The 244,100-nt window shown below is 38.0% G+C and overlaps 13 protein-coding genes and 1 long non-coding RNA gene across 21 annotated transcripts; 4 read left to right on the top strand and 10 right to left on the bottom strand.

Annotated features, from left to right (window-relative positions):
* Positions 1-1,915: 1,915 nt before the first annotated feature.
* Positions 1,916-17,316, top strand: ica1 (islet cell autoantigen 1). Of its 2 annotated transcripts, XM_059338315.1 has the most exons (13): positions 1,916-2,018; positions 4,125-4,154; positions 4,251-4,422; positions 5,046-5,118; positions 6,890-7,013; positions 8,551-8,749; positions 9,501-9,626; positions 9,858-9,956; positions 10,058-10,158; positions 10,349-10,395; positions 11,263-11,526; positions 13,979-14,068; positions 16,231-17,316. In XM_059338315.1, the coding sequence occupies exons 2-13, from the start codon at positions 4,138-4,140 to the stop codon at positions 16,350-16,352; spliced, it is 1,434 nt and encodes a 477-aa protein (XP_059194298.1). In that variant the 5' UTR covers positions 1,916-2,018; positions 4,125-4,137; the 3' UTR covers positions 16,353-17,316. The 2 variants fall into 2 exon arrangements, with proteins under 2 accessions (XP_059194298.1, XP_059194297.1); XM_059338314.1 differs by lacking the exons at positions 1,916-2,018; positions 4,125-4,154 and having other exon boundaries at positions 4,231-4,422.
* Positions 17,317-18,014: 698 nt separating this feature from the next.
* LOC131975627 (glucocorticoid-induced transcript 1 protein) lies at positions 18,015-43,640 on the bottom strand. Of its 2 annotated transcripts, none has more exons than XM_059338312.1 (9): positions 43,488-43,640; positions 42,969-43,341; positions 37,037-37,185; positions 29,895-29,984; positions 25,354-25,479; positions 24,290-24,427; positions 21,923-22,112; positions 20,896-21,016; positions 18,015-20,558 (listed from the first exon to the last, which is right to left on the bottom strand). In XM_059338312.1, exons 2-9 carry the CDS (start codon positions 43,273-43,275, stop codon positions 20,216-20,218), a joined length of 1,464 nt encoding a protein of 487 aa, XP_059194295.1. In that variant the 5' UTR covers positions 43,276-43,341; positions 43,488-43,640; the 3' UTR covers positions 18,015-20,215. The 2 variants fall into 2 exon arrangements, with proteins under 2 accessions (XP_059194295.1, XP_059194296.1); XM_059338313.1 differs by having other exon boundaries at positions 25,354-25,476.
* A 1,961-nt stretch (positions 43,641-45,601) lies between these two features.
* mios (missing oocyte, meiosis regulator, homolog (Drosophila)) lies at positions 45,602-61,287 on the bottom strand. Of its 2 annotated transcripts, none has more exons than XM_059338309.1 (12): positions 61,251-61,287; positions 57,698-58,564; positions 56,658-57,147; positions 55,717-55,815; positions 55,295-55,549; positions 52,347-52,516; positions 51,686-51,751; positions 51,379-51,537; positions 49,684-49,836; positions 48,097-48,301; positions 47,711-47,840; positions 45,602-46,337 (listed from the first exon to the last, which is right to left on the bottom strand). In XM_059338309.1, the coding sequence occupies exons 2-12, from the start codon at positions 58,514-58,516 to the stop codon at positions 46,247-46,249; spliced, it is 2,637 nt and encodes an 878-aa protein (XP_059194292.1). In that variant the 5' UTR covers positions 58,517-58,564; positions 61,251-61,287; the 3' UTR covers positions 45,602-46,246. The 2 variants fall into 2 exon arrangements, with proteins under 2 accessions (XP_059194292.1, XP_059194291.1); XM_059338308.1 differs by lacking the exon at positions 61,251-61,287 and adding an exon at positions 59,720-59,872.
* col28a1b (collagen, type XXVIII, alpha 1b) lies at positions 61,227-93,171 on the top strand. Its single transcript, XM_059338317.1, has 33 exons — positions 61,227-61,362; positions 66,590-67,155; positions 69,445-69,465; positions 69,555-69,614; positions 69,731-69,784; positions 69,859-69,903; positions 70,010-70,036; positions 71,052-71,096; positions 71,178-71,222; positions 72,283-72,336; positions 74,238-74,306; positions 75,489-75,557; positions 76,358-76,426; positions 77,473-77,541; positions 77,664-77,732; positions 78,757-78,825; positions 79,749-79,817; positions 80,195-80,266; positions 80,732-80,800; positions 80,944-81,015; positions 83,375-83,443; positions 83,535-83,603; positions 83,676-83,813; positions 84,190-84,258; positions 84,421-84,489; positions 84,637-84,705; positions 84,991-85,071; positions 85,152-85,187; positions 86,165-86,201; positions 87,600-88,154; positions 89,545-89,729; positions 90,476-90,776; positions 92,624-93,171. Exons 1-33 carry the CDS (start codon positions 61,227-61,229, stop codon positions 92,794-92,796), a joined length of 3,600 nt encoding a protein of 1,199 aa, XP_059194300.1. The 3' UTR covers positions 92,797-93,171.
* A 2,789-nt stretch (positions 93,172-95,960) lies between these two features.
* si:dkey-256h2.1 (uncharacterized protein LOC337520 homolog) lies at positions 95,961-108,702 on the bottom strand. Its single transcript, XM_059338310.1, has 12 exons — positions 108,107-108,702; positions 106,640-106,779; positions 105,609-105,784; positions 104,514-104,674; positions 103,525-103,665; positions 102,853-102,974; positions 101,467-101,635; positions 99,929-100,074; positions 98,714-98,838; positions 98,510-98,636; positions 97,509-97,642; positions 95,961-96,184 (listed from the first exon to the last, which is right to left on the bottom strand). The coding sequence occupies exons 1-12, from the start codon at positions 108,544-108,546 to the stop codon at positions 96,059-96,061; spliced, it is 2,007 nt and encodes a 668-aa protein (XP_059194293.1). The 5' UTR covers positions 108,547-108,702; the 3' UTR covers positions 95,961-96,058.
* Positions 108,703-109,799: 1,097 nt separating this feature from the next.
* LOC131976725 (protachykinin) lies at positions 109,800-111,161 on the top strand. Its single transcript, XM_059339880.1, has 6 exons — positions 109,800-109,866; positions 110,097-110,197; positions 110,407-110,509; positions 110,589-110,612; positions 110,713-110,775; positions 110,870-111,161. The coding sequence occupies exons 1-5, from the start codon at positions 109,800-109,802 to the stop codon at positions 110,772-110,774; spliced, it is 357 nt and encodes a 118-aa protein (XP_059195863.1). The 3' UTR covers position 110,775; positions 110,870-111,161.
* Positions 111,162-111,502: 341 nt separating this feature from the next.
* On the bottom strand, positions 111,503-132,343 carry septin7b (septin 7b). Of its 3 annotated transcripts, XR_009394755.1 has the most exons (14): positions 132,241-132,343; positions 130,398-130,504; positions 128,502-128,602; positions 128,238-128,372; positions 123,258-123,375; positions 122,529-122,621; positions 121,697-121,793; positions 120,643-120,694; positions 120,278-120,406; positions 118,840-118,860; positions 116,139-116,274; positions 114,994-115,136; positions 112,722-112,852; positions 111,503-112,691 (listed from the first exon to the last, which is right to left on the bottom strand). XR_009394755.1 is itself a non-coding variant. In XM_059338574.1 (13 exons), exons 1-13 carry the CDS (start codon positions 132,248-132,250, stop codon positions 112,813-112,815), a joined length of 1,182 nt encoding a protein of 393 aa, XP_059194557.1. In that variant the 5' UTR covers positions 132,251-132,343; the 3' UTR covers positions 111,503-112,812. The 3 variants fall into 3 exon arrangements, 2 of the variants coding, with proteins under 2 accessions (XP_059194557.1, XP_059194558.1); XM_059338574.1 differs by having other exon boundaries at positions 111,503-112,852; XM_059338575.1 differs by lacking the exon at positions 118,840-118,860 and having other exon boundaries at positions 111,503-112,852.
* Positions 132,344-135,737: 3,394 nt separating this feature from the next.
* Positions 135,738-151,273, top strand: nek10 (NIMA-related kinase 10). 2 transcript variants are annotated; one of them, XM_059338572.1, is made up of 36 exons: positions 135,738-135,911; positions 137,405-137,506; positions 137,601-137,676; positions 137,796-137,932; positions 138,393-138,488; positions 138,570-138,654; positions 138,747-138,788; positions 138,876-138,954; positions 139,038-139,105; positions 140,359-140,438; positions 140,515-140,601; positions 141,101-141,325; positions 142,256-142,395; positions 142,899-142,960; positions 143,083-143,154; positions 143,238-143,302; positions 143,458-143,560; positions 143,730-143,858; positions 144,040-144,177; positions 144,271-144,316; positions 144,400-144,521; positions 144,811-144,913; positions 145,004-145,079; positions 145,715-145,844; positions 145,939-146,009; positions 146,366-146,573; positions 146,731-146,818; positions 146,912-146,974; positions 147,226-147,271; positions 147,389-147,426; positions 147,609-147,709; positions 147,940-148,050; positions 148,638-148,743; positions 148,946-148,989; positions 149,816-149,871; positions 150,140-151,273. In XM_059338572.1, exons 2-36 carry the CDS (start codon positions 137,448-137,450, stop codon positions 150,174-150,176), a joined length of 3,189 nt encoding a protein of 1,062 aa, XP_059194555.1. In that variant the 5' UTR covers positions 135,738-135,911; positions 137,405-137,447; the 3' UTR covers positions 150,177-151,273. The 2 variants fall into 2 exon arrangements, with proteins under 2 accessions (XP_059194555.1, XP_059194556.1); XM_059338573.1 differs by having other exon boundaries at positions 137,616-137,676; positions 150,140-151,272.
* A 1,708-nt stretch (positions 151,274-152,981) lies between these two features.
* On the bottom strand, positions 152,982-175,355 carry LOC131976518 (retinoic acid receptor beta-like). The gene is made up of 8 exons (XM_059339586.1): positions 174,749-175,355; positions 167,781-167,935; positions 165,947-166,088; positions 161,813-161,979; positions 159,000-159,176; positions 156,911-157,115; positions 156,669-156,827; positions 152,982-155,687 (listed from the first exon to the last, which is right to left on the bottom strand). Exons 1-8 carry the CDS (start codon positions 174,912-174,914, stop codon positions 155,536-155,538), a joined length of 1,323 nt encoding a protein of 440 aa, XP_059195569.1. The 5' UTR covers positions 174,915-175,355; the 3' UTR covers positions 152,982-155,535.
* A 7,034-nt stretch (positions 175,356-182,389) lies between these two features.
* On the bottom strand, positions 182,390-189,455 carry LOC131976663 (macrophage mannose receptor 1-like). Its single transcript, XM_059339794.1, has 7 exons — positions 189,452-189,455; positions 189,058-189,102; positions 187,833-187,874; positions 187,461-187,697; positions 186,384-186,725; positions 186,195-186,283; positions 182,390-183,579 (listed from the first exon to the last, which is right to left on the bottom strand). The coding sequence occupies exons 2-7, from the start codon at positions 189,089-189,091 to the stop codon at positions 183,469-183,471; spliced, it is 855 nt and encodes a 284-aa protein (XP_059195777.1). The 5' UTR covers positions 189,092-189,102; positions 189,452-189,455; the 3' UTR covers positions 182,390-183,468.
* Positions 189,456-195,915: 6,460 nt separating this feature from the next.
* Positions 195,916-197,641, bottom strand: LOC131977015 (C-type lectin lectoxin-Phi1-like). Its single transcript, XM_059340263.1, has 3 exons — positions 197,130-197,641; positions 196,941-197,029; positions 195,916-196,213 (listed from the first exon to the last, which is right to left on the bottom strand). Exons 1-3 carry the CDS (start codon positions 197,428-197,430, stop codon positions 196,103-196,105), a joined length of 501 nt encoding a protein of 166 aa, XP_059196246.1. The 5' UTR covers positions 197,431-197,641; the 3' UTR covers positions 195,916-196,102.
* Positions 197,642-207,792: 10,151 nt separating this feature from the next.
* Positions 207,793-209,061, bottom strand: LOC131975775 (uncharacterized). The gene is made up of 3 exons (XR_009394751.1): positions 209,046-209,061; positions 208,858-208,946; positions 207,793-208,130 (listed from the first exon to the last, which is right to left on the bottom strand). It is a non-coding gene; the product is annotated as an uncharacterized LOC131975775 (long non-coding RNA).
* A 10,427-nt stretch (positions 209,062-219,488) lies between these two features.
* On the bottom strand, positions 219,489-220,579 carry LOC131976981 (C-type lectin-like). Its single transcript, XM_059340214.1, has 3 exons — positions 220,206-220,579; positions 220,031-220,122; positions 219,489-219,900 (listed from the first exon to the last, which is right to left on the bottom strand). Exons 1-3 carry the CDS (start codon positions 220,447-220,449, stop codon positions 219,784-219,786), a joined length of 453 nt encoding a protein of 150 aa, XP_059196197.1. The 5' UTR covers positions 220,450-220,579; the 3' UTR covers positions 219,489-219,783.
* Positions 220,580-234,251: 13,672 nt separating this feature from the next.
* Positions 234,252-240,730, bottom strand: nr1d2a (nuclear receptor subfamily 1, group D, member 2a). 2 transcript variants are annotated; one of them, XM_059340005.1, is made up of 8 exons: positions 240,423-240,730; positions 237,911-238,147; positions 237,737-237,825; positions 237,469-237,613; positions 236,624-237,345; positions 236,337-236,522; positions 235,767-235,977; positions 234,252-235,513 (listed from the first exon to the last, which is right to left on the bottom strand). In XM_059340005.1, exons 1-8 carry the CDS (start codon positions 240,451-240,453, stop codon positions 235,314-235,316), a joined length of 1,821 nt encoding a protein of 606 aa, XP_059195988.1. In that variant the 5' UTR covers positions 240,454-240,730; the 3' UTR covers positions 234,252-235,313. The 2 variants fall into 2 exon arrangements, with proteins under 2 accessions (XP_059195988.1, XP_059195989.1); XM_059340006.1 differs by lacking the exons at positions 237,737-237,825; positions 240,423-240,730 and having other exon boundaries at positions 237,911-238,125.
* Between the last annotated feature and the right edge of the window lie 3,370 nt (positions 240,731-244,100).

Raw genomic sequence — 244,100 nt, 5'->3', positions numbered from 1 at the left:
TAATCTCTATTAATAGATCTATAAATTATTACAGAATCTGAAGGCAATTTAAGATTTTGTTAACTTTCCAGTTTCCATTTGTATTCTGTTTGTAGTCTGAGTAGTATTGACACATCGTGTTTGAGCGAACTTTGGTTGCATGCAGGTCAACAAAAGGAGGAGCAAAAGAGCCAGAAGTCATCGGCCGAAATGCAATCTCGATGCATCTGTATTCAACTGAAGAGAAAACAATTTGGTGAGTGTCACTCTACACACTATACAACACTATAGTATATTTATTGCATTATATTGCTGTATGTTTCTATGTATTGTGTTAGTATATTATGTGACAATATATGTCATCTTACTATACTATTAAACATATTATCCGGTGCTATATTATGTTTACATGCTTATTTATTACTATATATATTATATTTTTTTATATTAACATGGACAAACACAGTATTGTTACTTAATCATTATTCTGTCCTTGTGCTGCTGCAACACAGAGATTTAACACTTTTGGGATCAATAAAGGCTTTTTTAAATTTCATCTTATTTGTAACGTTACTGTACAAAAGACAACCCCTTTATTGGATATTTAAATGTGTGTTTTAGATTATTTTATTTGTCTGATGCTATTAGCCTCATAGCAGTATTAACATATTTTTAATCCTGGTTGTACCATGTGCACTTTATAACTTTGTTTTGCAAAGTGAGGTATAATTTAAATTTATTTATTTATTCAATTTGCTATTATTATTCATATTGCAATTTTTATTTTTTATTATTATATTTATTATTTTAATTATAATTATAATTATTTGTCTATTTTTCATTAGCAATTATTGTTATATTGGTGTCAATGATTATTTTACTATTATTATTATAATATTAATATACACGGTCAGCCATAAAGTTGGAATAAAATATTTTTACCTCTTTCCATGAAATGATTGTGACAATGTGATTTATTATTGACAGATAAAGTTTATATCTTCTCAAAACCCAAACAACCACTTCCAAACATATCACAATGAATTGTGTCTGGGAAAAAAAATCATTCCAACTTTATGGCTGACCGTGTATATATTTTGTTACTTATTATTGTTATTGTCATTATTATTATTACAATTATTATTATTATTATTATTATTTTGGTGTCAGTATTATTATGCATATAAATATTTTGTTAATTATTATAGTTATGTTATCCATTTTCAATTACATATTATTATTATAGTGATGATTATTACTATTGGCATTATTATTAGTAGTAGTATTATTATACATATGAATATTTTGTTAATTATCATAGTCATGTTATTGTCATTATTATTATTACTACAATTATTATTATTATTATTTTGGTGTCAGTATTATTATTATTATTATGCATATAAATATTTTGTTAATTATTATAGTTATGGTATCCATTTTCCAATACATATCATTGTTATTGTCATGATTATAATTACTATTGGCATTATTATTATAATTATTTTGGTGTTATTATTATTATTATTATTATTATTATTATTATTTTGGTGTCAGTATTATTATTATTATTATACATATAAATATTTTGTTAATAATTATAGTTATGTTATCCATTTTCCATTACATTTTATTGTTATAGTCATGATTATTATTACCATTGGCATTATTATTATTATTATTATTATTGCTTTGTTACTCTAATTAATCTATGGATCTTTCCATCATTGTTTCCTGGTCTACAAACATGAAACCAGTTTGCACAATGGCCCACTCAAACAGCCCGCTGTGCACGAGGCAATTAGTGTTTATATATCATTTATATCTGTTTGCACGAGACAAACATCGCGAGGCAGCAGCGGGGAGCGCACCCTGGATGACGTCAGCGGCGCTGCGTGCTGAGGTGAATGAGCAGCTGTGTGTGTACACACACACACACACACACACATATAGTCCAGTAGGCCCTTCAGCCGGAGCTGCAGTCTGAGCAGCGATGGGAGGAATATAAGGAGCATTTATTTTTAAATACATCTTATCAGGTACGTGTGCGAACGTACTGTGCCTTTATTTTGACATTTGCTCATTTATAATGTGATGTTTGTGCGATATGAAATGGCAACGCTTGGTTTCCGCACAGTGCAGTGAGTCAGGCGTTGTGTTTATTCTAGTGCGGATGTATTGTAATCATAATTCATATACGTGTACATGCGCTGGTTAATTCACATAGAAGCGCATATCGATCACAATGCATGTCTCCTTTATTATGAAGGTTTCGCGTTTATCGCATCAGAAACCATCACATTAAAATGAGTCGTGATGCGCGAGATGTACGTAAAAATTATTAATTATTCATGCCATCACCTGATGGACAGCTGCTGCTGATGCACTTCTGGGAAACATCAGTGTTGTTTTACATTTTCCCCCAGAAGCTGAAATTCTTGTGTGGTGTTGAAATGTTTTCTGGTTAATGTTTGAAGGCAGCTGGGAGGGATGGAAATACAAATAACACACCTTAATATGACTGATAGGACCAGATCACACCTTAATGTGCTCCAGGCACTAACTAACATTAACTTTTACCATTTTTAAAGAATTTCTACGCCTTTTGCATTTGTTTTGCTAGTTTATATTTCTATTAAACTATAATTGAGAATCAAAAAGTGTATTTTTTATTTCACAACATTTATTTTTATAAATTAAGAAAACAACATATCAATACATACATTTTGATGAAATAAATGTATGTAATAAATTTAATAAGTCCCACCTTCACTAACTTCAACATAATGTAATGTAAATATTAATGCATCAATAATTATAAATCAACACTATATACATTATTCTGAAATAGGCCAATCTGCATATGATGGCTTGTAATTTTGGTTTTGAAGGTACATTTACTTAAGTCATTCTGAATTTAGTTGTTGGTTACTTTTACACTGAAGTATTGCTACTTTTACTAAAGTGCTAAAGGGGTTCAATTGTGAAAGGTATCCAAGTATATTTACCCAAGAACTGTACTTACACACAATTCTGAGATACTTTACACTTTACTTGCATTTGACCAGATTTTATCAGCAAATATTGGCCCACCAGGAATAAATATATTGGCATAAATACCGTCTAATATGCTGCAATATAAAACTTTTGTTTGTTTTTTTGAGATCAAATAATGCAGAAAAAGATATTTGGGTTTACCAAGAACTGGTTTCATCACATAGTATAGGTATATATAGAGCATGCTCTGCTGGATAAACTTCAATGCGATGGCAGGCAGCACAAAAAGAAACAAAGCTTTTCTCAGTGATACACTAGAATGAACACTATAATATAACAACAACAATACAATTCTTCCAACACACGGGACACAAACTAAACTCCCTGTAGCAAACTAGAAGCTGGTGTCAAGAAAAAAAGCAACATTTGCATTTTGGAACATAAATCTCAAGAAACTACTTGGCCCAGTAATGCTACATGAATATATACACACGATATCGTCCAATATACCAATATCAGCATTTATTACTCCCCAATATCGGGATAGACCCCAAAACTAAAGTATCAGATATGCTCTATTTAACCCTATTGAACCCCATCACCCAGCTCCTGCTTGAAAAGTATTCTCTCTTTTAATAAATTAATTAAAGCCTCCCTTGGTTACACAACGGTACAGAGAAACTTTAAGGTTTCTCCTATGGAACATGCTAGTGCTATTATAATGGGTAACAACAATGTTTTGATGATGAATGATCTGATTATCTATTGCAGAAAGGGCGCCTGCATCTTGTCTTCACAAATAAGTCAAAGATTGTTTAACATCTTCTGTTTGATATGATTCTAATGCAAACAATCACATGATGATCCTAAAGTGTGGTGATGTAACCCATGTGCATTATTATTCTGTGTATTTGGCATGATATGAGCGGTCTGTTCATGTAAATATTAATAAAATATGACTGGGGAAAAAAAATCACCAAAAATACACCGTTAATCGTAGAAAGAAACTATAAAAACAGGCATTATTGTAAGAGTTTGAACTGTCATTTACAATGTTTTCTTTAGAGAAAGTAACCAAATGAGGCTTAAACTTTTGATATTTTTTCACAAATCACTTTATTCTTCATGTTGCTGTACTTTCTCCACAGGTCATCTCCAAAAATGGAGGGAGGAAATTTGTGAGTATACACTTCTGTGTTTATCCTCAGTCAGTTTATAGAGTAAGAAAGCTCCAGTCACAACAACACCGGTCCAATGTCTTTGTGTCATTGCAGTGGCTACCCCCAGGACTATCTGGACCGCTTCATCCAAAGCCAAGACTCGTCTGTGGTGAACAAGTTCCAGCAGAAGTACTGGAAAACCAAGCAGACGCTCATCAAGGTCACAGGGAAGAAAGAGGACGAACATGTGGTGGCATCAGATGCAGATCTGGACGGCAAGCTAGAGGTGAGCATGAGACCGTTGGTAGTTTGACTGCATGTTAAGTGACTCAGGGAAAAGAAAGTCAGGCTGCAGTCGCATCACAGAAGCATTAAGAAGAGTTCGTTTCCCTCGGGCAGCCTCCGCACTGACTAAAATGGCTTTTTGATTCACACGATGGCAGAATTTGCTTGAGGCTTAAAACGTACATTAGGCTGCCTGTGCAGCCCCCATCATCTATGCCTCCATTTCAGGAGTGAAGTGAATTTAATGGCTGAAATCGATACCTCATAAAAGCCGGAACATCCAGCCTTTAATTTAGGCCAGGGCCTCGGTAAGCATCGTGATAAACTGGATATTTAAATATCAGAGCAGAACTTGGGTTTTTAAGCCGTGATAAGACATTTTAATAGTTTTTTTTTTTGACCTCATGAAAGCTTTAGTGTTGCATTACATCAGAAGTTGTTTATGAAGTTTTTTTAAAAATCAATAAAATATTATCACCTAAACTATATATACAATATGTGTCTTCTCGAAAATAACTTGCAGCAAGTTCAGGCAATGTACTAGACAACTTTTACCCAACTGAAAATAACTTTCACAGTAATCGGGCGTTTTGTGTTTACGCTACATTTTTTTCAACTCTGCAGGTCTTCCACTCTATCCAGAGAACATGCATGGAGCTGCTAAAGGTCATCGAGCAGTACCAGAGGAGGATCTGCTGTAAGTATCTGGCAGAAATAAAAACCATGATAATAAAGTATGAACTGTCCAAAGAGTGGGTTTACATGGAAGTTCAGATTCCAGAAACGTAATGCATTAAATGCTTAATTTAGGGGTTGTAGCATGTAAATATGATCTAATTTACAACAGACTTTATCATCAGACACAAAAACATGATCATCCAATATGTCACCAGCCACTCCCCCGGGAGGTGCCCTGCAAAATATTTGAACTCATTCACCAATATCTTCCTAATTTAATCTTAAATTGGTTCTTAAGAAATGTCCCAAGTGTCTGTCAGATTCACATTGTTCTTAAACCACCAAATTGTTTGTACATGTGTTGTTATGACGCTGAATCCCATTTCTTTGTAGGTTAAAAGTGTGTTAGCTGATCCTAATTAGCACAAGTAGATGCCGAGCCATTCCCCATAAAAAGGGCAAGAAACTGCAGTCACGTGCAGACACAGAAACTGAAAAGAAAAGTCAAGAAAGTCAAAATTAAAAATTAAAAAGTCTGAGAGAGTGGAGCACTGGACTCCAAGTGCAATACTTCTGAAGTGGAGGTACTTCTGCAGGAAGTGAAGAACGAGCTGTCATGTGGATATAAAATAACACACAAAAACAGTCCTACAGGGTGCCACGGTGTTCTCGCTCACCTTGTAAGGCCTGTGCCCCTTGAACGCAGGCTGAGTTCTTGCCGCAGTGGCCAGGATTCAATCTCGACCTGCAGCACTTTGATGCATATCACCCACTATCTCTCTCTCTCTTTTCTGTCTATCTTGGGCTGTACTATAGAATAAAGGCAAAAAAAATCCCCCCAAAAAATCTTAAAAGAACAACAACAACTGGGCTTTGTTCTCGATTAACAAAGTTGATGTGAATTGAAGTGTAAGTGTAGCATTTATTCAACTTAACTTCATATAAACTGAGGTAAGAGTAACCGAGTGCTGGAATGTAACTAAGTACTTTATTCAAGTACTGTACTTGAGTACAATTTTGAGGTACTTGTACTTTACTTGAGTATTTCCATTTTATATAACTTTATACTTCTATTATACAAGATGTTGAGGCAAATATTGTACTTTTTACTCCACTACATTTAGCTGACAGCTTTAGTTTACTTTACAGATCAAGATTAGCAGGAAAAACCTCACCAATAGACATTTTTTGTAATTAAACATCATAACAGCATATTAAGTAGTTAAAAGGGGCTCTATCTTTACAAAATGATAACGCTGTATACATAAATGCATCAACACAAAAAATCGAATAATATATTTAGAATATGTACTGGAATCTAAGTGGGTCCATTCTGCATAACGAGTACTTTTACTTGATACTTTAAGTACATTTTGATGCCGATACTTTTGTTCTTTTACTTAAGTTTTGAATGCAGGACTTTTACAGTAGTGGAGTAATTTCACAGTGTGGAATTAGTACTTTTACTAAAGTAAGAGATCTTGATACTTGAATGTAAGTGAATGTAAGTTGTTGTGGCTGAGTGGTTAAAATGCTATATTGCTTAGTAATATAATGAAAATAATTATTTAAATATATTATAAATTATGCAAAATTGTATTTCTAGAATTATACAATCGTATAATTAAAAAACAACAACAATTAATTACAAAACACAATAAGCTGTCAATCCTCTGCCCAATCTGGATGATAAAGTTTCATGTTATCTGATTTAACTTGCACACTGTTTTTGTTTGTTAGTTTGTGAGAGATTGAATCTTAAGTCTACATTCTTCATCTCTACTATTCAGTCCTTTCCCAAGAGGAGAACGAGCTGGGTCGTTTCCTGCGCTCACAGGGCTCACAGGACAAAACCAGGGCTGGAAAGATCATGCAGGCCACTGGGAAAGCACTCTGCTTCTCCTCCCAACAGAGGTAGGCAGCATGCAAAATAAATCATCAATGCATGCATGACAGATGTACACTACATCCTTAAGACGCATCCAGATAATTCATGCGAAAGTTATCGGTGAACTAGAACTTATGTAAAAAGCCTAGGAAATGTTCAGCAAGAGGTACTCTTAAAAATGAGGATTTAATTTATTTGATTCTGAATCTGTCACAATTAGTAAAAACAACCCCACATACTGACTGATAAGACTTAAGTGAAGCTTTACGTTATCATAACGTGACAAAAGAAATTGTGTTACTGTTATAATTGCTAAGCCAACCTTGGCTCATATCTCAAAACACACAGCAACTAAAGGCTAGCCTAGCAAATAATATACAAAAGCTGATCTCCTTTCCCTGCGTGATGCAGTAACTTGGATAGTGAGACCTATACTTGTCTGGGTGAGTGGGATTCTGCCCTATAGCTGAGAGGGTCTGTGCTGTGTTTTCACACTCACCCAGCCTCCTTGTCCACGCCTTGGGACGGACTGCTTACTCGTTTGTCTCGTCCTTGAGACTGCCAGCCCACTCCAGGTAGTTTGTTCAGGGTTTTTAAAAAGGTGTATATACAAAAGTGGTGGTGTGGGAAACACAAGGCCAGGCTCAAGTCTTCTCTCTTCCTCCAGTGTCTCGCTCCAGTGTCCCTTTTCCTAAACCAGCATGTGGCTGCTGCTTGCAGTGCTCAATTGGTTTTCCTTTCAAGGTGCAGTTTGTTGGGCAAGTCAAAATATTGATTTTTTCACTAAAAATGAGAGAACTGTCCGCCATGTTTTTTGTTCTGACCGCCGGAACCTTGAAAGTCACGTGACTTGGACACAAACCAATAGGAAAAAATATCCATGGAATAGCCACGGGATATGACTTTACAATGCATTAACTTGCATTGTAGCGAAATCCGTGTCAGTTTCACGGAAATTTGAAATTTGAATGATTCCGTGGCTATCCCACGGACTTTGAGTTAAGCGAATCCGTGGCTATTTCACGGATTCCTGTGAGACCAGGATCCGAGATATTACTACTTTACTGCATTATTTCCTCCAAGGAGGTTTTGTTTTTTTGTTTAGGTTTGTTGCATGATTACGGACAAACTACTGGCCCGAATTTCATGAAGCTTGGTGGAAGAGTGAAGCAGAGGAAAAGGCAAAACTCATTTAGTTCCAGAGCAGATCCATATCACAGGGCAGATACACAATTTTTATTTCACTTTCGTTAAAATTGCGAAGTAGGGCATGGCCTCGGTGGGTCTCTGCTCTCCGAGAAGCTTTCTACTTTTGAGTTTGCTTTGTTTCTTTACTGAGATGATCAAACAAAAAAGTAGGTTGATGGCATTTTCTTTTCCCCTGCTGGGGTTAGAAGAGCATTTTCTCTTTGTGACTTCAAATTATTTAGCAGACTGTCTTATACACTGTAAAGGTCAGGACGCCCAAAGATTGATTTAGACAATCTAGTAATGTCTAATCCTAATGTCAAACTTATCACATGCAGCATCTCAATACTTCATTTAACACTACATTCTGTACAGATTGGCTCTGAGGAATCCTCTGTGCCGTTTGTACCAGGAGGTCGAAACATTTCGCTACCGAGCGATCTCCGACACGTGGCTGACGGTGAACCGGATGGAGCAGTCCAGGACTGAGTACCGCGGCGCGCTGCTTTGGATGAAGGACGTGTCTCAGGAGCTCGACCCAGATACTCACAAACAGATGGAGAAATTTCGCAAGGTTTGTTTTGTCACACGGTGCAGCGTTCAGAATCAGAAGAATTGTCACAGCAGGTGTAACTAATGATAAGTAGTTAGTTACCACTAATAATTAAATAGCTGCATTTCATGTGGTCTTTTAATGCTCCAATATTGTTATTGGTTGCTTTTTCCTGCTATGTCTTGTGTGAAAAACTACAATAAACCAGTACAAATACAAGGAACTATATTTGTACACAACAATAACATAAATGTTAATTGTGCTTTTGATGAAAATTAATTGCAAACCTGCCCAGACTGTTCCAACAAGCTATCCACTTCATCTTTAACTAATCTGTCAATTATTTTTTCAATTAAATGTTTTGTCTAAAAAATGTCAGTAATCTGTGGAAAATGTCCTTCACAAAGCTCGAAGAGCCCGAAGGAGTCATCTTTATGTCTTGTTTCACACCAATAGATAGTCAGTGATCAAGACTGTTTAAAAATCATCAACTAACCGAGTAACTGACTAATCATTTCAGCCCTAATTTCCTGCCACAGCAAGCAGCACAGAGCAGGAAAATAAAAGTTACTAATAATGCCACTAGAGGGCAGAACACACCATCAAATGTTGGTCCAGTGGTTTAAACCATAATGCAAGTATCAAGAATTTCCTCTCCTGCTTACACTTGCACTAACTTGAACTCCAGTGTTTGTGTTTTTACTGTTCAAACCTGTGCGATACATAATACTGGGTGCTGATCTTTATTTTTCTTATCCACTTTACATCTCAGGTTCAGGCCCAGGTGCGCACAACCAAAACAAGCTTTGACAAACTGAAGAACGACGTCTGCCAGAAGGTGGACCTGCTGGGAGCCAGCCGCTGCAACCTCCTCTCTCATATTTTAACCACATACCAGGTACACCACAAACCCAGATTGTTTGCATGCACTTCATTGAGCTTAAATAGGGTGTTTTTCAGCTGCTCTGCCACAAGCCAGGAAGGAAGACAAACATGAAAAGAACAAAAACACTGCATGGAGATTTAACAGTCAGACCAAGAAATGAGACACAAGGGACAAACGAATTGCTGGAATCATTTCAACCACAACTGGCTGACTCTGTGGCCTGTGCTTGTTCCTTTGTTTCAGACAACACTTTTGCACTTCTGGGAGAAGACATCCCACACTATGGCAGCCATACATGAGAGCTTCAAGGGCTGTCAGCATTATGAGTTCTCCACTCTTAAGGTCAGAGAACCCTTTGACCAGTACAGACGAGATCTGAATTCAGACAAAGCAGTTCTACATGTCAAGAACTGGCCAGTAACTATAATCTGATATTCTCTCAGACCTTACAAGGCCCAATGGACAAGCTGGCTAAGAAGAAGGGAAAGAAGAAAATGAAAGCAGAGGCCGAAGACGGAAAGCAAGCCGAGACCACAGACGACCAGTGAGTTATCTCCTCCTTATCTATACTCATGCAGGTAGACCAAACATGTGTATGCCACCAGTGGAAACGGAGAATGTTTACTAAATACTGAACCAGTCTCTACTGAATGTAAACACCGTATCTCTACACACCTGCTGCTTTATATCTGCATAAAATGTTATAAACTGATCTTTTGTGATCTTATTTACAGACTCATCTCACTAGAGAATGAAAACACCAGTGATAGAACCAGAGAAGGTAAAATACTGGTTATTTAAAAATATTTTAACCCTCCTGTACTCTTGGGGTCCTTTTTGACCCCAAATCATTTTCAACATACGATTAATATAGGTTAACTTTCATAGAATTGCTTGAAATTTTCAGCACGTGTCCCTCTGCATCCTTCATAGATAATATAAATTTTGTGAGTTTTTTTTTATTTATGTGTTTTATACATTTTTATAGCACCTGTGCTCCTCAGGGGTCAAAAAGCACCCCATGACATTAGACTGGTTTTAAGACATGTAGAAAAAAAATTATTACCAACTTTTTTTTCACCAACTCATGACCAACAGATTAATATATAATTTTCATATTTTTGTCATTATTATTGGTCAATTTTAGTCAAGTACACAAAATTAGGCCTCATATCAAGAGAAAAAAGGAAATAAAACCTGAATATTTTTTTCAATAGTAATAGTAGGGAAATAATTCTTGATGGGAAAAAAATATGATAATTATTGATGAACTGATTATTTTTTTCTCCTACCTGGCCCAGATCCTGTTTTGTACTAATGTGACATCTTAAAGTTGTGTTTTTTTCATCTGACATACAGCCCAAAACCCAAAGATATTCAGTCTTACACTTAGACAATGATAATATTTGCCTAACAGACATCTACCAATGAGCCCAACATCGTCCACACCAATTGACTAATTGTTTCAGCTCTTGTTCATTTTTAAATATTAGGATAACTCACATTTACAAAAGCAATGTAAAACGAACCCAGAGATACAGCTCTAAGAGGCCAAATGACAGGGAAATAATCAGTAACATTACTATTTTGTAGTTGTATTTATGCATTGTTCTTTCAGTCCTCTGATCGCTCTGCCTGATCATTCTAGGAAATGAGAACTCTCTCTGTGCCTATCCAGAGTTAGAGGGGGAGGAGAAGGACAGCATGGCCTTACTGAACGAGATCCTGGGCACCATGTCTGTGGACGAGGGTGACTTCTCTCGAGAGTGGACAGAAGTGTTCGGAGACACCAAGGATGAAACGAGTGCAGCATCCGGTAGAGTAGCAGAGGCCCAGCAGAAGGAAGACTCCTTCTTTCTACCGTCTCAGCTGCTGGACCAGACTTTAAATAATCCGGAGTCTTGCCCCTCAGGTCAGAACATACAACTACTCTGTGCATTTGTGCTTGTGTGAACCAGAGAAGAATGAACCAGAGAAAGGGTGCATAGGTGCAAAAGAGACCACTTCACTTTCTAACATTCTCTTCAAGCTAAAACACCAAAATTAGCCACCATTATCTCAATTCAATTTAAGTACTTTGGTGAATTGAATATGCCTGCAAACTAAATAACATTGTTTTTCCATGAATGAGGGCATTGACGTGAAGAAAAATAGCTGCTCTTTCCTGTTGCACCTAAATATTTCCACACAGGGAGAAAAGTGGCTTTAAAAGCACTTATCAAACCCACGTCTGTCAATGTAATAGAAGGAGGCTATAATAACACAGCAATTAGATTTGCTTGCCCTGTAGGTAATTGCCAACTACTTTCCATTTCATCTGGGTCTGGGCACTGGCTGCTGCTAGGACCCCGTCTGGTTTTGTTGATTGGTTTTGTCTGTTTCCAGCTTGGAGGGTTATGAGTAGACCCACTATTAAGCTATTAAGACATGAAAAGTGTGTGAAGTGAGTATTTCCTGGGTGAAATTAGGAAGCTGATATTTCAATCTAGTATGAAAAGTCAAGACTCTCTGAATTTATTTAGAAATATTTAGTTAATTACAGGGATTTCCCTACCATTATAAGGCTTAGGCACAGAATCCTAAGACAAATTCATGTAAAATTAATGTGGAGAGCATTACAACTAAATGACTTAAAACTCTGCCGTACCTTTTCCATTTTTTTTTATGTATTTGTTATAATATTGGCCCAAAATTTTGTAAAATTGCACCTTTTTTAATTGAAAATCGTAACATTTTCTTCGCCAAACTTAGTAGTTGTTCCTGCGTGGTAAAGTAGTAAATAAGTACAGTGCAAGAAAAAGAAGAAACTCTGGAGTAAAGTAGTCTCACGTATGTAAGAACAGGTTGAGGAGGAGCATATGGTCTCTGGGATCCGAGGCAGGCAAGATGGTAGTGAGTTTTTCAAGGCAGGCTGAGAGTCCAGCTGGTCGACGAAGCCTCGGCCTGATCAATCTTTGCCTTTTTTTAAAAAAAGCTGTCAAAACATATTCAACCTGCCTTACTTTAATTGGTATTACAGCTTGGAGTCCAAATGTACAAAATGTAATCGCAGGAACAGTCAACAGAATTCAATCAGGAATGTGTCAATGCACAGAACTTGGTAAAAGTAGAGGACAATTTTAAAGTAGTCAACAAGAATAAAGCCAATTCAAGTCAGTCTGTACGTGCAGGTGGAAGCGAACACAGGCAGGGACTGACTTGTAAGTGGAAAATAACTGTTGGCAGCATGCAAGCAAAGCATCAGGTGTGAGCTCAAAAACTAATTTAACACCTACAAATCTACCCCTGTGTTCTGAAAACTTGAGACACCTGATCTATACTCAAAATCCATTTTTCTGTTGGTGAACAAATGTGTATTCAAATTGAAAGAGTGCTGCAGACTTCCAAGAGCTGTTCAAAAGGCAGATCTTGGGAAGTTAGGAACCAGAGGATTTTTCACTGCTATTAAAGATCTTGCAAGAACAGAGTAGGTGCAGCCCTTTGGCAGAGTGGTCAAAGAAGTCACTCCTGCAAGAAGCAAGAAGCATCACATGGACAGCAGAGACCAAAGCTCACCACCTCCATACGACTTAACCTAAATATTGGAAAGTAAATCAGGAAAATCCTGGCAAACACCTAGTCCATGAAGAGAAAAAACAAAAACAAAAAAACTGATTTTAACCACACAGCCCCAAAAGGCAGATTAAAAGTGAAATGGCTCGAGACCAAGAATGTAAAACAAAGCTATAACAAAACTTGAAGGAATAAAATCTCCAAATCTGCATGAGTCAAGCACATTCAGATGCATCCAATACTCTGCAGTCACACTCTTAACTGAGACAACTGAGAAAATTTCAAAGAGGGAATTGTTTTATTCATTCAATATTTCTGCTTCACCATCAGGGCTTGCAGGAAATGTCAATAAAAAGGAGGGGTACAATACAGTTCACACTATAAGAGGAAAAATATCCAAAGGATTCAAAAGGTTATTTGTTCCTTTGAGCCTGTTGGACTCATTTGTTTACATTTGGAGCTTGGAGATTGTTTGTTAATTACAACATCAACAGCACATTTCCGTGTCCTCCCTGGTGTTGCTACATACTGTATTTTCTAGATACACAAAAGGATAAAAGCAAAATAAATGTGCCTGAAACAAGACCTCAGAAGTTGTAATTGCAACTTTTAGCCCTCCAATAAACCACTAATAATGCCAGATGTGATTTTTTGCAGCAACAACTGTTTCGATTGTTTGTGTGTCTATTACACAACATTGTTCCACATCAGCAGTGTGAGAAGAGTGTGGTGATTTATTTGTTGGATCGTGTTTTTGGCATGTTAAACGTCCCTTGTTGATTAATCTAAAATCTGCGTCTTGGTTTTTTCAGACTGGGCCGGGATCGTTCCACAGCCCTCCGCCCAGGCAGCAGAGCCCTCATCTGGAGCCAATCAGAACCCTTCGAAGCCAGCAGTGAAAGGTAGGACTGGGCCAAATGAGTAAAACAGATGAAAAGGACTTGAAAGAAAATAGAAATATTCAAAGAGACGTGTCCAACTGAAACCTGTGTTTATGGGTACTTTGAAAAAGAATGTGTGGGTTTGTTTCCATTCATAAATTTGGATATCAGCCGCATTCAGACTTTTACGGGACAAAGAGAAAGTTAATATTTTTAGCATAGCGTCTGGTTCAAAGTATGTCATTTCTGCTGCTAGGGGTCTCTCAGTCAAAACAATAACAAAAGAATTTTGACATTGGGAAGTAGCGTGGGATCATGGGATATGTTACTTTCATTGTGAAAACAACCACTATTGCAGATGTAAATCTTCAAGCAGAAATAATGTGAACAGACAAGTTAATAAACTGAACGGATTGCATTTGTAAAGCACTTTTTCGAGTCATAACGACCATTCAAAGCACTTTTACACTACACATCAGCATTCACACACTCATTCATACACTGGTGGCCAAAGCTACCCAATAAGGTGTCCCCTGCTCTTCAGTAAATTAACATTCACACACCCAACCGCACAAGATACTTTGACACGTAGATGTCAACGGATCAAACCTTCCTACCGCCTGAGCCAAACTATGCATTAGGGCTGGGCGATATGGCTCTAAAACAATATCACAATATTTCAGGGTATTTTTGCAATAACTATATTCTTGACGATATTACAAAATACTGAAAAATATATAGAAAATAGGATTTTTTTTAAGTCTATGAATAAATAAAAAACGAAAAACAATCATACATCTAAATGTAGTGTAAATGGCAAGTCTCAACAGTTGCCAAATAAATTTTTTTTTTCTTTCGTCTCGAGTATTAGCAAATAATTAAAAATGACCATCTACGGGGTCCGGGATGAAAAGTGTAGATAAACTTTCAGTAGGTTGAAATGTGACGTTAGCGCAGCACATGAGACTCTGGAGCCGCCACAGTCTAGGTCATTATTGGAAAACCTTACGCCAATACCGTAACAAGTAGGGATGTTAACAATTTTTTTACTCATAAAAAAAATATACTGATATTATCATGAACGATACGATATGGCACACCCCTACTATGCATATACAGCCCCTTTCAGACTTCGGTTTCAAGCCACAATACTTACCCCTCTGTGACATTATGCTTTCAATCTGAACATCCCGGAGGCGTAATGGGGGGACTAAAGTGATCCCGGCTCTGTACCGCCTTCGGAATCAGTAATAGACGTTAAACTGGCGAGACGTTTTCCATCAAGATGGAAAATACATGACATCTGTTATTTGTGCGACCAACACCTGGGTAATAAGAAAGGAAGTGCACTGTATCATCGCATCGTAAACTCGCCTCTCACTTGAGTCTGACAGTAATCAAGTCATGTTCAACAAAATGCAGAACAACTTTGCTCGAGTATCTAGTATAGAATCTAGTGCGAGAAACAGCAGTATTTAAAATGGAAATGTGCAAAAGATGTACCTAGGGGTGCACAAGGGTTAAAGTCTTATTCAGGTTACATTTAGTACCGTTTATACATGTTTTGCCTAAATAAATAGTCGTAAGGAACATTAACTTGCTAGTTAGTTGAGTGGACTATCCATACAGTTACTGGAGCTTATGTTATGTGGCAGATCATGGGTTAGCACTGTCATTTTTACTCAAAACAATCATAATAATATTAACTTGAGCATGGTGAAGGTTATTACACTGTTATATCGTTACTGTACACATTCGATTGTTGGCTGGAATGAGACATTTAGTTGTCGTAGGTGCCAGTGTAGTAAGCTGAATCGATAGGAAATATATCATCAGATTAGGTCTCTACTTGATAAGTGTTGCAAAATGGCAGCAATTAATGACAAGACATTCTGCTGTGTGGCCATGAAATGCTGTTGTGTGAAAATAGAATTCTTTGACATTATTTAGTTTACATTAAATCAATAATTATCTGGGGTTTAAAGGTTAAATGACAAGATTAACAGGCGATCTAGTGAAAAGCACTGAATAAAAGTACAGATTTCTCTGGGTTTGAGCACTTTTGGAAAAAATGGGAATAATGCAACTACACATCTTTAACAAATTATATAACATAGGTCTGGCTGTTTCTAGAAATTTTGATGCAGAAATGTTACGTAATATACCTTTAACTCATTTCACAGAGAAAGCGGGGGCCTCCAAAGACCTCTCTGCGTGGTTCAACCTGTTTGCCGACCTGGACCCCCTCTCCAATCCAGACGCGATCGGCAGAACGGACACAGAACACGAACTTCACAACGCATAGCTCTTCCTCGGCGTCAGTGATCTGAAATGGCTTGTCTTTGTTTGGTGGCTTACAGCAGAATAAAGCTGCCACTGTGACCGGAGGAAAAATCTGATCAGCCACGCAAGCAATTCTCTTTAGACTTCAAGAAGAGAAAGAGCTGAAACATTTTGTCAATTACTGGATAAACAAATATTGGGATCAGCTCTTTCCGTAATTTTTCATGCACAAATGCCAAATATTTGCTAATTTCTTCATCATATATGGTAAACTGAATATCTCTGGGCTGTTCACTGTTGGTCAGAAAATATAAAATAAATTAGAAATGGAGTCGTTACTTCATCCTATAGACAAAAAAGTTATTATATTAAAAATAATTAAAAGCTGGATTTCCTTGATATGGCAATATATACAGTATAGGCCCCTTATTATAATGACATACTGTAGTTTGATAACTTATTATAAAAAGATGCTATTAAAAGAGAGCTGGTACGCTGTAGTAAAACTGTCGTCTTTAAATTTCTCATAAGAAGACAAAACTATTTTCTCTTGTTAAATGAAAAGAAACTGATCTGATTTTTTTCTCATGGTGGCAGTATTACGCTGCTGTAAAGAGTCCCACTAACAGCTTCAAGCTCTCGTCCTTTCCATTGTGAAAGAAAAGAAACATTTACAAAGACGACCTTATTAAGCTCGCTGGCTCTTTCACTTAGGTTAAACATTTTAAATGTTTAGCATGGATACCTCAGTGTGAGTTTGGAACAAGAAGCCTTTGACATTAGCTGCCTTTTGCAAAATCTGTAGTCTCTAGTAGCATTCACACTTTATTTCTGATTCTCATTACTGAAGATTGCAAACAGGCAAAACTACAGAGGAAAGTAATAATGACAAGATTACAGTGCAACAGTTCAAGTGTTTACAAAATACTGCAACATGTTGAGTGAAGTTACTGCAGTCAGAGAAATACTAAAAAAATATCTATTTTTCTGCCATAAATCTATTCAATGCTCCAGGCACTGACCACATTTAAACAGGCGAACAAAGAGCCAAGGGGTTTCCTTATTAAGATGTATGCTTTTAAATTTGCTACATGCTGTATTTGTGTACCACTTTTGAATATATTCCACAAAAAATACACATATCACTCATTTATTACTGCATGTTGCATGCCTAGTTTTTGTTATCCAGTAAAAGTGTGACTGAATGAACAATGCGTTTTTATTATTGTGAGATTTTTCATTCATAAGTTGTTTTTCATAATCATTTGGAAACCTATTTATTTAGCTCAGTTATTGGCTGTCATGGGAAATGTGTATATGTGGTTTTCAGAGGCAAACTAACTGGAAAGTTGGATAATCATGAAGAAAAAAAACAATCATGTTATACTGATTTTGACTACAATGCTGCATAAATTGAATATATATCAGAGTAAACGCCTTAATCTAATAAGAAATCAACATTATAGAACCTCATCAAATGATTTGATTGCTTTTTAAAGTGTATTGGTTGTGAATTTATGTTGTTGTAACGTAGCCTTGTGTCATTAATTTAAAATCATAACCAAATACATTGATTGCCTTACCTGGATTCCTATTTGTACATAAGTGTCATGCTTCTGAATACTGATGTTATTAGTGTCTGTCTACGGACTTTGAAAAGATTACATACCAATACCCCAAAAAATATGAGACTTTTTTTTGTTTTCTTTATTGAAAAACACACACACAAGATCTACATAAAAATGCGTAATACACAGGAGAACTGAATCATCATTGCCGAACATGGCAACCATTTCTTAACTGCACTGCACAATGAGCTTGTGAATAAAATCAGAGTTAGTATGATTGAAACTCTTGGAGCTGCAAGCAGACGGGAGTATTTTTGACTTAATTTGTGTGGAATGTGTTGCATATTGTTCATATTTGTGTTTCTGTGTGCAAGTAGCTTAACAAACCAAAGTTTTGGAATGAAACGTTTGTTAGTTTAATTCTCCCATTTAAAGTTTAGAGCCTGTACCACAGAGCGAGTTCACCAAATAAACCAGGGTTATTTTAGCTAGTCTGACTTTCTTTAAATCAATTGAAAGGGAGTCAAATCTAATCAAAATAAGCCAGACTTATTGAGTCAACTGGAACAGGCCCTCGGTCCAAATCAGTCATGTATTTTATTTATTTATTATTTTTCTAATATGTTCTGGTGATACAACTTGTGCGGGTAACGTTAGCGCACATATGGTTGGATCTGTATATTGAGCCAAACTGTGTTACACAAATATTGTTAGTGTAATTTTTCTTCAAACAAACAAATCAATTGCACACTCAAGTTCTGATTGTTTTAACTTACAAATTGGTCTAAAATTTAAAAAAAAAAAGTGATTATCAATTCACTTCCCAGTAAGTGCTTAGGCTTGGTCCAACGATTATCGCCTGTGTTTGAAACACTCTGAACCAGTGTTTAGATGTCGCCGAACTGTTTATAAACAAACTGAAATGCACAAACATTCTGTGTCTGGCACAAAAATGGTGCCTCCTGTGTCCCGAATACATGACAGGCCTGTCATTGTTTTGCAATTTGCTTTGGTACGTTTTTAACAAAAGGGGTGAAACGAACAACATATCTCTCAACTTCTCGATTTGGGAGGGTGTAGCTTATGTAGCTAGTTCCGCTTAACACGAGTACTCAAGGTTGACCTATGCAACAGCGATCTGTGGAATGTGTCGTAGCACCTGAAAGTCTAACCTGAAGAGGTTACCGCAAAAGTCATGTGTCACCAGACGTGACACCAATCAGCTGATTCAGTCCTTAATAAACTCCCTCTCCGGGGAAAGAAAAATAAAACATTTCTGCAAAAGACCGGAATGTCTTTATGTAAATAAAGTCATAAACACTGGGGAAAGGCAACATAGTCCAAGCAAGTACATTCCACATGACCTGAGTTATTGTTCTGTGTAGTGTGGGGGCAATAAAACAAGGCAAATGGGGGAGTTGTGTGCTTCACAATTGATTATTTGGTCACTGAAAAACAGCTGATATTTGCATTTTTTTTTGTGTTGAGCCTACCGAGTTTCAATAGTGATCAGACTAAAAGAAGCAGGTCCAGGTCCTGGCCTGTTAGCCTATTGGGTGGAGCACTCAAGCAACTGCTGGTTTCACAAAGACACTGCTACAAATACTTTAAAATAAACAAATAAAAAAATAGGCCACGGCCTGTGTCATTCTGAGCCATGTCTTAACAAGTGCAAACATTGTGGTTAATGTGGGGCAATGTATTGTGAGACATCCTGATATGCTAATACATGAATTTTCCATCCTGTCAAAAAGCTTATGCATATGTACTTTAGATGTTAGCTCACCAAACGGCTTTAAGCTGGTTAGATAACATGAGTAGAATGTTTTTCTCTGATACCTTATAGCTGTCTCTTGTGACATTTTCTTCCTGTTTTAAATTTTATCTTGATAAAACTGCTGGCGCCACATAACACAGTCATTTTTGCAGTAATTTGACTTTTTAGTTTGTTTGTTTTTTTTCATGTTTTTTTGTTTTGCAATAAAAAGCAAAGCTATTTTTGTTATGGGTGTTGTCACGGTTAAGAGGAGAAGGCTAGGTTAGTGATGGGTGACTGGAGGCTGTGCCCAAGGTCAGCACACTCTGAAGTCTGGACAACAATGATTAAAACCCTAAAGCTTGTGCAGCAGGTACCATTATCCTACTTTGTGTTTGTCATTTCTAGACCTCGGGCACTCCCTGCTGGCTAACGTTAGGATTAACGGAGTGCAAGGATTTTTTTTGTTTGTTTTTTTGTTGATTTTTTGTTTTAAAACCAAGCCACCTGACTAGCTGTAATGTTTCAGCTGTGGGTGGTTTGGTTAAGAATACCTGAGGACTAGCTGGTGAGGAGTAATTGTGCTGAGCCATCTTTCCCCACATCTGTGTCGGGGCTCTGGCGGTCTGTGCTGTTGTCTGTGTTTGTGCCTGTGCTTGTGTCGGTGCTCCAGTCACTGGAGGCCGGAAAGGTAGCTAGTGGTGCAGCGGGAAGAGTTGGGGTCACCTGAGGCGCTGGGCTGTCATTGGCGGAGGAGGAGGAGGAGTAGGACGATGGGGAGACGGGAGAAAAGAGGGAGGAGCAGAGGAGCTTTACGGGGCAAAAGGCTGAGCCCCTGGGGATGAAGTTCACCTTGTTTTTGTCGGGGCACGAGAAGAGAGGGAAGCCTTTTGATTGGCCAGACCTGAACGCAAAAAGAGTTGAGATCAGTATTTTGGCTTTGTATTTTCAATTTATGACCATTTTGATTAAATGCAAGTTGTTTATCCCACACAGCTGCTTTGCCCTCATCCCAGCCACCCACAATGCAAATAGGCCTGTTAGCATTGTTGTATTATCATATAACAGGATCTCAGAGTGCATGTAATAGTGCAGTAGTGCAGAAAACTGTATCTATTGTTTTATGATATTACTGTTCTTTTAATGATCAGTACTCTCACACAGCAGACAGGAGTTGCTGATATTTGAACGCATTTAGAAAAAAAAACTGTAAAATACAAAAAACAAGGAAAAATACTTACACCAACTCTTCAAACACTTTGACCCTCTCGCAGCCCTCTGGAGGTTCCCGTTTGAACATGTAGCTGTTGTTAGGTTTGGGAGATGTTGCAAACTTGGGAAGAGGAGAACTGCACACACTGTCTAGAAATACAGCAAATAATATAACAGAAAAAGGGAGGGGGGACGACTTTAGTTATTGATTCTTTGGAGTAGGGCTGGGTCACACTTTTTATAGGATTCTGTAGCTTCCCTAGTGTTCCCATTTTGGTCAAAGTACATGCGTTTTGGTGTCAAAATGACACTTTTCCAAGCCCTTCTAAACACCTTTTCCCCACACAATGACATACATAAGATTAAGACAGTAGACCAACAACTCTGTTCTGTGAGGTTAAAAGAGTCTGGTGGCTTTGACCAGTTGCTGTGGAGTCAACTAGGTATTTTTGCCACCTAAATAAATAAACAAACAAAAATAAATATAAAATATCAGTATGTGTACGCTATATTAAGAATATTTTCAACCCTTTACTTTGCCATTTGACAGCTCTTTCTAACAGGGAACTGAAGCCATTATTGATGATTTTTTCAAAGGTACCAGACTCCATCGATGAAAACAGCAATTTACCTTATAGAACAAAAGAGTGGCTGGTCTAACGTTACTCCTTATTATCTAACTTCAGGATCTGATCTAACATGGCATTCACTCATTCAGTTTTTTATTCTGTGCCTTCTTCTTCCTTGTTCAAACCCCAGAGATTCAGGTGTGTTATGCCACAGTAGTAGCAGCCAACGCAGCCTCAAGCAGAGATGAGGAGTGGGCTACAGAAATCTGGTCAGCTCACTTCTTCCACTATTTTTTCCCATTCAAAAAAACAAAACAAAAAACTTGCTCCCTGAGCTCTAAGCAACACTGAGTCAAGTGATATCATGAGAGACAATTTAAGGCTTTATGCATCTTTTTGCACATATCCCTACTACTTAAACAGATTTTAATGTCTAAACATGGCGGATTTTCCTTCTAAAGCTGCATCTGTCAAACAAAAGGCACACCTTTGTCGATATCCTCTGCAGAGCACGGGCTTCCATCGGGAGAGTGGACGTGGTCAGAGCTGCAGGGGCGGGGCGATGGGCTGGATTCACCACTTGAGGGGGCCTGTGTGTCTGTGTCACGTGTGTCCCCGCTGCTGCTGTAGTGATGAGGAGGGAAGGGGGCACGGCGGCCATCCACCACATCCATGGTCTGTGAGGGCAGAGTGCAGAGAAGGTGGTGAGAGATCATGCTACAAGGGGCGTAAAATGCCAGAGTGGTGGTGCAAAGCGTTTAGAGAGAGTCATAACTCAAATGGTCACATTCAATCACACAGGGGCAGCAATGTGTCCTTGAAAAGCCCATGTGAAGTGCTGATATATTCCTGTGCAACTCGCTGAACAAGTACCTCCTCCTCCACTTATAATGTCAATGTAGGCTTAAGAGCATCAGCTAAAAAGTCCTAAATCTGAGAATGACTCGAAGTGAAACGACTCTGGTGTGTCTGTCTGCTTAAAGGGCAATTGGAGAAGCAAACATCACACCAGATGGTCGTACTTGACAGTAGCTGAACAGTGTGATGTGCTGAGCGTTCTGCTTTGGCACAACTGATTCAAATGGGAAAGCAGGGAAAAAAAGCAGGCTTGGTGCACTGACAGCATGCTGTAAATCTGTATTGGTGTGTATGTTTATGTGTGTGTTTAAACTGCGTGTGTGTCTATGACTTTCTAAGAGGGGAGTTTTACAGACCTGCCAAGGTTCACTACCCCACATCAGACGAGATTTACAGGTGTCTTCTCCTCTATGCGATTTAATTCAGTGTGAGTGAGAATATATGCGTGTCTTGCTGTCAGACAGTATGGTGCACAATTCTGCAAGTGACTTTACAAGACTGTGTGTGCATTTTGTACATTTTAAGTGTAGCTTTAGAATCTATTTAATTTTGACGTAAGCATTTTTTTTTTATAAACAAAGTTTGTCCGGTGTTGAAGGAAAACAAAAACATTTTCTCAAGTAATCGAAAACACTGTTTTACTCTTTATGAGCAAATATTTTGCAGATTCAGACAGAAGCAATGGTTGTGGCTAGAGGTGGGCGATATGGCCACAATCTTCCTAAACAGGATGTATAATTTTTATCGCTGCAGCGGTATATACTACTAATAATAATAATAAATAATAATAAAACTAATAATTTGAAACAAAATTATTTGAAGAGGTTTTAAGGTGCAGGATAAAGGGTAAGGTCTCCTTCTGAGACAGCACAAGAAGTATGAGATTGTGTAAGAGAGAAAAGATCATGTGAGAATAGTTTCGGTAGAAACGGTATTACCAAATATTTACCAGTGGACACATTTTTTACAGTTGCACGGTAAGTACTGTTTCAACGCACAATTTGTGGTGCTTTTTCTTGAGAGGTGATGCACATTCCCCCCCAATGCAAGCCCTGTACTCACACCAGATGAATACAAGGGGAGTAACTGTTCTGAAACCGAGACCAGGACACAGTCTTGAGTTGTGGTTCCGTCTTGTGAATGCAGCGTTATGTGTTTGACAGAGACATGGCTCTACGGACATATTCTGTATGCAAACGTAACCATCACCAGCTTTCAGATGGTGTGGGTGGACAGAGACCCCAGGCATATTACTGTTAAAAGAACGGATCTGTAACCCGGATATTGTAGCTGTGACTCTCTGTCCATAAGATCTTCTGAGGGAGCTCACATGCACCATCTTTGATATACTTTATATCCAACCATCAGCTGCCAAAGTCGCAGCAACTGATACCATTAGTTTAGTCATTGTTAAAAGCATTGGGGTGTTGAGTTTGTAGTTTACGTGAAATTTACCAAATGGAATACATAAAAGTATCTGACTATCTGTATTTCTTTATCTCTATATCTATACATATCTCCAGAGAAAAGAATATGCAAGTTTTACTTTGTTTAAAAAAAATTAAATAAAATCAAGGTCTGAACCAAACCGTGGATTTGGAGAGTCATTAAACTCCTAATAAATAGAAATATGTCCTAAATTAGTCATTTTCTATTATTTTTATTACATTAAATAATTGAGTACAGATATACTGTATATGTAGCTCCTTTTTTAGCTGCATTGATTGCATTTCATTAATACACTTAGCAGCCATTTGGGCACCATTTTGTTGACAGAGACATTTTACAATTTGCCCCAATTTGGCTTCTTGTTTTTACATTCTGTATGATGTGACATGAATCTGGCATTTAACCCACTTGGGACAAATTTATAGATTAGGTCGTGTCAGGCGAGTTCATCAGATACAAACTAAAGTCACACATTTGCAGTTCAACAAGTACTTTGAATAATTTTTAAAAGCAGCTTAACCTGTTTCTGGTGTGTACACATCCTTACCTGGATCCCCTGCTCCCAGTCCTCTCTGATAAACACATTTTCTAGCTCGTGGCTGATTCCCTCAACACTGCTCGGCACCCTGCATATGAGGGTTTTTGGCACAGGAAGTGTTGACAGGGCTGATGAAGTTCCCTTGTACTGGAAAGACAAAACAAAAGAAATTAAAAAATTATGAACATAAAATCTCACAATTCAGGTCAACTGTGGAATTAAAAACACAACACTGCATATGTCTTAAACTCTTTGACAATTCAATGCTGCAAGCAGATATTGGTGTCACAGATCCAGTTTCATGAGATATTTAATGGGTGGAGGCGTTCAGTTTAAATACATGTTACTGAAGTGGGATTAAATGTCTTCGGGAACAGAAACACAATCATGATTGTTATCAACCACATGTGGGTATGAGGCATAGCATATCACTGTTTATGTTAATTCTCCCACAGTGGTTGATGTGTACTGTTGCTGGGCATCTGTTAATGAATGAACTGCAAACTCTGAGAGGACGGGGCATGCCCGGACACATTCCTCCTCTCTTCTTTGACACAACTGGTCAGAATGGACTCATTAACTAGACTTCCTCAGTCGAATGCAGAGCAACATACAACCAGAAAACTGATTATAATCAAATATGACCTACAAAAAGGCCTTAAAACCACATACAAATGTGCTACAAAATACAGGAATTTCACTCTACACCTACTACAACCTAATTATGCATGTTGATAACTTACAGCTTTGTAACTGTGAAACTGAAGCTAATGTGGCAAAGAAAAAACCTAATTTACAGTTTGATGTCAATAACAACATTGCAGGAAGCCACTTTGCTTAACCCTGGTATATTCATATTCAGTTCTCTTATCTTCAACAGCTGTGATATGGTTTGCTCACCGTCTGTTTCATTTGTATGTTTTTTGCTTGGCTGCTAAGCTACCTTATCATGTCCCCGCTGTCAGGGTGAAATCTTGCATCACCAAAGTCAGAGTTAGTTAATGTTTTCACCTTAAAAGAGCATGTTGGTGACTCAGTATGGCATGGCATGAATATTGACAAGAATAACTCACCTGCGGTTGGCATGCAGTGCCATGCTGCGCCTGTTGCTGCAGCTGCAGTGAGCTCTGTTCCCTGTCTTTGCTCTGCCGGCTGACCTGTTTGCTGCGCTGCAGCTGCAGTCTCAGTTTAGCAATCTGCTGGAAGAAAAGTAACATCACTTCAGCAAATGGCAGATCACACTCAAGTGGTGAGGGCAGTATTTTTGTCAACATGTGAATTATTACATTTTTCCATCAGAAGCCACATTTACTTTCATGGAGGGTTGCAACAATTATTTTCATAAACAATCTGCATAATTCTTTATTGATCCATCATTTGGTGTATAATATATATTTTTTTTAAACTGAAAAATGCCGGTTACAAAAATTTTCACTTTCATAAATCCCAAGGAGACGTCTTCAAATATCTTGTTTTGTTCGGCCAACAGACCTGAACCCAAAAATACTCAGTTAACTATAATGTCATAACAGGATAAAACTGCAAATTCTCACATTTTAAAATCTACAATTTTTTTAAATAAAGAGCAAGATCAATATTGGACTGGTACATATCTTCATTCCAACTCAAAAATCAGCTGCCATATCCTAATCTCATTTTTCCCCTCTGTAACTGGTATCGTATCAGCTTCAATAAGCCCATATCAGTCTGGCCCTACATTTAAATGTTGCATTTTTGCTTAAAAAGTGGATAAACATTTCTCAAAATGAATTTCCCTCCCATCAACTGATCAATTAGTTGACTTATCATTGAAAATGAAAATAGTTTAACAGATGTGACATGTTTAGTATTTGGTTGAATATTTTAACTGATGTTCCTCTTTTTTGCCAAAGCTTGGAGATCAATGCCATCCTCTGCCAAATACAAATATTGCATTTATTTGCCAAATTAATGAATTAATCATTATCATTTTAGTAATGGCTAAGTCGCTGTTGGCCCTTATCATATAGAAGTATCCACTTTTTTCACAAGAATATGTTCTGCTGTGTGCACCCGTAAAGACTGACCTGATTTAAATATTGTTGCAGGCTAGTGTAGTATATAAAATCAGCCACGCATGTCTGATGATGAAACAAGTTAAGTCAATGGGTGTTTCTGCTTCTGGCCCAGTATCAGCCTAAAAACAGGATACCCTTTGTGAGCCTAACAGACGCAGTTGTACTATGCAGACAAAGGTGTGGTCTTCAATGCTGATCTTGTAATCCTGGCAACACAGTCAACAAAGAAACTTGCTCTTTTCATAGATGTCCTCCCACACATGTAATCGCAGAGGTTAGAGACCTAGAATACAGTTCACTGCATTCATTGAGTGACCGCAGCAGTCGATAATGACAAGTCCAGGCAATCCCGATGTAATCTCAGAGGATGAGAAAGAGAGGTTTTCCTGGCTGTGCTATGCTATTGATTGCACAGGCCAAGGCCCTGGAACTGTCTGTAGAAAGTTGAACAGTGCATTTTTTTCTTGCTGGCCTAGTCGTAGTGTGTACATTTAGACTTGAATGTGATTTATGGAATTCGAGCCAAACAATCAGATTTTATGAGATCTCGCCACTTTGAGGCTATAGCTGGGAAATAGATTTTGTATTTCTCTTGTGGCAGTATCTCTTAAAATGTGTGTCTTCCTGTTTCCTTCTTTACAACTGTTGGCATTGCTGAAGTGCAAAGTGACTACTGGCAGTTGACATCCACAAAATATCCAATTTCATTCAGCCTGAACACTTACATTTCTGGTCTTTTACTAGTAATGGGCCTCATTCAACAATGTCTTTTTAAGTTTTTTCTTGAATTTGTGTTTAAGAAAGTTCCTAAAAAAAAGTCTTAGTCAGATTCATGAGGGTGTTTTTAAACTGCAGCACTGTTCATACCACGGTTCTCATAATGATGAATCCCATTTCCTTGAAAGATGGATGCAAGTCAGGAAGTGCCCAGTCAATAACCATAAAAAGGCATGAGACTGTAGTGTGTAGTTTTTAAAGAAACTGACAACCATATTTGAGAGACATTAAATCAACAATGGCCAAAGGTCTGAAGAAGGAGCAGCCCCAAAATTAAAAAAATAATAATAATAAAAAAAATCAATAGTTCTGTAGTGGAGATACACCTGCAGCTGTATCCAATATTGGCGAAAACATAAAATTAGAAAAAACAAACAGGCCTACTTTGGGCCTATAAATAGTGTGATCAAGTAGAGATTATTGGATGGCATGCTTCTCAATTAATATAACTGATGCAAATTGAATTTAAAAGTTCCTGTAGTATTTATGAATTCAAAGTAACATAATGCTTTATCAAGAATATCCCAAAATAAAAAAATACTTGGGTAAGAACAGAATCTACACACACTAAAAACCACATTTACTTAAGAACAAATCTCAAATAATAAAAATAGAGGTGAAAATCTGAACATGGGGTTTAAAGGAGAAATTTCTTCTTAATGGTTGGTGAATGAGGCTTAATGTTTGTCGTATCAAATTCTTGTGCATCCAGATTTGACTTAATAAGTATGATAAGACAAGAGTAACAGTAACGTGGTCAGGTGACACGAGGCAAAACACATTACAGTACTGACCAAAAATAAAAGTTGTTTTATGAAGCTGAACTTAGTACGACCTTGAATAACACCATCTTTGGCACTTGGTCATAAAATAATAGTCATTTAAGGAATGTAGTTCTGCATGCTGAAGTCGATTCTTGAAAGTGCAGTTTGTAAAAAGACTCTGAATGAATGACATCTGTGTGCCATTAAAATATTAGACCTAAATACTGGTGCCAGAAACAGGAAACCATGAATTTCTATTGTGCTGCAGGAGCATCTGTGAGACTTCTGAGTAACATGAGTTGCCCTGAATAAGTTCACTCGGTGCAAGCTAAAGAGGGAACAATATGGCTGGATCACCCATGAGAGAAGCTCCTGCACCGTCTTTCAAAAACAACAGGCCATAATGAGATGTGAGGGTGCAGTTGAGTGGGAAACAGAGGGGAGAAGGAGGTTAAATTTAGACTGTGGTCTGGAGAGTTGGAGACCTAATAGCTCCATGTGGTCGGCTGGTTGGCCACCAAGCTCAGCAGATAGACAGGAGTGGAAACCAACCTTAAGGAGCATAATATTTAGGCTGACCTCAGACCCTGACAAATAAAACACATTTTGAATAAATGGAATGAAGCTCAAAAATGACAAAAACATGTTCTTTGAACTGGCTTTGTGAATGTCTGGCCTAGTTTAAGCCCCTTTTCACACATGCACTGCCACTCTGAGTTTATCTAGACGTTACCTGGAGGAGGTGTATCTGAGACATAACTGTCTGAATCAGTTGGACTGACAGGAATAGACTTTACCTGCCAGCTCTCTAGTACAAAGTCTGTTTAATGTCTGATTGAGCCCATGTGTGTATAGATCGGGTCATTCCCAGTTTCAGTATTGCTGTAGGCCAATACATCAGTAAGCAGTAGAAGAAGTTGAGATTGTGAGAGAAAAAAAAGAGGATGCTAAATTGAACAACTTTGGCCACCCCCAAGAGAAATGGAAAAAAAAGTCTTCATGAACTGAATTCAATTGGGCAACTTATAATTGTTCTTTCATGTCAGAGGAAACAGCTGATCAGTCATCTGAGTTAAATGTTTGCTACGTCCCTAAACGTCCTGTTTAGAGCATTAGCTATTTTTCAAAAAAGACAAATATCACCTCAACGAGTGTAAAAACTTTTTTGCGCATTTTCGAAAATGTTTTATCGAATTTTGATGTTTCCATCAAGTTTTTCTCATGCAAATCTTCAACAATGAGCTTAAAAATTTGATGATGGAAACACGACTACTGGTGGGAAACCAGAAGAATACAAACACCCGAGGATGAAGAAGGATTGTTAACACTAAGAAAACATTTAAGTGGAGAGGGACGACGAGTTAACTTCTGTTGCAAAGTAATATGTTGAAATTGTGAAACGTTTTGGCAAAGACTTGGTTTTTCATGATCACTGGAAAACCAGACGAATCTGACGAGCTCATTTTTTTTTTTTTTTTTATAATTCTGGCAGATGAGCTTTGTCCAATTCAGACAGATTTAAACCCGGCCTGGACCTCAACGAAACTCAGATCAAGCTGTCAAACTAGGCAGTGCTGATCAAAAAAAAAAATCAAAACCTAGTTACTGTGTTGTGAACAGAGTTTCCAGAATGATTTGGCATTTTCAAATTACTCTGGCAATGAAAGGCTACAAACCTTCTATGTGACTGGTTTCAACAGGGTACTCTTTGCGTCATGTCCTGCCTCCTACACACTCTACCCAGGCGCGGGCCATTGCTTTAACCAAACAGAGTATTTCCAGTGGGTGAGAATGCATCTGACACAGACAATCTCCTGTTGTGTGCTACAGGGCAACTACCGGCAATGTCCTGATCTGATTCTCCAGACACTGTCCAGAGTTCATATGAGAAGCGACTTTAGTTTCAGACAGATTTCTGACACTACTCCACTGTGTTAATACACCATATGCGTTTTTGTTTTTCTGTCAGAAGCAGCTATGACGAAGGTGAAGCAAAGTGAAGACAGGTGAATCTACCTCTTTGAGGTGGTCTGCACTTCCCCAGGAGGCTGACCGCTGGTGAGGGCTTCCCTGTTCTGCTCCCTCATCAATCCAGAGACCTGGAGTCTGAAACACATAAATACATGTTGACACATAACCACATGTTACACAACTCTATATCATTTCCTGTAACACACAGACACAACTTGTGCTATTGATACATGCTGCAAATGTACTGTACAGCACTGTGGTTACCAAATAGCATATCTTGTGTTACAAAGGCACACAAAGATAAGTATCATTTACTTCTGCACAAGAGCATAAACACACGTTTTCTTTGTGTGGGGATGCAAAGCTATCTAAATAGAATTCATTACAATTCCCTTAAAGCCTGAGATTAACTAACCTGCAGTTTCTGAGATTTGTTTACATGGCAGAGTGGACTAATGTTTACAGAGATCAGATAACTGAAAGGTTACAGATGTAGTCCTTGTTGAGTCCTGTTGAATATATGCCCATCGAGAGTTGCATATCTTATGCAATGCCCTTAATTATTTTAGATTTTCATTTTATTAATTTATTAGTTTGCACATTAAAAATGGGTTATGTACACAGATTTCTACCAACATACACTCAGACGTAAATGAAACTAAAAGCTCATACAAAGACCTCTCCTAAAAAATGATAAAGGCAATAAATAGCCAGTGTGCCCCCTCATTATGAAGTCACTCAGGATGTGAGCATCAACTAAATACCTTAAAAGTAAAATGTTTGGATAAACAGTTGAGAAAGATGTGGATGAAAGCAGTAATGAGTACCGTGTGCTCAAAAGTAAAGCTGAAATCTGGAATCAATGAAAATGAAGAAAAACAGTCATGAGATGCCATGCCTGAGGGGGAAAAAGTACATTCAACAGGAAAAACAACACTCATGGCATGTTTGATTGCTTGCATTAGTTAGCCTGGTTAAGATAAGATTACATCTGTGACAGGGTATAAAGTATTTTATTTCTGTCTAAGGTCTAAACCAACTAGTACATTCTGAAATCCATCAGCCATTTAACAAGCCAAACATAGTTCAAGAAAATAATTACAGGGTTACAAAATGATATACGGTTACCTGCCTCGTAAGCCACAGGTGACATTTACAAGGACTTAACTTGCAGCTGGGGTTAGTTTCACACCTTGGAGTTTCCATCTTTTCACCTTCAGTTAGTCTACAAGTATAGCTATTTAGTTTACATGCACCACTGTGATTTGTTAGAATATATAGAGCCTGATGCTAGGCTTATACCAGGCCAATGAATCTACAGAGACATTTTTGTCTTTAGTACACCAATAAGAAAACATCTAATATACAAAACAGTTCCTAGCAGAGAGCATAGAGGCAGTTCTGTCTCACTGAACATGTCTTTTAGACGTCTACTGCATCAACAAGGAAACGGTTAAGTTATGTAAATATATGCAAAAACAGAAACAGGCTGAGGATGTTTCATAGGGTTGTCTGAACCACATACTTCCCCCTGATTATGCATATCAACAGTGCCTCTGGTCCTCAAACAAATCCTCGAGCATCTGACGTTTTATAGTCCGCACAGAAGTACGAAACATCTTAAATGTCAGTGTCTGCACAGTGCCTTAAGTCTGACCCCACACAAACAGAAAAACCTCTATGGCTTTCCAACTAACGCACAAGCCTTGCCCTATGATATGGAATATCACACTGTGAATAATGAGGAACACCCGTGAAGCCGTTTGCACTGGTTTGCTGGCATTGGTTTCCCCCAGAAAAGGACAGGGAATTAAATGGGTGCTTGTGCTCTCATAAAGGGACCACTGTGCTTGGCCCCGCTAGATGGCAGATGTGTAGCTAGCCTTTAGCATTAACATTTTGTGCATGGCCTATGAAATGGCTTGTGCCGTTTGATGACTCTGCCAAACATTGAGGGACTTGATGCTGCAGCTTAATCTGTTCATACAGAATGCAGATTGCTGTAAAAGGGCAGACAGGCTTTATGGAGTTGTGGACTTAGCCACTGAGGAAAAACTAAGTTCTCACAGATGTTATATGACGTCAAATAAGGAATGCTACTCACAACTTGTAACTCAATGAAATGTGAAACACTTTTAATATGTGTAGGTTTTCATAGGGCTGCAAAAATAATGGTTAAAATAAAAAGGACAGTCATTTTTAATAATCAAAAGGAAATGGAGGGGATCAGGGCGTTATTGAACATTCATTCATTCAATGCCATTCTATTCAGTTGTATACAAGTCATATTTTGTGTTGGTTCATTCTCATTTTAATAAGCCTCAAATCTGTAGTTCCTAAACTGGGGGGCAGTTCAGAGTTAAAGAAAGGTACGGCTGTCAGACTAAATATAAATAATCTGCATAGCTAGAAAAACATGGAGAAGCTTGTGAAAGGCCTGCAAAGTAAACCTAAATTAGATGATGAATCTACATCGTCAACTCCCAAAACAAAGACAAGAAAAAATGTTGAGGCCTTTCTTTCCCACTGGCTTCATTAAAGAGACACCCCAGTGTGTTGTTGGGTGGACGCCCGGGAGGAGAGGTGGGGTGCTCAAAATTATTTTTATTTACAGAAGGGGAGCCTTAAAGACAATGTTTGGGCACCACAACCTTATATCACATCAATCCTTTTAAATGTGGTGTTTGCCAATGAATGTGTGCCAACCGTTATAAGTGATGACAGAAACTTTCAGTACACACAAAATTAAGTTCAGTTAATGAGGACAACTGAGGTGAGAATTGAGCCTGCAGCTTGTACTGTAGTTCTCATCATTTTAGCTGACATTTAAACAAATATGAGCTTGTGGGTTCATTAATCCATTACCAAAGACTAAATGATTATGTTAGTGAGTATGCAAACAGTTGGCTAGTTGGTTTGTGTGCAAACCACAGAGCTGACCATAAACAGGCAAGGGGCCATGTGTTGTAACCTGCTGTAAAATCCCCAATTGAGACACATATGCTGAATGCCTTGTACACATGTCGAAAGAATGTTCCTTAAACCCACATAGTATTGGCATATCCCACAAGTTTTAATCAGAAAGTGCTACATTTTAAGTGTGTGCCATGCAGTGTACATGGCCTATATCAAATTTGGAATATTGTCATATGAAGTAAAACAGTGGAATATTTGTGTGCATGTTAAGGGTTTAAACACAAAAATAAACATTAATCCATGATTTTGTTTCAAATCTCAGAAAAAGCTAATTAGATGCATCAACAGGCCCCAGGTGTCAAAGCAGAAGTACAATTTTTCTTTATGGTGGATATTCCAAGTTTGCAATCAAACTCTTAATTTACCCACAGGTGTACATAGTTACAAGACAGGCAACAAAACATGGCAGTTAAACATTCTGCAGGCTATCTTTCTTGATTGACACCCACCAAACAAATTGTTAACAAGAAAACCTGCCTTTGTTTACCACAGAGGCCCTTTTATCATGCCAGCTCTTGAACTTCCGGACCGAGTTGTGTGCTTTGTAGACGTGTGTACCAGGTGTTGTGCCTGATAGTGTACTGCTGTACAGATAAAACTCTGTAACCGTAGCCTGCAGCTTGCTTCCCATTATGATTCCCACCCAAAGGGTTACATGCAGGCAACATCCTCAAGAATCCAGCTCTGTTCCAAAGCAGGAAATAATGACTGGGCTTCAATAGAACTGCAGTGGAATTTGTGCTGGTTTGTTTAGACTGCATGCCGGGACATGTGAGCAGAGTGCCACTGCTATCATTTGATGGGGTTTAGAGATGAGGAGAACATGCATTCTGCTTCGGCGAGATGGCTTTGTTTATCTGTTATCTTGTGCATGTCTGAAACTCACTGAGCATTACAAAAAATGAATTAATCAGAATAACAGCAAGTGTATTGCAAGCTCTGCAGCCTGCAGGACCTTAAACTGACAGCCTGTCGGGCTTAGGCCCCTGTGATTTTTTAAATGTATTTTTAGGATGTTTTTTAAACTAATGTGTGTAAAATGTGTAGCGAACTCCTACGATAATGAATGTTCATATGAAGCAAAGGGGGAACAGTGATAAAAGATACCATGTAATACAGCACTAAAGTAGGAATAATCTGTGCATCTATCTTAAGAGACTGACACAGGAAGCTAAAAGATGTATACTTGGCAACAGCAGACAGTCATTAAGCATTGTGGGTAACTTGTTTGGCAGCTGTCGTTTACAGCGTCCGTTCCAAATGTTTCAGACATATTTTCACATGTCGAGAAGATTTGAGCAGATTCACAGTGACGTGAAAAACAGCAGGCTAGTTTGTTGTTTCTTTCAGATATGTTTTTCAGACTACAAATGCAGAATGCTTTTTAGTCATTTCCTCTCACGCAGGCGCAGAATGTACCATGCATGTCAGTGGTCAGCTGGCCATCGCCTGTCGTCTTTGTGTTGTGCTCAAGTGCAACTTTTTTAACGGAAGATGCGAGGCGACGCAAACTGTTTGATCAGTCTGCCTTTGTCGGGTCTAGTTCTTTGAGGCCGGCTTGGTGTGTCAGGGCCCTAATCTTCATACAGGCATTCTCTGTTCTGCAACCACAGGGCCTAGGGCACACAGACCTATCCCGGAACAGTGATTAGCATATGTATGGGCCCTCTGCTCCTCAACTCCCACACAAAAGACAGGCGGGCCGTGCAGCCACGAGGGCCAGGTGGTAAGCAGTGGGATTTCTCCTCGACTCAGCCATAGCCTGGGGGACAGGTGCAAACAACTTCACCTCCATGCAAGGCTACATAACAGCTCAAAGGAGAGGCTGTCTTGAACTTGTGCAATGCACAACAAAAAGAGGCCAGGGACCTTTTGTCTGCTGCTCGCTGCTGTTGTTGTCTTATAGAAAGAGCTGGGCCCAGGCATAGCTTTTTAACAGGAAGTGGTCTCTCACTATCCTTGGGGGAGTTTGTGCATTTAATCGCTCAAGGATTTTCAAGTGTGTCACACTCTTCCTCATCATTGCAACACAGCCAAATGTTTTCCATCTCAAATTTCAACAGCTTTGACAGACAAATCTCTTAAACTGGATTTTCATTCTGGTCAGCCTTCAATCAGATCTTTGCTGATAATAGCTGGGAAATACAGTCAAGGCTGTGTCACTTTATATCACAGGCAAATATAATAATGTGGCAAAAACAGGTAGGTCTACAAGAAAACTGTGTATACGTGGCCAGAATTGTTTCTGCAATAACATTTTTCAAGACCTGATAATTATCAAATTGATTTTTTGATTCTTGTGCAGTCTTTTTGGGGCTGCACAGGAATCCTGTAATAAGATGCATTTACTCTGCACACAGCCACTTCAAAAAAATCTTGTAGGCCCTTGCACCACTTCCTCAGCCTACACACAAAGAAATGTGAGGCAAATCAGGGGTTAAAGGGATGGAGCCCATGTAAATTAGGCTTGGCGGTCTTCATTCAGACACATGAAAGGCTTCTGTAAGCAAAGAGGGAGCAGCCCCTTGTCATGATCATACATAGTCAATTTTCTTTCAAAACACAAACCCAGTCCAAACCAAACACCCCCCAAAAATTAAGCTTTCAGAGAAAAACTCCATCAGTCACATGGCGAGATTAGTGGCTGATCATGTGTGGGCTGCTATCCAGGAATACTGTGGTGAGGCTCAATATGAAATCCATGCATATAATGTATTAAAAAAAACTTTTACAGCAAAGTCTACTAGGCCTGTATTGGCAGCAGAGGTCCAGCACCAGCCAGAAGACAACCTAAACAAAATCCTCGGCTGGTAAATTCATCTTCTTTGACAACCACTTATGACACAAACGACTGAAAGTGAATGTGAAATTTTGGGATTTACCAGGTACCCTGACCAAAGTGTGGTTCACATTACGATACCTTAAGAGGTATGTGCCATGTCAAACTTCGAAAGAACTTAATGTAGACCATATTGAGTTAAAACGCTTTCGGCTTATGGTTATTAAACTAACTTCAACATAGTGATTCTCATGCAGTGAGCTTTTTCATACACATCCCCTCATGGATATGTTTAAGTAATTTGACTTTAATTGTACAAACTTTATTTCAATTTTCTTCCCTGAATAAACTGATTAACTACACCAAAACAAGTGTACAATGTAACGTTCAATCATTCACCATCTGTGCTGAGTTTAATCAGACAGATCATGCATCATGTCTCCAGATCAATTTAGTTACAAGACAACATATGTGGCCTTTGTAGTGTGATGCAGCGCCTCTTCTCTTTGTCTCTGAGTTTTTTCCCTGAAACCATGGACGCTCTGCAGCCACTTGGTATGTACCTTAACCCTTTGATTCCCAAGACCTACTGGTGGGATTTATAGGCATGTTTTCTTTGTTTTTTAATTGGCAAAATAACACTGTTTATCATAGCCATAAAAAGAAACAATCATTGGATTTTCAAATGTTCTAATCTAAAATGGTGTCTCTGCCAAAATGTTTCCAAAAATATACAGTTTTCACCAATCAGATCCTGTAAAAGCATTAGATTTTGTGCTCCTGAGGGCAACTATAAACATTTTTTTAATTAAAAAAACAAAAACAAAAAAAACTAAAAGACTATAAAATCGGATGAGCCCAACAGTCACATTAAAAAACTACAACAACTAAACTTCAACTGAACTGCTGGTTATTGATACAGAGCAGATAGAGTTCAACATGTGGAGCTCACATGTTGGTAACAACTCGGAAAAATGCTGTATATATGGATTAAATTTTCTTTTATTTCTTGCAAATTAAATTATACTTGTATTTTCTTTTAAGAAGTTAATGGCATTAAAAGTGCACAAAGACATTCTTGACTTATAGCCACGAATGTGCCGTTTCCATTGAGGTGCAGAACTTTACTACCACTCCGCTATGCCAAAATTACAGACTGAACATGATTAATGATGAATAATTTAACATGGAGGTTATGACATAAACCAGCAGGATAATTACATTAGCCGTGGGAGTCCAATATTTCCATGTTTAGCAACTTTAAGAAATCGTTCAAACAAGTTGGCAATAGGAATACACAATGGGGAAAGACACTTCCAGAATCAGCAGCTCTTCCTTCTTTTGCAGCTTTATTGTCATGAATAATATTATATGACCCATCCCTACTCAGACCAATAGCCAAGATCGTGTTTTGTTTCTGAACGGTATGTACCTGTGTGGCTTTGTCTTTCATACAGGAAGGGTAGGGTCCATGGGAGTCGCGAGGCCACTGGCCGGTAAGGTATGGCCCTGTGATGGCGTCCAGGGAAGATGTCCGCCGGATGGCACTGGAACTCCGAACCTGTAACTTGGACCTTTCTGCTGTGAATTGGGAAAAAATAAAGAAATGGCATGAGGCACACACACTCACACACCCATGCAGGCGTCAGCAACATGTGAGCAATAATCTCCAACACCCTGGGGCATCTTTGAATTTGATGTGCCAACTTTTCTGATTGTGTCAACAAGACTAAGTTCAACATACAGTACTAAAGTGTCACTGTGTAATAAATCTCTCAGTCCAAAGTACATATTTTGAGTATCAGTGGTTTACTACAATGGTTTAGATTTTTAGCAAATAACCATGTAAAACAATCTGAAATGAAGAGCAATTGCATAATCAAAGTCTTACTGTCAAAATAAGTTAGTTTCCTTGGCCTAGTTTCTGTAACTGTGGTAGTGGGAGCAAAAAATGGATTGTGGGTAGATCTTCACATTACAAGAATAGAAATATATTTCAGTCAGTCACAAAATGTCACAGTTACTCACTTCCCTAGCTGAAAAGAAAAAAAACACAATATTTCTGAGACAATACATTATGATCGACACTTTTGCATGTTAACTACTGAAATGAACAGTAGTTTACTGAGAAGAGACCTTGCCTCGCAATCTCTTCTTGTTCTCAAACTGTGGACAATTTTTCTAATCTTGTAAGTATTAGTGTCGGGCAAACAACAGGCTTGAGAGCTGAGGCCTGAAGCAAATGTAAATGGCTGAGCAGGAGTATCTGATGTTATGAGAGCAGTCTGCTGTGAGCCAGAACAGTTAAGCACACACCACCACCCACATAAGAACTCATAAACAACCACACCACAATGCACATCAATACTGCCTGCATCCACTCAACATTCCTGCAGTGACACGCAGTTAAAAAAATAAAAAATAAAAAAAAACGAAAAACAAAACATGCAAACACAAAGACAAAGACATTAGCTTGAGAATAGCATGAGACTGCAGTAAGAGCTTGGTCACATTTATTAGCCTCAATTACACTTGTGTGATTACTAAAAGCAAATGAAAGCTCCTCCATTTCCGTATCAAAGCCAGAATAAAATAGCATGATGATCAGGAAACCTCTATTCTATTCCTTGTCTGAGTAGATTTAGGCAGAGGCCTTCCCAACATGAACATACAAACCAATACACACAGACTAAACCATCTACATGAGGCACCCCTCTCCTAGCAGAACTACATAGCCATTCATTGTTGTTCTTTGTTCATAGAATACACAGACCAACCCACCCAAAGGTATTGCCTAAGTAAGCTTACTGGGCTACAGTAAAATTCCCTGAAGCATTGTAGACAAAGGAAGCAGGCTAAATTTCCATCAATATTGATATAGGCCAAGCCAGTGCTCTCAGAACCGGGATTGTGGTTATTTTCCATCATCTCCCCACTTGCCAGACTAGAATAATCTCCTGATGAGAAAAGAGAAACAGTGTGAAAGAAGCCAAGACACCAAAGCAGTCCATCTGCTGATTTTAGGGATAAGTGAGTGGTACACGTGATATTAAAAGAGAATATTTTCAGGTTGAATTCTAATAAGGACTTTCCTTCACAGGGCATTCAGCAAGCTGTGAAAAAGTCTCTGCATTTCCAGGGGATAAATGGGTTTATTAACTGTAGAGCAGGAGCAAATGTTAAAACAAACATGTGGTCCGGATCAGTAAACCATAGCAGAATGGTTTCCTGTAGGTTTTCACAAGGCGGCATGATACCGGTTAAGAGGAAACTTAAAATCTTTTAGCTTCATCTTGTGTTCACAGTTGGGACAAAATCAATTTTGGGGTTAAATTGCTCAATTTAATTACATTTTAAAGAATTATACATAATTTCAGTTAGGGATCCATAGATTAATGGGCCGATAAATGCCATGTTAATTGCAATTCTGCACTAGCCAAATGTTTTGTTGGTTATTTACTAGAACAACAGTAGCTAGCATGTGTTGCAACTTCGTTGGCTGATTCGGATAAGAAGCAACTGTCTGGACACGATTCTGGTGTGACGAGAGAGGGCAACGGGTGCATGTGTGGTTTGTTTACAAAGAAAAGTGAGAGGAAATGTCGGCTGTGTGGCAATATTACACTGCCAGTACATTTGTAAGATTGAATGTGTGCTCAATTAAAGACAGTGTAATACCTGAATGACTTAAAACGTTTTAGTATTAAAATAATTATTTATTTTTCTGGGTCAAAAAGGGAAATAAATAAACATGCATAACAGCATCAGCCAAATTGTTATTTTAAACACCATTGCCGGGCTACAATTCCACTATCAGTGCTTCTTTAGTTCTAGCTTATGCTTAAGCTAAATGTTGTAGCACTTATGTTACTTAAATAAACATTTGGAGATGGTCTTAAATATACATCATGAAAGACCTCGTTAACCACTAGGCCACCCTGCAGTTCATATTTAAATAATGTTCTACATGACTTCAAGCTAAAAAGTGTGTTAATTGCAGTGATTAGAGTCGTGACTGTCTTTCATACAACATGAATCATGAGCCATGACAAGTTATGAGCTTCAGGATCTGTCCCTCAGCTGGTCAGGAAATAGCTTGTTAGCAGCATTAGCATCAGTCAGTAAGTCAAGTGGGTACCTCCTAGGGGTGTGCCATATCGTATCGTTCACGATTATACCGGTATATTTTTTTACAAGTAAAAAAAGTATATCATGATATTGGCAACATTCCTACTTCTTGACATAGTGCTAAAGGATTTCCAATTAATTACCTCGACTGTGGCCGCCCGCTAACGTCACATTTCAAGCTACTGAAGGTAGATTTACACTATTCATAACAAAGTTATTTTGCGTTGTGTTGCCGTTGCTCAGCAGAGTGTCTGTCACCCGTCAGTCAGTCAAAACCCCGACCCACCTCTCCATCCGCGTCCGAGACATTCAAACACTTACAGACATGTACTGAATATACCGAGCTGCCCTCCCCACTGCCCTTCAAAACAATTCAAGCATGACAGAGAAATGTGCTTACCTGTCTGTATCAGTCCTGTCCCTACATCATTTCTCCGTGAGCATTTGCATGAGAGCGCTCCAAACTAAATACCATCAACTTGTTCGGGCCTTCAAAGGTCCAAACACACTGTTGTATTATGCCGTTCATTAACCACAAGCTAACATTAGCTAACAATTAAAATTGTGTTAATCACCAAAAGCTACTATTACTTCCTGTCGCTAAACTCATGCATGTTTTTAAAATAAGAGCACAGTGTGTTAACATGCCCCCGGTCCCCTTAGCCAGCCATTTTTCAACACTGCTATTCCATGTCCTAATGGAAAGCCCTGTTGACTGTGAAAAATGTTATGTGAGGCCTTTGCTGACATTTAGCTTTCAAAGTGGACAAGATTGATGCATTTTTCTTAAAAATGTATACAATTTTCTCACGGGGCATGCCCCCCTAGATGGTTGTTTATTATTTGCTAGTACAAGAGTCAAGAGTACATTTTTTGTATTTGGCAACTGTTAAGATTTGCAATTTATACTACATTTTAGATTTATGATTGATTCTTATTTTGTTGTACGTTTATTTATTTATAGACGGGGGGGAAAAATCATATTTTCTATATATTTTTCAGTATTTTGTAATATCGTCAAGAATATTGTTATTGCAAAAATACACTGAAATATCGTGATATTCTTTTAGGGCCATATCGCCCACCCCAGTACCTCCCACAACAAGCTAGCTTGGACCAGTTTGAATGCACCTCAATGGATGGGGAGGCTAAGCTAAGGGAGCTAAGGATTCCAACTTTTAAGACTAAACTTAACATCAAAGATAAGCTTCCACCAGCTGCTACACAGTCAGTAATGTGTTGGTTGATAAAACTGCAGAAAACACAGCACAGTTCCACCAGAGTCGACTGATTTGGACAACACGCTCATTTTCACATTTGGTCCTACTCTGCAGTTTGAATGGGTGACAATGAGACAGGGCTGTTTCAGCACAGCTGGCACTTTGACAGAGAGCGGGACTATCATTGTTGGGACAGTGTGGTAAGTGAATGATGTCATGCTGGTGAGCCTAAAAGGTCATGATGTGGAATATAATACTCCGTCCTTCATCATCGAGCTATGATATGAACCGTTTTAACACCAGTGCAGTCCATTACCAGTCTGGCATTGTCTGGCTCTAACTCTGATGGTACTACAAGGCACTTTGGACTGAAGTTTCCACCAAATGGCGAGCATTATGTCTGCGAGTGGGTTCAAAGTACTACAATGAATGATAAATTACAAAGTGAGAAACCTTCTATTTCAGTTGCAATCAAGCTGTGCTGCAAGATGACTACGGTGAATCATTTTTGCATTTTCTGACTGCTAGTAGCCACCAACTCCATAATGACACAATCACAGTCATCATCTGAGGCCTCTCCTGCATGGTTGGACCCTGAGATCACAGCAATGAAGGAGGGTCAAGTCTCCATCATCACCGCTAACATGGGACGCTGTCCTGGGTTAGAGGTCATCTCTTTCAGAGGGCTGAGGTATGCGTGGCATGCCACTGGGGTGGGAAATGACCACCAAACGATAGCCAAACACGGATGAAATGCGTTGTGCCTGGTATTCTGCCAACTCAGTTGTTATGGAAGAGACTTCGTTTCCTGCCTTGCATGGTACACTAGTCAAGGTTGGAGGTCATCTCATTGAAAGAACCAAGGAATGTGAAGCACGTCACAAACATAAGATTCCACACACTACTCTGCAATAACTACCACGCTGCACTGAGACAACAGGGCTGCCATTTTGGTTAAAAGGTAAGAGAGAGGAGCTATTAAACATGACGAATGAAGGTAGCATTGATCCAGCTGATGCAGTGTGGTTGCTTTGTGGCGTGTTACGATGCGTGACCTAATCTCATTCATCCTAATCTCAAGTACAGAACACTCTTGTGGTGAGAATACCTTGCTTTTCATGGGAACTGATGCAGAGTCAGAAATACCCACTCAGGTTAACAGAAGTAGAAGGTGTTTCTTTTTGCCTCCACACATTGGAAGAGCAAGCTGTTTTCAGACTATTCCAGTGCCTCAAGAGACAGTGTGTGGTTATGTGTGTGTTTTGTACAGAAAACAGGGTTTACAGAAATGTATTCTTCTTGCAAAAAAAACGCGGTTCTGGCCTACAAACAGATACTGCTACCGCTGTGGAAAACCAGCCACAGTGTCGATATTTGGCAGGAAAGGCTGTCACATAAAAGGAGATTTAAGGAAACACTGGGAAATGCAGATTTAGAGCTGCTTGGACTCTCAGGTCCTCCCTCTGTTTGTCTCCGTATCGCTTCCAAGGAGCAGCTGTACACGACACACACTGACATAGCACCAGCCTCCGTTATCCATGTGCAAGGCAACATGGTGAAGCTCAGCAAATGTTCTGAATGTGCCATGAATACTCCATGCTGTATGCATGGAGTGAGGTCAGAATAAGCAACACCTGACTTTTCACTCAGCACTGTCTACTGGGACTGACGTGGCCCCTTTTACAACTGAAAGCATGCCTTTCTGCCAATTTTCTCCTCCCCCTCTCTCCTGTCAAAGGTCCATAGGAAATAAGAGAGCCAATAGTGCACTCTATTCTCTTTATGAGTGCCTAATTGTGTAAGTGGATGATAGGCTAAATAGTTAATGCATCAACCTTCTGCAAATCAAGTGCCAGCCCTGCTCTAGCTTAAAGGTTACTACCTCAATTATAAAATAAAAAAACATCTAATTTTATTGTAGAACTAATTGCACAACAAAAAAGTTACCATGACACATTTTCATTGGACAACAGCACGTGGTGACATGGCGAAAAAGGTCAAGCAAAGCGTTTTTACCTCTGGAAACTGGAGAGTCTGGGGTACAGGAGGAGTCCTTATTTTCAGGGGACAGTCTTTGCTTAGCGTTTGCACTTCCTGAAGTGAGTGACGGGCTGGAGGGGGGACTTGAGCCTCGGCTGCTCGTTGCTCCGCCGTAGAGGGTCTGAGCCCGCGTCGGGCTGCTCTGACCCCCACGCAGGAGCTGGTAGGGCACAGTGGCACGGATGGGGTGCAGACGGCAGCTGCTGTTGTTGAACGAGCCGGGGGAGCCTGCATTGCTGCGTCTCACCCTCGGCTGCTGGAGTGAGTTGCTGGGGGCTGACATCCTCCGAAAACTGTCTGATAATCCCTATCGCAGTGAGAAAGACGTACTGCCGAAGTTGCTGCTTCTCTGGAAGAGGAGGAGGTGATAGTGAGGGGGTGAACAGTAAGATAAACATTAGCTTGTTAGCAACAAAAAGAACGTTAGCTTCCCTTTTTTAAAATTTCAACTCCTGCGCTCGAGGGGAAAACACGCATTATTTCGCGATAACTTACCTGAAAGATACTAACACATGCCGACGCAAGCTTTAACCACTACACAAGTAACTTTAAAAGTAGTTTTTCGTACTTCTTGAGACGTTTTAATTCGTGTTTTCCAGCTCTCGCTGCGTCTTCCCCATCATGTCCACTCACTCTAAATGACAGTTGTTTCGGCCAGACTACTGGCTGATGCCTGTGGGCGGGCTACGCTCTCCACTCCTGAGCTTCTGATTGGACAGACGGGTTGTACAGTAACGGCGCTGGTTGGTCCAAGTTTGTCTATGGATCGTACTTTCATCCAATTAGGATCGAAATGTCTTATTAGTGTGGGTAAAGTTCTTTTTTGTGAAAATTAAGAAAGTTAAAAATTGTTCTTAAATAAACCCTTAGTAAGTATTAACTATGAATTACCCCTCTAGATTTTAATTGAATATATATTATTTATTTATAATTATATGTATAACATGTAAAATCATCAGTCAATAGGTGTATAAAAACGCAGTATATATTGCAAAATCTAGACAGACAGACAGATAGAGATGGATAGATGGTCTGGAGCTTTCAAGCATTATGACACAATCTTCCTCAGCAGATGCCATTTGCTCAATTATTATGGAAATGTAAACGCGATGCAATTTCCTTGTTCCATTGAGGAATACCAATGGACTAACAGTGACTTACATTATCCATACCATATTTATTTGGGCATAGAGTACACAATTCAGAGTAAAAAATTCACTTTTAAAGACAAATTGCTTTGTTTAGCCTCGTTTGTATTGTATGTGTGCACCTCCCTTTACATTTGTCCCAGGCTCTGTGTGAACATGTCAACCTACTTGGGCACTAAAGTTGATTCTGATTGTTGTGAGATTGTTGATCAACTGCTGTTTTCCAAGGTCAAGAGTGAATTTCTTTTCAGCCAACATGGACACGAGGTCTTTTAAAAATTGGAAATTTGACAACTGGGCAAACCATCTGCCGAGGAAGATTGTGATTTGATTGAAAGCTCCAGAACATCTTTCAGAGATTGTTGTGTCAACAGCTGCTTCCAAGGTCATGAATGAATATTTAATCTAATAAGGAAAGATATTACTGAGGTCCAAAGCCTTTTGTTTTTCACTAGTGTCCATCTTTCTGCCTGCACTGATGGTCTGTGATTCTGTGGGAGTTCCCAAGGGAGAATAATGTGTGACTCAATGCTTTCAAGCAAAGATAAAGAATGCACATGATAGAAAACCCACGCCATCTGTGTCTATGAAACATGATAATGTAAAAATAAACCATGCAAACGTATGGAAAACACCCCATTCAGCTGTGCTCCAATTTGTCAGTCGGAATTTATTTAAAAGGGCAAACACAAGAAACACTGAAAGGATGAAATTCCAGCCACCCTGTTTTTCGGGACGCAACACGGCTCGCCAATTTGTCAGCTCCACTCCAAAATAGTTCACAAAAGGGCATGCAGGCCTATAAAACCTCCCACACCGGGAAGAGATCCTGGTGAAAGCGGCATACAGTAGCTCCTGTGCCCCCCCTCCTCCTCGCCTCCTCCTCCCTACTCCATGACTAAGTGATTTAGCCAGCTCTGGTGCAGGCCGCCTCTCACTTACAATGCCTCCCTAGGTTAGTGACAGAGCGGGGAGGGTGGCAGAGAAAGAGAGAAAACCCATTTACAATGCGGCTTACACACGGTCGTCCCCCCACAGACGGCGCCCATCCTTGGATTGATGTGTGGTATGCATAGTTTTTGGGTGCAATTTGGGCACCACAGAGAGAGAGAAAGAAAGAGAGGGCAAGTCTGTGTATGTCGGAGGGTGTATGGGGGGGGGTACAGGGTCCAGGCTGTCTGTTCTCTCGCCCTCTCTTTGAGTCAATAGTGTTCCGGCAGCTGAGGTTCTTTATGAGGGGAACAATCTGGAGGGTCTTGTCAGAGTGCCGAGCAGCTGCTGTTTTCTGGCGAGCTTCTTTCATGGACCACAGGCCTGGAGTGGGCTGGTGAATACAGACGCAGCCTCCCACCCTTTCCTCCTCATCACCCATCACCCCTAGCCATCTACCAATTCCTCATTCCCCCCCCTTCCCCAAAGCCACCCCTCGCACTGGAAGCCCTCCCGCACAATGCCAGATGAAGAGTGGCACAGGGGAACATGAAGAGAGCAAGAGAGTGTTTTTATTGTGCGCTACACTCCGCTCCGTCACCCGGGGTACCGTCCTTCGCCCCCGAACAATGCTTTCATGAGGTATGTGAACATCCTTTCGTAAGACAAACGCAGACGTTAAATAGCGTATTAAAACACAAGCCAAAAAATATAACTCGGACATATTGGCACCTTGGATCACATCTTTATAACCTGATGTGTGAGTGGATATTTGATTTTGTTTCTTTATTTATTAGATTAAAATAAAACCATAAGCCTGATTCAGGTTAGATTGGAAGAGGCTGATTACAGCAGAGCCTCTTGTATTTCTCCTGAGTGGGATTTACATCAGCAGAGCAGCGAGTTTGCATTTGCTCCCTTTCTGTCATCGATTCAGTTAGTTAGATCAGTAACACACTGCCTCCCTTCTTTATATAGGGCTCTGTTACAACATTACATTCACTAGACTATAATTTAACAGTAGGTCATTCTATTCAAGCAGCCGCTTCAGAGAAGGACACTGCCGGCACCCTTTGTCCCTTGCCCAGTTCTCGGTGTGGTGGGTGCAGCGGTGAACCTGCACTGGTCGACTTTGAGCTGGTGTTTGGCTTCACTTTTCCGACAAGTGTCTCCTGTTTAGCTGCTGTCTGAAGGCACCAGGTTCCCTGTGGTGTCCAGCTGCATGCATTTACACGTGCAAGCAGACACTGGGCACTCTGTGTGGTCTCTGTAACAGACAAATGAGGGTCAATTAAAAAGTTAGATGAAGACAAGAAAAAAAACATAGATAATACAGAAGTACATCCTGACCACAAGACCACAGAAAGGCACAGCAGGTTAGCGTACCTTCCAGTCATTAAATTAAAAAAAAATCCTGATCCAAAAATTGAAGTGCACATTGACAGAGCACATTTTCCCTCGCAGCATGTTTCATGTCTGCAGTGCTCACACTCAATACTCGACCAATTTTTTTAATTGTTGTCTCTATTAGTCACTGAGACACAAACACCTGGGACAACAGGTTCTAGGTTGAAAACAACCAAAGTTTCCCATTAAGTAACTTTAATTTGTCTTTTCTCCCAACAGGCATCACAGCAGGGCAAACGTCACAAATTGACCACTCTATGAAGAACTGTCTTTTCCAGCTGCTCATCATGAAAAGGGTAGCTGAGTGCAGGAGGAAAGCTCTGACGATGTAAAACACCCATTTGAAGGAATATGGCTCACAACTTTTTAATTTTTTATTTAGATACCTGGAACTAAATTGTTGTTAGAGTGTTTTGTCACAGGCTATTTTTTTCTACTCAACACTGTCTTTGTCAGTGATGGATAACTACTGACCAGACCGCTCCCTTTGGTGGTAAAGAAACATGTTGTGTCAAAGTAGGTCAAACACACAACTGTCCTGATGAGGTGCTAGCTGACAAAAGCAAGCATGATAAATACATACTTTTTTTTTTAAGTAGCCATGTATTGGGACTAGTTTTGAAGTGATTTATTATTAGCACATTTACAATAAACATTACCCAATTAACGCTGGGTAAGTGGTGAGTGTGCAGCTACTTTTTTATTTATGTCAAAAGAAATATGTTGTGCCATAAGAACAGAAACAGGAAATGGCAGAAAGTGAAGCTTTAACATACATTTGACATTTGAGGCTCATAAGAAACAGAAATATTCACTATCAGTGTGATAAATGACTTTGTGTCATGATGCTTTAAAGTTACTATCATAGCTAATAGCATGAGTGGTAGGCTGCTGCAGTAACTATAACTTTAACTATGGCCTTGCTTTGATCAAACAGTTTGCGATAACAGGTTGGTTATTTACAGGCAACACCTAGCGTAATGACACCTGCAGATTTAATCAAATATGGCCACTGTGTTGGCTTATTGATCCAATATCGAACACCCCTCCTGTATGCCTCTTTATAACTCTCATGTTACGTCTGTTTTTTTGCTATCAACTCGTGATATATTTGAAAACAATCCCTTTTTTTCTTTTGTACAGAGGGATTTTGGATATTTCTCTAATTATCTATTTTCAGATTTATGTACAGATCGTAGCAGGAGCCACGTTCACATCCAGTCAGAGTCTCACCTGAACCAGCTGAGCATGTGGCCAGCGTGGCCGCCGTGCCGGCAGTTGTGACACCAGGTGAACCAGTTGTTGAACTGAGCCAGTTTGTTCTCCCTCGTCAAGTCCACCTTCTCATCTGACTTCCCTGTTCCTGCCAGAAAAGATTAATCCACAAGTCAATATTAGCAATCGATAAAATCTATAACAACGTTGGCATGAGCGACATCCACAGCAATAAAAAAAGAAACTGAATTGGCTGCTGAACGTCCAGGTGCAGCTGCCTCTAAATGCTGATCAAAGTCCAGACAATCCCCCGTGCAGTTAAATATTATAGACAAGCTGCTCCAAGACAACTGCCTGTTGCTGGAAATATCAGCTGAGCATCTGTTTACATAATCCTAGTTTACCTGGGCAATTAGACACAGGTGTGCCCATGTTCATGAGGCAGAGGGCACAGCGTGGCAGGGGTTTCCTGCAGCCGGGGCAACTGGTGACTTTAGACTTGGTGGGCGAGCCGCTGACACCGTACTGGCTGAACCCGCGGCCCTGGTGAGGCATCGCCGAGCAGCTGTAGGAGATAGACTTGCCACAGAAGTTGCAGCTCACAAACACCTGTCGCACAAAGAGCAAACACAAAGGTCGGTTGATAAGAACCGGTGAACTTGAAGGTAAAAACCAACAGGCCCCGCTCACCAGCTGTCAGATTTTTACTTTGACGGGAGACGGAGATAAGCATTAGATAAAACATCCCAATATGCTGAACTGTGAATACTGGAATGTCAGAGGTGCAGTTAGGACGTGCCGAGGTTTGCTGGCAACTCCGACATACTCACAATCACACATAAAAACAGTTTTAGTATAAGGCTTAACTAAAGGGTTACTTAGAGTGCAGAAGAGTGTGCTATTTGGAACGAAGAGAACAACAAACATTACTTACTATAACACAGGTTTTATGACAAGAATTAGAGAACAGAGCTGTGGGTGTTCCAAGTTTGGCACAAACTACTTGCACTGTAATAAACCCTTCACAAGTGTACAAGCAATATGTAAGACAGGAAACAAACGAGACGGACTGCTTTGAGTTTTGTCAGTGCCCTAAGAGTCCAGACAGTAAGACAGCGAACGTGCATTTCAAATAATTTTATCAAACCTAACCAATAACTTATAATGGTTGGCATGATCAAATACAAATATGTATGGCTGTAACTTGAGATTGTTTTCATTAATAATTCATCTCTGTCATTTGTTAATTAACAATTTATTCTGTAAAATGAGAAAGAAAATGTGAATAATTTCAAAGAGCCAGAGAGTACTACTACTAAACCACAAAACATTCAAATTATAACCCAGAAAAAAGTTTTAACACTGTCAAAACAGAATGTAAACATTTGTCCTTTGTGGCATATGTTAAAACTGTACAAAGACAGTATGCTTCATGTTCAAACTGAACTTTTGTTTATGTAAATACGTGCATTAGATTCAGATTTTTTATGCATTTTATGCAAATTCTTGGGAACCTGCCTATTTTTTTTTAGAGGTGATGGTTTGACATTTTCCATTGATAAATGGGTCAAAAGTTTCATTTCAGCAATACAATTTTTTACGTAAAAATATTGGTTATCATCCCTGTTATACTTAGTGTAAATTGTATTTAAATTTTTCTCTCTTTTTTGACTTATTTTTAAATAATTTTTACTTTGATTTTTTTATGTAACTATTGAAATACCTTTTTTCATTTGTTTTCATCTCTTTATTTATTTATTGATTATTTTAATAATAATTTATTTAGACTTTTTTTAATCAAGAATTATTATTTATTACTATCCGTCTATCTCTACACGTATGAAGGTATTTACCTATGTATATTTACCTTTACCGAAATGCACAATGAAACGTAAAAAGTGAACTGCTAAACCATGAACTTCCCATAGATTTAAATAAACAAAACTGTGATAAAATGTAATAAATAAAACTGGTCCCCCAATGACCGTTACCTGGGCCAGTGGTTTGGAGCTGGGGTCCAGCTTGCCTCTATGGATGTCAAACTCGGCCCGTTTGTGCCAGAATCTCCAAGCATCCAACAAGTTGCGGTAGTTTTCTATCCAGCACTGGACTCGAGGGTCTTTCAACACTTCACCTGGGGAACCCTGTTGGAGTGAAAAACATTTCTTGGCCTTATTTTACTGTATCACGTTATTGTGCACATCGCCTGGGGAAGCATATTACACAACAAATAGTCAATGTGTCCTTATAGCTTCGAGAAGTCTCACCCTTCTTGCACCCATCCCTCTGGAGGAATGTGTACATGTTTGTGTACATGTATGTGACAGGTATATTGCATAGGTGGTGAATGAGTTGTACACTGCAGTATTCTATTCAGGAGCAGGTTAGGACAGGACAGACACAACACAAACCAATAGAGCTGTTCTCCAGCAAGTTAAATAAGTTACAGACCAGTTCAGCCACTTTAATTTACTTAGTTTTCTTTATGGAAACAAGTGCATGACAGCAAACAATTCTTACTTGCATCATAATGTTACTGGCAATGGTGGTAATTGTGTTCAGTATAACAGCTGTGACCTTTTAGAAATGAGGAGGCAAGTTTTAGCATGTGCCTTGATTTCTCCAAGGGTGCGATCAGACCGACAGCTCCTTATTTCTTTGTTGTAGCTTTGTGTATAGTTCATTGGGGTTACTGATTAAACCCTTTATTTCTGGATCACCTACTCTAGCTTGTTGGAGCTGTTCCCTGCACTCTCAACCATAAGAACTCAGTCTGCAGTTTGCATGGTACAACACTTGTTGTTATCACCTCTCACAATGCACTGAATTCAAATAAAATGTCTACAGTTAGTGATTAGGTTCAACTATGGGCTTTTTATTTTTTAAAAAAGGTTGTTTGTTATTAATATCAGAATCAAATTGATTTGTACTACAGTTCTAGCAGTGCATGTGAGGCCAGACAACAAATTAAGCAACAAAAAAATCCCCTGTAAAAAACCTGTTGAGTTGCACAAAGAAACAGGTTTACTTGATTCAAAAATAATAAACAGTGTCCTGCGTCATTTATAGTGAAAGGAAAGTATTGTTGTTGTTGTTCCTGCCTTAGAAAACATGATGTCATCAAACCGTCATTGTTGTTAGATTACCGCCTATTTGTATTTGTGTCTGTATTGTGATTATGATTTTTGCCATAATCGAGCAGCATTAGAGTTTTTCGATCCTCTGTGCAGTGTGGTGGAAGTCCAAGTTCAGTATTTACCTGAGGGGGAAACTTAGAGTCAAACAGGCAGATCTGGATCAGGAGATCTGGTTTTAGAGCAGTGATACACTAAGGCCACATTTGCAGGAGACATTTATAAATAAAAATTAGGGAATTAAATTCTGCTCATGTTGCTATGGGGTACTTGTTATATTTATACTCAGTGGATTACATTATTTACCTGTGTTTTATTTATCTGAAGGGTTTATCAAACAGAACAAACTACAGTAGCTTCAGTTTCCATGCTTTAGGCAAATTTCCATGAGCCTTGTAATGGATATAATCATTATCTGCAGTAGATTTATCAAAACAAAAAGATGTAAACGCTTTTAATGCAAACTACAAAAGTGAAAACATAACTTGGTGTGAATGCATCCTTAGTACAAGGATAGGACTCGCTTTGCATAATTTGTCTGTATTTGTGTACCTTCAGCATGCAGAAGCTGGCAGTTTGAACATCTCCAGTGCGGTCCACATAGCTCTCCATAAGGTCAACGCCATCCTTAGTCAGACCCGTCAGCAGGATGCCCTCCAGGTTGCCCGCCTCCTTCATCTCATTGGTTAGCTTGTCGATGTATCGAGGCAGCTGCAGCCATATAATACCCCCAGAGATATACGAGTATTAAAATAAGAGAACGCTAAGTAAATGTGTGCTTTAACTAAATGCATGAGGGAATGGTGTTACAGGATGTGACATATGCATAGTATGGTATTAATAGATTGACTTGTGTTACCTGTGCATCGCTGAGAAACATACAAGCAAAGGCTACTCGGTCCCGTACAGCAACACTGCTCTCATACTGAAATACAGATAAAGATTTTTATCTTCTTCCTGCATTGCAACGAGTGTCTTGCATTCATTACATAGCATATGTGTCGACTTATTGGCATGAAAACTTGTTAGCTGGCAATGTTAAGATCTCTGCTCTGTGTCACAGTTCTGTAGAAAATTCTTTTACACCTAATCAACTCTGAAAGCCAAGATCGTCGAAGTCACTGGCTAAATGTTCTTATCGTGGAGTCATCACTTCTGGTGAGGAAAAAGGTCTAAAGAGATAAATAAATGTGACAGCAGCTGGTGGCCAGAATCTGATGCAACTGAGAGAGGAAAAACCACAAACATACACTCTGTCCTGGGCACAGGTTCATTTTCTGGGAGGTTTTATAACTTGAAACACATCTTTTTCCTGTGCACCTGAGGATTTTCCCAATAAAGACCACTGGTGTATTAACAAGCTATTCATCACCATGTTAAGAACATAAAGGTTTTCATGAAATGGGAACAAAACAGCTACTGTTCGGTGAGAAAAGAGAGCCAATTTAAACACTTTTCAATAACGTTCCTTGTGTTTGTAACAGAGCTATGAAATTCCATGATAATAAGAGATTCAATACCAGCACGCCATCGTAGGCTCCAGGCTCACTGGTGAGAAAGGCAAACATGACGCAAAGGTAGGGGTTCTTCAGCTGCAGCCTCAGAGAGCTGCACATCTCCCTCCACAGGGAGGACTTCTCGTCGGTGTAGCCTGACAGAGCCATGGCAACCACATTCAGGTTCAGGTCACCTGTGAAAAAGAAGGAGTAAGACACGCAGGGTTATTCACTTCGTTCAAAATATCTACTGCAAGTGCTGCACTGTGAGTGGACAAAATAAAAAAGGGATGCACCGATTAGACTTTTTTTTAGTCCCTATAGTGATACCTGGGATTTGGGTATTGACTGTTAATAAATTAATGTTGTTGCAGCAATTTCTTTTAGTTTTGGTGATACATTTGACCTTTTTTACTTGAGAATTTATTAAAATTGTCAAAACGACACCACAACCTGGAAGAACACTATAGCTTAATGGAGATTTTTTTATTTCTGCAAGAATTTCATTTTTCGGCAATTAGATGGCGAGCACTTTTGTTCTGAGAACCCCAATAATGTCAATATACCTAGGAAAGCTATACATCCTCTGAATGCTCTGGGTCTCTAGTTTGTGGTTGTGAAGTTTGAAGCTGTGATTATTATCCAGGTCACAACAGGAAATTTTATAGTGAGGTCAAGTTTCATAAAATGCTCTTACTGCAATGAAATGGCCAATATGTGGTCTAACATCATCACACATTAATAAAAAAATGGACTCATTGAATGAAAACGAGCCTTCCAGTCATACCCAATTTTATGCAATTCACAGGCTATTAAATATTCACATACAATATGTGGAAATAATGCATTTGTACTGCATGCAAAAAACGCCATGGTTCTTGCTCAAAACAGCATGGTATTAGCATAGAGTGGGCATGTCTGTAAAGGGGAGAGATGTGTGGGTACTTTGGTGCGTTTTTTAAGTTTCATATGATGTCAGTATCTTAGCTGTAGCTTTAAACAAGCCCACTACAGCTCTGAAAGAAGTCAGATGGGCCAGCAGAACAATAAGGCGATAAAGGACTTCAAAGGCCAGAGTGATGTATGATTCAGTAGTTTGACAATTTGAGTAATACCCTTTCTTGCCGAGAGTTAGATGAAAAGATCAATAAACTCTCATGTCTTACATTAAGAGCTAACCGACTAACTGAATTTCTGAATTTTCCCCTCGGGTATAAATAAAGTAATTTTGAATTCTGAATTTTAAATTAAATATGAAGCTACAGGCAGAAGGTGGTTAGCTTAGTTTAGCAGAACGTCTGAAAACAAGTACTTGTATGTACTTGTATGCTGCTGAAAATCCCCCTACCAGCAAATCTAAAGCTTTCTCATTAACATGTTTGAAAAACATACACATATAAGCTTTTGTGAAGATTAAACAAACAAGATATAACATATTAATAAATGAGATTTAGAGGTGCTGGTAGGTGGATTTCTTTTACTTTTGGACTGAGCCAGGCTTAGCTTTATCATAAGGGTCTTGTGGCTGTAGAATATGAATAAGCGTCTCTCCCCAAAATGTCATAATACAAACTACTGCAACAAATGGTAAATTTCAATTGAAACTTGTAGAAAAAGTGTAATAAAATACTGGCTTACAATACATATAAAATACAGGCTTTTTTTTGCAAAAGTAAGACAGGCTGTTAACAGTCAGATTATCACCTCAGTACATGTTTTGAAAAGCAGTCTGGGAACATGCCAGACTAAATGATGACTATATACTTGTGTGTGCAGATGGGAATCAGTGCATTAAGTCTGAGCTGCTGTTTGAGAAAAAAACACTGTTATTGGTGAGGTGTTCCTGCTGACACGCCTTATCTAATGAATCAGCCCATCAGTCATGTTCAGGAAACACTCATTAGAACACACAGCAGAAAAACGTTTGACCTACATTGGTGGAATTTTTCTAAGTCAAGACGTGCATAAACAACAGCCTTTTCTCTCCATTTTTTCGTTAAACCTCAGTGTGAAAAGCACTGCAGGATGAGTGTTGTGTGAAAAACAAGGTTCTCCTGCTGTTACATTTTTGAAATTCCTTCAGACCTTAAGTTCATTTGTTAAAAGGCTCTGAGGGAAAAAAGCAATTTAACACACTGAGGCATAAACTATGTTTATCAGGAGAGTGTAACAGTTTTATACACACTCTTGACCTGAGCTGACACAGCTTTATAAATATTGCTTACATAATTTCCTGTTGAAGCTGCAGGACATTACAATGCACAATAATGCAGATGCAGATGACTCTGGAGTGCAAATCAATGGGATCTCAGTGAAGGGTGGTTTCAAAGTGTAATTGTTTTTTACTGCTTCTGCTTCATTTTGAACCACTACATGATTTAATCAAGCCAAAAAAGTAAAAAGCCCAAGCCAAAAGCTTGCCTCCACCTCCTTGTAGTCCATTACTGGGCATTGACCTGCTTATACTATAGTCCACAGGTCTTACCTGCTAACATCTGAGGGTTTGACTCATGCCTGGAACAACCATTACCATCCAACATGATTCTATAGCTGTTCACTGCTATGGTTGCTTTAGACATAAGATAAGATAATTCTTAGAATATGTACCATTTTGAGTTATAATATTTAAAGTTAGATCATCAAGTGAACTAATTATAGTGAATAAGTACATATTTTGTTGCATCTAACTTTAAGAATGTTAATAATACGTTATTTCTGGAACAGGTAATTTTTTTTTTTTATTTTTTTTTTTATTGCGTATTGTCGCTTTAAGAGAGTGCATTTTGCTTTGTTAAAACTTTGGAACTGAGAAGGCAAGTGTCCATTGTCAGAAATAAATGGACACACTGCAGCCCTTCAGAAATGAGCATACCTCATACCACATCTATGTCCATTTAAAATGACTGAAAAGCTTCACATTTGCGTGTATCAAACATTCCTCCCACCCTCCACACTGCTGCAGCAGCGCTCACCCTTCTCAGCGGTCGCTCCCTTGTTGAGGATCTGGATGGCCCGGCGGATGTCCAGGTTGAACAGAGCCACGGCGGCCGCCCGCTCCCATTCACGCTCCTGCTCCAGCGATCGCAGAAATATCTCCACGTCGATGTCGGGGCCGCGGCTGATCCAGCCGCAGAGCCGCAGGGCGAGGCAGCGCTCCTCGCTGTGGTACCGTGGTACGTCTGTCTGCCGGTCCGAACCACTCCAGCATCTGCGGCTCTCTGTTGTGCCTAGAGGAATCAAGAAAACACACACACACAACAGTTAATGAGTACATTTTCCCATTTTGAAATGTACTATTAATGCAGGACAAGACAAATACGAACAATGTTTAAAAACAAGCAAACATTTAACCAAGATCTAACTTCATACAGTGGGTTGATAAGACACAACTCACCTGAGCTGGTCTTTACAATGTTCTTGATGCCAGAGTAGACTACAGACTGTTTGTTCCCCTGAAGTTTCAGCTCCATATCCTCTGCACACTGCTTCATATGTGATGCTTATATAGGAATTGTAACTGATTTTGGAGTTTAAAGCACATAATCATAGCACAATATTTAAAGTGATCATATATAGCATATTTTCCTCATATCATGCAGCCCTATGTACATTATCAAAATAGTTTTTAAAAAAAGATGCTTGTTGTCATGTGTGAAACACAGTGCACGTCCACTAGCTCCAGGACCTGGAGAGAGTTTAACTGGAAAAATTTGATCCAGTATTTCATTACTCCTAAAATCAGGAGGGGAGTTGTATCAACCCAGCAGCCATGCTGGAGATCATCTGGACTCATGGATGTAGATCATTCACATATATTTTGGTCTTGGGACGAAATATGGCAAACCTTAAAAAAAAAAACAGGATACAAGATATCCAAATCTTGGAAGGTACTATACTTTTTTTACATTTGACAGGTGATGTTGTACAAAAAGAGGATCAGTATCTAATTAAAATATTGTCGTCGAGCAGTGGGTGTGCACTGAGGAAGAAATTTATGTAATGGAGAGATTTACACACAAAGTGAGACTTCAAGAGTCACAATTTGATGACAAATAATGTCATAATAATGATAATAATAAATGGACAAATTAGAGAAGACAGGAAGAGGACGCCACCACTTCTACTATTGGACAACAAGGACATGTTGATTAATTGCAAGGTTGACTTATGTATATGTGTTACACCCACCCACTGTAATTGTTCAAGAAAACTTCAATAAAAAAATATGTTTCTACAGTGTGTACCAAATCACAGTAGTTTCCCAATGACTGTTATACCAACATAAACATGAACACTCAGCAGGTATTTCCACCACCTCATCGTCAGAAAGGATATAATACAGGTCATACCAAAGAGACTTGAGCTGAGGATCGTTCCCTCCGGCCAGCAGGTGGTTCCTCCACACCTGGACGGTGTCGTGGCCGTACCTGGACTGGGCCCTCTGCCTCATCTTGGTGGCGATGTCTTTCTCAATCACGCTCTCCACTCCTTCGGCTCCGTCCTCCACGCAGTCGTACAGGTGTCTGCCGCACGCCCACATGAGCGAGGTGGTGGAGCTCCAGGCCAGGGAGATGCGTTCGAACACGGTGAAGTCGGTCATGACCCGGTTGGCCGCCGACACTACCACCATGCGGTTCTGAGAGGACGGGTGCCAGGCGAAGCTGCCGATCTGGCTCTCACACGGCTGCACGCTTCGCTCAATGATGGTGGGCTCCGTCTCGTCGCCGATGGGTGTAGGGGTATGCTGCATGTCGTACAGGCGGATGATGTTGCTGTCACGTGTCAGCGTGGCCAGTAGGCCGTTACGGGTTGGACACCAAGCCACCTGAAAGGAGAAAGGAAAGCATTGTGTTAGAAACTGCCAATTTTCTGCTAATAACATATACTGTACTGATTTTTTTATTACCAAACTACATCTTCAGAATCAATCAAAAAACAGACAGCCCTTAAGCATTTTGAAGGTTTCTAACCAAAAGCCCCACTTTAATCACTTTATTCTACAGATCATTTCATCAACTCATTTAAAATGTTGCCAAAAATAAACCTTTTAGAATAACCTGATAATCCTGATAAAAAATTACATTCTGTGTTCTTCAGCAACACTGGGAAGTCATGAATGATTCTGCTGAGTGACGTAAAAAATATTCATTGAACATCCTACATAACAGGCTGTTTACACAGAGCAGAGAGGAGAGGACAGCAGAGGTTGTAAAAATGCAAATCGTGTTATAAACAGTTTTTTGCTTATAAAATCTACCGTACTGAATATTTTATTACCAAACTACATCTTCAGAATGGACAAACCTTAAAACACAATTCTAATACTAATTTAAGTTAACTTTTTGTCAATACCTCAAAAACAAACTGCATCTTACCTTGGTAAGCGGCTTAGGCTGCTCAGTGAGCGTGAGGACAGGCTTCTCAAACTTCCTCAGGTCCCAGATGGCCACCTGGCCCTCAAAGAAAGAGGCCACGCGGTCATGGACGTGCGGGTCGACTGTCACCCCCTGGATGGCCTTAGTGTTAACAAACGTCTTCTGGCTTGTGTTTCTCAGGTCAAATATTGCGAGGTTCCGGTGCATTCCAGCCAGCAGCAGCTTTGGGTCACGGAGCAGCCAGCAGAGGGACAGGCAGGCATCGTTCTGACCTAACTCATACAGCGGTTTGGTCACTACTGAGCTCGAGTCCAAATCCACAGATGAGAGACGAATCTTATCAGAGGCTACACTGGTCTCTGGGGAGAACTTACTGCTAATGTCCCATATGAGGACAGAGAAGTCTGCCCGGTGCTTGTCCAACCCAGCAGCCAGCAAGTTGCTGTCCACTGGGTTCCAGGCTAAAGTGTTGCATTGACGAGCATGCTTGGGCACAAACTCTTTCCCCACCAGCTCTTTACATGTCGAGTTGTGGCTCTGACCCAGGCTGGTGAGCACCACTCTGCCGTTAGCTTGACCCACAGCGAGCAGACACTCAGGCTCGTGCTTTGGGTACCAGGCCACACATTTCATGTACGGGGTGTCCGAGTTAATGGCTAGTAAAGTAGCAGCAGTTTCTTCAGAGAGAGGCAGAGTGCCCGCCTTGGTTTCTGAGCTGCCCACAGGTCCAATACGGTACAGCCCCAGCTCAGAGTCACAGATGACATAGCGGTCCGGGTGGTGGGGAGACCACAGGATGTCTGGCTTGGAGCCACTCATGATTCAGAAGCAGCTAGAAGGATCCAAGGGAATTCGCTTTTTCTACAACTTGGAAATTAGACAGACACAGAAATTAGCCTATGTGGAATGTAACTAAGTACATTTAAGTACAAGTTCTCTTAGTAAAAGAACTGATCTTAAGTACAAACTCAAGTACTTGTACTTTATCTATTTCAATTTTATGTATTTCTGTGGTAAATTATTTACTTTTTATGAGGGCTGCCCCTGGGTTGGGGCTGGTCGATATATCGATATAAAAGATAGATCGATATATTTAGATTTCAGATGCGATATGGAATTAGACCATATCGCATATATCGATATAGTTAAAATTGTGTTCTTTATAAATGCTGCCCTTACTAGGGTTTGTCATATTTAGTTATTTTGTAATGTTCGTTATTCTTTTCTCAAATAAATATATTTATTTTGGAAAGAGATTGGCCTATTTTATTTCATAGGCTATTTTTATTAAAGATATTTTTTTATTCAAATGTGCACTTTATGGAGCTTTAATTTAATTTATTTTTAAAAGGTACTCCTGTTGATATACAGTATTTATGTTCAATTAAATAAATGGTTTCAATAAAACTACTTGTGACATGTCATATTTTACTTTGACTGAACATTTGCTCTCACTTTGTGATAAAAAATATCAGGATATATACAATATATTGATATTCAGCTTAAGTATATCAGGATATGACTTTTGGTCCATATCGCCCAGCCCTAGTAAGTTTGTAAGTAAGGTTTGAATGCATACTAGGATATTTTCAGTAGAAACACGTATACAACACCTCACCTTACTGAAATGTTGCCCAACGCCAGCGAGGGAGGAAAAAAACATAAAATCCCATAAATATGTGAAAGTCTCGTTAACTTGTAAATTAGCTAAACTGATCATGTAAACCTGAGAGTTACTGCTGTTGACTTCAAAAGCTAAAAGTTAGCAACCCGATGCTAAACAGCTAATAAACAATGCACTGTTTTGAAGTAAAGGATCCATGTGAGGTAAAATGGTGCATTTAATCTTATATTTGACAAGGTGTTTGAGTAGCTCAAACTAAAGTTTGCTGACATGCTAACTTAGTAAGCTAATGCTAACGAGTGAAGGACGAGCTAAATCATGACGGTTTAGCAAGCGCCGGTTTAGCTAACCGTCGAAAACATTTGCTAACACTTAAAAATATTAAATATGTTACTTACAAACACGCAGGGTGTTTAAATTAGCAGGTGAGTCGCGATTTGGCATGCACATGTCGAGAAGGGGCACTTCTAGCCGAGTAGCCCCACTGAATGTTGTGTGTTACACAAAAACATGTCCGTGTTGTTGGAAGTGTCAAGTTACTCAAAGTTCCGGTAAGGCGCGGTTATGCACGCATTTCACCAGCAGAGGGAGCCGTTACCAAAGCTGGTTTAAGCGCATAGAAAGGAAAACGACTGGCTGAATTCAAAACCCTTTTTATTATCAGAATAATTTAGATAATCGGGTAAAATTAAGCAGGTTGTTTTGACCACAAAGTAATTAGTCTATCGGCGGATTGTCCGTACTTCCACTTTGAAAGACTACTACTACTATTAGAAATAAGTTTAATATGAATGAATGAATCTGTACTGTACATGGGAAACATACTACATCTGTTTTTCGCATTATTTGGCAACAGTTGGAACGCAAAATAATCTCATTTGGGAATATTACGCACAGTATCCAAACAATCTCCATGCGCAACAGCCACAACACAAACAAAAGCTGCATTAACCTTTCCAACTTGTGCAAAAAGTGATGAGAATAAGTCGCAATGGACCTCTGACCAAGAAAAACACCACAATGCTTCTTAAATATTCTTACAGAGAAGTGTTTCGGTGCGCTTTATTTTGATTTTACCAACTTTGTCATACTGGTAAATTGAACTGTAGCAAGTCTATTCTATTCCTTTTCCCCAATAATATTTCTGCAGGATGTTACTGTGTCAGTGGACAGACACAGAGTCAGGAAAAATAAAGTCCCTTCGGTCAGTCAGTCGTTCAAGCTCTGAACTGGACCGTCGCTGAAATGTTGGAGCGGCCCCAGAGCCCCCGGGTACACACACAGCACACCAGCTCATCTGATGTCTGTCTCAGCCCGCTTTAGAGGACTTTATTTCGCGGCGAAATGCCTCCCAAAGAGCCACAGCTGAATGGACTACAAGCACTGCCTGAAGATAAATGAGATTCTAGGTAAAACAACTTTTTTTGCATGCTAAATACAGTGTGCACCCTTAATTTAGTTTACTTTTCCTGTTAAGTTAGAATTTGAATGGCAACTTCAATGTATCTACTATAGATAAGTAATTTAGAGAAGGTTATTTAACATGATTATTGATTACTAACATGCTTATTTTAATGATATTATGTGCAATTAATATTTTATAGATTATTTAAAGGTTACAACATTCAACAAATTAGTATTTGCAGACATTTTTCTATTTCATACTTTGTTTCTATAATTGCTCACATTTTGTAAAGCACTATCAGAAACAGTTTAATTTAAAGTAATTAAGGTATAATCATTACTGTGAGAGACTTCTCAGCTCTCTATTTCGGGTGTGGCTAGTAGGATGCATGATAGTATAAAACAAACAAAACAGGTGAATCTTATGAAAGTGGCTGGATATTTTGTGTTTTTGCATCCACTGTAAGCTTCTGCGCTTACTTGTCTAATTTCTCTACTAGGATGGAAATGTTGCTGAGGGGAAACCTGAGGAGAGGAGTGGGGCTCTGCCTCCTGCTGCTGGCTCTGGTGCATGAGGCCACGGCCCAGAGAAGGAAGACGGGACGCAGGAACAGGCTGCACGCCGATGGAGGAAATGGTAATTCTCTATATGAGGTATCCACATGCTGGTGGTGGGAGTCTGTCACTGGGGGTCCCTGTGGGTGGAACAGACTCCAGGTAGGAGGATCAGACAGACACCAAACTACAGCTACTGCTCAATCTACAGGGAGTGTGTCTATGTTCCACGGGTCCCAAATAAAGTCATTTTGATTTGATTTGATTTGATGTTCCCCTCTTTGTATGAGACTGGGGAACATAGGACACTTTTTCCCCGCTTTTCCCAAAAAGGGTCCTATGTTCCCCGGTTTGTTACTTTTTCCACCATTTCTGCCAAATTCATGGCAAATAGTCCTATGTAGGCCAATAGGCTGTTTGACGCGCATATGCAAATAGACCTAAATGAGGAAAGATTAGGTCAGGGGTGGCAAACCTGCAGGTCTCCAGCTAACTCTAACCCCACAACAGTGGGGAACATAGGACCCTTTTTGGGAAAAGCGGGGAAAAAGTGTCCTATGTTCCCCAGTCTCATACAAAGAGGGGAACATCAAATCAAATCATCATTGGACCGTTTTCCCAGAGCGGGGAACATAGGGATGACCCCAAACTGGACAGCTTTCAACACTATGTGCAACATTTATAGTTTGTTTGGGTGGCATGTGTGTAGAGACTCACATCACACAGGTGCATCTCAATAAATTAGAATATGATGGAAAAGTCCATTTCCAGTAGTTCAAGTCAAATATCCCAAACCAAGTATTGAGTCATATAGACTTTTCAGAGGCCAACATTTCCATATTAAACATACTTTTTAAAAATGGTCTTTTGTAATATTAAATTTTTTGAGACACTGGATTTTAGGTCTTTATTAAATGTAAGCCATAATTATTATAATTAGAAGAAATTGAATAAATTGAGACATGAAATGTTTCATAATGTGTTATTTCCACTTTTTTAAATTTAATAACTGACATCAATAAACTTCTCTATAATATTCTAATTTATTGAGATGCACCTGTAAACAAACCAGCAGGGGTGGAAGAAGTATTAATCCTTTACTTCAGTAAAATGTCACACTGAATAATTACTCCACTAAAAGTAAAAGTCCTGCATTCAAAACTAACTTAAGTAAAAGTACAAAAGTAGCAGCATCAACAGTAAAAGCACTTGTTATGCAGAATGGCCCGACTCAGATTATTATATTAATTCTAAATATATTATTGGATTGTTATTTTTGATGCATTCATGTAAGCAGTGTTTCACAGTCATCAAGGTAGGGCTAATATTAACTACTTAATATACTTGCTTGGGTTTGAATTGAGATTATTTTCAGGATACATATTGACATTTTTAATTTAAGTAAAATAAACGGTGATGTAGTTGATAGCACTTTCTTCTCACAGCAACTGTCAGTGTGTGTTCTCTCCGGGTTCTCGGGCTTCCGACTCTTAATTACCCGTAGGAGTGAATGAGAGTGTGAATGGCTGTCTGTCTCAGTGTGTCAGCTCTGTGATAGTCTGGAGAACTATGCAGGGTGTACCCAGAGTTTGAATAAGTGGTTAAGGATAATGAATGAATTTAGAAAAATAAAAAACAGTTTCTGAGAGACAAAGGTAACTTATTAAAATCTTATCATCTTTTTGGCTGGAACAACAGTCCAAAACCCAAATATATTCAAGAAAAAACATAGTTGCTAAACTTTCTGATAATCAGCAAATCAACGAATCAAGTGACAGTTCTACTGCATGAAATGTTCAGGTATATGGACTTCACTCTCTCACAGTTCTAGTTCGTCTTATCTACTAAAAGGACTCTGCAGATATAACTTCCTCCAGATTCTCTAATCTTCCTCTATGGTAGAGCATGACAGATATATTTGGTTAACAGATATTATCGGTCGATAAAACTTTTTTACAGGATATATAATGCAGAAAATGTTGCTTTTTTGTGATTTATATCATATATTGCCTGACACTGAGTAGTAATGATGTTCATTTAGCTTTTTATTTTACTCCTATCTATTCTTCATTTTCTCAGTTTGTGATGGTCTGCTTTTATTTTTGGAATGGTTTGCTTCTTGTGTGTGCACTTTCTGTTTTATTTTGTAGTCTTGGTTCTTGTATGTTGTGTCGAGTTTCACTTCCTATTTTGTCCCCACACACCTGTGTCTCATTTGTGATTAGGCCTCCCCTCGTTAAACCCTCTGTTTCCTCCTACCCTTTGTCAGATTGTCTTTGTCTCCCCTGTGAGTACATGTCTGTATATTGCCTGCCTGTTTCTGTGGATTATGAATTGTTTTTGCTCATTTGGATTCTCATTAAAGATTGGATTTTTGTAAACCAGTCCTGTTTTTTAGTCACTTTTCTTCTGCACTTGAACTCAACTTTAAACTCAACAGCAACAAATCAGAAATCATTGTCACTGGCCCCAAATCCCGCCTCCCCTCTTCCCAGGACTTCTCACTGAACAATGGACACACAGTCACCCCCTCCCCCTCTGTCCCAAACCTCGGCATCACCCTGGATCCAACTCTCTCCTTCTAATCACACATCAAGAACATCACCAAAACATCCTTCTTCAACCTTCGCAACATCTCACGTCTTCGTCCGATCCTGTCCTCCTCCGCTGCCGAAACACTAATTCATGCTTTCATAACCTCCAGACTGGACTATTGCAACAGCATTCTCTACGGCCTCCCCTCCACCAACCTTCAAAAACTACAATATGTCCAAAACTCAGCTGCCCGATTGCTCTCCCACTCCTTCATTGGCTCTCTATCCAGCACAGAATCCACTTCAAGATACTGCTCATCACCTACAAAGCCCTCAATAACCTTCTCCCCCATACCTCACAGATCTCCTCCAACGTCACTCCCCCACCCGCAACCTCAGATCTGCAGACGCCATCCTACTGACCCCCATCACCAGGACCAAGCACAGCACCGTTGGCAACAGAGCCTTCTCCACTGCTGCCCCAACCCTCTGGACCTCCCTCCATACTCACATCTGCAATTCAGACTCACTCCACACCTTCAAAAATCAACTCAAAACCTTTTCAAAATAGCTTACAAGACCTGAACTCATAATGGCCGCGTTTCCCAGATTCGCTCTTAGCGCTTAAGAAGCTCTTAAGCGCTAAGAGCGTCTTAGGGACGCTCTTAAGAGCGCTGTGAAAGAAGGAAGTGTTTCCCAGAGTCGTTCTTAGCTTAAGAAGATCTTTCACTAAGAAGGAAGTGTAAGATCGCCCTGACCCACTCTTAACAGCCTTCTTAGCGACCAAACGCTCAGTGCCGCCGCATCAGGGAAAGTTATATCGGACACAAAAGAATACTAAAACCCTGCGTAATGATGAATGTGCGCTCATAGCTGCAGAACATTGACGCAAGAAAAATAATAGCATAAGAAGAAAAATAACGATATAAAAATAAAGAATTGCCCATGTGTTCCTGTAGCTACATAAATAAAATAAATCATCATTACTATCACTCTTTACGTTTTCACACACATTCGGCATCTGCATATGAGTTTACAGTAGCTATAAAAACATCAACAACCCTGTGGTATTTCACAGATATGAGGGAAACTGACAGGTGTAATTGAACTCAGCTCATCAAGAGGGTCTCCTCCTGCAAGTCTATATAAAGGCGTTGCCGAAGTCCACGCGTGTGAGACACCATGGCTGCAATACAGCATATTCTCGCTGCGAACCAACAGCGTCGCCGTGCGCGAAGCCAGACGGTTTATATAAACGCTTATGTGCGTCAGCACTTCTCCCCACTCGACGTGCTGTCGGACCGGGCTGTCCAGTCGTTGGAGGAGATCCACCGCCTCGTCACGCTCGTGTCACCACACATCCAGAGGGCATCCCGCTGCAATTTTGCCCTCAGCCCGGAGGTGCAACTCTTGGCCGCGCTGCGTTTTTACGCAGTGGGGAGCTTCCTGGAGGTGGTGGGGGACGGCACCGGCCTCAGCAAGGCACCGGTTTCACGGAGTGTGGCAGCCGTGACACCGATCCTCCTGCGCCATGCCCGGAGACACATCAGGATGCCCACCACGCGGGACGAGGTCCGCCAGTGGGGTATATATGCGTTAATGGCTTGATTACTACTCGGATACACCTGTTAGCTGTGATCACACACACACACACACACACACACACACACACACACACACACACACACACACACACACACACACACACACACACACACACACACGTAGCCTTATTGCACAGGTGTGTGGGGTGACTTAAGCGCTGATAAAGTGGTGGGTGATCGATTTGCCTGGCATCGATTGATTTATATTTCAGCACCACGGCGGTGGACAGCTCCCACTAAGAGCTTCTTAAGAAGCTTCTTTGGCGGGATCTTAAGAAGGCAGTTAAGAACGCATCTGGGAAACACCCCTATCTTAGCGCTCCTTCTTAGCCGAACCCTTCTTAAGAGCCTTCTTAAGTCCTTAAGAACGAGCGAATCTGGGAAACGCGGCCAATGTCTCATCTCTGTTTAGTTTTTGTTTTCTCTGCATTTTGTGTTTGTGTGTGTCTAATTTCTGTTATGTTAGCGACTTTGAGTACCTTTTTAAAAGCGCTATAAAAATCTAATGTATTATTATTATTATTATTATTATTATTATTACTATTAATAACCCCTGTCTTGGAATGCTACACAGTTATCATTCATAGAATTGGTTGAGGATGTTAATACATTGTTTGCATACTGTATAATAATGTTAAATATTATTTAATAAAGTTTTATATTTGAGAATGAAGCTCCCGGGGTACATTTGCAGAGTGAAAAATCGGTGCACAATCTAGGCTACATTAAAAAAAGGTCTATTCTCACTCAAGTTAACCCTTTATCAGGCGAAGAACCGTATTTGGTAACTTTAGTTGATATCCAAAATGGTAATATTTCGAGAAAGATTCACCACTTTAAATCTCATAAATCTGCACATTTTTTTCTCGTAGACTTGCCACCATCTCGTAAACTTTTTTCTCAAAATATTACCCCCCTCTACACATTCCAGAGTCCACATTCTGGCAGTATGTAATATCCTCCAATATTCTCTAGGGTTGAAATTTGGAATTTGCAAGTATTTCAATGAGTGCCCTATTAAGGGTTAAAAACAACAACTATACCAGCCACCATGACAGTTATCAATTGAATCTTCCCTCTAAAATCGGTATCAGCATTAGTCGGCCTCTACTCTATAGGTTTGTGAATCTCGACATGCGTCTGAGGTTTTGTTGATTTTCTTCTCCTGCAGGTCTGCCATGTTCACTGGAGGTGGCGTTCATCCTGGACAGTTCAGAGAGTGCAAAGATATTCCTGTTCGAGAAGCAGAAAGCCTTCGTGTTGAGCTTCAGCACCCGCCTCTCCATGCTGCACGTCGCCGGCTGGTCGCTGAAGATGCGAATGGCTGCACTCCAGTACAGCAGCTCCGTGTCCATGGAGCACCGCTTCTCAGCCTGGAAGGACCTGGATTCCTTTCACGGTCGAGTCAGCACCATGAACTACATCGGCCACGGCACCTACACCACCTACGCCATCACCAACGCCTCAACCCTGCTGGTGCAGGAGACGCCGGCGGACAGCGTCAGGGTCGCGGTGCTGATGACCGACGGGGTCGACCATCCTCGCAACCCCGATGTGATCGCGGCCGCGGCAGAGGCCAAAGGTCACGGCATTAAGTTCTTCGCTGTCGGTTTGTCCGACATCGGTCAGCAGAGTCAGAACAACGCCAAGCTCCGGGCCATCGCCAGCACGCCCGCTCAGCAGTTTGTCCAAAGTCTTCTTGACCCTCAGCTGGAGGAGAAGCTGCTCAAAGAGATGGTGAGTGACATGAGAAACAACAGGGACACAAGGTCTTCACATGCTTTATTCTGCCCCAAAAGCAACAAATGTTAGTATCAAGTCATGGTAAATGGACCTTTTCTAGTCGCTTTGCGACCACTCAAAGCGCTTTACACTACAGATTGCGCTCATTCACCCTTTCACACACACATTCATACTGGTGGCAGAGGCTACCCTAAACAGCAGAGGCTACCCTAAACATTATACAGTCCCACCTGCCACCATTGGGAATTCATTCACACACCGATGAACGCAGCATCGGGAGCAATTTGGGGTTCAGTATCTTGCTCAGTATCTTGCTCAAGGATACTTCGACATGTAGGCTGCGACGGTCAGGGATTGAACCACCAACCCTTCGGTTAGGGGCCAACCAACTCTACCAACTGAGCCACAGCCGTCCCCAATCTTTGAATCCGTCCAGTCCAACAATTAGACAATCAGCTCATGGCCTCTTCAAGCTAGACATCAAGTCTTCTCAATTCTGCCTGACATCCTAGTTAGGTGATCATTCACTCTGCTCTGCTCTTCAAAACTAGACCTGATCTTTGCTTGTGTTGTATGAACACTCAGATATGAGTCGCATAAGTCGGATAAAACAATCTGCTTCATTAAATTGTAATTGTGACATTGTCAAACCACTATATTGGCCTAGCTAAATGTCAAATTAGTGTTGCACTGCTGGTTGGTGACATTATTCTGGTTTTCTTGGGGGATACCTTGGTCCAGTCCAGTAGAACAACAGGGAGTCCATGTCACCACATACAGTAGCAATAATCCTGATCCTGGTCCTGTCTGAATTTTATTTGTTGTCTTTTTTTACTTAGTCTACTTTAAAAAAAAATTAAAACATTTAAAGGATTATTATTATTATTATTATTATTTTATTATTATTATATTAATTTTAAAGGTATTATTATATTATACTATTATTTATTTATTTATCAATTATTTTTATTTTTAATTTTTATTTTTTTTATATTTTTTATTTTGTGTGTTCTCTGTGGTGTTGTTTGTCCTTGACCAAACTATTGACATCAGAGCTGGCATTGCTCTTCAACCATTGTGGCTTTAGGCCTCTAAATAGTAAAAATAGATGAAACACAGATTTGTAATTATCAGTACTTACTTGTTTTTAAAAAAATAACAAGCTGTAGCTTCCAAATATCTTCCTTTTTTCAGGTTTAATGAGAAAAGGATTGTTTTGTTTCATCTGTCTCTGATTGCATTCGTTGGCATTTCAAATGGTTTAAAGAGACCTGAGAGTTTTATCTAAACCTTCAGTAGAACACACAGTCTTCAAACTGAATTTAAGATATTAAAAATGATTAATCAAAAACGGAGTCAAAGGGTTTTCACAAGAAAGTAGCCAAGGTTACAAATAGTGTTTGACCTCCATCCAGTAGACCAAATCAGGTAAATCTGAGAGGTATATTTTACTTAAATTTATGTTTTCTGTATAATTTGTTAAAATGTATTTTTTTCCTTGTAAAATACTGAATGTACTCAATGCTTATGGCCTGTTAAAACTAAAAAAAAGTTAAAATTAAACAATAGGAAAAGGGGAAAAAAATGTTTTTGATTGCATTTTTTAGGACTTTCAGGTCATAATTAAGGAATCACCAGCCAAAAACCATTTGAAAGCCCCGTGGTAGACTGTCACCTGAGATGCCTTAACCTTTTTGGCTTTGATACTGAAGAGTATGAAGCCTTTAATCACAACCAAACGCCCCTTTTACACCATCTGATTTCATGTATTCTCCAAATTGTTTGGTTGAAGGTGCAGACATCGCTGACATCAGCTGCTGTTGTGGTCACTTGGATTAGAACCGTGATGCTTTATTTTTATTTTTAAGAAGCTCTAAATATCTACTTCACACCCAGTAGCCTGTCACAGTGACATCAGCATGCAAAGGGTTTATTCTTCCATCTTTTTCTGCACTTTCTGTCCTCCCAGTCGGGTTCACTCCTCTGTGACACAGTTGTGTCTGCGTGAGAGGTTTTTCCCGCCTACTTTGCATTTTCCACACACACAGAAATGTCAGATGCATTTGCAAAAGGTCAGGACCCGTCTGGGACGGCTTCTTCATGCTTTCCAGAAATGTGTGATATTGTTCATTCACAGTTATATAACTCGCAGGAAAGAGACAAAATATTGTCGAGGGAAAACAATGTCTAAAACAAAGCTGCCAAGGTTTCACCCAAACTAATAAAACATTTTTAAGAGTGAATGAACTGACTGACATTTTTTGCCTTATGTTTTGTGTCCAGGGTGCAGTCGCATTTGAAGGGGTAAGTCTTCCAGTACAATCCAGCATTTCACTTCTATAATAACTAGTGTGAATTATTGCACTGACTTTGTGTTTTTCTCTCTCTGTTAGTGTCCACAGGCTCAAATGTGTTTGTGTGAAAGAGGCGAGAGGGGCCCTCCAGGAGGTCCAGTGAGTTCTACACAAAAATTATAATATTCATCAAAATGATCGGATACTTGTTATATCAGAAATGCATCAATCTGGTTTTAAGCATCTAACCAAGACTTAACTTTGACCTATTCCAGGGTAGAAAAGGGGACCCAGGCTTCAGAGGGCCACCTGGTCTAAAAGGAGCAAGGGTAAGTCTTCACACAAGGACACAAACTATTTTAAAGTCTGATTTTATGCAGCTCACTGTCTGTTTTTTAATAAGGGGGAGCCTGGCTTGAACGGTCGACCTGGAAACGATGGTCCAGAGGTAAAAAACAACAACAAACCTTAATATATATTTCTGACTATAGAGTAACATGCTTCTTTTTTTTTTAGTAAAATACAGATTTTTAAAACTGTTTCATGTTTTACAGGGTCGTCCAGGTTATAAGGGCAACAAGGTGGGTGCTTTTCATGGGTTTTCATGACCTACAATGCAGACAACAGGACCCCAAAAATAGTTGCAAAAACAAAGTCTTTAATGATAGTGGTTATGGTTTAGTAGGAGCTTGAGCGGAGCAGAGGTGGTTGTTTGAGTCAGGGGGGAGCAGGCAAAGCAGGAACTAAAAACACAGAACGCAGTCAGGGTTAGCAAGGAAAAAAATATGTAGCAAGTAAGGGTGCACTGATAGCAATTTTCTGGCCGATCACAGATTTGTAAAAAGCTTGACCTGCCGATTCCGATTTTGGCCAATACCGATTTTACCGAACTCACAGCATACACCTTCAATGTTTGAATCTTATTTTATTGAAAAACAATAACACAGCAGTATTTTCTTTAACAAATAAAGGAAATCACAATGTCTGAGGTAGTTATTAAAATATTGAACTTAAAATAAATAGCAACAATTTACAAGACAAACTAAGAAAAGAACTGCAACCACAAACTTTTGTTATAGTACAACATACATACAGTCATGCAGAAGTACGCGTACATGCAGACGCACTTTCGGACCTTTGCGGAGGTAGATAAGATCGCTAGATAAGATCGGTTTGACGTAAAAGAATCGGCCGATCCCGCAAAATTAAGGAAATTTTTGCACCCCTAGTAGCAAGTCAAAAATTAGTAAAGTACATCACACTACCACAGAGGTAAGCTGACAATGTGGCGATGAACTAAACCAGGCTTTTATCCAGGGAAGAGTGGAAGTGGATCATTGTTGGCAGGTGCTTGGTTAAAGATGGCTGATGGTGTGCAGGTAAGGGGTAAACTCCAGCTCCAGACAAACACACAAGACAAGGGAAAACAAGACAAGACACACGCCCATAAAAGGGAAGGGAAAACAAGGAGAAACACTAGGATCCTGACAGTGCTATTTAGCTGCAGCGACATGCTTATAAGTTGTTTTATTCTCATCAAGTATAATGACGTTCTAAGAAAATGAGCAAAATCTAATGTTGTGTTTGGTGTTTCAGGGGGAGAGAGGAGACTGTGGCACTCCTGGGGAGAAGGGTGACGCTGTATGAACATTATTTCCTGCATTATTTTTTAAGCAAACCAAAGATTTTTTCTCTTGTAATTAATAAAGTGTCTTTTTTTAGGGACCCGAGGGGCCTCCAGGCCAGCAAGGACCAAAAGGAGAACAGGTGAACTAATGAATTAAGAGAAATAACAGTTGTGAATCTTGAATTAGTCATTTTAAACCGTACGAAAAGACAGTTTGCAGGAAAAAACATTTTCTTGGTTCTTTTGTCACATATATATGGCGTATTTTATGGGCTACCTGCTAAATAAAAGTATGTTTTCTGAAGCTTACTTCATGAATGAGTAGTAGAAGTAATACTTCTTTTCAACGTGTACGAAGAGGCAGAGATGAGGACTCGGGTCACAAACTTGGTGCCTTTAAAATCGACCTGAATACTTCCCACAGGCCCAAAGATTGAAAACTATATTTTATGAAAAGTAAATGCACCAATGAGCTGCAAGGATGCATGTAGATTTTTAGTTAAATAATTTTGCTGCCATAAACATTTTTAGCAATTTATCTTTAAACTTATTTAATCACTTCACTATTTGTATGAACAAAGTCCACACCAGTTTTCCCAATTCAGAAGCAACATCGTGATTTTTAATCATAATTTAGGATTTTTAAAATATAATTTTGTCTTTTCCAGCCCTCGCCCTGATTACACAGTTTACTGCCTGCTGTTAATATTGATACACGGACATCAGACAGTCCGTTCACTCTCTAATATGAAAAATGGAAGTGGAATTTGTCTCTTATTCATCTCTGCACTAATGGAATGTGAATATTGGATTATGGGTAATCCTGATACTAATGTGGCTATCCAAAGCAGTGAATCCAGGCTTGCAGGATATTATTCTTTTGCAGGAACAGACTTTGTGTGGTGGGATTAGTGCAGGGACCTGGCCGCCCAGCACCACTCTTCCTCCTCTGTGCTACTGGCACAGTGTCAGTATAACCTTGTTATTTTGTGAACTTGGCCTGAGAATCGAAGGACATGAAAGCCTTGAGTGTTGATTTTAGTGATTTCAGTGAGTTTGTTTTGACCTGCGTCTCGGTCATATAACGACGCTTCTTTTTAAATTCATACATGAAAAGAGCAGACACACAGTTTGTTATAGATCTAGAACTTAAATGCTGCATTTAGGGACTATATAAGATTAAACCTTTTATTTTTGCAGGGTGTGATGGGACTCTCTGGAGATATGGGACCCGAGGGCCCACCAGGACCCAAAGTAAGTTTCTCCAAGACCTCAAGATGCATTTAAAATGTGGCTTCTGTCATTTCTGCTCTTAAAGTTTCCAGTCATGACAGTTTGATGGCTGGATTAAAGTGGTCAACACATTATCATGAAGGTGTTTGTATTATGTTTAGCATTATTCATATGAAAACATGTGAGATGGGACTGTTTTTCGACACATTATTGACATGTAATGACTTTTCAAACTTTTCAGTGGTGAAATGGAACTAAGTACATTTACTCTAGTACTGTACTTTGAGGTACTATCCTTGAGTATTTATACTTCTACTCCACTACATTTTGAGGCAAATATTGGAATTCTTACTTCACTACATTTAACTGACAGCTTTAATTACTTTTCAGGTTGAGATTTAACATAAAAAACATGATCAATTTAAAGTGATTAGATTTTTTTTTTTTTAATGAAACCTCATAACAGTATATTAAGTAATTCAAGGAAAATAATAATAATATATTTGGAATACATAAAACAATCTGAGTGGGGCCATTCTGCATAACGAGTACTTTTACTTTTGATACTTTAGTACATTTTGACGGTGATACTTTTGTACTTTTACTTCAGTAAGTTTTTCATGCAGGACTTTTACTTGTAGTGGAGTACTTCAGTAAAAGTACAAGTATCAGCATCAAAATGTACTTAAAGTATCAAAAGTACTTGTTATGCAGAATGCACCCACTCAGATTGTTTTTATCTTCCAAATATATTATTGGAGTATTTATTATTATTGATACATTTATGTAAACAGTGTTTTATTTTCTCAAGGTAGGGCTAATTTTAACTACTTAATATACTGTTACAAGGTTTAATTTGTAAATAATCATTTTAAATTGATCACGTTTTTCATGTTAAATCTCGACCTGATAAGTAACTAAAACTGTCGGCTAAATGTAGTGGAGTAGAAGTATAAAGCTACATAAAATGGAAATACTCAAGTGAAGTACAAGTAACTCAAGACTGTACTTAAGTACAGTACTTAGTTAGAGTGTGATGACAGTAAGTTGCTGTTGGTCACTGCAAAATAGTTTAAACATGCAGCGGCCAAAGTGTTGAACTTTTCCTTGAAGAACTTAAGAAAAGAAAACAGAAATGCAGTGTTTTGTTATCTAAAAAAACCCCAAAGATACGAGGCATTCGGTCAGTAAAAACACGATTATGATCATTGATTGACCATTTCCAAAATGTTTGAGTTATTATTATCTCAGAATAGTGGAGTAGTTCATCGCTCCATGGACACGTTCCCTCATAACATTTGGGGCAACATAAAAATGACCTTTAAAATTTGTGCCCAGGGCTATTAAGATGCTGATGTCTCCATCACCATAGAGCTTTTTAACAAAGATGTCTTTATACGGATGAAATGTAATGTGATTTATAGCACATCTAGGAAAAAGAAGAAAAGTCAGGACATTAATCAAGAGTTTTTTCAGAACGAACAAAGGCCTGCTCTTTATTTCCTAAATGCCATAAAACAAAACTATAGGCTATTTGATTCACTGTATTTTTTATAGTTTTCTTTCCAGCAGATATCACTAAGACACTGCAGGAAATTACACAAACCACACTAATTAGTTTCACAGCATTTAGTTAAATTGATTTTGAATGCATTTTAAAAAAGTGGGAAGAGCACCAATTATTAATTTCCCCATGGAAATGATGATCTGCAGTTAGAATCCCAAAAACAAGAACAAAAAACAAAACATGAGTGTCTTGCAGAAGATATTGTATGTAAAACATCTCAGTCAATTGTCAGACTTTCCTTCCTTTTTGAGGGGATTGCTTTGCAAGAGACGATTTTTTTTTGTTCCAGTTCAGCCCTGATTTGCAGTGTTGAACTGCCCTCACATGACATGCAAACCTTGTTTACTCGCCACAGGGAGACCGAGGACCCAGCGGCGTTTCTGGACCACCAGGGGACCTTGGTATTGGATTCCCGGGTGCCAAGGTAACTCACCAATAATACCATAAAAACAACCTCTACAGTCATATAATCTTCCTGAACATCAAATGCATGTCTATGTGTTCTCATGCTACATCTCTTAACTGATACTAAATCATATCCTACACTATTGTGGTGCACATATAGACTGTATAAAAGAAGTGGACATCGCAACTGTGACTTCACCAGATGGCTGTCGTATTGAAGCCTCAAGTTTAGGATTCTTGGAACCAGAAGGGACCACGTTTGGTCGAGAGAGTGAAGCTGAGGAGGGGTAGATCAGACTGAAAACCCAAATACTAAGTTATGAGCTAATGCTAGTGCCAGCTTGGTTAGCACGGTGCATCTGTAATTGACATTATGGAATCAACATTAATTTTGCCCAAACAATAAGCAGACAAACAAAAGGTTACCAGAAAAAAATGAATATTTGACAGTTTAGAGCATCTTTAAGTACAACCATACTCTGAAAAAATACATTTTTGGCGACCAAAATGTTTAACATTTATCTTTAATGAACTGAAAACACACTGTGAAAGGGTCTAAGACAGAAACACAGCCACCCAAAAACAAGTTCACGCCTATTTAAATGCATACAGTGCACCATGATAGCAACTTGTCAATCACAAACTGATATATCCTGCTTTATTGTCTATTTTACACTAAATGGGAACATAATTTACAAAATAAAAATCATGATCTTTTCAACGAGACTTGAAATTAGCTATTGAGACCATAAACTCATTATGAGAATGTTTACAAAGGTAATAAATCAAGGGAGACATTGGGTAATTTTCTGCAGCCAGTGGAGTCGCCCCCTGCTGGCCATTAGAAAGAATGCAGGATTAAGGGATTTTCTTGGCCTGGATGTCTGCTTCTGTTTATACAGTCTGCTGGTGCACACTGATAAAGTAGATGGCATCATATTATGCTTACATATACTAAACTTTGTTGACTAATCACTCCACTATATTGATTTTATAGGGACTGTACTGCACTATTAGTCTCAGGACAACGCGTACTGTTTGTGAGTTACAGAATATTTTAGGGTTTTCTTTGAGAATGAAATAATTTTTCCTCTGTTTGTGACTGAAACAAACAAACCAGTTCAGCGGTAGAATAGAAAGTATCACCTTTAATAAGTTACTGGAAGAATAAGTGTTGGCTGGTGCTGTTTGATGTTTTCAGGGTGAAAAGGGCATTCAGGGCAGAGCAGGTCCCACAGGTCCTGTTGGGATTGGAGAACCAGGACTACCAGTGAGTATAAAAAAGTTCTTATCATGTTTAAAATCTTCAGTAAAATAACACAAGTAGTGTCGGAAAAATTTACCTAAAGTGCCAGATGTAAAAAGGGGGGCAGAATAGCCCCTTTAAGAGTGTAATATTGATATTATTATGGATGCAGTAAGCAGTACTTTAACCGTATATTAACTAAATTGCAACTGGTTGAGGTGGAGATATTTTTAATACATTGTTGGGTTGTTTAATCTAATAAAAATGTATCACACTTTATCAATTTAATCATATATATTGTGTGTAAAATCATAATTAACTATAGTTTTTCAGACATGCAGTGAGTAAAATGTGCAATATTTCCCTCTGAAATGTAGTGTAGACATATATAATAAAATGCATAAAAATGCATAAAATGGAAAAGTACCTCGCAATAATATTTAAATAGAGTATATGAGATAATGTACTTTATATACCACTGAAAGCTCTTTTTAGATGTCTGAGTGGGAAATCAAAGATCTGAATAGAAATCCTGTAGAGAGTGAGCATCCAGAGGAAACTAAATCACATGTGTAAGATAGTTCTTCCATCTGGTTTTCTTTGTTATTATGCATCATATAAAACTGGCCAAGTTGTCAAACATGAGCAGGTTCAGTTCACTTCTCTCACATCACATTCCAGGATTCATGGGAGTTTGAGATTTCAAACCCTTGCTGCCACCTGCAGCACACAGCATGTACTTTCACTTTGACTCCGTCTCATGCAGAACCACATGCACTTTGTCTTTTATTGGCTTTTAATCAACTTTTTTTTCTTTGTTTCAGGGTCCCCCGGGACCATCTGGAGCTCGAGGAAACCCCGGACAAACTGGAGAGGGACTCCCAGGCCCTAAGGTGGGTCAAGTTTTGTGGGGGATAGTAAATATATTTTCTAGCGTATCATTCACAGAGAGAGATAGAGAGAGGGAGAGAGAGACACACACACAGACAGACAGACAGAGAGAGAGAAAGAGAGAGAGAGAGAGACACACACACACACACACACACACAGAAAGAGAGAGACACACACACACAGACAAAGAGAGAGAGAGACAGTGAGAGAGAGAGAGACTGATATAGAATGATAGATTGATTGTAATTCAATGATTGAAATATTGCTTTCTTTTATTATTAGTTTTTCTTTTCTTAATTCCTTTAAAATGAATGATAGAATTATAATAATTTATTGTAAATATTGCTTTCCTTACTGTTATCTTTTTTTTCTGACGCTTGCTTTGGCAATATGTTCAGTGTTACATCATGCCAATAAAGCCAATTGAATTGAGAATTGAGAAATTGAGAGAGACAGAGAGAGAGACAGAGACAGAGCTCTGGCGGCCTGGATGTGCCGCCAGTTGATGATCGTTGTCGAAGACCTACTTGGCAGTAAATCTGATTCTGATGCTAAACAGTTGTAAAAGGTTATAGTCTTATTTTTATACTTAACACTTTGTATGTGTCCTGCAGTTAGTTTTTATGGTATTTTTTATTGACTGCTTGTGTTTTTTTATTGTCCTGTTCCTATTAAGGTGTATATATTTGTATAAAGGCCCTTATTAAGACGAGAGCTCTGGTTATAAATGCTGCACTATGTGGCATCGATCCATGTGATGCACGTGACACTGTTAAAACTAATATATAATAAATATTTACATAAAGAAGAAGCACTGAAACAGACAGAAGCAGTCTGCACAGTGACAGTGGAGATAAAACGTCTCTTAATGTTGACTGCAGATGCAAAGCAGAGCAGAGAAATTACAACCAGAAGACCTTATTGCCTCAAAACATTATGCATTTACTCAGGAATTCACATTTCAGGCCTTTTTCATATATGAAAAATGCTGCACATGTGTTGAAGCTCATGCATGATGATGTCACACTTTCCACCTTTTGGGTTTCAGGGGGATCGAGGACACGAAGGTCCCAGGGGCAACCGGGGACTTCCTGGGGTTGGGGTCAAAGGTGACAAGGTAAAAAAAGACTTTAAATTTATACCAGTCTTATCTATCTATCTCTGAAATGATAATGATAAATGAAATGATAACATTTAGCGCTGGTTCTTTGGTTTCTTTATTTCTTCGTGTTTTCTCAGGGGAGTAACGGGCCGCCCGGGTTTCCAGGTCCAGTTGGGGCTCCTGGTTTAGGACTTCAAGGAGAAAAGGTAAAAAAAAAAACTGTATTAATGTTTCTGTTTCAGGTACAACACATATTCCAAAAACAGTAAGTATATATATTTACAAAACCTCAAAGTTTACCAGTTTTAACATTGGAGCTCTTGTCTTTGTGCAGTAATTAATTGAGGTGAGGTGCATTTACTACAGTACTGTATACTTAAGTACAAATTTGAGATACTTGTACTTTATTTGAGTGTTTCAATTTAACGCAACTTTATACTTCTACTTCACTACATCTGACAGAGAAATATTGAACTTTTTACTCATCTACATTTATCTGAAAACTATAATTACATTACAGATTATAAACTGATCATAAATCCTGTGTGTGAATCTTAAAGTGTGATACATTGTTGTAGATAAACAGGTATATTTAGTAACAATTTGGCAGTTTTAGTGACTTTTCAGATTAAAAATCATGTATCGTAAAATGTGTTTATTTTTAATTGATAAACTGTAGCATGTTTTTTTATGAGCTAAGAAAATGATACTACTTCTGAAGCAAGCTAGATAAATTCCTTAAAAACACTCTTGGATCAGCTGGAAAATGCATCTTCACAAAGCTGAAAACATCTGTTTTACTGACTTTTTAAAGATGTATCTTTTGTCATAGGACAGCGATAATACAAACATATAATGATCTCCTAAAATATAATGCATTTCTACAGATCTAACTACCCAAAAGGATATGAAGAAGTGAAAATTAACACAACCATAAACATCTAAAGCAGTAAAATGTAACAAACACATTCATGCAACAGTAATATTAATACAAAAACATCATATATATAAAAGTGGAACGCTGAAAGGGAATATTTTACTGCAAAAAAGTACATTTTGCTTATAATACTTACTAACTTATACTTCAGTAAGGCTTGAATGCAGAGGTTGTGTGTTAATTTTCACAGTGTTGTATTATTTAAGTAAAGAATCTGAATACTTCTTCCACAACTTTCTGTCCTTGTCTCACCTGCTCACATCTCTTTGTTTGATTTAATTTCTTTGTCACAGGGCGATCAAGGCCCAGCCGGCCCTGCAGGCCCCAGAGGAGCTCAAGGTGTCGGAATAACAGGACCAAAGGTAAGACGGGAGGCAAGGGTGGGAGGGTTTGTGTCAGAAATAGAAACTCAGATGCTGATTGTGATTGACAATCAGCTGATTCTCCGTCTGATTGCATCTAAATTGTTTTGCATATTTCATTACACCGGCTTGTCAATCAAACACCTGGAAGAATTAGTCTCATGGAGGCAGCAGAGAGGTTTCTATAGGTGGATTGATAATCTGAGATCATTTTAACTTCAGCTGTGGTTCATTTAACATTCATTTTTTTATTTTCCCAAATGTCCCAAATTTCACCCAAAATGACAAAAAACATAATTAAAGTCTAAAACAAAAAGGAACTTTTGTTCAAATTTCCCATAACTGTTGTGAACTTTTGAACTTTTCCATGCAAGCTTTACATTTCTGGTAAATTTCCAAAAACGTTCCATGGGAAGAAGTTAAGCTGGGGAATTTAAGAAATATAAAAAAATTATAAAAAAATCCCACAAAAATGTAAAATGAAAAAAATTAAAGAGCTCATCTCCCTCCAAAAAAGGTCCCATTCAACATGTAAATGAGTTGAACATGTGATGGAGCAATGCACAGTGCATGTAGGGGGCGTGGTCTCAGCAGCCCTGCAGTAAGCAGTGTGCTGTGTGTATGTGATTGAAGAATAGCAAATAAGTGTACTTGTATGAAATCTGGTAGTTTTTGTCAAGATTATACTAAAAAAATATTTTCAACAACTATACTTAAGGGCCAACCTTCTATTTTGCAAATTCACTGTTTATTCACATAAATTCCAGTTAATTCCCATGGAAAGTTTCCAACTTTGAAAATTCCCAGGATTTTGCAACCCTATTTGTATTGAACTTGTTGGAAGTTCGCTGTTGTTAATTTTTTTTTCCAATTCAAGCTGCACACAGTGAATGCCCCTTTAAGTGTGTGAATGTTGTCTTCAGGGGAACCAGGGCCTCCCAGGTGAGCCTGGACTGACAGGTGAGAGAGGAGTTGGAGAGCCAGGACCCAAAGTAAGTCCTCTGCACACTACTGCACTACTCTCTCATCACTCCGCAAAGTTGAGGGTGTAGGTTTTACAGAGTTGAACATCAGTAGGCTGTAAGCTGTAGGTGGACCCAGGGAAACATACATTTAACATTTTATCTTGGGTAAAGACATCACTGAGTACATAAAACCCTTTGAAAAGTCTGCTTAATGACTCATATTATGAAGATATTGAGCACGGGAACAGAGAACACAAAGAGCTCTAATAAAATATAGCCACCTGAAGAAGAATCTGAATTTGTAGGTGAGACACTTTAGATGTCCTGCAGTTTTTAACGTTAACAATCAACAACAGCTCAGTCTGCACCTCACTGATGTTCCTGCACCTTGTTTTCTCTCTCAGGGCGACCCGGGGACAGAGGGGTTACCAGGATTTCCAGGTGAGCCGGGAGAGGATGGAGCCCCGGGACAAAAGGTAACACTACGACCTAAACCTTTTCTCTCTTTTGCTCCTCACCTGTGAAACAAACTACCTGTAGATTTGAGGTCTGCCCAAACGGTCAGCTCCTTTAAATCAGGACTAAAAACACTATTGTTTACTGCAGCGCACTCTTAACTTTAACACTTATCTGCTCTACTCTACTGCCCTTACTTTTTAACTACGCAATGTTTGACTTGTGCTTTTTATTATTTTATCTATTTTATTATCCTGCTGTATCTTATTTGATCTTTTTTGTATTTTTATTTCCATTTCCCTGTTTTAATTGACTGTTTTTACTGTTTTCAATTGTGTCTTGCTGTTTTTAATGTTGATGTAAAGCACTTTGAATTACCTTGTGTTGAATTGTGCTATACAAATAAACTTGCCTTGTCTTGCCTTTTTCATACATGTAATATATCAATATTTCTTAACTGTCTGCTGCCTCTGTGACTCTGGTAGGGTGACGTCGGGTTACCGGGGCCCAGAGGACTTGACGGGGTTCCTGGTAAAGGCACACCTGGAGCAAAGGTAACAGACAGTTAGACAGTTTTATACTGTTGTATGTGAGTCATATAATATATAAAGTAATCAACTAATATCATATCTCACAGCTGATGATTCAGTGGATTGTTTAGAGGAATATGAGCGACAGTTTTGTGTTGTTGTGGCAGGGGGACCGAGGGGACAGGGGGACCAGAGGACAGCCGGGTGCAGTTGGGCCTGTGGGGCCGATGGGGTCGAAGGTCAGTAAACACAAAACCAAACATGTTGAAAATATCTAATAACAGGAGTGTTACCTACTTCAAATTATGCTGCTACATCTGGACATCTTCTCTCTACATCTACAGCTTTTAGTATTGTAGAAACGACAGCCCACAGAAAAATACAAATTACGTTTTAAAATTCAGGACTTTCTCCTAACCCTTTATAGGGCACTCCTGGAAATTGAAAATGTCAGCCCTGAAGTGTTATTGGAGGATATTACAAGACTTTTTGCAAAATGTTTCATTTTTAGTGTCTTTCCCTAAATAGACAATGACACATCATTTGTACCATCACCACTTTATCTTTTACCTTTAAACTATTTATTATCTTTTTAGACTACTTATTACATATGCATAATGTCTGAATGTCTTTTTTAAAGCACCTTATATATGAGAAGCACACATAAATTAATTTATTTTTTAATACAATGACAATAAAGGAAAGCTTGAATGTTGTATTTAGAGCGAGGAGACCTGTTATAGATGTCGCTCAAGTTACCAAATATGGTTCTTTGCCTGATGAAGGGTTAAAGCACCAGCTTATCTTGTATTTTTTTTTAGTTAAAATAAAATTTTAGTTATTTTAGTTAAAATTTAGTTAAAATATATCAGGATTGCAACTAAAGATTATTTACATTATTATTTCGGTTTTTTTTAATTAGTCAAAGTTTATTATCTCCCATAGGAGAAATTTAGCAGTAGCCAGGTTACAGGAAAGAACAATAAACAATAAAAATTATTATAAAAACAAACAGTACAAATGGTACAGATATGTAAGATCACTTCACATGGAGACAAAGTTATGCAAAATGTGCAAAAAAAATTATAGGAATAAAGTGCATAGATCACATGAAGTTTCTGATTGCCATGCAGACAAAAGAACTTTGAATCTTTTTTTCCCTCTGAACAACAGTATGATGATTTCAGACAAATCAACAAAGATAAAATCCATCTTATTGTTAGAAAATAAATGTCAGTATTAAAGGCCAGTGATTTAAATGTAACAGTGAATAGAAAACTTCTGGAAGCTGGAAATGAAAATTATTAACAAATAATTAACTATAAAAATGCGGCAAATTATACTGAACTATACGGGCGCTCAGAGAGGGCATGACCTTGTCAGAGCTCTTTACTATCTCACAATTTTTTAACAAAACTGAAAAATATTTTCTATATCTGCCTCGTGATTTGGATTCAAAATATAATGTGTTCTTCTTTGGTCTACACTACATCCTTCTACTAAGTTTCATAAAAACAAGGCCAGTAGTTTTTCTCTAATCCTGATGAAAAACAGACAAACTATGCTGAAAAAACATGATCTCTTTGATGGGGGTCTTTAAGGGTTTATTCTGCATTAAAATGTATCATTAAAATATATAAAATGGATTTTCTTGATGCATATTACAGATACATGCATATTATAATTCTACTGGTTAAACTTTTTATCAGTTAAGCCCTAAAAACACATAATGTAGACTAAACTTGTCACTAAATTATAATTGTGTATCTCAAATGATCTTGAAAAAAACATTGGGCCTCATTCACGAACCGTTCTTAAGAACAAATTTGTTCTTAAGTCCTCACGAAGATTTTACGAAGATTGTGGCATTCATGAATTTCAAATTCAAATCCTACGAACACTCAGGAGTACTCTTAAGCACATTTCAGTGCTGACATGCTGGCATGGTTGTGTTGTCTTTTGTTAAGTTCAATAACATACATTACAGTGAAATTTGCGTCATATTTATGTGTTTGTTTATTTATTCATTTCATTTTTTTTTCATTTTTCATTTTAATTAAATTAAATGTGCCAACGCTTTAACATGAATCAAGTAAATTGGAAATCATGCCGTCCATTAGTGATACGACCCTTCCTGCACTAAGGCTGCTCAATTTAATTTTCTTCCTCCAAGTGATCTCCTGCAGCAGAACTTCTAGTTCTGAACTGCTAAAGGTTTTTTTTTTCTTTTTACCTGTGCTCTAACGGATTTAGGCATTCTGTTGCTGTTTCCTCTGTGTGGCCCTGCAGTCCTTTTTATGGGCCCTTTTATGGGCTTTAATGGACGGTTACCTATGCTAATCCTATGTTAATTAGACTCACCTGGCACACCCGCTCAATTTACGAGGAGATGGCATTCATCAATTTAAGAACAAGGCTGCGAACAATTCAGCGGCTTAAGAACACGTTGATGAATCTGACGTAGGGTCTTCTTAGAAATCTTCTTAAGAAGGACTTAAGAAAGAATCTAAGAAGATTCTTAAGAAGATATTGGTGAATGAGGCCCATTGTATATGTCTGAGTCCCACTTTGTTGCCTCGTCTGGTTTTTCTGTCTCAGGGGGAACCAGGACTCATGGGGCCACCAGGTGCAACCGGACCACCAGGCAGAGGTGTAGCTGGTGCCAAGGTAGGGTAAGCCCAACATGTGGTGCAAACAAACAGCTGATGTAACTGCCAACAACAACAACAACAACTGATCTACTGCTGGTTTCTGTCAGGGAGATCCGGGCCAACCAGGTCCATCTGGAGCTGTAGGAGAGCCGGGGAGGGGTTTACCTGGACCCAAGGTGAGTTCAGGTTCAGGCTCTGGTCCACTGATCCTCCCCTCAAACCTTCTGATATGATGTTGTGTTCTGTAGGGGGACAGAGGGACTGCAGGGCCTATGGGACCATCTGGACTCAAAGGTGACGGTTACCCGGGTCCTCCAGGACTTCCGGGGCCTCCTGGTGTGACAGGAGAGACCGGATCAGATGGCGTCGGATTACCTGGAGCCAAGGTAAAAGTTCACCAACAGAAAACAAGAAAAGAAGAAACCCACCAACAGGAAGCGATCAGAACACAAGAAGGCTTTGTATTAAAATGTGACCAAATATATTTATCAAACAGAGGGAATCAGAAATAACAACAAGTAAATAAAAGCTCTGCCCAATTTTTGGAGGATTTACGGTAAATTAACAGGAACATATAACAACATGTAATTATGATTTATTAATTCATTTTTCTTTCTGTTTTTGATGCGTTCTATATTTATGTTTTTGTGTTCAGTTAATCTTGTCTGAAAATACATTACTATTATTAATGACATATATTATGACATAAATATATGTATTTACATAATTTTTTTTATAACTTACAACCTTTTTCGTGTTTAGGGAGACAGAGGCTCACCTGGACCTCCTGGACCTGCTGGACCGCCAGGAGTTGGCCTAATTGGTCCCAAGGTGATCTGTCCTGTTCAAAACAATGGCTTTTAAATTATAAATTAATTAATTAATGAATATTAAAAATTAAAATAATAAATGGATACATATATATACACACATTTATTTTTTTTATTATTTATTAATTTTATTTATTATATTGCCTGTTTCCTCATCCTGCAGGGTTCAGTCGGTCAGCTGGGACCACCTGGTGTACAGGGGTTACCTGGAGAGGGGATCCAAGGACAAAAGGTAAAAGAAAATTATAATCAGCTGTATCACCTGACTGGACTTCATTAGTTTGTTTTGAACTAATGAGTTAGCCCTAGATGCACATTTTATTTTTTATTTATTATTTTCATTGTTTAAAGTAAGTTGGACTGTGCTCTGTGTTTCCAGGGGGAGACTGGTTTTCAGGGGATCCCCGGCCCCAGAGGGCCTCCTGGACAAGGTCTGCAGGGGGACAAGGTAACCATATAATGTCAGCAGTATTATGAAGCAGCATCACCTGTATTATTAACATCAAATATGGAGTGATGGCAAACCGAGCAAAAATTAAAAACTGCATTGAATTAAAACAAAACGTACTTAGACAAGATAACCTCAGCACTGACTACATGCAACATGCTTGTATTCATCTATTATGCATTTAAAGTTTTCAATAGTAGTTAAACAGATATGTGCATGTCTACAAAGGCTGTTAGTGAAGGATTATGGTGTCCCTGCAAGACAAGTGTTTCTTTCCTCCTGCAGGGGGATCGAGGGTTCAAAGGTGAAAAAGGCAAAACGGGAGACAGAGGAGAACCTGGAGTGACCGGAGCCACTGGACCTTTGGTACAGGATCTTATTTATAAGTAAATACTCTTAAGGAATATGTAAACAACTAATAAATGATGATCTCTTTCACATCACAGGGCAGAGTGGGACAAAAGGGAGACCCGGGACTTACAGTAAGTACAGGGAATCACACATATCACTGTAAATCATACAGTGTAGTCGACAATAGTGGGACATTTGTGTGTTTTTCATGATTCAGGACTTTTAATTCAGCATATTGTGTTCAGCCTTAATTTGAAGGTTTTTACTTCCAAACCAGAGGGACAGTGGAGGAGTTGTAGCTCTTTTAATATATTAGTAGTTTGTTTTAGGAAAAGGATGTACTTTCAGGAGTTAACAACTAATGTGTTTTTCTGAGATTTTCTTGACAACCATTCATCCGATCTCCTTTACACTTGTGCAGGTGTATTGCTGAGGACTAAAGGAATTGCAGTGTGTAGTTTGAAGTTGTTTCAATGAGCGGTTCTTGCAAGCTGCAATACCAGAGTGGAAGCAGTCGGCCTATTCTGGCAGCGTCAATCATTTTTCCAACATACTTTAGATGCAACCACATTCACTTTTGTACGACGAGAGCTTCAACGGCTGCATTCCTGTGGAAAACAACAAATAGGACAGCTACAATAGCTTGGCAAATGGCATTATGGGGCATTGAATTTGATGAATTCCATGGCAACACAGCCATCAAGGCTTTTGTCATATTGTAGAGGGCGTGATTTCATCTAAAGTAGGTTATAAAAACAATAGATGTGAACACAGGCACTGCAACAATACACTTAATTATGATCTTCTATGGTCATTATTCTAGCTATTCAGGATTAAGGGGATGTGAGTGTATTTGAGGGGAGGGTTGGCCTGGAAAAGACTTGAGATCCCCCCAGGACTACCTGGAAAATGTTGCCAGGTAGGGACATCTCTACCACCGTTTAGCCTGATATCATTGGGACCTGAAAAAGTGGAAGAATCTGCATAAAATGGCTTCAAGTCCTTGACTTTTTAAACTGATCTTCAAATAAAAGCTGAAAGCAAGAACTTTACCCTCATAATCACTGATTCATTTCTTGGATTAACTCTAACATTTTATCTTTCACAGAGGGAAGAAATCATCAAAATAGTGAGATCCATATGCAGTAAGTAATTAGAAACTCCTTCATGTGCATCACAATCAGAATCTGGTTTATAGCCAAATAGTCATCTTTCACATGTAAGGAATTTGCTTTAATGAGAGAAAATAAACAACTAAAAAGCTGGGATGAAAAAAAAGTGATTACAAATATTTAAAAAATACTATAAAACTTATGTAAAATATATTTGTTAAAAATTCAGAGCTGTATATTTAACCCTATAAAGCCTGAACCACTAAATAATTGCCAGAAAATTCTCCTTTTTTTTTAAACTGGAGTGTTTATTGAACCTGCTGACAGGTAATTAACAAAAAAATCTAAAAACAATAGGCATATATGATTTTAATTTGTATCATATTTGATACATCAGTTCTTTTTGTGCAATTTGTTGCTCACAGTTTGTTCTTGAACTAACAAAAACATATAAAACCCAACATTTTTAACCTTTTAAGACTTTACTTCCTTTTAACATTTTCCTCAAACATGCAAAATATTTTTTTCCATATAACACAACATCGTACATCTGCTGATATGAAGTTTTCACTATATCTTTTTAAGTTAAGTTTTTGCTATATCTTGTATTTTTGTGCAATTTGTTGCTCAGTTTTTGTATACTTCAGGTTTTTCAGGAAAAAAATTATCACATTGATGATGTATAGGTCTCAAAAACTTGTGTATCAAATATGATACACTTGGCTTTATAGGGTTAAGAAGTAGTAGTTTTGTGCAGAAAAGTGCAAAATATTGTCGACGGGATGTGTAAAAGAAAGCAGTGTTTTGTGTAAAAATAATACAATGCAGTACTGTGCAAAAGTCTGCAGCAGGTGTAAAAAAATCTGTAAAATAAGAATACTTTCAAAAATAGAAATTTTAATAGTTATTTTTATCAATTAAATTAAAATGCAAAGTGAGTGAACAGAAGAAAAATCTAAATCAAATCAATATTTGGTGTGACCACCCTTTTCCTTCAAACCAGCATCAATTCTTATAGGTATTTTTTCACACCTGCATTAGACTTTGCACAGTACTTTGTGTGTGTGTGTGTGTGTGTGTGTGTGTATATATGCATATATACATATATATATACACACATACATATACACGCACGCACGCACACACACACACACTAGCTGGGACTTTGTTGAATTAGGTCAGTTACTTTAAAGGGGATGAATACTTGCAATCAATTACTTTATATATTTTTAATTATTTTACATTATTTTGTAAAAATATGTTTTCACTTTGATATTAAAAAGGTTTTTTTGGCAATTTTTTTTTTTTTTTTTAAAAAGGCCAAATTATATTGACCATGATGTCATATGTAAAAGCAACAAAAGGGTGAAACATCCAAGGGGGATGAATACTTTTAAAGATATTTGTCTGTGGCCTGTGTCCGGTCTTTAGGTTGTGGGGTGGCCTGCCGTCAGACCCCCTTGGAGCTTGTTTTCGTGATCGACAGCTCCGAGAGCGTCGGCCCCGACAACTTCAACGTGATCAAAGACTTCGTGAACACCCTGATCGACCGCGCCTCGGTCAGCCGGGACACCACGCGGGTGGGCGTGGTCCTCTACAGCCACATCAACGTGGTGGTGGTCAGCCTCAGACAGGAAGCCACTCGGGACGAGATCAAGTCCGCGGTGCGCTCCATGACCTACCTGGGCGAGGGGACGTTCACGGGCAGCGCCATCCAGCAGGCCAACCAGGTGTTCAAGGCGGCGCGGCCAGGCGTGAGGAAGGTGGCCATCATCATCACGGACGGCCAGGCGGATAAAAGAGACATGGTGAGTCTGGAGAGCGCCGTGTCGGAGGCTCAGGGGAGCAACATCGAGACGTTTGTGGTCGGGGTGGTGAACGACAGCGACCCTCTGTACGAGGAGTTCAAGAAGGAGCTCCACCTCATGGCCTCCGACCCCGACAGCGAGCACGTCTACCTGATCGATGAATTCAGATCACTTCTAGGTGAGATAGTACATTCAATTCTGCTCTTAAGTGTGGTTTTGAGGTGGTTGTACTTTATTATTTTCATTTTGGGCAGGCTTTTAACTGGAGAGTCACTGGTTCGAATCCCGGTACTGACAGGTCAAGTGCCCTTGAGCAAGGCCCCTAACCCCCCTGCACAGCTCCTTGCATGGTGTGTTCACTTGTGTGTAAAAAGGATGGGTTAAATGCAGAGGTTGAATTTCCCCATTGTGGGATTAATAAAGTAATCTTCTCTCTCTTCTTCTTTCTTATGTAACTTTATACTTCTACTCCTCTACATTAAGCTGACAGCTTTACTTTCAGGTTTAATATTTAAAAAAAAAAACATGGTCAATTACACATATTTTCATAAATGTATCAATACAAATAATCAAATTGTATATTTAGAATATATAAAACAATCCAAGTGGGTCCATTCGGCATAACGAGTACTTTTACTTTTACATTTTGATGCTGATACTTTAGTACTTTTACTTCAGTAAGTTTTGAATGCAGAACTTTTACTTGTAGTGGAGTCATTTCACAGTGTGGTATTAGTACTTTTACCACCACTTCCACCGTTATCAAGTTTAAGCCATAAAAGGAATTAACCGGAGTTTCGGTGCACAACAATAAACACAGTTGGAGAAAATACAAATAAAAGCGAGTACTGTAAAGGTCAAGAAACAGAAATAAAATATACATTTAGAACATGAAAGATATGTAAATTTTGTACTTTTTTTGTAGATCATCAGTTAAATTGAAAATAATGTTTCTATGAATTTTCATCAATGTATTTTTTAAATGCTTGAGCTACAAAAGCACAACTACATTCATCTTCTTTACATGTAAGACCTTCCTGCAAGTTAGTTTCTTACAGGTAATTTTCATTATGTAAAAATGTAATAATTTCAGATTTGAAATTGAAACAAACCTCCTAAAAAAGCACTTATGGAGAAATATGGGCTCAGAAATGATGTGTAAACCATCAGATGACTCCATTTTCAGCTTCTCTACTTTTTATGCTTAAAGTGTTTGTGTGCAAAAATGAATTTACACATCAAGCAAAAAGTGACTTTAAACATTTTCTTCTGCTGACACTTGGTGGCAACAAAGAGCTGTAACTTGGATCAGATACAGCTTTAACCTCTGCACACCGAACATAAATGAGGTGGAAAAGCACAAAGCTTTGATGTGTGTCTGGGAAAACCAATCATCTAGAACATCTATGAATCTATGACACCCCAAGCTGCTCATATTCAAACTGTGGCTGTTCTGGGAAGTGGACAAACATGAAGTGGACGTGCTGTGAACACGCACTGGTGCTCAAATAAACCAAGATTAAGCTATACAAGTGTATATTTACTGTTATAGTCTTCTGTTCTTGCAGCTCTGGAGAGAAAACTGCTGAGTCACATCTGCGAGGACGGAGAGAGACGTTTGTTCAGCTCCGTGCCGAGCTCCAGACTGCCTCCAGGAATCCCCGAGGTCTCCGGTAACGTTCGAGAGCCTCCGTACAGGACCGACACGGACACCCCGACCTTCACAGGAGACTTCAGGAGGGTTCAGATGGTGGTGAGGAGAAGCAATCTTACATCTCTCTACCTCCTTTTGTCACCTTAAGGCTGCGTTTAATGTATCACCAAGAACTAAACTGAGTTAAATTATGCTAAATCCTTTCCGTTACTTTGATCCAGGCAGAAAAATCTCAACAATTATTTGATGGATTTAAACAAAAATTGGTGCAGACGATCATTGTTCCCAGAGGATGAATCCTGTTGGCTCAGACTTTCCCTTTGTGCAACTGTTCCGAATCTAAAAAAACCTCTTCGATGGATTACAATTTGGTGCAGATATGAGTTTCCCCGCTCAGAATTAATCGTAATAAATTTGGTGATCCCATAACTTTCCACTTATATATTTCCATTTTATGCAACTTTATACATATAAAGTTATATATTTCCATTTTTTGCAACTTTTTACTTCTATCCTACAAACAAAACTTTATATTACTATTCTACAAATTTGTATTGAAAGTACAGTATTTGAGTAAATGTACAAACTTAGACTCTCTTACTTAGAGTTGAAATTTTGAAAAAGTAAAAAGTAACTAATATTTTCCTCTGAAATGTAGTGAAGAGAAAATACTCAAACATTCAGTATCTTTGGTTCAAATAAAGCATCACAAATTCATACTTATGCAAATATAAGTCTGAAGAAGCAAATATATTTCAGCATTCATTCTTCCCCTCGTGGATGTGTAATAATCTGGATGTGTCTGTCTCAAGTGTTATAACATAATAATATCTGTTCTACGGCAGCCCGGCCCTCCTTCCTCCCCGATCGACAGAGAGCCGATCGCTCCGCAGAGACCGAAGACGGACGACAGAAGCTCCTCAGAGACTCAGAGGTTTCCTTTCTTCGACCGGGAGCCCTTCAGACCGGTCACCGAGTTCTTCCCACAGTTTGACATGAAGGACCCCAACAACCACGTGATGATGACGGGCGCCATCGGGCCGGCGGGCCCCACTGTGAAGGCCCCGCCTGAGAAGAAGACGCAGCCACCGCCACCGCCGCCGCCTCCAACTCCTCCACTGACTCTTTTTGACACAGACACATCAGGTAACTGATGCAGAGACCATGAGAAATGTTTAATATCAAGTTTAAGTTAACCCTTTAGCGTTTTAGGGGGAGACAGCAGGTCAACAGTAGAGATCCCAATGTAAATATCTGGGAATTATACTTTATGATTCTCTCTTTCAAGGCTCATATTTAGCACTTGGTGAATGAAGTTAAAATGGTGAACTTTCATTTTAGAAACAGGTAAGATAAAAATAAGAGATACGATATGACTTTATTTATCCCGCAGTGAGGAAATTTAGTTGTCACAGCAGCTCAAGATAACACATAGATATAAAAAACAGAATAAAGAATATAAAAAACAAGACATATACATATATTCCATACATATTCTATACATAAATTACTTATATGGCATTCATTATTAATATATATATTTTGTGTTTGTTTGTTTTCCTGAGAGTACTTTGCATTTTTCAGATATTTCACATTAGAGAAAATATATTTTAGCATGTTAAATATGTTAAATAGGTTGTTGCATGTAATAGTATCAACATCAATGAACAAACACATTTAAATATATGCAGAGGATATACACTGTATAAGACTTTTAATAATAATAAGTACTTCTTAATTATCAAGAGGCAAGCAGTAGTCTGTAAATGTTGATTGAATAATTTATGCTGAATAGGATATTTTGTGATTCCTTTACTTATTTATTTATGTCATTATTATTATGTGGCTCTTGTAAAAGAGCCTGGTTAATTAAAAGTTATAAGAACAAAATAAGGCATTGCCATCTGAAAGCTGGAAAACTGAAAAACAACTTGAGATGTAACTCAGCACTGTGTCTAGATCTAGTCATAAATCTGTAATAAAAATGTAATAATGAAGTTTAGAACATTATGATAACTATGTAAAGTCCATACTCATGCTCAATTATGTCTCGTAAGATGCTGCAGTAATTTTTGGGTGGATACCATTTGTTTGTATGCTAATGTAACCTTTTTTCTTAACGTGAGAATAGATAGAAATGGTCAAAAATCCCTTAAAAATGCCACATTTAGACACCAAAACCTTGAGGAACACCACAGAAAAATATTTTAACTATATATATATATATATATATCTCACCATGAAACTTTCCCAGTTTATTATTAATATTAAGAAAAATATTTTTTTGCATTACAAATTGTATGTTTAGATATGCAAATGAGGTGTGAACTCATTAAATAAGCACTAATTAGCATTCATTTCCAGGACATAAATCTGAACATTGGATAAAGAAATTTTTTGTTTTGTTTTGCTGATTTATTAGATTCTAAAGTTTTTTACAGAAGGACATTGGGATAAGTCTTTTTATAATTTAACAAATAAGAAAAAACTATCAAAAGCCATTTAAAAAAAATCAGTTTTTGTCATGTTTTTAGGAGCAAAATGTTGTATAAATCAGGTTATAAATGATGTAAAAACCTGTAAACCTGTAAAAACCTTCAGATTATAGTTAGGAATAAAAAGAGTCTGTAAGTGGAGCTGAAGGTGATTTTTTATGAGAAAAAAACTCATTTTGAGAAAACAGCCTTTAAAGGTTTTTATACATTATCAATGGAAATTACTATTTGAAGACAAAACATTGAATCTCATTCATTGTGCAGGAAAGTGGGAGTTTTCTAACGCTGCCTGTGATGACGAGACAATCTTTTAGTGCATTTAGGAGAAATCCCCAAAATATAGTAAAAATAGACACATAAATCTTTGTTTTGGATGTTTTCTTTCCACTATTCAAAAGACCTTAAAACATTTTGGAGATTTCTGCAAGAATAACATTTTTTAGTGATTGGAAACTGCTGAGTAAGCCAAAGCTTCTTTTGTCCCGTTGTTGTCTCCAGCAGAGCGCTGCAGCCACGTGCTGGATCCAGGACCGTGCCGGGACTACGTGGTGAAGTGGTACTACGACGGCACGGCTAACTCCTGCGCCCAGTTCTGGTTCGGAGGCTGTCTAGGAAACAGCAACCAGTTTGAGACTGAGAAGAGCTGCAGAGAAACCTGCGTCAAGGTCTGACACGCACACGTACATACCTGCAGTAACTGTGCCGCAAGCTTCACGTCAACTTCAGCGCCTTAGTCTTTTACTTGTAGTGACTTCGACAAGCAAGATAAACAGCAAAAAGTTATCATTAAGCCACGTTAGCCTAAAATGGAGTTAAAGTGTTAAAAATGTTCAGTATATCTGTGATGTTACTTACACACTGTGGAGCAGTTATGTGAAAAAACAAAAACAACTTTGTAACCACTAACCTTTATATTCAGAAAGAGTAACCCTTTTGTATGATTCAATGGTGTATTTTTTTACTCAATGTCTTTTGATGTTCATGTTTTTTAATATACTGTGAAATGTCATTAAATAAAAAATCTTCAAAGGAAATAAAAGTATAATTCTTGCATTGGAAGTAGAATTATTTTCTTATAAGATGCTTTGGACGAATAATTGGCTTGTCACAGTTCATTCAGGACTTGATCCCAAGTAAAATGTATCGAGGATTACAAAATCCGGGTTTTCAAAATTGAAGTTTGGCCCTTAACATAACTTAAATAAAGTTGGGAAAGTATATTTTAGCATAATCTCGACTAAAACAACCAGATTTCATGCAAGTACACTTGAATATCTGCTACTCCTCAATCACATATATAGCTGTGTTTCCACTAAGGGGAAAAGTGTCCACCAGGAAAGTCTCAGGCCACACCCTCTCAAAAGTCCACTCACTCTGCGTGTCTCCATTACAAGTTAGCCCCCAGAGGGATTTAGAGACGTATGGTTTTCGCCGTGGCTGACTGCGCATAATTAGCCATGCTGCTTTCAGCTGCTGACGTTGTGCACAGAGTCTCCGCTTATCATAAGCATAGTAATTGTGAGCAGCAGCACATACACACTGTACTGCTACAGAGCTAACTGTAGCTAACTGCCGCAAACATCGGCTCTTCTTCACAAGCCGGCCTCCGGCTCATTAGCGGCTCCTTAAGAAGAGTAAGAAGGAGTGGATTTATCTTTGTCGCTTTCTTGGAAAATAGTCACTAAGGGGGTCTGAAAAGTCGCTAAATTTAGCAACAAAGTCGCTAATTTGGTAACACTGCTTCGCCGGCTTCTACAAATGGCGTGTGTTGTTGTTGTGTAGAGCAGCCATTCTCAACCTTGGGGTCCCAACCCCAATTGGATTGCGAAATTATTTCTGGGGGTTGCCAAATAAATTTGGAAAAAATATAAATGCACAAAATTAATATTAAGTTACATAATTTCAGACAGGGAGATGTTTTAGTTGTTGTCTGCTTCATTATTTGTCCAAAATTTGTCGTATCAGCTGAGTTTGTATGATCTGAACTGTGCTCATGAGATTCTGTTCAGTGAGCACAGCAGAAAAAGGGGGTGGGGGTTGCGGACAACATGCATGTTAAATTGGGGGTCGCGACTCAAAAAGGTTGAGAACCACTGGTGTAGAGTACTATGTCACATCCCGCTCAGCGATCTATCCAATCAGTAAACAGGCTGTTTTCAGGGGGGAAAAAGACTCTGCTCTTTCACAGGGACTAAAAAAGACAAAACCCTGCTCTGGACTGCTTGTGTTTAAATTAGGGGCGTTTCGGCAAGTGAGACCTGCCTCATTCCAGATATTGCCCGGTAGTGGAAACAGCCCTTATGCACATAGCACAGTGCTTACTGCAGGGCTGCTGAGGCCACGCCCCCTATTGAGGTCACGCCCATACATGCACTGTGCATTCCTCCATCACATGTTCAACTCATTTACATGTTCAATTCAACATTTACATGTTGAATGGGACTTTAAGAGGGAGAGGGGCTCTTTTTACTGGAAGTGTTCTACCCCTTTGCAACCCTAGTAGCTAATACCAGATATTTACTATACGTATTTAGAGAAAAATCTATTAACATTTTTAGGTGCATTGCAAATGTAACCAGCTCTGATTTTCTTCTGAGTTAAAACATTACAGAAGCATATTGCGGCCATGCCGGAAAAAGAAGAAAAAATGCTCAGACCAAAGCACACTTTTCCACTTTGAGCCCAGAGAAGTGGGCAGCGTTTTTTAGATGTCGTTAATATACAGCGGGCTGCAAAAGTAAGTATACAGTAAGAATTATTCCAATATTATAAAAGTGGTGCTAGGATAAGTGCCAGGAGCATTAGTTGGAACATTTGAGAGATTAATGTTATTAATATGTCTGTATCATCAATAAAATAAGTTTTGTGTGCATGTTTTGTTTTTCATTACTATATACCTTCTTTTGCAGCCCTTATATAACTTTAAGTTATATAAGGGCTGCATATAAGGCACATATAATATATGAGTCTTGACTTGCACCTTAACTTGCAAGGTAAAACTTTAAATATATTGTATTAAATACACAGCAAGAATGTCTATCAAAAAAATCATATGAACAATTATGATTTATCGCATTGTTTTACTTGTGTGTGTGACAGTGTGCCAACTTTTTTGTAATTTAGATAGTTATAACAGTTATAATAGTTTCTTGTCATAAAGTTTGTATGGCAAAAAAGGTGAAAATATCTTCATTATAATGTGAAAAAGAAAATGAAAAAAAACAAAATGCTTTTTATGTTATGCGATATGTTTTTCTTTTTCTGACATGGCTGCAATACGCTTTGTGATGTCCACATGTAGTTTTCAGAGAAAGGAAAATAAAGCTCAGTACCTAAAAATAAATTAATTTCTCTTTAAAACATAATAAATAGCTGGTATGGTAGCTATGTTTGCAGCAGCCATTTAAACTCCTTAGTTCTCCACATCTGCAGTGGTCAAACATCCTCACAATCAAATGTCTAATAAAAGAACAGAACGGCAGTAAGAAGCACATCTTCTGTTGCAGAAGTTAAGAGGCTCCTATAAGAAGCAGGATGACTCACTGAGAAACACTTTAACGTCAAAGTTTCAACTTGAACATGATAACGTGCAATTAGTGAGGAGAGGCTGCTGCTCGAAGAACAAAGCATCTTCAGCTCGAGGCGTGAAAAGCACACAGAGTGCCTATTTAGCTGCAGAGATTCTCCATGTTGACTTCAGGGTAATGTCTTGAGAAAAATGCAAACTGCTGCTCGTGCTGATGTTCTCTATCTGCAGCGAGCCTGAAGGTTACCTCCTGTCTGCACCAGTTAATGAAGCCGGAGCCGGAGCGATGGAAACAGTCAGTGACAGCAGTAGGAAAAATAGAAATTTAATCTTTGGACTTTGATTTCACACTCACAAACACATTAATTTATATCTTCATTCAAAATGCAGAGTTTCACAGAGTTGCATCACTTGTAAAAGACAAGAAAAGAAGACATGATGATGTATCCCGGATCCTTAGAGGGTTTAGGATCCTTCCCTTCAAACAAGCCGAAGTAGACCACAGTGTTGGGTTCAAACTTGCTCATGTTGAGCTAAAAAAAAAAAAAGACAAACACAAAGGATCTAAACATCACACAGGTGTCTTTATCAGGCAGACAGTGCAGGGCTCTCCCTGGGTTTTTACAGGGCTGAGGTGCAGAGACACCCTGCCCTCATTTGGGATTTTATCACACATTCATTTGCATAAAACTGAGTGATGGTGTAGGTTGCAGCAAAGGAGAAATAGTTAGATATATTTACCCCCCCCCCCCCAAAAAGTAAAACTTTGCTGAATTAGGCTAATACAACGTAAATAAGAGCAGAATGCATCAAATACATTTGTATAAAATAGCAAACAAAAAACAAGTTTCCCAGTTTGAGCACTAAATATATTGTCTTTGTACTGTGTTTGATTGAATGCAGGTCCAACAGGATTTGCAAATTATTGCATTCTGTATTTATTAAGTTTTTCACAGCATCCCTACTCTCTTTTGACTCTGGGTAGTAGAATGAACTCTCTGCCAGTGATTTACTTATACGACTTATACTTTACTTTAACTTTCTTGCTGTTCCATCCAGAGAGAGTTTAACATCGAGAGCGCCAACGTCACCACAGAAACTAACGACAACTGAATGCCCACTGCAGTGGTGAGTGGCGTCCTCATTTTATCAGGAGCCTTTTATGGTCAACTACTACTTGAAAATAATGAAGTACTTTTTGATTCTATTGGGCTTTCTTCGGTCAAATGTTTTACTTCAGCATGACCTCGATTTAAATGTGAGGCTTCTTGTAAATCTGCTGAAAGAAGAGAGGCTTTAAACGTGTCATCAACGACCTTGAATATGAAGCATGTTGCTGTACATACTTGGTATTGTTACCGGATCAGGGTTTCCCCTAGAAAACTTGCTAAGCCTGGTGGTAGAGAAGACCACCGGCGGTCCACCATGTTTTTGTTAAAACATTTTTTTTTTAAATGTTAAAAGTTGACAGGAATTTCGAAATTATGACTATTATAAGCAATTTATTAAAAATACTGTAATAATGTAGAGCCTTACAAAAAGGCACAATCTTGAAAAATCTTGAACAGTTTTAACAAACAGAACAGTTTTAACAAACAAACTCCTTTCATTACCCTGAACATTCTGCTGGGCAATTTCTTGTCTGTCAGGATTTTCTGAGACTATGATGGGGGGACCCAAACAAAGTCTGGGTGTCCAGGAGCATGCTGCCCCGGAGAACATTTTTGCCCTAAAAGCCTAAATTTGGTGATCTGGTTGCCAACTGTGTCTGTCTGCTGTTTGGTGCAGTGTAGGTATTGTGGAATCATTTGAGATGTTTAAGCTTCAAAGATTAAAGTCTGGGGTCTAGGGATGTACCTGTTTGGTGATATCGGTCCTCCAGGGGTCGACCTGCAGTCCGTCACACCAGCCTCCTCGTCCGTACAGCCACGTACCGGCTTCGTTCGGTACTGCGCCGTCTTTCACCCGCAGCGTGCAGCCCAGAGGCGTTCCTGGTGGTTCCACACCAAAAAGATATGAAAATATAACAATTAGTGCAAGAAATGACCCTTTAATCTGTGGCTCTGTGTGCAGTCTTTGGTCCAGTTTATCGATTAAACTGATCAAGAGAACAAGTTGTTGTTTTAGATTACTTAGATATAGTTTACAACATCAACAACTAAAAATACACTTCATACTTAGATTACCAACCCCTTCTTTATCTATTCAATCTTTTTTTCTAAAGATATTTACTTTGGTTCTCCTGCAGCTCTATGGAATCAGCACAATCACAGCTAGAAGTGGGATCAACTTAAAAAAGTATTTTTAATGAGTTTTAATGACATCATTTGTAACAAAAACAACCAAAAAAGTAGAATCAATCAAGTAGCAGAATTGAATGTTTTTAACATGATTAAGTTATTTTTGGGGACATTTTAAATGAGACGTAGAATAAAGTGAATTTCATAGAAATATCTCAATTTAAGCTTCTTTTTTTAACATTTTCTAACAGAAACTTTGTAACCTATTATCTGTTGAAGGACTGTTGGAAAGTTAAAATTCTGATGGTAATGCCCATATTTACATTTTGTTTCTACGATAAACGGTAAATTTTTGGTGACCTTTTGAAGAAAATATAGGTTGGGGTTCAGTGTGATCCCAAAGAATAAATAACAATAAATAAACAGCTAACATCATTTCTAAATCACCCAAAGCATTGTTTTCTGTATTTCATATTGTGTAAAAAAAGGTTTTATATCAGACATCAACATACAAACCAATACCGAAAAATATTGATAGGCTTTTGACAGGACAAAGTGGGCTGTAACATCATCCACCTGATGCATCTGTCTGACTCCTGAGTAATATACGTTTCTCACCTGCAGAATCGAATGTGAGCGTGTTGTTATAAACATTGTTAATCAGGAAGTGGTGGGAGGTGACGCAGAACTCTCCACAGTTGTTGTCGTCCTCGCCGTGGGCGGTGATGACGGCATACAGCTCCACCTGAGAACAGTAACGAAGCTGCTGACGGACAGGAAGCTCTCTAAATGTTTACAGATCCACGTCAGATCAGCAGTTACCTTCTTCGCTGATGCCGGCACCGACACTTTGACCGGCTTGAATCTCTTGTTGTAGTTTTTGTTGAAGGTCCCTCCGCTGAACAGTGACTTCACTCTGAAGGGGCGGAGCTTCTCTGCATCATTATCTGTGATATCAGAAGGCAAGAAACAACAAAGGAACTTTTTTACTAAAGTAAAAGTACTAATACCACAGTGGAAAATACTCTGTTACAAGTAAAAGCTTCAAAAGTATTAGCATCAAAATACACTTTAGTATGAAAAATAAAAGTGTGCATTATGCAGAAGTCCCATTGTAGAATAATGTTTATTTTATTATTGGAATATAATTATTAATGCACTCATAAATAGATCTCTTTGATGTTGCAGCTTCTTATTTTCACCAAGGCATAATTGAAGTATTTATCAATAATAATAATAATAATAATAATAATAATACTTGATATATTTATCATTCAAATCTTGTATTATTAATCTGAATCTGCAAAGAAACTAATGTCAAAATTGCATCTATAAATCTCATTTTATTTTAGATTGCCTGTTGAAAAAAAATTGAAGTAAAAATATTCAATAAAGATGCAATTTTTTATTTATTTATTTAAATATTTCTTATGTGAAGAGTGAAAACAAGTCAAGTGCTGCAATAATATTTTAAATGAATTAAAAAATAAATAAATAAATGTGCATAGAGCCAAATTACATTGCAAAAAATAGCATTAGAATCACTTATAAATCTAATAGATTAAATTAATTAATTAAAATAGTTATCAGAAGATTTAAAGCACATAGCTGCATGTCTCAATAATAATAATAATAATAATAATCATTTTTAAAAATCCCTAAATATGCCAGACAGGATTCGGGTTTATTCCCCCAAACCATGATTATACAAATATTTTTTACTTCAGAATCAGTATTTCCCAGAAGCTTCACCTTTGCTGTGAGTGTAATTTCTCTCCAGACATCTTCCGGTAAGTATTTACAGACAGACTGTTCCTTCCTGCTGAGAGACTCCAGCATTTAAAAATAACAAACCCTACAGTGAGAGAAAATGGACAGAAAATGTTCCGGGATGACTTTATTTCAGCCGCAGCTCTCTCCGTTCTCACAGTGGGAGAGTTCAGATCTTCCACCTGCAGCAGCTCTGCACCACCTGCTCACTACGCCCTCAGACTTCATGACAGGCTGCACACCTTTCAGAGTTAGGAGGGTTTGTACCTGTGTGATTGCTGACGCTGAACCTCAGGTTGAGGGAGACGACCCACGGCATCGCCCAGGGCGGCGTCTTCATGGTGAGCGTGCATCTGCTGCTGTCCAGCAGGGGGAGCAGCGGAGACACGTCCGTCAGCCAGCGGCCAGTGCCTCTGAAAGATCACACAGCACCATCACGTCACACACATCAGATAAAACTACAGGAGCTTCACAGAAAAACACATTCTGGACCATTTCAGTCCTTTTAAATTCTACCTGGAGTAACAGCAGGCTGATAAATCAATATAGCATAACAGCATAACACAGGAATACGAATATTTTGAAGCAGCATTCACTCTGTTACAGTTGTGTTGGTTTTGAATTATCATGATGAAATATGAAATATGCCAAAACACTTATTTCTGTGTATTTGTAAGAAGGGTTGCAAAATTCTGGGAATTTGGAAGTTGGAAACTTCCCATGGGAATTAACAGGAATTAACAGGAATTTATGGGAATTAACTTGAATTTATGGGAGTAAATATAGTTAGGGAAAATATATTTTTGCATAATCTTGAATAATATTGAGTAATATTAAACTTAACATTCATGTTTTTGTTTTTCGATGAAATAACTGATTTTTCAATAAAATAATAAAAACTTGATAAATCTGTTGAAATGTCATGTTTTTTGATTTTGAACATTCCAATATTCCCCAGCTTAACTTCCCATGGAAATGTACCGGAAACTTGCCACCACTTTGCAACCCTATTTGTAAGTCGTGATTACTAAAGACAAAACACATGCAAAACCAAATCTTTAATCTTCAGTCTACAGTTTTTTGTTTTGGGCTGCATATATATATATATATATATATATATATATATATATATACACATATATACATACACACACATTCAATTTCATTGAAAAAATGTTGTGTAAACATACATACATACATATATATGCACACATACACAACAATTTTTCAAGTGCCCACAAGTATCATAGATATCGGAGGAAAAAATTGGGTCTGTCCTGTTCTCTTCCCTCTGCTCTGTGTAAACAGATTTTTTGTATTTGTCATGTGACCGTTCGTCTTAGCAGAATCAACCATGGCTTCACATTGTCACTGAGGAGCAGAATTTAATGTTTTTAACAGGATCTAGTCATTACAAACGGTTTATTTTTGGCAACATTTTAAACGAGACATATAGGACAAAGTGAATTTGACAGAAATATCACAATTCCAAGCTTTGTTTTGGTTACTTTCTCTAAGGGAAACTTCCATCCATTCAATGAAAGTTGAAATTCCGACGATAATGCCCGTTTTTACAGTTTCTCTCTGTGATAAATGGTGCATTTTTGGCGTTCTATTAAGGAAAACATACTTTTTTGAAACCTGGTGGTGGAGTTCAGGGGGGGTTATTTAGATAGATTTCCATTTTCAGATTTTTAAAAAGACCCACACATAGCACATGTGGGTGTATTTATCACACAGGATATGTAAATTATGTATGAATTGTAATTGTTGTGTTCATCTTGTGCTTTACACCAACACCTCACCTGCGGAAGGCGGTGATCCAGCGGCCCAGCTCCGTGTTGCAGTGTGGGCCCAGAGGGTCGCAGCAGACGAAGAGTCGCACTGTGTGGTCCCAGTGAGCGCAGGACGAGTCTCTTCTGCCGGGACACGACAGGGACGCATCCAGCTCCAGCGTGTCAAAGGCCGACAGGGCTGCAGAGAACGCGGCGGGCAAATGTTAGTGTCATTAAAATGCTTTAACAACGTTGGCGTCCCCCTCATGAGTTCACACTGAGGCTCTAATGCTAAAAATCCCCTCGCCTCTTCACGCTAATGCTGTTTTACAGAACAGGTTCGATGTTTGAGCGGTCTCTAATGGATGCTTTGGACAGAAGTGTTTCATGAAATGGATTATATCATCGAGGTTAGACCTCAGTCTCATAGCTCGGCTGCACACAGAACGTTTGTAAAAGCTGCAATAAACTTTATCTGCATTTATGATTTCTGTACTGTTGAACAGACAATCAGACATGAAGAATAACATCACAAGTCAGAGGAGAGTTTTAGTGTCATGTGACGATCTAAATCCAGTTTCAACACTTTTCCTCTGACCACTAACAGAAAACACTTAACAGTTTCTATCACAACAAACTCTGATCCTTCTATAATCTTAAACAAATTGAATTTAAGATAAGATATGATAAGATTTATCTATCCCGCAGTGGGGAAATTTAGTCGTCACAGCGGTGAGAAAACAGAATAAAGAATATAAAAAAAAGACATATACATACATACTATACACCTAATATGCATAAATGACTTATATGGCTGCTATTTGGCATTAATTATTAATATATACATTTTTTGTGATTTTTTGTTATTTCCACATATTTTTACTGTCCTCCCACTCTACATCACTGTGTGAAAAAAATAATTATAATAAAGATGCACACTTCTATAATGTATATAGCACATTAGACTACATTTATATATTATATTTTAATACTATGTTTATAGTGTATTCTATATTATAGTATATAATTTATACTGTGTATCTTATAGATACCCTGTGAATATATAATACATCTTATATTTGTAGTATCTATAGTATGAGTATTAGGTTTCTTCCTGTGTTCTCTAAACTTTTTGTCATTTATCTTATTATTTTAATTATTTAATTTTTAAATGGTTTGCAAATCAAATACTGAATAATTTTACATTAAAAATAATAATATACATAAATCCCCATATTTCTCACATTCCCAGATATTCTAGAAACACATAATATAGAAAAGTAATAAATTAAACATCTATCTATCTATCTATCTATCTATCTATCTATCTATCTATCTATCTATCTATCTATCTATCTATAACACTGACATTTAAACCCATCTCTCTCACACATGCTGTATTGTTGCAGACGTTACCTGGCGGCAGGTCGACGGTGGCCACCGCTCCTTTCTCGCCCTGCATTTGGACTTTGTTAAAAACAGAAACAACCTTTGCAGGACTTTGGAGTTTGTTCTGCAGATCTGCAGAGAAATCAAACCTGGAGACAGAGAACAAAGTCAGAGAGAAAAGCAAAAACAACCTTTTCACACGTGCAAACTGTTGCCACTGTGCAGTAGGACTCTACACATCATATTCAGGGTTTGTACGGCTTTGTAAGAGTAAAGTTCAAGCACTTTTCGGGTAACAAAAGCAAAACGTTCAGACTCTCAAAGCCTTTATCATCAGCCTATATTGACAATTAGTTTTTTTTGCCAACTGTTTGTATCATCTTTGATGGTATGTTTGGATTATACACTAATTTCCAGAGCAGGGGCTTAACAGAGGACTTACTAACAATTATAATGAAGGATTTGTTTCATTTCAAACATTAAAAAATGTGGAAGAACATATATTTATTAATTTAGATATTCCTGCAATTAATGTTACAATTAAAAAAATATTTCTCTTCATGATGCATGTCTCTATATTAAGAGACATTGAAGCATCCGGGGACGCTCCAACCATCTGAAATGTAGATCTATTATTCTGATAAGTCCTGTAAATAAATAAACATTTACTGTACCGCAGTGTCTTCAGTTGTGTCTTACCACTGAGCCTGCCAGTTGACGAAGCTGAACGAAGGGTAAATAAACCAGCCGGTCTCAGCCAGCGCCCCCTGGTGGTCGATACCAAAGAAGAAGTTTGGGGACGGAGTATACTGGAAGGAGACGAACACCTGCTGTCCAGACCTGCAATACAGATTCAGAAGAATCAAACCATAATGAGATGAATAAGCGAAAAAAAAGAATTATATACTACATGGTACAAATTTGAAAGAAGTTACAGTGATTTTAATGAGCCTAAACCAGATGTGGGCTGTCCCTGTCTGGCTCGCATGAAGTTACCCAGAAATTAGAAATCAATACAACCACGGTGCTTTTATTTAGAAGGCGATTTACATATGTGAATGCATAGGCACTTGCACAGAAATATGTTCTACAAAAATATTAAGTTACCTTGTTACTTTGTGAAAAAAACATATTGCTTTTTGCATAAAGTTAATAAATTGCTGGTTTTCTGCAAAACATACATGCTTTATATTGTTTTTGTGGTCTGAATGTATATTGGAGTTTTTACTATTTTTTTATTTTATTTATTTTCTTATCTGAGTTACTCTACATTAGTCTTATCAAAACATGTGTTCTTACCAGTAGCAGCTCAAAATCTGATAATTTACTGTATTTTATAAAGCAATTCAATTAACATTAAATAGAATATAGCTCAGAGTTTTGGTCCGGCCCTCTGCAACCTTCGCAGTATCTCACGTGGCCCCTAGGGGAAACTAATTGCCCGCCCCTGGCCTAAATGAACAAATAATTACATATTTAAAATCAGATTCTCTGTTCTTTAGAGACACAGAATGATGAATTTCCATCCTGAAAAGCGTACGAAATGTTTTGGAAACATAATAGCAGACCAGATGAGCGGAAGCAAAGAGACTTTAGAGAATAATGCCTTTAAAATGTTCAGTTAATCTACACGGATGTTATTCATCAAAATGAGGAAGCTTTTAATCCTTCAGGTCAGTCTGTCTTACTGGAGCGCCTGAACAAACGAATCCTCCCGATGCACCATGGCTGCAGGGATGTTCAGCGTCGTGTTGCATTCATCCTCGACACAGTTCATGTCCTGGATCGGATTACCGGGCAGAGCGTAGACCAGGACACCGGAGGCGTTGGATTTGGCCATGTTCTCCACCTGCAGCGGGACAGGAGAGTCAATACTTCCTGTGTTTCAAAGCAGAGTTTGGAGGGAATCGTGCTCAGCTACAAAGCAGTAAAATAACAAACTAATTATCATTTTCATTATGCTTTTTGCAATAATCCAGCAGCCATAGAGTGAGAATATACATACTGATTGAGTATGTAGAACACATTTAGATAAAAACATTGTATATATATTCATATAAAAATGACTCAATAAATACATTAATATGACATTAAATTGATCAAAAATAATATTCAAAAATGAATATTAGGATTAATTAATTGATTAAAATCTGACATAAAATGAAATTTGTTTGAATTCGCTTTTTTAATGTATTTACCTTTGTATAAATTCTCTACTTTTTTACTTCCCCATTACATTAATTTTTAAAATGTATTTATGCATTTAGTTTTAATTTATTATTATCTATTTCTTTATATATATATATATATACATACATAAACAGTAAGTTTAACAGTAAATTTAATTTAATTTAGTAGGCAGTGTGCAGAACATACCCATTGTGTAGAACACATTATATAAAAATCAATATTAATTAATAAATGACTCAATAAATACATTAATATACCATTAAATTGATCAAAAATAATATTCAAAAATGAATGCAAGAATAATCAATTAAAATGTGACATAAATTGAAAATCGTTTTAAATTCGCTTTTCTAAATGTATTTATGCATTTAGATTTATATGTATATATATATATATATATATATATATATATATATATATATGCATATGTGCATATATGCATTAATGCCTACATTTATTTTATTTTTTTATTATTTGTGGTGTATTTAATGGCACATCCATATATGTTTTGCGTCATTTCTTTAATTTATTTCTGATTTTTGGCAGCTTTCAGCAAGAAGCAGCAAACGTCACTCTCATTAATATAAACAGACCTTAGTAAAGAAAGAGCAGTTGCCCTCAGACAGCCAGGCCACAGCGCCTCCCACCGAGGCCGAAGGTTCACAGCCGTCACCTGCATCCGTCAGCCGGTACGACTTCTTATCCCAGCGCTGCATGAGCCAGTCGGCCCGGGCGTCCAGCCTCTTGATGATTATTGGGATTTTCCACCCTGTGGGGACAGAAAAGTCCATAAACCATCAACCTATTTTCGCTGCTATATTCTTAAAATAATGTAGTAAGTGTTTTAATAAATAATTAATGACCTGTTGCACCAAAACTGGATTGTTGTTTTTGATTAAATACAAGAAAATTAAATGTAAATATCCCAAAATAACAAAATATACCAAAAGATTGAACTGTGAAATGTCTGAATTCTACTTAATTTTATTTTAATCTATCTGTTGATGTGTTTGTTTGTTTTTTAAATAGATTAAAAAATATATATATCTTATTTGTTTCCATGTTATGCTTTCTGCAATTTACATTACTATAATTTAATTACATAATAGTTAGTGTTTTCATTCATTAACACTACAATAGATTTATTATTAATAATATGTTACATTATCCCTATCCCCTACATCCCTACTGATTGCACAATAATACCCTGAAATTTTGAGAATGAAGTTAAATATAAATCAACTGGCAGCCAAAATCAGAATCAGAAGCACATACAAGGAATTACACTTGGTATTTTGGTGCATAATGGTAAAAATAAACAATACAATAAAAACACGTCAAATATACTGATGAATGAAAGGTGATAGTGAAAGGAGCTGCAAAGTGTTTAGGAACCTAAAGTCTTTATACTTATTGTGGGAGAACAAAGGCCATAGGTAATGATATGGGGAAAAGTTGGGATACTAAGATGATAGGAGAAAATGTGTCCAGTGCAGATTAAACAAATAATATTAAATATACCATTAAAGAGTATTTTAGTGGTAGTAGTATTACTTTATAAATCCTACTAATAAAGACGGTCCCAGTGCCTCAGTCACAGAATCGACCCATCAGGCGCTCTTACCCTCTGATTTGAAGACGGCCTGAGAGAAGACACAGCTGCGGGCCTTGCAGCGCCAGTAGTAAAGCACGTTTGGTATCCAGTTACCCAGAGCGAAGACCGGCACCGGACAGAAGTGCAGCCTGGACAGAACCTCCTTATTCCTGCAGAGACAAACAGGGGGTTAATGTGTTTTTTTTCCTGAATGCATCAATAATTTTTATCCAGTGAATTAATTTATATGATTCTGAAATGGGCTGTTCTGCAAAGTGTGTTTTGGGTGCAAAGTTTTTCAAAGTAACGAGTAATGTAGCTGTCAAATAAATTTACTGGATAAAAAGACTCATTGCACTCTGAGATGTAGTGGAGTAGAAGCATACAAAGTGGCAGCAAATGGAAATACTCAATAAGTGGTTTAATGTAACTCAGTACATTTACTCAAGTGCTTTTGCCATATTTGTAGTTAAAATATTGCCACTTGTACTTGTACTCAACTATTTTTGACAGCTTTAGTGACTTGCACTTTTTTTAATTAACTAATTATAATATATCATTATAGGTTAAGCAACCCAGCAATATATGAATAAATTGATTCCACCTTTACCAGCTACAACATTAAAGTGATGAACACTTTAATTGTAATCCAGTAAAATATATATCTGAATGGGACCACAAAAGCTGCCAGTACACTAATTCAGCAGTTGCATGTCATCATGATCATGGCATTGGTCTTGAATATATTTGCATTTATGCGAAAAAAACTACAGGGATTCTGGGACAGAGTGGTTCAAATTCTGGAAGAGATTCTTTCTTACAGGATACCCAGGGACCCCCGGATCATGTACCTGGGCTTGACTCTAGACAGTACTATTCAAAAGAAGGACTTGTACCTCTTCAAAATACTGATCCTGGCATGTAAAAAGGCCAGAACAAGAAACTGGCTGAAAATTGACCCTCCAAGCCCAACACAGTGGCTGGATATTGTTGAGGAGATCTACTCGATGGAAAGACTGACGGATTATCTCAGAATGAAAGCAGGGACCCTGGACCAACGGTGGCATAAATGGACTGTGTACATGAAATAAGTTGGGTCAATTACTTCAGTAGACCGAATGGACAATGATAAAAGCTGCAACTAGAGTGGTGTGCCCCACCCCTAACCTTTTTTATTTTTCTTTTCTTTTAACTTACGTTTACTTTATTTTACTCTATTTTTACTGTCCTTTCTTCTTTACCTTTCCTAGTTGTCTTTTGGGATATTTGTATGTTTTTGTCTATAAGTAAAATTCAAAATAAAAAAAAAGTTAAAAAAAAAAAAAAAAAAGTTCTTCTGAGTTCCTTATAATTGTAGAGACAGTTTAGTAAATGTATTTAGTTCATTTTAACCACAGGACAGGCCACATGTTGCTGAACATTTAGAGTTGGGTGCCACCACTGGACCGGGCTGCTTGTCAACACTTTGCCCGTCGGCAGTGGCTCCTCTGCGGTCACCTGAGCAGGGCGACCCGCTGCAGCTGCTCCCTCATCCACAGCACGTCGCTGGCCGCAGAATCGTCCAGGGACAGGAGGAGCACCTGGGTGCTGCTGGGCAGCTCCTCCACCAGGCTGCTCAGGGACGCCTCCGAGCTCCACATGCACTCCAGGAAGCCGGACTTGTTGGAGAAGGCGTGGATGATGAGGGGTCCCCGCAGAGCTCCGGGCCGGTAGGAGAACTCTCCGTCCAGAGTCGGGACCGTGAACGCCTCCGCGGGGTCTCCGGGCTCCGGGCCGTCCGGGGAGGAGGCTTTACTGGATCTCAAGCTGAGCGCGTTATCGCTGAGCTCACAGGCCGCCCCGTCTCCAATCAGTTTCGGTTTCCCTGCAGCTTCACTCACCGGAGCTGTCAAAACAACAGCGAGCAGCCACAACAACGTGGACTTTGAACGCAACATGTTGATGCTCCGGTGACCCTGAAGTCACCACAAACAGCCGAATATTAACATTTTCTTTTACTAACTTTAACAGGTCGGACTAACATTAAACTCTTTAAATATGGTTTGACGTTCTTTCTAAATTGACCTGCAGAGTTTTGAGTTGGAGGCGGGTCGCTGCTGTCTACGGCGGCTCCGGAGGGACAATTGGCCTTAAAAAGCGCAGATGAGAGGATGATAGCTTCAAAACAAATTACTATTGGCTGAAAAATTTGATCTGGATTATTCAAATTTGTCAACAACGGTTCCCACCTTTAATATGTAGGACGGAAGCTGTCAAATAAATAAATGACTCGATTAATAAATTAATAAACCATTAAAATACACAAAAATAATAATATAATTATATTAAAAAATATAGAGATAAATAGGCGATGCACTATATACATAAATAAAAAAATGTAATTAGTTTATAATACATAAAATGTAATTCTTTGTTTAACTTTAACCACCCAGCAATGTATAAAGCAGCATTTTCGATCAGCTACATTACAATGCTGTTTTAATTTATCAGTGATACTGGTCAAATAATTCAATACAAATATATATTTAATTTATATCTTTTTTTAAGGCAGATAGCAGAAAAGTTGCTGTGAATGCAATGTTCAATGGAAAGTCCCATAAATTCAAAAATATTCCAATTTAATTTAATTTCATTATATTCATTTAATATTATTATTTTCATATAGTGTTTATCAACATGTTTTGGGTTTTTAAAAACCCAATCTGATTCTTTTTGACTGGAAATATATTGAAATTGCCTAAATATGGAACATTAGTCAACTCTGGGTGCCATGTTATCATCACCTTCCCTGTGTCACACGTTCATGGAAAAAGGAAGTGCTAACTGGATTTTCTGTTCATGTTTATAAAGGTATAAAGACCCCTTTTCACAACTGAACCGTAAAACATGGATTGATATTACTGCCTTTTAGAGAAACCAATATAAAGTAATTTATTTGTCATGTGGCTATATGAATAATCTAGTGTACTGTGGTATTATTACTTTTACTTAAGTAAATGGATCAAAATGCTTCCTCCATCACTGGAGACTATAAAGACTAAAAAAGATGTCTGCTCTGGAAATCTCTTTCCGGCTTATCACTTGATTCTGACAATATTCTGACTCCAGTCTAATCAGGTATTCTGAGTCTAGTCTAATTGTTCCTTTGACAAAGCAGATGAAACACATACGAATTATAAGATGTGTCAAAATGAAGCCCTGTGATTCACACAGTAATTGCCGGAGGGTCGCGTCTACCAACATCATCCACTCCAGCTGTGCGTAAAAAAACCCCAAAAGGAGCGATAATGGACCCTCGTGGCGCAATGGCGCATCATCATTGGAGACGCGTTGTTTTTCTATCAGCATTTAGAATAATCCAGCAGCGAGGTGCAGACTACCTGCACACAAACACTTTTATAAACTGTAAAGAAAAAGAGAAGAAAATAATTCAATTTTTAATATTTTTACGCAGAGCCATTTGGGTGAAATTACGCACGGCTTGTAGTAATGGAGCTGATTAAACTTTTTCTTATAGTTTTGCTGCTTCTGACGAATGTTTTCTGTGAAGAAATGGATGCTGACAACTGGAGGGAAGACTTCGAAGGGGTAAGACTTAGACTAGACTAGAATTTGACATCTATATAGCGTTTCCTCCAAAGATTTGGGCATGGAGAAGTCATCTCGCATATAAAAAATAATAATATATAATAATTTTGTTTTTGGGTTAGAAGCTCCCGGTAAGATTATTTATTTGGCTAAATTCATGTTGCAGATAGATTAAACGTGTTTCTTTGCATTATTTTGTCTTATGACAGAACAAATTGCCAAACTCTGAAGAAATTCAAGATATATTGTTCAGAATGACTAGAAAACCAGGACACCGCCAATATCTTGGACTCATGGGGAAGAAAGACTCAGGTAGGGGATTAGTACCAAAATATCATGTATTTATGTTAAACTGCTGCGTTAAGGTGTAACTATATTTTTCTACAAACAGCAAAATCGCAGACAGCACGTAAACGTGAGTTTATTCTCTAGCTTGCATAAGCATCAAAATTTAATATCCAACGTATTTAAAAAATAAAATGTAAAAATTACTTTAATGATGGTTTTATTCCCAGGGCACAGATTTCAAACCTTTGTGGGTCTGATGGGTAAAAGGGGCTTTCAGAACTCGGATTAAGGTATGACACCTTTAAACAGTTAAATAAATTAAATGTACTGAAGAAGCAATTTCGGTGTAAATATGCCTGGTAACAGCGGATTTCATCCCTGCAGGAGCCCAGTGAGCTGCACAGAAGACTGGACATCTGCATGTGTTTAATTACTTTGTATAATTTTAAGGCTGACGACAAAAAAAAAAAAAAATTTGTGTCATTATTTCATGAGCAAAAATCCCATTTAACAGCTAAATTTCAGACTTTCCGATGCTAATCCTTTAAGGCAAACAGCGCCACTTGCTGTTGAAATAAAGTGATGAGAAATTGTAAAAAAAATAATGATCAAAAATTCAACATATGATGGAAGAAAAAGTTATTCATTATAATAGAACATTTTTCAAAGAAACGAGTTAATATCTCAAGAATAGGAGTTAGTATGAGTAAAGTTAGTATTAAAGAAGTAAAAATGAGAAATTTAACTAAATATGAGAAAATCTCTCAAAATAATTAGAAAGTCTTAAAAACATCTCAAAATAAAATTTTAACTTGTTTACTACTTACTTTTACTCATAGTTACTCTTATTTCTGAGACATCAACTCGTTTTGAGAAATTATCTTATTATAATGATGATGATTTCATGATCTTTTTTCCCCATTCACATGGTGGAAATGGGCTTTTAACTCAAGAGTTACATAAAAATAAATAAATAAATGTGTCCACATCTCATAATAAACCCATCTCACTCCTCAATATCATCACAGGTTTATTAAGTGACTTTGTACAATACAAATGAAAAATAAAATTAAAAATACAGAGATGGAGTACATAGCCAAAGCAAATTGCGGTGTTGACTCTTCATTTCCCACAGATCTTTACCGCAGAGTGATTGAAATATTGTTTTTTCTCAAAGCGTCCTCGGATCACTGTTAAAGACCAAAGTGTGTTTCTGTTCAAACAGTGGACGCTGCTCTCAAGTCTCTGAGGATTTTTTTTTCTAAACATACAAAAGAAGTTATTACTTCAGCTGGCTCGGTATATATAAAAATAAACTAAAGTGAAATATAACACTTATGACATTATAAATGGTGGTCCAAGGCTAGTGGAAAGAGCTAAACACAGAGGGAAAAAGAAAGCGTTACATTTCAGAAAAAAAGAAGCTTTAGCCATTTTTTTATCAATAAAAAGGCCCAAGGTGCATTTTATTGTTTTTCTTTGTCTCAGGTTTCTCTGTCGACACCGTTTCATCTCAGTAATGTAATAAAAGGAGGGTTAAAGGTTTACCGGATACACTCAAAAACAAAACAAAAAGGATTAGTTAATGCCTTGTCCTCTTTCTTACTTTAATATACGAAGGAAGATCAGGTTAATGTTCATATACTGTTACTTTCATTTTTCCTGTAAACAAATAAGATTCACCAGAACTTGATTGTACAACAGTCAGACATGATTCATGGGCATTTCTTTTTTTTTTTTTTTTTATGTCTATGCTCTCCAGAAAACTGTACACATCAGTCATTTAAAAGCAACCTTTGGGGGGAAAAAAAGAAAAAAAAAGATGAAAAGAGAGCAGCAGGTAGGGGCGGGACAGTATTCAGTTATAACACCAACAATAATAATAATAATAATAATAATAATAACATCAATAATAATAATTAAAATAAGAATATGGGTTTGGCCTTTCTGATATGGGGTTATTTTTTATACTTTAATGATGATGAGTTCCGAGGCAGCGGGGGGGCTCTGTGGTGGCGGCTCTGACCGTACATTCAGACCCCCTCCACCTCCTCACATACCCATAACACCCCCACTACCCCCTCTAGTGGCTGGGAGCAGGAGCACAGCTGTGCTGGCAGACACGGAAAGGGACAGGAGATAAGGAGGGAGGGAGAAGGGGGGAGAAAGAGGGAGAGAAGAAAGGAGGAGGAGGAAGAGGAGGAGGAGGAGGAGGAGGAGGAGGAGGAGGAGGAGGTGGGTGATGTCAGCGCCACACACTGGCGTCCTGACCGGCAACGTTGGCAAACAAAAATAACTCGAGTTGGGGTGGTCCTGCCGACTGTCTTTTAAAAGATCTTGCCTTTCTTTTTGTTTTTCTCCAGAGTCCTGCAACACAGGAAACACACACATGATAACATTAGTGACGTATGACACCTTTTAACAGTAAAATAAATTACATGTACAGGAAGGCAATTTCAGTGGAAATCTGCCTGGTAACAGCTGATTTCATCCCTGCAGGAGCCCAGTGAGCAGCACAGAAGACTGAACATCTGCGTTTGTTTTATTACTTTGTTGAATTTTAAGGCAGAAGACAAAAATTTGATGATGATTTTGTGTCATTATTTCATGAAGAAAAATCCCATTTAACAGCTAAATTTCATTTCAAGTTCAAGATTTATTGGCGAGAATGACCAGAAAACCAGGACACCGCCAATATCTCGGACTCATGGGGAAGAAAAACTCAGGTAGGGGATTAGTACCAAAAATATCATGTATTTATGTTAAACTGCTGCATTAAGGTGTAAGTTTATTTTTCTACAAACAGCAAAATCGCAGACAGCATGCAAACGTGAGTTTTATTTTGTTGCTTGCTTTCATCATCAAAATTTAATATCTAACGTATTTAAAAAATAAAATGTAAAAATGACTAAGTGATGGTTTTATTCCCAGGGCACAGATTTCAAACCTTTGTGGGTCTGATGGGTAAAAGGGGCTTTCAGAACTAAACTGACTTCATCCCTGCAGCAGCCCAGTGAGCTGCACAGAAGACTGAACATCTGCATTTGTTTTATTACTTTGTTTAATTTTAAGGCAGAAGACAAAAATTTGATGATGATTTTGTGTCATTATTTCATGAAGAAAAATCCCATTTAACAGCTAAATTTCAGAGTTGCCAATGCTAATCCTTTAAAGCAAACAGCGCCACCTGCTGTTGAAATAAAGTGATGAGAAACTAAAAAATAATGACTAAAACTTAAACATATGTTATTATAATAAGAACATTTCTCAAAGAAACGATATATTTAGTATGCGTAAAAGTTGGTATTAAAGTTAAAATGAGAAACTTATCTAAAGATAATGAGTAAATTGCTCCAAATCATTAGAAAAAGTCTTAAAATGGTCATCTCTCAGTAATGAAGAGAAAGAGTTTCTCATTTTAACTTCTTTACTTTTTTTTACTCATAGTAACTCCTATTGCTGAGATATTAACTCAAACTTAAAATAACATTTCAGTTATTTTACTGACAGATCTACCTGCAGCAAATACATGTATCACTTTGTAAAATATTCATTCAATATCCATAACCAGTTAGACCCCGGACAGGTCTTCAGACGATCACAAGGCTTACACACAGAGACAGACAACAGACAGACACGGTCTTTCACTCCATTGTGCCATTTTGACTCAGCAGTTAAACCTAATTAGTCTTTAGTCTGTTGGTAATAATTAATTTACATGCTGTATACTTAAATGTAACAACCTCGAAGATCTCAGTTTTGTTCCGTTAGTGGTGATTATAAAGAGTAAAGGGTTTTAGATCTAACTTTTACTTATTTTTGACGTTTTATCACCTGTAGTCAGTTTTTTTTTTTACATTGTTTGTTCGGGGTACAGTAGCTGTTGTCTCGCAACCCGAGTAGAGACCAACAAAAGGCAAATGAGGTGAACAGTGAATTGTTGCGTTAGCTCCTCTAGTGACTGCTCGAGGCTGGCTTCAAAAACTAGCCATGTTAAACTCATGTTAAAATGCACAACCTTACAGCAAAAATAAACATATTTACAGCTGGGTACAAAAATTGTTTTTGTCTTAACAGCTAATTCCCCTTCATGATCAAAATGTGAGGAGGGTGAATCTTTATAGAACTCATCCTCGCTTTAAACGCTGTGCAACTCTTCCATTTTTACCAGATATATTTTACATGTTTTTAATTGTATAATTCTAAATTATTATTTTTTTTCTCTTACTATGTTCATTGTGAATTGTATGCACCAAAATACAGAGGCAATTTCCGTTTATGTGAAAACCTACTTTGCAATCAACCCATTTCTTATTCTGCAAAAGTACCAGATGGCCACAAGGGGGCACTAATCCATCACTGCACACCATCTACCCTCAACTATGATGCATTTAAGGTCTATGTCATTGTCATAGCGCATGAATGTCGACAGGAACCAGGAGTTCATGTTTATGGAGTAAGGTCTGTTCAATTTCACAGCTGAAGTGTGACATTGAGTTTTTTTTCACCTGGAGGCCTCCAGTTTCTGCTGCTCCAGGCGCTGTTGCTGCTCCCAGTTGGCTCTCTCATCCTCGAACACGCGTCTCTTCTCCTCCAGCTCCTTGTGCTGAGCCTCCAGGTTCTTCTTCATCTGCTCGTGACGCCGCTGAAGCTGCAGAGAGAGAGAGAGAGAGAGAGAGAGAGAGAGAGAGAGAGAGAGAGAGAGAGAGAGAGAGAGAGAGAGAGAGAGAGAGAGAGAGAGAGAGAGAGAGAGAGAGAGAGAGAGAGAGAGAGAGAGAGAGAGAGAGAGAGAGAGAGAGAGAGAGAGAGAGGATGTCAGTACTTTGTACATAAAAGCATCATCACACATGCAGTTCATTTCTACTGCAGAGACGAGCTTCTAAACTATACTAATGTAAATGCATCAAAGAGAAAACAAATAGCCGTGTTGTGCTGTAATATTTGAGCTTTTTTAAACATTTTGGCTTCGACTGAACAAAAACCAAAAAGAGAAATGTTCAAACAACATAAATGAAAAAAAAAGCACTGACAAACTTGAGCTTCTTTCCCCTTCATGATATTCAGAAGAAGGAGCTGTTTAGTTTAATTCTGGCTTTGACTCCATTTAGTTAGCATGCGGTATTGTTTCTATACACAGATTAACTTGTTGCATCTATAATTGGACATAAAATTATTGAAATCTGCACTGCCTTTAAACTCTTCATGCAGCATTGTTGCAAGAGAAAGTGAGAGTCATGACTGGATAATATATCAAGCTGAGGAATCAACCCGCCTGGTGCAAACTAATGTACAGTAGCTGCAATGATCTACACACACATGTAAATAATCCAAAAATATTTAGTCAGTGGTTCCCTCATACACAGATTTAGTTTAATACAGACATGATTGCTCACAATCTTCATGTTATGCACATGTGCATTGCCTTTCTAGTCTAAACAGAAAAAAACAAAACATGCAGAAAAGAGGAAACTTGAAAACAGAACTTCAATTTACTTAACACTCGTAAAAAAGCTCACACGTCTAACCACTGAAACAAGACAGCACAAGAGGAAGGAAGCTCAGACAGACAGATGAGTAACTTCACAAGGGCATGAACTGCAGTATTTGTTAAGCCAGGTGTGTGTGTGTGTGTGTGTGTGTGTGTGTGTGTTACCTCTGCTTCAGAGTCTTTGAGCTTCTGCACTTTTTCCTTGACTTTCATCTCAAACACCTGCTCCATCTCCATCTCCATCTTCTTCATCTTGTTCACATGCTCTCGCCTCTCCTCCTCCATCTGGGCCAGGGGACTCCTGCATGAGGAGAGATGAGTGCACACACGCACACACACAAAAAAACACACACACACAGTTTTAGATCAGCGCTACAGAGCATCACAGGCACCGTACTCCTCAGTTTGCTGATATACTGTGAACAGTAATGCCTCCGATTATTTTATAGTTTTTAAGGCCGGGACTCGATTAAAAAAAATAATCTAATTAATTAGAGGCTTTGTAATTAATTAATGGAAATTAATCGCATTTTAATCGCATATAAATATTTGACCTGAGAACAGTGAGAAGTCATTTTTTTCACATGGATTTTTAGTATACCAGTGAATAATGACTGAATACATAAGCTTAAGCAACAAAAATATTGTTTATTTTTGTTCAAGTCCAACAGACCAGTGCAATTTTGCCATAAAGTGTAGCAATAGCATATTCATCCAGTGAGAAACGTTCCGCGGTGCAAAAATGTGCGATTAAAATGTGTACATTTTTTTAACGCGTTAATTTTTGTGTGATTAATTAATCTCAATTAACGTGTTACAGCCCTAATAGTTTTACAACAGTATGACAGAATGTTAAAAACTGACTTTCATTAACTTAATTCAGAGTATTTAAAAAAACTCTTTGATCCAATTTGTTTTGCAGAAATCTAATTTTAGCATTTCCTGTTTTTATGCAGATGAGAAAACAGATGACAAAGTCAAAGGAGTCTTAAATTAAAATATGAAATGTTTTTTCTCAGAGATCTGACAGACTACAAACTGTCTGAATATATACAGTAGATTGTCTATCTTATACAAATATCAAACTGTATTGTGACAACATTTAGCCCTCATTTCCCAAAGAATCACATCATGTTGGAGAGCAGGAGGGAAAACAGAGAGAGAGGTAAAGTTTGAGGAATGACGGGATCCAACAAGGCTGTGCCGGGAACAGGAAACCAACCAGGAGACTTTTCTGAGCGTCAGAAGAAAGACCCAGAAGCGAATAATGCAAGGCACCTGTGAACTCTGACTGTTAGTGCAGGTGGTGGGTTAACGTTAGTAAAGGTCGTCAGGAGGTTTTATTGCAGTGTTAGTGTAGACAGAGAGCTGTCGTGAAGTGTGTGGAGAGGTTACCCGTGATTAAAAGCCTGATTTAGACTCATCTCGTTGCATTGGCAGGTTATTCTAAACTATAACATTAAACACAGAAAAGCTAGAGGAGCTGTAAGATAGTAATTTAAAATAAACATCTATAAAGTGTGTGTCTGCCTTTTTTCCAAGACATATTGCATATTTCTACATCTTCTGGTACTGAAGTCTTCTGACTCTTATTTTATCAATATTAGATATGTACACAGATATGGATGAAGCTTTCGGTCTACACTCTTCATTCATTTTGTCCGTATTTCTGCATGTTTTTCCTGAAAGCTGATGGACCAAAGGGAGTAGAACCGCTGGAATTTTAGGGGCAGTGTAGTTCAAGTGAGACACCATAAGACACAATGAAGAAAGTCTAAGACCCTGCATTTTCCCTCAAGAGGTTCATAATTACAATCTCTTTTACTGTCGCCATGTTTATTGTTTTCATAAACTTTTGCCTCAGAGCTGAGCAGCAGTGACGGTTCTATTGTTAGAAATGGACATATCTCATTTTTTAACGTAAAGGGAGCATTAATGGAGCTTTAATGTTTGGCTTTGTAGTTTTTCTTGAACAGCTTTGGGGTAGCTAAATGACTTTATTTTAATTAAAGGAAAGGTTAGTAGCTAAGAAAGTACACAACAATCTTTGCATGTGTTATCACATGCTTTAATGAACATGGACATAATGAACCTGTTTACTTAACATTTTCTGCAAATGGTGGAGCAGCTTTGATTGGGAGAGTTTCTAGATTTCTCTTTGATTTTGTCACATACTTAAAGTGGGCAGGTTTAAGCTGTTAAAAATATGTCATATGACGAGTTTTTGAGTATTAAACTCGTAATAAATCAAATCAATTGTGCTATTGTGATGTTCAATTTGCTGTCATATTAAAATGATAGGTGCAATGATAGACTTTCGTTTTATAACATTGTTTGCTTCCTCAGCAGCTATTGTTGGTTTATAGATGCCAGTAACATCCACCTCATACAAAAATGTTTGCAGCTGCAGCTTTAAGTAATTTCATCATATTGAAATTATGTAAATGAGCATTTCATAACCCATAGTAACCACTCCATACAGCTCATGTACAGGTCTGTTATTACTCCAAGCAGGGCTTACAGCAGCAGCAGACGAAGGCAGCAATGAATGCACCAGTGGAAAGAATTTGTTGTCGGAAAAAAAAATTAAAGGCATCACAATCATAACTATAAAACTACATTTATATGTGTGGCAATTCACAGTTTTCCTCCCACTTCTCCTGGAAATATCTACTGACAGAGGGGGAAGTTTGAGGGGAGGGAGGGAGAGAGGGAGGGATGGAGGGGGGGAGGGGGGAACCTTAAGTCAACAGGGAGGGAGGAAAACACCCAAATGCAGCCAATGTGGGAGAGTAGAGGAAGAGTACAGAGAAATGAACGTCATACAAAAGGGTCTGAAAAATAAGTGAAAAAAATGACCACTTACATTCCTTCAACTGTGTCAAGTCTAAAAAAAACAAAACACATACAACCAAACATACACACACACACACGCAGAAACACACACACACAGACACACACAGCATGCAATAATGAGGTCATGCACTAAAATAAAACTTGTGTTATGTGATTTCAGCTACGTTTTTTCTTCTTTTTTTTTTTTCACTGCAAATGGAAAAAAGAAAGCTTGGAGAAAAAAACAACAATGTGGGCTTTGTGAGCTGGGTGTCAAATACATTAGCAGACTTGGCCAAATGTTGAGCTGTGTGTTAGCATCAGCAGTGTGAGGCCTCTGTTCAGCTGTAGAACTTTAGTGAGTTAGCCATTTGCTTGTGTCCACATAAATGAGAAAGCAGCGTGGTGCTTTGAATGGAGACTTATTAAAATCAGTGGCATGATTTGATGCAAAGTAGTGCAGAGAGTTACTGCGACAAAAGCAAAAATCATTGTGTGTTTGTCAAACAGAGAATGAATCGGCGATGAATGAAGTCCCCCGACTTTGACTTTTACAGTTAGTGGGAACCTAAATACATAAATACATCAGGACAGAAGTAAATCATGAGACAACATCTCAGCTATCACATCCTAAGGACCAAATGTCACTCATTTTGCTTAATCAGGGTTTCTGCAGGCTCACCAAGTCACATTTAAAATGTTTAAGACCTTTTTAATACCATATACAGTAGAATATAATTTAAGTATGTGAGAAAACCTGTAGTGCAAATATGGTCTAGAATTATTTAACAATATATAATTTTTGCAGTGTTTTCCGGGAATATATAACAATTAATAACAATTATTTAATATCAATTAAATTGATGTGATCTGGACCTGGATAAGAAGCATAAAATAGATGGATTAACCAATTAAAATTGACCAATAATTTAAGTTTTTGCTAAACTAGCTGATACAGCCTCCTGCTCAAAACAATACCGTTTTAAGTTTTTTTATGCATTAAATTTCAGGCATTTTGGAGCTTAATGAATTCAATGCTTTTCGATTCTTTGTAAGACCTGCAGATATCCTGTTTACCACATGCAACTGTGAAAAATTACACCACTTTCAAGCCCACAAAACCTACTATATCAAATATATATGCATGGAAGGCTGATCCCAACACATCCTCCAATATCTGCATCTGTATAAATAAGTACATTGTATTCAGCTTAATGAAAAGAAATCTTAAATAGTCTTCACTCTGAGAGATGTTTGATGGTCCCAATCACCAAACATCTGCAGCAAATGTGTAGCAGCATTTGCTTGATCTCACAAACTTTAATAGGCATGTAAACTAGCTTAATAAACCACAACACATTCTAAGTGACAAAATAAGGCTGATGTTGGATAACATTATTAAGAAGTGAACCTATCCTGCCTGTCTTGACTACAACTTGTGTCTTCAGTATACTTTGTGCAGGACTTACTTTGTGGACAGTTGACCTTTAGTCTTGTTGTTGTCCACTCCGTTGTAGGTGACAGCAGCCAGCTTCCTGCTGCGGTAGTTTTCATAGTGGACGTTGTTTGTCACGTCCTTCAGGTCCTGCATGTGAGTCCTGGAGAGAACACACAAAGAATTTAAAACATTTAAAATGCTCTGAGTCACTTTTCATCTGGTGTGTCTGTGACAAAACTATAAAAACAACAACAACTATTATCAATCCTTTACACAACAAATAAATGATTAGAAACCACTTGTACAGTCTTTGTAGAGCCTTAGCTTATTAACTCCCTGGTTGATTTAAGTGTTTGTAGTGAGTATGAATCATGCCTTCTGGGGTTTTTTTAATACCTGATGAGCATATCTCTGAGGATGGTGAAGTCACAGTGGTCGCTGTTTTCAACTAGAAGGAAAAACAAGAAGTCAGTCAGACAATTATCAAAATATGTTAATACACAGGACAAGATGTTACTATCCCTTGTGCCATGATCCTAGGTAGAAACACATTTAGTAGTCCAATTCAGACTAACAACCAGTAACCAACCAAGTGATATTACAATCATCAGATATAACCCTATAGGAGACATCAGGCTATGCCGTCATACATCTACAGAGTCACTCCTCAGACGGACCAATCAGCAGCTACCTATCCTAGCCACCAGCGGTATGCAGCATGTCATTGGGGTTATAGAGTGGGCACCTTCCCTCATCGATGTTTCGTTAAGTTAGGCCCACGACACCTCAGAAAGGCTGGAAACCAGAGTCCTGGAAACACCCCCCTCCACACCACCACCGCAAAAAAACACTTCAACCTCACCAATTAATGCCTGTCCTCAACCTACACACCATTCTATAAATTCTTCCCGAACGCATACACCAAAGAGCCTCGCAGCCAGCCGTGGACTCGTGTCTTTTCCTTCCGACTAATCAAAACCCAAGGACCTGCAGCTACACTACCTGGGGCTGTCCTGAAAGGTGCCTTAGTGAAATTAACAATACAAATAACAGACAGAATACTTTGACATTCTTCATCAGCACCATGCGGTCCTCCCCAATGACTTAGGCTGTGTTTAGCCTTACTGGCGCCATTAATGCGCGCTCAGTGCCGTTGGTTCTGCATGGCATTCTTAGCTAAAACATCAGCACCATGCGGCCCTCCCCGACGACTAAGGCTGTGTTTAGCCTCACTTTTAACCTTTGTGTCTTCCACAACAATTACTGAACAATGCAGGGCAACACGAGATCTTAACGCTCAGCTCCTGTCCTGTCATGATGCTGAGATATTTAGCCAAGAACTTTACTTACATGTTGGAGAAATAACATTCCTGTGCTAATTTTTACATTTCTTGAACTGTATTCAAGCATGTTTGACTGTGGTGATGTTTGAGTAGCGGAGCATGCATACCTTCTGCAACCCCCCAGGGGTATTGTCTCCCTCTGACCCTCTTGCTGTTCACCTCGATGATGGTGTTGCTTCCTACTACAGCCAGCGGCAACTTGTCCTGGAAGAACATCATTTGGCATTATTAATACAAGTATCTGACTATCTAGTACACTTATGTAATATCACATAATAGAATATTTTTTCAGGTGACATAAAATAAGGGCTGTTCTGAATCTCTCTTTTTTCTTTTACAAACAAAGCTTCTATCTAGATTTTCAAGTGAGGCTTTGAATACCATATTTTATGACATCGCCGAAAAACCCCCAACTGAAAATACCCAATATAAATAAATTGATTAATCAGATTAAAGCAGATTTTCTTTTTTGCGGCAGTGAAATGTTTTTGAAAGGCTAAATGTCAACAATTATGGACGGAAGCAGAATATTTTCTAAAATTGATAATCTACAATGTCATTTATCAGACGATTTTATCCAAAGCGACGTACATTTCAGAGATAACACAACACAAGCAAGGATGAAGTCAAGAAACAACATGAGAATAAGCAAGAATAAGTGGCATGGACTAAGTTGAGTCCTGTTAGGACGTAAGTGTGTTACATAAAATTATTAAGTCTACCTTTATTTCTATACGTTTTGACTTTTGGATTTAACAGACCTCTGGAGTTATTGGAAATGTTTAGATCACGAGTACTTGGACACAATACTATGCAGCCATCACTCGAATCTAAATTGACAATTAGCACAATACCAATAATCTGCAACTGTGCAGATATACCAGGTTTAAACACAATGTAAAACATGCAAACTATTCGGTTCAGCTCTAGAGTAATTACCTTTATCTTCTTCACCAGCCTGTTCTCCTCTTCGTCGTCTGTCTCGGGGAACTCGTAGATCTTGATTTTGTGCTCTTGGATTTCCCGCATGATCTAACAGAAAGAAAGATCTTTTAGCAACTATTGGCAGAGATAATTAAAAAAGGCTGAAACAAATCAGGCACCATCTCAGGCTAATGTTGAGCCGGGTGATTTTAATAACGAGTTATCAGATTATTAAGGCTGCAGCACATGATGATACTACATTAGAACATGAATTTGTACCATACTCTGCCTGACACACTCAAAAAGGAAACATATTCGTGGTCACCTGTCTTCATACACTTGCTACATATTCTATATTGCAGTTTCAGTTTCATATTAAAAGGTAAAATTGCATTTTTTTTTCCTAATCCTGTCTAAAGTAATTTAATACCGCATACGGACTTCTCAGCAGTCTGTTTCAGCATAGCTTGATCTTGAAGATGCATTTGTGTCGTGTTCCTTATTTATATTAATTCAAAGCTTAGTCTGACTGGTTAAAGATGCTGCTGTGTGCAATAAAGACAACTCACAGAGGCACACTGCAACTGTTTGCAATGCTGCTTCTTACATTGTTGTACAAACAGCTGTAACAAAGAGGATCTAGTTGCACATTTTCGGCATCGTACCAATGACCACAGTATTTAAAAAAACAACACTTTGGGATATATTTTTCTGCAGTAGTGTGCAGCTGTGGAAACCACTGACCTGTTTCTTGAACTGTTGGCATTCCTCAGGGGTGAGGGTGTCTGCTTTGGCGATCAGCGGGATGACATTGACTTTCTCATGCAACCGTTTCATGAACTCAATGTCCAAGGGCTTCAGTCTGCATGGAGATAAAGATACAACTTTACATGTCATTCAACTGGAGACAGCAAGCAGCTTAAAAACATTTTGAATCACACTGCACCTTGAACTTAGTATCTTTATCTTACATTTTCCAGCCTCTCCAGCACATTTAAGAACAAAATAATGAATCAAACTGTTGATACTTCTTGGTCTTCTTGTAGAGTAAACTGAACAATTTGGAGCTAACTGGCTTTTGGATTTACATTTAATCACAGTTTTTGTGGCTTCCTTAGACAACACACGGATAAGTGGAGCGATACCAAATATAGAAAAGAATCTGTGACGCATGACTGATATTTGTAATGTCTAAGAAAATGACCTTGTAGTCATGAGAAAGCCTCGCTATTCTGGGCTGTTTTTGAGCTAAATAAATAACATTTGACATTTGTGATTTACTGAGTTAAAGCTTTACATTTAGTTATTAAATATAGTTTAATCTTCATTTGTTTCTTCGAGGGCGCAGTGGGAATATCCCTCCGAGTTGAAATTTGCCCTGAAGCTGAATCTGAAGCTGGTAGTTTTAAGAGTGGGATGTTTGTCACGTCGCCAACAGCCATGCAGGTCAGTTTACAGCACAGTGTTGCACTGACAGGCTGAAGGAAACTTGAATGCAACAGCTGATATATACTTATCTCATCTTAAAGAAGAGCAACCACTAAAACTATTTCTCTCTTTCTCAATTTATGACTTTAAAAGATGTACTGAAGATCCTACTGGGATCTTTATCAGGTGATAAAGTTCATCATACTCACAGTAGGCATAATAAACTTTTAGAATAAACCGAAACAACATATAATGACAGAAGCCACATACACTTTGCAAACACTGTAGCACTAAAAGAAATCTGAGTCGACGGACAAACAGTTCGATACTAAATGTTGGCTGACATCAATATTTCAGAGTATTGTATCAGCACTATCTAAGTCAAAACAACACACTAAATTATGTATAAATTACAATAAAACCAGTCCAGAAATAGACCCCATGGGGGATTCAGCACCCATTAGACTTTGCAAAACATGCCCCAAGTCAAAACATATATATATATATATATATATACAGTACAGGCCAAAAGTTTGGACACACCTTCTCATTCAATGGGTTTCCTTTATTTTCATGGCTATTGACATTGTAAATTCATCAAAACTATTAATGAACACATGTGGAATTATGTACTTAACAAAAAAGTGTGAAATAACTGAAAACATGTCTTATATTCTAGTAAGCAAAGGGTGGCTACTTTGAGGAATCTAAAATACAAGACATGTTTTCAGTTATTTCACACTTTTTTTGTTAAGTACATAATTCCATATGTGTTCATTCATAGTTTTGATGCCTTCAGTGAGAATCTACAATGTAAATAGTCATGAAAATAAAGAAAAACGCATTGAATAAGAAGGTGTCCAAACTTTTGGTTTGGACATATATATATATATATATATATATATATTGCACTGTGCAAACTATATAAATAGACAATTAATTTCTCAATTTGCACATATAAAACACAATTTGCATTAAATAACTACACTGAAGAGTACTGCATATTAATATCTTGCAACAAATAAGAAAGAAACCTAGGCAGGAAATGACATTTTTACATCATTTAAGGTTTTTAAACAGAACACAACACACATGCCGAACTATATTGGTTGTTAGAATCTGATTCAAATCTTACTCCATCATGATTTTAGTGACTATTTCTTTAATTACCTAGTAGCCAATGCACCCACCACCTACACTCCAGAAACCTAATCTTTAAATGTTTTTATTGTCCAAAACCAAATTATATTCACTTTAAAATAGATAGAAAACAAAGAAAAGGCTAAAATCTTCACAAATCACAATATGGCAGAGAAAAATTAATAATCGTTGATGTTTAACATGTGAAAGGGATTAAAGTTGGTGTTTTTTTCTTACAGAGTCACTGTCTTCAAACCTCTAAGAAGAAAAAACTAGTCACCAGACTTCAGCTTGGAGTTCAATGTTCAGATTGTCTCTCAATGTTCGAGGTCACTGTGTGGCTGAGAGCAGTCAGCTGGTGTTATGAGGGGATGCTGTGTGTGTGTGTGTGTGTGTGTGTGTGTGTGTGTGTGTGTGTGTGTGTGTGTTGGGACATATGCCACCCATCCTGAAGGCTGAAGCACTGCTTGTGAGTACAGAGGACAGGCTTGTACAAACACAATGTCCCACAGAGGACGGACAGAGCGAGGACGGAGGATAAAGGAGGACAGAGGCTTCGTCATTGTTTACAGTAAGTCACGGTCAACAGCCTTAAGGACATGTGAGCACACGGTGAACATTTGCATATACACAAAGTGTGCAGCTCCACACAGCAGACAGCAGCACAACACTCTCCAGCCCTCCAGTCGCAAAGGGCAGAAGCTCCTTCTGTACTTTTTGAGAAGGTCAAGAGGCTTGACTAGGGCCAAGCTGTATTAGTATAATCTTAAACACATGCATGCATAACCCCATTTCTGCCAATATGATCAATAAAAAATAATCCTGTAAATCATTACAGCAGGGTTTGTACAGTTGTTTAGGAGAAAAGTCGAGCCCTTTTTTCAAGCACTTTCAAGGTACCTCAATCAAATATTCTTACTCTCAAAGCCTTTATCGTCACATCTAAATCTACAGCAATAAATGCATATTGACACTTTGTTTTGATCATGATTATTTAATGCTTGCATTTTTCCAGAGTACGGAATCAACAGAGAACTCATTATGAGCTATTAGCTAACATAGCTCACCTGGTGTGAGATTGTTTTTGTCAAATATTATAACTTTTTTTCATGAGTGATTGTGTAGACAAAACACCAGATTATGCTGAAAATTAAGCATTCTTCAAGGGAGTATATTAAAATTCAAGCATATTACTCCTAACACCGAAAAATTAATGTCTAAATTTAAGCATTTTCCAAACATCAAAGACTTTGTAAGAACCCCGTTATAGTTAGAAACGTTCCTCAATTAATGACTCAGTATCTCAAAATAATATAATGTAAAATAATGACATTATCTCAGAATAATGCAAAAGTTGAGTAAGTATCTTAAATTAAAGAGTTAGCCTCTTTTGAGAAAGTTTCCTATTCTTTGGAGATACTTGTTCATTACTTTTTTTAAATACTAAGTGATTATTTCAAGCAGGTTTCTCATTATGGAGACTTGCAGGATGTTTTTTGTACATCACAAGTTTTCATCTCATTTTTTTCTTGAACATTCAAAAATGGGCTTCCACAGTTATCGACCAAATAGCAGCAAACAGCTTTGTTTTCAGGGCAGGAAATAACCTCTGATGCTTTTCAATTTCACGACTCCCACACTTTCTGCTCTTCAACTGAATCGTACAACACTAAAGGCACGTAGACTTTTACAAAAAAACAGATAAGACGAGCACATGAGCTGGCGACTGACTACAAAAGATCTGATGAATAACAAACATTCAAATTCCACACAGTCATCCCTTTATGAAACATTTGGTGATCAGTATCATTAGCTGGGCATTTTTCCAGCTTCTTCTTGTGATTCCTCCCCCCCCCCATCCCTCCTTTCTTCCCTTTTAGAAGTTTTAACTCTTATTTTGCGAGACAAGCTGACTCGGTTTCACATTCTCATTTACAGCAATGGCCTGGGGGAGTATTGGTAGGAGACAGAGTACGACACATTTACTGCTCACACTCCGGCATGACCCGAGCTTCATGCTGCTGGCTACCGAGCTGCTCCCCTTTCTTTACAGCGGTACAACTTTCATTACTGAGGAGAATATGTTAAATATATACTGTTACTCAAAATGTTGACTATAGGTTGAGTTGTTCATGTTAAGTTGTGACAGTACAAACACATTTTATAAAAAAATGTGTTGGCCTCATTTGTTTTTTTATTCCGTATTCATATATATTTAGTATGTTTTTAGTAGGTTGTGGAGGTTCACAACAAAGCTGACCTTTTTTATTTGTATCCGATCTATTTTATTCATTAATTTTATGGATATTTATACATACATTTATATGTTTTATTAATTTATCGCTTTTGATTTATTGGTTTTTCAGTTGAATTATGTTATATATTTAAAGATGAATTAAATATACACATATAAAATATATACATTTTTAAATTTTAAATAAACGCACCATGTTTCAACACAAGTAATTGTGTTAAAAATTTGTGATCTCAGTATTGACCAAAGTAACTGTGATCAGGATTTTTGCCATAATTGGGCAACCCTTGTTCAGCGCTTCCCTGACAACGCTAAAAGAGGAAGAGGAAGAGCTTTATTGACTGCCCTTCCTTGGATTTTCCAGAATGCACCTGAACCACGAACCCTCACTTCCACTCACAAAAATGCTTCTCTGACCTGTGGGGCACTCTTGACCTCTCATTTCCCTCCTTACATTACTTTTTTACTCATTTCCTCTCACTGTTTTACTTCCAACCTTTTCCTTTCTCGAGTCCTGTTCATTACCTACTTCCATCCCATGGTGATAATTCAAGAGCTAGATTCTCATTGGACTACAAACATTCTTGGTAATCTACTGCCCTTACTTTTTAACTACGCAATGTTTGACTTGTGCTTTTTATTATTTTACCTATTTTATTATCCTGCTGTATCTTATTTTATCTTATTTGTATTTTTATTTCTATTTCCCTGTTTTAATTGACTGTTTTTACTGTTTTCAATTGTGTCTTGCTGTGTTTAATGTGTATGTAAAGCACTTTGAATTACCTTGTGTTGAATTGTGCTATACAAATAAACTTGCCTTGCCTTGCCTTGGTGTCAGGCATTCTAAATATAAGCGTCCACAATAAGAATTCACTAATAAATTTGTCTTGCAGACTCACCCGTGTCCCGAGGGGGCGATGAAGTACAGGCAACAGTGGATTCGGCTGTCAGGCATCTGTCGTCTGTTCACCCGGGATTCTGAGTTCAGGTAGTCTTCAAACTTGCTGTCTATGTGGTCGATGATCGGCTGCCAGCTGGACAATACAAATGAAAGCCTCCGTTAGAAACAAATCCCAAGTACCCTTGAATTAAGAATCAAAGAATAGCTTTTTAAGGATTAAATGAAGGAATATTATCCAAGATGACATTGTGGCGATCCTTACCAGTTGCTGTTGTCGACAGCATCTCCAAACCCTGGGGTGTCAACTATTGTGAGCAGCAGCTGGACGCCGCCTTCCTTTATTAAAACTTTGGACTGCTCCACCTGGCACAGGACAAAGAATGAAGGGCACATTGTGTTAACTTCTACCACAAACTGCGCCTTTCAAACCAAACTATTCAACTAATAATAATAAGGGACAACACAATATTGAAGGAGGGGTGTAAAATCATTATGACTGAGAGCTAAAACATTACCAGATCAAATATTTCACACAGAAAACACTTAAAGCTAGCAGCATGTAGCAGCATGCCGTGTCACACTATGCTATTAGTTAACTATGCTGAGAAGCCAGAAAAGCACACAGGCATCTGGAGATAGCAATGCTGTCAGTCAGGAGCCAGACAGATAAAGTGCAGCACTTGAGGCACTCAAGATTCGGGACAACACTGAGTAATTAGAGAAGTTGAAGATAAAGGCATTTATGGCAGGAGCTGACAGTGAGGCTGACTTCTTTCAACCATCATGAGAAACTATGGTTTTACTGCAAGAGTCAAATCTCATCACAGTGTGGTAAATATATTTTTTTAACAAATCAAGACAGCTTTTAACAATAAAGTCAGATAAAAAGACATCTAAAAGAGGCTTTCTCTTCTCCTTACAAAATTGAGATGATGTTTGCAAATGCTCAAGCTTAGGACTATTTTTGTTGATCAGTTCGCATGATGAGAAAAGCACAGATAATCCTCCGGGTTTTTAATAGAGCATGGTCTCTGGCGCTGTAATACTATAAATCACACTGCTTTAATAAACAGGGCATTCATGTATGTTTTCATTATATCTGCTTCATGATGTTTCTTAATGGTCCAGTTGTTGCTTTAACTGTTAAAGTAGCGAGCCAAGAACTTTAATGTTACTGTATTTGTCTGAAAAGGCTCCAGGGCTGTTCATCTAACCACATAGTTGAGAACATATTGAAAAGATTATTAACCCTGTGAACCCCGAGCAGTTTCAGTAGCGTCTGAGTCTGTTTCTATAGAATCAAAATGCAAGAATAGTGGTACCAATACTGGAATAATGGGGGCTCCACATGGTTAACATACTGAACTAGTTTCATTTTACACCATCTACTTACACTATCTCTTGTCCTTTCCTGTCTGCTCTGTGTAAACAGCTTTTAATTCAGTCCGAATTTTTTTTCATGTGACTGTTGTTTTCAGCCGAGTCATTCATGGCTTCACAGTTGCATTAAGGAGCGCACATTTTTTTTGGGGGGGGGGGTGCAAATGCCTTTTCTGTCTAAATTCAAAGTGAAAAATGTATACTTTGATGAAGTATTACTATTTCAAGTAAATATTTGATTATCTTTCCTGACAGAAGTGTTTGTTGTCACATGATTCTTTCAAGAACCACCGGAAATTTGAGAAATATTTCTGTTTTTACAGTTTCTGGCTTTGACAGTGTAATATTGGCAATTGGGCAAGAAAACAAAATTTTCACAACTGCCAGCACTTTGTTGGGTTAAGAGGGTTAAAGAAGTATGTGTTTATGTCTTTAGCAAAGATGTGCTATGAGATGGTTTACGATGAGTGTGTGGTGATTCTGTCAGTGTAGTCCCAGCCACATTTTGAAATTAAACTTCAAAATAATAGCTTAGATAGTTGCTGGTGAGTTGGGGAATTCTTCCAGCCACAGCCACAAAGTGTGACATCAATTCAATGGTATTTTTAACTGTGATATTTTTTACTTAGTGCTTAGTAATTTCACCTCAGTGTTATTTGCTCTGGCTTTTCTTTGTTTGTTATTTTTAGGTCCCATCACATGCAAACACAGGAGGTGTGTCTTTAACACTGTGTGCAACATCTCAGCTGAAAGATAATATTTGTTTGCCAAAATGTACCTGTACAGTCTTTTTGATTCTATGTGAAGGTCCAGGATACTCTGCTGAATACAGGTCTGTTAGGAACAGAGAGTTGATCAACGTGGATTTGCCCAATCCTGACTCACCTGGAAAAGGGAAAAAGGAAGGGAAATTAGTATTTCAGGAACACTGTGCGCTCTACTGTTCATGTTATAGTTAAAGAAGTTGGCCACACTGTAATTTATTGCACTCCATGGAAAAAATATAGAACATTTTAATTACAAAACCCTAACCACCAATAATAGATCCGCACAAAGATCACTGCTGACATGCTGAAGACAATGAAAGGCCATGTGTCTGTCTAGGGATGAGACTGACATTTGCCCAAGACATTAATTCATTTGTGTTAACAGTTAAAAGGCTAAGGAAACAACACAAACAATGGCTCTTGTTATGTACAGCTGACTGGCTGTGTGGTCTGGGATGCTTCTCAAGCTTGGTTGGCCATTGTGTGCCCAGTTTCCAAGCTCCGAGAGAAAAGAATCATTAGTGGAAACGACCACTGACACTGCCTGCCTTGGCTGATGGCCACAAGTCAATATTTAACGAGCCACCATTTACACCACAGCTTCAGTGTTCAGTCAGAGGGTAATGAGCGGGGCTTGTAGCGTGGCATTAGTTTTTTTGTGCAGATTATGTGTGGCATGAAACTATGTGCTATGGGTATGCGCTTGTTAAATTTACTGCAATATGAAGTGTTGACAGGGCTGCGAAATGAGCTGCTCGGCAATCTGTGAGCTGAACAGGTTGTTGGGTCATGTGTTTCATGAGCCATGGGCAGACGTGCCAGCCACTGCTGGTAATAGCAGTCCCATCTCGCTCCTTCCCTTCCTCTTTCTTTCATCCTCTTTCACACCACACTGGTGACGCACTGCGTTGCACGACGGGGACATGTGGGCACACAGCTAATCAGAGCCAAGAAAAGCTGGATATTGTGTGTATGTGTGTCCATGCGAGAGGGTGATACCATAAAAACAATAGCAAGCATTAACTGCCAACAAGCCTGGAGGACTGCCGTTACTTTTCTTGTTGCTAGATGTGATGCCATTTGTATCTTGTCTGAAATTATTCCCAAAATGAAGCCATTTGTTGCAAATACTTTGAAGCGTTCACAGGCCACAGAGGGCTATTTGGTCACCATCCAGCAGTTTTTACAGTGGACGCTGCAGAGAATTAGACCAAGCAAAATTCAAGTGCCTTGGTTTGAGGATGTGCTAATGTAGGTTACTAATAATAGCAGTAAATAGACTTCACACTATAATGTAACTGAAATGTACCAGCCATATTCAAAGCAAAAACCCTGTAGAAAAACGAAAGTGTTGCCGTACGCAACGGGAGATGCACTATTCTTAGAGGCATGCTGGGTACAAATTCTGTCGGTCCCACCACAGGAAATGGTTTTGACCCGAGGAAACATTTTCCCTCCAAACAGGGACTGATCAGCCGAGGAGGATCTTGGCTCAGTTTCAACCACCACATCCAGGCATTTTAAAAGAATGTCTACATTTTTGATTCGCTGAGTGCAGCACTAAATAAATACATCCCAAATGTTTCTGCTCTGGGAGACAGTGTCAAGGGCTTGACATCAAAATTAACTTGAACAACAGCAATGCAATGGTCCCCTTCTATCTTACTCAGCTATTAACACTACAAAGCTGGGGGCATGTCCTGGTGTATAAATAGGACTCCACAGACACACAATCTTGCTTTTTTTCAAAAGCAAACCACATTGAAGGACTTTGAAAATGCCAACCACAATGAATACAATGAAATGATTCATATAAAACAAGAGCAAACAGAGGGCTCAGCAGTGTGTTCTTACCCACGACCATCAGGGTGAACTCAAAGCCCCTCTTGACGGACTTCCTGTACACTTGGTTGGGGAGGCTTGCAAAGCCAACATATCCTTCCAGATTCTTTTGCTGCTGTAAAAAAGAAAAAAACCCACAATAAATCCATAAAGAAATCTAATCTCGCACCCCTGATTTAGCAGCCAGGCTTAAATTAAGTTTTAATTGCCCTGTTAACCACACTGCCAAAGCTGAAATATACTCCCAGTCTTCTAACCACCTGAACCCTAATGTTTCCCTTCAGATTCAAAATTTGATAAAACATTTTTCCACTGTTAGACAACTTCACTTACTTTTACAGTTTTATTAAAGTTGTATGACACATACGTTGTTTTAAATATTCAAATCCAAGATACCACCATTAACTCAAATGAAAAGAACATGTTTAAATTGTAATCAAGACAGACACAGCTGGTATACTGAAGAATTTGACATCTTGAGTAAAAATAATAAACGTTCTGCAGAGTTGAATGGCGCTGGCTGTCTGTATAGAATTATGAAAACAAAACTGTGCGGTTATCTAATGTATAGAGATAATTTCAATACTTACTGTTTGAACTGCTGTTTTGTGTAGATTAATGCAATTTGTGGTCCCAGTGCACAGGAGGAGCCAGCATTTCCAGGGTCAGAAAGCAAAGGGAGAGAGCACAAAAACAAACAAAAAAATGCAACACAGAATCAATCTCAGGCCATATGACAAACAAACCATTATTCTGTCTCCAGAATCAGTTTCCCGAGCTGAGGAGCCCGGGGCAAAATGATTCATGATCTGGGCTACTGCAACAACACAGACAGTTGGCCAGTGTAGCACATATTCCACTCCACTTGCTCCTTTAATGTCAGTAGCACCATAAAGCAAGGGCCATTCACTGTTGCAGCTTTTGCTTTTTCGCCCGCGGCTAGGAGAAGACTTCTGCCTTTTCCTCTGGAGCATCTCCTGCCAACCAACACCAAGCCCACATGTCTTCTGCGTGACGCTATGACTTAATATGCTCATTTGCCTCCAGGATGTGCAGCTTATTCTTAGCAGCATCGTACTGCTCAAGTTTGTGAATCATTTTATATACATTGCCTTTTGCATACTAGCAAACCAACAAGCAGTCTTCTTTTACCACAGCTGAGTTTTGCAGTCTAAAAACCTATGAGGAAATTGTAAGAACTATCATTATAAAATGACAGCTGTCTGTTTCCTTTCCGGCAATGTCTGACAGGTCTGCTAAAGGAAGTGGTGACACATGGAGCTACGGTTTGCTTGAGCAGATGAGCCTCTTGTGTAAGTTTTGAGGGAAACACCAAGTACAGTATTCTGAATCAAAGATGAACTCTGAAGTACTAGATCCACTGTAATCCAGATTAGATGGCAGCCTTGCCCTCCTTATGCCTAACCGTGACACATCTTCCAGCTTTGGCTCTGTTTGTCTAACCTAGATGTTCCAATCATGGCAGATTAATCAAATTATTGATCTCTCACACACATACTAGTCCAGCCTCCATCTAGGGCACACAAAACGGCAGAGTGTGGCCGTTCACCCGTATAAAGGAGCATCCTGTGAAGCACTTTTAACTGCAGTGAGCGTATTCTGCATAACGTGGAACTAGTTAACGTTATCTCACTTAAACAAAAATCCAGATCCAGCCACAGTTGGTTAAGGTTAGCATTAACTGAGCTGCTTAATCCAACATACGACACCAAGTCAGCTAGTTATCGTTAGTTAGTCTAATTGCTAGTGATGTTAGTGTTGTGTGATGATTTAAAACACAATTTAATGCCACACTAACATGTGTGTTAATATGGCTGCTTATTTTTTTAGCTCATAACAAACCCAGAAACGTTTTAGTGAAATACTTTGCTAAAGAGCTAAAGGCAGGAAATGACTCTCCCGTTAGGTTATGCTAACAGCTAGCTAGCGAGCTATCCCATCCAACTGGAGGCGGACGACTGGGCGTTGGTTGCTCAGACAACTGCACAAGATAAAAAATTCACAAACCGAACCAGAGCCGACACAAATCATCACAGTCTGACTTTACAACACGAGTCTGTGGATAAATCGTTATGGTATCATGCAGCAGCAGTCTCACCCATAGCGTTGACGCTCCCAGCCGCCTCAGAAACCGATCATTCACAAGCCGACATTCCCCTTCTAGCTGCTTTTGCTTGAGCTACGCACTATGAGGGACGCAGCGCCAACAGCGCTCAACGAACCCTACGGTGAAAGACGGACGTAAATTCTACGTGAATCACAAAGGGAGGAACGCTCCAGCATCGCGATAACTTGTAATTCCTTTCAGTAATCATGTGCTCTCGCGATAACAAGCAGAGCGAAGACTTTTTTTTATTATGTGTGACATTTTTCCCCTTTCTTTTCTTTTTTTTGAACACGTTAAACTAATTACTGCTCCCACCCTGTCACAATTTTCTTTCAGATTAATTAAATGATGATTAAATAATGATGTGGGGTGATTACTACACGGAGCTGAAAAAGTCAGTTTACTACATAACTTATTTGCTGGTGTGTTGCCCTTTTATATTTCATTTAGTTTATTTTTTATTCTTGTGACATGTCAAACATCTAGGGGATTACTAGACACCACCATTTCATAAAACATGTATCTTTTTGGGTATATATTTGTAATTATTTTCCCCAATTATTTTTATTGATTTTTTAAGAAACAGGCATACAAAGACAGATCACAAAGTAGTGTCTACAATAATATAATTAATGTGTGCCCCCCTGCCCACCACCTCCCTGTTTCCACTGGCAGTGCATAGCTGTAAAAAATAAACATGTATATACTGTACAATCACATTAATATGAGAAAAAAATCAAATGCATGAGATATGTAGTTACAATAATAAGAAAAATAATAACACTTAATAATAATATAAGAATAATAATGACAATAATAATAATAATAATAATAATAATAATAATAATAATAATAATAATAATGACCAAAAGAAATCAAAATGACAAAAAGAAATACATGAAATAAAATAGATAATTACATTTTAAAAATAAGGAAATACAAATAAATAAATAAATGATAATTCAGTTGAAATATAATTATTCTTTTGAAAAAATAAATATTAATTTTATTTTTTCTTTGATATATATATATATATATATATATATATATATATATATATATATATATATATATATATATATATATATATATATATATATATATATATATATATATATATATATATATATATATATATATATATATATATATATATATATATATATATATATATATATATTACATTATATATACATACATACATTTTTTCCTTTTTTCCTAAGTACAACTATATTATATTTTCTTTTAGATTTCAGAATACAGTAGTATAATACATAAATATATAATTACCAATATGAACAACACTCCGGTGCCATAATGCCCTGGCGACGGAATGCGGGTAGCGTCTGTTGTATCCATAGCAACAGAGACTCTCCAACATTGCTCACCTGGATTGGTTAAAAATGTCGTAAAACTAAACATTGTTGCTTCTTATTTGCTAATGTAAGGGCGTCTACTGTTTCAAGAACAAAACTATGTCGTCTATATTCGCCACAGAGGAAATTTAATGAAGCCAAATTCCTATAACGATGTAGTTTGCGATGCTGAAGGAAGGGTAAGAGACATTTAACGTGCATTTTTGTAACTGACAAATAAGGGATGGCTTAGTTCAACCATTAACTTTAGCCAAACTAAGCTAAATAGTCTAGCTAGCCCTGTTATCACATAAACTAGCACTGCCGTACAAAGTCTAACTGCAGTAACTACGCAAAGGGTAAAACTGAGAAAACTGCTTTAAAGTAACGTTTTTTTAACAGGCAAGCTAAATGGGTTATAGGTAGGTAAGTGATATGTCACTTATTTCTACATGTTTTGATGATGTCATTTTCATGCTCAAAAATAATGATGATTTATTTGACCTTTGACCCCAAAAATGTAGTTCCTACACTCACTGTGCAGTAATTAATTAAGTGTTTAACAATTCTATTCAAATATTTGTGTATTTTAGACTTGATATTATAAAGTAATGTTATATTTTAGTCTAAATATAATTGTATCTCACTTTTTTTTAACTTAATTACTATCTAGATAATAATTTCCCTATCAAATAAACTTATAATTTCTAATATTCTTGTCTTCACTATTCAACACAATGAATAAATACAAAGCTACACTGTATCACAGTATTATTTCTCTGAAATAAAGCAAAATTGAAATCTAAAACTTTGTCACAAGATAAAACAGACATAAAGAGTTCATTTTTAGTTAGGCTTGGTAGGGCAGAGCAGTGGTGTAAGAATATTTTACATAAGTAGGCGAAAAGGACCTTATCATACAGTGTAAAATATATATTATCACAAGTCTTGCATTCAAAATCGTACTTATTTAAGCAAAATTAGCCTATATTAGCATAAAAATAATACTATTTTTACACTACAACTCAAGCTGTGGTGAAAAGTAACCAAGTATATAAGTAGTTTACATTTTCTCAAGAACTATATTAAAATAGGCTACAAATTTGATATATTTGTTGACCGATTTTATTTGAGTATACTTCCTTTTTGTACGGCTTTATATTTCTTGTCACATTACATTTCAGTTGTTAGTTGACGTTAGCAGTCAGTACTTAAATAAAAGTTGCAGTACCACACTGTAGAAAAAGTAAATGTTACCAAAGTAAAAGTGCAAAAGTATTAGTACTCATTGTGCAGAATAGCCCATTTCAGAATTATAGTGCATTATTATTATAAATGATTGCATTGGATTATAATTATTGATGCATTCATGTGTGCATAATTTTAATGTTAAAACATGAAAAGCTGGAGCTACTTTTACCTTATGTATCTTAAACTACAAAAATATATCAGAATGTAAAGAATAATTTATATTTTTGTATGAACAATTTAATTCTGCAAAGTAACTAAAGTGGTCAAATAAGTATAGTGAAGTTAAAAAGGACAATATTTGCCCATCAAAATTTAGAAGAAAGTGGCATAAAATGGAAAGTACTAGTACCATAAAACTGTACTCAAGTAGTGTATTTTAGTAAGTTTTCTCAGTTTCATCCCACCCCATCTAAATGTCACTATGTGCCAAAAATGTCTGCAGTTGAACCTCAGGTCACTCATGGAAGCAAAGGGGAACGTTGAAAATGTCCAATCCAGTTAAAAAAGTCAGACAAGGAGAAAAATCCAGAGGATTCCAGAGCAGGTAAGCTCAGTGTTTCCTCCGCACTGTCATTTTATCATAATTTAAAATGAATTTCCCTGATAAGACAATACAAATCACTGATAAACTGATAAAGCCAGCTGTTTTCCAGGGCATCTCATGATCTCAGGAGGCTCCAGTCGCTGCTTGCCAGAGGCATTCCCAGACAAGAGGTGAAAAAGTGACGCCACGCTGAGGCAGTGTGTCTAGACGTTTTGATAACAATTACAAACCAACTCATATTTCTTCAGGTCTGTGTGTATGTTGTAGTCTGAGACTCCTTGTGTCGCAGGTGGCAGCTCTGAGTCACGGTAAAGCATGCAGCACTGGAGTCAGCAGATCTCATCGCCACCATCCTCCAAAAGACACCAACAGACAGAGGAATGAGAGCGACATCAGCAGTGAAGCCTCTGAACTGGAAAAATTCAGGTTTTTTCTCATAATCTTAAAGATTCATCACCTAATATTATAATATATTATATTACTAGCTTTAACCCACTGAACCTTAGGCCATTTAAGGGCCTCTTAAATTGTTTTTGTAATTTAACAAAAGAAGCCAAAAGTTAAAAAAGCAGTTAAACAAGCAGATGAACAAGAGCTAACCCTTAACCAAGTGAAATAGTCTGAAATTGACTAAATCTTTACTTCAATCAGGAACTGTGATCAGAGAAAGAGGAAACAGAAGTCTGAATCTGGGCAGACTTTGGATGCCAGCTTTCTGTTCTTGATTTAGAGACAGATTTGTACGCATTTTACGTCCAATATCAAGCCCTGCATGTGACCAGAATTTGGTTGTGTTGAAAACATGAAAATATTGATACATTTATAATGCAACCCTACTTATACTGTACAAGTACATTTCAGACCTAATTCTATTAATTTTTTTTAGCATCACATACAGAGACCAAAGATGCTTCAGCAGTCACCCACTGCATAAACTCTTCTCAGACATCCTTGAGTCTTTAGTCAAGAACAGACTCTGCAGGTAAAATATCTCTGAATTGCTGCTGCATTTCTTCTCTTGTCTCACACAAAGTTTTTCTGACAATGTTCACTCTTTTTATAGTGACTGGATTGACCATGCACTGCCTGAATCTGCCCTTAGAGTTCTGATCTGCCTACGATTATTGATCAGAGATCCCCACCATCAGGTACAAATTGGAAAAAAAGGGGGGGGGGTGTTTATTATATATTGAATGATTAAAATATCATAAAAATGCCTCTTTTAACCACTTTCTTTTAGAAAATCCTGCATCAGCTCCAAGGCATCAATTTACTTGCAAGGGTAAATGTTCTTTAAGATGTTTCTCACAATTCTCAACGGGCTGTGGTTTATCCTCTCATCCTCACTGCTGCTCCATGTCTCTTTCAGTATATGGAGCATGTCACTGCCATGTACATATCATGCGGGGAACAGGCGTTTGCTGTGCAGAAGCTGGTCACAATGACCTGTGAGTAATCTGAAGGCAATATCAACACTATATTAGCTATGTGTGCTTCCCCGTGAATAATGTCTGTGCTGATTGCTCTGCAGACATGTTTCAGAAGCTGTCTGCCGCTGACGATCAAAGGGCCTGGGTCATCAAGAGCGGCGCTCACAGGGTGAGTGATAAATTGAGATAATGTTATATGTGCTGCTTGTTTTCCCAATAATATTCATGTCTGAGATAAAGTTAATGCCATAACAGAACGTTGCTCCTGTGTTGGTGCAGCCTGAAACTGAATCTGGTTATGCACTACATGTTATAAATACACTCACTGGACACTGTACCAAGGTGTACCTAATAAAGTGGCAGTGTGGTCTTCTATGGTAGCCCATCAGCTTCAAGGTTGGAGGTGTTGTGTGCTCAGCGATGGTATTCTGCAGACCTTGGTGGCTATTTGAGTTATTGTTGCCTTTCTATCATCTCCAACCAGTAAATCCCAGTAGATCAGCAGTCTCTGAAATACTCAGACCTACAACCATGCCACATTCAAAGTCACTTAAATTCTGATGTTGGTCTGGACTTCAGCAGCTCGCCTTCACCACGTCTACATGTCTAAATGCATTGAGTTGCTGCCAAGTAATTGGCTGATTAAATATTTGTCTTAACAAGCAGTTGAACAGGTGTACCTAATAAAGTGGCCAGTGAGTGAATAATGTATTTGTGTAGGCTACGAAAGGTTTTTTTTATTTGGATTAATAATAAATCTAAATGAGAAAGCAATTTTATTATCGTCACCGCTAAAACTCCAATATGTATCTCCAATAAATTTACAGTGCATATTTAATCTTTACAGCTAATTCATTTTAATGTATTTTAGAAAGAAAGTTGGGTTTTATAAGGTTAATGCACAGATTGACATTAAATGTAACAAGGATATTTTTGCTCTCAAGATGATAAATATTTTTCATATACATACATTATGACCTCTCTTATTCATGATCATCAATGAGCTGAAATGTGAAAATTGTGTACAAGATATGTCATAATAACAATACGATTTGTCACAGATATTTATTTTCAAACTAGTGTCACCCACATGTCAGACATTACATTTAAAGCTATTAAACTGTGTATTGGTGCTTGCTCCATCATATACTTGATAATGTGGGTGATAGTGAACATTGCAGCTTCCAGGAGGGTGCAGATATTTGCAAATATTTACTCTCAGTTGTCCAGTGAAGCATTAAAAAGCCTTATGCAGAGTGAAAGCCAAGTGTTTACACTCTCTTTGTGAGATGTATGACCATATTAAGTCATGCTTTTCTTGTAGCATGATCTCTGCTCTCAGTTTATCAGCTCAAAAAGTTCTACATTTCATGCACTGTGTGGAGAAAGAGTTAAGTCTTTAATTAAGTAAACCATTTGTAGACTCTGGTGAAGCTCCTCTCCACAACAGACAGCAGCGTGCTGCTGGGAGCCCTGCTGGCACTCACCACAATGGCTGAGAGGTAAGAGAATATCTCATTTAATGCATTAAACACATTTAAGATTTCACCTGTTGTAAGACTCTTTTGTTTCCTGCAGCCCAGAATGCAAGGACGAGATTGGCGAGCTACCCATAGTGGAGAACCTACTAATAATACTCCAGGAGTACGACCTGCTGTCAAAGAGGTGATAAATCACTCTTTTGTTGAGGTCAATGTCAGATAAAATATTCTGTCCAAGTTGTGGGAACCTTCTTCCATATATTAGTGCTTATAAAATGCAAAAAAAACCCCTAAAAAACAAATCAAGTTGCTGCAACTCATCCCAGCTAATCTCTCCTCATGTTATATTATTAAAAAAAAGTATTTTAAAGTCTAAATATCTATATATTTTGCTATTACTATGTCTTATATACATATATACTTCTATTTCTACTATTCTTGTTGGAGTATCTGGAGCAAAACCAAATTAATCAATCAAGTATTTCTGATTCTGATTATCTAAAAGTAAACAGACACATTGCTTTTGTTGTTGCAGGGATTGAACATATAATCCTTTGTATAGTAAATATTAAACAGATAATTTAAATGTCCACAATTAAGGCACAGCTAGAAAGCAATTTAAAGAGTAAAAAACAACTTAAAAACGTGGGAACAAGCTGGACTGAACTTGACGTTTCCTCCAGGATGAGTGCGGAGCTGCTGAGGCTGCTGTCCCTGGTGTGGCAGGTGAGGGACCAGGTGAGGGAGCTGGAGGGTCTGCCGGTGCTGCTGAGCCTGCTGTATGGACATCACCTGAAGCTGCTGTGGAGCGTCGCCTGGATCCTGGTCCAGCTCTGCGAGAACCCAGATATCAGGACGGAAATCCGGAGATGGGGTGGGGTGCAGCAGCTTCTCCGGCTGCTCCACAGGTTTGTGAGAGTGAGAAATTAAAGCATATCTGAGGTGTATAGCTTCTCTGTTTACAGACTTAAAAAGTGATTTCAACCCAAATCTTTTACTTTTGTTAACATGACTCATCCCAGCTTTCCTTTCCCTGAAAATTCACTACAGCAGATACTTTTTGGTCCATGCTGAAGTGATTTGTGGTTTTATGGTTTTAAGGGTCACTCCAGGAATTTAGCATTGCACTTACATAAAGTTAAAGGGGACTCACAGAAACAGATTAACAAAAGAATGATAAAAGAGCAAACAGACAGAGCCTAAGATATGCAGTCTTTTTGTATAGGTCACACCTAAAAAACAATAGTTATGCAACTTTAAACTTTCATTAGTTATATCAGCAAGGGAAACTTCAAATATATAGTATAGTAGCCTTCATTACAGACTAGCACATGGAAAGACATCTGCATTTAACAGTCAGGGAAGGTCTAACGAAGATTTGCTGCAGGTTGCGTTATGGGAATTGTGGGATCCAGTAATTTTGGAGCTTGACCCATATAAAAGTCAGCATATCTCAGCCTCTGCAGCATCAATTTTCTGTCTTGTATGAATCCCCCAACTTTATGGAAGTACAACACTAAATATCTGCAGGATCTAAGTGAAAAGGTTTCTGGTTTATACTGCCCCTCGTGATACAATTTTACCATGATATATCTGCAGGATGCTCACGACTAAGTGGCATGATTTCTGGCCTTCAAAACTACCTTCCTGGCTTTTTTTCTCTTCTGAAACATAAGCTCCCCACCTGTCTGAAATGCATATCCCTTCCAGTGTTCTTACCACTAATGATGAAGGCTGCAACTACACCTGAGTACAATACATTTCAGTGATAAAATTTTATATGGCAGACACAGATGTGCAGCCATTCAGAATAATGATATACAACATAACTCTCACAGTGACAGGCAGTACATCTCTGACCGCTCGTCCATCGAGACGCTTTCCAGCGCTAACGCAGCGGGCCGCATCCACAGAGAGCACATCAGAGAGGAGCTCAGCCCGCAGGAGGAGGGGGACAACACCATGGCCCTGCAGTCAGGTCAGGGACTATACAGCTTATCACATACCAGTTAGAAAACATCCAGTAAGATTTTGTGCTGTTAAAAATGTAAGATAGTGAAAAAGGCCTGTGCTCTTACCCCTGCACTTTAAATTCATTCCTCAGAGGATTCTTATCAGCTTCTCAGTATGTAAACAGCTTTTTCCTGTAGTGAGAATTTGAGACTTGACTTACTGTATCTATGATTTGGCAGGAAATAGTTGTACATTTTCTGGTTCTGGATGTCTAAACAACACGATGAGATAAAATGAATTCATCTTAAAAACATAAATGTTTTGATACATTGGTCTCAATAAGAATCTGCAGGGGAACTTTGAATGTTATAGTCTAAATGCGTCAGTGTTTCCAGTCTTTGTTCATCCTGTGGTTCTTGGGAGTGAGTTATTAATGTTCACAAGCTTTCATTGGACTCTGAGTCTGAGACTGAGATTGCATGTATGAGTTCTTAAATTAAGTTATATCCCCTTTAATCTTTTTTCCAGCCTGCTGCACAGTTCTCACTGAGCTAAGTCTGGATGACACATCTGCTCACCACATTGTGCAGGTAAGAAAAAAGCCCTTACACAAAGACCAGGACAGCTGACAGGATGGGAATGAATAAATCCACCTTTGTATCAAATTACAATATGTAATTCAAGTCAACTCATTTTGAAAATCTTTTCTCAGGAAAATGGGGTTTATATTATCGCAAAGTTGATTTTACCACACAACTCTGGATCAAAAGTCACATCTTTACAGGTATGACTTTATATATGTATGAAGTTATGCTATAATGTAGATGTAACAATCTCAAAGTAACAGATTTGTACTTTTATTTGCAGTGCTATGCATTCCGGGCCCTTCGATTTCTCTTTAGCATGGAAAGAAACAGACATCTGTTTAAGAGGTGATACTTATTTTATTTAAAAAAAAAATTTATATAACCTTAAGTTCCTGTTATGCATAAATCTCTAAATTTGGCTCCTGTTGGAAATCTGTTTAGGAAAAAAAATCTCTACAAATGTTCTCCAGTGCTGTTATGTAATCTCTTATCCATTTCAGACTGTTTCCCACAGACCTCTTTGAGCTGTTTATTGATGTTGGACATTATGTGCGGGACCTCGCAGCCTACGAGGGACTGCAAACTAAAGTTTCAGTCTACGCTGTAAGGGAACTGCTTCTAAATGGATTCAGCTGTTTATTCAGCTGGTTTTTGGATGAGAAATAAAAAGAAATATCACTGTTATTTTTAGATTAATAAAGTATGTGGAGTGATGAGAAGAATTCTTACCTTGCACTTCCATTCCGAGTTCTGTGTGTGTTTTGTAATGCAGGAAGATGAACTGGAAAGTCTGCGAGAGAGTATTGAGACTGTGGACCAGAACCGACCTCCCCTTAAAGTCATCAATGGTTACTCCATACTGGACCATCTGGGCACCGGTGCCTTTGGAAGCGTGTTTAAGGTAAATGGCAGTTTGGGTGAATTTTCTAATTCTGCTTTATTGTCAATTTCACCATATGTAAAAAAAAAACATTTCCCATAGTCGAATCATGTGTAAGAGAAGACAAAGAAAGTGTGTGAATAAATATGTAACGATAAAATCTAGTGTCAATGGTTCCAATAATTATACTATATAATTTAAGGTCCGGAAGCAGATCGGTCAGAACCTCCTGGCTCTGAAGGAGGTGAACCTGCATAACCCGGCGTTTGGCAAAGACAAGAAGTCCAGAGACAGCAACGTGGAGAAAATCATCTCCGAGCTCACGATCGTCAAAGAACAGGCAAAAAGTTTCATCATTAAGAGTCAATTCAGGAACATATCAGAACAATAGAGACTTATTTTGTGTTGTTTATATTTGTCTTTTCTTCTCTAGATGACTCATCCAAACATTGTTAAATATTACAAGACGTTTCTGGAAGGTGAGGATTTTTTGGGCTATAACCCTGACCTAGCTATTATAATGAAAAGAGACAACTATAACAAAACTACAATTTTGTTTTAGGCGACAAGCTATACATCGTGATGGAGCTGATCGAGGGAGTGCCGCTGGCTGAACACTTTAACTCTCTGAAGGAGAAGCAGCAGAAGTTCACCGAAGACAGAATTTGGAATATATTCATTCAGGTAACAGCTCTTCAACTTAATCTACTCTGGGAAACAAATATCATCTTGGTAGAGAATTGGTCAATTGTTAAAACACAACTGTCATGTGAGATGTTTTACTGTAGTTAAAGTAGGCCTGTCACAATATCAGAGTTACACCACACGAGACATTTCAGCGTGGTTCATTCTTTGCCAATAGTTTATGGAAAAAAGCCTAAAATATGAGTTGAAGTTATTTCTATTGGCAAATGAAAGATATTTTTGGCTGAATGGATACAAATATGAATTAATACATCTCATATTCTCTCAGATGTGTCTGGCACTGAGGTACCTGCACAAGGAAAAGAGAATAGTTCATCGTGACCTCTCACCAAACAACATAATGCTGGGGGAAAAGGACAAAGTCACAATCAGTGAGTGTCAACAGTTTCTCTCTCTCTCTCTGTCTCTCTCTCTCGTCTTATTATAAAGAGGTTTAACCTGTGTTTTTCTTCTGCTTGAAGCTGATTTCGGCCTCGCGAAGCAGAAACAGGAGAACAGCAAGCTGACGTCAGTAGTCGGCACCATCCTTTACTCCTGGTGAGGAAATTCATTCTGAGCATCCTGCTGCTCATCAGCACATCTCTTTTTCTCAGTTTCCCAAATTCCCAAGTCACTTTGAATCAACTATGAGCGTCATAAATAACATTTTATTGTCCTCAGTTGTATTGAGGGGGCACAGATAACTTAAACTCTGTTTCTCTGATTAGAGGAAGGTGAGAAAATGTGTTTAGGGTGAATCAGCCCTTTAAGGAGGCATGGCAGAGCTGTCTTTATGTTTTTACAGCCTGTTAGCAGCTTAGGGAAACATCAGATACCACAGCTCAGGTGTGTTTATGGTCCTGATAACAGCTGTGTGTGTGTGTGTGTGTGTGTGTGTGTGTGTGTGTGTGTGTGTGTGTGTGTGTGTGTGTGTGTGTGTGTGTGTGTGTGTGCTTCAAGGTTTGAATTGAAGTTTTACTATTTTTGCAAATTACACAATTATAGAATTGGCTCCTTAGAAAAGTATCTAATTTTCATTGTTTTATGTAAAAGTAGGTCCCCATTAGTCACCAAATAATCTGTGAGAAATATGCTAATTCATGTAAATGATGTACCCTGATGGATTCATTCTGAGGGTTCTTCATAAGGCGACATGTTCAAACATTTGTGTGTGTGGGGTGTGTGTGTGTTAGTCCAGAGGTGGTGAAGAACGAGCCATATGGAGAGAAAGCTGACGTCTGGGCTTTGGGCTGCATCCTCTACCAGATGGCCACTTTACAGCCTCCGTTCTACAGCAGCAACATGCTGTCACTGGCCAGCAAGGTTACACAAACACACACACATACACACACACACTGGACTCTGAAAATGTTTTTGTAATTGTAATTGTTCTTTGCTTCTTATTCTGTGCTGGTAGATCGTTGAGGCTGTCTACGAGCCGATTGAAGAAGGAGCTTTTTCAGAAAGAGTCACAGACATGATCAGATGGTGAGGCTTTTATTTTGAAATTATGGATGTTGCTGTATTAAAGATAATAAGGTAAACTGAATCCTTAAAAAGGCAAACTTAAGTTGAAGTTGGACAGAAGCCTCACTACCATTTCACAACTTAAACAAAAGACTCTTAATGTAAAGTGATCCTGCTTCACCAGACTTACTTATTATTTATTTAGAGTTTAGAAAACTCGGACTATTAAACTTTTAACTAAGGCTATTAAAATATCTAAATTGCCTAATCATCGGGGGTCGCCAAAGTTTACAATGTTAAAATTGTGGGTCCCTCAAGAAAAAGGTTGGGAATCACTGTCTTACAATACTCTGTGCTGTTATGGGACGTCCTGTCAGGTGTTTGAGTCCAGATTCAGACCAGCGGCCAGACATCGTGGCCCTCAGCTCCAGGATCTCTGACCTCATGATGAGGCTGATGGATGGCCTCTACACGTCCCAGAATGCACTGGAAAGACGAGCAGACAGAGACAGAAAACGAGCGCAGAAGTACTTCCTGGAGAGGCACAAAAGCAGGACGGACTGCTGCCACTCAGACTTCTTTCAGGTAAACTGGATTTTTATAATCAACAAAATGTCGTTGAGGGTCTACAACAACTACAAATACATCTAAACTAAACCGCTTTGGTGGTGACTTGAGTTAACAAAATACTTCTGTAAGAGTTGCAGATTTGCCTGTCAAACACATGCTGCACTTTATGCAGGAAAAAAACTCAATGAAGACTGAAACTTCAACTCCACGCTCTCCTGCAGCCTGCAGCTCAAACCACAGCGAGCAGAACATCAGTCAAGGTGACACAGAAGTTAATAAACATAGACCGGCCAAAGTTTGGAATGAAAATATGATTAGATGTCATAAATATATATAATTATATGTGTGTTTAGATGATGCCTCAGATGGTGATGCTGAACCATGTGACATCGACACCACTGCCTTGAAAGGAAAGGGTCAGTGCTCTGTTAGTGAGAGAATAAATGAGAATATTTGGTAATATTCTTATAACCTGTACGCTGTTTTTCCATGACAAATAAGCAAATGTGTTCATTGTAAACAAGGGGAGGCAGTCTGATTTAAACTGGCAGTCTTGCAGTAACAAGGCCAACCTTTTAAAGCTCAGAGAAAGTGTTGCTTTCAGTTTTTCTGATTGGTTAAATCACTGTGATTAATTTGATTTTGTCTTGTTTTGTTTTGATCAAAGGATTTAAGTCCCCTGCTTGTGTTACACCCGAACAAATTCATTCTGGGTAAGTGAAAATTCTCACATTTTATTTATTTGATGCACAAACACCCACACAAATAGTTTCTTAATGTCCGACACAATTGATGTGTGACCTGCCTTTTCCATTTTCCTCTCCTCTCAGTGGGGATTATGCTGCTGCAAAGATTAAACCGAGACCAGGTACATTTTCCACCTGATGGTAATGCTTAACACAAACAACCCAAAGAGCAGATGCTCTAAAAGTCCCTTATAAAATGCTTGTGTTGTGTTTATTTAGCCTCAGTCAGCCTGTGTGTGTGTGTGTGTGTGTGTGTGTGTGTGTCTGTGTGTGTGTGTCTGTGTGTGTTTGGCTCTTACCTCAGCGTCAGCAGGGCTCTGTGTCTCTCAGAAGAAGGTTCGGCAGATCGATGATCCTATTCAGAGGCTCCTCATGCAGCTGCACAAAATAATCTACATCACTCAGGTACATTTGACTGTTAGATCTTGTTGAAGCCGTTTAAATCTGCAGACACATCTCATCTGTCCAAATCATGCTGGTCATTAATGACTCATTAATTCTGTTTCAAATCCATCAAAAACTTAAAAACACATGGCCAACAAAATGCCAAACCTGTTTTTTAATCCCCACATAGAGCTGACAAATACTTGAATGTGAATAACAAATGTTGATATCACCTTAAATTGACTTTACAGCTTCCACCAGCTCCGCACCACGACATCAAACGACGAGTTATCGAAAGATTCAAAAAGTCTCTGTTCCACTTTGGGAGCGATCCACACAACCTGAAAGTGGAGCTGAGCAAGGTGTGTACCAACATAAAAATCCCATATATATAACGTCACAGAATTTAAAAAAAGCTTGAAAAATTACATGTTGAACAGAGTTAAACAGCATTTTACTAGTGCAGTGCCCGTAGGAAGTATGTGTTTGTATAGTGGGAGATTAAGTCGATTTTTCAATTATAGCCAAATCGAACTATGTAGCGCACTTTAAAACTCCGAAAGATAGATAAGATAGACTTACAGATGAGATGAGTCAGGGTGGAAATCCGGAGCGAATTGTGTTACTGACCAGGTGTAGGCCTATCACACCATGGGGCAGAGCTCCCCTAAAAGGCGTCCGATCAGAAACAGTGCAACAAGTCCTACGTAAATAATGATATTTTGAAAAATGAATTAAAAAATCTTCAAAATCGAGGATGCACACCTTCGTGCCATGCACAAGCCACATACGAAATCTGAGGTCAGATATAAATTATCAGACATGCCCTAGACACACACACACACACACACACACACACACACACACACACACAGACACACAGATATTTGCGGAGAGTGTCAAGGCCCCTGTAAGCAAAACGCGGATCTCCTCCCTGTTGTTTCTGCAGCTCCTCCAGGCCTCTGCAGAACTGATGGAGTTCAGCTCCACCAGTTCAGACTGGTGGCCTCTGGTCCACCACTTCACAGGAGACCCTCACACTGCTGACAGCACAGGTAAGAGCCACAGCTACACCCTGCACCAAACACACACAAAACACTGCAGGCTCTTTGGCAGAGCTCCTCTCACATAAACACAAGAAGGAAATTATTGATGTAACCGGTGCATTTTTGGGGCCATCTGACCTCACATTCACAGCTGGATGTTTAAATTTTGATGCCAAGAATGTGTATTTGGTTTTCCCTCTGTTACTGACAGGTGAAGGGAATATCAAAGACGGAGTCACCTATCAGCAGATGCAGGTCAGTTTCACCAAAAATATATCTGGATTCTTATGTGTGTTAAGTAAAAAAATAAAAAAAAACCTAGTCTCCCAAACCATATGACCACATAGGCCGTTTATTCAATAGATAGATAGATAGATAGATAGATAGACAGACAGACAGACAGACAGACAGACAGATAGATAGATAGATAGATAGATAGATAGATAGATAGATCAGTTCAAAAGTGCAAGATCAAGTTCCTATAAAACATAAATTCAAGCACTTTTGGAGCTTTTTCGGCACCTTACCGCTACAGTTAATTACATATCTATATACAGTATATACATTAAAACCATTATACTAATGATTTCATGTCTTCATCAGAGTAGATCACAAGTCACTTGTTTGGAGGTGACATCCAGTTTAATCTAAAGCCCTGATTCCCAAAAAATTGGGATGCTGTGACATTTCTGCAACCGACGTGTATGCACAACAAGTTGTAAAATGTTGCGAGCTTTACATTCTGATTTTGTGAGCTTTGGCCATAGCTAGGCTTAGCTAGGCTAAGCTAATCAGCTGCTGGCTGTAACATCGTGTACAGAAATAAAATCAAACTCTCGCCAAGAACTTGAATAAGTGTACTAACTTAAATTCCTTTCATGTAATCAAGAATTCATTAATATTTACTGAATATACACTAGCTGTGTTACAGTATCCTGTAAGAGCAGGTGTCACCTCTGTTTTCTCCTGCTGGATCCAGTGTCTCATTTTGGAACAAAATTGTTTTCATTTTACGCTTCACAGTCATACCGAGCGTCTGTCTGCTGGTGAAGTGATTTCCTGTTCAAATGTTTCTTTTCAGGGGATCATAGAGGAGCTGCTGGAGGAGAACAGCTACTATAAAGCAACACACTGCAGGTGACAGTTTAACACTCTGACAAACAGACACCTAAACTTCACTCATTATTCATAATAAAAAAAAAAAGCTGTGATGTAATCAAGACTTACACAATGTATCAGGAATTATTTGAATCTAATCTCATTTGCTGTGTGTAATTTGTTGTTTCACTGTGGTGTGAGCTGTTAAAGATTTGAGAATTATTTGACTGAATTCACTAAATTGAAAATGTATATATATAATCTATGATACAATTATAATCTTTGATGTGTTTTGTGTTAATTTTAGGGCAGCAGAGAAAAGAAGTGACCTAGAAAACAAGTGACCATCGTCTTTATTCATCCTCAGTTGTCACAGAGGAGGCTAAGAAAAAAACATTTGCCTCAGCACAAATGTAATTAACCTTAATTAAAATCCTCTTTACACATAATTCATGACATATTTGTAACAACTAAACTAACATTTCCACTGTTGTCTTCCTGCAACAAGTTAAGTCTTGTAAGAATGAGATTCTTGGTTCATTGGGGGGGATTTTTCGTTGGTTAGTTTGTCGGTTGTCGGTCTATTTACAGGCTTTTTTTTTGTCTGCACCTGTTAATAATAACTCACCTTGGAAATCAGGAAAACTTGGACACAAAAAAATAGGTTGAAATTCCCCTTTAATTTTCTGTCAAGCGACTGATCGTTGCAGCTCTACAGCAGACACTTCATTGGTTCTGTTTAACTCTCCTAACACAACATATGCTAATTGCACGTACTTGTAATGAAGATTGCAGCTGATTTATGTGTATTTCTGCCAGTTCAGCTCATTAGAAGCTTCTCATATCAAAGTGAACTGGCCTGTCACTTGTAACATTCATTCACACACAGAAAAAACAACTGACTTCAGCTCCAACACTATCCAGAGCTTTTTATCTGCTTGTGTGAAGTTTCCTGTTATTGTTTTTTCAGGTTTATCTGAGTCTAGCACTTTAAATTTCTCAGGATCAGACTCAGCGGTTTAACCGTTTTAACTGCGGGACTGCAGAGCACAGCGTGTGTTTGAGATGGCTGCCAGCCAAATTTCCTCAAACAAACTGATTGTCAACCAAATCACAATGTCTCACTGCTGCTTTACTCACAGCTTTCTATATTAACATGCACTCAGAAATGCTGTGACTATTTATCTATAATTCAGATCCAAAATGTACTTTTTGTAAGTAATTCACTGAATGTTTTCGCTGTCAGTTTGAAGAGGTGACAGCAGCTGATGGGACGCTTTTTTATGCACTTTGATCCAAAAAAGGGATTTGTCAGTTTAATCTGTATCAGGAAAAAATATTTTAAAATGACACAAAATAAAACTATTTAATACAGACGGTGTCTAGTGCAGATCATTTATCACAATAACATAAAGTCTTGTTTTTTTTGCTATGCTTTAAAATAAAAATGAGTGAGCTGCAGATAAAATGTGCAGGTTTGAAGTCAGCAATGGGGAGTATTCAGATTACTTTCTTAAGTAAAAGCACTAATACAGCACTGTAAATATACTCTATTACAAGTAAAATATTATAAAGGTTATGTAACACTTGTGCACATGGCATTCATTTTGGCGAGCAGAGTGTTTCTTTATTGGAACTGCAAACAATTAACCAACTAGTGACCACAAGCCAAATGATTGTGAGCCACTGGTTTTAATCTTTAATAATGCATTAGGCTTTTTTAAAATTGTGTTTCTTATCTTAATCTGAAAAGTCCCTCCAGCTATCAGATACATGTAGAGGAGTAAAAACAATAATTTTATCAACTCAAATATACTTAACTTACTTTCCACCACTAGTAGTGAGGAATGTTTAACAACAAGGGGGGAAAATGCAGTTCCAGTTTGGTGATTTATTGAAAAAGTGAAAATAAAAAAAACTTACTGTTGTGTGTAGCAAGTCCAAACAAAGCTAAGTGAGAATCCTCAGCAGGAGGACAGGAGCAGGTCAGAGTTCACAGGTCAGGGTTCAGGTTTTTGGTTTACAGGTTCAGGTGGCTGAAGAGCTCTGAGCACCAAGCAACATGACATGTGCTGACAGGGGGACCAGGGAAATGAGACAGGTGGGGAATTGTAATGAAGCTTTACAGATGCAGAGGCATCGCCGAAGAAGGACAGAGAGGCAGAAGGGACAAAAATAAACATTTCAACAAACTTTTTTTATACAAATACATTTGAAGGGTTCATTTGCAAAAAATGATATTTGTCTTTTGTTTATCAGGTTATTTATGAAGATTTTTGCTGGGAAATATAAGCCGAATGGGAGCTGGGTTATTTTGATAAGATATATCTCCCTCTTTTCTGACATTTTCATAAAATATATATTTTTAATTGTTTATGCAGAGTAATGCAAATTAAACTAGATTTATTCAGTTTTGAAGTGGCTTTTATATTTTTCTTTTCAAACTAACTCTTCATTTACTGACTTAAGTACTGTAGTACCATTTTAACGTACTTGTACTTTACTTTAGTGTTCCCACTTTATGCTACTTATCATTTGTATCACATGACATTTAAGAGGGAAATATTGTACTTTTTAAGTCACTACATTGATCTGACAACTGAAGTTACCTTTAGACTAATAATACAAGACATAATGAAAACATTAATAATTATGTGACACTATAGGTTAAGGTTTATACAATGTGAACTACACTTCTATGCTTAATTTATGTGACATTTTTTTGATCACTACTACATGTTGACTGAAAGAAAGCACCTGTCCACACTGGTGACTTTTTAGATCTTGAAATATATGAAAAGCCTTTTTGATCCATTAAAGCATCAGTATTCAAATTAGGTTCTTATTTTATACGTTGCAATGAACATGATGAACACAGTGGAGGCAATTTTGACTGCAGTGCAGTTCCTTCACATGACCCTCAGGGGGCAGTATGATCATTGCTTTTGAGAGAAGACAAGCTGACCTCAGACAACCTGACAGCTCCTCAGTGTGAGAAATGATTAAAAAACCCAACAGCTTGGGTGGAAGCATGAAAGAGTAAAATCCAGTACACAACACTTTAATAGACTGACAAAACATATGAAATGTGATGAAATGTTCCAGGTTAAATTAGCAAAATATGAAAAATTGACAAAATATGGAAGATGTTGGCACATTTAGAGTAGGCACATGAGTTGTTACAGTACACAGGCTGCTGCTTTGTTACATTAGATATTTTATACAGTAAAACAACATCTGTCTGTTTAATGGAATGTACATTTCTTTAGGCACAAATGTAAGTTTGTAATTTCATATATAATTCCTATTTGATGGGACAATGCTGCTGTATGTGTAGCTTTTTCACATATTAGACAACTTTCCCCATAATTCTAGTCCTCCTGCTGCATGTTTTTCTTTTTTCTTTTTAATTAGTATTATTTCTAAAGTACACAGTATTTTATATAGGCAAAATTAATGTACAGCTATCTGTGATAAGACGATAGCAAAGACTGATGCATTATTTAAAGATAAAAACTGGCTTTTTTTTGTTAAAGAAAACAAAAGTTGAAAGTACAAAACCAGTTTATACAGAACTCATCAGAGCAAAAACAAAAACAAAAACTTTTCGTACAACATCCAGGCCCACAAATAACTGCAAATATTTAATCTGGGATTAAATATTTGCATTTAGAATATATGTGAAAGAATGAAGTTGTATGTTAGTTTACTTGTAGCATTGTATTTATATTTAAAACTGCAGAAAAAATAAGCAGATCTCCAGCAAAGTGTTGCAAAACTGCTCCTTAAAGAGTTTGACTCCAACACCCACTGAGCTCAGAGGATCAATACCACTCTCAAGTCTGCACGGTAAATATAAAGCTGGTGCCAGCAGCTGGTTAGCTTAGCTTAACATAAAGACTGAAAATAGATGGAAACAATTAGCCTGGTTCGATTGAAAGGTAGCAAAATCCACCTACCAGCACCATTAATGTCCCTTTCACACTACACAACATTGGCAGACAGTTTTTGAGCCCCAGATCAGAGACAGAAGTCACTTAAACCTGGATTATTTCTAATGGCCAGCAGGGGGCGACTATTAGCTGGAAAAGACAGGTCTGACTGTATGTAAGTCAACAGGAAAATTACCCCACTTCTGACTTGATGACATTTTTATTTTGAGTTTATGGTCTCTATTGTTAGTTTCGAGTATTCTTCAACATAACATGATGTTCATTTTGTAAATGATGGTCCCATTTAGAGTAAAATAGACGATAAAGCAGGGGATGTTTTATTGCTACCATAGTGCACTGTGTGTTTTCACTTGGACTGAAAGACACTTTAAGGAGTCGGTTGTTAATTTTGGACAAAGACTGCCCCGTGTTAGATGATTATGTAGCTTCACTCAACTGCTCTTGCTCTAGTCGCCACAGTGGCTGCGCTTCCATCAACCAATTTCTATGCACGTTTTAAAGATTAGCATGAGAATAGCTTGATGGAAACACCAAGATTCCAGATATCTAGGACGTTAGGGAGCAAGGGGGCGACTTGGGGAAGGGTCATTTGTAACAACAAGAACTTTACTTTAAGTGTTGCAATTGCAATGCAGGCCAAAGTTGAGAGGAAATTTGTGAATATGCGTCAAATGTCAACAAGACGACAAGCCAAGTTCTGCAGACTGCATGAACTGCATCTTGCATCTTGTTCCACCTTTTCGGTTTCATTTAGTGTGTGTTTTTTTATGAAAAATGTAGCCTGTCAATATATCATGTAGTGTGAAAACCAAGACTTCAAGGCTCCCAATTACAAGACAGAGAGTGTGTTCGTTTGATTTGTACAAAAACAAAGTGTAAAAGCAACTATTTGCGGTTTGACGGAGCGGTTACATGCAGGGACTCTCTCGACTTGGAGCCACTGTGAGGTTGTGTCACTCCATGTTTACGACACAGTGCTCTATATTTACCTCTACTTTTTCATTTCAGTGTGCGTTAAATATAGTGCTCTCAAAAAACATGCCACAGTGGAACGAAAAAAGATGCATCCATGGCAAGTACATTATTTTGTGTCACCTTTTACAGAAAACTACTACACTAAAGGTGCAAATCATGAATACATTTGTCGATTTGAATTGTTTCGTTAAAGCTAAGCAGTTTTCTTTACTCTGTTTAAACTCAGTTATAAAACTTTGTGAACTTTGTTATTAATGCCAGTTATGAACATTCACTTTTATGAGTAAAAACGTCATAAGATTTCCCTTTTGTGCAGATAAATCTGCTATTTTTCCTCAGAACGTGTTGAAACAGTAAGTCCAGAGTTTCTTTTCTTTTTTTTACATTAATAAATTGTGTGTACAACCGGTAGATGTTTTTATGTTTACTAACTTCGCTACACTAAAGATAAAAGCATTGTTATTTAATGAGGTAAAGATTAATCCAGGTGATATCTCATGCAAATATAAATACAGTAGAAACCTGTTTATGGTTATGAGGTGTCTGCAAGGAGGGGCTAAAAAATGAAATTGTCTTACACATTAAAACATTACTGCATCATTCTCTCGTTTCCCCTTTGAGGCAGAAATTAGCTCTTCGTTCGTCAGCGGCGTCTTTGAATCTGAGGTAAGACACTAGAAACCCTCCTGACTGCACCTGTAGTTTATGTTGTGAGTGTTTGTCTGTCGGAGGCCAGTGTTCTCTGAGCGACTTCAGGGTGAGAAGTCGGAGGAGTTCACACACACACCGTCGGAGGCGGTGTGTGTGTGTGTGTGTGCTGGCTGCTGTTTGTCTCCTCAGAGTCCTGCAGGTCCTCCAGCATCTCCTCGATCAGAGGCGGCATGGAGCCCGGGATCTCCAGCTTCAGAGTCACCACACGCTCAGCTCCTGTGGAGGTCACATGCTTTACATTACTGACAGTTTTTATCAATATTAGATAAAGGTTAAAACTTTCCATAACATAACTTTGGCTGATGTTTTTTATATAATTTGTGAGAAAAAAAGGTATTTTTTTGAGGATTGTCTGCTCCCAGGGTATTTATATGTTGAATTATTTATTGTTGACATTGTTAAAATCAAACTCAAGACCCACTGTTTTATTTTACTCTTCTTTAATTTAGTATTTAATTGGGTTTTATTTTTATTTATTTATTTTTTCCAGTTAATTCTTTAATTGGGTTTTATTATTATCTTTATTATTTCGTTTTTATTCTTCTTATCTGTTCAATTATTAACTGTATTTTACTCTTTAGTTTAGTCTTTATTGGGTTTTATTATTTTTATTATTTAGTTATTTTCATTCTTATCTGTTTAATTATTCACTGTATTCTACTTTTTTTGTTTAGTCTTTATTGGGTTTTATTATTTATTTTATTTTTTATTATTCTTATCTCTTTAATTATTTACTGTATTTACCATAATGTTTAGGTTTTAATTGTGTTTTATTATTTTTTTATTAATTATTTATTATTCTCATCTCTTTAATCATTTACTGTATTTTCCTATTTTTTGTAGTTTAGGTTTTAATTGGGTTTTATTATTTTTTATTGTGTATTTATTTTAATTCATATCTGTTTAATAATTTATTTGTTTAGTTGATTTATTTTATTTTATTTGTTTTACTTTTTGGTACAGGTTGCTGACTCTGGTGTTTCCTCACTGTAAATGAATTAGACTTAAGACGGCGTTTCCTCAGTTTTTGTTTTTAATTCTTATGTTGTATTGATGTTGTTATTATCACTATTAATCATGAAGTCATTTATTGCTTGGTCTGTGTGTGTGTGTGGGGTACTTTGTGTTTTATTTTTATGAAAAGCTCTCTACAAATAAAATCTGATTAATTGAGTGTTTGATGGATTTCGTTCTGACCTTTGGCGCTGATGCTGCGCAGGTCTGTGATCTTCATGAGGGCTTTGGGGAACATGAGCGGCATGCTGGGCCGCCGTTTGCGGGAGTAAATCTTCAGCGCCTCCAGCAGCGGCTCCTGCAGCACCTCCACCTTCGACGGCTCCTCCAGGTCCTGCCGGTCTGCTCACACAAAACGAGGTAAAAGATTAAGCATCTTAAAGGATTTCTTTTCCTCCCAAACTATAAAGAGTAGGTTGCAGTACCTCCAGAGACGAGGCAGATGGCGCTGAGCAGGCCGCTCTCAGTGTCATCCATCTGCAGCGGCAGCAGCTGGCCCGCAAATGTGAAAACCTGATCCGTCAGCGGGCCGAAGCCGGCGTTGTGGATCTGCGTGCGGGTCAGTGTCAGCCCGTCTGAGAAGGTCATGGTGTCCTGGTCGGGAGTGTAGCGAGTGCAAATCCTCAGGATCTGGGTGGAACAAGAACAGAGGAAAGAGGAAAAACAGATTTTAAACATGTGCGTGTGTTTAACAGTGGAACAAGTATCCATTCATGATGTATTATAAAACTCTGGCTCATAATATGAAACAGAGGCAGCTGCAGGAAAAACTCTGAAATATATTCAAATTACATCCTGTGGACACTCAAATCAATCTGAATGTTAAATTTGTATTTTTAGGATAGACAGACAGATATATTTGCTTGTTAAAAGGCGTAGAATCATGTTGGAAAGTTCAGGTAAAGGGTTTGCATTAATCTCCTAGTTACTCATAGGTTTGTTTTGGCTGTAACATGCAAATTGGAGCAGTGGGGAAACTTTTATTTTGTTGAGGGAACTCCCTTTCACTAAATATTAGTAAATAAACCCGTTTCTCTGCTGCATGTAAGGTGCAGGTGCTGCATGTGCACCAGGCTGCACCAGGCCAACAACGTGCCTGACCACACCTCATTTAAAGGCAAACACGCCCAGGTGTGCACAGACGCATGCATGCATATTTATAAATGTATTTAATAAAAATGACAAAATGTGTCAGCCTGAAACTAGTACTAGTACAATTTTGGCCACTTTGCAGCAGGTGTAGAACAGGAAAGCTGCTGTCTTTTAGGTAAAGTTTGTGATTCTATCTTCTGGACGTGTCTAATTGTAAATCATATTTCATACAGGGCCAATTAAACATCCATCTTTTACTCAACTGTGGCTCATTTCCACTTTGATTAATATTGATGACTTTGCATTGTCACTGATGACAACATTAAACACAAATCAGGAAAGCAGAAATGGACCCACTGGACCTTTTATTACTATTAGTGTTTACAGTTAACATTGTGCCAGGCAGGAAATGACAAATATGAAAATCTAACAAGGAGAAGTTAGATCACAGATAAATGTGAAGTGAAACTCAGCAGAGCTTTTGACGGGACACGTCGCTCCCCCGCTGCTCTCAAAGAGAGAAATGACAGTCAGAGGGAGGATGAATAAAACATGTGACACACTCTGTCTGTCAGTTTGTCTTTGGTATGTCTGACAGTGTGAGTCAGGGATTCCACAGAAGGTGTGAACCGAGTGTTTCAGGTCAGACACACACACAGAGAGGAGGACCTGTAGATCTAGGTGAAGGATGAAGTGACGTCACAGGCCTGACAAGTCTGTGTTTTTGCTTCTGTATATATATATATATATATATATATATATATAAATTGTAATAATTCTGCAATTCTAGAATGTCATTAGGCAGACGCTTTTATACATTTTTAATCATATTTTAATAACAATATTTTTTATTATTGCTTTTATTATGATATCCCTTGTATTGTTATTTTTTTATTACATTTTTTTGTAATTTCAGAAAATATAAGGGCACTAATGATTAATGTTCTTTGCAATGTTAAATTATTGTATTATTATCATATTCTTTGTAATGCTAATGTTTTTCCTGTTTTATTATAATTATACTAATTATTTTATCCCTTCTTTGTCCTAATATTTATTATATTTTATTTTTTGTTAATTGCTGAGAATGTAAGGGCACCTTGTTGATAAATGTCTTTGTAATGCTATTTTTTTAATGTATCATTATCATTATTATGATTATGATTATGATTACGATTATTATTATTATTATTATTATTATTATTATCATTATTATTATTATTTTATCTCTCTATTGTATTGTTATTACTTTTATTTTTTTTGTGGCACTCTGTTGATAAATGTTCTTTATAATGCTAAAAAAAAAAATCTATGTTAAAACATAAGAAGAAAACAAAAGAACAGTTCACTAACTTATTTAAGACGTTTTTTAAACATTTCCAACGAGTAGAAAGTTGTTTTGAGAAACAAACACAGACGTACCAGGATGTCCAGACAGGCGGTTTTGAGCAGAGTGATCTGGTCGGCGATAGTCAGGCCGGTGAAACCCGGCACCCGCTTGGCGAACTCCACCACCTTGATGATGCACTTGGTGGCGAGCTCGCTGAACTTGTCCCACAGCCCGAGGTCCAGCTGGATCCTGTGGTCCGAGCTGGAGTTCTGGAGGGACGGGACGAGACGAAGAAGATGGTTTCATATAGAATTTTCTTTGGTGCTTGGCATAATGAATTAAGGGGATTTTTTAGATTTTTTTCTTTGCTGAACCAAAACAGTTAAATGTGGGACATAAAACCAAAACACTGAGGGGAAAGATGCTGAAACAGTTCACATAAACATAGTGATTTGAGTAGTTTACATAGAAATATAAATTACATCAGTTTTAAAAACACAGAAATTCAGAAATTAATATAAAATCATGACACATGACCTACAGCAAAGACAAAGCCGGGGTGTGTGCAACTACTGTAACTGTCAAAATCTCCAAAATCTAATGGAAATGTTAATTTTTAGTTTTTCACGCTCGATTTTAAGCACAGCAGATCAAAATAAGCAAACGCTTCTACTTCCTTAAAGCCGTAAAGTCATTTAACTTAAAAATGTAATCTTTTTTTTAACCCTTAAAAAAATGCATTGATAAAACAGAAAAAAAGAGGGCACACCCAGACACACTGTGCCAGCTGGATTACTGGATTACGCAATCACATGCTGCGGTGTTCTTGGTTTCTGTGGTGACGAGAAGTTTTTTCCTTTTGGTGAAACGTGTCTCCACATTTGCACGAACATTTGTCTGTGTGTTTGTTGTTGCTGTTGAAAAGCAAATGTTGAACAAGTATGGCCAAAAATCTTTCCATCACCTCATATTAGTCTGATAAATCAGTTACAGCTGCTTTTTGTGTAGATTTCCATTCCCTCTCCTGTATTCTCTGAACAGAGATGTTTCCTTTTTTCTTTCTGTGTTTTAACCCCCAGAAATGTTTCAAAATGCCTCCAATGCCTTCTTCCTTAAACAGCTAAAACATGTTTGTTTTGCTAATGTTTAGTTAGATTTAAAGCATGTGGTTAGACTTTTATGTTACAATCATAATTATTAATATTATTGTCATTATTCACTTTTTTATCAATAACTTTTTTATTTTGTTTTCTTTTTATTGTAATACCTTTAAAAAAAAATGTTATGTTATATGTGTTTATCTTATAGGATCTATTTATTTTATTATTTTTATAACTTAAATTTGTATTAATTTTTTTTACATAAATAAACAATTAAACATACATACATTTTACTTACTTAATAAATACCTTTTTATTTGAAGCTCATTGAGTCTGCTCGCCACCAATTAATGGTAGGATTAGACCAAAAAAACGTTCGGCCTCGGACATGCATTTTGGCCTCACAGTTCTTATGTTATAAGCTTTGACTTAAATTTATTTGGGCCTAATCCCACAATTCCCCCTACCCCGAAACCTGACGTGACAGGTGCGTTTTTAAGAGGTTAATATTCAAACGGATATAGTTTTATTTTGTAAAAAATAAACTCTGAGCTGACAGAAGTTCTTTTTTCTTGTGTGTTAAACAAACTTTGAAACACCAAACACAAACAAACGAACCGGTCGAGGCAGCATCTTCTGTGTTCTGCAAACTAAAATAACTGGAATGGAGTCTGGTGGCTTTGAAGAGAGCATAGATATCTGCTTTAGTTCCCCTCTCAAAAAAGGGCTGTCTGATGGCAAAATAAATGGGTAATACTGTTCAAAATATATATATGCACACTGGAGGTGTGAATCAGCAGAGGCCCACGATACAATTTTATCCCGATACTTGAGTCACGATATTATTGAGATTTCAAGCATTTTGCGATATTGTGAGTTTTGCGATACAATATATTGTGATTTAACTGTTTAACTGCATTTTGAGTCCACAAAATTAAATTCAATGAAGAATTGTTTTGTCAAATAGGAGAAAATTCTCAGTCTATTCATCTCACTTCAGTCTTTTTATTTCTCCACAATGAGAGTCAAACCCACAGACTGACCAACAAAGGATTCAGTCAACTGAACTGATATCAAACATGTATGGACGACAACAACTGCAGCATTTTATCAGACTTTGACGCTTCACTGCTCTGAATTTTTTTGAATAAAAAATTAAAAAATGCCTGACTTTGCAGTGTCATTTCAACAACTTCCCAACAACTTCTTGCCTATAGATTCCTTAGATCTTCTAGTTTCATATCATACCAGTGTCTCCAGTATATTCATAAAAGAGCCAGCTATGGGCTCCAAAAAACGCTAAATATTGATACTTGGCAGCTATGTATCGATACAATACTGCCACACAAAATACGCTCCCTCTTATGCACACCTCTTTTTAGGAGTACCTAAAATCTGAACTGTCCCTTTAAATGCCACTGCCCCAGATATTTTAAATATTCTCTTGCTACATATCACAGAGAATAAGCTCAGATTTCCCAAAAGGCTGAAAGCTCATTATAAAAAGTTCTGCAATGCAATACTTTCTTTGCTTGTTCGGTGCCAGTTTGTGGTCAATTCCTCTTTTGTACATTAATAACTTGCTAAGAGAAAACGGCAAGTTTTCTGCCTCTTTCATGTATATTTCCTGTTGTGTTTAATCTTCTGTTGGCAGCCACAATGGAAATATCTGTTTAAATCTTCAGCTTTTATCCATAAGATACACATCAAATGAGCCACTGGACTGAGAGAGAACATCTTTGATCTCTGCAGATCATTTTCTCTCTGGAGGGGAATATTATTTGGGCTCTCATGTCGTGACTCACTGTGGTGTATTTTCCCAGCTGGCAGAGAGAGGGGAAGGTCTCTCTGTGAGCCCTGCAGATCTTCTCCACGATCAGGCCGAGCTCCGCCGTCAGCTCGTACGTCTCCATGATGGTCATCTTCACCGCCTCCTTCTTCCCCTTCCTCCTGTTCCTGTCGTTTCTCACTGCTGAAGAGCACAAGAGAAAATACAAGATACTTTTTTTTGTCCACACAATTCAGGAAAGACACTTTTAAAGTGATAAAAAACAACGATTTGCAGAACAATCCTATTCAGCAGTGTTCTGTAAGACTCCCTTTTTCAAACTCTTTAAAGTCTGACAACGTGTTTCTATGAGTTACACTAGAGCTCAAAAGTTTTGGGTCACTTAGAAAATGTCTGTTGTTTTCCATGAAAACAAACTGTTTTATTCATGAAATGAGTTACAAAAATGAATCAAAAAAACAAAACAAAATAATAAACGCTGAACAAGACATTTTTAATGAATGTTCAAATAAACCGTCATTCAGTGAAAATAACTAATCGTCAATATGAGTCAAAGTTATGAGGCCAAATCGGTAAACGTCGTTTTTTTTTTTTTAACTTAATTGACATGTTGCCATGGATAGGCATTGCTTTTCTTCATTACTTTTTTCGTCCCTGTAGAAGAGCAGGGTTTTTTTTCTCCCCTGAAAACAGCCTGGTTACTGATTGGATAGATCGCTAAGCAGGATGTGACGTAGTACTCTACATGACAACAACACACGCCGTTTCGACACACTCCTTCTTACTCTTCTTAACGAGCCGCTAACAAGCTGGAGGCCGACGTGTTAAGAAGAGCCGCCGTTAGCTACAGCTCAGTAGCAGTACAGTGTGTATGTGCTGCTGCTGCTGGAGGTGTTCACTTAGCGATCTCTGTTTGTTTACAACAAGCACCAGACACTCTGTGCACAGTTAGCGATGCTGTTAATTCACAATCACTATGTTTATGATCAGTGGAGACTCTGTGCATAATTAGCCATGCTGCTTTCAGCTGCTGATGTTGTGCACAGTTAGGGACGGCGAAAATCATACGTCACCTCCAGAGTCTCTAAATCCCTCTGGGGGCTAACTTGTAATGAAGACACGCAGAGTGAGCGGACATTTGAGAGGGTGTGACCTGAGACTTTCCCGGTGGACACTTTACCGCCTAGTGGAAACGCGGCTTTTGATAGAATGCAGCTTTAGTGACTTCCGGGTTTGCCTCATTGTTCGGACCAGGAGGTTGCTGCTTGGTTTCACGTCACCATCGTCTCCTCCCACTTCGTTCTGCGATGCCGGACTGCAATATGAAACGTCCAGAATATCACAGAACTTTACGGCTATCTAACGGGATATTTGAAGGGAACGCACTATGAAAGGGCTTTAAATTGCCCATCGGAGTGAATGAGAACATGAACGGTTGTCTGTCTCTGGGACAGTCTGGGATGTCCCGGGTGTATCCCTACCCTCGCCCAGTGTCAGCTGGGATCAGCTCCAGCACCCCGCGACCTGATTTTGATTTAAGTGGTTAAGCATAATTAATGCCCTAATTTTTAATAAAATCCTGAGTGACAACAGCGTAAATTTTAGTGTGATCTAAAAACACCAAAGGTGTACTGTTAGATTACTTTGTCAAAGTGTGTTTGTAGCAGATTTCTGACCGATCAGAAAATTGTTGTGGCATTTTTCCTTATTCTACTAAATTCAGTCTAACAGGCAGGAGTAGGTTACTGCGGTTCCATCACAACACTGTGGAGGAGAAGGGAGTTTAAATGCTGCTTGTTAATGCATCTAGACAGTTTTTTAGAGGAACTGTTTCTCTGGTGGAAAGTAGATTTCCAGTGAAATCAGTCTGCAGTAAACTGTGAGGATTAACAGTTAATCCTGTGAGCATGTGAAGCAGCCGAACCAGGTTAGTCTTTCATAATCACTCCAGTAATGGTGTCAACACGTTACAGTGCGTCCCACTGACTCGGCTCAGGCAGCTACACACATGTCAGAGTAGCTCCTCGCCACGGCCACGGCCACGCCCCCTTCCTCCTCCTCCTCCTCCTCCACCACAACCTCCTCCTCCTCCTCCTCCTCCTCTGTGGATGCCCTACATTCAGTCGTCATTGTGTAAACACTCAGTGAGATCATGTTACACACTGAGTGACTGAAGCGGCCAGCCAGTAGTTACATAGCATCCACCTGTCTGCAACACGTGATGCATTTATGTAATGTGTGTGTGTTTCTGAATGTGGAGCAGCGGACGATGAGAACATGTGGAGGGGTGGATCCTGCACTGCTGCCGTTCACATAACACACACTGCAGGTTTGTTATCTAGGTCGGTGACTTTGTTTCTGTTGTGCATCAGAGACGTCGGGGCTGGAGAACTTCTCAATGAGTCATAGGAAAGTGAATAATTTAAAGGATATTTCATAACCAGTTGGCACTAGTTTTGAATGAACATGCAGAGGGTTTTTTTTAGTTGAGGGAGCTCTGCTGCTAATTCCAAAATACAGCAGGAATTAAATCCACAGCAAGAGGATATTTAGGATATCCAGGGCAGTAGCATTTAAAGGGATAGTCTGGATTTTTTTAAGTGGCGCTGCACAAAATAATTAGTGCGTTACCTCCAGAAGATGTCGGTCAGCATGACATCAGTTTGGAGAAGCAGGCAGGAGTACCAGCACAGAATCTGAGCAATGTGCTGCTGTGCAGCAGCAACATGTATTTTAGCTACCTAATAAAGTTAAACTGTACGCATATTTATTAGAGTATTTTGTCACCACCATACCTCGCTGTCAGGCAGCCCTGTTTGAGCTTACATGGAGGCCAACTGAAGTCAGACCAGTGACGGCAATGTTCTTTGAGGTAAAATTACTGTTTTTGTCAATGAAGTCTGGTGGCTTTAAATAGGGCACAGATAATGGATTCAGTTATCTTCACCTAAACTCATACAGTGATGTCTGATTGGTAAGGTTAAGCATTGAAAGGGTTATAAATAACAACGTAGACTTTGACTGATATTCTTTTTAGGTGGTTAAAATACATTTTGCTGCAGCACACTAATAATAATAATAATAATAATAATAATACATTAAATTTATATAGCGCTTTTAAAGGTACTCAAAGTCGCTCACTGTTTAGTTTCATTGTCAGTTCTTTTGCCTGCTTCTTCAAACTGGGATCATATTGACCAGTAGTTAGGCTCTATATGTTGCTTTTCATTACTTTTAGTTGTCTCTCCTTCATGAGTCCACAAAAGGTAAATTTGCTTTCAGAAGTTAAGAGGGAAGCAATGAGGTCAAAAATCTGCAAAAAAGTGTTTTGCTATCTTCTATTTCCTCAGTGGTGGAAAAAGTATTCAGATCCCTTACTTAAGTAAAAGTACTAATACCACACCGTAAAATTACTCTATTACAAGTACAAGTCCTGCATTCAAACCTTACTTAAGTAAAAGTACAAAAGTACTCGTTATGCAGAATGGACCTACTCAGATTGTTTTATATATTCTATGTATATTATTAGATTATTTGTATTGATGCTTTTATGGAAGCAGCAATTTCCTCAAGATTTGCTGAAGGCTCAATTTAACTTTTTAATATACTGTTATGGGGTTAAATAGAATAAAAAGAACAACATCTTATCACTTTAAATTTATCATGATTTTCATGTCAAGCTGGCAGCTAAATGTAGTGGAGTAGAAGTATAAAGTTACATAAAATGGAAACACTCAAGTAAAGTAGAAGTACCTCAAAATTGTACTCAAGTATAGTACTTAAGTAAATGTACTTAGTTACATTCCACCACTGTATTTCCTATGTTACTGATTCCTAATTAAAATCTTATGTAGATTGGTTTATTTCCATCTTTGGTTGACGTTCACAAGATAACTCACTCCTGCTGCACATGGTAATAAAAAGAAAGGTTTTAAAATGTTAACTGCTTCTGCAATAACACAAATAATAAAGTTGATAATTAACATTTGAGACCTTGGCCTTTCAGTCACCTCTCTGTGCAACAACCCATTGTGCACTATCTACCGTCTCCTCTCCACCCAGTCCGTGAAGGTGTCAGAATCTGTTCACGGCGTTCAACAGGAGAGGGAGTGGAGGAGGCCAGCTGAGTGGGAGTGGATGGGACACTTACACTCCTTGGACATTCCCGCTGCGAAGCACTTCTGCAGCCGGCAGTACTGGCAGCGGTTCCTCGTGATCTTGTTGATGATGCAGTTCCTGTCTCGATGGCAGGTGTACACCATGTTTTTCTGCACGCTGCGGCGGAAGAAGCCCTGCAGAGGCAACAGACAGAAAACAGAAGATATTAATGACTTAACAGGGGACACTGTAGGTGAATAGGGTATTTTTTTAAACTTATAGACATCCCCATGAAACTTCCCCAGTTTGTTATTTACATTGAGACAATATCTTTTTGCATGACAAGTTTTCTGAAATATTATGTTTTAGATATGCAAATGAGATCTGGACTCATTGGATATGCTCTAATTTGCATATGTCAAGGACCTAAATCTGAACATTGGATAAAGCAAATTTCGAAGTTATTGTTTTATTTTGTTGATATATTAGATTCATAGTTTTATCTGCTTTTATCATTTAATCAATCAGAATATAATGGTAGAAGAATTTTCATAAAAAATAGATTTTTGTCATGTTTTTAGGTACAAACTGTTCTATAAATCAGAAATGTATGATGTCTGTATACAATGTTGTTCCAGTTTAAGATGCATGGAATTTTGGGCAAATACTGATGTTTGAAATTTTGCTGATGGATTGGGCTGATATAATGTTGTTTTAGTTGTTGCTTATTTTGTTTTTGTTGTTTATTATTGTTCCTTTTATACCTTCTCTAAGAAATTACTGATTTTAAACAAAAATGAAGCACAACATTTAGCCAAAATTAGTGCAAAGTTGGGAGGGCTGAGGAATTTATCACCTAGTCATGATTGGTAATTGATTAAATCAAAATATGTAAATAAAATTGGGTCCTGAATGAATGACTGAAAACACTGTTTTGTGTTCAACACTTCTGAATCAAGACATTGTGTATTTTAACCAGATTACTTTTCAGCAGAAAGTCACAAAAAAGGTATCTTAGAAAACATCCTGCAACAGCAGAAATACAAATCTGGAATTACACAAATGAGATTATTCACAACAGTGTGTTTATGTTGTGTGAAAGGAAGTCCCTGTAAAGTTCCTGCACTGCAAAAAAGGTGTCTAAAAACAAGATAAAAACACTAAATCTGAGGGAAATGATCTTGCAGCATGGACAGATAATTTCACTTGACAAGATTTCTTAAATTAAGATTGTTAAATCTAGAAATAAGCATGTTGTAAACTTAAAATTAGAAATTAACTTAAAATAAGATAAATTATGTAACACTTCTAAATCAAAAGTTTTTTTTTATCTTGGTAAGAAACAAATCTTTCATTCAGTTCATTGCTGCTTGCAGCTTTAATTTATCTTGTTTAAAGAGTTAATTTTCTATTTTAAGCGTTCGACATGCTTATTTCTAGATTATTTAGTGTTTTTATTTGTTATTTTATCCGTGTTGTGTTTTAAACCCAGCTCTTCAGAGAGCATCTTCTTTCCTAGCACCACACAATAATTCTACTCCTTAAAGAATTGTCACTAGCACTTATTGATGCACTAATAGCTCTTTTTGCACTATACCTTCATTGTTTGCTTTTATTCTTCCTGTAAGTCGCTTTGGATAAAAGCGTCTGCCAAATGACTAAATGTAAATGTTTATCTTGTTTTTAGACACCCCTTTTTTGCAGTGTGTAATATTGACTGAAATAACAACATGTTGGATCATCAGGAAAGTTCCTTGTAGTGATCAATAATAATAACTGATGTGACTGAACATAAGAAAACATAATAACTTTTGTTGTGTGACTTATGGAGCTGCTGTCAGTCAAAAGGTGTCAGTCTGTTAAAACCGAGGTGACGGTGGTTTTACCTTGCAGCCCTCGCAGGCGCTGACGCCGTAGTGATATCCCGAGGACTTATCCTGACACACGAAACACGGCTTGTAAGTGCGAGGCGGCGGCGGCGGGGAGGCGGGGCTGGCGAACAGGTCGTCTGAGCTCGAGCTGGAACTCTGACTCCCAACAGCTGCAAACAGACAACATGAAGGACACAATCAACACTCGGGAAACTTTCTGGCTTTTGCATATCAAATGAATCAGATTTAGCAGCATGATAATATGATCTTAGGGAGAACTTTTATATTCTCCCTTGTTTATTTCAAATAATACTAAAAATATTTTTTATTCATTATGTGCACATGAGGACTAGCAGTTGTCGTCAAATGCATTAATAAACACATTAAATACCACATTGAACCATTTATTCATGAATGAAATGTGTATTTACTGTATTAAAAATTTGAATGAGTGGCTTAAAATAAAGTGTAACAGTTAAAGGCAACATATGATTAGAAGGACAGAACTATTTTTAAGGCCTTATGTTATATACCGTTGCTGTTTCTGTTTGTCTATTTCACTTATTTTAAGAATTTATTTTCGTCATTTCTATTTCTCGTGTGCATTATTTGCAAGTCTAACTGTTAATATCTGCAGGATCTTATGATGAGCTTGTCATAAAGCACTGTGGATTGCACTACCTTGTATGAAAGGAGCTTAACAAGTGAAATTTGATTGACTATCGACTGAACCAGGTGAAAAAATGTCAGATAAGACAGATCTGTTTTTACTCTGCCCTTGTTTAGACTTCTACTTCTTCCACTTGCTGCTGTAACTTCTGTGTAATTTCTCCACCGTGGGACTAACAAAGGTTTATTTTATCTTAGTGAAATAAAACAACAATTTAAATACATCTTCTTTGATGGTGGGTATTTCAACAGGTATATTTCACAATTTCTTTTGACATTATATTCACCGTCAATTATTAGATGCTTGAAAATACAGTTTATTTTTATTTTTTTTGTAATTCATTTTTTATTGACATTCATAATCAGGCATTTACAATGTATACATCATGTGAGCATACTTCTTGCATCTGTTGTCTGCCCTAAATGCCGAAATATTTTTTTTAATATGTTTATATCCAAGTAATGAGAAGAAAAACAAACAACCATAACAACAACAACGACAACTAAATTAAACAAAAAACTATGTATGGATAGGGAGTGATCTTTCTCATACATCGTAGTCACTGGTTGTGAAAAAAAAATCTGGCCTATGAGGCGTGACATATTTCACCCAGTTTTCCCAGTATGATGTGAATTTCTCCAATTTGTGATTAACAAATGCTATTATCTTCTCCATTTTATGAATGCCCATTGTAATATCCATCCATATATTAAAGGTTGGGCTCTCCTGTGACCACCATTTCCTGGTAATACTCTTTTTACAGGCCACCAGCAAGATATTTATTAAATGTTTATCTCTTTTGGGCCATTCCTGAGGTATGTGTCCAAAAAACATATTCTTACTCTCAGGGGGTATTTCACATTTGAAGATATCCTGTAGGGCATTGTGTATTTCTCTCCACTAGTCCCTCATGACAGGACAGTCCCCAAAAAACATGCTAGTGGTTTGCACTTTGATTTCCGCAGTTCCTCCAGCAGACAGGAAAGTTATTATCATAGTGACTTCTGGGAGGGTGTTATAAATTACCTAATTAGGCTGAAAAGACAGTTTAAAATGTAAATTTATGTACGTATATGCCAGAAGTGAAGTAGGTACGAGGGTGACATGACTACTAGAAATGACATACAGTAATTAACAAATGTATTAAACCATTGGTTCATGCCACAGCTGTTCTAAATTAACATCATTAGTAATTACCAAAATATATTTTTTATGCTTCTGTAATGGTTAATACAGCAGTATGTAGAAGCTCTTTAACCAAAATGAAATTCTTAATGCGAAAAATATATTTTTATTGTTATCCATGAAATTTCAAATTTACTGTTTTACAAAAACAAAAAAAAAACAGTTAAGCACATTACTATGTCTTGATTAAGATGTCACATTATACTTATTTACTTGCATTCCTGAACAGAAAAATTAGTTTTAGTGGTTGAATGTTCTGCTTGATTCATTATAACATTTTTACTTTTAAACAGGCTTTAGAAAGATTTCTAAAATATTTATGTTTTCTCGTTTTTGACAGTCTTATAAGTCTGTTAAGCACTGTATACGCTGACAGATATTATTGGCCTATCAAAGGCTTATCAGTATTGGTGTATGTGCTGTCGCATATTTGCAGTTATAAAAACTTTTTTTTAACACAATATATAATGCAGAAAATGTTGCTAGTCATGATATAAATGGTGTTAGCCATTTCATTATTTAAAAAAAAAGAAGTCAGCAACTGATTGAAACTGAAAAGTTTTTATGTTAATTGAGCTATTTATTTTATTCGTATCTTTTCTTCATTTTCTCATTTTTCATTTACAGAATTGGCTGACAATGTAGTACATTGTTTGTATAAGGTAAAACATTGTTAAATACTATTTAATAAAGTTTTATGTTTGAGAAAGTAGCTCTCTGGGGACATTTTCAGATTAAATCAGTGGATAATCCACATAGAAAAAGGTCTATTTTCACTCCAGCTCAAAAAATGACTATATTGAGCACCATATGAATACATTCTCCTCTCTAAAATCAATATCGGCATCGGTCTCAAAAATCCCACATCGGTCGAGCTCTAGTTACATGTACATGTACATGTTACATGTATGTCTGTCCTCTATTCCTCTGCTCTCTCTGTCAGAGTTTCACAAAGACACACATTAAAATTTAATTGCACATTTAAAAAAGGGTTAACTTGCATTATTATGATATTATATTATCATATCAGTTGCATTTAATCATCTTAAAATGACAATGACATAGTTTATCGCAGTTGTTTCTGGTATATCGTCCAACAAAATGTGGTTATCATGACAGGCCTGAAATTTAATACATAAAAATAATGTCAGAAAATGAAAAGACTCAACTCCAGCTTTTTCTCCCTGCTCATGCCACAGTTTGGGTTTCACTCTTTAGTTTTGGTTTCTTAGTGCAGATATGCAACTCCACTCCACATTTTTATTCAGGGCAGACTGAGTGATGTCTGTGGGGAGGTGGGGGAGGGGAGGTTCTGCTCTGATAAAGTCTGATAAGATTGGTGTAGATTTACATGAAAGTCCTGCATCCTGAGAGGAAAACAGTGAAGAAATCCTCTGAGATGTCGGGCTGCCTCCTCTTAAGTCAACTATTTGGTCATTGTGGTTAAAGATTTCTTTAGTCAATTAGTCATTTGGGACCCCCTCTTTTTAATTATTAGCTTCAGCTGTGATCAAAATCACATCTAACATTCTGCACACTCAACCAGGTCTCTTATTTTGGTAAATACTAATGCTGTTAACCCTCTGGAGTCACCAAAAGCTCCAAATCATGACTTCTCTATGACATCCAGACTAGAAAACAAAGCAGCGTGGAGCCCTACTGTAAATTTACCTCTAAAGTTCTGGCTGTAAACTCCATGAGGCCAGTTTCAGTTTGATGATGATATACCAAGTAAAACTGGAGACAAGTTCAATATATTAAGTATAAAATGATAGAACTGGATGTAACCCTCTTATATGTTAAATTTGCAACCTTTGTTCACATTTGCAACATTTAAAAATCTTTATTGAGCATAATAGTGTTTTGGAAGTTAAAAAAAAAGATTCAAAACCACATTTTATGTTGTTTTTTCTTTGTTTCTTTTGGGTTCAAGCTGTTGATCCAGTAGGTGAGATTGTGCTGAAAAAAAATCGACCAACATGGCATTTAAACATTTTTTTCAGTGGTGTATAAAGGCAGGATGAAAAGGATTCAAAAATTGACAAAATAGTCCAAGACTCCATAGAGTTAATTAAGGACAGCCGTGGCACAAACCGCTGGTCTAATAAATGTGTTAAGCACTGTATGTGTTGGGTTCTACATGTAATCACATCGGGCGATATCTGGACATGCCCTTGATATTGTAATTATTGTGACAGGTCTATTAAATGTGCACTTTTCCTCTGCATAATATACACAGCTGCAGCTATTGTAGCAGAGCCGTTATCTCCATTTTTTCAGTTCAATGTATCATTTAACAACCCTCCTATTTAAAAAAAAAAAACACTTTTGGGGGGCCGAGCTGCTCTGGCCTCAGCCTCCCGCCGGCTCTCTGATCACCTCCACTGCTGACAGAAAACGAAAGAAAAAGGGGGACAAAACGAGAAAAATTGCTCATCTACATCCCCTCGAACCCGTGGCCTCTGATTGAACCTGGAATCAGCGGGTCAATCGAGGACACCCCTGTCAGCCCGCGCGCTCTCCCAACACGAAACAATGCAGGAGCATGCCACGAGCCCAGCTGACTGATGAGAGGGAGGAGGAGGAGGAGGAACAGAGAATATGTGGCGGTGGGCCGCTGCAAGTGAGTTGCTCGGGGGATGGGGGAAGCAGGTCGCCCCCCAAATCCCAATTTAGGTGTTATTTGATGTATGCATTGTGCAAGTCAAACACAATTGAAACATTTTGTTGAGAAAAATCACAAAAAATTCAACTTGCTTGTGAAGAAAGTTGTGCTTCTACTTGTTTATAGATGATGCATGATGCTAAATGTTGGACAGATATTAAGAAAAAGGATGTTTTCTGCTAAATGCAACATCCATGAGTCAACATTCAAAAGAAGCATTTTCTGTTGCAGCCCTGGTAACTCATTAACATATTTTCTTGATTATTGTATAAAATGTATAAAAGTAGTGAAACATGCACGTAATAACTTCTCATTGCTCAACATGACATCTTCAAATTGTTTGTTTTGTCCAAGCAAAAATCCAAAATATTAGACATTATTGGATACTTTATGTAATGTGTAATTTATGATGAATAACAGATTAAAATTTCAGAAGCTGGAACCAGATCATTTTGGCGCAATTTTGCTTTAAAAAAAAAAAGTAAAACAACACTAAAACAATTTAAGGATCATCAAAATAGTTGCTGATTAAATTTCTAATAAACAAATTGTTGCAGCTTTTGTTTTTTTAATTCAGTTATATTTTGTCTTTTGCAACATGCATATATATTTCGTATCCTCTGGGCATTTCTTTCTTTCATGTTGAAAGTTTAAAAATGTTATATATATATATATATATATATATATATATACACACACACACACATATTAATTCCTGGTAAATATATTTTCAGTGAGTCATTATTTTGAGACATTAAAGCAGCAACAGTCTGCAAGTTTAAGTAAGTAAAATTATAGAATATTTGACAGAAAGACAATAATAATAATAATAATAATAAACAATACATTTGATTTATATAGCACTTTTAAAGGTACTCAGTCATTTTCAGTCAGTTTAGAGTTAAGTTCAATGAATTAAAACACATTTGTGCAACAAAAGATTATCTGCTTTCAATAAATCAAACAATCTAATAATGTCACTTTAAATAACAATAAATCAGTCACAGGGGCCATTGGTCTGCAGAACAACGACTCATACTTGTGTACTTTCCTTCTGATTGATAGATTTCGATTGCAGGACCTTAACTTGTTTTTGTTTTCTTAACATTTGTTGCACTTGTACTTTTATTTAAGCACAGATCCAGAGCACTTCCTCCTCCACTGGCAGCAGTCTGGCTCTCCTCTGACCTCCTAAGCCAGTGACCGTCCGGTGAACCCGCGGTGACCCCAAACTGACCGGCCCCCGTCCCAAAACAGACCACCGCACTGTGCTTACACACAGCTCCCTGTTTACTGCTGCTGCTGGTAAAAACAAAGCTCCCGAAACAGGAAACTCACCCTGAAAAAGCATCAGTGTTTTACTTTTTACTGCCCTATCTGACATTTATAAGCAGAGCAGGAAAAGAATACATTTGTTATCACTCACTATAAGGTATCTGCATACAGCTACAGGGCTTTAAACAGTGTTTAATATATGTCAGCTTCTTTTATTAGTGCATCATTTATATGATATAAACTGTTTATACTATATTTATTATTCATTGTGTGCACATGAGGACTTGCAGTTGTTGACAAATGCATCAATAAACACATTAAATACCACATTGAACCATTTATTCATGAATTAAATGTGTATTTACTGCATTAAATGTTGAATGAGTGGCTTAAAATAAAGTGTAACAGTTAAAGGTAACACATGATTAGAAGAACAGAACTATTTTTAAGTCCTTATGTTACTTTCCAGTCATTGATTTTAATATTAATGTGTTTTTAAAGTGTTTGTCTATTTCACTTATTTTTAGAATTTATTTTCATCATTTCTATTACTTGTGTGCATTATTTGCTAGTCTAACTGTTAATATCTGCAGGATCTTATGATGAGCTTATCATAAAGCACTGTGGATTGCACTACCTTGTATGAAAGGAGCCAAACAAGTGACTATCGACTGAAACAGGCTATAAAAATGTCAGATAACAACAATGTGGCTGATTCATCTCACATTTCTTTGCCTAGAATATCAACATCCATCTAGTACAGTATAGTATCAGTGAACACTCGTGTTCATTTCAGGGGGAAATGGATCCAATGCATGCATTTTAACATGCAACCAACCAAGACTGAGCCTTAACAGTAACCTGTTTATATTTTATGATCCATACTGGTTACCTCTCATGGCATTTTTTTTTTCTTTTTTTTTTTTTACAATTTTCCTCAGGATAAATCAAGTTATATCTCATCTTTGCACAACACGTCTTCTTTCATGTAAAAACTACAGATATATCACTTAAAAAGTAGCAGTTAAAGATATGATATAGGCTACTTTTGTTTTGCAGAGATATTTTGTATTTTGGGGGGGGTGGATGGTGTGCAAGATCTTTGAGGCAGTATTTCACATGAATAAATGAGCTGATATTTTCAACATAAAACCACAGATTCACCAATATAACTCAGTTTCCACCTACATTGGGAGCACCGGTGCTGCTGCCAGTCCGCCTCGATCAGCTCGGGGAAGAAGTCGGCCAGGTCCTGCTCCTGCTCCTGCAGCATGCACGCAGGGCTGGATGTGGAAGTGTACAAGTCCATGATTTCTCCCGGAGCGAAAGCTTGAAATTCCAGATAGTCAAACATAATTTCAGCCTTGGCCAAATGTTTTCCTCATGTGCAATCCTTCACAGCAGCGTGTTTGTCCTCTACCCCCTCTCTTGAGTTTAATGCAAACGGTGTTTTTAACAGTAAAACATGTCTGTGTTGCATTCAAAGGGGCGTGAGCGCTCAGGAAAACAGAGCTACTTTTCCCACCGACGGTCAGAAAATGTTTGCATGTTGCCGCAGCGAGACACGGTGAAAGTGGTCCAGATCTGGAGGCTGTTTTGCATAATAAAGTTAGTCCCGGGACTTCTTCTTCTTCTTCGTCTTATCTCTTCTTTATTGACGGATGTCTCAACTCAACCTGCTTCATACTTGTTATGTCAGAGCGAGCGATGGTGTTACCTAATGTATGCAGTGAACTCCCTGTGAACCTCCTCCGCTGCTGCTGACCTTCACATGACCCAGCCGCTGTCTGACATCACCAGCAACTACTGCACCGCAGGAAACGATCACTTCTGTGGCGGCTTTAAACTTTAACTGTAGTGAAAAAAATAAATAAAAATTGGTGCAGCAGAAGCCGAGATAGGATTCTTTTTTTATTCCATGTTTCCTTGACAAAACATGCCGCCTACATTACCCACAATGCAACTCCGCTGCAGACGGTTGAGTGTTTAAACCTACTTTTATTTATGAAAGTCCTGCAAGTATTTTTATTTTTTATTTCATGCGTGTCTACTTTTCAAAGCAAATACATTTTTACAGCAACCAAACAAAACTGAGCCTTAATATTGGGTGGATTCGGGTAATGTGGGACACTTAAGGTTTGGCTCGTTTATTTCCTGCTTAAAGTAAATATAGTCATCAAAACCTTTACTATTTGTCTACAATGGGTGTCATGTGACTGAAATGACATAAAATATTTTTAAATTTAGAAAAATATATCAAAGTCAAAATTGCAAAAAGTGTCCCACATTACCCAAATTTATATTTTATGATACCCATACTGGTTACCTCTTTGTAGTTCATGGCACTACATACACTGTGAATGTTTTGTTTTTGCATTTTTTTCCAACTACAATTTTTTTTTACAATTTTCCTCAGGATAAATGTAATTTCTCACTTCTTCTTTAATGTAAAAAATTACAGCTATATCACTTTAAAAGTAGCAGTTAAAGATATGATATCATTTTGTTTTGTTTTGTTTTTTTTTTGGGGGGGGGGGGGGGGGGGGGGGTAGATGGTGTCTAGGATCTTTGAGGCAGTATTTCACATGAATAAATGAACTGATATTTTCAAAATAAAATCCACAGATTCACCTATCAAAATTGGTGCAGCAGAAGCCGAGATAGGATTCTTTTTTTATTCCATGTTTCCTTGACAAAACAAGGCGCCAACATTACCCACAATGCAACTACACTGCAGACAGTTGAGTGTTTAAACCTACTTTTATTAAGTCCTGCACGTAAATAAGTATTTTTCATTTTTCATTTTCAAAGCAAATACAATTTATTTCACTACATATATTTGACATCTTACTTTACAGGCTACAAAATCTCTTCTCATTGGCTTTTAACATCACGTAGTGTTGATTTTATGATTTTATTCGTATGCATGCATATTTTATTTTGTGCGGGCAGCACATTTTATTTATTTTAGTGTATTTTATATTATTCTATTTTTAATTTATTTGATCTTATTGTATTTTACTGTTCTATTGTTTTCTACATCTCTTTGTATTGTGTTATCTATGTATTGTTGTGCAGCACTTTGGAAACCTTGTGTTTGCTAAAATTGTGCTATATAAATAAAGTGCATTGGATTGGATTGAAAATATAAATCAACTAATTAAATATGATGTATTGTTGTTATTGATTAAACACTGACTCACAAACAAAATATATATATTTATATATATATATATATATATATATATATATATATACATTGAACATACACTATACATACATTAAAAATAAACTTAACTTATAAATAGTTAACCTATGATAAGACGCTAAATATACATGAAAAACTTTGCGAAATGGGAAATGGGACATTATTGTGAAATTAAACATTTGCAGGGAATTAAATAGAAAAATGTGCAAACAAATATGTATGTGATTATTAATATGTGATCAAATGTAGTGGAGAAAAAGTATAAGGTTACACAAAATGGAAATACTCAAGTAAAGTACACTTAGTTGTATTCCCCCAGTGTAAAACTGAATGCATCAAATTAGAATCAGTGTTTATGTATACAAGCTTGAACATTAAATATCTTGTTCTTACAGTATGTCATTGGATGAAGCTCACTAAGGATTTGCAAATCATTGCATTATTGTATTTTTCACAGTGTCGCAACTTTGGAATCAGGGTCTGGGGGACGTCAGGGGTGGGGGATAGGATTAGCCAACTCAGGAGTTTAAATGGGGAGGCTGGTGTTGGTGTCCTGTTGTTGGAGGGTTTTTTTTTTACACTTAAACATAACAAAAGTCTTATGTTTGCAGTGCAGTTACACCATAATGTTCATTTTGTAAAGTACGGTCATTTAGAGTAAATACAACTATTGGTTGCAGAAAACAATGTGGTGACTGCTAGAGGTGGGGGAAAAAATCGATACAGCATAGTATCGGGATATTTTGCATACTGATGTTACATCGATTCATGGTCGCCAAGTATCGATATTTAGTGCTGGCGGCTGACAGTATTTTCACAGTTTTTGTTTTTTCCAGAGGCTGTAGCGGACTCACTTTTAGGAATATACTGGAGATACTGGTATCATATGAAATGCAATTTTTAAATGTTAAATGGTGATTTTCAAACCGCTGATGTGACCTCTGACATCATGTTATCTCAATGAAAATAGGCTGAATACTTTGTTGGTCAGTCTGTGGGTTTGACTCTCATTGTGGAGAAATAAAAAGACTGAAGTGAGATCAATAGACTGAGAATTTTCTCTTATTTGACAAAACAACTCTTGACTGAATTAAATTTTGTGGACACAAAATGCAGTTAAACAGTTAAACCGCAATATATTGTATTACAATACTCACCATATCGGAAAATGCTTAAAATCACAATAATATCGTATCGTGACTCAAGCATCGGGATAAAATCATATCGCGGGGCCTCTGCTGATTCACACCTCTAGTGGCTGCTATTAATTATTATTATGTAGTTACAACCAAAAAATGCAGATCTCAACTACAGTCTGTGGTTTCAGCAGCCATTAGCTTAGCTTAGCATGTAGACTTGAAGCAGAGGGAAAACCTAGCCTGGCTATAGATATAAAGTCTTAATGTGCACTAGTTAGACTAACACAAAATGACAGTTTTGAGTCTATTAAATGCGCTTTAGAGTTTATACATTAGAGTGATGGCTATCTTCTGACATAACTCTCAACTAAAGAAGGCAAAAACTCATTCAAAGTAAAAGCATCTTTACCATAAATTAATAATCGTAAACAAGCTCAGAGTGTTGAATTATTAACAGATGGTACATGCTAATACATCAGTGATGATTTCTTGTGCTTTAAGATCAGCATAAAAGAGTATGTGCACCTCTCAAGGTTGACAAAGTCATGACGTTTCAATATTTCTTTTTTTTTACTATAATAAATTTCTTCAACCGTCAACCATGTTTGTTCCCAAGTTACAGTTTATGAGCTGTTGAATCTGAAATTAGGAGCTTTTATTGCATTATACCAAATCACACTTGTTTGGTTTGATTTCAGGAGAATATTATTTAGCATTTATGCATTTAGCATAACAAAAATATGTGCTTTAATTTGACCAGAAAATGCCTTCTAAAATTGTTAATGTCCACTGATAATGCGTCTTTTTTGGGGATAAAAGATAACTTTGAACTGTTTTAAGATTGGATATAATGCTTTTAATACTCCAATAGCTTTTAAAATTAGTTTGTTAACAAGTAAAATTTTCTCAGCGAATGCATGAGCATGATCTGTAAACTTCAGATTAAAAAATGTAAGAAATAATTATTTCACTAAACATAAAGGAAACTCTTCCTGCGCCCTTCAAAATCACACACATGCATTAAGATTATTCTGCAGGAGATCATTCAGGCTTTTAGCTCTGGATTCATGTTTTGCTGTAAAGGGAAACTTGTCTGTTTTAAATAAAGGGCATCAAAGCAAAGCAGATTAACACTGATGTTCCCGTATTGGCATTTCATGATTGAAACCATGTGGCCTTTTACAAAATCGATACTTTTTAGGCTCTGTTTGTCTTCATTCACGTCCACTTCGATTCCTGATCCTTGACTTTAAGTGAGAAATATTTGCAGCTTGGAGGATCCATAATTAAATCTAGAGAGAGATAAAGTAGGTCAGCTGCAAGATGGGTTGGTGGGTGGGGGGAAGGAAATCTGTTCCACTTCAAAATAATGGACCTAATTCGCAGCATTCATCAGCTGGAAATGACTGAAAACAACTTCCCTGCCCTAAAAACCTAAAACAAAAAATTTAAAAACATAGAGAAGGATTTTAAAGCAGCAATCAATTATAAAAGAGACTCGGAGCTGCAGGCGGGTGGTGCTGGAGAAGAAAGCTATTTTGTTTGAAAATATAAATACACTTGATCCCCTTCAATGCCACTGCTAACCCCATTGAGGCGCAGAGGCAGCACAGATCCAATGTTAAAGGAGGCTAATTACTCCCAGTATCTCCCACACTCCAGGGAGGCGAGGTCATCCAGAGGACAGGCATGTGAAACATTCCTGCAGCCTGCTGCTGCTGCTGGACCTCCCTCCCTGCTCAGTCTTCCCCTGTCCTCCTTTCTCCTCCTTCATCCATCCTCCCCCGGCTCCTCGTCGTCCTCCTCCTCCCTCTGTCCCACTTAGCATCGCTCACATTTTCTTTTCCTTGCTCTACATTTTGATCACTCTCTGCAGTGTTCATGCAGTGATTTGTTTTCATTCAGTAGCAGGGGTGCATCTGTTCAGCCATTCATCAATATTGTTTGAGGCAGGACAGGAGGTTTGTTCTGATTAAACAACAGCTCTGATAAGCTGATAAGCTGAAGTCTGGCTGTACCCAGACTGTCCTGGATACCTCCTGAAAAAAAAGCTATGAGAAGGCCTATGTTAAGGCATACAGTGCAGCCATCCAGTCATTTCCTGTTTGTAAACACAACATCCAAACCAAGTAGACACCTCCAGTCCTCAAAAGTGAAGCCAAGTGCCTTAAACATGCATTCTTTCTAATGGCCAACAGGGGGCGACTGCACTGGTTGCAAAAAGAAGCCAGATTGGATGAAAGTGCATGAGAAAATGGCCCAACTTCTTATTTGATTTGTTATCTCAATGAACATTATCATAATGAGTTTATGGTCTCAATTGCTAGTTTCAAGTCTTCTTCACTTCAGCATGATGTTGCATGATTATGGTCCCGTTTAGAGTAAAATAGACGATAACACAGGGTATATTTTCCTTCCAGCTCCCAATCTGTACTGCATGCACTGGTTGCAAAAAACCAAAGTGGCCATAACCAAAATGGCCAACGTGAGGTTCTAGGCTTTGACTACATCCACTATTTCTAGGCTACGGTTCATGACGTGATTCAAAGATTAACTTGTTTTTATGTTTTTATTCAGCCCTTTGCCCACATAGAATCGAAGTGAATGGGAGGCGAATATACGGTCATGGAAAAAAATATTAGACCACCCTTTTTCTTCAATTTCCTGTTCATTTTAATGCCTGATACAGCTAAAGGTACATTCGTGTGGACAAATATAATGATAACAACAAAATAGCTGATAAGAGTTTAATTTAACAGCTGATATCTAGACATTTAACATGGTTTTCTTCATAATAACCAAATCATTATCAAGAAAACATGGAAAATGTCTAGATAGCAGCCAATTAGAGAAAACAAGGTTGGTCTAATGTTTTTTTCCATTACTGTATATACAACAGCCCAGAAGTCTGAACAGTTTGAATATAAAATATATATTCTTTGTACAGTTTTTTATTGAATATATGTCAAAAAGGACATCTAAGACAACATCTCAATTTTGGGGTGATCTGGGTTGTCATATAATATGCTTATTGTATGACCCTTACCCTAAAACTTTACCCTAGAGTTTTCTGTTTCTGTCCTGATTTGGTCAAAGTCATTAAGGAAAATTCTCAATATACCAAACCACCGAAACACAAAACACATCTTGGGCTCGTTGAAGCTTTGTTCATCTGCTCCTCGTTTTGTGCATTTGTCCAGATATGACCTTGCACCAAATGGTAAGAGGAGCAGGGTGACCAGCAGATCCTCGGTCTTCCTTTTGATTCTTTACAACCAGTTGTAAACCTTCACTCGGAGCCTGGCACCATAGCCGGGTTATTTATTAGTGCAATATATCTCCTTATTTTCACTGTCACACAGGCAGTAACAGGACGACGGGGACCGAGCAGGTTTAAAAGGACTCTCTGTGAGTCAAACTCCCCTTTGATGTTTTCTAAAGGATCACGTCTGGTCTATTAAACAACTGAAAATCAAGACCACTCTCACAGCAAAACTGCAACCCTGACATGTGGGCGATTAGGACATTTTATATTTAATGAAACTTTTCAACAGTGGCATACCTTCAGTGGCACTAGTCAATATATTTTATTAGTTTGGTAATAATATATCTTTCATTCAGGGTTTTTATTACATTATTGAACAAAAGAAATACTAAGATTTCCACTTACAGTCAACATTTGATGAATTAATTTATCCACACACTCACAAATTGTATTCATTAATATATCTTTACTGTGGTCCCAAACATTAATTTCACTGTAGCGAGGCAGAAAGATATCTACACTGCTTGAAAGAAGTAAAGAAACCAATTTCAAGACATTTTTTTGATGCTATGCCAATTATTGATAGGAAAAGATTTCATTAGCGTAATTTTCTTTGTTCCAGCTGCTCCAATGTGATGTGAGATAGTGTGCTAAAATTGTATTTTTAAAAATAATAGAGGATATGCAAAGACATCTGATTTGCAGATGTTTAATTTACCTTTATAGGACACAGCCAACTGTAAAGTCTTTGTGACTGGAGATGAACCGAAGACTTACAAAATAACAACAGAACCACCACAAAAAATACACATCTAAAAAATACACATTAAAGTAAAAATCCACCCTGAAAGATATGAAGTGTAATCAGGACAATTGCTTTTTTAATGAGCACGGCAAGGTCAAATATTGTTTGGTTAGATGCATTAAGTAACAAAATATTAAATTAATACTTTACCACTTAAAATAATCATTTGTTGATCAATTTTTCACCAGTGTTTTCATACTCTCATCTCACACAGTGAACAGAGGAAGAGATGTAAATGGAGGCCCAGTTTACCAAGGGCAAACTATTTCAAGTGAATTAAATGAGCCGACAGAGAAATCTCATGATCAGCTTCATGCTGTGTAGTTTGTTTACATCCTAAATGTATCTTTTTACTTCAAAAATCACAAAAGTGGAGCTCATTTGTAAAGATTAGATTTTATTGCCACAGAGCTTAATTTCTGCAATGATCCAAAAAGACATTTTGTGAAGGGTACAAAAGTGATGCTAACTAACTGGTTGGCATGCAAAAATATGTAATATCTGCAGCAAATGGATTCTGTGGGCTATAGCTAACCACTTGGTTAAATACAATATTTCAACATGAAGCATCTTTAAGAAGCATCCAGCGCTGTGCTGCATCTTAGCAGACACATATTTGATTATGCAAATGAGGGATCTGACAGAGGTTACCTTGCTTGCTAAATGATAAGATCCATAACTATTCTTTCAATTCTACGCAGCTAAAGTACATCATTGTGTTAGACTATAGACAACCCGAAACCCGAAAAACTACATTAAAACACAAGAAATATAAGAAATTAGCTACATTTACAGTAGGTGTCCTGAATTGAAGTAACATTACTGTTTATACATGATGCCGATGAGTGTATCATTGAGCCGACACAATCATGACAAACCACAGATAAATAGATGAAATTGTTATTCTTCTCCGTCTTTAGTGGCTGCTGCTGCACCTCCCCAGACGGAGTTATCATGCTCGATTTCAAATCTTCCTGTAGACTCTAAGCACCAAAGACTTTCTATCAGGACTAAATCATCTCATGTCATCTGTTAAAATGATCACATATCATTCGTTACACATTTGGTTACAATGCTACAATCATCACACACCATCCGTTATAATGGTCCAGTATATATCTTCTTCACTCTCTAGTCTCTGATGTACTACATTGAGTCACATTAGTTTTGGTTACAATGTTACAATAATCACACATTATCCATTATAATAATCCAATATTCTCTTAGAAGCATCTTATGTTTTCTATTAAACCACATCTTATTTCATATACACTGTAATATTAACAAGCCTTCGCTGGTTGAACTGGTATTTGTTGTGATATACCCTGAGCCACACTGTGCATTGAGCTTCATATTCCAGATGAAGCACAGAGAGTGAAGATTACAACATGTTTTGTTTTGAGTATTTGATGTACTACTTTGGGTTAACAGTCATTGAGCTACATTAATTATGGTTACTGGCATTCTTTTTTTTTGCAGCTTGTAAAAACATCAGTTACAAGTAACTTTTTTTTCATCGTCTTGCTCTTGTTTCCTGGGTTCAGTCCTCCACACCAGCTTAAAGTCAACCATTGAGGTCCTGTTCATCAGCACTGCATGTAGCTGAGAGGAAATAAAAGTAATCATTGTCAAAAACAATACTAGCCATTTGTCTACCTTCACAAAGTGTGACATGATAAAATAATTCAGTGTCTGATACACTGCACACTAAAAAAAGTAAACGAAACAGTTGTACTTGTGAATGGGAATTATTCAAGTATACTGTCAAAGTTGTTTAAACTGTCCTTTATGTCAATAAAGTGCATGTTTGTCAGGAACCAGACCATCTTTTGCGTGACACATCATTTGCATTAATCTCTGCTGAATGTTTGCAGAATTGTAAAATGTTAATGTAAAATTTGCTAGCCCTGATCAATGCAGACAGACCTGAAAAGCTTGAATTTACACTTTTTACAAATTGGCATCATCCTCAACCGATTATCTGAACTCGCGTCGTGGGGGGCTGGAGCCGATCCCAGCTGACATTGGGTGAGAGGCGGGGTTCACCCTGGACTGGTCAACAGACAACCATCCTACGGGCAATCTGGAGTCACCAATTAAACCTAAGCTGCATGGACCCTGGAGGACCCGGAGAGAACCCACACTGGCATGGGGAGAACATGCAAACTCCACACAGAAGAGCTGCCTCTTGCTGTGAGGCAAGAGTGCTCACCACTACACCACTGTGTCGTCCAAACTTCCATGATGACCTCCTGAAATCTGGTCCCTGAGGTCAGATACTCAATACGCCTTTTTTGTTGACAAGGTAATGGCAATCAGGTCCAGTATTCATCCTGGGGCTTGCCCCCTCAACTCTAGCACCTCTCCATCTCATACTGTTCTGGACTCTTTTAAACCAATCAGAGTCCAAGATCTGTTGGATGTGGTTAGGAGGATGAAGCTATCCGCGACCCCCCTTGATGTTTTACCTTCCTCTTTATTTTTAAATGTTTTACCTGTTACTGGTCCTGCTGTTGAAGCTATTGTGAATTCCTCCCTGTCTACAGGATGTGTCCCCTCATATTTAAGCATGCTACCATCCAGCCCATTTTAAAGAAAACCAACTCAGATATTGCTCTCCCCAATAATTATATTATTATATATCAAAACTCCCATTTTTATCTAAGATTTTAGAAAAGGTTGTTGCCAACCAACTCACCGCTGTGTTGGAGACACGCCACATAGTATAATGTAAGTTTCAGTCAGGGTTTCGGAAACTGCACTCGACTGAAACTGATCTTCTGAGGATTTCTAATGATGTTTTAATGTCCTCTGATGCAGGTGATTGTTCTTTGTTGGTACTTCTTGATCTCAGTTCTACGTTCAACACAGTTGAACATCATATGTTGATCAAGAGGTTACATGACTGTGTTGGCAAATCAGGTATAGCATTACAGTGGTTTTCATCATATCCTACTGTTTTACTGTCTCCATTGTCCATTGTTTCCGACTCTTCCCTACTGTCCTGTGGGGTCCCGCAGGGCTCAGTTCTGGGGCCCCTGTTGTTCTCTCTGTACTTCCTGCCCCTAGGACAGATCATAAACGGTTTTAACATTTCTTATCATTTATATGCGGACGACCTCCAACTCTGTGTCTCATTTAAACCCATTGAAGTTTTTAAGATATCTAGACTCCTAGACTGTCTTAATGCCATCTGGGAATGGTTGGCAGAAAACTTCTTGCAGCTCAACGCTGAGAAGACAGAGGTTCTGGTTGTTGCTCCAGAGAAGGTTGTGCACACAATCCTACAGTGTATTGGGCCCCTTTCCTCTGCCGTCCACCCCCACTTGCGTAACTTAGAGGTAATATTTGGTAAATCATCGTCGTTTGACACCCATGTTAAGCAGCTGTCTAGTTCCTGCTTTTTCCACTTGAGAAATATCAGCAAACTGAGATCAGTAATTTCAGATACTGAACTTGAGACCTTATACATGCCTTCATCTCATCTTGTATGGACTACTGTAACTCAGTTTTCTCCTCACTCACTATGTCCGCTTTAAACCATCTACTGTCAATTCAAAATGCTGCAGCACGGCTCCTCACTAGGACAAACAGATGATCTCACATCACCCCCGTAATCAAATCTCTTCACTGGCTCCCCGTTGCATACAGGATTCAGTTTAAGATTCTCACTCTGACCTACAGAGCATTGAACGATCTGGCCCCGGCATATGTAACTTAGCTACTTTACCCATATCCCTCTCCTCGCTCCTCCAATCAAACACCTTAAATTTATTGTCAGTTCCACACACCCGCCTTAAGTCTCGGGGTGACCGAGCTTTTGAATCCATTGCTCCCAAACTCTGGAACGCTCTAACTGCACCATTACGGTCTGCGGTATCTGTGGATTATTTTAAATGCCAGATTAAGACATATCTGTTTAGGCATTTAGTTGACTATATGTACCTGGTCAACTAGACGTCCAGGCTTTAATTATGTGTATGTATTGTGTTTTTTTGTGTTTGCCTGTATGTTGTTTTATACCCTTGTAAAGCACTTTGTGTTTTTTTGCCTGTGCAAAGCGCTTTATAAATAAAATTGACTTACTCACTTATAGTTCTGAATCCTGCGGACTGAATCCAAAGATCTGTTCTAATGCAAGAGGTCTGAAGTTGGCTTGAATTTGTTCTTTTATTAATGACAGAATGAAAGAACGAGAACAACAGCGGGAGCTTTACCTGCTGTAGCATCTGGTTACTAGAAGCTGGATCTGAAAGGTCAGCATCACTCTGAATCTTCATCCTCAACATCCTCTTCAGTTTTAGGTCTGGGCAGTCCAACAAACGCCATAAACCAAGGAGAGACATATTATTGCATTGCCCAAAAAACAAAAAAGCAATATTAAAGTATTGATGAGATCTGTTTACCTCTTTGACACACAAAGGGTTTCTTTGTGTCACAGCCATAATCATTCCACTTGTGCTTTGAATTCTCAAATACACAGTCCTGATTACTGTTATTCGGCTGTCCCTCTTCCCAGTTTCTGAAGGTGCTGTTGCTGCTCTTGTCAGACCAACTCCATAGTATTCGGTACAAACCAATCCACGCTTTATATGTTGACTGTGCTGCTGACATCATCTTTGTGTTTTCTTGAGCATCCTCGATCATAGCCAGGTCTGTGTGGTGTGTTCTGCAGTAAGTCTGGGCATTGTCCCAATTCATTAAGTTTTCAATTAAATGATATGTTTTCTGGCCTGGAGGATTTGTGTCTAAAACAGAAGACAAAAAAACTGTAACTCAGCACACAGTCATTTGTAATAACATGTGTAACCAACCAAACAGTGGCTTCAATACAGAGAAGTGGACTGAGTAAAGTGAGAAGTGAGGATCTCCTGCATAGCACAGCTGTGATTGTTCCAAACTCTGTCCAGAAAACAAGCATACTAAAATATGACTGCTTGTTGTCTTGGGAACAGACCTGACAAATCACAAATGACTTCATACACGTCAGCATCATGATGAAGTTAACTTAGCATTCTTTTGTTACGTCAATTGCAATTAAATACAGCAACATCTGTTTATTTTGGGTAAAACGGCAGTATTAGAGGCAGAAAGCAATAGCTGACAAAGCATCATCCTTTTTTAATAGATCGGCCTCATGTTGTCATTAATTCGGAATACATTTGATCCAATTACTGCAGTCAAATCACAGCAAAATCGGTTTATTTTGATAAATAAATGCAGTTCCTGGAGAAGGCAATGAAAGTCACTGAGCTGTGTGCACCTACGGGTGATATCATTACCTCCAGTTCCATGAATACATGCAGAGCTGTGTTTAATTTTCAACAATAAAATTACATACATCTGCAAAGACCAAAAAATAATTTCCTCTCCATGTGGTTATAGTATAAGAGTGAAAACTCTTTAAAAGCAGTGTGCAGTTCTACACTCGTTTACCAGTTCTCAGTTTATATTGTTTTTTAAATGCAATTATTTTTACTTACCGTTGTAACAAACAAAATAGTTTTTTGGGTGACAGGCAATATCATCCCATTGTCCATCACTGTATGTTATCACACAGGCCTTATGGATTTTGGCCTGATTTGGCTGACCTGGTAGCCAGTTTTGGTAGCCAGTTTTGCTTGTTTCACCAGTTGCAGACCATCTCCAGGAGTTTGAATCTTTGCCCATATTCCACTTCCAGGATTTCTTGTCATCAGCTAGTCCGAACCATGTCCAGTCTGTGAATGAACTAGGTCTGTTTAGCCTGCTTATGTCATCCATGCTCCCAATGGTTGCCAGGTCACTGTAATAGACTCTGCAGTAGCTCTGAGCATCGGCCCACGTCATTGGCTGATTGACATAGTGGTACTTACGGATGAAAGGAGGGCTGAGGGAGCAGGAAGTGAGCCCAAATCCTGAGGAAGGAGGACATATTTGGCTGTCAAAAGTATGTCTGGAACTGTTGATCTGAATCAATTCAAAAAGCCTTTTGAGTGACAATAATGAACCTTTACAGGGGATATTAGAAAGATACACAAAGTAATCTACCACAAATAGTATCCTGCCCGGCCCCTTTCCCAACTTGTCAGGTAAAAAGCGTCTGTATGAGACCATATTGACTGTATAAAAGTCTTGGACATAGTCATCATCGTGTCTCTGGACACTGGATTTAATCAGTGGAATCAACTAATTTTTATCACAGCACACCTGTCATAATTGGTTTACTGTTTTACTAAAGTAGGTTTTACTGCATAGGTGTAAACCTAATTAAGCAAACTTGTATGCATGCATGGTTTTTATGTTTTATGTGGTGAAAAATTACCCCTAAGAAAATGTCATACTTTTCAAGGAATTCATTCTAGGAAACGTCCCCACTACGACAACACTAGGGTTAAAATGAACAGTCAACTTCTCAGAGTGTCTTTTATTCCAGTCGAACAATGAATGAAGATTTTTTAAGTCACCGAATTGGTACCACAAACTCTGACGTGAAAACATCCTGAAAGGGTTAAAGTTCAAAGATGAAAACACACAGGGCACTGTGGTAGCGACATGTCAATCATAAAGTAGCCCCGCCTTAAAGACACTTACGAAGACATGAAACTAAGAATAAGAGATGATAAACTCATTATGAGAATGTTTACTGAGGTAACTGCGTAACTGTGTCCAGTATTATTTGTTTTGCAAGCCCAACCTGGCTCTTTTACCCCAGGAGCACCGACCACAAGAATGTGTTGAAGTATCTGACTAAATCTGTGTCTGTACATATTTAAATGACTGCTGCCATAATACATTTGTTCAGTTTTAAATTCATATATAATCCTCAGCATCAAATAAACCAACCAGCCAGCACAGTAAGAAGAAGTAAGTAAGAAAAGCAATCATGTATATTTCAAAGAGAATATGTTTTGTTATAATATATTTACATTTAACAACAAAAAAGTGATTAATGATGGTACAAGGTCTTTTTAGTTTAGATTGAGTAAACCTCTTTTAAAGGTCTTTATTTCTCAGATGTTAGACTCAAAGGAAATTATTAACTGTTGTGTGGTGCATTTGAAGAGGAATCTTAAACCAATAACCTCGAAGATTTCTTACCAAAGACGAATATCAAAAGCAGAGTATCATCCATTTCTGATTTCACTAAAAATTAAAAAAGCAATTAGAAAAATCACCATAAACACTGTTTACCAGGGCAATCGACATTAAAGTAAAGAAAAAAAAAATCCACCTTAAAACATTGACATATTGTATTTAGCAGATATGTTGCATTTTGAGTCAGCTTGACAAAGGTTTTAGACTTCCAATATTTATCAAATAAGCTGGTTGATAGCTATAGTTCTACAGGCAATTCATTTACATAATACTTAAGCTTAAAACACAAAATATAACAAAATACCTAATAATCTATAGTACTACTACTAGTAAAAATATAATAACAATAATTGCGTTATAAAAATTTTAAAAGAATATGAATAGAAGTTATACTTACATGTATAGAAACCCAGAATTCAAACGGTGTAAACCGATTAAACCTGGAGTGATCTGTGGTGAAATGTCTGCTCAGTGGTCTGAGAAGTATCCTGGCCTGTTCTGCATATGCAAATTGGCTATTACTACCCCAGTGGCGTCCTCCGGTGCTGAGTTTTGATTTGGCATGGTGATTTTCGACATGCTATCTCAATGAAAATGGGCTCTCTGGTTCGCCACAAGTCTCCTCTTTACATATACAGTTGAAACCAGAAGTTTACATACACTATATAAAAAGACACATATGCTTTTTTTCTCACTGTCTAACATGAAATCAGACAATCACTTCCTGTTTTAGGTCCGTTAGGATTACCAAAATGATTTCTATTTGCTAAATGCCAGAATAATGAGAGAAGGATTTTTTAAGACAATTTTTTATTACCTTCTTCAAAGTCAGAAGTTTACATACACTAACATTATTATGCCTTGAAACAATTTGGGAGAGCTTTGGTCCAAAATATGCATATCAACCCAGGAACAAAAGCAAAAGACCTTGTGAAGATGCTGGCTGAAGCTGGTAAGAGTGTGACATTGTCCACAGTGAAACGAGTCCTGAGACATGGGCTGAAAGGCCACTCTGCCAGGAAGAAGCCATTACTCCAAAAGAAACATAAAACAGACCACAGGACATTTCTCCAGAAATTAAGGTCTTTGCCCCCCGGTCTTTGCCCCCTGTGCATTTGCTCGGAAGCCCCGAGCACTGGTCCCTACAGCTATTGCTGTATGGGACCAGTGCTCGGTGATTGCCCCGAGGCCCTAATTATCCCATTATTTCATGATAATGATATTTTCATGTTATAACGTGATATATAGGCTAGTGTTAGCCTGCTAGCCTATATCAATCACATTGCAGTTAAACAAATCAAATAAATGTATGATACACATTTTATTTGGTCTCTCTCAACGGCACCGAGTTGGTCTTGGTCTTGCTAGCCCGCTAACGTTAGCACGATATGATCGGTGGCTTACATTAGCATGCTATCGGTTGGCCGATAACGTTAGCACGCTATGAACTGCCGCTTACATGAGCATGCTATCAGTTGGCCGCTAACGTTAGCAAAATATTATCGTTATAACGTGAAATTATAATTTTCTTGAAATAACGTTATCAGGAAACACTTCTGTTGTGTTGTGGTCTTTGCAGCACGTTTTATAAATGCTGTGCTTGTGTTGTTAAATTAATGAAGATGTTTTCTCAATTTGCTTGTGTTTTGTATATTTGCATGTGTTTTCTGTTGCAGAGCTGTGAGCTCTCAGGGCCACCATAGTACGCCCCTGGTGGGCTTTGGAGAGCATAGGCTTCACTTTTCAGCGCTAGAGGTTGCTTGTTGTATAAGCCGCACCAGGCTTGTATTCATGTCCTGCGTTAAAACTAAAAGTCAGTAGGGGTGTTTTCATTACAGCCTAATACCCGGAATGAGGCGGGTCTCACTCACCAAATACCCCGTCTTTTGACCTGACTTTTTTTGGTCCTGTCGAATAGCAGGGTTGTTTTTATCCCCTGAAAAAAGCCTGGTTGCTGATTGGATAATATGCTAAGCAGGATGTGACTTAGTACTCGATGCCACAACAACACACGCCATTTGTAAAAGCCGGCGAAGTAGCGAGTATATACATATACACATACAGAAGTAGCGACAATAACATAAGCCCTTTCATAGTGTGGTCCCGGAAATCCCTGCTATATTGCTGGAAAGATCTGTGCCAGCTCTTCGCCTTAGGGCGTTCAGAGTGATCCCGCAAAGGTGTGATTTTCTGCCCTTTCATAGTGCAGTCCGGCATCGCGTAACGAGTTAAAACTTAAGATTTAACAAAAATAAATATTGAGTGTAAATTTTGAGAAGCAGAGAATGGCCGTGGTTGCAATTATTTTCTTAAATTAACTCACTAAAACAAACTTTGTTATCTCGAGATAATGAAATAATTAACTTCTTATTGTGAGAAAACAGCAGGTTGTTTCCTCTAATTACTAATATATATATATATACAGGGGTGAAAGTAAACCACTAAGCCACTAAAAGATTCAGTGGCGGTACTGCGTACCAGGAAGATGGGAGGGCAGCTGCCTGCTATATGACCCTCATTCAAAGCCAGTCACGGCCGCACTCTGGGTCAGAAAATAGATGCGCTAGAAATATGCAGTCTTAAAAACTACTTTGTCTGTTTAAAAATTCCTTTTAACTCATTCTGAATAGTTTCTGAAGTGTCCTTGCTGTGTTTTAGTCCATGCTGGACGGAGCCTTGGCCGGGCAGCTCCCTCTCTCCCCCTCCCCTCGGAGAGAGCCCGGTGGTCTCCTCTGCGCCTAGCCTTTGAAACGTGTACCACACGTTTAATGTCTTTACGTTCGTTGCAAAATGTCACAGTTAAAATCAGTAGGAGAGTAAGCAGTTTGTTATTTCATGTTTCATGTTATTTTGTTTAATCTTAACGATACAGAACAGCTCAGAAAATAAACTGCTTATGAGATAACGACCGGAGAGTTCACTCAGCAGTACGTGAGTGAGCATGCGCGTCTACTTCCGAAACACAGCGGTTGCTATGGGCATCGGTGCGTTTGATTGAATGCACTCAGACGTTTTCCACAACTGGTCCACAGACGTCAAGAAACGCCGCTTGCGCCAGGACGAACAATTAATTAAACCAACAAAATTCCACAAATTCTTGTGGTTGGCTGAAACACTTTCAACATGATTTAAATATCTGTTAGTTATCACATTTTGAAAAAAACCGAGAGAAACACTACAAAACAGTCAATAATGCAGAGAAAAATAACTTCTTTGTTCAAAAGAAAAGACAGGGACACTGAAGATGGGTTACCACACAAAATGAGAAAAATACCATGTGATGAAGATTTTGAGCAAGCTGAGAGTCAGGGTAAGGAGGCATTTTAGGTGGTGTGTTTTGATGAGGGGTAGTTCCACACAGTTTTTGTTGGTGACCTCATGATCTGTTCTTAGAGACTTGTATTCTGGATGTTTATTAATGTTTCAATTAAAATAAATTGTTTACCATATTGTCAAGTGTTTCTAATTCCTGGCCTACAGATAGTCTACAGTAAATATTTCAATGTTTTTATTTGTTTGGGTTTTGACTTTGCTATTTTAAAGTGCATGAAGTGAAAGAGAGATGAAGGTTTTTGTAATAGTACTGGAAAGAATTTAAAACTACTATCACCCCTGTATATATATAATATTTGGATCACATCAGAGAAGTAAATATATAGATATAATCCCTCCACCGTGTTCTGGGTCTTCCCCGGGGCCTCCTACCGGTTGGATGTGCCTGGAACACCTCTAACGGGAGGCGCTCGAGAGGCATCCTTACCAGATGCTCATTTCGACGCGAAGGAGCAGCGGCTCCCTCCGGATGTCTGTGCTCCTTACCCTATCTCTAAAGACCCCCGCAGTACACCCCACAAGACTCCCCGAGGGACACGGTTGTAGGCCTTCTCCAAGTCCACAAAACACATGGAGACTGGATGAGCAGGGCAGTTTTTTGACTATCTCTGCGACTTCTGCCAGGGATACTGATGATTCTTCCCCTGAGTCTTCAGACTCTGCCTGCTCCACAGAGGACGTGTTGGCTGGATTAAGGAGTTCCTCAAAGTGCTCTTTCCACCATCTGATGACATCCACAGGTCGGGTCAGCAGGTCTCCGCCCCCGCCGAACACAGCTTTGGCCAACCCTGCTTTCCTGTCCTGAGTCACCCAACGGTTTTCCAGAACCTCTTTGAGGCCGACCAAAAGTCCTCCTCCATAGCATCCCCGAATTCCTCCCATACCCGAGCTTTTGCTTCACCTTTTGTTTTCTTGTATTCTAGAAAACATTTTCTTAACATAAGAAGTTAATTAATTCAGGATCTCGACATAACTGCGCTGAAAATATAGTAGCAGTCATGGCTGTTCTGGGTTTTTGTTTCAATTTTAACACGATCGAAAAGAAAAAAACTTTCAAACTTACGTTGTTTAGTTTGAGGAGACAGAATGTTTCCAGAGAATATTTAAAATAATTTAAGGGGTAGCTGACACACTCTCATTAACTGTGCAGTATTTTGTTTAAAAAAATTGTAAAAACAAAAAACAAAACAGGATTTTTTAGAAAATTGTACCTCACTTGCACATGATATACTTTTTTTTCTATTAACCAGAATTCCTGCTAAACTATAAAAGCGGATGATTCAAATTAAAAAAGTTACCACAATGTTGTTTAGAAAATGTTCACACACAGGTTGAAATCCAGGTGGAGTATATTCATCATATATTCGTATATTCATCTCTTCAATCCAACTCCAATCTGAAGGTGAACATTTTCTCACCTCAATGTGACAGTGTCCTGCTGCTATTTGGTTCTTAGCAAGCTTATATTTAAATATGCAAATGGGGAATTACATAAAGGTCACTTAGGTAGGTTATTGTTACGTGCCAGAGGACTGCTAACTAGCTGATTGGGATCCACCTGGAAAGCTGATTTCCACCTGTGGAGCTGGCCAATCATAGGTGGTGTGTTTAGGCTGAAAAAGGACCATTCTGAGGATCAAGGAGGCCATCTTGTTTTTGTTGTGTCTCTGTCTTTGAGACTGGTGTTTCATGTGCTTTGACATTTAAATTCGATTTGTTAGTGCTATTTTGTGGTGGTGAGGTTGGGACTAGGTACATTGGGGGTACCCTGTACATTTTGCATCACGTAGATTATTTTCTGTTACTCCATTAGCTTATTGGTTGTGCCACCCCTGTATTGTTCTGAAAAGCCTCTTTTGTAGAGAAGTTAGTTAGGCCTTTTGTTTGTTTGTTTTTCTTCACAGCTAGTTTAGATAGGCCTTCTTTTGTTATATTTGTTTCAACTTTCTTTTGGCACAATCACTTGTCCCATCCTCCCCCACCTTAGTGTGCCTTTCCTTTGTTGTTCGTCAAATAAATCATAATTGTTCACATCACTTTTGACTTTGTTTAATTTTCTGATTGTCACGTTATTGTCTGCTTGGCTGGGTTTGGTCAGTGGACGTAACAGTTATCCTCAGGTATAAACCGGAGCCTATCAGCTACATTGCCACCTTAATTGTTTCCCAGCTGCTGCTTTCCCATCTCAAGCCATACTCTGCAGCTTCACTGTGAAACTAAATGTAACGCAGCAATGCAGATAATTAGACTTTGTAGTGCAGACAATTTGTATGCAGATTTGAAATATTCCAACACTGCACTTTTGCATAGCACCGGTGAGAAAAGTACTTGTTATGCAAAACTCAGATTTTTTAATATATATTCTATATTAATATTAGATTATTTGTCTTGATTAATTTATGTCGATGGATAACAGGATATTAACAGGCAGCAGACATAAGACCAACACATAATTTTACAGCTACAGTCACTTAGATGTGTTTCTAAAGTCTAGAGTCATACTTGACGAGCATTATCTTGTTTGTTTGTTTGTTTGTTGGACTCCTCTGCTCTGATTAGTTGGATTCCTGGGGGAAGTTATCTTTTTTCTTCAATAACCACAAAAGTGGAGCTCATTTGTAAAGATTAGATTTTATTGCCACAGAGCTTAATTTCTGCAATGATCCAAAAAGACATGAGAAGGGAACGGAAGTGATGCTATAATATGCAATAATATTTAATAATAATATCTGCAGCAAATTAATTCTGTGGAATATAGCTAACCACTTGGTTAAATATAGTATTTCAACTTTAGGCATCTTTAAGAAGCATCCAGCGCTGTGCTGCATCTTAGCAGACACATATTTGATTATGCAAATGAGGGATCTGACAGAGGTTACCTTGCTTGCTAAATGATCAGATCCATAACTATTCTTTCAATTCTACGCAGCTAAAGTACGTCATTGTGTTAGACTATAGACAACCCGAAACCCGAAAAACTACATTAAAACACAAAAATATAAGAAAAGCATTACTGTTTGTACATGATGCCAATGAGTGTATCATTGAGCCGACACCATCATGACAAACCACAGATAAATAGATGAAATCGTTATTCTTCTCTGCCTTATTGTGCTTATCTTAGTTTTGAGAGTAACTTAACCCTCCCTGAAGATCTTGTCTCTGCTGACCTTTAGTGGCTGCTGCTGCACCTCCCCAGACGGAGTTATCATGCTGGATTTCAAATCTTCCTGTAGAGTCTAAGCACCAAAGACTTTCTATCAGGACTAAATCATCTCATGTCATCTGTTAAAATGATCACACATCATTTGTTACACATCCTCCATTATTATAATCCATATTTTCTTCACTCTCTCTAGTCTCTGATGTACTACATTGAGTCACATCAGTTTTGGTTACAATGTTACAATAATCACACATCATCCATTATAGTAATCCAATATTCTCTTAGAAGCATCTTATGTTTTCTATTAAACCACATCTCATTTCATATACACTGTAATATTAACAAGCCTTCCCTGGTTGAACTGGTATTTGTTGTGATATACCCTGAGCCACACTGCATTGAGCTTCATATTCAGATGAAGCACAGAGAGTGAAGATTACAACATGTTTTGTTTTGAGTATTTGATGTACTACTTTGGGTTAACAGTCATTGAGCTACATTAATTATGGTTACAGGCATTCATTCATTTTTTTGCAGCTTGTAAAAACATCAGTTACAAGTAACTTTTTTTTCATCGTCTTGCTCTTGTTTCCTGGGTTCAGTCCTCCACACCAGCTTAAAGTCAACCATTGAGGTCCTGTTCATCAGCACTGCATGTAGCTGAGAGGAAATAAAAGTAAACATCAGTCATTTGTCTAACTTCACAAAGCATGAAATGATAAAATAATTCAGTGTCTGATACACTGCACACTAAAAAAAGTAAACGAAACAGCTGTACTTGTGAATGGGAATTATTCAAGTATACTGTCAAAGTTGTTTAAACTGTCCTTTATGTCAATAAAGTGCATGTTTGTCAGGAACCAGATCATCATTGACAAGTCATTAGCGTTAATCTCTGCTGAATTTCTGCAGAATTGTAAAATGTTAATGTAAAATTTGCTAGCACTGATTAATGCAGACAGAACTGAAAAAGCTTGAATTCACACTTTTTACAAATTGGCATCATCCTCAACCCCTTATCCGAACTTGCGTCGTGGGGAACTGGAGCCCATTTGCCGAGAGGCGGGGTACACCCTGGACCGGTCAACAGACAACCATCCTACGGGCAATTTAGAGTCACCAATTAAACCTAAGCTGCATGGACCCTGGAGGACCCGGAGAGAACCCACGCTGGCACAGTGAGACCTTCCAAACTCCACACAGAAGAGCTGCCTCTTGCTGTGAGGCTACTCTGGTGCCTGAGGTCTGAAAACTCAGGTCTTATAGTTCTAAAGCCTGCGGACTGAATCCAAAGATCTGTTCTCATGCAAGAGGTCTGAAGTTGGCTTGAATTTGTTCTTTTATTAATGACAGAATGAAAGAACGAGAACAACAGCGGGAGCTTTACCTGCTGTAGCATCTGGTTACTAGAAGCTGGATCTGAAAGGTCAGCATCACTCTGAATCTTCATCCTCAACATCCTCTTCAGTTTTAGGTCTGGGCAGTCCAACAAACGCCATAAACCAAGGAGAGACATATTATTGCATTGCCCAAAAAACAAAAAAGCAATATTAAAGTATTGATGAGATCTGTTTACCTCTTTGACACACAAAGGGATACTCTCTGTCACAATAATCATCATTCCACTGGTGCTTTGAATTCTCAAGTACACAGTACTGATTACCGCCATAGTTATTCGGCTGTCCTTCTTCCCAGTTTCTGAAGGTGCTGTTGCTGCTCTTGTCAGACCAACTCCATAGTATTCGGTACAAACCAATCCACGCTTTATATGTTGACTGTGCTGCTGACATCATCTTTGTGTTTTCTTGAGCATCCTCAATCATAGCCAGGTCTGTGTGGTGTGTTCTGCAGTAAGTCTGGGCATCGTCCCAATTCATTAAGTTTTCAATTAAATGATATGTTTTCTGGCCTGGAGGATTTGTGTCTAAAACAGAAGACAAAAAAACTGTAACTCAGCACACAGTCATTTGTAATAACATGTGTAACCAACCAAACAGTGGCTTCAATACAGAGAAGTGGACTGAGTAAAGTGAGAAGTGAGGATCTCCTGCATAGCACAGCTGTGATTGTTCCAAACTCTGTCCAGAAAACAAGCATACTAAAATATGACTGCTTGTTGTCTTGGGAACAGACCTGACAAATCACGAATGACTTCATACACGTCAGCATCATGATGAAGTTAACTTAGCATTCTTTTGTTACGTCAATTGCAATTAAATACAGCAACATCTGTTTATTTTGGGTAAAACGGCAGTATTAGAGGCAGAAAGCAAGAGCTGATAAAGCATCATCCTTTTTTAATAGATCGGCCTCATGTTGTCATTATTTCGGAATACATTTGATCCATTTACTGCAGTTAAATCACAGCAAAATCGGTTTATTTTGAGAAATAAATGCAGTTCCTGGAGAAGGCAATGAAAGTCACTGAGCTGTGTGCACCTACGGCTGACATCATTACCTCCAGTTCCATGAATACATGCAGAGCTGTGTTTGATTTTCAATAATAAAATTACATCCATCTGCAAAGACCAAAAAATAATTTCCTCTCCATGTGGTTATAGTATAAGAGTGAAAACTCTTTAAAAGCAGTGTGCAGTTCTACACTCGTTTACCAGTTCTCAGTTTGTATCAATAAATGTAATTATTTTTACTTACCGTTGTAACAAACAAAATAGTTTTTTGGGTGACAGGCAATATCATCCCATTGTCCATCACTGTATGTTATCACACAGGCCTTATGGATTTTGGCCTGATTTGGCTGACCTGGTAGCCAGTTTTGGTAGCCAGTTTTGCTTGTTTCACCAGTTGCAGACCATCTCCAGGAGTTTGAATCTTTGCCCATATTCCACTTCCAGGAGTTCTTGTCATCAGCGAGTCCGAACCATGTCCAGTATGTGACTGAACTAGGTTTGTTTAGCCTGCTTATGTCATCCATGCTCCCAATGGTTGCCAGGTCACTGTAATAGACTCTGCAGTAGCTCTGAGCATCGGCCCACGTCTTTGGCTGATTGACATAGTGGTACTTACGGATGAAAGGAGGGCTGAGGGAGCAGGAAGTGAGCCCAAATCCTGAGGAAGGAGGACATATTTGGCTGTCAAAAGTATGTCTGGAACTGTTGATCTGAATCAATTCAAAAAGCCTTTTGAGTGACAATAATGAACCTTTACAGGGGATATTAGAAAGATGCACAAAGTAATCTACCACAAATAGTATCCTGCCCGGCCCCTTTCCCAACTTGTCAGGTAAAAAGCATCTGTATGAGACCATATTGACTGTATAAAAGTCTTGGACATAGTCATCATCGTGTCTCTGGACACTGGATTTAATCAGTGGAATCAACTCAATTTTATTACAGCACACCTGTCATAATTGGTTTACTGTTTTACTAAAGTAGGTTTTACTGCATAGGTGTAAACCTAATTAAGCAAACTTGTATGCATGCATGGTTTTTATGTTTTATGTGGTGAAAAATTACCCCTAAGAAAATGTCATACTTTTCAAGGAATTCATTCTAGGAAATGTCCCCACTACGACAACACTAGGGTTAAAATGAACAGTCAACTTTTATTCCAGTCGAACACTGAACAAGTTTTTTTAAGTCACCGAATTGATACCACAAACTCTGACGTGAAAACATCCTGAAAGGGTTAAAGATGAAAACACACAGGGCACTGTGGTAGCGACCTGTCAATCATAAAGTAGCCCCGCCTTAAAGACACTTACGAAGACATGAAACTAAGAATAAGAGATGATAATCTCATTATGAGAATGTTTACTGAGGAAGTAACTGCGTAACTGTGTCCAGTATTATTTGTTTTGCAAGCCCAACCTTGTTCTTTTACCCCAGGAGCACCGACCACAAGAACGTGTTGAAGTATCTGACTAAATCTGTGTCTGTACATATTTAAATGACTGCTGCCATAATACATTTGTTCAGTTTTAAATTCATATATAATCCTCAGCATCAAATAAACCAACCAGCGAGCACAGTAAGAAGAAGTAAGTAAGAAAAGTAATCATTGCAAGTATATTTCAAAGAGAATATGTTTTGTTATAATATATTTAACAGATTAAGATTTCTTACCAAAGACGAATATCAAAAGCAGAGTATCATCCATTTCTGATTTCACTAAAAATTAAAAAAGCAATTAGAAAAATCACCATAAACACTGTTTACCAGGGCAATCAACATTAAAGTAAAAAAAAAAATCCACCTTAAAACATTGACATATAGTATTTAGCAGATATGTTGCATTTTGAGTCAGCTTGACAAAGGTTTTAGACTTCCAATATTTATCAAATAAGCTGGTTGATAGCTATAGTTCTACAGGCAATTCATTTACATAATACTTAAGCTTAAAACACAAAATATAACAAAATACCTAATAATCTATAGTACTACTACTAGTAAAAATATAACAATTGCGTTACAAAAATATTAAAAGAATATTAATAGAAGTTATACTTACATGTATAGAAACCCAGAATTCAAACGGTGTAAACCGATTAAACCTGGAGTGATCTGTGGGGAAATGTCTGCTCAGTGGTCTGAGAAGTATCCTGGCCTGTTCTGCATATGCAAATTGGCTGTTACTACCCCAGTGGCATCCTCCGGTGCTGAGTTTTGATTTGGCATGGTGATTTTCGTCATGCTATCTCAATGAAAATGGGCTCTCTGGTTTCCCACAAGTCTCCTCTTTACATATACATGGTTACTTGATGCTGATAACATGCAACTTAAGGCAATAACCACATAGTTTTTGAATAGTTTTGTGAATATCTTTGCATACTGAGGTCCCTAAACAGGCTTTGAATTATATGAACTGGGTATCAGTGGAAAGCTTAGACTCTTCATGTTTGATGATGTTAGTCATCACTAGCAGTGATGGACTGCCCGTTCATTGCAGTGAGGGCATTTCTTGAGTCTCAACCTCCCTGTATAAAATGAGCTGCTGTGACCTTAATAATAATCACAGCCTCATGTAACTTTACAGCCATAAACTTGAGACCTAGAGCATTCAGAGGATGTGCAGCTTTCCTAAGTTTATTGACAGTAAGGGGTTACCAGCAGTTTGAAGAATAGAAGTGCTCGTCATCCAATTGCTGAAAATACAGAAATCTCCAAAATGACCAATGTTTCTGAACCCAAATCACAGCATGGATTCTTCTATGTTGCTCCAAAGGTTTTGGCATATGTATATAATATTCTGGAGGTTTTTTTGGCCATTTCTGTTTTTGAAAAATTGAAGCAAAAACAGTTAAAACTGCTGACCCTCCATGGATGCAGATGTCCCTTGATTTCAAATCACTTTCTATCAGGACCAAATCATCTCATGTAATCTATTAAAATTATTACATAAAACTCATTACAATCATCACACACAATCCGTTATAATGGTCCAGTATATATCTTCTTCACTCTTTAGTCTCTGATGTACTACATTGAGTCACATTAGTTTTGGTTACAATGTTATAATAATCACACATCATCCATTTTAATAATCCAATATTATCTTAGAGGCATCTTATGTTTTGTATTAAATCGCATCTTATGTCATATACACTGTAATATTAACAAGCCTTCCCTGGTTGAACTGGTATTTGTTGTGATATACCCTGAGCCACACTGTGCATTGAGCTTCATATTCAGATGAAGCACAGAGTGAAGATTACAACATGTTTTGAGTATTTGATGTACTACTTTGGGTTAACAGTCATTGAACTACATTAATTAAGGTTACAGGGCATTCATTCATTATCTGTAGCTTGCAAAAACATCAGATAACATCTAATTCATTGGCATCTTCTTCATCGTCTTCCTCTTGTTTTCTGGGTTCAGTCCTCCACACCAGGCTAAGGTCAATCATTGAGGTCCAGTTCATTAGCACTGCATCTAGTTTGATAAAAATAAATCAAAACACCATTGTCAAAAACAACTCCAAAATCTGCCCTTTACGGAACCCCTTAAGGGACATTGAAAGAAAGAAAAAATCAAAGTAAAAAAAAAAATATATATACTTTTGCGAGATCTCGCAAAGGTTTTGCGAGATCAGTTAGTGTGGAAACCAGTAAGGACACAACACCAGCCTTTAATCTTTCTGTTGTCTCACGCCAGTGTTTACTGGTACTGTTTAAGGTTGAGCTGCTTGCCGTTGTGAGAAATAAAGCACAACGTGGTCCAAGCCGCAATATAACGACCACCCGTGTCCGACTGGTCCCTCCTCCGACCTACAAATACAATTATACATGTATTTCCTTTCTTACATACATGTTTATATTTTTTGTAACAAAATGTGTTTTTATCAAACTTGGCTGGGTGGGCCAGTGAGTAAGCAGTGAGTAGGCCCATTATTGGCTACGCGTCTGGACTACAGATCTCGGTGAATGCTCTCCATTGTTGTCTTTACAGTCTCTATGGCCCAAAGTGACCCGGAAGTACATAAATTTAAATGAAATTATTGCGAGATCTTGCAAAAGTATAATTTTTTTTTTTTTTTACTTTCATTTTTTTTCTTTCAATGTCCCTTAAGGGGCTCCGTAGCCCTTCACTAAGGTAAGAAGTAGGGATTTTTCTTATTAACTTAGATACAAATGTACTTCTTTTTGCAACCAGTAGAGACGTAGTACGGTGGCCCTGAGAGCTCACAACGCTGCAATTTAAGAAAACACATGCAAATACATAAAACACAAGCAAACTGAAAAAAATATCTTCATCAATTTGACAACACAAGCGCTGCATTTACGAAACATGCTGCAAAGACCACAACACAACAGAAGTGTTTCCAGAGGACACTTAAAAGTGATGCACATGTCTGGACACATATGTGATATCATATCAAGTTATTTCAGGATAATTTCACATTATAAGATTATAACCTTTTATACAGTCTATGGTTATATCTTGAAATTATCCCATTATTTCATGATAATGATATTTTCATGTTATAACGTGAAATATAGGCTAGTGTTAGCCTGCTAGCCTATATCAATCACATTGCAGTTAAACAAATCAAATAAATGTATGATACACATTTTAGTTGGTCTCTCTCAACGGCACCGAGTTGGTCTTGGTCTTCCTAGCCCGCTAACGTTAGCACGCTATGATCGGTGGCTTACATTAGCATGCTATCGGTTGGCCGCTAACGTTAGCACGCTATGAACTGCCGCTTACATGAGCATGCTATCAGTCGGCTGCTAACGTTAGCACAATATGATCGTTATAACGTGAAATTATAATTTTCTTGAAATAAAGTTATCAGGAAACACTTCTGTTGTGTTGTGGTCTTTGCAGCACGTTTTATAAATGCTGCGCTTGTGTTGTTAAATTAATGAAGATGTTTTCTCAATTTGCTTGTGTTTTGTATATTTGCATGTGTTTTCTGTTGCAGAGCTGTGAGCTCTCAGGGCCACCATAGTACGCCCCTGGTGGGCTTTGGGGAGACTGCAGGTTTTAGGCACTTGAGCATAGGCTTCACTTTTCAGCGCTAGAGGTTGCTTGTTGTATAAGCCGCACCAGGCTTGTATTCATGTCCTGTGTTAAAACTAAAAGTCAGTAGGGGTGTTTTCATTACAGCCTAATACCCGGAATGAGGCAGGTCTCACTCACCAAATGCCCCATCTTTTGACCTGACTTTTTTTGGCCCTGTCGAATAGCAGGGCCGTTTTTATCCCCTGAAAAAAGCCTGGTTGCTGATTGGATAATATGCTAAGCAGGATGTGACTTAGTACTCGATGCCACAACAACACACGCCATTTGTAAAAGCCGGCGAAGTAGCGAGTATATACATATACACATACAGAAGTAGCGACAATAAACATAAGCCCCTTTCATAGTGTGGTCCCGCAAATCCCTGCTATATTGCTGGAAAGATCTGTGCCAGCTCTTCGCCTTAGGGCGTTCAGAGTGATCCCGCAAAGGTGTGATTTTCTGGCCTTTCATAGTGCAGTCCGGCGTCGCGGAACGAGTTAAAACTTAAGATTTAACAAAAATAAATATTGAGTGTAAATTTTGAGAAGCATAGAATGGCCGTGGTTGCAATTCTTTTCTTAATTTTCCGGCTCAGCTCCTTTTTCACCACGACGGTCCGGTACAACGCCCACGTCACTGCTGATGCTGCGCCAAACCGCCTGTCCATCTGACGTTCCATTCTACCCTCAGTCGTGAACAAGACCCCGAGATATCTGAACTCCTTCGCTTAGAGGCAATACCTCTCTCCCCACCCAGAGGGGGTAGTCCACCATTTTCTGGCAGAGAACCATGGTCTCAGACTTGGAGGTGCTGACCCTCATCCCAACCACCTCGCTCTCGGCTGCAAACCGCCCCAATGAGTACTGGAGGTCCCAGTCTGATGGAGCCAAAAGAACCACATCATCTGCAAAAAGCAGAGATGCAATTCTTAGGCCACCAAACTGGATCCCTTCCTCCCCCCGGCTGCGCCTTGAGATCCTGTCCATGAAAACCCCGAACAGAATCGGAGACAAGGGGCAACCCTGGCGGAGGCCAACACCCACTGGGAACGTGTTTGACGTTGTGCCGAGTATGCGGACACAGCTCTCACTTTGGTTTTATAGGGACCAGATAGCTCGTAGCAACGAGCCTGGTACCCCAATATTCTCACAGTACCCCCCACAAGACTCCCCGAGGGACATGGTTGTAGGCCTTCTCCAAGTCCACAAAACACATGGAGACTGGATGAGCAGGGCAGTTTTTTGACTACCTCGGCGACTTCTGCCAGGGATACTGATGATTCTTCCCCTGAGTCTTCAGACTCTGCCTGCTCCACAAAGGACGTGTTGGCTGGATTAAGGAGTTCCTCAAAGTGCTCTTTCCACCATCTGATGACATCCACAGGTCGGGTCAGCAGGTCTCCGCCCCCGCTGAACACAGCTTGGGCCAAGCCCTGCTTTCCCGTCCTGAGTCACCCGACGGTTTTCCAGAACCTCTTTGAGGCCGACCGAAAGTCCTCCTCCATAGCCTCCCCGAATTCCTCCCATACCCAAGCTTTTGCTTTACCTTTCTGATCTGATGATACCAAAATAAAATTGATCATTGATCTTTGGCCTAGAGTGCTCTGGTGCCAGGTACACTTATGAGCAACTCTATGTTCGAACATGGTGTTTGTTATGGACAAACTTGACTAGCACAGAAGTCCAATAACAAAACACCACTCGGGTTAAGATCGGGTCCCCAGGCAGTACCCCTTCCAGGACACCACCCAGAGACTCCAAGAAGGCCGGGTACTCCGAACTGCTGTTTGGTGAATAAGCACAGACAACAGTCAGAGACTTTCTCCTCGCGACTTGCAGCCGCAAGGAGGCGACCCTCTTGTTCCTTGGGGAGAACTCCAACACAGCGGTGCTCAACCGGGGGCTTGTGAGTACCCCCACACCTGCCCGGCGCCTCTCACCCTGGGCAACTCTGGAAAAGGAGAGAGTCCAGCCTCTCTCCAGGAGTTTGGTTCCAGAGCCCACGCTATGCGTGGAGGTGAGCCCAACTATTTCTAGCTGGTAACGGTCCACCTCCCGCACAAGCTCGGGCTCACCCGCCAGCGAGGTGACGTTCCACATCCCCCAGAGCCAGCCGCTGAAGCCAGGTTTGCTGATTAAACCCAAACATTAGAAGTACTCAGAGGAAACAACCTTTTGTTTTCTTGTATTCTAGAAAACATTTTCTTAACATAACAAGTTAATTAATTCAGGATCTCGACATAACTGCGCTGAAAATATAGTAGCAGTCATGGCTGTTCTGGGTTTTTGTTTAAATTTGAACACTATCGAAAAGAAAAAAACTTTCAAACGTACTTTGTTTAGTTTGAGGAGACAGAATGTTTCCAGAGAATATTTAAAATAATTTAAGGGGTAGCTGACACACTCTCATTAACTGTGTAGTATTTTGTTTAAAAAAATTGTAAAAACAAAAAACAAAACAGTATTTTTTAGAAAATTGTACCTCACCTGCACATGATATACTTTTTTTCCTATTAACCAGAATTCCTGCTAAACTATAAAAGCGGATGATTCAAATTAAAAAAAGTTTCCTCAATGTTGTTTAGAAAATGTTCACACACAGGTTGAAATCCAGGTGGAGTATATTCATCATATATTCGTATATTCATCTCTTCAATCCAACTCCAATCTGAAGGTGAACATTTTCTCACCTCAATGTGACAGTGTCCTGCTGCTATTTGGTTCTTAGCAAGCTTATATTTAAATATGCAAATGGGGAATTACATAAAGGTCACTTAGGTAGGTTATTGTTACGTGCCAGAGGACTGCTAACTAGCTGATTGGGATCCACCTGGAAAGCTGATTTCCACCTGTGGAGCTGGCCAATCATAGGTGGTGTGTTCAGGCTGAACATTCTGAGGATCACGGAGGCCATCTTGTTTTTGTTGTGTCTCTGTCTTTGAGACTGGTGTTTCATGTGCTTTGACATTTAAATTTGATTTGTTAGTGCTATTTTGTGGTGGTGAGGTTGGGACTAGGTACATTGGGGGTACCCTGTACATTTTGCATCACGTAGATTATTTTCTGTTACTCCATTAGCTTATTGGTTGTGCCACCCCTGTATTGTTCTGAAAAGCCTCTTTTGTAGAGAAGTTAGTTAGGCCTTTTGTTTGTTTGTTTTTCTTCACAGCTAGTTTAGATAGGCCTTCTTTTGTTATATTTGTTTCAACTTTCTTTTGGCACAATCACTTGTCCCATCCTCCTCCACCTTAGTGTGTCTTTCCTTTGTTCCTTGTTTGATCACTTTTGACTTGTTTAATTTTCTGATTGTCACGTTATTGTCTGCTTGGCTGGGTTTGGTCAGTGGACATAACAGTTATCCTCAGGTATAAACCGGAGCCTATCAGCTACATTGCCACCTTCATTGTTTCCCAGCTGCTGCTTTCCCATCTCAAGCCATATGCTGCAGCTTCACTGTGAAACTAAATGTAACGCAGCAATGCAGATAATTAGACTTTGTAGTGCAGACAATTTGTATGCAGATTTGAAATATTCCAACACTGCATTTTTGGATAGCACCAGTGAGAAAAGTACTTGTTATACAGAACTCAGATTTTTAAAAATATATTCTAAATTTATATTAGATTATTTGTCTTGATTAATTTATGTCGATGGATAAGAGGATATTAACAGGCAGCAGACATAGGACCAACACATAATTGTACATACAGCTACAGTCACTTAGATGTGTTTCTAAAGTCTAGAGTCATACTTGACGAGCATTATCTTGTTTGTTTGTTTGTTGGACTCCTCTGCTCTGATTAGTTGGATTCCTGGGGGAAGTTATCTTTTTTCTTCAATAACCACAAAAGTGGAGCTCATTTGTAAAGATTAGATTTTATTGCCACAGAGCTTAATTTCTGCAATGATCCAAAAAGACATGAGAAGGGAACGGAAGTGATGCTATAATATGCAATAATATTTAATAATAATATCTGCAGCAAATTAATTCTGTGGAATATAGCTAACCACTTGGTTAAATATAGTATTTCAACTTTAGGCATCTTTAAGAAGCATCCAGCGCTGTGCTGCATCTTAGCAGACACATATTTGATGATGCAAATGAGGGATCTGACAGAGGTTACCTTGCTTGCTAAATGATAAGATCCATAACTATTCTTTCAATTCTACGCAGCTAAAGTACGTCATTGTGTTAGACTATAGACAACCCAAAACCCGAAAAACTACATGAAAACACAAAAAATATAAGAAAAGCATTACTGTTTGTACATGATGCCAATGAGTGTATCATTGAGCCGACACCATCATGACAAACCACAGATAAATAGATGAAATCGTTATTCTTCTCCGCCTTACCTTGTGCTTATCTTAGTTTTGAGAGTAACTTAACCCTCCCTGAAGATCTTGTCTCTGCTGACCTTTAGTGGTTGCTGCTGCCCCTCCCCAGACGGAGTTGTCATGCTCGATTTCAAATCTTCCTGTAGACTCTAAGCACCAAAGACTTTCTATCAGGACTAAATCATCTCATGTCATCTGTTAAAATGATCACATATCATTCGTTATACATTTGGTTAGAATGTTATAATCATCACACACCATCCGTTATAATGGTCCAGTATATATCTTCTTCACTCTCTAGTCTCTGATGTACTACATTGAGTCACATCAGTTTTGGTTACAATGTTACAATAATCACACATCATCCATTATAATAATCCAATATTCTCTTAGAAGCATCTTATGTTTTCTATTAAACCACATCTTATGTCGTATACACTGTAATATTAACAAGCCTTCCCTGGTTGAACTGGTATTTGAACTGGTATATACCCTGAGCCACACTGCATTGAGGTTCATATTCCAGATGAAGCACAGAGAGTGAAGATTACAACATGTTTTGTTTTGAGTATTTGATGTACTACTTTGGGTTAACAGTCATTGAGCTACATAAATTATGGTTACAGGCATTCATTCATTTTTTTGCAGCTTGTAAAAACATCAGTTACAAGTAACTTTTTTTTCATCGTCTTGCTCTTGTTTCCTGGGTTCAGTCCTCCACACCAGCTTAAAGTCAACCATTGAGGTCCTGTTCATCAGCACTGCATGTAGCTGAGAGGAAATAAAAGTAAACATCAGTCATTTGTCTAACTTCACAAAGCATGAAATGATAAAATAATTCAGTGTCTGATACACTTCACACTAAAAAAAGTAAACGAAACAGTTGTACTTGTGAATGGGAATTATTCAAGTATACTGTCAAAGTTGTTTAAACTGTCCTTTATGTCAATAAAGTGCATGTTTGTCAGGAACCAGATCATCATTGACAAGTCATTAGCGTTAATCTCTGCTGAATTTCTGCAGAATTGTAAAATGTTAATGTAAAATTTGCTAGCACTGATTAATGCAGACAGAACTGAAAAAGCTTGAATTCACACTTTTTACAAATTGGCATCATCCTCAACCCCTTATCCGAACTTGCGTCGTGGGGAACTGGAGCCCATTTGCCGAGAGGCGGGGTACACCCTGGACCGGTCAACAGACAACCATCCTACGGGAAATTTAGAGTCACCAATTAAACCTAAGCTGCATGGACCCTGGAGGACCCGGAGAGAACCCACGCTGGCACAGTGAGACCATCCAAACTCCACACAGAAGAGCTGCCTCTTGCTGTGAGGCTACTCTGGTGCCTGAGGTCTGAAAACTCAGGTCTTATAGTTCTAAAGCCTGCGGACTGAATCCAAAGATCTGTTCTCATGCAAGAGGTCTGAAGTTGGCTTGAATTTGCTCTTTTATTAATGACAGAATGAAAGAACGAGAACAACAGCGGGAGCTTTACCTGCTGTAGCATCTGGTTACTAGAAGCTGGATCTGAAAGGTCAGCATTACTCTGAAACTTCATCCTCAACATCCTCTTCAGTTTTAGGTCTGGGCAGTCCAACAAACGCCATAAACCAAGGAGAGACATATTATTGCATTGCCAAAAAAAAAAGAAGCAATATTAAAGTATTGATGAGATCTGTTTACCTCTTTGACACACAAAGGGATACTCTATGTCACAATAATCATCATTCCACAGGTGCTTTGAATTCTCAAGTACACAGTCCTGATTACTGTTATTCGGCTGTCCCTCTTCCCAGTTTCTGAAGGTGCTGTTGCTGCTCTTGTCAGACCAACTCCATAGTATTCGGTACAAACCAATCCACGCTTTATATGTTGACTGTGCTGCTGACATCATCTTTGTGTTTTCTTGAGCATCCTCAATCATAGCCAGGTCTGTGTGGTGTGTTCTGCAGTAAGTCTGGGCATCGTCCCAATTCATTAAGTTTTCAATTAAATGATATGTTTTCTGGCCTGGAGGATTTGTGTCTAAAACAGAAGACAAAAAAACTGTAACTCAGCACACAGTCATTTGTAATAACATGTGTAACCAACCAAACAGTGGCTTCAATACAGAGAAGTGGACTGAGTAAAGTGAGAAGTGAGGATCTCCTGCATAGCACAGCTGTGATTGTTCCAAACTCTGTCCAGAAAACAAGCATACTAAAATATGACTGCTTGTTGTCTTGGGAACAGATCTGACAAATCATGAATGACTTCATACATGTCAGCATCATGATGAAGTTAACTTAGCATTCTTTTGTTACGCCGTTTTTTTCGGGTACATACTGCAGTATGATCGCCCTGAACCCCATTCAGAAAGCACGCATTTAAAAAGCTGTTCAATTGTTGTCTTGCAGAAAGCAATAGCTGACAAAGCATCCTCCTTTTTTAATACATCGGCCTCATGTTGTCATTATTTCGGAATACATTTGATCCAATTACTGCAGTTAAATCACAGCAAAATCGGTTTATTTTGAGAAATAAATGCAGTTCCTGGAGAAGGCAATGAAAGTCACTGAGCTGTGTGCACCTACGGCTGACATCATTACCTCCAGTTCCATGAATACATGCAGAGCTGTGTTTGATTTTCAACAATAAAATTACATACATCTGCAAAGACGAAAAACATTTTTCCTCTCCAATGTGGTAAGAGTATAAGAGTGAAAACTCTGAAAAAGCAGTGTGCAGTTCTACACTCATTTACCAGTTCTCAGTTTGTATCAATAAATGTAATTATTTTTTCTTACTGTTGTAACAAACAAAATAGTGTTTGTTGTGACAGGCAATATCATCCCATTGTCCATCACTGTATGTTATCACACAGGCCTTATGGGTTTTGTCATGATCTGGCTGACCTGGTAGCCAGTTTTGGTAGCCAGTTTTGCTTGTTTCACCAGTTGCAGACCATCTCCAGGAGTTTGAATCTTTGCCCATATTCCACTTCCAGGAGTTCTTGTCATCAGTCAGTCCGATCCATGCCCAGTCTGTGACTGAACTAGGTTTGTTTAGCCTGCTTATGTCATCCATGCTTCCAATGGTTGCCAAATCACTGTAATAGACTCTGCAGTAGCTCTGAGCATCGGCCCACGTCATTGGCTGATTGACATAGTGGTACTCACGGATGAAAGGAGGGCTGAGGGAGCAGGAGGTGAGCCCAAATCCTGAGGAAGGAGGACATATTTGGCTGTAAAAAGTATGTCTGGAACTGTTGATCTGAATCAATTAAAGTCTTTTGAGTGACAATAATGAACCTTTACAGGGGATATTAGAAAGATACACAAAGTAATCTACCACAAATAGGATCCATTGACTGTATAAAAGTCTTGGACATAGTCATCATCGTTTTTGTTAGGGGAAGCCTTGAATTTGGTCATTTGGCCATTGTCATAATTGGTTTATGCCTGTTGCCACATTGTTTTTTTTGCAATTGGTGTCTGTGCAGAACAGCCAGAATGAGGCTACGTCGTCAGCTTTTGTGTTGTCTTAACTTTCTGTATACACAACCAATGACCTGCCTTCACTAAACCTCTTAAATGATGCTGAAGCTTTTCTAGGAAAAGTCATTGAATTACAAGTTTGACAAAATATCATTAAGGGGGTTTCCTATGCTGCTAAACATAGTTGCGAGTCATTTTTGACACCTAAGACAACAAGGGTTAAAATTAACAATCAACTCCTCTGAGTGTCTTTTAATTCAATCGAACACTGAACACGATTTTTTAAGTCACCAAATTGGTACCACGAACTTTAAAGACATGAAAACAGTGTGAAAGGGTTAAAGTTCAAAGATGAAAACACACAGGGCACTGTGGTAGTGACCTGTCAATCATAGACATCATATCTTAAACTACAACCTATTTTAACGTCTATTTTACTCTAAACTGGAACATAACTTACAAAATTAATAAATAAATACAATAACCTCGAAGATTTCTTACCAAAGACAAATATCAAAAGCAGAGTATCATCCATTTCTGATTTCACTAAAAAGTAGAAAAATAAAAAAAGCAATTAGAAAAATCACCATAAACACTTTACCATTACCTTTACCATTTTACCAGGGCAGTCGACATTAAAGTAAAAAATCCACCTTAAAACATTGACATATAGTATTTAGCAGATATATGTTGCATTTTGAGTCAGCTTGACAAAGGTTTTAGACTTGCAATATTTATCAGATAAGCTGGTTGATAGCTATAGTTCTACAGGCAATTCATTTACATAATACTTAAGCTTAAAACATACAATATAACAAAATACCTATCTATACTACTACTACTAGTAAAATATAACACAATAATTGTTATTATACAAATATTAAAAGAATGTTAATAGAAGTAATACTTACATGTATAAAAACACAGAATTCAAATGGTGTAAACAGACTCAACCTGGAATGATGAATGATTGAATGAAAATGTTCACTCACAGGTTGAAATCCAGGTGGAGACTGTTGTTTTTCTCAGCAGCTTCAGCTTGTATATTCATCTCTTTAATCCAATTCAGATCTGAAGGTGAACATTTGGTTTTTAGCAAGCTTATATTTAAATATGCAAATGGGGAATTACATAAAGGTCACCTTTATGTACCATGGTTATCCTCAGGTAGAAACCAGAGCCTATCAGCTACATTGCCACCTTCACTGTTTCCCAGCTGCTGGTCATCTCAAGTCATATTCTGCAGCTTCTCTGTGAAACTAAATGTAACGCAGCAATGCAGATAATTAGACTGTGTGGTGCAGAAAATTTGTATGCAGATTTTACATATTCCAGTACTGCATTTTTGCAAAGCACCGGTGAGAAATGGTTTTTACTCCTTTCCTTCATCAAAATGTACTTAAAGTATCAAAAGTAAAAGTACTCATTATGCAGAATGAATCCACTCAGATTGTTTTATATATTATTAGGGCCACGGGGCAATCGCACCGAGCACTGGTCCCATACAGCAATAGCTGTAGGGACCAGACCATAACTACTGTTATACTGTGGATTTTTTCTTCTTCCTCTTCCGGACGCAATTTTGTCCCACTACTAGTCCTACGACTTGAAGAGTTGCAGGACAAATTATATTATCAAAACGTGCGGTTTGATCGGGATCGGTGTGCTATTACTTTTCTCTACAGAATATGAATTTTCGTGACGTAAGTCGCGAAAAACTGCCCAAAATTTTGCATTGAAATGAATGGGACGGCCGGAAAAAAATGAGCGAAAAAGAACAAGAATTGGAGATTTTTAAGCGTCTACTTCTCTGGCATAATTTCACCTAGAGACATCATTTAAACTTTAAACAGTAGACACAAGTCTTGTGTATCGGTGTATTAATCCACGTTTCAATAGGTCATATAGTTTTTTATCAATCCCTGTTCAATGACCATGATCATTTTTGGAGAAATTCTGAGATTATAATGGGTGTGTATTGCACGGAATGTTCGTGTCACAGTGTGTGACCAAGCGGCAAGCTCCGGTCCAGAGCTGAGAAGCCTATGCGGAAGTACCAAAAACTGCAATTCCTCGACTCGCCGCTTGAGGCAGGCTGCAGAAGGGAGCAAGTTAGATTGACTCTCATGTTAAAATGTCCGATTTCACATTTGAAATAAACATGTTTACAGCCTGGTTCAAACGATGGCTCTACTCTCAAAAGCTGATTTCCTCTTCCATGTCAACTCTGAGGGGGGTGAATTATTTTATATCTCACTAGTTTAAGTTTCGAAAATTCTGCATAATAAAGCAGTCCCCGCTCTGAGTGACAGGTGACGTAGCGGACGGCACTAGCCGCTAGCTGTCTGTAGCTACTAGCGCCGTGGCTAATTCACTGGAAACTTTCCCTGTCGGCTGTCGGAGAGTTTTACAGGCAAACATCGGACTATTAACACCACCTGCTGTGTGGTGAGCTGTACCACTGCTCCACAAGAAGCCCAGGCTCCAGTTGTAGGTGAGTGTTATTCTCGTTTTATTTTATTTATAAATGATCATTTATTAGCGTTTACAGTAGTTTGTTAGCCAGCTAATCCTGCCTTCGATGCTAACGGGAGTGAAGTAAAGAAGATATTATTAAACCGGTATGGTGACTGAAGTCATAAGTAATACAGAAGTGTTATAATTTATTTTTGTAATACGTGGAATCAAACACAGCGTCTGTGTGTTTGGAAAATAAAGCTTCACCATGTTAGTATGGTAACATGCGATGTTATGACATGATGACTAAACTTACCATTGCATCAAGTTAACGCTACACTCGGCCCAATTTAACGTGTTCATCTGTGTGTAATTACAATAATGTCTGTGTAATTAAAAAGCATCACATTTAAGCATGGTTCAGAAATAACGGAGTTTGTTATAAAGACTCAGACTGTGAAATATTCGTTAACGTAAAATTTGACGGCGCAGGACCCCAGACTTTATCTTTTTTATTTAATATCAGTATCAAAGCAGGCATTTTAATATGAAAACACTCCAGACACCGACTGATTGTGATCGACTTTAGTTAACACATAACGTTAAGTCTGAATTTCAGGAGGAACTGTGCAAAGCATGATAACGTTTACTAACAGGATATATTGAGAGTAGTCAATACTGTTGAATGTGTTTCGTTATCCTGAACAATAATCAGTATATTAAAACTGAAATGAAAATACAGCCTGTCCGTTGTAACACATATTTTACTTACATCTCTATTTGTCTGTGTAAAGTTTTCCTCTGCAGGTGATGCAGACAAGGTGGACCTCTGATGCTCCACATGAGAAGACACAACTGGACTCAAACACATCAACAACTTGTCAATATCTGAGGTTACATATTGATGTTTTTATGTATGTGTAGTTTGACTTAAATATTTTGCTGCTGTAGTGTTTTTACGTTATTGCATTAAATCATATTATTAAAAGCACCCATTTATCAGCTTCCTGATTGTATTCTCACATTTTTAAAATTAGACATACATCACCTGGAATAAGAGTTGAACATAAATGCTTAATGTTTTATCTGTGTTGTATTATATCAGATATTTTAAATCTAACATTTTCACACAGCAATAAAGACAACGTTAGCTCAAATGCAAATGTAATTTATTGAAATGCATAAAAAACAAAAAGGTGGACAATATTTAAGTCTAGAAAAGTTCTCCATGATGGTGAGCAGCTTGACCTGCTGACCTCCCCCATGCTGCTGCCGTCACAGTGGAAGAAGAAGACATCTGGGCAGCTCTTCCTCAAAGAAGAGGAGAAGGTCTTTCCACCACAGTCCACCAGCAGACACTGATGTCCAGCAGCTCACTGGACACAGAGCTGTCACCAATGCTTCACACTGACTATGGGAGGAAAATAAATGAGAGTATTAAATGCTTCAGGTAAAACAATATATATAACAAACAGCTATGAAGAGTGCCTAAATAATGTTGAAAACACTAGGATTTGAAGGATAAAATGGAAGAAGGGATCCACACCTCTAAAATATAAAACATTATTCAAATTAATTTATTTTGTAGTCCTTTGAAGACAGATAATGTGATCATAATGTCAGCCGTCTAAAGTCAAGTTTCCAAGACTGGAAGTTAAATTTATTGACAAATGTACTGAAATAAGTAAATATAAATATAAAATGGCCTTTCTGTTTTAACTGATATTCCAGATAATAATCCCAGACAGTCTGTCAGGGTCACATCATAAAGGTAAATGCATACTGTTTAATAGCGCTGTGGGGGATTATCATTTTACACGTTAACTGATACGCCCTGACACATCTACACTGAGAAACAACTCGCAGATTTACTAATGTAATACGTTTGTTTTAATCATACCTGAGTAGAAGTTATTAATAAGCAAAAAATATATAATTGTGTGCCAGTATCAATCCAACATCTACGGTGAGAATACTAACCTAATTACATATCACTCAGCTCATAAAGTTTAATCAAGGGTCATCCAAGATAAACAACTTCTAGCTAAAGTAAAATTAAATTAAAATTCAGGTTAACATGTTTGTCTCATGTAAGTATCCGTAAACGTGTTTATTCAAGGTAACATTGGCGACATTACTGCAAGTCTCGACAAAACCGGTATTTCAAATTGCCCTAATTATATACCTAAAACAAGTTGAAGTTGCTGTGGTAAAGTTTTAGAGTAACTTACCGTGAGTTAAGCAGTGTAAGCTGGGACACCAACAGACGGGAACATCACGGCAGTGTTAGTCAGCGAGCCGGCCGGCTGCTGTCCGTCCCGGTGTAGCATGTAGACTAGCTTGTTAGCTCCGGTAGCCTCCGCTAGCTTGTTAGCTTCAAGCTAAGTGGGCGTGTTTCGGCCGCCTCAGCTGCAGTTCTATGTCCATTTATGGATTATCCGGGGGAGTTGGGCGGAGTCAACTTTGCCAAAATGGCGACTGTGGGAACGCCCACAAAGCTTCATTTCAGCTCTTCAGAACCCTATGGGTGACGTCACGGAGACGACGTCCATATTTTATACAGTCTATGTGTGTGACATCATCACCAGAGTGTAGAGGGAGAGAAAAAATTGCCAAAAAATAAATTTGAAAACTGCGCTCCAGGCCGCAAATTCCACTCTACAGAAATAATTTATACATAGAAACGCAGGAAAATTTGTCTTCTCCCTCACAATCCTCTGGTAAAGCTGTCAGAGTTATAGTTTGGGCGTAGGACGCACAGATGCGCCACCAACACGCATCAACAGCCTCATTGGCTCCCATATTAAAAACGCAGGAAGATTTCTGAAAAAGGGAGAAGGAACAGTTTTTTTAGATCGCTCTAAAAAAGCTAACTTTTCATTTTTCTGAAAAAAAAAAAAAACGTTCAGGAAGAACTCAGGACGCTCAAGGTGAAGTCGGATCAATGATAGGTATTATGGTTTTGCCAAAAATGCTTTCTGTTCGAGGCCAGAAATTTCAGTCTGTCCACCTCTGCTGTCACTGTGCCGGAACAGGTATCAGTTAATTCTGTTGATTGCTTTGATCTGATTGCCTTTGATCTTTGATGTGATTACAGTTACAGATACACACACACACATGCGCGTAAGCACGCACACTCCTCACACATGCATACACCTGCTTCAAACACGCACGCACGCACGCACGCACACACACACACACACACGTAACTTTATGTGATTATAATTACACACATGCAACTTTATGCGATTTTCGCTACACACACACAAATGTATGTATCAATGTATCAAATGTATCACACACTCCTCCAGATGCACGTTTCACACACTTTAATTTTAAATTTATGTTAAATCTCAACCTGAAAAGTAACTAATGCTGTCAGCTTAATGTAATGGAGTAAAAAGTATAAAATTCCATAAAATGGAAATACTCAGGTGAAGTACAAGAACCTCAAAATTGTACTTAAGTAGACACGGCTGCCTTGTGTGGACAATCACAGCAGTCAAAAGTGCTCACTGTGCAGAAAGAGGATATTTACAGGCAGCAGACATTGGACCAACACATCATTTTACTGCTAAACAGTCACTTAGATATGTTTCTAAAGTCTAGATTCAGATTTGACTAGCATTACCTTGGATTCCTGGGGCACGAGGCGGAAGTGGGGGAACATGATTTTTTCTTTTCTTTTACATATTATGTTAAATGTATTACTGTCAGGAAATAGTGACAGTTTCACAACATGATAAAAACATATTTTTATAAAAGCTACCAACTTCAGCTTATATATGATATAGTTGAAGTTGGAAACACTGCCATTTGTTATAAACAAATACGGGTAGATATGGTCTTCTGATATTCTGTTGATGTTTTAAAAAGCAAACTCAAGACCCATTTATCTAGCTTTTCACTGAGTTTTATCTATCTGTCTATATATATATTTATTTTTTGTCTTTTTTTTTGTTTGTTTTAGTCTGACTTTTAATATAGCTTTATTACCTATGTATTTTTTTGTATAGTCTTAATTAGGTTTTATAATGGTAATGATAATAATAATTATTGTAACTATTTCATAATTATTATTATTATAATTATTATCATGTATATTTTAGTATCCATTTATTTATTTTAGTTTTATTTATGGGGGAAGGGTATTATTGTGTGTGAAGCACTTTGTGTTAAATTATTTGTATGAAAACTGCTAAACAAATAAAGTTTAATTGATTGATTGTGCATACCTTGGTTGTAACAAGTGGTTATTTGAGGCCTTAAGGCAGACCTGGGCATTGGGCGGCCACATCCTGCCGCATGAGGTTGCCCAGAAATTAGAAATCAATAAAACCGCAGTGCTTTTATTTTGAAGGTTATTTACGTATATCTGAGTTACCCGAGTTACCTCGGTACCTTGTCAAAAACACGTATTTGCTTTTTGCATAAAGTTAATAAATTACTGGTTTACTGCATAACATACATGCTCTACATTGCTTTTGTGGTTTGAATATATGTTTAGTAGCATTTATTAATTTATTTAAAATCGTAGCTCCATGAAAATAAAAAGACATTCCTTGGTCAGCTTGTGAGTCCACCGTAACGGTGTGTACAGCGTATCGAATATTTCGCGCGACAAGATTACATACAAAGTCAATGCAAACACGCAAATTTTTGCCGGCGACGCGAATCGCGGGTTTCGCACGACGCGAATGCCGCGATTGACGCGAATGTCGCGGCGCGAATGAAACAACGCGAATTTGCGTGAGTTCAATAAATTCAACTTTGGCGAAATATTCGCGTGACGCTGTGTCGGGACAGCCTATCAGCGTTGAGATTCTGGACGACAGTGACGTCATGCATCCCGGGAACCCGCCTATTCCAGGAAAATGGAGGAGAAACTTATTGTTGCGGTCTGTGGGCTTCCCGAGCTTTTTGACACATCATCACCCTCCTACCGCAACCGGAACCATAAAGATCTTGCCGGATGATGTCACTCACCCAGACACGACGGCGTGTTTTCCGACGTATCTCGGACTTCCAGAGCAGGTACAGGGACGCTATGCTTGTCATGGTTGATGACAGAATGAAATGGAGGGAATTATTTGGCGCTAAATAGTCTCTTGGGCGAAAATTCACGAGTTATTTACTCGCGCGAGTGACGCGAGTAAATTCAACTACTAGTAACGCAACGCGAAATTCGCTACGCGTCCGGTCTAAACACACGGTAAGAGCAATAACAAACATAAGCATTAGCAATTGAGCAAACAAGCACTTTTACTATAGTTAAGACAACAAATATAACCACTAATATATATGACAGAAGAAAATAAACTTTAACAAACCTTGTTCCTGTCAGCCAGCCACTATAGAAACCTTTTTGATACTTTATATCAACTTTATATGAATTACGACGCACTCATTATTATTCACCGTTCGTTTTTCATTTAACCACTTATTTCCTGTCACTAACTTTCAAAATGAAAGCACCCGTTTCACACTGGTCGGTACTTTTTCAAAATAAAAACATCACAACATTGTAAAACACCTATAAAATATACAAACAAGCTATATAATACAAAAACACCAATAGGAACCTTGCTAAAGGTAATTTACAGTTGTGTTTAAAATAAATGGAAAAGTGATATAGTGATTAGAGTATTTACTACTTTTTACTGCTATATTTGATTTACTCCACATTAACAGTCTTATCATAACACGTATTCTTATCAGTAGCTGCTTAAAAACCGGATCATTTACTGGATTTTATAAAGTGATTAAATTAATATTGAGCAGAATTTAGTTCAGAGTTTTGGTCCGGCCCCTGCAACCTACGTGGTATTGGTCATGTGGCCTCTTGGGGAAATGAATTGCACACCCCTGCCTTAAGGTGTTGAGTTACTGCCATGTGAATGGCTGATTATGAAATTGCGTTAACAAGCTGTTGGACAAGCTTACATAATAAAGTCGCTAGAAACCCATACAATTGCAGGTTAATTTATATCTTCATATGAAAATGAGGACACTGGCAAAGGTCACCCCACTAAGGTATTTGTTTTATCCTGAATTAGAAAGTAATTTCTAAGCTAGTTAATCCATGTTTTGTTTGGCCTGACATGACCAAACTGTGTTTTGATTTTTCTTTTCCAAAACCCAACGTTTAATTCCAACCTGTTAGGTATCAACATTTTATTTCTTGTCACATACCTTTTATCATCAACATTTCTCTCTATGTATTTAAAAACTTTTATTCTTGTAGTATTGCATGAATTAGTTGTGTATACATGGTTGTTGCATCAAAACATGTCACCAAGTCAGCAAAAAGTCTAAATAACTCATATTGTTACTGTAGTTTTCTATTAGCTGAAGCATAAATAAAAACAGATAACTTAACAGTCGTTATACCATCGTTTAGAAGAATATGTGGACGTGAGATACAGTATATTGTGTCATTCAACCATCATACATGAAAGCTAACTTTGTGGTTTGCAGAAAAAAACATATTAAAATTGTATAATGCAGTGAGGTTCTGCAAGTTTTTCTTTCTCTGGTTTTCTGCATTGAATCTCCCATCGAAGCTTGACGTCAGTCCATCCCAGACTTGCAAAAACTGCACTCAGCTGAAGAGAAACAAAAGACATACAGACTGTAACTCTCTTTTCTCTAAGGTTTTTCTTTTCCAGTAATACCATCTCATGTTATTTCCCCACATAATTAGAAACAGACAGAGAGAAAGAGAAGGAACTGTACCTGCTGGAGGATCTGACTGTTGGTAGCCGGATCCGTTAGGTCAGCGTCAGTCTTTATTTTCATCCTCAGCATGGATTTCTTTAAGATTGGATCTAGGCAATTCAATACATGTATTATCAAAAGCCACACATAATCTGCATTAGAATACAAAAGAAAATTTTTTTTGAACAATCACCTTGATGGCAGAGAAAAGGGTACAAGTTGGAACAAGCAGTATCATCCCATTCATGGTTAGCGTTCTCAGTAACACATTGCTGCCTACCAAAAGCGTTATTTGGCTCCCCACTTATCCAGTTTCTAAAAAGGCTGTCGCTGTTATCGGACCAAGACCCTGGCACTCTGTACAGACCAATCCAAGCATTAACAGCAAATGGTATGGCGCTTTGGACATTTGTCTTGTTCTCTGCGCTCTCGATCATAGGTAAGTCTGTGTGGTGTTGTCGGCAGTAGTCGCGGGCTCCAGCCCACGTTTGCAGAGTTGAGATGAACTCGTAGGTTTGGTCTGTCTCTGCAATAGACGGGCGTGAAGTCAATGTTACAATTAATTAAATCATTTCAAACCAACCAGCCATGTTTGATGCCAAGCACCACAAATATATGATGCTTTACTCTAATTTAAGAATGAGTCCTTTGTTTTCTGAAGTCACTCATTGGACATGTGATGGCAATCGTTTGCTAATAAGTACAAATGACAAATAATTGAAACAATTGTCAGATTCCATAAATCAAATCTTTTCTTACCATCATAACACACAAATGTTTTCAAACTACCACAGGAAACATCATTCCATCCTCCGGAATGGGCCATCACGGCACAGTGCTCGCCACCATAATTAGAGGGTTCGCCAGAATTCCAGGATCCATAACCAGTTTTGCTTGTTTCACCAGTTGCCGACCATCTCCAGGAGTTGATTTTATTGCTCATGTCCTTCCAGTCTTGTGGGTCATCCCTCAGTCCGATCCATACCGGGGAGTTCAAAGTAGGTCTGTCCAGACGGCTTATGTGCTCCATGCTTTTGATGGTCGCCAGGTCGGTGTACTTCTCTCTGCAGTAGTCCTGAGCATCATTCCAGTTCATTGGCTGGTTGACATAGTAGAACTCACGAGGAGCGTAAGAGGAGGGGATACAAAATCCTGGGGATTGATGAAAGGGGGCATATTCATGTTTAGATATATTTATATCCTATACATATATTTATTTATGCACTCCCAGGAGTAATGTGCTCAATTTGTACCTGTAGGGGCACAACAGCTTGTCACTTCGACTGTACACTCTAAGGTACAGCTACCCTGGACGTTGGCTTGGAAACATATGTATGTATATTACTTTTTGGTCAATTACTGGTTGAAGTTATAGTTAGCCTTACTCAAAAATAGGGGTACAGTCGGAGTCCATTTCTGTCCCCCAAGGAACAGACTAAATTAATGTACTCACAAGTGCATTATATTAATGCCAACGAGGTACATACAGAGAATGTTTCTCAGCCAATAAAAAGGATATACAACAGCTGCACCTTGGAGAGTACTGTCCCAGCAGCAAGCTGCTGTACTCCTTAAGTGGAAAACACAGCCAGATATAGTGTCAAATGACTAGGTTCAAGTGTTGCCCCTGCAGCACATCAAAAGAAAACTGCAGGAAATACATCATTCAAACCATTTTATTACGACTCAAATATATCTTGCTACATCCTCCACCATCATTAGCTTAAAATCACTTGTGGATATATGCGACTTAATCCTCTCATCTGAAGAGCCATAGAGCTGTAGTTCACCTGTAAATATTTTTTTTGTTGCAATTATCTTAATAACTGGACTGTGCGTTGTATAGCTGGAGCTCAACAACTAGTCTCTCCTCAGCCGTTCTACTGCCAGGAGTGGAGGAAAATGTGTTTTTTTTTCAGGGGCAGCCAGGTTGAAAATAGGACAGTGGTGTAAATCACAGGACGCCAACGCCGGTGTGAGGGGTGTACATAGGAATTAAATAGTGGCTGTTTGGCAGCGGTGTGTTTTGACCTGAGTGGAATAAAATATAGCACAAGATATCTGAGAGTGTGCATTACACAATGAGAACTCTTATCTGTAAAATTATGAGCTTACCAAAGAAGAAGAGAATTACGTGACAATCCATTTATTCCTAAAATTGAGAACATAACGATTAAAATTAGACATTTTTCAAACTTTGAAGACTTTAGACAGATTCTCTCAAAGCAATGGTGGAACATTGTATCTGTTGATGCTCACCAAGTAATTCATGTTATCTCTGTGCAGCTTAAAGGTCAATGTCATATTTTGTTTGAAAAAGATTTGGAGTTTTATGTAAAAATGTTGCTAAAAAGTTCTGCCATGTATTTTTGAAACAGTGCAGATTAAAAAAGGGTTAAAAGGCATTTTTCATTTCATGTCCACTTGATGTTTCGCTGCTGGATTCAGCAAAATAAGTGAAACACCCTGTGTAGGTTTGCAACTGGTGTATGAAATAAAATACAACCTGAAAACAAACAAAATCAGTAGGAAGATATCAGTGGTTTACTTTGCATCTCTTTGGTGATTTGCAAGTCAAATGATAACAGGAAGGCTCAACCTAGACTACATTTGTTTAATGTGACCTTTTCAGTTAAACTCTATTTGTATTTTGGAGTTTTGTCATATTATAAAACATAGCAATTTAAATACAGTCGTAGCAATCGTGGTAATGTAATAGTTGTCTTAAGAAAATGTTTAAAAAAGAAATGTAGTCTTATTTCTTTAACCAAAGTCTTTATCTAAATGTCTAGAGGTCCTCTGAACTGCAAAAATCTCCTTCGCAGTACTAATTTTGATTCTTTGGTGATGTTTCTCTCTTTTCCTCCAATGTTCATCAATCAGTCAAAGTAAAAAATCCATCCTATATGAGGGACTTTCAACTTGCTCTGCATATAGAGTGCACAGTGCAGCCAGACAACATGCAACATTTAAAGAAAAGGGTACAAATAAGATCACATAACCTGCTCAGATGTTCTATTTGGATTGGATATATTATCAAGCATTTTAGACAGAGACACAAAACATCTGTGTGCATAATCATGTTAAATACCATTCAAATATTATATTAAGACATATGAATTATTTAAGTAAATAATACTTAAAGGTAAACGATATTTCACGTTTTATAACAGGACGAAGAATGCTTAAATCTTTTGTCAGCATTTAATGTCATGCTTTTCTGATACTATTGTAAAATTGAAGTGGTATGTCATCATCTCAATTGTTCCCTGGAAATGTAAAAGCTTACCCACAAGTTTAAAAATCCAGTTGCTGATTGTTGGTCTGACTTCATTCAGTAAACCCTCCAATAAAACAGATGTCTGCTAATCCCCTTTAGCACAACCTCTTAAGGCACTCAAATGCTCTGGGTATTATTATTTCCATATGCAAAGTCTAACCTTTTTAGAGGTTACCTGTTGTGGTGCAGATCATGACCATGACGTAACACCTAACCACAGAGTGGAGAAAATGTGTCTTTCATAGTTATGCAGCAAGTTTTTCCCATTATCAATTAATTTGCTGATTGTTTTCACAAATAATTGCTGTGTCAATAAAATGACAGAATCCATTATTATAATATTAAAAAATCCTTAAAGTTCAAGGTTACATTTAAATGTTTATTTTGTCTGACAAGAATCCAAAACCAAAGGAATTCAGTTTACAAATATATCAAACAGAAAGTAGCTGAAAATCCTCACAATCGAGGTACTGGAACCAGCAAATGTTTTTAATAAGAAATTGCTCAAATTTGTGTGATTTTTACTCACGGACTTGAACTGATTTGAAAATAACTGGGTATAATGGCAAATATCACTAATATGCAGATGACACACAATTTTCACCAAATGAACGTTGTCTACTGTACACTCAAAAGTATGAAGAAAAGGAAATAAGGCAAATATTTTTTTCAACATGTGCATCTGTTATGATGTTTCTTCATATCGATTCATATCATTGTGGATGACCACCAAATAAAAATTCCAATTTTGTTGGCAACATTGGAGTTAATTTAACTTTAATTTGACTAACTCCTTGTTTTATTTACCCTACTTTAGCCAAATGCAAGTCAGTAAGAAACTCAATTAATTCAGTAGTAAGTAGTAAAGTAAGACTTTACTACTTTACTACTTTTTAAATATAACACAAACAGCAAACAACTAGAGCAACACAGCCTTTTAATTCTCATGCAGCCAAACTAAAATTGTCAATTAAATGTATATGGAGCATAAGTATTTTCTCCTGGATGATGTTTGTTCCTGATGTATCACAATGCTCCCCTTCAAAATGTAATTGAGAATGCATTTTTATTGTTTGGGAACAAACATTTTTGGAGATGGGGTTGAGGAACATTATTCTCATCAATAAAGACACACATAAAGTCATAAAATCAACAAAGATCATTTATTTTAAATAATAGATATTTTAAGTGTGATTGGTGCATGCAGAGCAAAAACAGAGAATGAAATTTTTTTCGAAGAATTGCAACTAATCACTACCTCATAAATTTCTCTGCACATTACCTTTTTTTAAATTAATTGTTTGGTTTATAATATGTACACTATATATTTTTTAAAACCTAGCAATTTCTTAAAATCCAAGGTTCTATTTCATTTTCTTGCTTTGTCTTACAAAATATTCAGTCTGGAGTTTGTCATGAGACAAACTAAATCTGCTAATTTTTCAATTATAAGAATAGTTATTGAACTTATCATTTCAGCTCTGCATTTTTGGATATTACTGTCAATAGTTATATATCATATCACCAACAAGTTAATGTGCAATGCATAAGAAACAAGCCAAATCTCACATTATTATATTGTAATCTTCTTCTATCTAAGAATAAATACATGCATAAATTACTTGACTAACAACCATTACCATTATATCATTCAGACAAAATACAATACAGATTTAAAATGCATTGAGGTTCTGTGAGACTCTATTTCCATTTTCTGGGTTGAATCTTCCATGTCAGCGTGAAGCACTGCCCTGAGCTGAAGAGGAATCAATAAAATGTATTTTCTTTAGTTTTCTCTAACAGTAGACTGTAGTCTGCAATGTACATTTTAATAAACACAAAATATCTAAGAAAAATAAAGAGCAGATTCATTGAGCTTAAAACTAGGTTGTTTAACCACCACTTTCATGTGTAATTGGAACCTAATCCCTGTCAAAATAAAGTCAATGAAGCTGACTTTTCAAATAATGTTCTTAAGTTGTCTACATACAGCAAAGTTTCCCAGGTTTCTTTTATAATGTTTGTCCTGCAAATCATCAAAACAATACTTCAGATTTTGCGATTCAGAAAGCTTCAGATTCTGATGTGAAATAACATGAGCAACTTTCACAAACTTAGCCTCTACCAGCTCTTAATGAACTGTTGGATAATTATCCCCCTGCAGGCCTTGTTTAATTTAAAAATGCAATAGCAGTATACTCACAGGTCGTATCCAGCTTCTGAATGTTGTTTTAAGGTTGAGAGCTGAACTCTTTGCAGTTAATCAAAGAAAGAAAACATTGCCTGTAAGCAGCTCCATCAATTTAAAGTGCTTGATGATATTTCAATATGCAAAGCATGGCCTTAGTGAAAGTCGTCCTTTGAAGGCTGGTTGTTGCATAAAAAAATCCTACTTCATTCGGACCTTTAATTTGTTGAAAGATTTTAAAAGTTTCTATACGTTTCTGTCGTTAACAAAATTCAAGTTAATATTTCCTCTTGTAGGCTGTTGAAACCTCAAGAACACCAATAATAAACCTTCACTGCTGGAGCACAGTCTATCATTTTAACGTACAAGTAAAAACACTACAAGTCAAAATAGAATAAACATGTGGAAGATATATGAAAGACCTTGGAGATCTTGTTAATATAGCACTTCATTAATTGGTATTAAAGTAGGCATATATATATATATACATATATATATATACATATATATATATATAGTACAGGCCAAAAGTTTGGACACACCTTCTCATTCAATGCGTTTTTATTTATTTTCATGACTATTTACATTGTAGATTCTCACTGAAGGCATCAAAACTATGAATGAAGACATATGGAATTATGTACTTAACAAAAAAAGTGTGAAATAACATGTTTTCAGTTATTTCACACTTTTTTGTTAAGTACATAATTCCACATGTGTTCATTAATAGTTTTGATGAATTTACAATGTCAATAGTCATGAAAATAAAGGAAACACATTGAAGGAGAAGGTGTGTCCAAACTTTTGGCCTGTACTGTATATATATATATATATATATATATATATATATATATATATATATATTTTTTTTTTTTTTTTTTTTTTTTTTTCTTTTTTTTTTTTTTTCTTTGTACTGTGTTCACTTGAATGTAGGTCTCAAAGGACTTACAAATTGCAAACTGTTTTTCACAGCGTCCAAACTACAACAGTCTTTCCAGAACCGAACATTTGCCTGACCTTTACCCAGATGTATTTTGATTGGTGTATTTGTAAAACGGAGGTGCAGCTTTCCGGGAGGTGCTCTCAGTGTTTCTTCAAGCATCTAAACATAAAGACAAAAGGCATTTTTGCTCTTGAGAGAACATTCATTGTGGTGTGTGTGTGTGTGTGTGTGTGTGTGTGTGTGTGTGTGTGTGCGTGTGCGTGTACCTTTTTTCTCTCACTGCCTTCTTAAGTTGCTTCTTTTTTGGCAGTTTAGTCCAGGTCAGCTTGATATCAGTCACACCCTGATTAGCAAGGGCTGCATGCAACTAAAGGAGAAAGATATTAAGTATGTTTTTATCCCTTTTCTCTCTCTTCATTTTCTCTCTCTCACACACATGTACACACACACACAAACACACACACTATACCTGTCGTTGCAGGTTGGCACTGTGGGCTGGATCTACCATATTTGCACGAGACTTGATCTCCAGCCTCACTACGGTCTTCTTTTGTTCGTTAATTGTTTCGTCTGCCGGCAAGAAATGACAATTTTTTGTTTTCATATAGTACAAGTACAAGCTTTCTATCATTATTCCAGACCAAATAATTCATCAATTAAATAGAAAAATAATCAGTAAACAATGAAAATAATCTGTTGGTCGTTACTGTGTGTAGTGTGTTGATTGTGATTTGGTAGTTATCATGAGGAGCATGAGGAAGAAATCACTACCTTACGAGAAAAAAACAAGACACGGGACTGAGGTAGAAGGTTGACTTTGATATTCTGAACAACACTTTACTAAAGGTAGTGAAAACGTTCCTGGAAATTTAGATATGGTAAAAGGTTTGTTTCCATCTGCGTATGACATGGTGAATACAATCCAAGCAAATAACCCCATGTGAGACTGACAGGATTACCACATGGCAAATTGGTCTCTTCAGTCCAATCAGTGCCTGTGAGGTGTCTGTACAATAGCCGTGTTTCTATTAAAGTCGAAGCAAATTTAAAGCAAGAACTTTAAATGTTGCATTAAAGAAAATGCGAATTAGGGACGTTTCCATCAACAGGTTTAGAGCGAATAAACAAAACTGCATAAATGTACTAAGAAGACAGTAAAAGAGGTGGAGATTGCGCGAGATAGAAAAAAAAACAGCAACAAAGAAAGAGGTTGCTTTGGTCACCCATGAGAGTTAATGGAGAGAAGTCTAGGAATTGGATTTAATTCTTATTCTTATTCTTTAGGGTTTTCTGCAAGAGCGGAAACAGCTTACCAGTCATGTGAGTTAAATGTTCGCTACACCAGAACTTTAACTATAATCACTATACTATATAACTATGAGCATTATGACTTTTATGTACAATTTCTGGAGTATAATGATATTTTGGTGTTTCTTTTAAGCTTTTTTCATGCATATCTTCAAAATGTGCATACAAATTTGTTGACGGAAATATAATTAATGACGGCTTCTCACATGGTTTTGTGTAACAAGCGGTCATAACACAACATTCAGCCGGTTCAATACTCCTTGCATGCTGTGTGTAATAAACTTATTCTACACATTACTGCTGGCTTCTGGCTTGAGCTTTAATGCAGAGGAAATGTTTGAGTGAATCATACTTCCGTAGCAGAAAAAAGGGTATTTGTCGCTGCATTCCTCATCAGTCCAGGTTCCATTTGTCATCTCTACAGCTGCACAACTGTCTTCTCCTTCCAGGATGTCAGGTTGTCCAACTTTCCAGTTTGTAAAAGTGAGAATGTCTCCAGTTTCAGACCAAGACCAGCCTCTGAAACCGGTGAGGCCAATCCATGCCGTTTCTTGAGCTTTTCCGGACACCTCACTCTCAACCATGTCATTATCCTCTCTGTTGGAGATAGTGGCAAGAAAACCATCTTCTTTGCATTTACTCTGAGCTTCTTTCCAAGTCATCTTGAGCTGGCCAACAGAGAAATCGTCAGCATCTGTTGAACAATGAAGAAGAGGGAAGAAATAGTTAGACTTTTTTTTAAGACTACAGGTGTAGTCAGTCTCTAAAATGTTGTATCTTAAGTAAGGTCAGGAAGATATTACACTCTGTAACACAGCAGTGCAGTACAATCATGAATTTTTGTAGTTTGAATAGAGTTAAGCATTTGTTTACATTTTTACATTATATGGGCATGTGTGTGTGTGTGTGTGTGTGTGTGTATATATATATATATATATATATATATATATATATATATATATATATATGGGCAGGGGTTAGAATAAAAAGCCAGCAGACAGTTTTCTAGTATGTAGTTCAGTTTATGTTGCACCACATTTTCTTCTTCATTAAACTGCAGTTCATTAAGTTTTATCTACTAAAAACACTGACATCCCATTAAAGGGTAACCTAAAGGGCACTTCATCATGTTTTCTCAATTTAAGCTTTTGTGAAAGGCACCCAAGGAGGCACTGTTTTCTCTATTAGAAAGACACCCTAGAGCATGGGTCTCAAACTCGCGGCCCGCGGGTCAATTGCAGACCCCGTGACGATATTTTGTGGCCCCCACCTTGATATGAAAGTTAAATGTGATTTTTATATGAATGGCACTTTACCTTGTTGTGTGTGGAAGGTCCCTTTAATTACTTTTTTGTCCTTTTTTTCTGTCATTTTCTGTCTTTTTTTTGTAATTTTGTGTCGTTTTTTGTGTAATTTTGTGTCTTTTTTTTTTGGTAATTTTGATACTGCATCCAATGGTAATTTGAGTTTGAAACCCCTGCCCTAGAGGGTATCTTGTGTTTTCTGAACAATTTCTGAGCCAAAAAAAGTGCCTCCAAAATTGGGATCAAAAATTAAACCTAACCCTAAAGAAACTATATTTTACTACATAAGTTGAGTGGAATAACAGGAGCCCCATCTGCATTTTAGAAAATGAATTAGTCGTTCGGAACCAGAAGTAGCAGAAAGTCAAACCTGTACTAACCATCATCTTCGTCCTGACAAATATATTTTCTGCTAAATGAGCAGCTGGCAGTCATCCAGTATCCACTCGTATCCATGGTCACGCAGAAATCATCTCTATTTGGTGCATTAGGATGCCATTTGGTAAATGTGGTTCCTTGTCCGTTCGTCCACTCCAATTCTAAAGTATTCTCAATCAGTCCTATCCAGGCCTTGTCTGTGTATGCCGCGGCTGGAATTTTCATCATCTCTGTGAGGTTTTCCCTGCTATGGATTTGGGCCATTGCAGTATGCTTAAGGATGCAGTATTCTTGTGCTTCATACCAAGTCATCTTCTCATTGATAAAGTAGAAGATACTTGGAAGGGAAGGAGAGGGAACACAAAAACCTGAGGAGGGAAGTAGATTTGGTGAAATGCTGGAAATAAATATAAAGTCATAATATATTTTTACGAGGAAATAAGTACGTTTTTGGACAAAATTGTAATCACAGAAAAAGGAAACGTTCAAATACTACACTAAATATTAAAATATGTACCCAATACTGTATTATTCCCATATACCTCAGTTTAGACAACATGATCTATTGTTACAATAAGCTATCATGTATCTATCCGTCACATAAACCAAATCTCACCTGAGAGCAGGAGTATCACAAACACAGCCTCGTCCATGCTGACTTTGTTTTACTGCGGACAAAATAAACATGAATCAGATACTTTGCCAAGTCTTTTAAAATGTTATCATAAAAATCCTGTGTTTTATTAGCCAGTGTTGAAGTATTCATATTTTTTAGTAAAATTAGGAATACAGTTGTATAGAAATACTCAGTTACAAGAGAAATCTTACTCAGTACATAAGTGTGCGCATATACATAAAGTGCTCATTATGCAGAACAGGCCATGATAATGTACAGTGCTTAACAAATGTATTAGACCACCTGCCAAAAAACGAGAAAACAAATATTTTAGAAACATTTTAAAAGCTTGTTTAAGTGTAAAAATGTTATAATGAATCAAGCAGAATATTCAACCACTGAAACTAATTTTTCTGTTCAGGAATGCAAGTAAATAACTATAACATGATGCTTCATCAATAAATAATAATAATAATAATAATAATAACTTTACTATTTTTTTACAGTATTTCTGTAAAACAATTATTTTGAAAATTCATGGATAACAATAATCATTCTATTTTATCATTAAAAATATAATTTGGGTTAAAGAGCTTCTACATACTGCTGTATTAACCATTACAGAAACATAAAAAAAATATTTTGGTAATTACTAATGTGTTAATTTAGAACAGCTGTGGCACAAACTGGTGGTCTAATACATTTTTAAATCTTTGTTTATTTCATAATGGAATTGTATTATTAATCTATTAATGTATAGATCACTGTAATGGTCCAGCTGGTAAATGTGGAACTTTTTAAAAAAAAAACTATACTGCCAGGTAGCTTCTTGATTTAAATAAATATACTAATAGACTTGTATCTTTATCCTTTGATAACAATTCAACATAATGTAATTACTGATAATATTTTGTATTATTAATCTGATTAGCAACACACTACAATTTGTGAAGTAACTAATAAAGGAAAAAGTAAACACAGTAGCAGAAAGTGTGATACCTTAAGTTCAGTTGGTAAAAGTAAAAAATTATTAAGTCATTTTTTGTCTCCTGTGGTGATAAAATTCAGTATGAATAAAAATCAGTATTGCATCCTACAGCATTATTTTTTCTCTTTGATGTCACATTGCATTCATAAAAAACAAAGCAATGGAAAATAGCTACAAAATGTCAATACATGTACATATGTATATATATATATATATATATATATATATATATATATATATATTTTTTATTTTATTTTATTTTTTTATTTTTTTTTATTTATTTTTTTTTTTAATAAGATATCCACTTACCAAACTTAAAATGTTTTCAGTTGCCGAACATGTGCCGCTCTCTGGCCTCTCCAGTGTTTGACTACAAATGTTGTGTTTGAAGTTGTTTTTATATGTTAATGCAAATCAGTCCAGTTTGATCTAAATGAATGATTCGTTTTGAAAGACACAGATTGGATGAGAAAGCGGTGACACGCCCTCGCTGACCAAATATATCCATGTTTTCCTTTGTCTGAACAAAAGTTATTACTGAATATATATTAATAATACCACTCCATTATGAGTAGTTCAATCTCCTCATCTATCTCTCAGCAAGAAGACAAAGAGGCATACACTTCAAAATATCAAACAACAAGCTGTAGCTAATGTGGAATCAGACTTTTATCAATCTTTAACAACTGAATGTTTTAATACTCACATTTTCACATTTTTAACAAAACATCAGACCTGAGATTCGTGTTTCTGCCTGCTTTCCCACATTTACATCATCATCAGACCTGAGCGGACGTTTACATTACGTGGCCAGTTAGATTTGAATAAATCATTGGGAAAGCCTTGAATTCAAATGATGAAGTTTGCAACTTCAAGGTTCAAGAAAAATGTAACTGAGGCAATCACATAAATCCGAAACAATTAAAAGGTACAATGTGGAGCTTTTTTAGTTATAGTTTTGTATCAGACAGTGTTGAGGACACTCGCACTAACATTGAATGTAAATAGAAACTTGGTTCAGAAGAAGAAAAGAAACACAGAGCACATTTAACTCATACACATGATTGTTAAAGAGGACAAATAATTGAAATTAAAATAAAACAGACAGATAAATTCTTTCATTCATTGTCTTTGAGTCATTTCAACATATGACGTGGTCTGTAAAATACTTCCATACTTGTAAATGTGTTTTACAAATAAAGATTATTATTTTTGTTGTTGTTTAGTTAAATTTTTAATTATAATTTTTAGTTCTGCATTTTTAATACTCAATTACATTTTAGTTTCCATCACATAAATGCCAAAAAACATCAGACAGCATTTTTCCCCAGCACTTTTATCATTGATTGTCACATTTCCATCATAATCTCATCAGAGTGGAGGTTGATATTGTGCGTTCAATCAGATTTGAATGATACATTACAAGAGATTTGAATAGAAAGACAATCTAGTCATGTTTGAATGTCTGTGGAGAAGAAATCTAAACCAACACTGATCAAACGTTTAGGACTTTTATTTTTTTGTTTTGAATTCATAACACATGTTAAGTCTCTAAAGTATTTACCTCTTTTAGTTTATATGGGATGATAATATTTATATATGTATATAAAATCCCAAACACACCTCTACAGGTGTTTTAACTTTGTGCTTGATGAATTGCAGGTGAGTTAGTAAGTCGTTACAGGCTGCACATGGAACTCATTTATGCATTTGGAGAGCTTTGAATAAAAAGATTCTCCTCTCTGCATCTGTCATTAACAATCATCCCCACGCCCATACTCCATCCAAACATGCAAATCCAGTAGTCCTAAATTACTTTTAGGATATAGGTCTTTAGTGTACTATCTGTTGGAAACACACTACACGCTACAGTGTGAGAACACAACCGGAAGGACAATATGCACACCTGTAGATCATACAGGTCTTCTATCATACAGGATTTACACTTGATTTACACAGTTGAAAGATAAATTTGGTATTATTATTTTACATAATATTATACAGCATACTAAGTATTGTGGAGCGAGAACATTAGCTGTCACACTGACTTGACCGCGGTGTGTTGTGTCTGCAAGGCGCAGACATGCACACTATGCTTATTTTGTCGACATAGTCAACATCAGCTCCTGTCACAAATCAAAGACATGTTGACAGTCTCGCAGACACATGCAGGCACACACACACACACACACACACACACACACATCTGACTTGACAACTAATGTTACAATATAGCCTAGGGCTGGGCGATATATCGATGTATTTTTAAATGTGATATGGAATTAGACTATATCGCATATATCGATATACAGTCATGGTAAAAATGATTAGACCACCTTGGTTTTCTCTAATATCTTGTTCATTTCAATGCCTGGTACAACTAAAGGTACAGATTCTACCAGACTAACTGAATTTCCCCTCGGGGACGAATAAAGTAATTTCGATTTTGATTTTGATTTGTTCTGACAAATATGATAACAAAAATAGCTCATACGAGTTTAATTTAAGAGCTGATATCTAGACATTTTCCATGGTTTTCTTGTTTATGATTTTGGTTATTATCAAGGAAAACCATGGAAAATGTCTAGATATCAGCTTGTTGTTTTCATTATATTTGTCCAAGCAAATGTACCTTTAGTTGTAGCAGGCATTGAAATGAACAAGAAATTGAAGAAAACAAGGGTCTAATATTTTTTTCCATGACTGTATAAGTGACACACTTTTACAACTGAATACAAATTGCTTTGTGCCTACACTAATGATAAATGAACATTAAAATGTAGAGAAATAACTGGTTTAATTTTGTATAATTTTGTTGTTACAGCCACAGGGAGCCACTGCAAATGGCCTGAAAAGCCACAAATGCCGCTCTGGAGCCTCAGGTTGCCTACCCCTGCCCTAGAGGATAGAGGAGACATGGAATAAGAGACTTGGGAGAGGCCCTATGTATCAGTTTGTACCTGCATGTCAACAGGTCCACAATAAAGAATGTAAAAAGTCTATCAGCTCAACCCAGCCTTTCAGATCAAGGTCCTCTTTAAAAGGGGTGTTCTTGGAGCTCAGCTTTAATAAATGCATCTAAATTATAAAGTCGTGTTGCAAGGTACTAATGGATCACTGGAATCCACTGAAATCAACATGCAGTGGGCAAATAGCTCCACCTAATGGAGAGCAACAGTCACTACATCTCATTCAGAAATATTTGGAAATCAATAAAAACACAAACACAAAGAGTACTTTCTCACTTGTATTTATTCATACTATATCATATTTATATTCTATGTTCATCAGATATTTATATTTATATATATATTTATATAGTTATTTACATATGGCAGTGTTGCCAGTTGAAGAAACAGATATTTCAACAAAATGGATGACAAACACATCAAATTCAGTGCTATGCTGAAAGGACACAAAGTTTGATAAAAAAAAAAAAAAAGAAAACCTGGAAAGTGGGAACAACAACATAAACACTTGTTTACACATTACTTGGTTTTTCTGCTCCAGAACATTTGAAAAAAAAAAAAAATGTAGTGTTGCTGAAAATGGTGTCATCGACTCCCCCAGAAATCACCAGGCAGTGTACAGGCAGTTAACATAAACATGTATAAAATTAAATAAAAAGAAAACACACAACACTATATACACTGAAACTGTGAACTGATGCTTTCTGAGGCAAGGGGAGAAGATCCAAGTAATTAATTGTTCGCATTAAGTACAGCCATGCATTAGCAGCGATCTTCACACATTCTTCAATACGTTTTCTGATAGCTTGCCTTCCTCGCCGACATGTATCAGTCAAAAATGTTGGACTAAACAAACATGCGGTGTGTAAGGTATATTACTTTTATCTCACATTCACCCGCTCATCAGAGAATACACTTTGGAATTAAATGGCTTTTGGATCGACGAATGGGTTTCTAATCATTTCATAAAGCCAGTTAAGTACTCTTCAATCTCTCAAAAATAGAAAAATGCATCCAAATCTGCAAAAACTAAGAACCTCTGACACACATGCACTTGCGTGTGTTTGTGTGCAACAAGCATAAGCTATCTCTCTATAAATACAGTACTTTTTATATTCTTCTCTCTTCAGACCCCACATGGTCAACTTAACAAAAATAGAATAAAAAATAACTTTTCATACATTCTAGAAACAAATAACAACAGGGTTGGTCGAAACACGGAGGAGGGCGATGGGGCAGTAAGAGGCAGGTCCTGGTAGAGGTGGAGGTGTGTGGATAATAAGTCGGAGGGTGCAGGTGCACCCCGCTACCCCCAATCAGTAAGCTTTCAAGGGTGCACTGTGAAGGAGAGCAGTTCCTCTGAGTGCATGTTGTTGAGTGAACGCAGCTCTGGAAGCTTGAGCAGCAGCTTGGTGAAGGTGGTGGACGACTCCTCGCCGTGATTCTGCATCACCAGGTTTCGCAGACCCCGGATCAGTTTGTCCTGGAGGGCCTCAACTGAGTTCAGGTCCTGGATCCCCGAGCGATCTGAGGACAGAACAGGGTTTCATTAATGTTTTACATTACCTGAGAGGCAATTTATAATAAAACTAATGCACATTTTCTTATTTCAAACACCATTTACATGTTGTTTTAAATAGAATCAATCAAATACTTGTTGCTCTCTGGTTCATTTAGGGTTTATGTTTTTATATAACTAACTGTGGTACAAAAAAGTAAAAGCAGAGCTACAATTGTATGTCTTCTCTCCATTAAAATATTCAGACTGAACTGTTCTTACCGGCTGAGACGAGCACCACAGCTGTGAAGAGGCTCATTTCGTCAGAGTTAAGCCGCAGCGCCGCCAGCTTCTCGCTGAATTCGCACATGGAGTTGAGCAGCTCGCCGGCGCCCAGCGACCGGAGTGTGTCCAGGCTGTAACGCTTGCCACTCAGGAAGGTGATCGTTCGCTCGGCTAAATTGAAGAGAGAGGCGAATCTGACCATCAGCACCTGGGAGAGTCAAGAGAGGGAAGGAGGGGATTTAGATTTATTTTTTGATTCGTTCAGATAAATAAAGACTCTGGAAGCTTCGTCTCTCATTACCAAAAGACTCTCTAGTAGTGGTTTTGTAATGTGAAACTTTTTTTAATCTCACCAAAAGAGAGTTTGTGAAGCCTCGTTTATTTCCGTTTCAAACTGTTATCAGAGCAAATATTTTTCAGCACACCCAGCTGACAGTCTGCTCTGTTCGGGAAAGCCACAGTGGCTCCTATATTCACAGTATTTTAAAGAGCCTGCTGGGTTTTAACTTCAAAGCGAGCACAAAAAATAACATGAGGTGTTTATGTTTTGCTTGTTTGCCCTCCTACCTCAAAAGTTCCAGCTTTCAGCAGGCCGACTTGGTCGTGCTCGGGGAGGTCGCAGAAGCCCGGGATCCTCTTGGCGAACTCGACCACCTCTCGCACGGCGGGGGTGAAGCTCATGGAGAACTCCTCCCAGATCTCCTGGCTCGGCTTGTGGGGGTCCACGTAGGGTGATGTGTTCATCGGGCAGACCTGGAGAAACAGGACGGTCAGTCAGGGAGGGTGATCAAACTCCTAACTTTAGTTTTAGACTAAAGATTAGAATTTAAAAAATGAAAAAAGATATTACTCACCAAGTGTGCTCTGTTGTTCACATAGCTGGTTGGTCCATTGTAACCACTAGAGGCAGTTTGTGTGTTGTAGCCATGCTGTCTTTGGCAGTCTTCTGATGGTTCACAGCTAGGGGTGCTGTTGAGCTGCTGCTGCTGCTGCTGCTGCTGCTGCTGCTGGTAAACTCCCCTCTCCTCCCTGTAAGCAGTGTTGGTGACGTGTGGACTGTACGAGCCATGCTGGTAACCTCCCACAACTACATTGTTGTTCCAGCAGTTCCAGCTCTCCTGCTGCTCCTCCATGCAGCTGTTGCTCCCTGTTTCCAGGGGGGCTGAGCCCGACAAAGGCGAGGCCTGGCCCTGTCTCGGTGACCTCTGCTGGCCGAAGGCGTCTTGGTGCTGCCTGCTTATCGTGACGACGGCCTCGTCCTCGCCGCTGTCTGAGGCGCAGGGGGAGGCAGAGCTGGAGTTGGTGTCCATTGAAACCACAGACTCTGAGTCCTGGGTGCTCTGTGGGGAGGAGGGGTTGGAGCAAGATGGGGAATTGGAAGCACAGGAGGAGGAGGAGGATGAGGACGAGGAGCTGGCGTCGCTGGTCATGGCCTCCATGGGCAGTGACGAGCTCTGGTGGCCGTGCAGCATGCTGTGCAGCTGGCTGTTGTTGCTCATCATGTTGTTCATGGCGTTCTGCATCTCCAGCAGCATCCTCTGCTTTTCCCTCTTTGGGATGCGTCCAAATCGGACAGCTGGAAGTAAAAAAAGACAGCCATATAAGATTGTGTCAAGATTTGATGAAGAGCAGCAGAAGCAGCAGAAGCTTGAGAGTAAATGAATCACATCAGCTGGCTGAAACTAAACGTGCTGCTCACCATCTCTGGACATGCCGACAGCCAGACACTTCTTGAAGCGACACTGCTGGCAGCGGTTCCTGTTGATCCTCATGATGGTGCAGTTCTCCATTTTAAGACACTTCTTGTACTGGATGTTCTGCTGGATGCTTCTCCTGAAGAAGCCCTAATGAACCGAGAGATTCCCATGAGGAGAGTTAGTCATGTGAGCGTGTACAGTCGCTGACAGTACAGGAAAAAAGCCTGCAGAGAGGCAAGGCTTCTTTTTTTAGGGGGAACTTTCACTCACCTTGCAGCCCTCGCAGGCGTGGACACCATAGTGGAAGCCCGAGGCCACATCCCCACACACTTTGCACAACAGCACCATGCCGTTAATCTCTGCAATTTCATGTGCACCAGGTCAGATTTGCAACATTTTCACAATTGCATTCTATTTTAATAATAACTCTAATGCTGTACTTACTGGTAATGCTGCTCTTGGCAGACGTGGAGGAGCGTCCGGCCTTCTCCATGCCGTTGCCGCGCTGGTGGCCATTCTTGGCCGGCGGAGAGATATCCACCACCATGCCCACGGCTCTGCTGGGCAGAGAGGGGCGGGACGCTGTCGGCGATGTCGACAGGTAGCCTTTGCTGGGGCTGGTACTCATACAGGACTCTGGGCTGGAGGCTGAGCCAGAAGAAATATAGGCAATGACTCCTCCTGTGGAGAGGGAGAGAGGATGAAGGTGTTATAGCAGGTTAATTACTTCCCTTTCTTTCAAGGCTGTCAGTGTCTATAAATAGTATCTGCTGCATCCATGAACTTAAGCTTTTGTACCATTGTATATAATCTTAAATTAACACAAAAACTTGTTATCGCAAGGAATGTGTGTGAAACAAAAACACCCATTTCTTCATATCAAATGTTTTTCATCTGTAGAAAACTTTAAGCCTGCCAAAGTCACTGTGACCCAGAGATGATTACAGGAGTTAAAGCACTGTACAAAAAAAAAGTTCTCTGTGTGCAAAATAAACAAACTTTTGGCAGTACAGTGTGTACATTGCTGACACGCCTAGACAGCAGAGCAGTCCAGAATGTGTGTGTTTCCTGGCTGCAGTGTTTTTTTTCCACAATGCTAAGATTGACCTGCTTTATCACCCCCAGCGCTTGCTGGTTGGATAACACCATTACATAACATACATGGGTCTCTATGCTATGGGAGTGTGCTCCAGACAGGGTCACTGAAGCACTGGAGCAGCATAACAGTTGTGGGAAGAAAAGAATGCACATAGAAATCATCCAAAGGTTATGTAATAATAAAGTTGTTCAGCCAGAAACTAAAACTTTTGTTTTTGGAATGTGAAAATTGTTTGATCCAAAGATTGCATGCAGCTATGTTTTTTTTAAACTTCACTCATAAGGCATAAAAAGTGTGAGAGCAATTTATGAAATAATTCCAAGTGAATTTAATGTTAAAGTACCCTCAGGCAGTGACTCCCCAGTGTGACATGTTAAAAGGGATAAGTAGGGCGTCGCAAGTATAACATACCACACTGCAAAAAAAGAGTTGTCTAAAAATAAGATAAAAACACTAAATCTGAGGGAAATGATCTTGCTTGTTTTAAGAGTTAATTTCTTATTTCAAGCATTCAACATGCTTATTTCTAGATTAATAATCTTAATTTAAGAAATCTTGTCAAATGAAATTATGTGTCCATGCAGCAAGATCATTTCCCTCAGATTTAGTGTTTTATACACCACTTTTTGCAGTGCAAACTTTTTTTTTTAAATCTTCAACCATAAGGCATAAAGAGTGTAAAAGCAATTTATTAAACTATTCCAAGTGAATTTAATGTTTAATACCCTCAGGCAGTGACTCCCCAATGTGACGTGTTAAAAGGGATAAGTAGGGCATTGCAAGTATAACATACCAACGTGCTTAGTAAGTTTCCATTTAAAAATAAAATGTGCGTCTTATTAGTGTACAAGTTAAAAGCCTGTGTTTCCCTCATCAGTTTATAGGGCAGAGCAGATGATTACCTAACCCAGCCATGACTGTTCTCTTCACGGCCCACCCACACGTGGACCTGTCATGATGTTCTGTGAAAGCGCAGCTCGAGGAGGGAGAGAGAAAGAATCTAGGTCACTGCTGCTGTCTCTCCGCCGCCTCACGTGTACCTTGCAGCGCAGCCTCGCGTCGCGGGTGCTGTTGTACAGCGTGCATTATGCAATCCCCTACGTCACAGGGCTCTTCTGAACCAATCACAGGAGAGCTCTAACTGAAAGCGTGCGTTCTGAAGGGAACGCCTCTCGACCAATCAGAGGAGTGTTCCAGCAGAGCGTGTACACACGGACACATGGCTAGGCTACGCTGTCCATGTGAGCGGGACTAGGGAAGATAAACACTGCTGTTGTGTCAAATGGAAATGTAGCGAAACGACGCAGCCTACTGGCACTCCTAACCCCTTATTAAAACAGTTAATGGGCAACAATAGCGTTCATGTTACAGTTAAAACACGGGGTTATATATATTTAAAAAAAATAATAAAATTGGGTCATGCTCCTGGCAGAGTCCAGTTATGATGCTGCACTACAGCAGACAAACACTTTCAATGGCAGGACACCATTCATTTGTGACCTGCCTTCTAGGAAAACATTTTTATACTGCCTGGATGTATTTCAATACATAATGATGCATTTAGTGAATTCAACCAACACGTGTATTTTTATAGCATTTTTTTTTCAACTTTATGCCACATGACTTAAGTAGGTTTTTCTTTGCGCTGCATTGATGCCATACATAGTAAGAGAAGACATAATTAAAAAATGATGTAGGATGTAGATGTGTGATGTCAAGGGTCATTTATAAACATTTCTTAAATAACACAAGCACTGCAGCAAAGTCTGTGCACAGTGCATGCAATGAAAACATTCAAATTCATTGTATTTTTTTTAAACTGTGACAATCATGATATAAAAAACATTGTTTTCTTACCAGGCTTGGCTGTCCCTATGTCCTCAGGCATCTCTGTTCGAGGAAGAGGACACGGAAAAAATATCCCAACAGATGAATCAACACAAGTGTGTTGTCACGAAAACAGAGAAAAGACAACCGACGAAGACTTAAACTTGACGATTGAGAAGTTTAAAAGATGCTGAAGCTCATGTCAGGAGTGTAAATAAAAAGATGTGCAGGTTCTTGAGTCTCCGAGAGAAGAACAAGTCGACTGGCTGCTGGGTGCGTCTGGACTGGAGGAGCTCCCTCTTGTTATGTGTGACTGCGGGTTAGTCAGAAGAACTCAATGTTCTTAATAGTGGACTCGCCCATGTGACCCATTTGTCGGCCACGCCCCTCCGCCCGGGCGCTCGAGCCACTTTAACCCAGTGACACACTTTCAGGACACCGGGGGGGCGGAGCCAGCAGCCTCGTGGACGTAACACAGGAATGGTAACACAGCGGTCACGTTGCACAGCACAACGTGTAGGGTGAAGCTATGCTGCGTGCCTTCCTGTCCTGCTGTACACCAGCAAGTCATTCTTGTTTTCTCTCAATTAAAGGGCTTTTTTTCAGTCGGTAACAAGCTGCAGCAGGCCCCATTCTCTGTTTAACACACTGACTTCAGAGGTGGAAGAGAAACTCACATGGAAGATATGAATCTGTAACTTTGAATGTCATATTTAATTAGGCTAGTAAGTATTTCTTGTAAAGGTTGCTGCTAACCAAAAAAGTGTTTGATATGTGTTAAGACATGTTATGAGAACATGTAGTAATGTTATGCATGTATGTTAAATGTAAACATGAACTATACTGCCCTACAAAGCCTAACTGCAGTAACTACATGTTGGGCGAAATTGAGTTATAACTAAAAATGAACTCCTTGGTGTCAGTTTTATCTTGTGACAAAGTTTTAGATTTCAATTCATCCAACTCAAAACCATAAACAGTAATTGCACTTACCACCATTTGCTTTGAATATACATACTATTTTAAACATAAAAATAATAGAAATTATAACTTTATTTGAAAGGGAAAGTATTATCTAGATAGTGATAAAGTTAAAAAGTGAGATAATATTATATTAAGACTAAAATATAACATTACTTTATAATATTAAGTCTAAAACACACAAAATGTTGAATAGAGTTGTTAAACACTTTTAAATACACTTACAAGAAAATCAATTTGAAAACGTTTATTCACTGAAAACAACACTGAAAGAAGACAACAACATTATAGTTACTCCACTCTGGTTTTGCATTACTATTAGAATCTTTTACAGCAAAACAAAACCAGAGTGCAGTAACTACATTTTTAGGGACAAAGGTCAAATAAATCATCATGATTTTTGAGCATAAAAAGGACATCATCAATACATGTAGAAATAAGTGTCATATCACTTATCTACATATAACTCATTTGGCTGGCCAGTTAAAACATGTTAAAAAAAACTTTAAAGCAGTTTTTCCTCAGTTTTACCTTTTGTGTAGTTATGACAGTTAGACTTTGTTGGGCAGTGTAGCCATGTGATGAAATTTTGAAAGATAATATAATTTGTTCAATAAATGGTAACTTTTCTTCTACAGTTGGGCTCCTGCTTATTTGAATTCAAATCCTCAGCAATAGAATGAAGACATTTTAACACAACAATGTGTCTATATAAGGACAACACATAAAGTGTTATATTTGACAGTCACTGTGTTTAAAAATCAAACCCAAACCATGGGTTAAAATCTCATCACAGGAATTGTGTTAAAAGTAACACAAAATGTGTGGTCCTTATATAGAAACATTAATGTGTTTTAAATTGACACAATTTGTGTTGATATTAACACATTTGTTTTTAAGGGTGTAGAGTAAAAGTACGTTCTCTTCTAGAATGGAGTAGCCTGCAGTGTACTTATCATCATACTGCTCTGTAAAAATACTGTGTAACAGTATTTCTGTCTGCTTAGTCTACATTGTGATTTTGTTACATCTACTGTTTTTTAATTATCAGCTTGTAGTTTTTAACTGTTTATGCTCTTTACTTTTTAAAAAACAATTTAATTGCTTTTCAACTTTTGTTTAAATATGTATTGTTTTACTGCATTTTTATTACAGTAGACTGTAAAAATACTGTGAAACATAGTATTTCAATGATTGAGTGTGTTACATCTACTGCTTTGTTAAATGTCAACCTGTAACATTTACTGCTTTTTAACGGTTTACGCCTTTTTTTATTTCATTTATCCTTTATTTATTTCTTGAGAAATCATTGAGGGCAACCCCTCATTTACAATGATGTCGAGAGTACAGAGAAAACACAAAACAGCACAGACAACACACATGCAAAACCATTAAAAACAGTTACAGTGAAAGGCAGAGTTATTGGTTATCATAGTTTTAAACTGGCCCAGAGTTATAATTGTGTTGAGTTTGACTGAATGTTGTAAAATGTTCCAGGTAGATGCAGCAGAAAAACTGAAAGAAATTTTTCCAAATTCAGTATTTGTCCGGGGAACATTGAGCATTAAGCAATCACGAGAGCGTGTTGGATAATTACTATGTGACCAGTTTAATAAAGTGCTGAGGTACGGTGGCATGTCGCCTATCAAGACTTTATAAATGAAAATGAACCAATGTATGTCTTGTTTCACGGATAAAGATGCTCATGGAATATATGACTCTGTAACTTTGAATATCATATTTAATTAGACTAGTAGAGTAAAAGTACATTTTCTTCTGACAGAATGAAGTAGCCTGCAGTGTACTCATCATCATCATCATCATCATACTGCTCTGTAAAAATACAGTGTAACAGTATTTCTGTCTGCTTGGTCTACATTGTGATTTTGTTACATCTACTGTTTTTTAATGGTCAAATTGTAGTTTTTAACTGTTTATGCTCTTTACTTTTTTTAAACCATGTATTGTTTTACTGCATTTTTTAAATTACAGTAGACTGTGCAAATACTATGTAACATAGTATTTCAGTAGTTGAGTGTGTTACATCTACTGCTTTGTTAAATGTCAACCTGTAGCATTTACTGCTTTTTAAGGTTTTACTCCTTTTCTTTCAGTTTACTTGCTTCTTACATCTGTTTTTAAATATCAACTTGTAGCATTTACTGTAGCATTTAACTGATGACTGTCTTACTGTCTACTGTTTTTTTTAACCATGTACTGTTTTTTAGTTATTTATTATTTATGTCTTGCATTGCCATGGATTCCTTATGTTATGCACTATCCCCCCATTAAGCACAGTAGTACAAGTACAAGTACAGAACAATAAAAAAAAGCAGTAAAACAGTACACAGTGAAAAGTAGACAGTGGAGAAGCAAGTAACAGTAAGTCCTATATTCAAGATTTAATTTAAGTAAGTACAAAAGTAAGTGTAGGGTGAAGTTATGCTGCGTGCCTTCCCGTCAGTACACCATCAAGTCCTTCTTGTTTTTAGACAATTAAAGGACTTTTTTCAGTCAGTAACAAACTGCAGCAGGTCCCTTCTCTATATTTAACACACTGACTTCAGAGGTGGAAGAGAAACTCAAAACAAGCCCACATAAATTTGATGTTTAAAGCTACTACATATTCCATGTGACTCAACCATGGAAATACTATGAGACATAGTTGTTTTTACAGAGCAGTACTGCTACTTTTACTAAAGCAAAATTACGAATACACTGGAGGTT

This window comes from Centropristis striata, chromosome 8 (genome assembly GCF_030273125.1).
Source record: "Centropristis striata isolate RG_2023a ecotype Rhode Island chromosome 8, C.striata_1.0, whole genome shotgun sequence".
Lineage (NCBI taxonomy): Eukaryota > Metazoa > Chordata > Actinopteri > Perciformes > Serranidae > Centropristis > Centropristis striata.
This window is presented reverse-complemented; position numbering and strand designations above follow the sequence as displayed.

Excerpts from the sequence above, each read along its gene's own strand:
- ica1 (XM_059338314.1), top strand. The coding sequence starts at position 4,231 with ATGTCTTTGTGTCATTGCAGTGGCTACCCCCAGGACTATCTGGACCGC. Across the intron at positions 4,423-5,045 it reads ATCTGGACGGCAAGCTAGAG|GTCTTCCACTCTATCCAGAG; the intron begins GTGAGCATGAGA and ends TCAACTCTGCAG. Across the intron at positions 7,014-8,550 it reads TGCTTCTCCTCCCAACAGAG|ATTGGCTCTGAGGAATCCTC; the intron begins GTAGGCAGCATG and ends CATTCTGTACAG.
- LOC131975627 (XM_059338312.1), bottom strand. The coding sequence starts at position 43,275 with ATGTCAGCCCCCAGCAACTCACTCCAGCAGCCGAGGGTGAGACGCAGC. Across the intron at positions 24,428-25,353 it reads GCACTGCATGCCAACCGCAG|TACAAGGGAACTTCATCAGC; the intron begins GTGAGTTATTCT and ends TTGTCTTTCCAG. Across the intron at positions 20,559-20,895 it reads AAAGTGTTTGAAGAGTTGGT|GTCTGGCCAATCAAAAGGCT; the intron begins GTAAGTATTTTT and ends TTTTGCGTTCAG.
- mios (XM_059338309.1), bottom strand. The coding sequence starts at position 58,516 with ATGAGTGGCTCCAAGCCAGACATCCTGTGGTCTCCCCACCACCCGGAC. Across the intron at positions 57,148-57,697 it reads AGCCTAAGCCGCTTACCAAG|GTGGCTTGGTGTCCAACCCG; the intron begins GTAAGATGCAGT and ends TTCTCCTTTCAG. Across the intron at positions 46,338-47,710 it reads CACATGCTCAGCTGGTTCAG|AGACCACACAGAGTGCCCAG; the intron begins GTGAGACTCTGA and ends TGTCTGTTACAG.
- col28a1b (XM_059338317.1), top strand. The coding sequence starts at position 61,227 with ATGGAAATGTTGCTGAGGGGAAACCTGAGGAGAGGAGTGGGGCTCTGC. Across the intron at positions 81,016-83,374 it reads TGGGGCCGATGGGGTCGAAG|GGGGAACCAGGACTCATGGG; the intron begins GTCAGTAAACAC and ends TTTCTGTCTCAG. Across the intron at positions 86,202-87,599 it reads AATAGTGAGATCCATATGCA|GTTGTGGGGTGGCCTGCCGT; the intron begins GTAAGTAATTAG and ends TCCGGTCTTTAG.
- si:dkey-256h2.1 (XM_059338310.1), bottom strand. The coding sequence starts at position 108,546 with ATGTTGCGTTCAAAGTCCACGTTGTTGTGGCTGCTCGCTGTTGTTTTG. Across the intron at positions 104,675-105,608 it reads ACTGCTCTTTCTTTACTAAG|GTGGAGAACATGGCCAAATC; the intron begins GTCTGTTTATAT and ends GTCCCGCTGCAG. Across the intron at positions 100,075-101,466 it reads TGGATCACCGCCTTCCGCAG|AGGCACTGGCCGCTGGCTGA; the intron begins GTGAGGTGTTGG and ends GTGATCTTTCAG.
- LOC131976725 (XM_059339880.1), top strand. The coding sequence starts at position 109,800 with ATGAAGCCCTGTGATTCACACAGTAATTGCCGGAGGGTCGCGTCTACC. Across the intron at positions 109,867-110,096 it reads CAACATCATCCACTCCAGCT|TAATGGAGCTGATTAAACTT; the intron begins GTGCGTAAAAAA and ends CACGGCTTGTAG. Across the intron at positions 110,198-110,406 it reads GGAGGGAAGACTTCGAAGGG|AACAAATTGCCAAACTCTGA; the intron begins GTAAGACTTAGA and ends GTCTTATGACAG.
- septin7b (XM_059338574.1), bottom strand. Across the intron at positions 123,376-128,237 it reads ATCGCCCCCTCGGGACACGG|ACTGAAGCCCTTGGACATTG; the intron begins GTGAGTCTGCAA and ends ATCTCCATGCAG. Across the intron at positions 120,695-121,696 it reads CCCCTGGGGGGTTGCAGAAG|TTGAAAACAGCGACCACTGT; the intron begins GTATGCATGCTC and ends TTTTCCTTCTAG.
- nek10 (XM_059338572.1), top strand. The coding sequence starts at position 137,448 with ATGTCCAATCCAGTTAAAAAAGTCAGACAAGGAGAAAAATCCAGAGGA. Across the intron at positions 137,677-137,795 it reads GAGGCATTCCCAGACAAGAG|GTGGCAGCTCTGAGTCACGG; the intron begins GTGAAAAAGTGA and ends CTTGTGTCGCAG. Across the intron at positions 138,655-138,746 it reads TCAGAGATCCCCACCATCAG|AAAATCCTGCATCAGCTCCA; the intron begins GTACAAATTGGA and ends ACTTTCTTTTAG.
- LOC131976518 (XM_059339586.1), bottom strand. The coding sequence starts at position 174,914 with ATGTTTGACTATCTGGAATTTCAAGCTTTCGCTCCGGGAGAAATCATG. Across the intron at positions 166,089-167,780 it reads GCGCCTGCGAGGGCTGCAAG|GGCTTCTTCCGCCGCAGCGT; the intron begins GTAAAACCACCG and ends TTGCCTCTGCAG. Across the intron at positions 156,828-156,910 it reads CATCTGCCTCGTCTCTGGAG|ACCGGCAGGACCTGGAGGAG; the intron begins GTACTGCAACCT and ends TTGTGTGAGCAG.
- LOC131976663 (XM_059339794.1), bottom strand. The coding sequence starts at position 189,091 with ATGGATGATACTCTGCTTTTGATATTCGTCTTTG. Across the intron at positions 187,698-187,832 it reads CCTCAGCCCTCCTTTCATCC|ACTGGACATGGTTCGGACTA; the intron begins GTAAGTACCACT and ends GTTCATTCACAG. Across the intron at positions 186,726-187,460 it reads CTATTTTGTTTGTTACAACG|ACACAAATCCTCCAGGCCAG; the intron begins GTAAGTAAAAAT and ends CTTCTGTTTTAG.
- LOC131977015 (XM_059340263.1), bottom strand. The coding sequence starts at position 197,430 with ATGAATTGGGACGATGCCCAGACTTACTGCAGAACACACCACACAGAC. Across the intron at positions 197,030-197,129 it reads TCCCTTTGTGTGTCAAAGAG|ACCTAAAACTGAAGAGGATG; the intron begins GTAAACAGATCT and ends TGGACTGCCCAG. Across the intron at positions 196,214-196,940 it reads GTAACCAGATGCTACAGCAG|CTACATGCAGTGCTGATGAA; the intron begins GTAAAGCTCCCG and ends ATTTCCTCTCAG.
- LOC131976981 (XM_059340214.1), bottom strand. The coding sequence starts at position 220,449 with ATGATCGAGAGCGCAGAGAACAAGACAAATGTCCAAAGCGCCATACCA. Across the intron at positions 220,123-220,205 it reads CCCTTTTCTCTGCCATCAAG|ATCCAATCTTAAAGAAATCC; the intron begins GTGATTGTTCAA and ends TGAATTGCCTAG. Across the intron at positions 219,901-220,030 it reads ACAGTCAGATCCTCCAGCAG|CTGAGTGCAGTTTTTGCAAG; the intron begins GTACAGTTCCTT and ends GTTTCTCTTCAG.
- nr1d2a (XM_059340005.1), bottom strand. The coding sequence starts at position 240,453 with ATGCCTGAGGACATAGGGACAGCCAAGCCTG. Across the intron at positions 238,148-240,422 it reads CATAGGGACAGCCAAGCCTG|GAGGAGTCATTGCCTATATT; the intron begins GTAAGAAAACAA and ends CCCTCTCCACAG. Across the intron at positions 237,614-237,736 it reads ACGCCTGCGAGGGCTGCAAG|GGCTTCTTCAGGAGAAGCAT; the intron begins GTGAGTGAAAGT and ends TCGGTTCATTAG.